General features: G+C 35.9%; 6 protein-coding genes across 7 annotated transcripts; 2 read left to right on the top strand and 4 right to left on the bottom strand.

Moving 5' to 3' along the window:
• Positions 1-6,721: 6,721 nt before the first annotated feature.
• On the bottom strand, positions 6,722-75,878 carry Uggt (UDP-glucose-glycoprotein glucosyltransferase). Of its 2 annotated transcripts, none has more exons than XM_089647534.1 (27): positions 75,805-75,878; positions 75,229-75,487; positions 74,764-74,999; positions 60,384-60,566; positions 56,140-56,336; positions 55,475-55,670; positions 53,470-53,683; positions 51,267-51,526; positions 49,275-49,496; positions 46,682-46,861; positions 42,724-42,905; positions 41,472-41,754; positions 39,614-39,799; positions 38,329-38,510; positions 35,836-35,927; positions 34,849-35,149; positions 31,234-31,443; positions 28,752-28,902; positions 28,059-28,132; positions 27,768-27,938; positions 23,115-23,292; positions 22,732-22,914; positions 22,120-22,223; positions 20,317-20,483; positions 18,902-19,023; positions 18,218-18,389; positions 6,722-7,305 (listed from the first exon to the last, which is right to left on the bottom strand). In XM_089647534.1, exons 2-27 carry the CDS (start codon positions 75,476-75,478, stop codon positions 7,274-7,276), a joined length of 4,728 nt encoding a protein of 1,575 aa, XP_089503660.1. In that variant the 5' UTR covers positions 75,479-75,487; positions 75,805-75,878; the 3' UTR covers positions 6,722-7,273. The 2 variants fall into 2 exon arrangements, with proteins under 2 accessions (XP_089503660.1, XP_089503661.1); XM_089647535.1 differs by having other exon boundaries at positions 34,849-35,146.
• Positions 75,879-84,659: 8,781 nt separating this feature from the next.
• On the bottom strand, positions 84,660-136,039 carry mus101 (mutagen-sensitive 101). Its single transcript, XM_089647568.1, has 25 exons — positions 135,737-136,039; positions 131,603-131,754; positions 130,763-130,895; positions 124,690-124,797; positions 120,418-120,680; positions 119,140-119,315; positions 118,120-118,226; positions 117,118-117,252; positions 116,805-117,041; positions 113,329-113,524; positions 112,393-112,653; positions 111,871-112,055; positions 110,958-111,124; positions 109,261-109,460; positions 106,526-106,885; positions 103,508-103,633; positions 99,962-100,105; positions 98,875-99,023; positions 92,321-92,407; positions 91,613-91,663; positions 89,975-90,170; positions 88,953-89,089; positions 87,600-87,800; positions 86,934-87,157; positions 84,660-86,225 (listed from the first exon to the last, which is right to left on the bottom strand). Exons 1-25 carry the CDS (start codon positions 135,824-135,826, stop codon positions 86,003-86,005), a joined length of 4,308 nt encoding a protein of 1,435 aa, XP_089503694.1. The 5' UTR covers positions 135,827-136,039; the 3' UTR covers positions 84,660-86,002.
• Positions 136,040-137,031: 992 nt separating this feature from the next.
• Positions 137,032-157,331, top strand: LOC149410990 (uncharacterized). Its single transcript, XM_089647544.1, has 6 exons — positions 137,032-137,361; positions 137,456-137,588; positions 137,935-139,210; positions 139,663-140,082; positions 147,451-147,769; positions 148,007-157,331. The coding sequence occupies exons 1-6, from the start codon at positions 137,236-137,238 to the stop codon at positions 150,869-150,871; spliced, it is 5,139 nt and encodes a 1,712-aa protein (XP_089503670.1). The 5' UTR covers positions 137,032-137,235; the 3' UTR covers positions 150,872-157,331.
• Positions 157,332-164,963: 7,632 nt separating this feature from the next.
• LOC149410989 (pre-rRNA-processing protein TSR2 homolog) lies at positions 164,964-167,914 on the bottom strand. Its single transcript, XM_089647384.1, has 4 exons — positions 167,708-167,914; positions 167,456-167,594; positions 167,236-167,369; positions 164,964-165,145 (listed from the first exon to the last, which is right to left on the bottom strand). The coding sequence occupies exons 1-4, from the start codon at positions 167,822-167,824 to the stop codon at positions 165,029-165,031; spliced, it is 507 nt and encodes a 168-aa protein (XP_089503510.1). The 5' UTR covers positions 167,825-167,914; the 3' UTR covers positions 164,964-165,028.
• Positions 167,915-171,094: 3,180 nt separating this feature from the next.
• On the top strand, positions 171,095-179,638 carry Afg3l2 (AFG3 like matrix AAA peptidase subunit 2). Its single transcript, XM_089647514.1, has one exon. The coding sequence runs from the start codon at positions 171,512-171,514 to the stop codon at positions 173,879-173,881; it is 2,370 nt and encodes a 789-aa protein (XP_089503640.1). The 5' UTR covers positions 171,095-171,511; the 3' UTR covers positions 173,882-179,638.
• Positions 179,639-179,841: 203 nt separating this feature from the next.
• Positions 179,842-247,388, bottom strand: ttk (zinc finger and BTB domain-containing protein ttk). The gene is made up of 8 exons (XM_089647614.1): positions 246,574-247,388; positions 231,555-232,550; positions 228,747-229,466; positions 219,508-220,172; positions 219,395-219,404; positions 203,704-204,174; positions 200,425-200,697; positions 179,842-180,968 (listed from the first exon to the last, which is right to left on the bottom strand). The coding sequence occupies exons 2-8, from the start codon at positions 232,285-232,287 to the stop codon at positions 180,790-180,792; spliced, it is 3,051 nt and encodes a 1,016-aa protein (XP_089503740.1). The 5' UTR covers positions 232,288-232,550; positions 246,574-247,388; the 3' UTR covers positions 179,842-180,789.
• Between the last annotated feature and the right edge of the window lie 8,630 nt (positions 247,389-256,018).

Here is a 256,018-nt window from a genome sequence, read left to right as displayed (position 1 = left end):
GCACCTTGGTAATTTGGCGGACTGCTCCAATTGCGCCTGCGTGGGGCTGGCCCTGATTCAGCGAAATTTTTATCTGTCCCAGACCTCTACGCTATCCTATTAGCGTTTCCTTACTCTCCTAATAATAATTGAATAATAGTCCAGTCAGTGGGGAGTTTTACCTTGCAAAAGGTTAGGTAGTAGCGATTTTGATATATGTTGTTAAGATTGGGACTCTAAGGAAAAAAAAAAGTTTTCGACCTTGGGAGGGTCGAGCTCGACCCGCCATCTTGGATTGAAGGTGCCAAAATTTGTTTTTTTCAAAATAATTGTGAAGTGGTCGTTTTTACAACCAAATTGGTGAAGGCAAACTTAAAGACAACTAAATTACCTACATTTTTTGTTGAAAATTTTTTTTTGTAAGTCTAATAGGTAACGAGTTACAGTGGCGGAAATGTGAATATTTTTCTAAAAAATGATGAAATTCCCAACTTTGTAATTTTTTCGGGTTATTCATTGCATAATTAGAATAATTTTGCAATTAGAATATTAAAATTAGAATAATTTTGCTAACTCATTTCCACACCACCATGAGGTAGAGAACATGGCGCATTTTTTATTGTGGTATCCCCAGTAGGTCTACTCCACAGATATACCAGCGATGGTAGATTTCGAAATTATGTTACATTACTATGAATTATGTTACTATAAATTATGTTACTTAATAACAGTCATCGTCATCAATGTCATCATCTAACTCATTGCCTGTGATACTGAGATTCTGGGCTTCTATTGACAAAATCTCATCTTCTTCGTCCTCGACATCGATGTGAACCTCTGGCGAATTTCGGCATGTTCGACCATTACAGCACCCACATACAATAGAACACTTCAATCCAGCTTTCCTGCAGCCTATATGCAACGCCGCATCCTTTTTTACAATTGCATGAAATAAATAAGTCTCGGGTGCTGGTTTCTTTGTCATTCTTACTGGAACAAGCCCGTTGGTGTCACGTTTCCAGCCCCAGTTTTCTGGATTTTTTTGGATTCCATACCATTTTTGGACTTGATGGTACGTTCTAAATGCATGGTACCATGCAGCGTCGTTCGTTGGTGGCAAAGAGGTAAAATTGAATTTGCTTTTTGTTGTCGACTTTGCGAAACGTTTGTAGCGGACTTCTTCCAAGGATTCCTTATCCATGTCACCCCCGTACAAAGCAACAAGAAAGCGTGTTCCTACAACTGCTATGTCTTCTGGAGTTGCATCATGTTGTTTGAAGATTCCTATCATGGCATTGAGTCTTGTGTCGTTTTGCACAAGCGAACAAAATTTTGTTTTTCCTTGGTTGAAGAAGGACGATGTTGTATCGCAGCCGCTAAAGGCACGAAGAAACAGAATATTCTCAGCCGCCTCTTTGTATTTCACACTATTCGCGGAATACAGTATTTCAAAAGTTTTGCCTCTCCCGGGTTTGCGAAGATATATACTACTTTTGGGTGGTGCTAATGCTGTCATCAGAACTAGGAGATCAACGTCTTTGCCAATAATGAAAACAGCGTCATATGGTGAACACAAGAAAATCGCAGTATTGACAATCAACTCATCAGCATCTTCTTCAGCCTGCTTAACTGTAAAATCATCCTGTATAAATTGCTTTGCAAGCATCAAAATCAGACGGACTTTGTTATTTTCATTGGCTAAAAATCGTTCTTGTGAAACTTGAACTGGCATTGTTTCATCGAAAAGAACATCTGCAGACATGTGCTTCTTCGATCGGCGAAGTCTTTCTGCGGTTTTTGTATTTTTTTCACCATCATCAAGCGGATATCCATCGAAAACAATGACTGCATGTGATCCATAGTGATTTCTTACATAGTGAACGTACTTCTCGCAAATTGACCCAAAATAATCATTCCGATTCCATACAACTTTATGTAAAAGATATCCTCCATCCACAACATTAATTTTGCTACCTTCAAGTTGCACGCCTTCTAGAAGTTGTTTGAAAACACCATAAAATGATGATTTCGTACCTTTGCGCATTCCTTCTTCAGTGAAAAGCGACAAAGGAAATGGGGCGAGTTCGAATTTAAGGAAATCCTTCAATTCTTCGTCGGATTTCTTCACAATACACATTCTCTGGAACAATATTAGCGGGTTGATGGAAATAGTTGTTTCGCTGACCTTTGCTGCTGTTGACTGCTACTAATGGAATATCTTTGTCCTTACGTTTAAATTTTATAGATTCAAAATTTTCAGACGTGGTAACCATGTTCGACATCCTCGCCCTACCTATTTCTCTGGATAAATGACAATTAATCTTTTCACCCCCGACAATTTCAGTCCTGATAGAAAGAAGTGAATTGATTTCGGGGAAAGGACAATGCTAAGAAAACTAATCCAACAACTTTTTATCAACAAAATTTATCAAGAAACTGGAGTTTTACAATTTTTTGTCAAAATTTTCTTCTTTCAACCGCTGTAACTCGTTACCTATTAGACTTACAAAAAAAAACTTTATTACAAAAATGTAGGTAATTTAGTTGTCTTTAAGTTTGCGTTCAATAATTTGGTTGTAAAATCAACCACTTCATAATTATTTTGAAAAAAACAAATTTTGGCACCTTCAATTCAAGATGGCGGGTCGAGCTCGACCCCCCCAAGGTCGAAAACTTTTTTTTTTCTTTAGAGTCCCAATCTTAACAACATATGTGAAAATCGCTACTACCTAACCTTTTGCAAGGTGGAGCCCTTTTTTATCCCCCACTGACTGGACTATAATTTATATAACGCCGTTTTTGTGAAAAATCACCTCAAGGTTGCCAAGTTGAGCTAATTTGAATCTCTTTAGACCTACTGATTTTATCCCTCATTTCCTGTGTGTTCCTGGCACAAGTTAGGCTCATTGGTATCTCTTCAGACCTCTACTCTAATATTTTTTTATTATAATTCTTCTCATTCTGTACTCCTGGCATTAAAATTAACAATTAATTTACATATCAAAATGAGAAGGAGTACGATATATAAAATTTTTCATGATAAAATAAGGAGTCTCGTAATCTAAGAAGGCAGCACCCGCTTATTCGGTGTAATAATTGTAAACACTTATTGTTACTTCCATGCATCATGACATACTGTGCCTAGTTTGCAGTGAACACTTTCAACCCTGGAGATACCTCATATTTTATATATTTTACAAAAACAATTGAAACATTGGAAGAAATATAATATAATTATTTCTGGTTTAAACTTTGTGTGCTCATCACTAAGAACCAAGGAGAGGTCCTCCCGATTCAGGTTCGAAACGTTGCTTGAAATAGCACATATCGCTATGGTAAGGTAGATAAAAATAAAGGTGCATTAAAATGTAAATTATCTTTATTGACTCGGGAACAATCACAGTCGAACACGTGATTTGGGGACTTCAGACGATTGTTTCGATACAAACATGGCCGCCACACGTTGCCAAGTCTCGGTGGGCTTATTTATGTGCAGACACAGAGAGTACATATATTAATAATTATGACATTTTTAAGCAAATGGCTAACTTCAACTGAATTACACTGCTTATGTTATTACCTATAATATTATGTATAAATGATTCACGAACACTGAGAAAAGATATCATGATAAGCACTAAGCTTTCAAATGAATTTCAATACAAATTTTGTTTCTTTATGAGCAGAGAAATTAGAATAGATTAATATAGATTTCCATTTAAAGACTTAAATTTATGGAATACATTTTATTTGTTTTTCGCAACGTTAAGTTACATTTTGAAAAATTGGCTTGTTTATTATTATTATTCTTAAAACTATTGATATAACTTTTGTACCTACGATTCAAATATGTTAGTATAATTCTTACAGCTTGCGAGAAAGCTAAATTCTATGAAAATAAATAATCATGTGATTGATTATTATTATGTACAATTCAAAAAATGCATGGAAAGCAAGTAGGTGTTACATTTATACAAACTTGGGGTGAGTTAATCACAAAAAAGTGCCAAAATAAACAAAAAATTTATATTAAAATGGTAAATTGTACAATAATTGACAAAATGGTGGAAATAATAATTTTAACAAGTGAAATACGTAGTAAATATTAAAAAGAAATAAAAATAAGACATTATTGTTGGCACTCGATAGAGATATCGGGAAAACATCTTGTTTGTGTATAGATTAGCGATGAGTCATTCATGAACGAGCCACACAATTGAGGTAGATCTTTTTCATGAGCTGTATTTTTGTACTATATTCGTATTTATCAGGAGATATTTTAGAAAAATAGCGCCATTAAAACTTTCCTAGTAGTAATTGGTATTACATACTCGGAGACGTCTGCACTTGGAGAGGCTGGGAGCCATATCGGGGAGTCGTATCAGGCAAGCATAGTATGCTCATTACTCACTCAGAGCTCACTGTGATTGCAATGGTGAAATCTTTGACCAATTTAACTTTGCAGACAGACAAAGAGGAACTATAAATTTTTTAAATCCATTGTTTTTTTGTATCCGATAAATCTAACTAGCGACACAACCGCCTGCAAAGTTAAATGTATCGATCAGTAAATGGCACTTCCTTTGTCAATTCATCTCACACGATCAATGTGTAGTGCCATCACCAAGAAGCTATCTGCATTAACTTAAATAAACCCTATTTTGTTTAATCAAAATTGTCAAATGGTTATTCCAAAAATCCACACATCCATATGTTTCTAATAAAATATTATTACAATGTATCGAGTCTATATTACATTGCGATTCTTGTACATAATTCAAAATAATTAACAGTTAGAGGTTGGATACATATTGCTTGCTTTAAATAATATATATTTTTTCAAAGGCAAGTATTATCTAAAATATGATTACTTAGCAAAGACAGTATAAACATTCAAGGGGTATGACCAACACACTCTGTTTAGGTCAACCACAAAACACATTTTTAAGAAACAGAAAAACAACAATGTATTTATGTGGGAAAATTTTATAACATGTGATTCCCAAAGTAGGCAATTTTTTTCAATTTCAGTTCGAAAAAACAAAAAGCGTGAACTTTAACCATAATTGTGATTGCATATAACAGTGAATTAGCATATTATGTTATTCAAAACTATGCATTTTGAATAAAAACAATGCAATAGCATAGTATGTTATTGAAAACTATGCATTTTGAATAAAAACTATGTAATAGACATTAAGTACCTGATCTGTTGAGCAAAAATAGTTCTTCCTGCCTTGTAAAATCATTATATTATTTGGACTCTGTATTGGGTGATTTAAAGTTAATTCTATCTTAAAAAGAACACATTTTGCTATTATTCCTAATACAAACAAATGTTATTGTGAAATCGATTCTACCGGCAGATATAAAATGCAAATAACTTATCCAAAACCTAAACAACAATAAATCCATATAGCTGGCTTTGCAAATCGATTTAAATTAAAAACAATAATAATATAAAACTCCAAGTATCTCCACAACGAATTCCGTAGCATTTTGACCCATCTTCACTCACAGGATGTACACAAGTGTTGAAATCTCATAATCGACTCTTTGCAGATAAAGAACCCTGTCAAAGTGGGCTCACACGATACAATGTCTAGTTGAGAATACAAAATAAATATTATTTAATTAGGGTAAAGTAGACTATGATTGCCCGCAACTATGTAGTGATTGCCCGCTTTCACTTTGATTGCATTTTTCTCAATAAAATATGCAAATACTTCAGCGAGATCTTAACAAATATCTCTATTAGTTCAATGTGATTCAACAAAATGACACATCGGCAGAAATAGCCATGTTGTTGAAGAGTGACACTATTTTTTTTTATTGTTATTAATATTATTATTCAATTTACATTACAAGTTTATTTATAAATAAGTTCTTCTGTACAGTTTGATAATGTCTTCAGAAGGCGGTACAGCTGTCACGCGTAATAATAATTACACAACTGAACTTGTTTATAATTAAACTGTTTTTTTTTTTGTAAACTGAATAATAATATTATTGAATATATAAAAGAAAAATTCAAAATGAAATGCAGCTCTACAAATTAAACTCAAGGTAAATAAATATACAGAAAATAGGGACACTTCTCTTAATACAAACATTATATTTTAAAAATACTTCGTAGTGCCTAGTTTAAATAATAACGAGAAGTAAGTAGGTAAGTTTTTAGATTCTCACGGCCAAAAGCATTTTTGTTGTTTGTTTTTGGGGTGTTATGCCGTGTTGCGCTAACTCCTTCTTTAGCCGACGTTTCTTCACACACATCTTCGGATCTACCGGATCTGCCCTGATGATGGACACTGCAACGCTGTCCGAAACGTCGGCTAAAGAAGGAGTTAGCGCAACACGGCATAACACCCCAAAAACAAACAACAAAAAAAGAGAAGTAAGTAGTTTAGCTTCGAAAAATAATTCAAATCCGATTGTTACTTGGCGGCCATTGTTATTGATGTTAAAGTTTAAAAGTTTTTTTTTCTTCTCTTATTTAAACCAGAATATTACCCTAAAATAGGCTCTTGGTTCATGTTTATTAAAACATAAATAAACAAATTAACATTATTAAGTCAAACTTGGCGTTTTTTTATGAAATAGCTACTAAAAGCATTATTTCAAATTTCTGGAAACTGATATACTTCCTTCTCATTGTTGTCTAATGGATAAACAGTGGTTTTTCTATTAAAAGATTAAGTGTAGGGATTTTCTGCGTATTTATCAAACTTCATAGTAATAATAAAAGATTTTGTCAGATTTTGTGAAGTACATCAAAGTTTTTTTTTTTAATTTTCCAGGTTTTTCTTACATTATCTTAATGTTTTGCCTATCATTATCGATAATAAAACAATAAAAATAAGTGTGTACCATCTTCAGGTTGTTTTATTAACGATTTTTATTGAATCATTAAAGTGGGAAATCACTGTACATTAAGTTACATTTATTGTTAATTTAAAAAAATTATCATTTAGTTATCGGTGTGATGATCTAATAGGTAATTAATGTTTGGTAATATGGTGGGTGGTACCAAACCTACACCCATTCAAAGTTTAAAAAAATGCTTAAGCGGGCAATCATTACCTATTTCCTATATATGTAATAATAACGTGAAGGCTACTATTGGAGGAAGTGATGATGTTGGTTGAGAAGGCGCCACCAGACAGTATTGTCAGTCAGAACGCAATGTCCGCAGTGTTTGCACGGTCCCACGACACGATGAGAATATAATCTAGAAATCACAATGGCTCTCAAAAAATAATATTGACCTAGCCGAGTTGCGACTTTGCTGCCATCATAATTCGGAATGTTTTGCGTGTTGTACTTCTGCAAAAGGAAAAAATAACTAGAATTAGTATCCAAGAACAACTTATTTTTTAGGTTATACCAATAAATGTAATAGATCATTTGCAGAAGAAGATAAAAAGATAACGGTCACAACTAGGAATCGAACACAGGATAGGCGACCTAAACCACTGGACCATTGAGACCTATTTATTAAACGTCATATTTGTCCATTTTTGCAAGACGATATTGTTAATTCTGAATTTGAAATATGATGTCAACAAATATGACGTTTAATAAATAGGTCACAATGGTAGAGTGGTTTAAGACCTCAGTAAAACAAGAGATCCTGGGGTAGAGGAGAGAGAGGAGTGAACATGTTGTAGAACGAAGAAAACACACGCCGGCTAATCGTTCCACTGCCGAGTTGTTGAACTTTAAGAAGGAGTCACAGAAATTACTCATTTGGCATGTTTTCCGACTATGCACCAGTGCCGAAGGTATCAATCACGCTAGTTTCTTGGAGCATCTTAAATTGAAATACTGGTAGAACAAGGACAGCATTCCCACCTGACTCTTGTGCTCTAAATATTGCAATCTGTTTGTTAAGGGAATCTATCAAATAGATCGTCCATTTCTGAAGAGTCGAGGGTTTTTTTTCTTCTATTATTTTGGAGCTCCAGACCAGGGGTGATTGACAAATTGAACAGTGGGGTGCAATTTAATTTTTTTTATGTGACACAAGAGCGCCCCTTGTAACAGTTTATTTATTTAATATCAACGGTATAAATATACCATAAACAATGATAACATGTCACAGTTAAAATCGTAGAAATATTTTAAAAAAGAATTACAAATATATGTGGCATTTGAATGTGAAATGACATTAGAGAGTAAGTAAACAAGAGATACAAGTACATAAGTTTCTATAGTGCAAATAAGGTAGAATTAGATTTAATTAATATTGATTGAAAAGATTTGATAGCATAGCCCTCTTGTACCTACCTTGCGTGCAGTTAAATAGATCTGCCACATCTGCGTATCTATTACTAACTTCATGCAACCTAGGTACAAGCGAGTGTTTGGAATACTCAGTCCTGATATTGTTGCATTTAAACAAAATTTTAGAACGAGTAGCTCTCGTGGGTATATGAAATTCAATGAGGTTAATTAAATCAGGACTGTCTATACTACCTTTTACAATTTTGAACATAAATATTAAGTCGGATATAATTCTTCGATCTGAGAGTTTTAATAAATTTAGATTTTTCATCAAGTAATTATAATTTATATTTTCAATGGGAATACCGAGTTTAAAATTAATGTGTCTTAGGAATTTATGTTGAATTTTTTCGATTGAATCTGAATGTAATTTGTAGTGGGGGGACCAGATCGAGGAGTTATATTCGACTTGACTACGAACCAGGGATGTATACAAAAATTTTAATGTTGAAATATTCTTGAAACCTTTGGAATTTCGAAGAATGAAGCCTAGCATTTTCATTACTTTATTATTAATATTATTTATATGCGATATAAAGTTTAATTTAAAGTCAAAAGTTATCCCCAGGTCATTAATTTCTTCAACAGAGGTAAGGATTGAGTTATTGAGTTTATATGAATGAATAATTGGTTGATTTATTCTGTAAAATTTAATTGAATAACATTTATTTATGTTCAGATGAAGTTTGTTAAGAGAACACCAATTAATTAACCTGTTCAAATTATTTTGTAGACAGATACAATCTTCAGCGCTTTTGATTATTTTAAATATTTTTAAATCATCTGCGAAAAGTAACGTATTAATATCTTCATCTAATATATTTACAATATCATTTATGAACAGTAAAAATAATATTGGGCCTAAATGAGACCCCTGTGGTACACCACTGGTAGCTATAAATTGATTGGAAATGAACAAATTGATTTTTACAAGTAAAACTCTATTAGTTAGATAGCTAGCAAACCATTCTAAAAGTTTTCCGTCAATACCGAGCTTACGTAGTTTGATCAGGAGAATTTTATGGCATACTTTGTCAAAGGCCTTGATAAAGTCCGTATATATGGAATCGACTTGAGTTCTGTTAGCTAATGCGTTTGATATATAGTTTTCATATAACGAGAGATTTGTCAGAGTTGATCTACCTGACAAAAATCCGTGTTAATTCGGAACAATGAGATGGTTAATACATGGTGAAATTTTATCAAGTAATAGTTTTTCAAAAAGTTTAGGAATTACAGATAGCTTACATATTGGTCTATAGTTAGTAACATCACTTTTATTACCCTTTTTAAATATAGGAGTTAGATAACAACGTTTCCAAATATCAGGGAAGCACCCTGTGTCAAGGGATTGATTAAACAATAGAAAAATCGGCTCAGCCAGTGAAGTAATGCAATTTATCAGGATATTGGGATGTACATTATCAGGTCCAGCCTTTTTGTTTTTGTCTAAGGATTTGATTTTACTTATAACGTCGTTTATGTTGATGTGTATGGCAGGGATTTGTATGCTCTCGTTAAGCGACGAAGGTGGTATATAATTGACTGGGATATCTTCGTCATAGACGCTTTTAAAATAATCAGCAAAATAGTTAACTTTTACATTCATGTCAGTACTACTCTTTTCTTTGAAGTGCATTGAAAGGGGTAAACCTTGTTTGTTTTTTCTAAGAGAGTTAACGTGAGTGAAAAAGTTTTGTATATTAGAAGGTATAGAGTTTTCGATTCCATTTATATAATTGAAATATGAATTTCTTGATAGTTTTTTACATTGAGTTCTATAGTTGTGAAATATCCTGTAGTCGATAAGAGAGTTCGATTCTTTAAAGTTTTTGTGTGCAATTTTTTTACAGATAACTAGGTTAATTAGCTCGCCACTGAACCATTTTGGAAACTTCGCTTCCTTGAAGTGTGAAAGTGGTACAAAGCTTTCAATGGCCTTATTAATAATTTTGTAAAATAATTCAAGATTATAGTTAATAGTATTATTATGGTGAAGAAATGACCAGTCTTCATTTGCAAGATATTGATTCATGTTAGAATAGTCAGCTTTGGAGAAATTATAAGTTAGGTTAGGAAGAACAGTTGTGTCATCTGGTGAGTTATTAGTAGTGATGGTTATGCTTAGAGCGGGGTGGTGGCAGTCTAGGGGGAGAAGCTCGTCAACTGATTTAGCAATATGGACTGAGGTATCACTGCAGAATACTAAATCCAGCAGCCGATTATTGGTATTGTAGACTTGATTGACTTGATGTAGAGAGAGTAAGTTCGTCATATCTATTATTTCGCGGGCATTTTCTGGTAGGCTTAAGTTGTTATAAGAGTCCTTATTCATCCAATCAATGCAAGGGGTATTATAGTCACCAAATAAAATTGTTCTGGCATCAGGGTATTTATTTTTAAAGGTTTCGAGGTCATCTATGTGGTTTCTGTAGACTGTGATATTGGATCCAGGAGGAATGTAGACACATCCCAGTAGAATTTTGCCTGATTTAGTTTTTAGTAAAACAAATACCTGTTCCACGTCCAGATGTTTACAAATTAATCGAGTGGATGGCAGTAATTTTGTAACGGATATAAGAACTCCTCCTCCTCTGGTTTTAGTACTAGTGGCTGGATTTCTGTCAAGGCGGTAGGTGTTGTAAGATGAAAATCCAAGTTCCTCGGTGTGAATATCAGGATCAAGCCAAGTTTCGGTAAGAAGAAAAACTTCAATGTGTTGGAGTAGTGGAAGAGTAGTTTGTAGCTCTATGAGTTTGGTACGGCAGCCTCGGATATTTTGGCCGTATCCGATGATGTGTTTGAGTTTTTTGAAGTTGACCTTATTATTGTGGGCTTGTTATTTATATATTTTATTGTTAACCCAACTTCTCCTCCCTTTATCCGAGTTTCCAATTCTTGGTGGAGGTCCGACAAGAATTTTCGTTGGTTCGGTGTTTGGTCGGAAAAGATTTTAACAGTGGAGTTGGTCAGATAAAAGTTCTTTCTCCTGAGGATATTTATTGCTTCAGTGGAGTTCTTTAGAATAACCTTAACGGGCCTAGGTTTATCCGGCCTCACTGCTCCAAGGCGTAAAGTGTTGATAGAGTTAATTTCAATGTTACTATCAATCTTATTCAAGATATTTGTAATTTGTATTTTGTCATCTTGTATTTTTTCTATTTGGTTGAGCTTAGAGCTTTCAGGAATATTTATGATTATTAGATTATTTGCTCTTTTTTTTCTTTCTTCGAGTTCGTCGGCTGCTTCACAAGTAGATACTAATGAGTTAGGTTTATTGGATAATGCTTTAAAAGCTGACAGCTCACCCTCGAGTGCTGCCATTTTGGCAGCCATTTGAGCAATGGTTCCGAGAATAGCATTAGTTTTTGGTACCATTTTTGCAATTTATTTATTTATTTATTTATTTATTTATTTAACGCCCAGAGGGCTTTTACATGGTTGGTAGTATAATTTTAATTTGACAAATACTTTCAAACATAAAAAATAAGAATAAAATTACATTTGATAAAAGCTATGCAACAAGTCATACAAACACAAGAAACAAAAACAGAAAATTACAGCTATTTGTTGGTTTACATGATTTGTTTAGGAGTATTGTTGAAATAAATGTTTTAAATGATCCACAAAACTTGCCAAGTTGGTATTGAATATGTCAACATCACCCAAGTAATGATTTCCCATGGTGTGAAGTCGTTGTATCGGAGAGTGGGCAATGTAGTTACGCTTATGTGTGCTGCTGTAGAATATTGTATTTTGTCGTGTTGTTACTGTGGGTGTATGTATGTTTATAAGTTGCAGGAGTTCACAACAGTCGAATTTAGAGTTAAGTATTTTGAATAAGAACGTTAAATCGTTTATTTTACGTCTATCTTCTAATGTATGTATTTTTAGAGTATTTAGTAAGAAATTGTATTTTAAGTCTTCGACAGGGATATTTAATTTAAAATTTATAAAACGTAGAAATTTTTTTTGTATTCGCTCAATGTTGTTAATGTGAATTTTATAAGATGGAGACCAAACTACTGAGTTATATTCAATTAGACTTCTTACTAGAGATACGTATAATAGTTTAATGGCTTGCAAAGAATTAAAGTTTTTAGTTGTTCTTAATACAAAGCCTAGTGTTTTCATACCTTTGTTCACAATTTGATGGATATGATTGGTGAAACTTAGTTTTTCATCCAAAATAATTCCAAGATCTCTCATTTCCGTGACTCTTTCTAAAGCTATGTTATTGATGGAATATTCGAATAAAACAGGATTTTTGTTTCTGAAGAAAGTCAAGGTTTTGCACTTTACTACATTTAAAAATAAATTATTTTGAACGCACCAATCTCTAAAGTTACTAATATTTGACTGTAGTATATGGCAATGATTTATATCAGTTATTTTCTTGTATAGTTTGACGTCATCTGCAAAGAGCAATACCTCGACATCGTTGAAGCAATTGGTTATATCATTGATGAAAATGAGGAACAAAACCGGGCCAAGGTGACTACCTTGCGGTAGGCCACTGGTAGCCCGGAAAGCTTTCGACATCCAAGATTTTATTTTAACGAACAGTTTACGATTTGACAAATAGCTACTAAACCATTTTAGCATGTTATCCCTTATTCCTAGAGCAAATAGTTTTTGGATTAGTAGTTTATGGGATACTTTGTCGAATGCCTTCGAAAAGTCTGTATATATACAGTCGACTTGTTTATTTTCTGCAAATGATTGTATAATGAAGTTTTGAAATACCGTTAAGTTAGTTGCGGTGGATCTTCCTTTGATAAAACCGTGCTGTTTTTGATTAATTAATTTTATTAATTTGGGATAGATTTCATCAAGGACCAATGATTCAAAAAGCTTTGGCAGTACTGACTGTATACAAATGGGGCGATAATTAGCTATGTCAGTATCGTCTCCTTTTTTGTAGATCGGTGTAATGAAGCTAGATTTCCAGCGGTCTGGAAAATGTCCAAGGGACAAGAGACGGTTAAATAGTAATGTAAGTGGTTTAGATAATGTATTAGAGCATGTTTTGAGGAATATTGGTGGAATGTTGTCTGGGCCAGCGGATTTGTCAGTGTCTAAGGAAAGTAATTTTTGTTCGCAACACTTTTGTGTGATTTGGCAGTTTGTTAAGTTTGTGGTCATATTAAATTTGTATTCGGGTATTTTATCATCTGGAGTGTCTTCATCATATACATTTTTGAAGAAGTCCGAAAAAAGGTTTACAATATCCTGTGTATTGTTTGCACTGATTCCATTCATATGCATTATTGGCGGGTAGTCTGTGTTTTCATTGTTCATTTTTTTAAGAAATTTCCAAAGGTTTTTGGATTTAAAGACAGTGTCCTCGACAGAGGTTATGTACATTTTGTAACATTGTTTGGAAAGATCTTTACATTTTTTCCTAGTTTCGCTAAAGATTATATAATCATTTATGGATTTACTTTGTTTGAATTTTTTGTGTTGACTCTTTTTTTGCTGAAGAGAGGCTGTAAGCTCTGATGAAAACCAAACCGGGTAGGTATAGCTTCTCGGTGTGTAAAAAGGTACATAGGATTCAATAGTATTAGAAAAATATAAATAAAGTTTATCTAACGATTCATCAACGCTTTCATCGGATAAAAAAGACCAGTCTGTATTTGAGAAATAGGAGTTAATTGAGTCGAAGTCGGCTCGTTTAAAGTTTAGGACGCTTTGTGAAGGTTTCCTTTCATTATCACATATCATATTTAATTTAATGTATAGGGGAGGATGATGATTATCTATAGGTAGAAGTGGATCATTTGAGAGTTCAACAGACATTTTAGGATAGTTTGATAAAGCTAAGTCTAATAAGCGATTGTTACTGTTATATATAAAATTATGTTGATGAAAGTTTAGAAAGTTTACCATGTCCAAAATTTCACGTGCACGATCGTTTTCACTTTCGTTTATGATGAGACCACAGTTATTTGCTTTCCATATTAAGTTTGGTAAGTTATAATCCCCAAGAATAACAATTTTCGAGTCAGGATATTTTGATGAAATTGTTTCGATGTCTTGACAGTGGTTTCTATATGACTGAGGGTCAGAAAGTGGTGGTAGATAGGCCGTTCCAAATATAATTTTCTCGAGAGGAGTCGTTATTTGCACAAAAATATGTTCGATGTTATTGTGTTTCGTGGTTAATTTTCTTGCTGACAACTTCTGTTTTATTGCAATTAAAACTCCTCCACCTCTTGACTTGGAACTTGATCTGACGTTTCTGTCGCAACGAAATACTTTGTAGTTAGTAAGACCGAGTTCAGTCGATTTGATTTCCGAGTTTAGCCAGGTTTCCGTAAGTATAATGATGTCATGATGATGAGAAGGTAGAGCTGCTTGTAGGTCATCGAGTTTTGATCGCAGTCCGCGGATGTTTTGATAATAGATTTTTATGGTTCTGGTTCGGTTAGGTGGGATTTCTTGAATATTTTTGTAACTTCCTAGTTTTTTGGTCGATTCGGCACGATTCGGGGGGTGGAGTTAATGTATTTTATGGTGACATCTTCACCATTTTCTTTCCTTTTTTCCAGCTGAACCCTCAGATCGCTCAGAAATTTTTGTTGCGCCGGTGTTGAGTCGGGGTAAATTCTGACATTGTTCTTGAGAAGACTTCGTTTGCTTAGAATATTTCTGGATTGTGTTGAATTTTGTAGTTCTATTTTTATTGGTCTAGGCTTGTCATTTAATAATTTTCCAACTCTATAAAATTTAGAAATATTTTCATTTGCTGAATTGTCGATTACACCGATTATACTGGTGACAGAGGCCTGGTCATCCAAGATCCTGCCAGCTTCTGTCGCTTTAATGCTTTCGGGCACATTGCAAATAATAATATTTTTAGATCGCACTTGTTGTTCATTCATTTCCGAAATTGCCTCGCAAATATTAAAGTTGTTTTGCGAAGGATTTGCTCTAATATCCTTGTATGCACGCAGTTCTCCTTCTAAATTAGCAGTTTTGGATGCTACAGCTGAAGACATGGTACTTATGGCACTTAAAATTTCACATGCAATTGGGGAAATTTTAGAGATTTGATCCTTGTTAAATTTGTTGGCCGGATCAAAAAGTACTTTATTTAAGGCATTGACAGCTATTTCTGCTTTGGAGATGAAATTTTGTACATCCATTGTGAAACGTTTGAAAATTCACTGTTCACTGCTTATCACTGTTGGGAGTCGATGATTTATTTTTGCTTTTGTTGACACAGTACACAAGTTCTTCCAATGCTAAATACTGCTATGTTAGTAAATAAGTGCTGCTTGTTAATATTCGATAATATTTATGTGTAATAATTCACTGTAATTAGTTTAAATGTTTAATTTTGACAAGAGTAGATCAAAATATGTTTGTACTGTCAAAAGAGTATTGTTGAATTATTTGATCTTTGTTTAATTTGCTTGTTGGGTCAATTATTAATTCAGTGAGGGCCTCAACCGCGTTTCTCGCCAGATTGATGAATCCTTGGGAATCCATTTTATTAACTTAAAAATTTAGTTTAAAACAACAAGCCCCGACATCCGTTACTAATATCGATTCGAAGATCTAGGCAATCATATCGATGAGTACCAACACAACTCCGCGGATAGTTGAGTTCGGATCGCTGATCAGTTCAGATCCAGCGGAGCAGTAGGAAATACGTTACGGACACCAGGACGAATCATGGCGACGCAACGTTTTTCAACTGTCGAAAAAATGATCATATTATTTAGTTTTCTTTCTTATAATTTTTGGTTTACGTGTAGCTTATTTAAAAAATATAAATTCCTTAATTATTCAACTAACTTAAATATAATAATGTGGTTACATTTTGTAACTAAACTCCAAGAAATTATCTTTGAGTTTCTGACCAGCAAATTCTGAAAAACCAGTACTTGTTCTTTTCAGAATTCGCTGAACATTTAATTAATACTAACTAGACTTTTGATAAAAATACAGGAGTCAAAATTATACATAAAAATAAAATAGGAATACGCCTTAATAATTTAGAAGCATTAGAATTAGTAAAATCAATTAAAAATAAAAGTAATTCCCCAATTTTAAATAAACAGTTAGAACTAACCACCATTCCAATTTTAAAGTTGTTCTCTTTCTCCCTATCTAACCCCCACCCTTCCCTTACCCCTCTACCTACCTGTCTCTGACGCCCACCACTCCTTCTCTAAAATGCTTCCTCTTTCTTTTTTGTTTACCTCATAATATTTCTCTGTACTATATTTATTGTCCTGAAGAAGGTTGGGAACAACCGAAACCGTTCGACATATATAATAAAATGGTTTAAAACAAAAAAACTTTTTCATTTTGTATAATGTCAAGCCACAAAGTGTTTGCTTTCTTCGATAATTCAAATTTAATAATATAATTAATAAGTTCTGCAAGTATTTTTTGGTTTTTGTTATTGTTACAGCTTTCAAGGTCATTTTCAAACTGTGGTTATAACCACGTTAAGACGACTTATTTATATGATTCTATTTTACCCCCTCCCAATTCAAAATGATTTATTACCGGTTAAACCGATTTACTGATAAAATAATTGTGACAATAGATTTCATATTCTGTGGGGGTATTTTGAAGTATGTTTTCCCCACATTAATGTTATCTTAATTGTTTATTCTAAATTATTTATTCTCGCTTCTAAGTATTGTCACAAAACCTAAAAAATATAACACATTTAAATAAATTAATAGCAGCCACATCATTATTAAACAATTAATTTAAGATAACGCACTTTTAGCAAGATAAACAATAAATTCAAATAACCAGGCACTTCCCTTCTTTATTCCTTTTTTCACTAAACATTCTTACCATTCAATCTTGGCACATATTAGATTAGGTTAACCACTCAGAACATTAGAACGTCAAAAGACGTAAATATGATAATAGCGGTCAAGACATTAGAACGTCTTTTCACGTAAACGCGCGAGATTTTACAAAAATCGATTTATTTCCATCACTAGTATACGGATTGCCATGATTTAAAAAACAGAGCATCGATAATGAATAACGCTACGCGTCTGTATTCAAATATATATCTATGGAATGTAGAGGTGCATTATCTAAGTCGATTGGATCTGTCATCTTGTTCGTTCATAATTTATTGCGTTTCTAAATAATTTATTAAAAATATTTTAGTTTGGACGGTTAATATTTTGAGGTGACTAATAGTTTTTAATTATATTTCTTCAATATATAAAGTGTTATTTCTTTATGATACTCAGAAAAAAGTACATTTTTCACAGCTTTGAAATAATGGTCAGCGATTTTTACATATTTTTGACGTTTTCAGAAAATGTATATTTAGAAACGCAAATATTTACGTATAACAATACAATACGATAGTGAATTTCATAATCTTTCCAAAACATCTTTTAGAATGAGGCTACGTTTCCCAAAACGTGAGTTATGAAGCTTTTAACAAAACTCGTAAATATCACAAAAATTTTCACGTTTTGACAGATCGCAAAGGAACACAAAGTAAATAATAGTCTTTGTCCGAGAGGTTAAGAGTCACAAACTTGTTCTTCTTGGGCAGTTGAGGGCGCCCAGCACTTTTCCAAACTGTTTTAAAGGCCAGATGGGTCCTTTTTTTGGTCCCAACAGTCGGGAGCCAGTGAGCCAGCAAGGTGGTTCCAGGCCAATTGGGGCATGTTGTGAGGTTGAAAGCAGTAGGGAGAGGAAAGAGATGTGGAAGAGGAAGTACCTAGCTATTCAAAGACAACTAAAGCCATTTCAAGCAATGTTTCTGACTTTCACCACAGCGATACTGAGAGTATCTGGAACGTGCTGCAAATATACTAAGTAATAGACTGTAGAAATTATGAAATAACACAAATTAATCAAATAAAATTAACTTGTACATGCAGGGATTTGAACAGATTCATAGCTAAGCAAAACTCTTGGATTCATAAAAGCTCCGAAATGGTGTTGTTACCTGGTATGTCGGGATCGGCAGAAGGTTCCACGTGGTCTCCAATGTCCTGGCTGTAGAAGCCCTTGTGTATCCGCTGCTGCAAGCCCTTGATCTCCTCGTCGTAAGCCGTCCACTCGGGCACTATCCTCACGGCCGCCGTCAGCTTCGCCTCTTTGGTCTGCGGGTTGTTGCACTACAAAATACCACATATTAATTTGTATTCATTGAAGTACAAAATAGCTGATTGGCACCATCTTTGAGCTAACAAAAATCTCTACAAGATAATTATTTTTAAAATATTTTGCTCACCAATTTGAATAAAATTTGATTTCATCATTATTGCTGAACCAAATCCCATGCATTAACAACTGTATATGCTCTTCCTAGGAATATCTTAAATTACTCGCCTTAAAATAGACTTTGTCTAGTAAGGCGGACAAATAAACTATGTAAACAAATATTACAATAAAACACATGTCCGGATTGCCGGCATTGAAATTGAAATTATCGTTTTTTTGTTTTAAATATTAACTCAACGTAGAAGGCCTGGAAGAAAATAATTTTCCTCGGGGCCTAGGCCCTTCCAATTTAAGAGGCGGGTATGGGTATCGCCGCCCCGGGAACCATTAATTGGATAACCAACACCTCTGCCATAGGTCATCCCAAGTGGTTCGCTACTAAACTAATACATATATATGTACTTACGAGATCTATAGTCTTGGCGGTGGCTTTAGAGGCGTCATCGCACCAGGTCTCGCACCACAGCCACTCTTGGGGGAGACTCTTGATGGCCACTTGGTGGATCATGTTGTTGGGGAGGTCCTGGTCTGCAATCAACACAACATGGACACAAGTTAGCGGTGTTGTAGGCCAGACATTCAATCTCATACACATAAAATAATTACAGTAGAATATTCCTTAAAATAATAAATATTCTAGAAATTACCGTCCATTTGTTTTGCCAAAATTCAATTCCCAGAGTCGCAAATATTGTATGCAAATCAATTTGTATTTTTATTGCGAACCGTCAATAATATTTGACACAACTATTGGGGTAGCTGTGGTGAACAGTTAGAATTGGAAAGGGATTCCGACTTTCCCTTAATTTTTGGTATATGTCTTGTTACAAATCGACATTATGGCCTTGAGGGACCCCTGCAGGTGATCACTGCACAAGCTTCCATATAGATTCAAATTAAACATACTCAGGGAACATGTTCATTGCACAGGTTTAACAGATTCGTAATGTACAATAAATTGTTGCAATGTCATTGATGTAGGTGTGTACTCCACAATCAGACAGGGACAGGTAAATGGGTGGAGGAACGCATGAACATATATTAAAGAGAGATGCATATAGTTGCATCAACATGGCCATTCAGCGCCATTTTGTTCTTTTGACATTCAAAGGGTCCCCGTTAAACGTTGATTCTAGCTGCGTTTCAGCTTTCTATCAAATTGTAATAAGCTGACAAGCTTAACATGATAGTTGTCCTCTTCTGCCGATCATAACTTGTTCAAAAGCTGAAACGTACTAAGAATCGGCATTCAATGGGAAACTTTCGACTGTCATTAAACAAACTGGCGCTGAATGGTCGTTTGATGACTTTGTCGCATGTGAATTTATGCGAAACAATTGGGTCTAAGTTTATAAACCTTGCAGAATAATATTTGTGTAATATCAATCTCTAAACAGTTAACTTACGGTTCTTATATTTCCAGTATGAAATAAGAACATCTGCATATGGGGATAGTGTGAAATAAGAACATCTGCATATGGGGATAGTGTGAAATAAGAACATCTGCATATGGGGATAGTGTGAAATAAGAACATCTGCATATGGGGATAGTGTGAAATAAGAAAATCTGCATACGGGGATAGTGTGAAATAAGAACATCTGCATATGGGGATAGTGTGAAATAAGAACATCTGCATATGGGGATAGTGTGAAATAAGATCATCTGAATATGGGGGTAGTCACATAGATCAAGTTAATGAAATCCTCAGCATGGGAGACCCCAGTGAAGATATTACTATTTATACTTGTTATATAAAAGGAAGGTAATAAAACATTATCAGTACATTATTAACGAAATGAGTGTGTGAGTGTTTGACTGACCGAGGTTGCTAAGACTGTTGGGGTCCTGGCTGAGCGCCTGGTACTGGCCACGCAGCCTGTCTCCAGCGGCGATCCTGCGGAACCTCTTGAGGTCCACCACGTACAGCGCCGAGATATGATAGCGCCGCCCCTGCAGGTGGTTGCGCCAGTAGCCCAGCTTCCAGAATCTGCAGTCATGCAACAACACCATTAACTTGTAGTATTCATGGATTCAACAAAATTACTGTAGAGGGCCCGCAGTTAGTTAAATAGTACACAACTGACCCAGTACAAATCGCAAGTGCGCCGCACTATTGAATTCGGCAGCCACCTTGAAAAAAACCTTGACTCTCTTTCTTAACAAATGGCTTGCAATCTTTGGAGCACAAGAGTCAGGTGGGAATGCTGTCCTTGATCTAACTGCTCCGAAGAACTAGCATCATTGATACCAGTGGATAAAAAGGAAGCTGTTGGGAAGTGAGTTAGCTTAGAGCTTCACAGATGCACTCATAGAGGGCAGTGCAAAGAGCTTGCTTGGAAGTCCGCAAGATGGCAGCTAGTAGTCAGTAGTCGCTAGGGCCAGTTAGGCTGCTTCCAGACAAACATGGTGTTTGCAGATCTCATTTATCCAGCTCCTAGTTGGGTCGACCATCGAAGTCACTCTTGTAATAAGCGAAGTATTGAATAAATCCCTGATTTAATATAAAGAACTTATTCTCTAAAATCTCCTTCCACGACGAGTTGGAGAACTGTTTGTGGGAACACAACACAAGCCAAATGCGCCCTACATTTGTACCTACACAGTTGAAATTTGTCACATGAGAACGGGTCGTCTCTACGACTAATTCTTGAGTTCACAACTTGGCTGTGAAAGAATTTGCCGGTCTCTACGATTCCTCCCTCCTACAATACATACGTCTCTTCTAGACCCATGTTCACGCCTTCTTCTCTTCAAAAAACTCCACACAGCATCTCGAAAGATGACATTGGCCTTGAGAGAAATTATTTTCTTCAGGGCGTCTAGTGTGGACTAAATGTAAAAATAAAAAATAGTCCTTCCGCCGACTGGCTCAATGTCAGCGAAGTTGGGAAAATTTTCCATTACTGCTGACATTGTGGTGACAGTCAGTCGGTAATCGCCAACCAGGCGAATTTTACACATCAGCATATGAGGGCCATTGCTTCTTGAATTCGGTGAAGTGTCACCGTTAGTGCAGCAGTATTGTCTAATTTATTGAACCCCTCAACTAGTTTCTGCACAGTCTTCGAATTGTTTTGTCATTGGCTGCACATAATCCCCGTAAGCACTCAGGCAATAGGCCCATTGTGCTATCTCCCATTTCACCACGTTCCTTTGACAGTAACCCAGTCCCTTTGATAAAGTTCACCAGGGTTTTCATTGAATATTTGTCTACGTTTTCTGGTTGTTAAATGTGTTTTCCTAGATAGCTGGGCGTTGTTCCCATCAGGGCGAGACATTGACATCTCTTCATACTATTCAAATGTACTGCATCTGTTGGTGTTTTCCACCACCAGCAGCTGCATGTGTCTCCATTAGATGGCAGTGTCCTGTAGACCTACCAGTTTCCTCAGTAAGTGCACTGTTCATATTGAATAATTTTCTGGTTTGTCTGGGGTCTGGTCCATTTACGAGTACTCTGGATATCCCATTTGTCCCAGCGCTGGGTTTCGACCCACCTTTCAGTGGCAAGCTGCCACTCCTTAAGTCCAGCTTGGATCCTGCAACGGGTACTTCCATCGATTTCCTTGCTAGTCCGTCAGCCTGCCCGTTACCTTTAATCGCAAGAATGTAATATTACAAACCTGAATCCGTCCATTTCGACCCTGCTTTCACAGAATGGAGTGTATCCGTAAGGAGCGCCTCCGAGGTCCAACTCCACCAGCTCCTTCATGTCAGCTCTGACTATCTGAAAACACAAAATAGTTTCCTTTAGTTAACATACAACATGCTATTATTGTTAACTACAAGAAATCATGAAGGGGAGCATGACGAAGATATATGCTGTCACCACAGCTTACAAATAATTAAGTAAAGAGTTCGTAGATTGTTCAAAAACCAAATAGATTAGACGTAGTATGGATTGAAAGTCACAGAGGGAGATATTAGTAAGACTATTAACAGAATACTGTCACCTCAGGAGTCGCATGCTGTTGGGAGGGGAAAGCACCAACAGCTGTAGACATGCGAAAGGGATAAAGAAATACCCATACGACGAGAAAAAGGCTCAGATGGGTGCCGGTGGGGGGAGCGATCATAGATATATGAATTTTGTAGACCGGGCATCTCGAATCACATTCTCCCGTGACAGAAATAGAGATGGTAGTGGAATTATGGCATATCCAATTGGGCTATGATATAACTACATCGCAACAGCTTGGCCGTGCAAGGCAGGAATAAGGGATAAAAATGTGTACCTGATCAGCGTCCACAAAGATAATCTTCTTGACGTGCAGTGGGAACAGGACGTCGAGGAAGAGGATCTTGTAGCCCCAGATGATGCGCTGCTTCTCCGACTGCTGGTGCAGCCAGCGGGGCCACTTGTACTGGACCAGCTCGTAGTCAAATCCGTACTCCTTGGCCATGTAGGGCAAGATGTCCTAAAATACCATATAAAGAGTTAGATCGAGTAATTACACCAACATTAATGAGTTTGAATTAAAATCAAAAACAGACAAATTCTTTTGAGTGTCGAATGATTATAGAATTGTTTTTTTTTAATGTGAAACTTGCTCCAAACCGTTCAGAGTTAGGGGGACTATAGCATCCCTAATTGATGATGCCGAGTCTAACTTCTAACCTTGAGAGAAGGACTGAGGTAGTTCTTGAGGAACCAGAACTTGACAGGCGTCTTGGTGTGCTTGAGCACCGACAACATCATGATGCGCAGAAACCTCTCGTACAAATGGCCTGACGCCACCGAGAAGATGTTGATCTTGTCGTCTTCATGATCACCAGAGTCTCCGGCCGAGAATGAACTGAAATTAATCAAACAATTACTAATCAAGCCTTCATTAGGTGGCCGGATGGTGTTTAGACAAACACCGCATCCAAAGGGATAACGAAGAGGAAAATCACCGATGCATTGGAGTTACCAAATATCACAGGCGTCCGGAAAGTCGGTGTCCACGGCTCTCCATGCAACACAGGAGTCTTGTCAAGCCCACACAAGGAAATTAGAGAGAAGGTCACAATCTTCAGCAATGAGAAAATGACTAAAGAAGACTGCCAGAAGTGGAAGAAATGTTCCCTAGAGGTGACCCTTGATGATGTTAGCTATGATATAGATGAAGCTATGAGACGGTCGATGACTTTAGTGTAGATAGATCATAGAGGTTATAGATTTATCCAACAGATGTCGGTAGTAAACAGGGTTGCCGCTCTACGTCTCTCATTCCTAATTTTATAAAAGTTTTTTAGTCTAAATAAGACAGTGTTTTGCTGTGAAGGAGATTTATTATTGAAAACTATTCACAACAACAACAAAATTATTTATGTATTTGAATTATTGTTAAATAAGATAGTGGAAAGGCAAACAGTAATATGTAATTGTAGTTTGCATAATGTGGTGAAGATATCTCGATATACATACTAAATGTTTAAACTTACAGATAAAGCAATGTATAACACAAGACAAGCAGAATTGAAGAGACATAAACTCAAAACAAACTACCGCTTTCACCAATCAAAACTAAGCAAATGACTAAATTGTCGGTCAAATGTATATTAAGTTTGCACTCAGTAGTAAACATACCCCTGTCGATTCATACACAGTGTCTAAACTAGTGTACATCACTTTTGGAGTCGATTTTGTGTTATAACTTTGAGTTGAGCTTTCGTTTTTGTAATACCGAAATTGTGCATTTGGCCAAAATTTAAACTGAATTAAGTATTCCTTACTTCGATTGGTGAAAGCAAAACAACACCCATGGAATATTGAGTACATACCATTACTTGTTTTTAAATACATACTATGTAAATATGCTCGATATAACAGATGAGGTGCAATCATTTATGTAAGGAATTTAAAAAAAAAAACAACATACTCCAGTCACTGAGGGGTTGCTGGTGGTGAAATCTGTAACTACAGTTAATTAGGTACAAAGAAATACTAAACACTTTATGATGTTGTTATTTGTAGTTCCTGATTTAACCCTGCTCAAGCTATTCGCAGTGTGAGTACATTTGTAACCCTCGAAACATTTATGCATAAGAACATATTTTACAAATCCGTGTCAAATTGTCTGTTGGATTTGTAAAACACCAATCTAGAAAAGCGATTCAATTACAAAGGATGGGATCAGAATGATAGTTGATAAAACCTCACACTTTAATTGTTATTGTTAAAAGTAAAAGCACAAATCAATATATTCTACAAACATTTACCTTTTGAAAGCACTGCAGAATGTCAGCATGCATTAATGAAAATATAAAAAAAAACAAAAAAAATAATTAAAACAATATTATAAAAAACGAAAATTAAGACAAATATTAACCTTCAATCACTCCTACCACGTTTCTCCTTTTATATTACATAACCTGCAAATCATTAATCCCCAGTAATTTGACAAAATAAATGCTTGATTTTCATCTAATACCAATGACATTGCAATTCATCTAGACATGTTATTGTTTCACAAAATGTGGTAAGTAACAATCAAACATAAGTTTCCAATAAATTCTTAATTTAAACGTTGCTCATGTATGACGAAGATAGATTTTTTATTTTTTTGTAATTATTTTTTATTTTTAATAATATGTTTACATGGTACAAAATTCATTTTACATCTTGTATTTTTTTACTACTCTTCCATTGAAAGCATTTGCTTGTGTATGGAAGAGATATTCAAAGAACATGTGTGTACGAATGAAACAGATATATTTAAAACTTAAAAGCAACAAATACAACATTCTACATCACGGGTGTGATAGAGATGACAAGATATGCTTACTAGCTTACATATGATATCTACTAGCACTTTCAAATCTTTGAGAAATAATTACATTATTTATAATAATAAGTAATTTGGGTGTATTTATGAATGAAATATTATTCCTTGGCTTTTACTAGTGTTCGCCGTTTAATGAAAACACTTTTATGGCACTCATTTACGTAACTTGGTTACAGATAGCAAACAACCTCACGCGACTCACTAAATTAAAAGTATGACAATTCGCGTATCTATGGCTTGCCACTTTTGAGATCTCTACAACATGTCTATAGTTTGTAATGTCACTGTCAATATAATAATAAACTTTAAAAAGAAACACATAAACATGAAGTTAAAACTTAATTTTTGCATTTAACAATAAGGCAATAAATAATTCAAAAGCAACAGAACCACCACAAATCCAGATATTTCTTAAATGCATAATAATGATAAGTTCAATAAAAAAATGAAAAAGCCTAAATTAAACGCATTATTCCTGAGAAATACAAATATTGTGGTATTAATAAAGCTGCTTTAAATAATTAGTGCAAATATTAAGAAGTGTTTGACACTGTCAATACAAAACATAAAGCATTTTAGCATATGTACTAATGCAGTGAAATTTAGATCGATCATTCCCCGAATAAATGTTTCCCCGTATTTGTCGTTTATTTCTTCCAGTCCAGAATTAATTTCACACAAAACTACCAAAAATAGATCTCGTCGATGATACCTATATGTATGGTTTTACCGCATTGATCGTAAATCCCGCAGTTTTTGTACTAAATATTTTTCTCAATCAATCGTTCAAATCAAATGTGAACAAACAAAACCATATTTCGTAGATAAATGCTTGGCTTCAATTATTAACGGTAGTCGTAAACTCAGAAATATTTTATTATTTGTAAACATAACTGTACAGCTCACCCAAGTGATGCGACATTTCTGTGAATTATCATTTTTCTATTTTCACACATTACACACTATTGTTTTCCAGCTTTTTTTTCAATAAGTCCCTTCAAAAATGATATATAGAGGTTCCACTGAAATATAAACCCTGCCCTTACATTGGTAAATGCATTATAATCGAATGTGCTACACGATCACCTTGAAAAAGTACATTCAGAAAAATAAAAAATAATGGTGGAAATTTTTACCCTGCTTAATTAACTCCTTTTTCCACAGGGATACGCAAACATGAGCCCCTCGTTGCCAACAATAATTTTAGAATTCTCGAAACGTCAAACATAGAAACTTTTCATGACCTCACTCACAACCAAATAGTTTGTGTAGCTGTCATTTTTATATCGTATCATTATTTGTTGACTGTTTTGTTTCTAACATTGATTTAAAGCAGAAGTCCCCAAACTTTTTGTCTCGTGGATCACATTTTTTTGTAGACCCATTTTGATCACATTGTAGACCGATTTTTTTTGTTATGGGTAGACCCCCTGCTTTCCTAAGACTTCAGAATGGGTTTGTATGTATGAGGTATTCTCGATTGCTCAGTACTGGATTCCCCACAATATTTTTGATTCCACTAATTCCCCCCCCCCCAATATTTTAAAATCCATGGAGGGATGGCAACGGTGGCTAGGGAATTTCAGAGAAGACACTAATTCCCCAATTCCCCACAATATTTTCAAATCTATGGGGGGGTGGGGGTGGTTAGGGAATTTCGAAATAATTAATGACAATTTTTGTCAGAAAATTTGAATGTTTCGAGATTTTCACTAGAATATTAGAGATATTCCCAGAATTTTACCTCTTCGTCAACATTTCAAAATTTCTCTAGATATCACATCACTGTTGTACTTTGAAAACTATTCCATATGAAACCACAAAAAAATGACATTTCCAAAAAATGTGGCCACTCTCGTGGACCCCCATTTACATCACTTTTTTTTTTTTCATGGTCGAAATCGACCCCCCGGGACGATATAGACTACTTTGGGAATGACTGATTTAAAACATTGTCACAAAATGTCTGACACAAGTTAGTGACACTATGTTTAAAGTCTTGACGATGTAAATGGGAACAACATCAACCGCAAGTGACTGACTTCGCCGATGAGTTAACAAAATGTCAGCAAATGTGCCTGTGTACAAATCTCGGCGCAGGTGTATGGTGGTAATCGCCAAGATACTTGAATCGTCGAGTATCGAATACTTGCGTATCCGTGTGGAAGAAGCGCCTTACATCTTCCATTAATCTTCTGCCAAATTATGGGCTGGGTAATTTTGGATTCATCGCTCCTCATGATATCACTAAACACTGGAGATATATTTATTTTACATCCAGTGCAATAAATTTCAGCTGTGAGAAAAATAACTTTTGTTATTTAAAAATAATTTGTTTCCCTGTCTGTTGAGGGTATTTTGAGGTTCAACCTTCATAGTGCATTCATATTTAGCCACATTTGAAAGGCTTCTATCTTGGTGTCAATGCTTGATTTAGCGTCCAGTTCCCACGCGGAAGAATAGAGAAAGTGTGTACTGTAAGGAGATTGAACGTGTGTTACCTGGTGATGGAGTTCCATATGCCACCACCCTGTTCCTCGGCATCAGCCAAGAGGTCCATGTTCTGCTTGCCCGGCTTCTTGTTGACCTTCAGCTTGAGGACGTGGGAGCGGAGAGAGGAGATCAGCACCTTGATGTCAGTGCTGTTGGGAGGTGTGTCCGTACCCTCGTGACTGGAGATGGAGAACAAATGGAATTAGAATAACTTGCATTGACAGGTGCAATGATTTATCATAATAATAATTTATCATGAACTAAAAAATAAAGAACCAAAAAGAGAAATATATATGTACCCAACAATATCGTAGATATCAGCACTCCTGCCCTGACGTAGCCGGAGGATCCAAGCTCCAGGGTTTGCTTTCACCTAAAACAAAGATAATGTATTATAATTTACTGTATGATAATAGATTACAATGCGAAAGATTTTAAAGGTGTATGCATTTTTTGTCAGAGACGGAAAAATTCTCTTTCAATTCATTTATTGTATACATTATGTATGATAGTTCGAGCTATGTAGCACAGATGGCTCTAGTGCTGATAGAGTTTATAGAGTTCTCCAAGAGATGTCGCTAGTGTATAGATTTGCCCCTCCAGTTCAAAAGCGAGGTGAGCTAGCAGTTAGGTGTCTACCAACAGAAATATTTTGAGAACGAGGATGGACATTAGTCTCCCAACAGTCCTACATACCCGTTTCCGATAATAAGAGTTTCTAGTCTAAATAAAGGCAAAGGGCCATACTAATGAACGTGTTTTAAATTTTACAAAACTAATAAACAACAAGTTATTAATTTATATATTGGAAGCCGGCAAATCATTATATAGCTATTATAAACAACCTATTATCATGAAGCCAACGTCGACCTTGTATAAATGAAATCGGCAAGTACTCCGGCTGCGCACAGGATAAAGGACGTTAGTTCTTCAGAGTCTTGAAACACCAATGTAAGATTCTGTTAAGAACTGGTAGATTTAGAATTTCTCACCTGGAAGTATCCCAGGTTGGCCATGACAATGGTGTCCACCTGCGTGGGGTCGGAATTGGTGCCAAGGGTCACCTGGAGACCCCGTGGCGGGGTCCCTGCGGTGGCATCCCAGCAGTGACCCTCCAGCAGCAGGTATTCCAGTTCAAACTCACTGTTGGCAAAATAACAAGTCACGATTATTGGAGGCCGACAAGAACACCTGGTGATTTTATTCTATTGAACTCTCAATTGAGAACCAGAGTCAAGATTATTCTGATTACATGACATACAATACAACAAGGCTTTTCTTTTACATAAGGTCTAAACAGGAGGCCCTGAGGAAAATAATTTAAAGGAAGGAGAGGAAATTCAGGGGAGGAAAACGGAACGAGGGGTGGGTAAGAATCTGGGATCAGGGTTTCTAGGAGTGACAGACATATGAATCCATTCTTCCAACTGCGGTGCAAGGCGATGGGTCGAGAGAGTCCTGCCGAAGAGGTCAAAAGGTCTCCCTCGACCAGTCTCTGCCTATCCAACCCACCACGCAGCAGGTGGGTAGACGCATCACCGCCAAGATCTAGACAAACCTCACCCCATGAACCTAGACACCCCTACAAAATCACCTAACGTAGCAAACCATTTGGGGTGACCTATGGCAGAGGTATTGGTTATACAATAAATGGTTGCCGGGGCGGCGGTACCCATACCAGCCTCCCAAATTGAAATCATTTGAAGCATAGTTTCAGTTTTGAATGGTTCCCGAGGTCTTTCATCTGGGTAATACTGAAAGTGTCTTCCACTTCCTATCTGAACGATATACGTATTATGAATCCTTTTGACTCACAGTGACTGTGCTCACATGCCTGAGGCATCCCTGGACTGGCTCAGTGATCTTGATGTCCAACTGATGCTCATCCGGTCGATTCAAATGGTTGATGAAACCAGAGATGTGCAAAATGGGTACCTAAAACCATTTGAAATGCAAAATGGAAATGGGTCAAAACTTTTCCATTTGAAAATGCAAAATGCAAAATGGTTTTTAGAAAAGCATTTTAAATGCAAAATGCAAAATACCTATTTTCAAAATGCATTGAAAATGCAAAATGGTTTCTCAGGTCAAACAATTAAGCCGTGTTTAGTGACTAGATCTGAATAGCCAGGTACTTCCCCACCTTCCTCTTTCCCTTCCCCACTTACCTTCAGCCTCACAACATCCCCCAATTGGGGATGCCATAGTCTCACTGGCTCCAGACGGGAGCAGTTGAGACTCTTGTGAGGTATTCACTATAAAAAAAAATAAAAATAATTATAGAATTTTAAACAATTTTGTGATTTAATAATGGACATCAATGTAGAACAAACATTTTACATGATGGTAAATCTAAAAACACCACAACTACAGATTATGAAACTAATTATAATTATGTAATATTTAATATTACAGCGTCATGGCCCCATGTTCAGTATTTGAATCAGTATTTTTTGTAATGGTATCACTCAATTGCTAGGGCTCCTACCAGGGAGCAACTTGACAAATGTAAATTATCTCTCATAGCGAGGTTGAGGACCGACTGATATTTGGGGCTTATGAAAAAAAGATGAGTGGAGATAGTAGGAAGAATGTTGCAAAAAAGCATTTAAAATGGAAAATGCATTGAGAAAAGCATTTAAAATGCAAAATGGTTTTTAGAAAAGCATTTAACTCTTTGCACGCGGCCGTATCAACTGTTGTTACGGCAAAAAGTCTATACTCACACGCGGCTGTATCAACAGTTGATATGGCAACTTTGATGGCCGATATTCCCGCTCTCTTTCGTCATAAATGTATTTCTTGCTCACTTGGACATTTGTAGAACTATCACGATGCTGACATCTACAAGAATTTCTCAAAAATAAAATTGTATTTCATAAAAAAAGATCGATAACCAAGTGCGTCTCTTCGCGCCTTTTAGTCCTTTAGTTTACATTTTTGTCGACGGATGGCGTTAGTACTAGTTTGTCATTCACAACTTTTCATAACTAAGAATGATAAGTGATCATGGTGTCCCACTTGTGTCTATAAACACAGTGGCCTAAGTACACACACACCGAGAGTGGTTTATTTATGACGCCGAGTGAATGGCGGGACCACATTCAAAAGATACGGTACGTCTTTGTATGAAATTTTATGTTTTTGTTTTTATAAACATCTAAGAGTGTTGACACACGAGGATTTGTTTTCATATTGTGGAGAATAATCTGTTCTGTCTATATAGTCCAATAAATCATGCCAGAATACTATAATTTGACATTTAATTGCATGCATAGGTATTTGAAAATATGTACCGCGTACGGGTATAGATAAAACGGAGCAAATTAACGCGTTCAAAAGGTTAAAATGCAAAATGGAAAATACCCATTTTGCATTTCCATTTGAAATGGATTTATTTGAAATAACGCACATCTCTGGATGAAACGCACCTGTCTGATTCTATCTCTGACCCTCTAGATATAGTGCGCATACCTGTGAACCACCTTCTCGACATCCTGCAGCTTGATGTTGTCCAGATCGTAGACTGAGCGCACACTCTCCACCAGCCAGTTGCCCGGCACCTGCGGGGAAAGGGTGAGCAGCGAGGACTGCGGCAGGTGGGTGAAGCGCGCTAGCGGGCCCGATGAAACACGCCCGTCCGATTCAAAGTGTACCTCTGGCTCAATCACAAAGCGGTAGAAACTGGTAAATAAATACAGATATTGATTAGGTACAATTCAATTTCATTAAAAATACATATATTTATAAATTGGGTGACGTAGGAGTAAAGCTGGATATTATGTAGTTGCATTTCAAATGTCGGTAAATATTCGGGATCGCTGGCCAAACTTACGATTTCTTATTAAACAAAACCTTTTGATTAACCTTAGCAACTATCTATCAGTTTGTATGGAAACAACATCATAAAAAGAAAATATAAAACTTAAAAATTATATATTAATTATATGGGTGTTATGAAAATAGTTCATTTAAACATAACAATTGTAATCAGGTACTGATTATCACTTCAATTATTGTCTATGGGTTTTTTTTTGACAACCACATTTGAGCGCAACATAGGACGATAAGAATTATTCTTGCGGGTTTTGGCACTTACCCACAGGGTCCAGTTGGGCTCGGACTCTGTGGGAATGTCAGAAGTGCCAAGTTGATTACGATTGTGAATTTTAAAAGTCGAGCGGAGCAAATGCTCGAATAATTTGATCCAGGCATCCGATCCTGAAACGCGGATTATTGCGATCATGGGCAACATCGCGAGTAAATACGATTAATGCGCGATTTAAATCTGAACCCGGGACAGTGAAACGCGGTCAATGGACACCGGGGTGCGAGATTCCGTTTCGAGAGTAATCCTCAAAAAGGGCGGCAATCCTCACTCGCTTTGCGCGTATTACCCGACAGGAGCAGGCAGTAATTGACAATTTATCGGTTGGGTATCATATTTGAGAGCGGAATCGCCTATTTCCCGCCTTACCACACACGCCTCGCGGTCCTCGCGAATACTCGGATGGATGGTAACCGGAGGCCATCGCAGAGGAACTGATAGTCCCTGGGCTGGGACTGAACGAGAGACGGAGCGGGCGGGCTGGTCGCCCGCGCTGAAGGAGTCGCGGACCCTTGAAGGAAGGCGTCTCCATCCATCCTCAACATAGCTAGATAGATAGGGTATTGGTATACGGTCTGTGATGGGGGGTAAGTTTATATAATATCTTTTCTGCAAAAACCACTTATGTGTGAAATAGAGATTATTGGTCCTATTAGAGAAATTGGCTTTCATTAATACTCAGCAGATCTGCTTGCGAATAAGCACCCTATGCCCATCCCTGAGGGAGGGTTTCATGTGTCTACCACAGCGCTCGGCATACTTTGTCACTCAAAGTTTGGCGTCCTAAGTTTCCTACGGAAACAAAGCCGACTACTGGGTTGGATGAGAATCACTATGTAAGTACCCACGTATCAGATGGCGCCCAACGTGGGGCGCCATCTGATACGTGGGTATGCCCATCCCTGAGGGAGGATTTTCATGTGTCTACCACAGCGCTCGGCATACTTTGTCACTCAAAGTTTGGCGTCCTAAGTTTCCTACGGAAACAAAGCCGACCACTGGGTTGGATGAGAATCACTATGTAAGTACCCACGTATCATGGGGTATCTTCACAAACTTAAACACCGTAAAAATGTGCGGAAAATTAAAAGATTAGGTTTTTGATTTATTCTGGTTTATGTTTCATTCGGAATAATTATTGATTTTAAAAACAACCGCACATCACGAAACGATTCCAACTGGTTACAACGTAGAAAATGCTACTGGCTTTTCGACGTTCGCCGGTGTGACGTTTTGGCGGCAAATCAAAGATGGCACATTTAAAATCATTGTAGAAAATTTATTCATCAATATAAAAATAAAATAAAAGTGCTTTAGGATACCCTATACAACCCTTTTCACCAGAGGGCGGTTCTTTCCTTAGGTCAATAAGTGTTTGACCCCCAAAATTATAAGACAACAATAATAATAAATTATGTGCATCAAAACAACTGGTCTTATTCTTAATTTATTTGAAATGTACCGTGAAATAGCAGAGCTGCGAGCTACGAGCAGTGACATCTGTTGTCTCTAATAGAAGATTTCATTCACAAGTCCATACCATTCGCTGGGTCAATTTAAAGAATGTCATTTAAAGAATGGCTTTGGTGTCTTCTGTCCCTATACTATATTCTGCACACCATAGAATAAACGAGATGACACCACATCTTTCGTCTTAGTAAAAATTAGGTACCGAAGAAAGCTTAGGACGTTTATGACATGGCTGTGGGGGGGACAGCAGTTTGGAATAATTTTTTATGTTGTTATCGATGTAGAGCTGAAGAATGAAACAAAACAAAAAACGTAAAAGATCATTGTCAAATAGAATTGCAAGTCTAAATTTTAATGGAATTGATAAACGTTGCGTCGCTTCGCACCACGGAACCACCTTACTCTTAACTTCGCACCCAGTATCTTGTTAAAGTATCTGCGTTTCAAACCCTTATTTTTTTTACTTTAATGTTGTGCACAACTATATTACAACGTAATCTCTTTAAAATAATTTGCCGTAAGTATGTGGATTGTGTAGTTATTTCCAATTTACTATATTAACATAATATGTATTTTGAGTCACGGACTCATGACGTACCTACCTACAAATTGATATGGATAATAATATATGACATTTTTCACAATATCGAACAAAGATTAGTCACACATTTTTTTTCAAATGACCTACCATGCCTGGATCCCTAGAGCCGCCTCTGCTTTTCACCAAGATTAAAAGTTCTGAATAGGGAATTATTCGGTACCCACTTTGAGTATGGAACTCGATGGTTCCAACAGCTAGCCAAGCATCCACCCACAGTGCTATCACAGTGCGACCACCTCAAACTGCCACTGAAGAATGCACGAAAACTTTAATGAAAGTTTACAATATCCAACCAATCAATATGTAATTGACTAAGCATAGCGAAATCCTGTTTTAACTCAAATTCAATAAATTTGTTTGTACATTCCGTTTCCGATTCAAAATAGTGGCCATTCTAATGGTTCAGTTAAAGATTCTTTTTTCAAATGTGAAATCACCATATTTATTTGGACTTTCTCATTCAAATTTTTTCATGGTACCTACCTGCGTGAAGAAAGTTTGAAAAAAGAATTGTCATCAAGATAATGATGTTTCCTTGGACAAATGGCATAATTCCTTATTTGAAATTTTTTTTAAATATTTCGTAATATGTATATATGGTTTACAAATAAATAGGTAGGTATTTAAGTACCTACTTACAAATCTTCAGAGAAAATTTCAGTTTTGATTTATTAAATATTAGCTGACCCGGCGTTACTGGGAGTTATCCTTAGGCCTTAGACATATACTAAAGTGAACTTTTCTGTAGGCTATTTTAAGATATACAATTCCGTAGTACATTATTTTGATGTATCTCATAAGGTTTAGCCAGCGTTTGCAATGTAATACCCAGATTTGTTTTTTACGACTTGATTACAAAACTTAACAAGGTCTTCTGTTCACAATTAAAATTTAACGTGATTTGACCAACCTTTTCAGTGGCATGTCCGAATTCTTCTCCACAGAATTCAGATACAGAGTAATCTTGCAGTTGAACACCTGTCGCAAGGTGGACAGGAGCGGTCCCAGCTTCTGGGCAGCCCTCGAAACAGGGTCCACCACCGCCACGATGTTGAGGGCGCTCTCCGGCTGCTCTGGGGGCAGGACCAGGACGGAGTGCTGCTCCTTCAGACCTCCGGGCAGGGCGAACCTTGCCTTTGAGGCGGGCCGCGATGCCAGTAGGCTGATGACCTTGAGGATGGAGTCAGCAGACAGGTCGGCATGTTCGTCTGCTAAAGAAATAGATGTGTAAATAATAAGAAAAGATAGTCAATAATTTTTAACGAACTTTGAAAATTTCAGCAAAATCAGTCGAGTAGTTTTTGAGTCTTTTTGAGTTTGAGTAGTTTTTATTTATATCTATCTACATAAATAAAAATGGAAATATTCATTTGTTCAAAATCTCCGAAAGTTCCTGACCGATTGCTTCGAAATTTTGAAGCAAAGTTGCATTCAAATATGAGTGTGTTTTTATATACCTATATAATATAGATGTCACCTGTGACAAGTAAAAACAAGCTTTTTTGAAAAACAGCACCATCTGTGGGACGTAAAAGCAACAAGCGCTATAGTTTCTCTATCTGCACAGACAGACTGACTAGCGTGGTGCAGTACAGCTAGTAGAAGATAAAAAATACTGGTATTTAAGTTAGAAGGTATATCCATGATAAAAAAAAATATTAATTGGCTGGAATTCCTTACTGGACAGCGTTAAAACCAGCATAGCGTTTAATTACTGATTTTTTTTGATCAATCAACGTTTTATAAAATATATCAATGTTTATAACAATTAAAAACATTAGTATTTGCTTAAATTCTAGGGATAACTTTACAAATAAATTTTCATACATGTTTCAAATTATGTAACTACGAATAAATTTACAATGTTCGAAGATATTAAAAAAAAAGATACACATACCATCATCATCAATAACAACATCATTTTCTGATGTTTTAGCTTCTGGGAAGAGCGCCCTTTTGATCTTATCACCGTACACCTTGTTGCTAAATCTGTAACAAATTAAAAACATTATTAAATAATATGTACTTAAAGGGATTGTCGGTACCTAGCATCGTTATGCCTTATACCTTTCCTTGATGAATATTATTGTTGTCAAATAATTTTAAGCAATAATTAGTCACCTGAAATATCAATACAAATTGAAAATATCTCCCGAGTAAAAATAAATGCCGCCAACGGGAATTGAATCCGAGCCTTCTGATGTCTGCCGACATAGCTGAGTGGTTTCAGAGCACTTGACCGGACATCAGAAGGCACGGGTTCAATTCCCGTTGGCGGCATTTATTTTTACTCGGGAGATATTTTCAATTTGTATTGATATTTCAGGCGACTAATTATTGCTTATAATTATTTGTTATCCTTTGTGCTATGCATAAAACCTTGTCTTATAAACATTAGTTTATCATTAAAAAATTATTATTATTGTTGTCCACCTACCTAATTCCCACCTTCCTATGCCGACTACAACGTGCGGGCAGTTGAAAATCACAAGTCATCCTGTCAACACCTAAACTGTGTCTGATTGCGGAGCCCCCCCCTTGTTCGACCATGTCGAAACTGTAAAGCCATCGTGAGCTGGCGAGTTTGTGGTGGTAAAAAAAATTTGTATTGTATTTGTTTTATTTGAACCAGCGCAATTGAGAAAAGCGGAAGAACAGAAACGGTAAGTCGGCATTCCGGAATTCCAATTCTCTTTTATCCGCCGTGCGACGGTACCTTCATTCCGTCCGCAACAAGGATCAACAGAAATAAATTATGTGAATACGGGTACAATATTTCCAACTGTCCGACAACGGCACCCCCAATTGGGGTATGTGGTGAGGCTGAATGGAGAGCGGAGGGAAAGGAGATGAGAAAGAGAAAGGTTATGAAGTACCTGGCTATTCAGATCTGGTTGAGACTTCAAGCATTGTTGAGAGTACGTAATAGGCAAAAATCAAGTAAGCCAAAATTGCTTATGAACCGAGCCATACAGCTTTATAATAATACTAGTGCAGACCCGTGAAAAATCATGGGATGATAATAATAATAATAATGATTGGATATAATAATATTGATATTTTTATAGCACCGTTTTCGTGATAAAATCACCTCAAGGGCGCCTAACAACTAAATTTATGAATTTAGATACTAGAGTCGGGCCATGTCAAGAGTCAGAATAATAGAAGAGTATGTATGAGACGATGTATGAATGTGAATGAGGCAAGAAGTGTGTGCCAAGACCGAGTTGTTTGGCGGTCCGTCCTCTCTGCCTACCCCTGCGGGGAAACGGCGTGATGGTTAGTTAGTTAGTTAGTTAAGTTATTCCTATCACTTAGACTTATAACTTATCACTTTGACTTACAACTTATTACTTTTGGTTTATAACTAAGTTTGATAGCTACAGACTTATAACTAGTGGCTTATAACTAAGATTAATGTCGAGTGATTTACAACAAAGACTTTTAACTAATAAGGTCTGAATTCTTGACCAATCAGTTCCAATTTTGAAAATTGCAATTAAAATAATTTTCTGTTAAAAGATTATATTAACGGGTAGGTAAGTACTTTATCGCTTGTCTGAATTCTTCTAACAATCAATTTCAATTTTGAAAATGACACATTATCAGATTTTATCAGGACTGAACGCACAACGCAGACAACCGAAATCGGTATGTTTGATTACTGTACAAATTGGTCAAATAAATAGCGTTCATGATTTTTTATAAATAAATATGGAAAATAAAAAAGTGATAAACAATTCATTTTATACAGGGTTTTCCAATAAGAGGTGTTATTTTGAATAGCCCGCTATTTCGGTAGATGTTACTTTTGAAGCTGTCATTTTTTAACATTTGACAATTAGAAACTACGCCATCAATAAAAATGGAACGATACACGCTTCAACAACGCATTGAAATTATTAAAATTCACTTGAGTGAATCAAATGCAAATCATCTTGAGTGATGAGGCCCATTTCCACCTCGGTGGCTTCGTCAACAAGCAAAATTATCGCATCTGGGGCTTGGGAAAACCCCAAGAGTTATTGTTGAAAAGCCTCTCTATCCTCAACGTGTGACTGTTTGGTGCAGTTTATGGTCCGGCGGAGTCATTGGACCTTACTTTTTCGAAAATGAGGCTGAAGCAACAGTTACGGTGAATGGATTGCGCTATTGAGAGATGATTAATGATTTTTTAAGGCCGGAATTGGATGGTATTGATCTGGACAACGTTTACTTTCAACAAGACGGCGCTACGTGCCACACAAGCAACGAAACCATTGATCTTTTACGATTGAATATCAAAATAACACCTCTTATTGGAAAACCCTGTATTATGCGAGTTTGTACATGGGAACACATGGTGTTATTAATTATTATACAGTGTTTTTTTTAAATGTGTGTATATTACCTTTCCAAAAGCAAGAAATCCTCTTCATCGAAGGTCTCCTCTTCCCCGAAGGGCCCTAGCACCCGGCCGTTGTAGACCAGACCCAGCTGCCCAGCGCTGCCGAAACCCAACACCCGAGTCACGTACACACGAGATATCTTCAGCAGCCAGTCTTGCTGGTTTAGTGCCGGCACTATTTCTTTCTACAATTAATAAATCAAACAAAATAAATTAAATTAAAAAAAATATATAAATAAAAAATCGGATGTGTTTATCTGAGACACTATCTAGGTTACAAACCAATTCTTTAGAAATTTTTAATCATTCAAAAATAGATAGCGGCCAAAAATACGGGAAAATTAGTTACAAGGTAATATTGTTAAATCTGAATTTGAAATATGAGATCGACAAAAATGACATATAATTATTAGGTTGTCCCGGTAAGACAGAAATCCAGCTTTCGATTCCCAGTTGAGAACATTATCTTTTTTATTTTTCCGTGTCTTGTTCTGTTTCATGTTTCGTTTAGATTTATTAGTATTATCTTCTTGTTCGGTGATAAATTAGATTAATTTTGTACAGAGCCTCAAATAGGCCACAGACAATTTTTTATTTTGTTTTTCCGTTCAAGAAGGATTTCTAAGGCGTTGAACAAATTTTAATTATATTTTAAAGTGCATATTTTTTAAAGCAGAAAAATAATCAATGTAAAAGGGGTAAACGATTGCCCGCTTAAGGAAACTTTGACTTTGAATGGTCCTACACACAATGTTACAAAACAATAAATAGTTGCATAATATTTCATTAATTACCAATTACATATCCCTTTGCAACCAAAAAATTTTAAAATTGTGATGGGCCACATTGTTAAAGCTCTTAATTATGATCTCATAGGGCTGGGCGACTTACTGGTTGAAACATGGGCGCTTGAAAGTACCCTAAATAAGCAGCTCCCGCACGTTCAATCGACACCGGTTCCGTTCACAAAAACAAATTTATTTTCTGTCTTCAAACACAAACTCACTCTCATGTGAAGCCGGTTGTAAAGGGATATAGATATTTCGGTGACCGGATAAATTAAATTAAAATAAAATAGATTAAAAAGTTATATAAAGTCATGGAAACTGATGAAACAAAAACTTTATTAACTGGGTTAAGTAGGTTAGGTTAAATAATAAAAAAAAATTATCGCTTCCAATGACTTTATATCACCTTTTAAAAGTGTTTTGAATTGTCACTGTGTTGAGTTATCATGGAACCGTTACAGTCTATCCGAGAGACAGGACGTCCCTCACAATTAACTTACAATGATGTCGCAGTCTTTCCGCTCGTGGCAGCCCTCGTCCGCCAGCAGCTTGGCGATGTAATCCATGGCTGGCTTGGTGGGCAGCACGTTCAGGGCCGCCACCACCACTTTGTTCAGCGACTGGTCCACTCCTGACTCGCCGTTTATATTGGGCAGGAAGGTGACGCGGACACCCTTGTTGGATTTCTGGAATAACAGAATACTTCATTGAATTGATGGTGATGGTATTTTTGGCGCTTTCGGTGTATCAGCTAGTAAGAATAGACTGCCTCTTAATTTGAGAGCGATAAAAAATAAAACAGAATTAAGAGACAATGCATAGATAGCCGGTAGCACGTGAATACAGCCCAAGAGTCCCCCCAACTGTCCAGAACCAATGGTACAGTGAGACAGCATTCCCAATTGTGGTTATGTTGTGAGGCTGAAGGAAAGAAGATGGAGAAGAGGAACGTTGGGAAGTCGGTACCTGGCTATTCAGATCTGATTACCAAACACGGCTAAATCTGTAGAATAAAGAAGAATACTAAAAATGCCCTCCATGTACGGAAAACGAGTCATAAGTAGGTACAAACTCTGTTCTAATAGCCGTCCTAATTATCTCCAAATACCAAACTTTGTACATCCAGAGATGATGGGCTTTTTTAATCTTCTCATGTATTTTGAATGTAAAACATCTTGTATTAGGTCTGTTTATTTTTGAGCCCGTACTTTTTTATGTATTTTCCTGATTTTGTTTTTATGCATTTCTATAGTCCATCATTGAGGATACTTTTTTAACTTTTTGACACCAACAGTACATAAATCAAATGAGTGATTATAATAATTCATAAAGTCTTATAAGACAATTTTTTTTGTGACATATCTGTAAAGTGACTCTTCATATGTTGTGTCTGTATGTTGCTTCTGTGAAATGTTTTCTTCATACATTGTGTCTGCACATTGGGTTGGGTTGGGTCTAATTTTTCTGTACAAAACTCTTTTTTTTTTTTTTTTACTCTTCTATTTCAAAACTACCAATTGGTGATCCCTTAATGAGTTTGATAACTCATGGGAGTGCAACATCGTTTGTTGTATGTTTAAAAAAAAAAAAAAAATAATAAAAAAAAAAAAAAAAAAAAAAAACAATGGAAAAATTGTATGGAAACCAATGACTTAGTACCTTTTGTTTCTAGCCCATTTAGGATGTTGCTCTGTCTCTCTTACCTTGCCTGATGTTGTATATCACTATCCCATTTGAATTTCATAATGAAATACAGTTCTGCACATGAAATTTAATTGAATACTTTTGGATCATGAAACATCTTTCACCGGGGCAACACTGAGAGTATCTTCCATTTGATAGAGAACTTCTAAATTAGGTACTTTTTCTGTCCAGCGTATTTTGAGGATGCCTCTATAGATCCCCATTTCAAAGGATTCTATTTTCCATAATGATAAAACCACACATCATCAAACATACTAATTTCGGTTCTGGGTCTGTCTGTGAGTGATTGTAACTCTGGTTCAATGAACTCAGATTACTTATTAATGATTGTGTCATTTTCAAAATTGGAACTGATTATGTGAAGAATTCAGACAATCAGTTTCAATTTCCAAAATTATACTTATATCATTTTAATTATTAATTTCAAAATTAGAACCGATTGTGTAAATAATTCAGACAAGCGATAAAGTACCTACCTAAAGTAAATATAATATTTTTTACCAGAAAATTATTAATTAATTCTATATTTGAAATTTTAAGTAAATTAAGATTTGTGATTTTTCAAATGCCTGCGCTTTTCCATTTTCAAGAAAACATCTTTTACTAACTAACTAGATTTATTTACTAACATAACTGAGTTAGTAATTGACTCACCATGTAATCAATAGCCGCCCCCAAAGTCTTCCTGCTTCTGCGGCAGTTGAGGTCTCCAATGACCCAGATAGTGGCGGGCAGCTCCTTCTTGGATCTGGCGCTGCCAAGGTCCGGATAGCTTTTCTCCAGGTAGCGCAGGTTCCCGATGGCCGTGGCCGTCATGTCCGCGTTGCTGAGCTTCAGCAGGTCGGCCAGCTTGGACGGGTCGAAGCCGGTGGGGCTGGGCGTGCCGGACATGTCCAGGTATTGGGAGGTCTCGCTATTGAGGATGCGCTGGTTTAACCTGGTTAACGGAAGTTATTGTTTATTTAGTTAAAACAAACAGGACTATTACTTTATTTATTTTTATTTTTTTTAAACGAAGACGGTTTACACATAGTTCCCGTGAGCACTTATGCCATAGGCCCATTGTGCTATCTCCCATGTTACCTCAATCCTTTAACAACAACCCAGTCCCTTTAATAAAGTTCACCGGGGTTGTCATTGGGTATGTGGCTATGTCTTCTGGTTCTAGTCTATGTCTCCCAGGTATCTGAGCCTAGTTCCCACCAGGGCAGGACATTGGCACCATAGGTGAATTGGAGTCTCTTCATCCTCTTCACATTTCCTGCATCTATTGGTATTACTAGTAGTTGAATTCAATTTAACGCGGTTGCGCTCGTTAGGCTTGTCGATAGCCAAGCCGATATTGACAACGAAATATTTAACAAACAACTTTAAACGTCAAACAGTCGGCAGTCCGCATATACTTATTCTGAACAACTGTCTGAATTCCGTTTCTTCAATTTCGAATGGATTCAAACGATTGCGTATACAACATCTTTCTATTCTACGAGATTCGTTAGTCTGCCTTCATTCATAAGCCAGTAATTTTGCGAACAATTATTAAAATAGTTGTGTATATTGACAGTTAACGAAAATATATGCGGCGTCTGTCGGAATATTTTACATCAATTTTCGATCTAATAACCATTGATGATGGATTTACTCAATGGCTTATTGATATAGGATTTTATCGATCGACCGTGGTAGAGCCCCTAACTGTACAAACAGCTAAGTTCATGAAATTGTAATGTAAATAACCACCAAAGATGCTGCTGGCGTTTTCAATGCTATCTATCTATACTATATCGTGGCACATTTTGACACAGTGTGTGTTTTAGTGAAATATCATGGACATATGCAATATTCGGGTACAAAGTTGTCAATGGCTCATATGCAACAGCCGCAAAGATCAGGTAAAATGACCAACCTAGGCATGACGTGGGGCTGCCCCATGAGGTGGTCTATGATATCGTCCTGGTCGATCAGCTCCCCGCGGAATACTGCCTTCTGCAGGCGCCCCGTGTGCTGCATGATCTCCGTCAGCACCGCCTCCTCAAATTGCTCTGCGGTCATATCCTCGTCTGGCAGGGGTACGCCGTTAATCAGCACCTAGTCACACAAACACTTATAAGGCAATACAATAATGGAAAATGGAAAAGAGATGGGAAAATCAATGACAGTTGTGGCATTCTCATTCTTTATATATCTAAAAGGAGAAACTATAGATTGGTTATAGTGTTATGAACTTGCAAAAAAAAACACTAATTTTGGGAGATTTTTTTCCGAGAAGTCAAACACCTGTAGAGTCATTTTGGGAGCTGTTTCTTTTGCCTGATACAGACATTTGTATTATGGTGAGATATTATAAGATTTAAACAGTATTAGAAAGAGAGAATACCAAGCTTTTAGTTTGCATACAAAACTTTACCATAGACTCTCCCAAAGATTTCAAATAATTCTATAAAAAAACTTTCAGCATTTGAAAAATATTTGTTTTATTAATTTTTTTTTACATAAAACTAAAACCAAGTGAAAAATACCTTTGTCTAATTAAAAATGTTTTTTTAGTTTCCTGTAAAATGGTAATTACAGTGTATATAAATATTCAAAAAGCGACTTTTTATCTATGTTTGCGTTCAAAATGTTTATATTTTTAATTGCATATTATATCGATTTGAAAAAGTCTTTCATCTGATTTGAAAAAGCAGTATTTTTTTTTGAAATATGTTAAAAAAACAGTGAAAACTTTACACATATTAGAGACTCTAGGGGTTAAACAGATGCACTAACAACTTATGATGGAAAAGAATGTTAAAAATAGTTATTGCATTAACCAAGAAATAATTTCAGATAGTAAAAGCTGGACAAATTTCATGAGGCACTATTAAAGAGTTTCTTTTGGTTTTGTTTCAGCACCCAGATTCACTGTTTATATGTTGTAGTTAAAGACTGTTTATAAGCATCCAAGAAATCTTCACCGCTAACAAAAATATTAATCTCCGTGGACACTCTAAAATAATGAACACATTTTGCATCCAATCCTACGAAACACTTACTTACAATTAGAGTGATGAATGCATGGAAATAACTTCCACAACATATCATCGAAGCTACTAATATAAACCTATTTAAAGCTTGATTCTTTTATTTATTATAACGACTATTTAAACATTGTACATACAAAATATGATAGTGAATTTATGTAAAGTAAATTGTATTTCTTAGTCCTCCTCACTTCTCACTAGGGTGACCTGTACTGAGGCGGACTAAAGTTATTCATTTCTGTTTTATTAGTTTTTGTGATGTATGGTAATAAGTTGAGTATTTAAGCGATAGATGGCGCTAGTTATAAAGCTTACTCCAGAGTCCGTCAGATGTCGCTAGAGTGTAACAGATGCTTGTGAGGTTATAGTGACAGGGAACAAGCTTCTCGAACCAGAGAATTACCAACCCTCGGGTAATGAACAGTGTAGCTGGCGTGGTCTAGTGGTATACGCTTTTGACTACAGATCCGAAGGTCGCGGGTTCGAACCCGGCGTGCGCAAATAAATTTTATTTGATTAATTTGTGTTATTTCACAATTAATTAATTAAAAATAATATATAGTATATTTGCGGCACGTTCCAGAGTGGAAGATACTCTCAGTATCGCCCTGGTGTAAGACCACCATTCAGAATTGAAACGTTGCTTGAAATGGCTTTAGCCGTGTTTGGTGACCAGATCTGAATAGCCAGGTACTTCCCCACCTTCCTCTTCCCCATCTCCCTCCCCTCCCCAATACCCTCAGCCTCACAACATACCCCAATTGGGGATGCCATAGTCTCACTGGCTCCAGACGGGAGCAGTTGGGACTCTTGTGCGGTAATACTGTAAAAAAAAAAAAAAAAAAAAGCTAAATCCAGACCTATTATTTGTAACGTAAATATACACAATTATAAGTAAAACCATTTACTTTTTACAAAGAGTTCCCAACACCCAAATCTGCATAGTAAGAAACAGATACAGTAGAACCTCGTTAATTCGAAATCCACGGGACATCAAAAATCAAATTTCGAATTAACGAATTCCCTCGTAATTCGAAATTTTATGAAAAAAAAAAAAAAAAAAAAATACGCCGAAAATCGATTTTCTCAGCCGCCTCTTCAAATCCGGGTGGTATTTTAGTTGTAAATTCGTATTAATACCAATTATTTCTTGATTTTCGCGGCCGATTACCATAGAGGCAGGCCCTTTAAATTCAGATATTCGCAATAAATTCGTAAAAATGCTATATATTTACGCGTAAATCGAGATTTCGCTGCCGATTTCGGTCGCGGCCTACCCAAATTTAAAAAATTGAGATATTCGTAAAAATACGATATATTTCCGCGTAAATCGAGATTTCGCGGAAATTTTCCGTCGCGGCCAGACCTTTATTTAAAATATCAGAATTTAAATTCGTAAAAATACGATATATTTCCGCATAAAACGAGAATTCGCAGCCGTATTCCGTCGCGGCCGGCTCTTTAAATTCAGACATTCGAAATAAATTCGCAAAAATACGATATATTTCCGTGTAAATCGAGAATGCGCGGCTGATTTCCTTCGCGGCCGACCCTTTAAATTCAAATATTTGATGTAAATTCGTAAAAATATGATATATTTCCGCGTAAATCGAATTTTATCGGCAGTTTTTCGTCGCGGCCGGCCTTTTAAGTTCAGATATTTGAAGTAAATTCGTAAAAATATGTCATATTTCGGCGTGAATCGAAATTTTTCGGCCGATTTCCGTCGCGCCGTATTTTTTAACTCGGATATTCGAAGTAAAGTTAATAAAAATACGATATATTTCCGCGTAAATTGAAATTTCTCGTCCGATTTCCGTCGCGGCGGGCCTCTAAAATTCGGATATTCGAAATAAATTCGTAAAAATACGATATATTTACGCGTAAATCGAGATTTCGTGGCCGATTTTCGTCGCAGCGGGCCATTTAAATTCAAATATTCGAAATAAATTCGTAAATTTACGATACATTTACGCGTAAATCGAAATTTCGCGGCCGAGTTTCGTCGCGGCCGACCCTTTAAATTCAGATATTTGGTGTAAACTCGTAAAACTACGACATATATCCGCGTAAAACGTATTTTCTCAGCCCTTAAAACTCAGATATTCGAAATAAATTTGAAAAAGTACGACATTCCAGTGTAAATCAATTCAGATTTACAAAATAATAATACTTATTAGGACGATGTATAACCACGTAAAAATACATTTTTCGGTGTTTTACCGACACGGCTGACTTTTAGATTCAGATTTACGAAATATTACGATTTATTTTCGCAAAAATCAAATTTTTTCGAATTACACGAACAAATTTTCGTGCGCGGACAAAAATAAATTACGAATTACGAATTAACGAATTTCGAATTAAATAAAATTTTGTATGAAAAAAATTTTCTGCGGAAATTTTTTTGGCGAAAATTTCGAATTACTTGTTTTTTCGAATTATCGGGGTTCAAATTAACGGGGTTCTACTGTATAACAGTTTTCTATGTCATTTTTTATGTTTTTTTCAATGTTTTTTCACTAATCTCTTTCAGCCAGATTTTTATTCTTGATTTGTAATCATTCAAATTTTCTATTCACTTTATATCTGAGGGAAGGATGTTGTGGAGTTTTGTCGGAAAATAAATGTAATTTCTTTGTCCGAATGTGGTTTTTTGACCTGAAATTTTTTTGTGTCATTGTGATTTGACCTAGTTTGATGAATACGCGGTATTGTAGAGGATTTTGTATTTTTGAATAATATATTTTTAGCATATATTTACTGTTAAACTTATTGTGAAATCAGATATGAGCGCATCAGTAAAATACTGCCTGCTCATTGAATAATAACAATAATAACCTGTGGTAACGAGTGCATTCCGGTCCTGGTGATGAACTCATTGGTGAGCTTCCTCCCAAAGTCATAGTCGGAGTCCTCGCCCAAGATGTCTTCCGTGTCCACTCCAGACCCTCCCAGTTCTTTCAGCTTCTTCTTGATGTCCGCCACCGTGATCTCGGCTCCATTCACCATCTCGTTCAGCTGAGAAACATAAGTACCCATTCAAAATTACACTCAATTCTGGTTATCACACGATTTTGATATAACACGAAAAGTGGGATGGTAATATCCATCCTTATTAGAATCATAGAATTTTTCCCATCCACCGTGCATAACTACCCAATAATAGTGTAATGAAATGAGCAATAATCTGTTTTATGTGTTGACATCCTGGGGGCCTACTCTGTATCTTTCGAAACTTTCCTGCCGCTGGTTAAGCCACGTCACAAACGCGTATTAACCCTTCCCTTACGGTGTACAAAAATTCCTCATCCTCCGGTGCTAAACACTCAGTAAATATTTATATATTATAATTACTTAATGCAATACATAAATGTATTGCGGAGGAATACCTAAAATTTTAACTTTGTGTTCAGTATATTTAGAGAGATATTTTATTAATTAGAGACGATGTTCACTCAGTCGACAGCAGCGGCAAGGAAAGGTTAAACCACAAACTTATTGGTTTGTTAACCCGAAAGATACGGAGTAGGCCCCCTGGAGTGATTTTCATACAATAGAACCGGTCGCCCATTTTTCTTTACATTATATCAATCTTCCCAACATGCCTTCGATTGATACGCTTGGTGTAATTCTTTTTTGCCTTAAGTGGAGTCCCCCAAGGTTCCCACCTAGGACCAATTCTTTTCCTACTATTTATTAATGACATTTCACTAATTTTCGATAATATTCACTTTCTTCTATTCGCCGACGATCTAAAGATGTTTAAATCGATCGGTAATTCTTCTGATTGTTTAACTCTACAAATGAACTTAAATAAACTTTATGAATGGTGCATCGTAAACAAATTACATCTTAATATCAACAAATGCCAAACGATCAGTTTCCATAGATCTAAAACCCCTTTATTATTCGACTACTCAATTAACAATGCCAATCTAAAAAGAGTTTTTGAATTCAATGACCTTGGAGTTATCTTTGACTCCAAATTACGCTTCTTGAATCACATTAATAGCATTACCATTAAGGGATTACAAATGCTTGGATTTATTCTCAGAATCAGAATCGCTAAAGACTTTAATAACATAAAAACTATAAAATTACTATACACGTCTCTGGTTAGCAGTCAGGTTAAATACAATGCGACCATTTGGTGTCCTCATTTCAACTCTCATTGTTTACAAATTGAAAAAATTCAAAATAAATTTTTACGTTTTATTAATTTCAAAATTGGTATTCCTATTATTGAAATCAATTATGTCAATTTACGCAGTAAACTTAACTTATCGAAATTATCTGAAAGGCGAAAAATATTTGATCTCCTTTTATTATATAAAATTGTTCATTCAAGGTTAGACTGCACTGACACTATAAACTTGCTATCTTTACATATACCTCCAAAATATACTAGACGGAATATTTTATTCTACAACAATAACTTCGCTACGAATTCTGTGTTAGAAAGAATACATAGGTTGGGCAATGAACTAAGTGATGTCACTGACATATTTAATTTAAACTTCAATACATTTAAAGCCAAATTAGTCCACCACTTTTTAAATGTAAATAATGTATGAGAAATCATATTTTATTTCGATTTTCTATTGTTTGTTTTATACTGTTGTTAAAAATGAAATTTGTAATTTTTATGTACTTAAAAGCCCAATAGGGCGTCAATAAATAAATAAATAAATAAAGTGACCGGCTCAGGCACGGAGGCTCCATCGAAGCCCGAGTTAAGTCAAGTCAAGGCACAACAGAACCTGAGCGTCCGGTCCGTACAGGGTCCGCAGATAGTACACAACTGCTAACCCAGTACAAATCTCAAATGCACCCCACTCTTGAATTTGGCAGCTGCTTCTACCTGGAGCTCTAAGGTATTTGAAAAAATCCTTGACTCTGTGCAAAAACAAGCGATCCGTTTGATAGAGCCCCATATCTATGCACAGGCGTCGGGTGGGAATGCTTTCCTTGTTCTACCGGAATTTAATGGAAGATACTCCGAGGAACTAGTATCATTGATCCCTTCAGCACCGGTGCATAGCCGGAAAACACGCCAAACGCACACCCAACATTTGTACAGGGTTCACATTTTTGTCACATGAGAATGGGTCGTTTCCACAATTAATTCTGCACACATCAGCTCAGCTGTGGAATTATTTGCCGGCCTCTGTGTTTCCGCCCTTCTACTAAATGGGTCTCTTCAAAACCCATGTTCACTCCTTGCTCTACTCAAAAAGCCTATCCACACAGCATGTATTTTTTTTAAACAGTTTTCCGTAGAATGCACCCCATATAAAAAATAATTAAATGTATATTCTACAATTTGCAAGAGTTGAAGATGTTTTTAATATTACCCAAAGGCCTAAGCTTCTAATTAAATTTCACCATTATTTTTTTTAAGAGTACATAATTATTATATATTTTTACTCACGCTAATTATAAAGCCTAGTGCATCCCTCGTACCCTTCTCCTGCGCCATGTAGTTGTACGCGCAGAGCAGTGCGACACCGGCGTCCTTCAGTCCAGTGACGGTCACGTCAGGGTTGACGCGCATCGCCAGACCCACGCGAATTGGTGCTGAATGACGAACAAACGATTCCGCCAGTTTGACGATCGGACGGGAGTCCGTCGAGAGAGGGTCCATTATCAACACCTAGAAGAAATAGAGATGAACGGTTATTATTATAATTTTAAGTTTATTAAATATTGAATAGACAAACATGGTAAGTCTATTCAGTGACCAAATGAACATAATATATCAGAATTCTTCGACAATTCAAAATTTTCCTGAGAAACCCAACTACTTATACCTACATATTATTCCACAGAGTGGAAGATACTACCAGTATCGCCCTGGTGTAAGACCACCATTCAGAATTGAAACGTTGCTCCAAATGGCTTTAGCCGTGTTTAGTGACTAGATCTGAATAGCCAGGTACTTCCCCACCTTCCTCTTTCACTTCCTCACTTACCTTCAGCCTCACAACATCCCCCAATTGGGGATGCCATAGTCTCACTGGCTCCAGACGGGAGCAGTTGGGACTCTTGTGAGGCATTCACTATAAAAAAAAAAAATTAAATTCTGCATTGACCATCGACATTTTCAACGTCACTTACAGACAGTTCAGCAAACCGTCTTTTGACATATGTCACAAAATAGTAAAACTGCCCCATGAACTTTCTTCACTAACATTTACCTCAAAATTTGTGATCTTCTCTGTAGTATATATATTTTTTTAACATTATCCGGGATTATCATACGTATTAGGAAAGGAAGGAGAGGATGTTTTGGAAAGGAAACGTGATATGAGGGGTGGGTAGGAATCTAGGGATCAGTGTGTCCAGACGATTGGTCAAGAGAGACCAGTTGGAGAGGTCAAAGGGTCTCACCAAACCAGCCTTTCCCAATCTGGCACGCCACGCAACTGGTGGGCACGCGCATTCAGAACACTCCTCACCCGATGAACCCGAGCACCCCTGCTAAATCACCAAACGTAACGAACCACTTGGGGTGATCTATGGCAGAGGTGTTAGTTATCCAACAAATGGTTTCCGGGGCAGCGGTACCAAAACCCGCCTCCCAAATTGAATTGTATATTGGTGCATAACTGTTTTATGAAGAACATGAATAAATAAATAAATATTTTAAAACCTATCTTGAAGCATAGATTATCATAAGATATTAACAATTCTATTTTCGCAACTAAAATTGATCTGTCCTTGGTTTATACAAATTGAGTTACTGTCCTCCGGGAAAATGAATGCAATTTTCAAGTGTGTTCGAAAATCATTTTTTATTTATCGTATCTCGATATACATAAATCATGTTTTTTCTCATAAAAATCAACCTCACTAGGTCTACGCCTGTATCGATTTTAACAATTTATCACCATAAGTATATATCGTACCCAGGCTGACAGTTTTGTCATATCTAGGGATCTAGCATGGTTAAATCGATAACTTAACAATATCGGATCAATAAGCTTAACTGACATCGATTTTATATCGATTTCCCGAGCACGGTTGCACTTGTTACATGTGTCGATAGCCAAGCTAACAAAATAAATAAGAAATCGTCCAACGATGGCAACAACGGCGGGTATTATCTATGGATTTCTAAACGTCAAACGGCTACGCACATACAAATAAATCGACAATGTCAAATTGAAATATATTCAATATATGTTCACATGTACTTTTTGACACAATAAAGGGAGTTAATTGTCAATGGGGTCTTTCGCACAGGATCAAGTAGGTTAGGCTCCCAAATTCAATTGTTGGAATACTAGAGATTTGTACAGGGCTAACAGCTGGTCACTATTGAAGAATCTGCTGGCCCTATAGAGACGCCCAGTTTCCTGGAAGTTTCTAGATTAAAGCAATCATTATATCAACACCAATATCGAAAAGCAATTAGACTCACCAGGTTATAGAGATTCCTCCTTATGCTTCTCAGCATGCCCGGGTAAGTGGGCCTCAGCAGCTCCATGTAGCTCATGGTCCAGCGCCGGTACTGCGCATCCGTCTCTATATCATTCACCCACAGGATGCCCGAGTCGCGGATGTCCAGGGCAAACTCGGCCACCGGCAGCGCAGAGCCAAACATGCCCGTGCTGGCCTGCAAGTTACCTGCCTGGGAGATGTCCAGCGATAGGAGGTCCGACATCCGTGAAGCGGGGAGGCCTATCATACAATAAAGAATATTAATACCTAGGCAAATTTTGCTTTGTACGCCAGCTGAATCTATTTTCAGAATAACTTGTTTTTTTGCAAAATGATGTTTTTGTATGTGTTGTAAAAATATATTTAAAATAAATAGAAGTTTTATTATATTTTCCACAAGTGTTTTTCACAATAAAAAATAGAGAAGATACAACAAACTTCGTTCGTTGAAGGCTGCTCGGCTGCTCTTTACGAAGCAAGAATTCTTATCTCATTGTTTACTTCATTACCAATGGAATAAAATATAAGTTAGTAAGTAATGAACATTTTTTTATGTAGCAAAATCCCATGAAAAGAGAGTATGTATGTTTTGAATGTACCTATCGGGTACAAACTTTTCGTGGCTGATAGATACTTCCAGAACTCAAAGAGTTGAATACTTTTCAAAAGTGTTCCATGCTAGTGTTACCATTCTAAAGAAGAAAATAAATCATTATTCTATGTAGGTACAGTAGAACCTCGTTAATTCGAAATCCACGGGACACCAAAAATCAAATTTCGAATTAACGAATTCCCACGTAATTCGAAATTTTATGAAATTTTTTTTTTTTTAAATACGCCGAAAATCGATTTTCTCGGCCGCCTCTTCAAATCTGGGTGGTATTTTAGTTGTAAATTCGTATTAATACCAATTATTTCATTATTTTCGCGGCCGATTACCGTAGCGGCGGGCCCTTTAAATTCAGATATTCGCAATAAATTCGTAAAAATGCTATATATTTACGCGTAAATCGAGATTTCGCTGCCGATTTCGGTCGCGGCCTACCCTTTAAATTGAGATATTCGTAAAAATACGATATATTTCCTAATTAATAATTTAATAATAATAAGGTAATTTTCCGTTGCGGCCGACCCTTTATTTCAAATATCTGAATTTAAATTCGTAAAAAATACGAAATATTTCCACTTAAAACGAGAAATCGCGGCCGTATTTCGAAGCGGCCGGCTCTTTAAATTCAGATATTCGAAATAAAGTTACAAAAATTCGATATATTTCCGTGTAAATCGAGAATTCGCGGCCGATTTCCGCCGCGGCCGACCCTTTAAATTCAGATATTTGATGTAAATTCGTAAAAATATGAAATATTTCCGCGTAAATCGAGTTTTATCGGCAGTTTTTCGTCGCGGCCGGCCTTTTAAGTTCAGATATTTGAAGTAAATTCGTAAAAATATGTCATATTTCGGCGTGAATCTAAATTTTTCAGCCGATTTCCGTCGCGCCGTATTTTTTAACTCGGATATTCGAAGTAAAGTTAGTAAAAAACGATATATTTCCTCGCAAATTGAAATTTTGCGTCCGATTTCCGTCGCGGCGGGCCCTTAAAAATTCAGATATTCAAAATAAATTCGTAAAAATACGATATATCTATGTGTAAATCGAGATTTCGCGGCCGTTTTCAGTCGCAGCCGGCCATTTAAATTCAAATATTCGTAAATATACGATACATTTACGCGTAAATCTAAATTTCAGGCCGAGTTTCGTCGCGGCCGACCCTTTAAATTCAGATACTTGGTGTAAACTCGTAAAACTACGACATATATCCGAGTAAAACGTATTTTCTCAACCCTTCAAACCCAGTGTAAATCGATTCAGATTTACAAAATAATAATACTAATTAGGGCGATGTATAATCACGTAAAAATACACTTTTCGGCGTTTTACCGACATGGCTGTCTTTTAGATTCAGATTTACGAAATATTATGATTTATTTTCGCAAAAATCAAATTTTTTAATTACACGAACAAATTTTCGTGCGCGGAAAAAAATAAATTTCGAATTACGAATTAACGAATTTCGAATTAAAAAAAATTTTGTATGAAAAAATTTTTTTGGCGAAAATTTCGAATTACGCGTTTTTTCGAATTATCGGGGTTTGAATAAACGGGGTTCTACTGTAATTACCCAGACTATGCAGCCCCTCCATGGTGGTAACCTCTTGCCTCAGGGTCTGTAACAGTGTGATGATGTCCACAATGTCCATATCGAAGAACATGCCGTTGACAAACAGGGCCGCATCGGTGGGGTGGACATTCAGCGCCGTGGCAAACATCTCCTGATTATTTTTAATTTCGTCTTTCAGCTGGGGGCTTACTGCGATTCTTAGAAGATTGTTAGCCTGAAAAAAATTAAGTAAGTTATTATAATTTATGTATATTTAAATATTGAAGACAATATTAGTGATTTCTAAACGAAAATCTGAAACAGAAAAATCAGAAAAGGAAACGGTCACATCTGGGACTCGAACCCAGGACCCTTGAACAATTTGAGGTTTTACTCAATAAAGTTATTCCGAAAAATAAATATTCATTCTAGACTTGCAGAAAAGTAAACAGATGTCGCACATTAAAAATAAAAAATAAGATAGGTTTATCTAAAAAGACGCTGTCTGGATTGCATTTAGTTCGGGTTGAATATTGCGATCATAAATGATCAAAAATGAAGACAATGTTAGTAGTTCTTATTCGAAGTATGATACAGTTAAAAGTGACCGAGGGGAATAGGGTCACATTAGCTTAGTTGGTAGAGCACTGTCCCGGAAAGACAAGGGTCCTGGGTTCCAGTCCCAGATGTGACCGTTTCCTTTTCTGATTTTTCTGTTTCAGATTTTCGTTTAGAAATCACTAATATTGTCTTCAATATTTAAATATTACAATTTGAGGTTTTACTCAATAAAGTTTTTCCGAAAAATAAATTATTTATATTTGTTTCCAGATCCTACGTATGGATTCCCTGGGGGATTATGTAGCGGTAAGGGTTTTCCCATCGGAAATTCTTCTTTGTTTAGGTTCCCTGAAGGCACCACGAGGAAAGAGTCCACCGAAGTGGCCTCAGCTCTCCACTTCACCTAGGTTCCCTAAAGGCCCCTAGTTTTTTTTGTTTGAATGGTCATTTTGTGGTAAAATAGATGGTCCACCTCGCCAGAGCCTCGGGTGCTGGGGTAAGGTCTATGTACTCCGAGATGCGACTCTGTATCTCAGAGACACTGTTCCCCAGTGTCATTCAGCCTGAGCATGGAAGCTCACACCTTGGCTTTGGATAGCTATTGCAGGTCATGTTTCCATTCTGTGAGAGACTGGTCCGCCACACTTCCTACGCTATGTTTCAACACTTTAACCTCTCAGACAAAGACATTTATTTACTATGTGTTCCTATGAGAACTGTCAAAACGTGATAATTTTTGTGTTATTTACGAGTTTTGCTAAAAGCTTCATAACTCACGTTTTGGGAAACGTAGCCTCATTCTAAAAAATGTTTTGGAAAGATTATGAAATCCACTATCGCATTGTGTTGTTATACGTAAATATTTGCGTTTCTAAATATACATTTCATGAAAACGTCAAAAATATGTAAGAATCGCTTACCATTATTTCAAAGCCGTGAAAAATGTACTTTTTTCTGAGTATCATAAAGAAATATCACTTTATATATTGAAGAAATATAATTAAAAACTATTAGTCACCTCAAAATATTAACCGTCCAAACTAAAATATTTTTAATAAATTATTTAGAAACGCAATAAATTATGAACGAACAAGATGACATATTCAATCGGCTTAGATAATGTACTTCTACGTTCCATAGATATTCTTGAATACAGACGCGTAGCGTTATTCATTATCGATACTCTGTTTTTTAAATCATGGCAATCCGTATACTAGTGATGGAAATAAATCGATTTTTGTAAAATCTCGCGCGTTTACGTGAAAAGACGTTCTAATGTCTTGACCGCTATTATCATATTTACGTCTTTTGACGTTCTAATGTTCTTTCTGAGTGGTTAAAATACATATCTATAAAGAAAATTAAACTTTACTGAGACCGTAACAACTTAAATTTGTTCAACATTATTCAATGAAATTCAATAAAGAAATATTATTACAATAGTATAGGTGATCCTGGTCATTACCTGCATGGGAAAGTTCTGCGCTATATTGGTGAAGTGAGCCAGGGCTTCGTGGGGCGGGGCGGCCATGACACTCTCCGCAGCCTGCAAGGACAACTCCTGGAACTGCCACACCTTCAGGGGAGCAAGCTCCGACTCCTGGTCTAGGAGGTGCTTCTTAAAACGGTCCAGAGACTGCCGGATGTCGGGGAACAGGTTCCTAAAAGAAGTCAAATACATCAATGCAGACAAATGGACATTTTCCGGATATCCTTTAATTTAACTCTGAAGTTCAGAAGGGAGGGGTATGGCACTATCCACATTTTCGGACTGTCGCGGGTTGTTTCAAGAACTCTGACATTTTAGAGAACATAAATGTGTGGGCATTTCTAGTGTGTATTTTTGAACCCTGTTAATTCAAATTCCATGGGACCCTGAAAACCAAATTTCCAATTAAAAAATTCCCACCGAAAAGTCGATTTACACAATTGCCCCTTCAAATTTAGGTCAGTATTCAAAGTGAATTCGTAAAAAAATATGACATATTTTCATGTGTTTTGTCTGGCGACTTTTTTCAACAAAAATTAGAATTTTAGTTTTTTACTTATTATCGGGGTTTGAATTAACGAGGTTCTACTGTATTGACTATTGAAGCAACAAATTTAAGTACAACAATAAGAAGTGCTTACTTGAGTCTTCCGAAGTTAAAACCTTCAATAACATTGCTGGGGTCGTTCTCGTCTTCGGTGGACTCCTCGGACTCGGAGCCGTCGCCGGCCTTCTCTCCCTCGGTGGGCGCCGTGTCATCCTGACTCTTGTACTCCGTGGACTTGAGCTGCAGCTCCACACCATAGCCGGACAGGCGGAGGCGACGGGACTGACGATTCTACAAATGGCAAAAAACATCATTAACTAATTGATGTAAAATGTAAGAAATTCGATCACCGAAAATCACGGATTTTATTTAATAATCCTGCAGGACGAAAAAATGTTTGGAAACTTGTGTGACTGGAAAGCAATATCATAATTTTAAAAACCTTACACAGCTCCAGCTACTGTCATCTTCAGACTGGTGGGCAACAATTCAACTTTATTAATAACCTCATCCCAAAATATACATGTAAAGAGTGTCCCGGGCGGCGTGGCTTTGTTTTTTTATACAAATCTACAGTTTTATTCCGAGATTGGATGAGGAAAATTACTGTCTACATCTGATTTTGAAAAACTCTGCTTTAAGCCCAGGTTAGAACTCTAGTTCCCTAGATCCAAGATCCCCTAGATTTCTACCCACCCCTCAAACCTTTTCCTTCCCAGAACCTTCCATTCCTTAAAAATAGCAGCAGCCCCAAAGATGACATAGGCACTGAGGGAAATTATTTTCCTCGTTAATGTAATAAATAAAATAAAAATTAAATAAATCCCCAATTGGGGAATATTGTGAGTCTGAAGGTAGCGGGAAGGGGAAGGAGCGAGGGGAAGAGGAAGGTGGGGGAGTACCTAGCTTTTTTTTATTTATTTTTTTATAGTGAATACTTCACAAGAGTCCCAACTGCTCCCGTCTGGAGCCAGTGAGACTATGGCATCCCCAATTGGGGGATGTTGTGAGGCTGAAGGTAAGTGGGGAAGGGAAAGAGGGAGGTGGGGAAGTACCTGGCTATTCAGATCTAGTCACTAAACACGGCTAAAGCCATTTGGAGCAACGTTTCAATTCTGAATGGTGGTCTTACACCAGGGCGATACTGGTAGTATCTTCCACTCTGGAACGTGCTGCAAATATACTATATATTATTTTAATAAATTAATTGTGAAATAACACAAATTAATCAAATAAATAAATTGATGACCAGATCTAAATAAATAAATTTAGATCTGGTCATCAAACATGGCTAAAGCTATTTCAAGCAACGTTTCAATTCTGAATGGTGGTCTTACACCAGGGCGATACTGGGAGTATCTTCTAGTCTTGAATGTGATGCAAATATACTTTATATTATTTTAAATGAGTAAATAGTCAAAAAAACACTAATTAATCAAATAAACTCAGCTACTACTAAATATAATTAGTTAGCCATGGGAAAGAAGGCCAACTTCAAATCTGAAGATTGTATCAAAGTGTCAGATTTTATCGTTTAATCTAGAGTTGCTTTGCCAAGTTTATTTTAAGCTACTGTTGATGACAAAAATGTGAATACATTCTATTTTTATGCTTCCCAAATAAAATTAAATTAAAAAAATTGTCACTAACTAAACATCACATCACACAATTCCGTCTTAGAACACATTCCTTGGTTCATTTACATTCATACAAACTCTTATATTGTGATGATTCTTAAAATGACCGAACCGGGGTAATTGATGTCTTCCTCAACATCTTCATCCATTCACTTGTGCCTCACTTACTCTCCCATTACTTTTTTATCCGTCCATTCACAATGCATTTTCAAAACATTCAAGAGTCCCTTTCTTAATCTTGTCTTAATATGAGATCATTTTTTAAGGTATGCTTCTCGGATTTTCACATTCGTAGCACGGTCGTATGACTTTACTACACTCAGGAATCTCATTAAAAAAAATGTTATATTTATACAATTAACGATTATCTGTAAATGAAGCTTTAACCTTTTGAACGCGTTAATTTGCTCCGTTTTGTCTTAATATGAGATCATTTTTTAAGGTATGCTTCTCGGATTTTCACATTCGTAGCACGGTCGTATGACTTTACTACACTCAGGAATCTCATTAAAAAAAATGTTATATTTATACAATTAACGATTATCTGTAAATGAAGCTTTAACCTTTTGAACGCGTTAATTTGCTCCGTTTTGTCTTAATATGAGATCATTTTTTAAGGTATGCTTCTCGGATTTTCACATTCGTAGCACGGTCGTATGACTTTACTACACTCAGGAATCTCATTAAAAAAAATGTTATATTTATACAATTAACGATTATCTGTAAATGAAGCTTTAACCTTTTGAACGCGTTAATTTGCTCCGTTTTGTCTTAATATGAGATCATTTTTTAAGGTATGCTTCTCGGATTTTCACATTCGTAGCACGGTCGTATGACTTTACTACACTCAGGAATCTCATTAAAAAAAATGTTATATTTATACAATTAACGATTATCTGTAAATGAAGCTTTAACCTTTTGAACGCGTTAATTTGCTCCGTTTTATCTATACCTGTACCCTGTACATATTTTCAAGTACCTATGCACGCAATTAAATGTCAAATTATAACATTCTGGCATGATTTATTGGACTATATAGACAGAACAAATTATTCTCCACAATATGAAAACAAATCCTCGTGTGTCAACACTCTTAGATGTTTATAAAAACAAAAACATAAAATTTCATACATCAAGACGTACCGTATCTTTTGAATGTGGGCCCGCCATTCACTCGGCGTGTGTGTACTTAGGCCACTGCATTGATAGACACAAGTGGGACACCATGATCACTTATCATTTTTAGTTATGAAAAGTTGTGAATGACATACTAGTACTAACGCCATCCGTTGACAAAAATGTAAACTAAAGGACTAAAAGGCGCGAAGAGGCGCACTTGATTATCGATCTTTTTTTATGAAATACAATTTTATTTTTGAGAAATTCTTGTAGATGTCAGCATCGCGACAGTTCTACGAATGTCCAAGTGAGCAAGAAATACATTTATGACGAAAGAGCGCTGGAATATCGGCCGTCAAAGTTTCCGTATCAACTGTTGATACAGCCGCTTGAGAGTATAGATTTTTTGCCGTAATAACAGTTGATACGGCCGCGTGCAAAGAGTTAATATTGCTCACTAAAATAATGCAACAGATTGTCAATAGATGTCAATAGAGCAATTGTTGTAACTCCTATTAGAACCGTCCCCCCATATAAGTCTGTAGCTTTGAAATGAGTTATAAGCCAAAAGTAATAAGTCTAAGTGATAAGTTATAAGTCTATGTGATAGGAATAAATTAAGCTGTTAAGCGCCCCTGAGGTGTTTTTTTCACGAAAACGGCGCAATACAAATAATCCAATCATTAATTAATTTAACTATTTCCTATTTTTTCTGTACAGAATCAAATTTATCTCTTCTAATTTCAAACTTTGAGCAAACAACGCCTCGAGACCAAGGCGTATTTCTACATCATTATTTTTTTTTTTGTGCATTTCAGATTGATGCAATCCTATTACAATCTACAAAATATAACAAAAATATAACAAAAATTTACAAAGCTTTAAATGAAATATTTTACAATAACCGATATTTTAGAGTTCTTGCCTAAAATGACTTTTGAAATCTTCAAGGCCAATGTTGAAAATGTCAAGAGACCTAGAGGTATCATTTAGCAGCACCATACCTCTTGTCATACTATGCTGGGCCATAACGTCAGTTCTTCCGTGTGGAATACAGAGCAAGTTGTGGCGTCGACCCTGACGGTACAAACAATTTATAGCATTCCAAGAGCTGGCTGTCAATGTAGTTCATGATTTTAAAAGCTGTTACTTGAAGGGTCCCATTTCTCCTAGATTGGAGACTTTCGTAGTGCGTTTTGGAGAGCAAATCTATATGATGCATAAATCGTGGGTATTCACCATGCGTTCTCATATAAAGATATCTTAGAAATTTTTTTTGAATTTGTTCTAATAATTCTATGTATTTTTGCTGGTGTGGGGCCCAGACAGCAGAAGCGTATTCTAATTTAGATCGTAGAAGCCAGTTGAGCATCGATATCATTGCTTCGGACTTGGAGAATTGTTTGCTTATTCCTATCACAAATCCAAGAAGTTCATAACAAGATGATACCAATCCCACTATTAGATCTGAAAAAGTAAGTTTGGGATCAAATGTAACCCCGAGGTCCCTTATTATATTGGAATTGATTGGATAATAAAAATTATTGAGCTGTTATAACAGTGCCGTTCATTTAACACTCACCTTAATGTACCAGCGCACGACATAATCGATGCTTCCCTTCTGAGCTTCCTTCGCCAGCGCCTTGTGGAGCACGGCAAACTCCCGGCTGCCGAGTTCTCCGTACAGCACGGCCGTGATGGAACGGTTGACCGAGCCGGGGAAGTGATGGTCCACCTGGTACGTCTCAACCTTGGACTCTTTCAACTGGAAACAAACAATGCATAATGAGACTATTATTAAAACAGAATCATTAGTTACAGGTATTGGAGTGAATGTTGACTCCAACAAATTACTCACATAGATGTATTGCTTGAATACGGCACGTTGCAACAAGTTTTTACAAACTTTTAGAATATCTAAAATTGATTGTTATATACACTTGTTATCTCTCGGTAACTTTTATTATTTACTGTGGGAAGTGTATATACAGAAACTCTACAAGCAGGATACTGGTAAATATACATCACGCAGAGAACCCAAAAATCATTCGCTTTGACGCATTTCAACAGATGGTGTGCAGAATTTTAGTTGTAATCTGATTCCATTTTCATCATAACTTTTTTTGCAAAATGATGTTTTTTTGTTGATGAATTGTACTGTCTTACTAGGCAATGTGTTTATATGTATATTTATAAAAATGGTATATGATTTAACACACATAGTTTCCCCAGAATAGTAAGTTATATTCAAAGAAATGATTTAGAAACATGTCCTTAAGGATATGCTGGCGTTTAAAAGGTTAACCCTAGATAACTAATCGCTCGTCGAGGCGACGACGCGCTACTCGGCGAAATTCGAAATCACCTACTTCCCCCCGCTCCCCGACCTTGACTCTTTAAACAGTGCAGCACGTGACGCGATTGCGGCCACACGCATACTAGGACGTGCCCTATGACCATCTCGTCGTCCGCTGGACGAAAGTTTAGTTAAAACAACAATTTTTATTTTTAAGGTACGTACATTCATATATTCTTATATTTACTGTTAATCTTCCACAATAGAAGCTCCGGTTCCATCTACGTCAAACGTGCCTAAAATTAGCTACCTGTTTCCATCCAAGGCCCGGAGGGTGACCAAACACCGTTGCACCAGATGTAGAAAGGCTATTTGTGGTCCACATAATTTTGACATGTGTGGTCACTGTGTACTGATATTTTGATATTAATTTGTACTTAATTTGTTCATTATAAACCTTACTTTTGTGCCATGTAACAAGTTCCTATCTTAATTAAATATTTTTGGTTTATTTATAGTGTTTTATTGCGTAGTCCACTCGATGAAAGTGTAGTTACAATGAAACAATGAAAACAGTTTAGTTTTCTAGGGTTAAAAGACTTTAAACATCTGATACTACACTTAAATGTGTTATCTAATAATTTTATATACTTAATTAAAACTATAATTTTTCCCAAAATTGTTATGAGATATCTTACTGACAGCCCTGATTCAATAGAGCTAACTCTTAGTTCTCAGCAAATTCAACCAAATTCAATATTGAAGGTAACAATAACCTCAATACTAAACTACTGTACGGATTGAAAATAAAAATGCTAATGTACCTATGTATACCAGATGTTATTTTTGTTTAATTTTCAACATAATTTCTCAGTAATTATTCTGTTTAACATAATACTGTTTCGCTCCTGTGAACCACTGTAAACATAAATCATGTATATTGTAAAAGCCTTTTACGGCGTCTAAATAAATAAATAAATAAAATAAGAATACACTTAAAATTAGAAGGCAATTGACTGACCTAATATGTTTGCATAAAATTATCCACGGCCATCTTGATACCTCATTATATCTTAGCAATATTGAAATAAATATCCCCAATTCCCATTGTTTCAGACACCATGGCATTTTTCAACTGAATATATTCAAAAATAATATCGCCTATTTTAGCCCTCTGACCCAAATGTGTCGACTGTACAATAAGATTGAGTGTGCTGAAGTTATTTTCGTGGATAATCTTTTTTTATTTTTTTATTAACAATATAAAATTTTTTTTACAGGTTTTTTTTCGATGTCTGTCTCACTAGGATAAACCTGTGTCGAGACAGACGTATTGAGTACATAAATTATTGTTTACATATTATTTGATACATGATACATATAATATTTCATAACATTAAATGACAATGTGAAAATGATAAAAAATAATAAAAATAAATTGGTTAATCAGCATCTAGTACATACTTATGAGGGGATTTTTATAAAAAAATTTGATCTTGGATCTGTCTTGGCTGATGGATCCAAGACTTGATGTCTGTTTTATATTTCGAAAAAAATTCGTTCAGTCTAATGGCTAGTGGGAGAGCATTATATAGCCTTGTTGCAAAATATCTAAAATTTCTCTGGCCAAAAGTTGTTTTAGCGAAAGGGATTTGTAAGAGATTATGTCCTTTGGTTCTAGTATCACGAGCAGTTTGAACATTGTCAAAAGTAGTTTTGTGTTTGAAGAGGTATGCTAGTATGTTTTTGGCATAAAGTTGCCTAATGTCCATAACACAGATTTTCCTAAAGATTTCATCCGAGCTGCTTGTGATAGGTAGTTTGAGGATAATCTTTATTATAAGTTTCTGAGCTTTAGATATTGGATCAATGGCGGCAGCTAGGGAATGCAATCCCGGTATACCGGGATCCCGAAATACCGAGATCCCGCAGACATTTTGCGGGACTAATCTCGGTCGAAAATTTTGCGGGATCCCGCTGGACTGGCGGGATTACAGAGAAACTTCTACAACTGCATCGACGTCCAGTTCTTCCACATCGGCTCATTGTGAACCTCAACCATCAACAAATAAAATCACTGAACATTTTTAAGAAAAGAAAAGAGGGTATCACGAATGGTGTTTAAAGATGGTTGACCATTCCGAGTTTTCTGTACCTCGTCGGATTTGCGAGATCTTTATAAAGCCGGGGGTTTTAACTTACCAACATCGTATAATTCAATCAAATTAATGGTTATGAATTACGGCAAGACACTAAAAATGATGGTTATTCAAGATTTTTTAAAGCTGAAAGAGAGCAACTACAGATTTACCCTCACTTACTCTGAATTACTTTGAGTCCGGTGGATTAAAGGCACATACCTTCAATTCACTTACAATGCGCTAATGACTATTGTGCCAACCAGCGTGGAAGCTGAATGAGCTTTTTCAGCCGCTGGCTACCTTGTATCCAATATCAGAAGCCGTTTATCAGATGACACAATTAATACTTTAACTTACGAAGCTATTTCCAAAATAATGTTTAATTAAACTTATGATGCTCATTGTACAAGAATATTTTTTATCGTGTGAATGTTATTATTTAAATTTAAGTTTCAGTTCAATTTCAGTTTCAGTGCCGGCAATCCGGGCGTTTATTTTATTTTCATTTGTGTACATAGATTTCTTTTACCCACCTCACTAGACAAAGTCTGTTCCGAGGCGGGTATGTTATGTAAATTTATGTCTTATCTTATTCTTTGCCAATTTATGACTTAAACTTTACCTATGTCTAACTAAAGGTATACCTATTAATAAATCATTTAAAATGTCCCAAAGAACTTGTTTTATTATAGGTATAAATTTAAAACTCTAAAAACAAGGTTGGTAGATCGAGGTATTAGGTCTTTATTATACGATTGATTAGATATCTGAGTCCACTCTGCTGGATCCCGCAAATACCTGGATCCAGCGGGACTGAGATTGTTCAGTCCCGCAAATACCTGGATTGACATTTTCTTGCGGGATTGCATTCCCTAGCGGCAGCGTTTGCTCCTCCCCATGCTATGATACCATACTCTATTAAAGATTGACAAAGTGCATAGTAGATTGTTTTGAGCTGGCTTAGGTTGAGAAAGTTGCGAGTTTGTCTAAAAAAGTAAATGAATTTTCTAAGATTGTTTGCTGTAGTGGTTATATGTTGTTTCCACTTCAAATTGCTGTCAAAAATAATACCAAAGTACTAAATTCAATGTATTTAGTTTTGGTCACATTCATTGTTAGTGTATTATTGTTTAACCATCTTTTAACAACAGTTATGCCCCTGTTAGCTTTTATGTATACATCATTCCAATTGCTTGATTTGAAGAGGAGAATCGTATCATCAGCGAAACTTACAATTTTGGCATCTATTTGAAGATTACATAATTCATTTATGTATATTAAGAACAAGGTAGGACCTAAAACGCTTCCTTGAGGCACGCCGTAGCTAATTGGTATTTGATTGCTATTGCAGTTGTTGACTTTCACACTTTGCTTTCGGTTTGACAGGTAATCGCTAATAATAGTAAGTTCATCACCATTTATACCAATATTAGATAGTTTTTGTAAAAGTTTAGAGTGAGAGATAGTATCAAATGCTTTGCACGGGTCTAAGAATATTGATATGCATTTTATGATAGAAAATCGGTAACTGTTGCCAGGGCTTCGGAGGTGCCTTTATTTTTCCTGAATCCAAACTAATTGAGTGATAGTATGTTATTTTGTTCAAGGTATTCAATTAGTTGATTATTAATAGTTTTTTCAAAGACTTTAGATAGTGAATTTAGTAATGTAATTGGACGATAGTTAGTTATGTTCGCTCTAGAGCCTCCTTTATTTATTGGGATTATGATTCCGTGTTTTAGTTTTTCGGGGAATCGGCCTTTTAGGATGCTTAGGTTAATAAGATTTGTTAAGGGAGTGGTTATTTCTGATACAAGTTTTTTTAAGGCAATATTTGATATATCGTCCAAGCCAGTTGAAGACGAGTTTTTTAATGAGTTTATGATCAATCTAGTATCTTCATTTGAAATTTGTTTTAGACTAAAATGCAAGTTGTTGGGCAAATTTGTATTACAGCTTAGTGAACTGGAGTTGGTATGATTTACATCGATATTTTTTGCGAGTTTTTCACCTTTGAGAAGTTTTTCATTTTTGAGAAGTATTTATTTGCATGATTAACAATAATATCGGGATTACTAGAAAAACTAAATATTTTATCATTTACTTTTAGTTGTTTTAAGTCATTCGTGGGATTAGGTTGAGAGTGGGTGGCTTCTTTAAGTGTTTTCCAAAGTTTTTTAGGATCATTATTACAGTTTTCTATTTTCTGTTTGTAATATATCTCTTTAGCCTTTCTTATTATTTGGGTACAAATGTTTCTATATATACAGGGTGTATCGGCACGTACCCGACAAACTTTAACCAGCTATTCCTTAGCATATTTGGAGTAAAAAATCTTATGTGCACTTTGCTGTCCAGTAACGTTTTTTTTAATAAAAAAATTATTATTCATATTTTCACCACTGTTTTATCCTTTGTCAAAGTTTGAAAACCCATCTGGCAATATTTTGTTCGAATTCCGTTGAATAATGTACGTGTGTACCTATATTGGCGCGCTTTTACAATCACAACGAAATGGCACGGCACCATTCGTCTCATTTTTAACTATTATTATTTAGTGTGTGCGAAAGAGCGAAGACGCTTTTCGACATACTTGCTTATAACAGCTGTTGAACACGAAAAGCAATGCCAAAGACAGTGATGTAGTGTGGAAATTTTTAATTTTTTTGTTTTTAATTGAAAAAAAAATGCTACCGGACAGCAAAGTGCCCATAACATTTTTTACTCTAAATGTGCTAAGGAATAGCTGGTTAAAGTTTGTCGGGTTAGTGCCGATACACCCTGTATATATATATTTTATTTTTTTGTTCTTCAAAGTACAATCCCATTAAACCGCAATTAAGCAGTTTGAACAGCATGATCATGTTCAATTACAATATAACATATTTTCATAATATTATTACTTATTACAATACAACTTATCCATCATATTTATCACCAACCACTGCCATAATCAAAAGTATTACTAATACAGATTATCTCTGCTTAGTAGCCATGTTTTCAGCATATATCTGAATCTCTGAGGTAATTCGCATTTTTTTATATTGCTTGGTAACATGTTGAATATTTTGGGCACGTTGTATTCCAGTGTTCGCTGTCCGTATTTATTGTTATGTTTGGGTACCGTACAAGCATTCCTTCATTTTTTGTGAACCTAGTATTATATTCATGTTCGACTTCCCTCTTATATTCAGAGTCAGATATATGCTGAATCAATATTTTGTGCCATAATAAGGCCTGTACCGGTAAGACAGTCATGTTCCGATACAATAATGATATGTTTCGCCTCTGTGAAAATATCTGTTTTGGAACTAGTAATTTAATCATAGAATTTTGTACTAATTGTAGGTAATTTAAGTTAGTTTTGCAAGAGTGTCCCCATGTGGTTATTCCATATCGTAAAGTAGATTCTGCAAGTGATAAGTAAATTATTTTTAAAATATTCACAGGAACGAAACATTTCAATTTGTACAGTTTACCCACTATCGCCCTCAGCCTTTTACAAATTTTGTTTATTTGCAAGTCCCATTTAAAGTTGCAATCAACAGTCACTCCCAAATAAACATATTCATTAACAAGTTCAATACTATCGCATTTGCAGTTCTGCAAAATGTTTTGATGAATACATGCAAAATTGTGGGATATTATTTCAGGCTTATTCAGAACTGAAGCATGTGGAGATCGTATGTGCATCAATTTGGTTTTTTTGGTATTAATGATTAGGCCTGCGTCGTGTGACCATTTTATCAGGGACGTAAAGTCATACTGCATATATTTAATAGCATTAGATAATTGATCATCAGATATAACAAGAGCAGTGTCGTCTGCGTATACAAAATGTTTTACATATAAAAAAAGTTTTTTCATTATTGATACAAATATTATATAAAGCGTGGGTACCAAAATTGAACCCTGAGGTACGCCAGCGCTCATTTTTTTCTTCCCACTCAGTTTTTCTAATATTTTTACACAGATATGTCTATTAAATAAATATTTTTTTAACAAATTAAGTAGATTTCCTCTAATTCCAATTGCCTCTAAGATTTTTAATAATTTTTGTGGATCTATGGTATCAAATGCTTTGGAATTATCGATAAATAGTACTAATACATGTCTTTTATGGTTTAATTCATTATTTATACAATTCGAGAAGTCCTGTAATAATTTTTCTGTGCTTTTTTTCTTTTGAAATCCATATTGTTTGTTGTCTATAATGCAAAATTTTTCTAAGTAATTGTTAAAGAAACATATTTTTCTAAAATTTTATCAAGTGCAGGCAAGATACTAATAGGTCGATAGTTTACTATTTCCGAGTGTTTTCCTCCTTTGTATATAGGTCTAACAATAGCACATTTAAGGTCATCAGGCATTTTCCCTTGTATAATAAGTCTATTTACAAAGTGTGTTAAAACAGGTCCTAAAATATCTATTTGTCTTTTCATGTCGTACATTCTTATGTTGTCCATTCCCATAGATTTCGAATTTTTAATTTTTTTAACAATATTTTTAATCTCTGTGATAGTTGCCTCGGGTAAATACATGCTTTGAGGTAATTCTACTGGATCAGCATTGGATGCTTTTAAGTCACATCTGTGCAACATTTGGTTTATACTATTTGAGAAGTAATTCACATATTGGTCTGTTACACTTTCCACTGTCTGATCCTTTAAAACATATCGCGAGAATCGCAATTACTTTTTGTTTTTCTTCCCAAAATTTTATTTATTTCATCCCACGTTTTCTTAGAATCATTAAAATTACTTTTGAATTTATCTTTAAAAAAACAAGTTTTTCGTTTGGTAATTATTTTGTTGACATTATTTCGCAAAATTTTGTAATCATTTTCAAATTTTTCATTATAAGGTGACTTTTTCCATCTTCGAAACAATAAATCTCTTTTTTTAATTTTCTCCAAAATATCAGAAGTCATCCATTTTTTTAGCGCATGAGGTCTTTTGTTTGGTTTTTCAAAATACGATACCGTACATTTGGCATATAGATTAAAAAAATTATTTTTAATTTGTTGATACACAATAGTACTGTCTTCCTCATTAAGTATACAATTCCAATTTATTTCTTGTATCTGACTATCAATACGTTTTTGGGACAGTACAGTTATTTCTTGTATCTGACTATCAATACGTTTTTGGGACAGTACAGTTATTTTCATCTTGTTATCTAAAAATTCTTTTGTAGTATCATATTTAATACTAACGGCTGTCACATAATGATCTGCTATGGAAATCTCGCATACACACGCTGATAATGGTTCCATTTGCTTAAGCCTGTTAGTGTATCTAACGTATATAATATGATCTATACATGAACGTGTTACTCGCCCATTAACAATTGCTTCCCTCGAGACATTGTCTATGCATTTAATCAAATAATATAATATTCTCATATGAGGTTACTACAGGATTTTGAGAATTCATCAAGGTTAGATTGATGTCCCCAAAATACAAAACATTTTCTCGTGGGCCTATTAAATCCGTCAGAATAGATTCTATTTCCCTAATGAACGATTGTTTGCTAAGATTCGGCGGTCGATATATTGCTAATATACTCAGGCTTTCTTCATTTGGAAGAGTAATAATACCATAAATATTTTCAAAATAGTTCGATTCTAATAGATTTGTTTAAATACCAGATTGTTCCTAATATATAGAAATATGCCCCATCTTTTATAAAAGTTTCGAAGTTGTATATCATAAGGATTGTTAATAACGTTTTTGTGGAGTTTGTTACGTTTACGGATAGATTTAATAATAGTGTGGTTAATCTATGGCTTAATTGGTAAAATGTTATTTGGTATATGTTTTATAATTATGTTTGTATGTTGGTTAATGGTAGTCTGTAAATAATTGATAAAGTACATCCAGGCGTCTTCTGGATTTATGATGTTAAGTAATTCTGACCACGATTTACTCATCAGAGATTGACGAATACAATCATAATTGATTTTTTTCTTATTTGTTGTGTTTTTATGTTTATCTTTTCTGTTGCATGTTTGTATGGAAAGAATAGTGGTGTAGTGGTCTGTAAGTGTAGATTCATATACAATAGATAATATCTATACAGAATCAAAAAAATGTTCTGCTACTGCTACATAATATGTTTAGATAATTATATTATGTATCACTGTAACTCTCCTAGTATTATTTGTCATTTTACTGAGCTTATGTTTAATTTTATACTATTATTTGTTTGGTTTATTAACTGTGCGTAACCTGTATTTAATTGCATTTTTACCTGTATGTATGTAATTTGTAGATTTTTGTATGTAACTTAACTGACTTTTTTTAACTGGATAGTTCTCACATAAGTGAGAACATCTGTAAAAACCCAGTATAAATAAATAGATACTAACACGATAGCAAACGATTTTGTTTCAATATTCTAACATTGGGCTTGATTTACTCGAAAATGAAGGCTCAAATCAAAAAATTTATGCCAAAAAATCTCCGTTTGTATTATGAGATATGAGAGCCCTGCAGGAGAGGTAAAAAGATCTCCCTTAGCAGTCTCTCCAAATTTGGCCCACCACACAGTAGATGGACGCATACGCCGCCAAGACCTAGTCAATCCTTACTCCATGAACCCGCACACCCCTGCCAAGTCACCAAAAGTAGCAAACTACTTGGGGTCACCTATGACAGAGGTGTTGGTTATCCAAGGAACAATTCCCAGGCCGCGGTACACATAATTGTCTATAACTGCCTGTAGCCAGCGGCACCAAGACATCCTGTGATATGAGTCGTGTAATTTCTATACCCGCTATATCAACGTTCATTGATTTGGAGAAAACCGCAAAAAACTGTCACATCTCTAGCGTACATAAGTAAATGCATTACAATTTTTTATATAATGAATTGGAGTAATAAAATTTCGAAAAGCATTTATTTTTCTATATATGTCTAGCAATAATTAAGTAATTTCGATAAATAAAATGGATATAGCGGATTTTGATACTCACTTCGTGATTTTGAAAGTCAACTGAGCCGACATGGCGGGTTTAGAAACTCACGCGTAGATCATTTTGACACACGAGCGTGGCGTCAGAGCGGCGGCCATATTGTATTTTGGCAAAATAACTGCTTGTGATTCGTTGAATCCGATATAGCGGATTTTGATAGTAACTTTCTGTATGATATAGCGGATTTGGTTTCTCACTCGCAGTTTTAACATGGTTTTTGGTCGTGATAAGGAGGGTTTTGAAACTCAATTTTAGGCTCCTCTTGTTGCTCGCAAAAATGTGAACAAGATGTCATACTCAGATCATTTTGTCAAAAAATCGGATATAGCGGGTATAGAAATTATAGGATTCATATGTTGTTGTGAAGCTGAAGGTATGGTAGAGGAGAAGGAAATAAGAAAGAGAAAGGTTAACAATTACCTACTTATTTAGATATGGTTTTTAGGTTAGGTTAGATCCGGTGGGCTAAAAAATAATTTTGAACACTAGACATGACTAAATACATTTCACGAAGCCTGTTGATTCAGAATAGACTCAACATGTTGATACTAGTATATGCCTACCACTTAAAAATTATTTGTTAACTGCAAATAAAAGCTATAAAAATACTTTTGTGTGCGTATATTATTTTATTTGCAAATCGATTCTCGGGTAAATTTAATGGTTTTCATGATAATTAACTAATTTTGTCTTGCATAATCGCAGCAGTTGTCAAGATAAGTATGTATTTCGATTTTGCCATAAATTATGATGTTGGTAAAAAAAACATAAAAATGTGAGTTAAAAAATAATTTGTCACCCAGTATGAAAGGTCGTGATAATCCTCACAGAGGATTAACGTTTAGCGGAAATAATTTGTTGGAAACCATACAAAATATTAGGTACCTAAATATATTCTTTTGACACAAGAAAACATATTGAATGGCAGATATTATCATAAAGATTAATTTTTTTATCATAAACAAAAACATTGACCAAAAATCATAATCTCTAAAACCCATCCCAAAAGACTACATCAGATAGCAAATTATAAAACTAATTTTTTACTCTCCAAAATGGACTCAATACCTTGAATATGGTTAGTAAAACCTTTTAATTGAAAACATTAACCTGTTGTATGTTCTATAACATCACAGCATTTGGGTTGCCAGCAGCCGTGCCCAATAGGCGGACATCACAACAGTTGTGAACGTCATCAATCTCGCTGGGGAATGAATGGAGCGGGCATTCGTTGACCACATGTTTGGTGCTCTGCACCGCACCACATTCACACATCGCCGACTCTTTAAGGCCCCATCTGTGCATCATGTGGGCACAGCGGCTATAGGAGCAACTTAACCTATTGATGGCGGACCAGGTGTAGCGAGGCTATGAAAACCCAGGCTGTCTCTCGGTGGGGTCCCGTATGAGATGGGCATTTTCCACGTCAATATTTTATAATAAGCCATATTCTAAAACTTCCAGTAATTGTTTGGTTTCGGTTGCCTCCTTATTGTACCTTTTTAAAATGTCTGCTCAGAAGATTTTCATTTCTGAGCACAAACTGCCTCCTGTTTTATATTATGTTTTAGTTTTAATATTCTTGTTTTGTCCTACCTGCTGTTATTGTTATTCTAAGTGTTGTCATTAATTTGTATAAACAGTATATTTAGTGTTTTAATATTAGATCTGTATTGGGTAAGGCACACTGTAGGAATAATTTTAAGAACTATTAATACTGAAATACCATTCTGTTTATACAAAGTGATGACAAAACTTAGAATAACAATAACAGTAGGACAGGACAAAACACGAATATTAAAACTAAAACATAACATAAAACAGGAGGCAGTTTGTGCTCAGAAATGAGAATTTTCTGAGCAGACACTAAAAAGGTACAATAAGGAGACAACCGAAACCAAACAATTACCGGAAGTTTTAGAATATGGCTTATTATAAAATATTGAAAAGAAGTTAAAATTTATAAATGGTAAGATTTTTTAAATAATTTTGTTTTTAAAGCTCGTTTAAATTCAGCCAAATTCTGGAGATTAGTAAGAGCTGAGGGAAGTCTATTCCAGATGAGAGGGCCTGTTACACTAAAAGAACGATCATAGTAAACAGCTCGATTTGACCTAGAAAGTTCGATTAGACGATTACTAATATCTAGATCTGCTGACCTTAGAGTAAGCTGTCTATTGCTTAAGTTTTGTCGGATACATAGTTCTGATATATATGCTGGCGCCATTCCTTGCAATGCTTGAAGAGTGTAAAGATGCTGCCACAAAATAAGTTTGCTGTGTTTGAAGAAAATATTATTATCTTTTATTTCTTTTGCTGTTTTTCGGTTGCCATTATTGTAAAATGTACTAAAATTGATATAAAAATCATATATAATCTTTTATTTGTCCAATTAAAATTATTTATTGCAAAAAACTGCCACATTTTCCTGTTATCTATTATTTTTTCAATATTAATTTGACGAGTCATTTCGGAGAATTATTTCAAAGACAATAAAGGAATGTGAATGATTATTTTTTTAATGTGCATAGGTACCGCACAAGAGTCCCAACTGACCGAAGCCAGTAGAAGTTGCCAACTGATCGTACCTAACGCAAAATATACATTGTGAATAAAATGTGAAATAACCATAGACATATGAATATTAGTAGACCTGCCCTAAGTGATTAAAAGCGTATTATCCCCACTCCCCATACCGGTTCCATTGGAGCCGGCTGGGCTCGCGTATGGCCTCAAGTGAAATTTGAAAACGTGACGTCATCATTCTTGTGCGAACTATGGTCGAGGCATCATCGGTTCATTTTACGAAATAACACGGCAAAATGTTGACTTGTACTATGAAAACTTGTAAAAATAGATGTGAAAAAGAGAATAAACCCAATTGTCGTATTACATTCCATATATAAGCATTATTTTACTTTATTTTAAGCATATTCACATCGTATAATATGAATCAGTTGTTACTATCACATCGAGAAACGTCTGGACGCGAAACACAAAGCTGGTTGGTTGCTGGGAAGTAAATTATGAACATTTATAAAAGTGTCTTAACTAAATACTTAAACGAAATATTCGACTCTGAAAAAAGAACCGAATTTTTTTGCCGAATTTGGACTTCGCAAATTTGTTCATAACGTGGCGAGTAATTTGCGCTCCCATGTAAAAATGTCTATTCATTCAAAAGCAGATTTTACTTTTAAGAAGTAAATGGTGATATCATAATGCGAGATGCCTATTTACTGTCAGATTGATTTATTGACGAATCACAGTCAGCTTCACTCCCTTCGTTCTTCAACAGTTGATTTTACCCCTCGCCATTATCTTCTCGTCTATTAATTCCTATGTCTGTGGAAATAACACTAATTACACAAAACTTACTCGCAGACAAAGGGATTCAAACCCGCAATCTTAATCGCTCGACCACGAAGGTTGACAATTATTATTGAAGTCCATATAATCAGATACGGTAAAATAATTATAATACCTCCATATGTGACATTTGACATATATTCTGATGGCAGTATGCTACACTAGCACCTCTTAGTGGCACGATTTGTGAGGCTTGATTTATTTTCATACATTTGAATTGATTTTGTGCTAGTTTATGCCATGCTACACTGGCGCCTCTAGCGGCCAGAGTTGCCTTCCTATACAAGTAAATACTGCCAATAGTTTATTGGAATTGGTCGTTTTATTAACATTTTAGGATAGTTGACATATTTAATATTGGGTAGGAAATAATGCTCACCAATAAACCATAGATAAAGGGATCCTATTTTTTGCAGTTCATTGTTCAAAATTAACATTTGAATAATGGAATAAAGTTCTAGGTAAGAACTAATTTTGTGGTAAATATATGGTTTTTTATATTTTGATCTAGAACTGCGCCGTTGTCGTGTTGTTTTGGCGGATTTTAATATATTTTTTATCCAATATTAGCGAGATGTCCGTCACTTTGTGGATGTTACGAAAACGAGTGGATCGTTACGAAATTACGCATTTCCAACGCTTAATCTTGACATCTCGAACACAAAATAGAACAACCAAACAACAGTTTTTGTAACCTAAAACAGGTGAGAATCTCTCTTTGTTTTGTTCCTAATTTGCTAATTTGTAATAGCCTTAATTTAACTTCACCGCAGAAATGAATCTATTTTCTTTTTCAGAAAGTATCCGTGTTCCTGCCAGGAATGTGTGTATTGTGAGGCCGTACTGGATCGTGATTATATCATGCTAGGTAAAATGCCATCGTTCTACATTATTCATTAATGATTTAACCCGTATTTGTAATTTATTGTCTTGCTGAAATAAAAATGCTAACACGTTAAGTTTTTCATTTTCCTGTCGTGAGGTAATATTTTGACTATTCAAAATATTTTTGGTTAATAAGTAGGCTCCGAATAAGAAGTATATTGTCTATGAGTATATTGCCTTTTTTTGAGTTTCCTTGTCGATGGTGTTTGACGTAGTATTGTCGCACGCTTTAAATTTGTTTATTTATTGGCATATTATGGATCTAGTTAGTGGTTTATTTGTGAAGGTGACTTACCCCTCTAATTACATGGGGAATTTCATCCACCCCGCAAAGCAGTTGCCCCCCGATGTCCACGAGGTTGTGGCAGTCCTTGGCCCCGGCACCCCTCTCTAGGGCCATCTGCCCAAACATCTCCACCAGCGGGGAGTCGATATGGAGGGACAGGCCCAGCTTCATGACCTTCACCCTGGCTGGTGACAGGAGGGAAGAAGCTACTTCGAGGGCCTGAGTGTATTTGGCTTTATCGGTTTCTGGAAAAGGTTAATATTTTATAAGTTTCAAATTGCAACATTGCTTGTACAAACAAAGATCCGAACAAAGAAGCAATGCCAGTAAGCAGGCAGTTAATAACACTAGACATATCGTAATTGCAGTTAATGGACAACTAGCGGGACTTACCATTATTTCAATCATAACTTGTTAAATTTCAAATTGTTGTAATCTAATTTGTCAAATATTATGTATTTTCTTAATATTTACCGAGATCTACAAGGGCTGGTGAGAGACCATTGATTCCTTCTACGAAAGACCAGAATATATCTGGGCTCTCTTCCGCAAGATACTCAGCCATTTCCAACACTATCGGAGCAACAGACCATTTTGCATTCAAAAGTGTGGTCACCGATTTGGCTTTCTTGTCTTGCTTCCTGGGCTCAGTCGCATCCAGCGGGAAGGCTAGAAACACTATACAAAGTGAAAGAAGCCCCACAAAGGGTAGTAATGCCTTCATCGCGGCAACCTGAAAACAAACCCAAATAAAAACTATTAATTCACATAATTACGATCACCACACTGGCGGTATTTGATTTAGAGCTGAGTATAAACATATTTGCAGATAAACACATAAGAAATCTGACTTAATTCAAGAATTAAGATTATAATTCTGTTGACGTCTCAAAAGCCGACATAACCACAAAGTTACATAAAATAGATGCGGCCATCCAGCTACGTAAATGGCCGATCAGATTTTGAGATACTGATTATCGATAAATTAATTTCTAATACACTGAATGAATGCGGATATTTCCTAAATTGATAAATTAATTGTAAACTCACTTTGTTAGCAGTCACCAACTGTCATTGACACAAAAGCCACCAATGACAGCCAAACACGGCTATGCATAGACACGTATTTAAAAAGACAATCGTTTTATAGAAATAATCTAATCCAGCTAGTGATGGGCGTAACTCGTAACACTTTTTTTTTAAATTTTATTACAGCAGTTGCATAGAAACTGGTTTATAGCAGCGGCTCCCAAACTTTTTTGGGCACTTTTTGCCTATACAAATTTTACTTTACATTGTGTTTTTCAGGATACTTTAGGAGTGGATGGTTTATTTATGCTTTAGGAGCAGCGCTGTGATATGACTGCGACGTGAGTGGTTTATTTATGGCTGCGACCCAGAGGAACTGTTAAAAAAGACTGTTTTGACTGGACACTTCTAACTCAACACTGCTCCAGGGTACAAAATTTCTTTTTTAGGTTTCTCTTCAGTAATTATTTCTTTGCCTTCACAGATTTTAGTTTATATTGTGTTTTTCAGGATGCTTCGTAGAGCAGTGACCCAGGAGAACTGGACGACAGATTGATACCCTTCTAACCATCCATAAATGGATAACATTAATACATGTAACATAAAATTGCCCCAATTTACATAATAAGTTAAGCTAGCTCGTTAATCCTTCGAAATACTTACTTCTCATTGTGGTCAAACTGGTGCAGTGTTTTTAAAATAAAATGTGCATACTAAATGTGTCCCTATTTTCTGTATATTTACCTTAAATTCTTACCATCACATTATAACAGGGAAATGTGACTTGAGCAACGATGAAGGTCTTAACTAACAGAGGATGGTTAACCCATTAGTCAAAGTAATTAATTATAAATTAAATTAATATATTATTCTTTTCGCCTTAACCACTTGTGCGCCGGAAATGCCTTTAATAGAACACACCCCTGTTTGGAACATTGTTACACGCGCATAGAAATGGGGACCGCGTTTTTGTATAATCATATATTATACTAGCTGTACCCAACCACGCGTTACTGTGGCTTAGCCTGTCTGTGCAGATAGAGAAACAATAGCACATTTTGCTTTTACATCCAACAGATGGCGCTGTTTCAAAAGAAAAAACCTTGATGTCCGACAGATTTCGCAGTTTTAAAAAAAAAATATTTTTACCTCTCACAGGCGACATCTACATAGGTATGTAGATTTCAGCTATGAGTTGCACAACATATACAAGTATTCAAATGCAACATTGTGTCAACATTTCAAATCATCCGGTGAAAAACTTTCAGAGATTAAGAACAAACAAACATTTTTATTTACATAGATTGAGATTTATTTTTTGTTTTGTAATGTTATTAAAAATAAAAAAATATATTTTTTTACTATAGGATGAGTCTATTTTAAAACTTTACCGCGATAATGACCTCGCCAGATGCCGATTATGTAGAACCGATACGTATATTAACTACTATAACATCGTACAATTTCAGAGAAATGCGTAAATGAAATGTCCACGGATGTGTACTTGATTAATTTTCAGCCTGATTTCAGCCTGATCGGATGTCAGGAAGTGGGTTAATTTCCGCTTCCAAGATTTGCATTAATTCATTATCAAAAACAAAAGTGAATTTCAAATAGAAAGATGTATTTAAAAAATAACTTGTCTATTTACTATACTTAAATAAAACTTGTTAAATTTTATAATATTCAGAAACTTGTAAATTTTTTGATAAAAATCGCACACAAATTTTAAGTAAAAAAAAATTGTTTTTACAGTAAATTGCTGTGAATCTTGAACTATATAGATAAGAAACTAATAACTTACATTAATTTTCTATAAGTTAAATTTAAATTTGGAAGAGGTAATTAAATTTGAATTTTCACTGCATAAATCACACTAGTGAACATATAGGTATGCCACAGACTATCCGGGAATGTCCTGGAAGTATCGGCAATGTTGCCATACTTACAAGGAAACAAATGCAGGTTAATTCACAGAAGAAATGCAGAATGGAACCTAAGAAAATAATCTGTTCTAAATAGTATAAAATAAAGTCGCTATCCGCGTCTGTCTGTTTGTGTGCCTAGTTCTATGAAACTACGCAACGGATTTTGATAAGGCTTTCACTATCATTTAGAGAATTTCTTTCGGAATGTTTATATATATAATACACGCATGGTATATTCATAGAAAGTGGAGAAAAGTCGAGCAATGCTGGGTACACTCGAAAGGCAGTCGACCGATATCGCCGAAAATTTCAAAGTTTGTTCTTATTAGTGCGAGTTGTGTTTAGAGAGTAGTTTGAATGGTATAAGAAGTCAGGCACCCCCTAAGAAATACTTAACCCAATATCTCATTTAAATGATTTTTTTTAATATTTATATAATTTTAATTTACCAATACTTCTTGGGTTCGTCATTAGGACATGCAAGCAGTTCAATAACCAAGATGCTATGTTAGCATTGTTCGATGGCATACTGAGAAGCAAGCTGGAGTATGCGAGCGATGTTTGGGTACCGTACCACCAGAAGTACATTGATATGTTAATGCAAATCCAGAAGAAATTCCTCAGGGATGTCTTTATGCGGACGCACGGAACCTAACCTAGGTTCATGTATCGACTTACTTGAGGAAACTAATTCTGTGAGTCTGGAAACTAGGCGGAAAGCAAGTCTAGCCATTATGTCTTTCAAAATTTGGAACAATTTTATCGATGATGCTCTTGGGATGCTATTATTTATATGTACCAGACCACTACAGCCGAAGTCGTTACAATGACCTATTCAGAGTACCAAAAGGCAAAACCGATGTCCTGGCAAAGCATAGCATGACGAGGGGAGTGGTGCTGTTAAACGAACTTGCAAAGAATTTGGATGTAAGTGACTGTTCTCTAAATGACTTAAAACAATTATTGAAGAGTCACCTAGCTAACTGTTGATATGACTATGTAAAATTGTACTGTAATTGGAAAAAATATTCCGTTGTACAATCTCGAATTAAAGTCGATGTAATGTAGTGGTATACGGTAGTGAATGGTGAAAGAAGTCAAAGACGCCTGAGAAAGACATTAGCAACAGCGAAGCACTGCGAAGTCCACTGGTAAACAATAAAGCAGCAAAATGTAAAAATATAACTTTATTATTTCAATATGTACATTTAAATAATAATATGGACTACAATAATTAATTGACCAAGACTGTGTATTTTTATAGCAAACTTCTAATAAGCTTAGAGCAGACATGGAAATAATGTGATGATGAAACCAAAGCTATTTTTGGCAAATTATGTAATTTATTTTGTAGCAGTCATTTCCTGCCCGCTACAGAGTTTTAGCATTATTCAGTGGCCATCTCTAATTTACAACGGCAACTATGGCAACTCTGCGACAACGAGGCTCACCCGGGGCTCGCCGTCAAGACGCGCACCTCGACAATTTAGTATTCAACTGGCTGGCCTTCCGGAACATCGCTTAGCAGAGGAGGACGCGAACCCCGCAATGAGCTGACAAAATTTACGAACGGTGATGACGCCTCAGTTTAATAATTTACCTTGGTCATCCTTCGTTCTACATAAAAATAACAGCAATGCTCACCGCATCGCTTGGCGCCCATTATTACTTTCATCAGGTTAGTTTATAATAAATGTCACCATCCTTTTGTCAATTTCAATGCAATATTTAAATTAGCAATCGTGCTCTCTACCTTCGGTAGTAGCACACGCCTGAGATAAATGTCACTAAATATAGAGTTCTCATGTTATTTAAAGGTTAATGAAGTGTTGTAGAAATAAATGTTGTGTCATGGAATTCATTTCCCTTATCTTTCATTTAATACACTGTTGTTACATACATTCCTGAGGCACTCACGCCCAATGTGGCAATAACCTAACGTTACAATGGCGCACCACGTGGTTTAACCCGATTGGCATTTAATTAGTTTAATTATTTCGTTCTTGTTGGCATTGAGAGTTGGCTTTAATTTTTTTTGGGTGTGTGACATTTTTTTAACTAACTTGATGAAGGTTTTTATTTTATGTCGGCTCATGGTGGTCTTTCTCTGTTTTGCGGCGTTCTCATCCGTATTTAATTTAAGATAATTACTATAATTATTTTAAGTTATTTTTGGCCGTGAATACTCTGCGAGATGTGGTGGGTATCTCGTATATTTTTAATTTTGTGGTAATCTTGATCCAGATTCCCACATCCGTTTCATAGTATCGGTATATGTGATGATTCACCTGGCTGTGTTTCTTTTAAAAATTGTATTCAATTTTAAAAAAAAATTTTAATATTGCTTTTAACCTTTTAAATTTATTTTTTTAAATTTTTCGTACATATTTAATTTTATATATTAAATGCTATGCCAGTTGATACTCCGGGATTCGGTTAGCGGATTTCGTTATTTGTTTAATTGTATTATTTGTCCTGTTATAATGTTTCACCTTGATATAATGTTATTTAGAATGGTACTCCGTCCACGGACGTGACTAATCGCTGCACTTTGCTTACTTTTGTGTTTCTAGCTATACAGGTACACCTATTGACTATGCGTTTAGACGAGACCCAGTTCACAATACGCTGATTTATTGATGATAAATTGGGCAAAATTTCTTAGCGAGGGCCGCTCTAGTTTCTTGCTGCCGCACAAAACACGGCTTACAATAACATTTATTGCTTTTATAGCGAGGTAAGTGAAATATTATGTTCACGGTTTATTATTGTTTTGTGACTCATCATTTTGCACGCAAAATGCGTCGTAATTTTATTTTGCTAATTACTTTCACCTTTATTACGTTTTGATCGCGTATATTTTTGAAAAAACTTTGTTAAATTCAAAGTAATTTAATCATAACTGCCATGTGGAATTTTTTTTTTGATTTGGGAGATTTTTTTCCTTTTTGTTGTAATAATATTATTTGACGGAAGGTTAGTTGTAATTCCGTTTTGTTCACTCTGACCGACGGGTTATGGTGACCACAATGGAATTGCTGACGTGTTTCGACACAATTAATAAATTATTTTTTTTGTAATATTCATCTTGGGAAGGGAACTTTCCTATCATTTATTAAATTTTGATTATTTATGTTGTGCTTTAATTACCATCTCTTCAAGAGGATATATTGGAATTAATCACACGTAATTAATTATTTGCTATAATCTTTAATAATTATTTTTTGAAAATCTCTCCAAATTAAATTCTTCCATTTTCAATTTAATCAAAAGTTACAAACATAGTCTCGTAATAATTTCATATAAATTCATGTTACATTTTTCGTCTTTGTGTCCATCTCTTTTCGGAGGATTTATTTGGTACATTTGATCGAAATTCTGTACGTTAATTTTTGTTACATAACATAACTTCGTAATAATTTTACATAAAATTTAATTGTTACATTTCGTCGTTTGTGTCCAACTCTTCGGAGGATTTATTTGGCACATTTGCTCGAAATTTACATATTAATTTTTGTCACAAAATACTAACTTCATAATAATTTATTTAAAATTTTAATGTTACATTTTACAATCCCGATAATAATAATTCATAAGTTATTATTTTTAAATTTCACGATGTTTGCTGTTATTTAAATAATAATTATCCGCGGTAGAAATTTTTTTTCTCTCATCAAAATTTAGTGTTGAGAATTTTTAGTGTTGAACATTAATATTGTTGACTCCAATGTTGAACTGCATTGTATTGTCACGGGTTTTTGTAATCCAGCTTATAATGAGGGATCATGGTATTCCGATCGCGACTGAACGGCGAGTTTATAATAATAATATATTTTAACTACGCAGTAGCAAATATTTTTAATAAATTTCCGATTTTATTTTGTAGTGAATATTAATAAATTATACATTTATTTTGAGTTCCTTCTTGGAAATTGTCTTCGTAATTTATATTATAATAATTAATAATGAAATAATTATTTATAATTATTTTTCATAAAATATTTTTGAAATTTAAATTTTTTTACATTTAATTTTTTTTAAATTCTCGATTTTAAATTTTAAATTTCTCAATTTTCTGTACCGTTTAATTGGTGAGTTTTGTTATCTATCTCACATTGAGGATATATTAGATCTCATTTCACGCTTTTTGAATGTTATCGGATTTTGGAATTTTAATTTTTTAAATTTAATTTTTTCGTAAATTCTTGATTTTTAAATTTTTCATTTTGCGTTACTGTTTAATTGGTGAGTTTTGTCATCTATCTCACATTGAGGATTTATTAGATCTCAATTCACGCTTTTTGAATGTTTTCGGACTTTGGAATTTTTATTAATTAATAAATCTTAATTCTTTTCACGTCATTATCTACAACTTCGTTTAAGAGGATCTCATGGTTATATTTTAGGTATCTTTTGTGGTTTTATACCGCGCTTTTGTTTAAATTCTTCGTTTTGGCAATAATTTTGCGAAATTATTTTTTGGCGTTTATATTAATTTTAATATTGCTACCGCCATCTTTGGTATTTCTGCGCTAACTTTTAACTTCGTGATATTTTCAACTTCTTGGGTTTGTGTTCTGATGGTTTTTTTTCTTCAACTTTTCTTTATTTGTTCTTATGAACATTTTAAAAATTCTATTTATTGAATTATTTTTTTTGCAACTTTACAATCAACTGCTAGTCAGAGTTTCTATTACATTTCCGAAACGGATCAGTGGGCTCGCTTTACAAGAATTCATCTTTTAACAATATTTTTTATTCTGAATTCTTTTAAATTTTTTTTTTAAGGTGAACATTATGACGTCCTGTCTTGTATTGTCGGTGTATGTACTTGTGTTGGTTTATTTCGATTATTGAGGATTTGGTTCTCATCTATGGTTGAGTCTGCAAATATTGCGCTCTAATACACCGTAACTGGGTTTCGTTATGTGATAACACCCATGTTATAAGCTTTTAGCTTTAACATTTACCATGATAGCTTATTCAGCTCATAATAGATACAATACCATGATAGCTTATTCAGCTCACAATAGATACAATACCATGATAGCTTATTCAGCTCATAATAGATACAATACCATGATAGCTTATTCAGCTCATAATAGATACAATACCATGATAGCTGATCGGCTGATAACAGATTTATTTTATGTATTTATTATGTCATGTATATGTCTACGTATTTCATGTTTTGTTTCGTCTATTTCAACGGTATTCCTCAGTCTCTGACTGGTTCGCTCCGTGACGGAGGAATATGGGCATGAAAATGAAATTAATTAATAGATTAATTTCTATATTATTTCTATTTGCTTTTGGCATACTCCTCAATATTTCTTGCAAGAAGATTTATTGTTATTGATTTTCAATTTATATTCATTTCTACTCTACTGCCATCTATTGTCAAGTAGTGCAAAACTTTTTATTTACCATTGCTTTGGTTTGAACTGCCATCTGTCGACAAGATGAGCCGAATTTTAAAAACAAATTCTAATTTTCAGTTTGCACATTCATCTTCAACTTGCTGCCATCTATTGATAAGATGTGCGAAACCTTTTTAAATACAAAGGCGTATTTTGGTTTGTTTATTAACTTTTATTATCTACGGGTACACGGTACATATATTTGCATAATTAATTTTTCAATTTTAAATTTTTTTTCGTTTATGAAAATTCTTTTACTTATTTATTATCAGTCATCATGACATTTAACTATTATAGGTTTTTTGACCTTTTATTCATTTTTATATGATCATTGTCAAAGTACAATTCTGTGATAACTTTCGTGTTTTTACAACAAAGTTTGTTAAAATCTTTTTACTCTGTTGCAAGTTTTGCTCAACTTTTTAAGCTTGTTTTATAAGCTATTACTATTAAATCTTTTGTGTTTAGAACAATGTTTCTTTTATATACACTATTTTTTCGATAAGGGCCTGCCATTTTACTCAATATTTCTTTTTATTTATTTCAACGGTGACCAAGGGTTGGTTAGGATTAGACTTCTTCAACCATCAAGGAAACATCTCCAGAATACATCAACCGAAGACATCCGGACCGCTCTCTTCTCTTGTCATCTCCATGTTGGGTCAACGGAAGACTTTCGGACCTTTTTGCCTCTGCCTTTATATCTATGCTGCATTCTGCGGGGTTTCAACCGCTCCAGACCTTACCGAACTTCAGGGAATATTTGGATTCGGATCTCTTCAATGCCAAAGCCACTACAACCCGCCTAATCCGCACCATACATTTCTGCTGCTGGAGGGTGCATCAAACTTGTCAGGAGGTGTCAGGCGAACCTCAGACTTATAGCCATAAGTCCTTTGGCTGAGGGGGCATTGTAGCAGTCATTTCCTGCCCGCTACAGAGTTTTAGCATTATTCAGTGGCCATCTCTAATTTACAACGGCAACTATGGCAACTCTGCGACAACGAGGCTCACCCGGGGCTTGCCGTCAAGACGCGCACCTCGACAATTTAGTATTCAACTGGCTGGCCTTCCGGAACATCGCTTAGCAGAGGAGGACGCGAACCCCGCAATGAGCTGACAAAATTTACGAACGGTGATGACGCCTCAGTTTAATAATTTACCTTGGTCATCCTTCGTTCTACATAAAAATAACAGCAATGCTCACCGCATCGCTTGGCGCCCATTATTACTTTCATCAGGTTAGTTTATAATAAATGTCACCATCCTTTTGTCAATTTCAATGCAATATTTAAATTAGCAATCGTGCTCTCTACCTTCGGTAGTAGCACACGCCTGAGATAAATGTCACTAAATATAGAGTTCTCATGTTATTTAAAGGTTAATGAAGTGTTGTAGAAATAAATGTTGTGTCATGGAATTCATTTCCCTTATCTTTCATTTAATACACTGTTGTTACATACATTCCTGAGGCACTCACGCCCAATGTGGCAATAACCTAACGTTACAATTTGATTAAGTTTATAATGTAGAATCATAACTGTAAAGCAGAAAATCTGTTTGTTTATTTCTGGAAAAGCAAAAACTCTCAAGCGCTTAAGCCCTGGCGTCTTGAATTTTTCATAGAAAATTTAGGTCAACACAACTATTTTCAGATAGCAAGTCATTTATTATTATTTAAAATATTTATTTATCTGTCAAATAAGATAATATGCCATTTTCGTTGACCGGGTATCCCATCAAAATGTCAATTAAACACACCTTTAAAAAGTGATATAAAGTCATGAAAAGTGATGAAAAAAAAACTATTTAACCTAGTTTTTGTTTCATCACTTTTCATGACTCTATACATATCACTTTTTAACCTCTCAGACAAAGACTTTTATCTACTATGTGTTCCTTTGAGAACTGTCAAAACGTGATAATTTTTGTGTTATTTACGAGTTTTGCTAAAAGCTTCATAACTCACGTTTTGGGAAACGTAGCCTCATTCTAAAAAATGTTTTGGAAAGATTATGAAATCCACTATCGCATTGTGTTGTAATACGTAAATATTTGCGTTTCTAAATATACATTTCATGAAAACGTCAAAAATATGTAAAAATCGCTTACAATTATTTCAAAGCTTTGAAAAATGTACTTTTTTCTGAGTATCATAAAGAAATAACACTTTATATATTGAAGAAATATAATTAAAAACTATTAGTCACCTCAAAATATTAACCGTTCAAACTAAAATATTTTTAATAAATTATTTAGAAACGCAATAAATTATGAACGAACAAGATGACAGATTCAATCGGCTTAGATAATGCAACTCTACGTTCCATAGATATTCTTGAATACAGACGCGTAGCGTTATTCATTATCGATACTCTGTTTTTTAAATCATGGCAATCCGTATACTAGTGATGGAAATAAATCGATTTTTGTAAAATCTCACGCGTTTACGTGAAAAGACGTTCTAATGTCTTGACCGCTATTATCATATTTACGTCTTTTGACGTTCTAATGTTCTGAGTTGTTAAAGGTGTGTTTAATTGTCATTTTGATGAAATATCATGGAACCGCCATTTTGTTACACATTTTAAAATTATTTAATAAGAAAAGAAAATATTAAGCCCCCACATTTCGAATTTCTACCGATTTATAACATATTTATATTTGAGGTTAAGTTCACAAGTTCCTAAAAATATATATGATGTTTTTAAAGATAATATCTATATATTTGTAGAAGTGAAACGGTAATAATATTAAATTCCCTCAATAGAAAAATATCGCAATGACACTTCTAGAGATAAACTGTTCAGTGAGTCACGATAATACTTTTTACAAACAATATTAAATCTTATTGATTAGTAAGTCCTATTCCTATGAGTCTCCGTATCTCTCTAGCATGAGTTTCCTGTAGGCGGGGTAGGCGTACATCATGGGGTTGTCCAGAGGCTCTTCGATCAGGAGCCGGCTGATGAAGGTCAGGGGGCAGAGGGGGATCTTGCGGGAGATGAGGTATTCCTGGTCGTCGTCGGACAGAGCCATTCGCTGGAGCTCAGCGATGCAGTGGGTAGCGTTGACTTCCTTCGTGTATGGGGGACTGGAAACATATTCTTACTATAAATTAAACATATTCTGAGGAAATACCTTGAATCAAACACTTAAACAAACTTAGTCAATATTCCAATCTTCATCAAAATGATCTTCAGACCAGTGCTAAGTTGCAATTCAGAGTGCCAGGCTCTCACCAAGAACAGTTAAGGAATTTTTTAAATTTTTCAAGGAAAGATCCTTATTATTAAAATGGTGGAATAGGTACAATTACGAGCCCTATCAATTAATAATAATGATTGGATTATTTGCATAGCGCCACTTTCGTGAGAAAATCACCTCAAGGGCGCTTAACAACTTAGTTTATACATTTAATGTATTCCTTTTGACTTAGACTTGTAACTTATTTCTTGTGGCTTATAACTAAGTTTAATAGCTAGTGACTTATATCTAGTGGTTTATAACTTAGATTAATGTCTAGTGATTTACAACTTTTAACTAGTAACTTAAAACTATTAAAATTGTTAGAAATAGCTATCATACAGATCAAGGTCCAGTAGTTTCGCAAAAATTCACATATGTCAAAGTCATCAAATGGCCATTCAGCCCATATTGTTTTTTGACGGTTGAATGCTTTACTAAAACCATAGATTTTGTCATTTATAAAACCCTATTTTATCTTTACAAATTGTAGGAAGACAGCGGGAGGTTGTAGCTCCGATGTCACGCCATCTAGAATAACAGTGTTGTAGGTCACCTAACATCCGCCACAGTGCCCCCTCCCGTCACAATTAGTCGCAACAGCGGGGGCCGGCGCGCGGGCAGCACATGCAGCAGTACCCGCAGGCCCTGGAAGGGAGCGCTGGAGCCCTGACTGCGCGCCTTGCGCCAACGCCGCCCGGCCAGAGCCACCTGCTCCTCCGTGGGGCCCTCCAGGGAGGGGAGGTTGCCCGAGGGGTTTCCCCATTCAAACGGCTCCTCCTGAAAATACAGGAATTGATTGATTAGTTTTATTTTCTAAACTTTTACTAAAATAACAATCAAGGAAACTTTTCTGTTGCATATCTGGATCTTAAATAATATTTATTTATTTGGTACGGAAAACATTACACAAATAAAATGATATATAAAATGATTTGACTGCGACTAGGAAGAATTTCCCATTTTAGGAATATCAATTATGAATGTATATGTACAGAGTTTTTCAATATCAGATGTAGTCAGTAATTTTCCTCTCATTTTGAAGGTCAAGTGTGAAAAATTTCATCATGAAGCATCAAAATTCTGCTTTAAAGGGCTTAAGGGGGATGATTTTCTCCGAGCAGTTGGGACTTTGTCTCTAAGCAATTGAGACTATTGTCTGCAAGCAGTTGGGACTATTGTCTCTGAGGTAGCAAGTTTTGCACTTGCTTTATTAACTTACATCTATAAACTTCCCCGCCTCCCCACAGCGCGGAATGTAGGAGGGGTGCAGCAACCAGATGCCGGCGGCGATGGAGGCCATGATTTTCTCTGACTTGGCGGGCTTGGAGTACAGCATGTGACTGACACTAAGGTCCAGCTCCGTGCCCTCGGTCACCGTGCCGCCCAACCGGTTTATGATGCTCACCAGATCGGCACGATTCTGAAAAAGAAAATTAAAATTTGCTGTACATTCAAGAAAAGATTAATTGAAGATAACCGTTCCAAACCCATACTAGACAACAACAATAAGGATAGCAACTCACTTTATAAGTATTCTTAAATGTCGGCGGTTGAAGAAATGATTATATTGGCACCCCTTTAAATATTGTCTATGTTTCTTGATATTGGTGATGGTTTGAAATATCAAAAACAAACCATCGCTTTTGTGCTCACCTTAGTTTAGACATCTGGAGCTGAAGAACGGGATGCGAATGTTGTGACTACCAGTTGATGTAAAAAGGCTTTGTTAAGCCTAAAATTTCTGACAATGTCTTCGTCCGTCAAATCAGGGAAAGAATCGAGTCTCAAAGCAACTGCTTCAGATTGCTCTACATTATGTATTACAAATTACAGCCAGTAAATCAACCATTATATGGGACCTTAAAACAACTTTGTAAAAATATACAATATTGGAAGAGCGCGTGGAAAATGATCTTGGATTAGGATACAAAAGACTAGATTTTGACAACCGTCGAAGACAATTCGGTGTCGACTAGTTCAACTCACTCGTTGCACAAGTGGAATGACTTTTGGCGTCTAAGTATGTACCTTCGACGAGACTGAAGAATAAGAAAGTCGACCAATGTATGTACTTTCAACGGCGATTTCTAGCGGCCTGAATTGGAACATCGAGCCGCATACCCCAGATGAACCAGGCAACTACTCAATATAGACAGTGCGAAACTATCGGGAAACTGCTACCTCAGGAGAGGCATGTAGCTGTTGGTAGTGGAAAAAACCAATAGATGCAAGAAATGTGAAGATGATGAAGACAATCCAATTCACCTATGGTGCCAATGTCCTGCCCTGGTGGGAGCAAGGCTCAGCTACCTGGGAAAACACATTGTGGAACCAGGAGACATAGCCAAACATCCAATGACCACCCTGGTAAACTTTATCAAAGGGACTTGGTTACCGTTAAAGCAGTGAGGTGAACTGGGAGATGGGCACAATGACTCTTGGGAACTATTAATAATAAAAACAAAAGGGGCTGGGTGACTATCAAAAGAATAACGAAAAACATGGGAGTTACAACAATAGTAAGTAACAGATGTATGTATATACTGGATTTACACAGAACGATAGGCCTTACATTGACATTCTGCGACAAAATGAACTTGTAGACTTTAGGCTGGTCCGCCTTTGTGGTAGGAAGAGCGGCAGCAGTGTGCGTCGTGTCGTCCCATCCCACCGTGTACGCTTGCGAATCGCTGCAACTAGATGGCGCCACTGAAACAACATAAAAATCATCAATCAACTACAGCGGTAGATACTCTCAGCATGGCCCTTGTGAAAGACCACCATCAAGAATTGAAACCTACTTGAAATGGCATTGGCCATGTTTAGCGAGTTAAATTTTACCACCTTAATTATTACATTTAACGACCTACTCGGCAGAGCGGTAAGTTTGAATTCCGAGTAGAGTTATCATCAATCATTCTATCATACTGATTTGTTATTATATCTGTTCAACTTGTTAAATTTGTGGAGATCTGGAAAGAATGCAAGGTGTTAGGTGGGAATACTGTTGTTCTACTGGTATTTCTATGGAAGATGCTACGAGAAACTAGCATCATTTATCCATTCGGCACCGGCGCTCGTTTGGGAAACACGCCAAACGCACGCCCAACATGAACACACATTTTTTTACATGAGAAAGGGTCATTTCTACGAGTGATTTTTGAGTTCAACATCTCGGCCGTGGAATGATTTGCCGGCCTCTGTGTATCCTCCCTCCTCAAGTCCCAGATTCACTCCTTCCTTTCCTCAAAAGATGGCACAGGCCTCGGTGGAGTTAATATTTTTAATAAGGCTGATGTGACCATAATGGTTAAGATTAAGAAAGGATCGCTTGAGTGTTAGGAGAATATATGATACGGAGATTAAACGTAGAAGTCGGGGATGCCTGAGGAAGACATGGTACGATAATAATTGTATACTTTGGTCATGTCAAGAGTCAGAATAACAGAAAAGTGTATGTGACGATGTATGAATTTGAAAAATCAAGGAGTGGGTGACGAGACAAAGTTGTGTGGCGGTCTATCCTTTCTGCATACTCCTGCATTGTCCCGCTGGCTTGTTGTTTGGTTAGTTACAAGTTTGGCGTAATCCTACCTGCAGAATCCACGTGACTCTTGGGTGATTCCACGGCAGGTGATGCAGTGTTGAGGTTCCTGGCCAGCGAGGACTGCGGGGTCCGGCCCGCGCTACTCTTCCTCGCCATGATGGAGGTCAAACGTGTGAGGCTGTTCTGCACGTCCATCTGTTGGGCCGATTTAATACTGCTGCTTTGCTCTGGTGTTGACGGAGTCTAAAATTATATAATAATTCTTTGAAACTGAGAGAAAGACGAGTGGTAGAAGAAAAATTCACATACATTTCAGGAGTGGAAGATGTGGCACAAGGATTTGTCAAGCAAATTAAATACTTGAGCTGGTTATCATCAAGATTACCTAATATGTATATTCAAGGGGGGGATCACGGTATGGTGGGGTAAAGAGTAACGTGTGACATGGTGCGATAATATTATTATCGTTTAATGAGCAGGCAACATTTTTTTTACATGAAACCACACAAGAGTCCCAACTACTCCCAACCTTTTATAGCCAGTGAGACAATATCATCCCCAATTGGGGTATGTTGTAAGGCTGAAGGTAGCGGGGAGGAGAAGGAGATAGGGAAGAGAAAGGTGGAGAAGTACCTGGCTATTCAGATGTGGTCACCAAACACGGCCAAAGCCATTTTAGGTAACGTTTCAATTCTGAATGGTGGTCTTGCACCAAGGCGATACTGAGAGTATCTTCCACTCTGAAATGTGCCGCAAATATACTATATATTATTTTAAATGAGTAAATTGTGAAATTACACAAATAAAATTTACCTGCGCACGCCGGAATCTGAACCCGCAACCTCTGGCTTGCTAGTCGAGAGCGTTACCCCTTGACCACAGAGGCTGTATGTTAATATAATTGAGTGTTTGGAGGATTGGTTATCATTGCCAGTGTAAATGGATTGATGGCTAAATGATTCTGCGGTTCTCCAAATCTGCAGAATCCGAGGTTGCGTGATTAATTTTAGTGTGAAATAACGAGAATTTGGATATATTCTAATTTAGTTTTTTATTTTAACAAAACTCACTTATAATAATTTTACGAAACAAATAATCGCGTACGCTAGAGGAGGTTTAGGGTCAACCCGACGGCAGGACTGCTGAAGACAGAATAATATTTATTACCGCGCGAAGTATCGCGCGCAGGTTTACAATGACACCAGCCTCACAAGAATGTGGGTAAAAATAATATTGTTGTTATTTTCGGGAGATGCAAACTCCCTATAATTTATCCAACAAGTGCTTGATTAATCTTTGAAACGCCGAGCTATTGTGACAAAAAATCCGTATGGTGCACTGGTTGAGTCTATTTTCATAATAACTTACTTGTTTTTGTCAAAATTATGTAAATCGTAGCTTACCAGATAATGTGTTTACATATTTTAAAAAGTTTTATCAATATTATTTCCTTGCCAAGCGAATAAAATTTATTTTAGTAAGCTAGGAGCATTTTTCGAGGTACAAAATCCCACGAAAAGAAAGTATGTTTTGACATTTCCGATAAGAAAGGCTTGCATTCTAGAAAAAAATGTTATATTGCCGATAAGCAATGCTGGCGCATAAGCGGTTGACCGAGGGTCGTGGTGGTGGCGGCAAAACACATTATCCTGTAAGTTTACAGTTCAGAATTGTTTAATAATCACCTGTTCTTCGTTGAGCTTCCTCTGCTTCAGTGGAGGGGTATCTTCAGAATCCTTAAAGAATTAAAAAATATTTTATTTTTGGAATAACTTTAGAGTAAACCTCAAATTGTAATATTTAATCATTGAAGACTTTAATCATTAATAAATAAATCCTGAATCCTTAAGGACGCATGAAAGAGATGTGGGCGCATCCATAAATTGAACCCAGGACCTCAGTCTTGTCAGCGCCTTGCTCTACCACTGAGCTAATTCGACCCTATCCTCTTCGGTCATATTTTAATTGTCCCAACGATTTTAGCTTTCAAATTTTATTATTAGAAAGAAACATATAATTTTTCAAATATTAAAATTTTTTTAAACATAATTTTTTTTTCTTGGCTTTTTCCAAAAAATAAACAAGCACATTTTATTAGACAAGTATTACAAACGTTATTATTACATCACTTTTTTGTCATTTCATACATAAATTATTCTTAAATTGAGGTCGGAAACTTTGGTTCCAGAAGAGGAACTTTTTAAATTCTTCTATGGTTTACTTGTGGATTTGAATAAAAAGCATGGTGTTTTCTCTTTCTAACACCATTTAGATCATATTCCTCACCATGATAGTAAGGGAGACACAATAATTTCTATGAAACCTATATGAGCTGTTCCCAAAAGTGAACAAATGAGGGGTTAACCGTTTCAAAACACTAAATAATAGCTTACGCTGGGCTGCAGTTGTCGACGGGCTTGGGGAGTTGAATCATTCTCATTGTATCGGGAGAAGAATCTCCGACTCAGTTCTGAGATTGGCTGAAAAAATACAAAAGTAAATTCAATATATATAAAATCAAATAAATGTTATCAAAAACAATACGATTCTTTTTTTAACCTTTCCCTTACTGTGCTAAAAAAATACACGCGTTCCGGTGCTGTGTAGTCAATACACATCTCAAAATAAGCGATTTAATATCGGACAAATATGAATATTCATAGCTAATCGATTATGTTTATTTATTTTATATCAAAAGTGATAATAATTGTAATTTAATTGCTGAAAACGTGAAAAAACCATCGGCAGATGCTAAATAAACGTGCGAGGAGTCCTCATCTAACGACGGTTTACGGTCGTAGGTATCGATGGTCTAAATTAAAAAATATAACTGTAGAAGTGTGGATGTCTCATATTCCCGCATAGCGAATTAAAGCGGGACATCAATAGCGTGTCATTTCCTCGCACACTCTTCGCGTATTAGTATCACACGGTTGATTGTTTTGGTGTATTTGTTCCCGATTTTTAACAAAAAAATTCAGATTTTTAATTAAATTTGAAAACTATGTAATATATTATGTAAGAAAGGTTTTAGTTGGTACGCCTGCCTTTTGAATGTGTAAGAGCGAGATGACAGATAGAGGTATAAAAGATGACGGATGCATCTGCTCGCTCTCTTTTCCAAACAGACAGCTCAGAAGATAGAAGTAGTCAATCTGTACTAAATTGTTAAATAAACATTATATTCGACACGCGTTCTATTATTAAGTACCACTAAGTCTGTAAATAACAGTGGCGCAGCCTACGGAAATCGTAAAACCATCGATTAAAAGAATCGACGCGCGAGATTTCGCACGAAAAAAAATATGCGATATTGTCGGAATAAGCTCGGATTGCAACATATTGTTCGGGTCGGTAAAAAAGGCCGGACCAAAATTATTGTTCTTCACTGGAAGGAGTGAAGAAGAAGAAGAAGCCACTGGAGCCAGCCAGCTTCTCGGAAGGGGGAAGCACGGGAGGGTCCAGGGTGTCAAGCGGCAGCATCTCCGAGGGTCAAAGGATCGGAGGGGTCCGGGCCACAAGAGTGGTCTGGGGCAGCCATCAGCAGCACCGAGGGTCAAGGATCGGTGTTACCAGGTCTTAGGAGCGGTCTGGGAAGAGCCATCCAGCCAACAAGGGTCAAGGAGCGGTTTCCTGAGAGGGTCCAGAGAGCAGATTGGAGAGCGGAGAAATCTCATTGGGAAGTTTTTTTCTGTTTTTCTTTTCTTGTCTTGTGGGTACCATCTGGGCAGAGGAAGCATGGAGTCAGGATTGGGGTCCTTCAGTTTGCGTGACGGTAACTGGGAGAACTTCAAGGTCCGTCTCGAGCAGTATCTCCTTGTGAATGATGAAAAGTACGCATCGGATGTTAAAAAAAGAGCTATTTTCCTAAATGCTTTGCAAGATGATTGTTTTTCTCTACTGGTAAATTTGTGCATTCCAAAAAAAGTAACAGAGGTTGATTTAAAAGATTTGATATCTAAGCTCAATGAATACTGTTGTACTACAAAATGTTTTTTTGAAGAAAGATCGCAGTTCTATTCAGCTAAACAAAGGAATGACGAATCAGTTCGCGATTTTGCTGTTCGTTTAAAATCTCTTTCTAGCAATTGCAAATTCGGGAATAGTTTTTCAGAGAAATTAAGGGATTTCTTTGTATTAAGTTGTAAACCCGGTAAGATTAGAGAAAAATTATTTCTCGATAGTGAGTCATATACTTTCGAAAAATGTGTGCAAGTAGCAGAGTGTATTGAACTTGTAGCTTCAACTCAATCTCAATCAGCTGTTAACAGAGTTTTAGCTAATGTAAAAGACAGCGGAGGTCGTGTTTCACCTAATACGCATGTGAAAAACAGAGATGGATATAGTTTCAAGCGAAACGGTAGCTATAATCGGGCACGTTCACCGTCGCATCAAGTTACAAAGCGTAATTGTACGGTTTGTGGATATCATAACCACACGGCGGTAGAATGTAGATTCAAAAATTATGTATGTAAAATTTGTGGTACTAAGGGTCATTTGGCAAAACAATGTAAACATGTAACAACACGTAAAAACGTGAATACTTTGTTATCGGATGGAATGGTTGGTGATGTACTAAGTATTGAGCCATATTATATAGAAGTTTCACTCGACGGAATAAATAATAAATTCATGGTAGATTCTGGAGCATCTTGTAGCGTAATTCCCGAAGAGTGTTATTTCAATAAATTCAGCAGTATTGAGTTAACGCACGAAAACGTGAGCTTACGGAGTTTTGACAATACGCTCATTGGTGTGGTAGGTACTTTCACACCGAAACTAGAGTTTAACGGCTTAAGCCACCCACTCAAAATTATTGTTGTCAGTAGCTCGTCTCTCTCTATTTTAGGACGTGATTTCATGAATCTCTTTAACGTGGGAATAACTGGGATCGTTAATTGTGTAAAACAAAATACATTAAAGTAGCGATTAGTAAAAAAATTTCCAGAAGTTTTTACGGATAAATTAGGAAAGTTTAACAAGTACGAAGTGAATTTAACGTTAAAAGATTCTGCCACTCCGATATTTCGTAATCACAGAATAATGCCGTTCGCTTTGAAGGAAAAAGTTGAAAGCGAATTAGATAATTTACTTTCAAACGGTATTATAGAGCAAGTTCAATATAGTGATTTCGCGAGTCCAATTGTGCCGGTGATCAAGAAAAATGGTAGCATTAGATTATGTGGTGATTATAAATCTACAGTAAATAATCAGTTATTAATTGATAAGTATCCGTTACCTAGAATTGAGTAATTATTGACCAAAGTGAATGGAGGCAAGGTTTTTGCTAAAATTGATCTAAAATCCGCATATAACCAGTTTGTTTTGAAAAAGGAGTGTAGACGTTTCACAACAATCAATACCCACTTGGCATTATTTCAGTATAAACGGTTAGTGTTTGGGTTGTCACCAGCGCCAGCAGTTTTTGCTAAAGCAATGGCAAATTGTTTATCAGGATTACGGAACATGACGTTCTACTTGGATGATATTATTGTGATAGGAAAAGATGAAGTCGACTTAGAAAAAAACGTGTGTCTCGTTTTAGAGAGGTTAAAAAGTTGTAATTTAACGGTGAATAGTGAAAAGTGTGAATTCAATTTAAAAGTTATTGAGTTTTTAGGTTATAAAATAAGTGAGCAAGGGATTCAACCGTGTCAGCGGAATAAAGAAGCCATTTTAAACGCATCAAGCGCCTAGTGATTTAAATAAATTGAGGAGTTTGTTAGGTATGGTTAGCTATTATCGTAATTTTATTCCAAACATGGCAAACATATTGTCACCATTATACGATTTACTTAAAAAAGATGTTAAGTTTCAATGGGGTACGGAACAACAAAACAGTTTTGCGATAATAAAAAAAATATTAACTTCGGATAGGATTTTAACGCATTTCGACGAAAATATTCCTGTGAAACTTGTCACGGATGGGAGTTTGAATGGAGTCGGAGCAACGTTAATCCACGTCTTTAAAAACGGCGTAGAAAGACCAATAGGGTTTGCAAGCAGAACTTTAAATAAAGCGGAAAAGAATTATTCGATTTTGGATATTGAAGCAACAGCTATAATTTTTGGGATTAAGAAGTTTTATCAATATTTGTACGGCAGAGAATTTATTTTAGCTGTAGATAACCAGCCTTTGGTCAGAATTTTCGGTCATAATAGAGAAATTCCTAAAATTGCGGCGTCAAGATTACAGCGTTATGCAGTTATGTTAGGATCGTTCAATTTTACGATTGAATACGTAAAATCGAAAAATAATTGTTCAGACTTTCTGAGCAGGTGTCCAATTGAAAAGGTTAGCTGTGAAGATAATATAGAGTCTGGTTACATTAATTATTTTGAAAATAACGGGTTTAATTTGTCTTTAGACGTGATAAGAAGTGAGACCGAAAAGGACGAAATTTTAAGTCAAGTAAAACAGTTTCTTATCGAGGGTTGGCCAGCATCAGTAAAAAAGGCACAAAATGTTAATTTTATTAGAGTTTTCTGGGAAAAAAGGTTAGAATTGTCATTGATAAATGGGTGTATTTTGTATCAACATAGAGTTGTTATTCCTGAGTCTTTAAGACAAGAAGTTTTAAAGATGTTACACAGATCTCATTTAGGGGTTTTTAAGACTAAAGGCATTGCAAAAAGTTTTGTCTGGTGGCCAAAAATTAATCAAGATTTGGAGAAAATAACAGAAAATTGTAGAGATTGTTTAGAAATTAAACCAGAATCACAAAAGAGTTCATTAGCAGTATGGCCTTATGAACCTGAAGTATGGTTCAGGGTGCATATTGATCATGGTAGCTTACATAATAAAAACTTTTTAACTGTGGTAGACTCTTCTTCGAAGTGGATCGAGTGTCTGGAAGTAAACAGTCTGTCTTCAAAAGAAAATATTGAAGTACTTCATAGATTATTTTCACAATTTGGTTTTCCAGCAACTTTAGTTAGTGATAATGGTACGTGTTTTTGTTCTGAGGATTTTGAAAATTTTTGTAAGAAAAATGGGATAGAACATATCACTAGTCCAGTTAACCACCCGAGTAGCAATGGGCAAGCTGAGAATGCTGTTAAAACCTGTAAAAATTTTCTTAAAAAAAATTTGTAAAAATAATAGATTTCCTTCAGATTATAAAGAAAAGTTAGGTAACTTTTTAACAGACTATAGAAATACCGTTCATGCAACAACAGGGTGTGAACCATCTGTATTATTAATGGGAAGGAAAATTAGAACAGTATTCGACTCTCTGATTCCTAGGAAGGTTGATGAAAGAACGAATAGTTCAGGTTCTACTCGACAACACGAAGTAATGCAAAAGGTTATTCAGAGTCAAGTCAATCAGAAAAGACAATATAAGGGTAGAAATAAGTCAGATTTGAATGTAGGTCAGAAAGTGATGACTAGAGATTTCAGAGCTCAGGGTAATAGGTTATGGGTCCCTGGGGTTATTGTTGAAAAAAAAGGTAGCAAAATATATTTCATAAAAATTAACAAGTCTAATATGGTGTGGAAAAGACATTTAGACCAGATTAAAAAATTACATGTTTCATGGCAGGAGGGAGATAAGCCGTAATTCGGTACGTCTGACACAATGGAACTGTCGACGGATGAAGTAAATCTCTCAGGTATGTTACGTAATAGAAGTGTCTCTAATACTGTTTCTCCATGTTTCAGATCTAACCCGTGGCAGGGAAGACTTCGTCCAAGATGAGGGTACTTCGCAGTCCAGGAGGAGGAGTGGACGGACGACGAGACAAGAGAAGGGAAGCAGAAAGAACGCGGCATATGATAGTTAATTTTTAAAAAAATGTTGTGTTAATTTTTTAGAGAATGAAATAAAATTGTAATATGAAATATGTAGTAATAGGGTATAATATAACTAGCTAGGGGCATTCAATTTTAGTAGGGGAGGATGTAAGAAAGGTTTTAGTTGGTACGCCTGCCTTTTGAATGTGTAAGAGCGAGATGACAGATAGAGGTATAAAAGATGACGGATGCATCTGCTCGCTCTCTTTTCCAAACCGACAGCTCAGAAGATAGAAGTAGTCAATCTGTACTAAATTGTTAAATAAACATTATATTCGACACGCGTTCTATTCAGTGGCGGCTCGTGACTTTTGGGTGTACTAGAGTGCTAATATTATAAAAAATGGCATTTCTGATGTTGTTATAGCTTAAAATGATTTTTTTTTTTTTTTTCGAAAATCGATTTTTTGTATGAAGATTTTCAGGAAATTTCAGTATAGCCGTGCGCCGCACGGAATTCCTGAAAATCTTCATACAAAAAATCAATTTTCGAAAAAAAAAAAAAAATTGTTTTCAGCTACAACAACATCAATTAAGCCATTTTTTGTAATATTAGCACTCTAGTAACCCAAAAGTCACGAGCCGCCACTGGTTCTATTATTGAGTACCACTAAGTCTGTAAATAACATATTATTTTTTAATTCAGTGCATAAATGTATAACGGAGGAATACCTAAAATCTGAACCCAGAATTTATTATATTTATAGAGTTATTAAAGTTATTAGAAGCAATGTGTAGTAAATACACACCACAGATAAGTAAAGGTTAATAAGTTATTAATATTCCAATTTATTTGCTAATTTTAATACACTTGCTTACTTCAATTTATTTGCTTATTTCAATTTATTTACTTATTTCAATTTGTTTGCTTATTTCAATTTATTTGCTCATTTCAATTTATTTACTCATTCAATTTATTTGCTTATTTCAATTTATTTATTATTTCAATTTATTAGCTTATTCTATTTATTTGCTTATTTCAATTTATTTGCTTATTTCCATTTATTTGCTTATTTCAATTTATTTTTATTATAAACATGAAAGGTCTCGTACATCACAATATGACCGTTGAAAATTTCCAGTGTCTTTTTGCTTATGATAGCAGTATAGGTATACTGAATATGATTTGCTTGTAGGGAATGTAGAACTTACCGTGTCTTTGGGCCCATTCTTAGTGCTAGGAGCGGGAAGCTGTTCGCAAAATTGCCAGAGTTTCTTTTTGGACTCAGCGGACATGTGGCCCGTGTTGGGGCGCAGCAGGCGGCCAAATGGACTCTCTGGTGTCGCCATCTCTATTTCAACTGCAAAAACAATACATTTGTATGATCATCATTACTTTGTTAAATATGTAGCTATTTAATGCATACCTACAAATACAGGTGTATCGGCATGTACCCAAAAGAATTGCCAGCAATTCGTGTGCACATTTGAAGTAAAAATGTATGTCATTTTTCTATCCAATGATATTTATTTTCAACTAGCTGTACCCCACCATGCATTGTTGTGGCTCAGTCTGTCTATGCTAATAGAGAAATATAGCGCATTTTGCTTTCGCGCCCAACAGTTGGTGCTGTTTTATCATAAAAGGGCATGTTTTTATCGGTCACGGATAACATCTATTTAATATAGGTATATAGAAACACATGCATATTCTAATGCAATATTGTGTCAAAATTTCAAAGTAATTTGTGAAGAACTTTCGGAGATTAAAGATTTTGAACAAACAAACATTTTATTTATATAGATTAAAAATAAGAGCGTCACCACTGATCACACTGCTACAGTTTGCAACGGATCACGAGATACGCGCTCTGTTTTGTCTGTACAGTGTTGCTGGAACAAGACGGAGTGCGTATCACGTGGTGCATTGATATATTTATCACTGAAGACAATATTAATGACAGAAAAGACAGAAAAAGATTTAGTCGTATATAGGAATTGAACCCAGGACGTCTTCCTTGCCGGGGAAGTGCTCTGACCCTTATGCTAATTCGACCATATCAACTTACGTCATTTTTAACTGTATCATGCTTCGACTGATTGCTACCAACATTATCTTTATTTTCTTAATGCATATTTTTTGGCTGCTATCTTTATGTAATGAAATGCTTTTTTGTAAGTAAGATTCTACGCAAACTAAATGCAATCTAGATAGTGTCTTGGATAAATATACACATTTTTTGTATTTGCTTTCAAGCATGTGAACTTTTAAATGGCCACGTGTGTTGGCAGTGCTTACATGGGTTCCTGGGTGTCTTGATGGGATCGGACGGCATCTCTCCTCGCTTGATGGCCTGCAGCCTCCTCCGAGAGGTCGGACTGAAGAGGGCGAGGTTTGGTGTGGAGAGGGCATTGTCCATCGGTGGGGTGCTGACACTTTCATCTTAAAACACACATATTTTCGATGATTAACAAGATGCACACAGTATGGTTTAGGCAAAGATATTAGAAGAACGAGATATGCTATGTTGGCCGCCGGACCGTAGCCGGAGTACTACCTAATTAGGGTACTTTGAACGGTATCGGGACGTGTACGCACAGAAATCTGTTCTATGTATTAGTGCGGATACCTTAGCGCAAGCAAAGGTGTGCAGTAGTATTGGTGAACAAAACCGGCGACACTCGGCAAAACAATTCCACTCAGTACGAACTGCGCATAGCACATCTCGTTCTTCTAATATCTTTGGGTTTAGGGAATTCTTTAGAAAAAAGCTAGTAATTAGGTAGCTCCGGGAATCCAGCATGGTCAAATCGATAACTTAACAATAGCAGATCGATAGGCTTAACTCGTGATGATTTTGAATTGATTTCCCAACTAATAAATTAAAGAAAGTCAAAATATGAATAAATTGACAAAATTGAATACTCACTGTAAAATACAATTTTTTTTTTTTTTTTGTTCTCCATTGCTTATTTCACTAGGGATTTCCTGTGTCGAGATGAGCAGTTTTACAATTATATTTAATCAAATAAGTACATCACTAAACATATACAGATGTATCAAATACAGGGCTCCTAAGGTGATTCATGACAGAAGCCACGACATGGGCAATCCAAAATCAGCACTCTCAGCCAGTGTGGAATTTTTTACCATTTTCTTGGATAGATTCAACGAACCTATAATTTTTATATTTTCGTTGAGCATATCATAAAGCAACGGAGCTTTATAAGAAAAACTCCTTTGTCTAAAGGAAGTTCTTGTATTCACCGGCTGATACATTAAAGAAGAACCCAATCTAGTGTTGCGCACTAGATTGCGCACATGTGATCTTTTGGCAGTATCATTGTTGTTGAAAAATTTACAGAGAATCTGTATTATATACAACTGCCTTGGCCTACATTGGCAGTCCGCATGCACTTTTGACACCAAAAATGGAGTTATGTAATTGGTTAATGAGGTATTTAGTCATAACTTCCTGAATACCGTTTCTCCAATCTCCAACAGATTCAATTGATCGCATATCCAGTCATAGACTGCCTCCTAAAATATAGTAGAAGAAGTTGGGGACGCACGAGGAAGACATGGCACGACCAAGTGAATCAGATACTTGAGTCGGGCCATGTCAAGAGTCAGAATAATAGAAGAGTATGTATGAGACGATGTATGATTGTGAATGAGGCAAGGAGTGTGTGCCAAGACCGAGTTGTTGTCCATCCTCCGTCTGTCCTCTCTGCCTGCCCCTGCGGTGAAACGGCGTGATGGTTAGTTAGTTAGTTAGACTACCTCCTTTCATTAACTCTTAAACCCTACCACTCTGGGAATGTAATTATTCCTACCACGGGGTACTGCAGTACCCCGCGCAAAAAGAATGAATAAAATAAAAGTCTTTGATATTTTTTAAAATATGATTTTTATTATGGCAAAGTAATAAGAAAAGACAATAAAATTTATTAATAAAAACTAATAGACATTTTTGTCGTTACATGGAGGACAGATTTTGTATTGATGGTCAACGCAAATATGGCGGCGACAAGTGTTACAGACAGATCGAGATTTTCTGTCCTTTGTGCGCGGACAAAAACAGCAGCGACCAGGTTTGAGATTATTAGAGACCGGCCTATGATCTTCACTAGGAATATTCAAGACTGCACGTATAGTTTCTCTGATATCCCGGGGTAAACTTTGCTATTGTAATTTTGCTCTCATATGAGGCTTTATGAGTGCCATTGACAAACTCTTAAGAAATTTATGCCGCTTGGTTATTTTCTCTTCATCAATGTTAGTTAACAGCTTGAATAAGACCCAAGAGTTGACAATAACGGTATTTAGCAACCCGTAAAAGAGACACATGGGCCACCTTTTGATGTTCCTGGACGTCGAGTATTTCTTACAAAGTTGGTCGAACACATCCACCCCGCATTTGGTTTTATTATAGAAATGTATTATTTCTGGAAGGTACACTTCATTATCCTTTTCAGGGCTGTCATGCATGGTGGACAGCATGATTACAATTTTCTTTTTAGCTGACTTCAGAGGACAATACGTCAAAAGTGTGAGAGGTCCGTCGTAGGCAAACATTGATGTGCATCTCTCTCGATTTTTAGTGTCCAAGAAAACAGGAAAATTTTCTCGTTTATTCTTCTTTACAGTTCCAACTAATGTTATACCTTTTTCCAGTAACTTCTTGGCTTTGGATATAGACGTGAACCAATTGTCACATGTCAGGTTTCTGTTAAGACGTTAATAGGTGGGTGCAACAAAATATTGCGGCGAGGCATTCTTGAGCGAGAAGGCTTAACACCAGTCCACTTTTGTCGATTATTATGACTTTTTCCATACATAACTAATGGAAAATCAACCAAGCGCTTACCGTCTTCATTTATACCAACCCAGTAATTGTCAGGCACTAAATACTCTTCATCTCCTTCCACACTATCTTGATCACTGTCTTCACGAGGTGCAACTTCAGAATGGTCGCGGAAATCCTCGATAACACCGTCGGGCTCATCTTCTGAATCTTCTCCTAGGTTGAGCTCTTCGTGCTCAGATACCAACAAAGCAGCTGCAATTTAACCCTCCCCCCCCAAGACTTCGAGTCTGGGATGCCATATTTGAAAACAATACAGACACCTCATTACACTGCATACACTGTCATTACATTCATAACACATTATTAGTCCATGAATGTCTCGTTATTGGGCGCAGACCCTCCCTATCAAAACTGTACTCCATAACCATTATCACAAAGTAAAGTTAATCATAAATAATGTGTAAACTTACCAGAGAGATGTCGAAAAACACCTTCAGTAATTCAAGTATAACTGGAAGGAAGAACTAACAGTATTCCTACCACGGGGTACTGGGGTACCCCGGAACACCTGTGGACGCGAATGCACTTGCCGGGCGGTGACGGCTTCCTGACGTACTTACGCGCCAATTATCGAGAGTAGATAAGCTTGAGCGATTTTTGCAACAGTGCAATATTGTTAAAATTGTTGATATTTTAAACACCAGGGGGGTACTCCAGTACCCCAGGTAGGGTTTAAGAGTTAATAAGCATAACGAACGACATTATTCAAAAATTTTTGTATATTGACAGTTAACCGAAGCTTATCCAAGACGTCGCGCTTAATCAGGCGGCTTTTGTCCACCGGCTGTCGGAATTGTGAATGACCGTGCTATAATAATACATATTATTACCGATTAATAACCATAGATGATGGCTTTAGTTGACATGGTATTGATGTGCTAGATATCCAGGTTGCAATTGCAATACGATAACTATCATACAGAATTAACAAAGTTACATGAGGGGTTGCCAATAAATCAATAGAATTTCCTTACTGTTTAACTTGAAGTCTTTGCATAATTCTGACACCCTCTTGGGCGTCTCTTGGGAGTCCGAGCCCAACAGACCCTGCCGATTGAGAGCTATGAATCTGGACGCTGGTGACATCTCTGTTGATCCACCTGAATTAAAATCATCAGCGGTTGATTTAAAACTTTATATATTATTAGTTCAGGTGATGTACAAACAAGGGAATCTGAAAGGAATGCAAAAAGATTGGATACGACAGTTGTAAGTGATAGTTTCTTCTTCTTATGGTGACCTCTGCTATCGGAGGTTGGCTATCATTAGGACATTCTTTCCCCTGCAGGCAGCAGCCCGGAACAACTCTGCGGAACTGCACTTGTATAACGTAGATTACAAGCCACGAAGTGCGGTATCATCCTATTCTTTTTCTTTTATAAGTGGTATGTAATAATAAGTGGTATGTAATAATAAGTATTAAGTAATAATAAAGCTGAAAAACTGTAAAAACTATGTGGAACAGTACTTGTACCAATCATGTATGTTACGAAGCCACGAAGTGAGACATCTTCCCCTATTTTGTCTTGTAAGTGGTAGGTAATATTAAGTACAGTAGAACCTCGTTAATTCCAAATCCACGGGACATCAAAAATCAAATTTCGAATTAACCTTTTAAACGCGTTAATTTGCTCCGTTTTATCTATACCCGTACGCGGTACATATTTTCAAATACCTATGCATGCAATTAAATGTCAAATTATAGCATTCTGGCATGATTTATTGGACTATATAGACAGAACAGATTATTCTCCACAATATGAAAACAAATCCTCGTGTGTCAACACTCTTAGATGTTTATAAAAACAAAAACATACAATTTCATACAAAGACGTACCGTATCTTTTGAATGTGGTCCCGCCATTCACTCGGCGTCATAAATAAACCACTCTCGGTGTGTGTGTACTTAGGCCACTGTGTTTATAGACACAAGTGGGACACCATGATCACTTATCATTCTTAGTTATGAAAAGTTGTGAATGACAAACTAGTACTAACGCCATCCGTTGACAAAAATGTAAACTAAAGGACTAAAAGGCGCGAAGAGGCGCACTTGGTTATCGATCTTTTTTTATTAAATACAATTTTATTTTTGAGAAATTCTTGTAGATGTCAGCATCGTGATAGTTCTACAAATGTCCAAGTGAGCAAGAAATACATTTATGACGAAAGAGAGCGGGAATATCGGCCGTCAAAGTTGCCGTATCAACTGTTGATACAGCCGCGTGTGAGTATAGACTTTTTGCCGTAACAACAGTTGATACGGCCGCGTGCAAAGAGTTAACGAATTCCCACGAAATTCGAAATTTTATGAAAAAAAAAAAAAAAAATACGCCGAAAATCGATTTTCTCGGCCGCCTCTTCAAATCCGGGTGGAATTTTAGCTGTAAATTCGTATTAATACCAATTATTTCTTTATTTTCGCGGACGATTACCTTAGCGGCGGGCCCTTTAAATTCAGATAGTCGCAATAAATTCGTAAAAATGCTATATATTTACGGGTGAATCGAGATTTCGCTGCCGATTTCGGTCGCGGCCTACCCTTTAAATTGAGATATTCGTAAAAATACGATATATTTCCGCGTAAATCTAGATTTCGCGGTAATTTTCCGTCGCGGCCGGCCCTTTATTTCAAATATCCGAATTTAAATTCGTAAAAATACGATATATTTCCGCGTAAAACGAGAATTCGCGGCCATATTCCGTCGCGGCCGGCTCTTTAAATTCAGATATTTGAAATAAATTCTCAAAAATATGATATATTTCCGTGTAAATCGAAAATGCGCGGCCGATTTACGTCGCGGCCGACACTTTAAATTCAGATATTTGATATAAATTCGTAAAAATATTCTATGTTTCCGCGTAAATCGAATTTTATCGGCAGTTTTTGGTCGCGGCCGGCCTTTTAAGTTCAGATATTTGAAGTAAATTCGTAAAAATATGTCATATGAATGCGCAGCCGATTTATGTCACGGCCGACACTTTAAATTCAGATATTTAATATAAATTCGTAAAAATACTTTATGTTTCCGCGTGAATCGAAATTTTTCAACCGATTTCCGTCGCGCCGTATTTTTTAACTCGGATATTCGAAGTAAAGTTAGTAAAAATACGATATATTTCCGCATAAATTGAAATTTCGCGTCCGATTTCCGTCGCAGCGGGCACTTTAAATTTCAGATATTCGAAATAAATTCATAAAAATACGATATATTTACGCGTAAATGGAGATTTCGCGGCCGATTTCCGTCGCAGCGGGCCATTTAAATTCAAATATTCGAAATAAATTCGTAAATATACAATACATTTACGCGTAAATCGAAATTTCGCGGCCGATTTTCGTCGCGACCGACCCTTTAAATTCAGATATTTGGTGTAAACTCGTAAAACTACGACATATATCCGCGTAAAACGTATTTTCTCGGCCCTTCAAACTCGGATATTCGAAATAAATTTTGAAAAAGTACGACATTCCAGTGTAAATCGATTCAGATTTACAAAATAATAATACTAATTAGGACGATGTATAACCACGTAAAAATACATTTTTCGGCGTTTTACCGCCACGGCTGACTTTTAGATTCAGATTTACGAAATATTATGATTTATTTTCGCAAAAAACAATTTTTTTCGAATTACACGAACAAATTTTCGTGCGCGGACAAAAATTAATTTTGAATTACGAATTAACGAATTTCGAATTAAAAAAATTTTTGTATGAAAAAATTTTTCTGCAGAAATTTTTTTGGCGAAAATTTCGAATTACGCGTTTTTTCGAATTATCGGGGTTCGAATTAACGGGGTTCTACTGTAGTAGGTAATAATAAGTGGTAGGTACTAATAAGTGGTAGGTAATAATAAGGGGTAGGTAACAATAAGTGGTAGGTACTAATAAGTGGTAGGTAATATTAAGGGGTAGGTAACAATAAGTGGTAGGTAATAATAAGTGGTAGGTATTAATAAGTGGTAGGTAATTAAAACAGTTGACTGACCTAATGACATTATCCCCTTTGCTTTCGGTGTATTGTCTGAACTTGCACTCGTTTTAAAAGGCAAACCATTTACTACATCACTGACAACAGTTCTATCCGATTTATCTCCGTTTTCTTCCGCAGCATCAGACAATCTCTCCCTCATCAAGATATCCTGGGCTCTGGTCATGTGATTATCATCAGCTGGGTCATTGTCATCATAATCATCAGCTGATTTGTTGGCGGGGGCTGTGGATGTGGGTATTGTCTTGTCTCTAGACAGGTTTTCTTTGTTGTTGTCCTGTAGGTAAGTGTTTTCATTTTCAGCGACGGTGGTTTCTGGTTTTATAACTGAGATATCTTCCAGTTTCCAAACAGGTTCTGTAATATTAAATAGAAATATAAATAACCATATCTTTCAATTAGCTAAAAAGAGATTTGATAATCGAAGCAAGTGCGGTGAGTTCCTGGCAAATCCGCTACGGATTCTCTGGGTTAAGGAGGGGTATATGACATTCAATAATTCCCTGCATTATAGAGCATAGTTCAATAATACCGCGCTTTAACCCGTCAGGCTAATTTGTTCGCTTATGGGAACAGCTCATATGGGTTTCATAGAAATCATTGTGTCTCCCTTACTGTCATGGTGAAAAATATGATCTAAATGTGTTAGAAAGAGAAAATACCATGCTTTTTATTCAAATCCATAAGTAAACTATAGAAAATTTTTAAAAAGTTCCCTTTCTGAAACCAAAGTTTCCGACAAAAAATTTATGAAACTTTGTGAATTTTTTACTAATCATTTTTATTTTATGAAATGGCAAAAAAATTGAGGTGACAACAACGTCTAAATAAATTTGTCTAATAAAATGTATTGTGTGTTTTTTTTTTCATTATCAGTAATTTTAGTTGCAAGCAGCAGCATTGATGCCCAGTGCAGCGGAGCATGTGCGTGAAACTCTACGTACACGAGCGGAACACCCGTTCACAGTTGATGTTGGCTTCACGAGAACGGGTCTTCGACACCTAAGACGGCTCGTATGAGGAACGAGTTACCGGCATCTGTTTTTCCTCCTTCATATAATACTGGCCTCTTCAAGACTCGCATTAATAAATCCCTTTCTACAGCGCCTACCTTACCCCACCTCACAACGCAGCCTAGCTCCTCTGCCTTTACATTGTACAGAACAGGGGCGCTCTTGTGGAGAAACACATAAAAATAAAAATAAATTAAGTTAATATAAACATAAGGTGAAACATTTTTATGTTTGCTTTCAAAATTTCAAAAATTATATTTTTACTTCAGTAGTAATGCGTACTAGAATATTCTGAAATGTTCGCCCATGCAAAACGCATTGTATTAGAACCTGCTAACAAAGCATCGTAGGTATGGCGCATCTACCTACACGCCGGAAGATTCTCGATTCACGGGTGCCTATAAAAACGGGCAGCATCGAGAGGTACTTAGTCAGTCAATAATCAGCAGTTACCAGCGAGTGCCCACTGCGAGAGCGAGCTGCCGTTACTCCACCGCGCCGCTACAGACCACGGACCTACCCACTACGCCCGGCGTTACACGGACCTTAAAGGAGAGGCTACGAATTATCAACTCCATGGGATTATAATTAGCGCCCTGGCCTTGAATATCATCCCTGGCCTGCACTCCCCACACGCCTAGACCCTGCGACACCTTCGCCGGCCTGCATCTCCCACACATCTGCCGACCAGGTCAATCATACCTTCGGCATTCTGTTTCACAATGGAGTACCCCGAAGACTTATTGTCATCCCTGGACACGTCCGGTCTCCACCAACGCGATGTTGGGCTACCGACTTTATCGCTTCGACCATTCCACCAAAGTAATCGCAGCTTACACCTGGTGTGATCTTCGGCCCGGAGAATTCACCATCGATTTACATTTACTAATTACATCATCGGTCTGGAGTCATCTCACAACTGCGCTACTGACTCAAATAAACGCTGTGCCATCACAACCTACATATTTGATTGTCTTCTTACTACATCCCCAAACTTCTAACAATTAAATTTGAAAGCGTGTTTCGTCACCTTCAGTGTCCTCAAAAAATTCAGAAATATTCCATTTATTTGGATATAATTGCAAAGCAGAAATACTCCGACCTTCTGAAATAATATGCCAGAGGGTAATAAAATTTTCAATAATGCCCTGCATTAAGAGGGTAACCAGTTGACTTACCTTTAGTGTTATTATTTTTTTGGTAAACTAATGTTTTAAGACAAGATTTTTTATGCATAGCACAAAGGGTAACAATTATTTTACAAGCAATAATTATTCACCTACAATTATTGCTTGTAAAATAATTGTTACCCTTTGTGCTATGCATAAAAAATCTTGTCTTAAAACATTAGTTTACCAAAAAAATAATAATTAATATTTGACAAGTTCAAGTATTTCACCTAAAAATGTAGACAATTTGTCTCGACGCCATCTAGTGAGAGAGTTAGCACTTACAATGCCTTTCTCATATAAAATAAAGTTGGTTGTTTTCAGGTGAAAAAATGTAACAAGCAGTAATTGTTGAATGAAACACTAGTATATATTGAATTATTTCGCGGATAAGAGATAGCCGCCATAGCTCAGTGGTCAGAGCTGTCGACCGGAAATCGAAGGGACACGGGTTCGAGTCCCGTTGACGTCATGTATCTTTTATCAGGAGATTTTTCAATGTGGATGAGTGTTTCAGGTGAATAATTATTGCTTGTAAAATAATTGTTACCTTTAGTGTCCCCGATGAGGTAGGGCCCCTCCTTGACACGGCGGCCCTGGGTGGCGCAGGCCAGCAGCCATTGGCTGGTGACGGCGGGCAGGCCCCACTTGAGCGCCCCCTTATACTTGTCCCCCTTGGCCTCGGGACAGATGAGGTGGGTGGAAGCGCGCGTCGTCTCCGTGTTGCGGCGGCAAAATGTCAACTGGGTTCTGGGAGAAATATTCATTGAGTATTATTTTATGGGTAGGGTAAGATTATTTTTCATTTTGACTCTATTCTACAGTGCCCCACATTAAAGTGTAAAATTAAGTGAGGAAGTCAATAAAGTAGTATCAGTGCATACGCCCTACATGGGCTGACGACCGAAGGTTGCCTATCACCTGGATGGAGGAATTTCTCAAGATTGCTGAAAAAGCGGTCAGTTTCAACAGAGGGCGATGGAACTTGAATAAATTTTATTATTTTTGGTGACACAATCTTCACGGAGTTCAATAGAGGCCAATCTCATGAGCTGTATAGTTGGACAATGTATTTTTACTACATATACAGGGTGTCCCCCCGGACACCACTTACACTTTACCCCCAAAGGTAAAGTGCACAAACTTCAGGAGGCGATTCTACATTCCAAATTTCAATATTTCAAGGAAGTTTTCAGGGACAAATGAAAAAATAATTTTGTATGGGAAAAACAAAAGAATTTCAACATTTATTTATCTTTTTTTTATTTCTACCATCATGTAAAACAGGGGTGCCCAACCTGCAGCAGATGGTTTTAGATTTTTTGCAGCCCAATTGAGATTATGGTATTCGTAAAAAAATAAATCGTTCTTCTAAATTTATCACATTTAGGACCGGTTGTTTCGGAGAATCTGAACAATTCATCAAATTTCAACGTTCATTTTCAAGCTCTGTCAAAGATTTTTTCAAGTTCTGTTTTTATTTCAGTTTTGTCAAGCAACTAGCCTACAGTGATATAAAAACAGAACTTGAATAAGTCTTTCACAGAATCCGAAAATGAATGTTGAAATTTGATGAATTGTTCAAATTCTCCGAAACAACCCGTCCTTATATTATATTTGTGAAATTAGAACTTTCTTGTTATAAGACCTCGGACTCTCGATGGGGGTTTTGATTTATTGCTTGAAAAGTGCAGACGCATGATAATTACCGAAATTCACAAAATGTACCGGTGTTTTTGAAACGTCGTAGATCTTAGGGAATTTTTTATTTTCTTCGGAAATTCTCTAGCTACCTCACAACATTTAAAAATGTGTGTCTGAACTTTGCAAAATAAAATAAAACAGACCTTTTTATTAGATTTTTTAGACCTTTTTTCTTGCATAAATCAAAACAGGTGGCCGGTAATAAGGAATTTTATTGTTAGCAGTCCGATTTTAAATATTACACCTCGTGGTGCATCGCCTTAATTCTATAAATTACAGTCAGTCAGAGTCTGTAAATATATCAATAGTACCTTTGAACTTGTTGCCCAGATCATTCATCCTATTGGTTAGCGAGTGTGTCTGATGGTGGGTTGTGTACATATTGCAGAAAAATGTTACATTTTGTCTTGTGTTCCTATTCGGTACATGGAATTTAATAGTGGCAACGATGGCAGGACTGTCAATTAAGTTGTTAATGACTCTATCTTTGATATTTTGATCAATTTAACCTACGTAGTACCTAGTAGGATAGTAAAGACTTACGTAGCCCCGAGCAGCTGCGCCAGCTCATCGATGAAGGTCCTCTCCACTCCCATGTAGGTGGAAATGCCGAGGATCTGCTCCGTCAGCGGAGCCAGGGCACCTGCCACCTTCACTGGTTGGTGGTAGTACGAGATGGGGACTATCTCTTCCTGGGATAGGCAGTCGTCCTGGGGGACAATTTACATTATTATAATGGGTTTACCAATTCTTCATTTATTTATTTGGAAGAAACAAACAGGTTTTATAGTACAAAGATTAATGTTAATTAATGTTTCTTTGTTCCCCCGTAGACTCAAAACTACTGAAATAAAATGACAAATATGAGGTTAAATAAGGGGAGAGGAAAAGGAATATAGGATAAGGATAGGAGATCCTCCCGATACATTCTATACTCATTCATTAATTTATGACACATTACTTCGATATTTCTACATAAGAATGTCAATATGATGAAATTGTTTGTTAAACTGGGCACATATACGGGGAATAATATCAGGTTGTTGTTGAAAATAAAAAGTTGAATAACTGATTTATAGGGTATTTCACCAATTCTGAGTAAACTATTGAGTAACAATTTGTCAAGGAACTTCAATCATAAGATTAACATGGCAGTATAACATAAAAACTGACATTTAGTTGATGGGAAGCATTTCATGCATATTTTTTGATTTCTTTTTTTTTTATTTTTTTTTTTTTTTTCTTACGCAATTCTATATTTTGTCTCATGTAATATGGTAGATTGGGTTGGTACCATCCACCCAGCCTGCTGGATTAAAAAATTACTCAGCTGTGGTGTAACGGATAATATATGCTAATCGACAAGTAGCGCTAATCGACAATTTACTCAGAGGTGGTGAAATACCCCCTCTATGCAAATATTAACAAGTTAATAAAAAATAAAAATAAATCTTACCAGCCAGAAGGTAGTGACGATGGTGGCCTTCTTGTTGACCACCTCGTCTTCGTCGTAGTCCAGCGGAACGACGACATAGTGGCCACCTTTCCCCACACCAACCACGGTGCCGCCCGACGCTTCAATGTTCACCGCTACCTCGCACGCCGTCACCTCCTCCATGCCTTGCAGCTCAAATGTTATGCCTGGAGATGGATATAATTTAGAGAAAATGCACCAATTTTTTTTTATTTCACTCGCTTCGTCTGGGTGGGAATCCGAAACATTTGTCAACTCAGTAACTAACCGATCAATTATCTTTTTTGTTTTCTGTGTCTTGTTCTGTTTCATGTCACTTTTAGATTTGTTAGTATTACCTTATTCTTCAATTAAAATTAATATATGTATAACATTTTTTTATGTGAATTTTATGGTGAGGTGAACAAATAATGGAAAAATGTTGCTTAGCAATGTTGGAGGACTTAACTAACTAGTCACATATCTTATAATAAATTGTTTGTGTAAATTAATTTCAAAACATACCATTAAATATCTCCGACAAGTCATCTTCAGTCATCTCTGTCATGGTGCATGCGTCATTTTCATGTTTGGACATCTCTGCGTTATTTTGACGTCTGTCATCGGTCGTGACGTCCTTATCTTCGCCCATCTTGACGCGCACCGTAGTGATGGTGGTGTTCTCGTCATTGACGGACGCTTCGTTGACGTTGCTGGATGTGGAATTCGGCGCCTTAAAGGAACCACCGCCCTGCTTGAAGTATTCAGCAAGAGTATCTTCAGAATCTAAAAGAAATTAAAAGGTTACTATTTGGGTCTTAGATCATAATATTTCTAAGTGGGTACTTAAATACCTACCTATTTAATTGTAAACCACACATTTCATGTAACACTTTTTTAATTTCACATAAGGAATTATACAACATGTCACTATATCACAATTGCAATTCTTTTTTTGAACTTTCTTCAGACAGTTAGGTACCAAAATATTGAAGAAGAAAAAAAGCGAATAAGAAAGTTGAAATAAACACTACGCTTTCACATTTGAAAAAAGAATCTTTACTGGACCATAGACAAAGTATTTAATTGTAAACCACACATTTCATGTAACACTTTTTTAATTTCAAATAAGGAATTATACAACATGTCACTATATATCACAATCGCAATTCTTTTTTCGAACTTTCTTCAGACAGTTAGGTACCAAAATATTGAAGAAGAAAAAAAGCGAATAAGAAAGTCGAAATAAACACTACGCTTTCACATTTGAAAAAAGAATCTTTACTGGACCATAGACAAAGTTAGCCACCTAGTTGCAGTAAGGTTTGCTTGCATAACAATGTGGATGAAACAGATTTTTTAAAACGGAAACGTAACACAACAAATTTACAGAGCGATGAAATACTAAACTGTCGAGTTAAAACATGACATCGCTACGCTCAGTCAATTATCGTTACCCACCTCCGACAGGCTGCTTGCTTTGAGACAGGTACTGCTGCACAATATCGTCCTTCTCCAACTCGTTCTCCGGCTCCAGGTTGAAGAGTGGCACCGGCGGCCGGGTCTGCAGCAGCTGCAGGTTCCTCTTGCTCATCGGGGAGGCGGAGGCCTGGGCAGCCTCCTTGCTGGACTTATCAGAGCCGCCGGACACCAGGTACTGGAAACGGATTATATTTATTTATTCAAACGCCATATAATGGCTTTTACAATACAGTGATAATCGAATTACAAGCGTACAGTGATACACAGGATAATAATAGCAATAAATTAAAGAAAAATTAATGTGCACACAAAAACATTATTGCAAGTGTGCAGTTATTAATATAAGTGCAGTAAGACAATGCATAATTCAAAAGAAATATATACCAGTGTAACAATAGTTGAACTACTTTATATGTACTAGGTTTGTATAAGACTTGTCATAAGACGAAATATGAGGTGTCTATGATAACAGTCAGTAGTGAGTTTATTTTTACCCACAAAATTAATTGTACTTGGAATAGCTGAGTAGGCATCGCAACTTGGCATTAACAATTCAGGGCTGTCAGCGATTCAATGATACTTATGACTAGACAAGAAAAAATTAAAAACAGTGTATTTTGCTATAATTCAGTGTCTACTTTCGTATAATATAGTGTGCTGGGGTTCCTGCCTGAAGACTGTAATAGAACCACTTAATATTTATTTATTTCACATATACGGCACAACATGTGCCATTCACATACTAATTTACAGAGAAAAGTACAGCAACATAAGGAATGCAACAATATAAATGTAAGTATAATGGTATAATCAGTAAATAGTAAGGTTAAAAGTATGAAAAAAAGAGATGTAAATATAAAAAGTAGTACATATAAGGAAGAATGAAGTGCTTATAAAATGTCTAAAAGGCATTAAGATATTGCCCAACAACTGATTCTCAAAGTTATGTACAAGAAAAAATTTACATATCCTACACAGTTACTTTTTAAGGAATGTAATATCATGAATTTAAAACAACTATTTATCATACAAACACTATGCAGATTTTTTAACAATATTAGTTCTGCGAAAAGAACGCAACAAATTTGTACTACAAGAATTGGCTCTGGTCTGAACTTTATGGTAATTCACCCTAAATCCTCATTTGGGCAGAGACATTATTTGTACCAGGCTCCACTTCTTGGTTCCAGATCACATTAAATCGTCAAATTCCTTGTGTACATTTAAAAAGAATGTTAAATTATTTCTGCCATCCGAGGATTTCCAACATATTCTTTCATCTTTGTCTTTTTAAATTGTGGCATAATATTTTGAATACGTTTATTTTTTCATCCTTTTCTTTTTATAATGTAATTTTTTTTTCTCTCTTTCTTTCTTCTCTGTTTTTAAAAATAATAGTTTGTTACATTTTTCTTGCACTTAAATATCAATGTATATCATGGTCACCCTACATGTTTACAACATTATAGTAATGAATAGGCTAATAGGTACCATGTAGGTATCCAATTCGTAGAAACGTCAATGTAACAATATTGTCATCTTAACACATTGTAGTCGGGCGCTTCAAACAATAGACTCTAGCCTATAGCGGGTGTTTTTCGCGATTAGTTAATTATATCGATTTCCTAAAATAGACACAATTTCTAAACCAAATAATATTTTCAATTGAAATTTTCAAAAAAATCATATATGACATTTGATCATCAAAAATAAATTATAATTTCTTTGATTACTTCATAATTTCACCACATTTCAAAGCTGAATATAAAAATCTGATATTAATTCAGTAAATAGCATTCAATATTCAATATTTGAAAATTCCAAGTAAAAGATAACATGTTTATTCATATCATATAGTTATATAATGAATAATAATATATATTTGCCATGCCCGCAATTTTACAATCGCTGGATGTGTGAAATCTGATAGCGTAAATTGAACAGTGTCGCCTAAGGTCAAAGGCGCACACTCAATAACTCATATGTTTAATTGCTTCTTGTCAAAAAAGAGTCTTTTGCGGTTGTCTCACCTAATTGAAGAGCCCATTCCACTTATGAATCATAGTATTTCACACTGATAACAAACTCGTGTAGTGCCGTTTCCCGCCAAAAACCGACAGTCCACAAAAACAGCATCTGCCGTGTACCGCAGTTGACCGACAGTCCGCGAAAAACGGCAAAGGCCGTGTCTCGACGACAATGTGTTAATATATAATCTTTGCGCTATTTTTTTTATTATTTTGTAAAATTATTAACCTCAACACAGGCTTGTCCTAGTGAGGTTAAAAATTCTAACTTAGATACAATGTAAAGAAACGATAAATAAATAAAACAAGAAATAAATTTTTAATAAAGTAATACATATTATGTTGGCTAACACTAAGATATCAAGGAGCTATGCAGAAGAATACTATCATTCCTGACATTGATTATTGTGTTAGAGGTATGTTATTATAGCCTTCTTATAACTATATTCCGTACAGTTGAACACATCTACTACTTCTGAGAAAACATTGCCAACTGCATGCGATCTAGGTATAAGCGAGTATCTAAATGACTCAGTCCTGATATTTTTATTGCAATTAAAAAGAGTTTTGGATCGACTAGTTCTCATAGATATATGGAAAGTAATTAGACTTAATAAATCAGGGCTGTCTATAATATCATTAAAAAATTTATAAATAAAAATCAAGTCAAAAATTTTTAACGATAGGCGAGTCTGTTGGAACGACAAGCATAACAAAGCTGCATTTTCTGCTGATTTCAAATCAAATCAAGGCAATCATTTCAAATTACGGAGAGAGGGAAGGCGAATTTATATGTTCATTTTATTTATTATATTATATTTATTTATTTAAATTTCGAAATTATTTGTAAGATTGGAGTCTAGTTCAGACTTAGAAGAGATGAGATGTTGTACAGGAGGAGGCAATTTTAGATAAGGCTTGAAGAAGAGAAGATATTTATTTGAAGAGACAGCCAAAAAATATGTGATCTAAAGTTCCCACTTCTTTTCTAGACCACAGAAAGTACAATCTCACAAGCAAGGGAATTTAAAAAAGTGAGAGGGAATGGAGCAATGTCCAATTTATTCTCATTTGATTAAGTTGGGATGTTATTATTCTCTTTTGGAATCATGGGGGAATCGTTGAAGCTAGGGTATTCATGGGATAGTCCTTTGTATCGAGGAATACATCGGATTGACTAGCAATGTGCCAATGTTCTACTCAGACATTGCTCTATCTTTGAGTATGGAGATGTCAGATAGGGGATGGTGGTTTATGATGGTTGCAATAGGATTGGATGCTTCTTGTTTGGCCAAGGAATCCGCAGTATCATTACCATTCAAATTTAAAAGAAAAACAAAATGGCGCTTTTTCGCCATTTACTGACAATGTTACATTTTAATTTGTCTGAACCCAACCCACCCAACCTTGAGCGTATGTTTTACTTGCCTGACTCTCCTCGAGCTGCCTGCCCGCCCTGATGCTATCAGCCAGCCACTTGAGGGAGAGGATGGCGGCGCGCGGCATGGCGGCCCGGTCGGGCGACGGAGGTCCGGCGCCCCCGCCCTCGCCGCCCAGCGCGTGCGTCACTGAGGGGCCGGGCGAATCGTAGCGCACCCCTCCGCAGCGTGACACCAGGCGGTGCGCTTTGTCGCGGCGGGCCGTACTGGTGCCATACACATAGATCTGCGACAATTTAAAAGATTGATAGGTTGAAGGCGTTTATAATTAATAAATAAATAAAAGTAAAAAATCAACTCACACAGCATCCATCCAGGAAGGATCCAGCTGCCTTCGCATCCTTCATCTCAATGCCGTCTATAACACTCCCTGGATCCTTGGCAGTAGGACACACCCGAGGGGTTCGTCCTTTTGTGCTATCTCTGCTCGTGATATCCTGGGACAGAAACACTTTTATATCATATTCAATACAATGTAGTAACAGCGAAAACAAGAAAACAAAACAACAGAATTTAGTATGTATATACATAATTTTGTTATTATTAGGTTAGACTATTTATTTATGAAAAAAATTGCATATTACAATAAAATCATAAGTCGTTCATTTCACTAGGGAATTCCTGGGTCGAGATGTGCAGCTTCACAATTATAGCAAATAAAAAAATACATGAAAACTTAATATAATATTTAGCACAATGGGCCTATCGCCCATGGGATAAGTGCTCATGGGATCCTTGCGTCAACCTAGATAAAGAGTGGAAGATACTACCAGTATCGCCCTGGTGTAAGACCACCATTCAGAATTGAAACGTTGCTCCAAATGGCTTTAGCCGTGTTTAGTGACTAGATCTGAATAGCCAGGTACTTCCCCACCTTCCTCTTTCCCTTCCCCACTTACCTTCAGCCTCACAACATCCCCCAATTGGGGATGTCATAGTCTCACTGGCTCCAGACGGGAGCAGTTGGGACTCTTGTGAGGTATTCACTATAAAAAAAAAAAAAAAAAAAAAAAAAACCTTCTCTTATAATAAAATAATATTGAAAATATAAACCTACAAAATTACTACAGTTATTCAAACTAAAATTACAGCTGGACAGTAAGTACTACATAACATTCTACTGACTAAATAAGTATTACAAAGTACCTGTGTTGGCTTACCAGGCCCAATCATAGGGTGACAATGACGGGAAGGATAGTATGAATAATAATTGATAAAAAATAACAATAAATAAAATTGGGTAAATACTAAGAGGTAAAATAAATATAAGTACTATAAATGCAAACTTTTGTTTAATAAGGTACCTTGTTGGTGAGGCGAGTAGAATCAGATGAAACAGTAGTAGAACACGTCTCATCAACAGAAGACATTACAGGATTTCTCAAATTTGTTATTGTGGATAAATTCATACCTGAAATGAAACAGTGCTTTTTAATTATCAAGGATTGGCAAGAATTAGCCAGAATGAATATCAGGCATTTCTATACTGCAAGAGCATTATGTCAATGGATGAGATGATCAAGTGAATGAATGAGACAATCGAGCGAATGAATGATACAATCAAGTGAATGAATGAGACAATGGAGCGAATGAATGATACGATCGAGTGAAAGGATGATCAATGGAATGGATGAGATGATCAAGTGAATGGATAAGATGATAAAATGAATGAATCAGACGATCAAGTGACTGGACTAAATGATCAAGTGAACGGATGATGAAGTGAATTGATGAGATGATAAAATTAATGGATGATCGAGTGAATGGATGAGATGATCAAATAAATGCAAGAGATGATCAAATGAATTAATGAGAACATCAAATGAATGGATGAGATCATAAAATGAATGAATGAGACGATCAAGTGAATTGATGAGATGATCAAATTAATGGCTTAGATAATCAAATGAATGGTTGAGATGATCAAATGAATGATGAGATGATAAAATTAATGAATGAGACGGTCAAATGAATGGATAATGAAGTGAATGAATGAGAAAATGAAGTGAATTGAGGAGATGATCAAATGAATGATGAGATGATCAAATGAATGAATGAGACGATCAAATGAATGAATGAGACGATGAAATGAATGGATGGTCAAGTGAATGGATGAGATGATTAAATTAATGGATGAGATAATCAAGCAAAATGATGAGATGATCAAATGAATTAATGAGAAGATCAAGTGAATGGATGAGATGATCAAATGAATTAATGAGAAGATCAAGTGAATGGATGAGATGATTAAATTAATGGATGATCAAGCGAATGGATGAGATGATCAAATGAATGTACGAGATGATCAAGTGAATTGAACTCACTCAAGTCAGGCAGATTTTCATCTTTGAAAGGGCTGGATGTCTTGTTGCCGTAGACCTTAAATCTGTCTGGGTGGAGTGCGCAGCCCTTGGCCACGGACTCGTATATCCACGTTGGAAGCACGCAGTACTTGTTATACTCGATGGCCGCCTTGTGCTTGCCACCGCCAACGCTGTCACTGTAACAAAATAAATATGTAATTTAATATTATGCTAGTAAGAAGTATAGAATTCAATACTCACAGTGGGTACCAACTTACACAATTTTCAGAATAAGTTATGCTTAGTGAGAAGGTATTTGTATTGTAAAAAATATATCTCAGGCCCTTCGTACATGGAGAAACTCAGTGTGTTGATCGTATGTTTGCGGATATGAAAGAGACCGCATGCCTGAATGAGACAGATGAATGGGAGTATAAATGGTACGTACGTTGTCCATTGTCTCTCTTGTCTCAGATTCGGAACAACAACCTTACATTATACACCTGATAGAATTAAAGAACGTAAAAGTACCTACGTGTCTTATTTATCACAAATAATAAATCTGGGTAATTCGTCGTCCACGATACATAATTACTACAGTTGGTGCAGCCGAAAAAGGAAATTACTACACTTACAAGCTATGTGACTGTGATGCAACCACAAGCAGCCTACTGATACGGAACTTTTAATGCCAGTTTCCATACAGGGCGCTACCGCTATTTGAACTTTTTTCACGTTCAGCCATGGAGTTGCAGTTCAGTATGTCAAATAACTCAAACCACGAAGACAATAATATTGTTCATCTTTATATTTACAAGCATAAAAAACGACATACAAAAAGATTTTTGGTTCACCCATACAACAAAATAAATTTTAATTGTAGGGCGTTCGTCACCGCCAAGAAACCACATGAGAATGATGTCATTTTGACTTTTCTTTACAACCTCAATTCACGTCTTCTCCGCTAAATCTTCTAACATATTCCGGTAAATTATAGTTATATAAATATCGATATTTTCCCACCTCCAGAACAAATTTAACATTCAAATCACGTTCGGACGTCATTTCAGTCAAACGAGTAGTAGATGAAAATGCAACTCGCGTAGTGCGCTACCAGCACTGTGCAACTGACCTCAAACTAGTCAACGTGTCGCGTTATGTACGAACACTAGCAAAATAGTAACGAGCGGCACGTATGCTACGCGCACAAAACTCGTGTCGTTTGTAAGTATCTCTGAGTACGAATGGAATTGGGTTTATTCCAGCAAGTTTAATTTTTTTTAAGTATTCTCCCCTCACCTGTTCATCACAACAACATCAGTTGTGGCGCTTTCAAAGTCTCCTTTAAACTTTCCGCCGTTATCGTTAATCAGGCTGACGATCTTTTTCTTCTCATGCTTGGAGAAGCCGGAGGTGGTCATGACAGCTCCGAAGAAGGTGGGTAGGCGATGCTGCTGCAAGAATCGAGGATCAGCTCCAGAGACATTCTGGACCAATGAATCTTCCCACACGGCTTCCACCCAGTCCAAGTGCATGATGGGGATGTTGGTTGCCACTGCGTTCTGGGAAAGTGGAAATATACTATTATAATTTTTTTAAAGAATGACCGGGTTGCGAATTAACTGAAAATATATTTTACTAACTCCTACTACCATCATTATAAGCGGAAGATGTTGTTTGTCCAATGATGGAGGACTCTGGAGTCCACTAACCAACCGGTCAATGTATAATCCACTATCTAAATAAATCGTCACTCTAGTTCGTTTTTATCCAACAGACCAAAACGTAAATCGGGAGAAATAGCGCTTGAAAGTTTTTTTTACAAAAAACGTATATATCACTAAATTAGCTCATTCTAAGCTTACTAAAATGATTTAAAGTGATAGAAAATATTATTTTCTTAACTCAATTTTACAAAAACGCATATATCACTAAATTAGCTCATTCTAAGCTTACTAAAATGATTTAAAGTGATAGAAAATATTATTTTCTTAACTCAATTTTACAAAAACGCATATATCACTAAATTAGCTCATTCTAAGCTTACTAAAATGATTTAAAGTGATCTCTGGTCCGGAGCCCCTAAATACCTGAAAAAAACCCTTGACTCTGTGCAAAAACGGGCAGTCCGTTTGATAGATTCCCCAATCTTAACAAACGGACTGCAATCTTTAGAGCACAGGCGTCAGGTAGGTATGCTGTCCTTGTTCTATCGGTATTACAATGGAAGATGCTCTGAGGAACTAGCGTCATTGATCCCTTCGGCACCGGTGCGTTTAGCTCTGGTGTATCCGTCAATTACCGGATACCAAGAACTATTAAGCTTAGCTCCATCGTCTCTATTGATGTTTACGGGATTTTTATGAATTTCAATGGCCTCCGTAATCAGCCGTGCTCTATAAGTTTTCGGTCTCCCCAGGATTTCAGGAACAAATCCAAAGTAATGCCCGGTGTCAATCAAATGCTCGGCAATTGCCGATTTGTCAGGGTGGCCGAGTTTACAAGCTCTGAAGTGTTCCGAAATTCTTTTGGAGATAGTCCGCTCTGTCTGGCCTACATAGACCTTGTCACATCCGGAACAGCTGAGTTTATACACTCCATCTGTTTCCAGAGGAAACTTAGTCTTTGCAGACCTCAGTAAGTCCTGTATCTTTGTTGTTGTTCCGAAGACAGTCTTGATATTTTCCTTTCTCAAAAGCTTGGCAATTTTGTCTGTCACATTGTGCACATAAGGCAGGAAGGCACAGCCTTTCGACTCTTGTTCAACTCTGTCTTCGTTTGGTGCAGATTTGGCTCTTATGATTTGCCTTGTCTGACTTGCTGGGTAGCCGTTACGCTCCAGTGCATCGGTCAGCTTCGTAAGTTCCGCTCCGATTTTATGTTCTTCGCATATTCTGGTCGCTCGGGTCACCAATGTATGGATAAGTCCTCTCTTCTGCGCTGGGTGGTGGTGCGAATCAGCGTGTAAGTACCGATTCGTATGGGTTGGTTTCCTATATACAGTATGCCCTAGGCTACCATCGTGTTTCCGCATCACCTCCACATCTAGAAAGGGCAGGATTTTATCTTCGTTTTCCAGTTCCATTGTGAATTTAATTTTGCTGTGGAGAGAATTAAGATGGTCCAGGAATTCGTTTAGTTTCTCCGTTCCATGAGGCCAAATGGCGAAGACATCGTCGACGTAGCGCCACCATACTTTAGGGACAGCCGAAGCTGTGTCGAGTGCCACTTCTTCAAACTTCTCCATAAAAAAGTTGGCTAGTACTGGCGATAACGGACTGCCCATCGCAACTCCCTCCAATTGCTCAAATAGTTCACCCTGAAATGCAAAGTATCCCGTTTTGAGGCAGTGTTCAAAAAGTTTGCAAATGTCTTCCTCATATATCTCCCTGAGCATTGTCATGGAGTCTTCTAGAGGCACATTTGTGAAAAGTGACACGACGTCAAAGCTGACCAGAATATCTCCTTCCTCAGTCTTAACTTTCTTGAGCTTACTTATCAGATCTGTTGAATCCTTAATCCACGATTCAGTTTTACCAGTTTGCATCTGCAGTAATCTTGAGAGGTATTGGGAAAGTTTGTATGTAGGAGCGCCAATAGCGCTGACAATCGGTCTCATTGGGATTTCCTTTTTATGTATTTTTGGGAGACCATACAGGGCAGGAGTTCTAGAGGCTTTTACAAAAAGCTTAGACCAATCCTCTTTCTTGATGCTAGAAGCTTTCACTAGTTCCCTTGTCTTTATGTCAATCTTGTTGGTGGGGTTGTTTTTAATCTTCTTATAGGTGCCTGAATCGCACAAGAGGTCTTCCATCTTCTTTGTGTAGTCTGCCGTATTAATCACGACAGTGGCATTTCCTTTATCGGCTGGCAGAACCAAGATTTCCTCATTGGCGCGTAATTCTTTTAGGGCCATAAACTCTCCTTTCGTGATATTGGGGCGGGGTATTTCAGCCCTTTTCAAAATATGGCAAGTCTCTTGCCGGATGTCCTCTGCTTGCACCTCTGACATTTTGTGTACTTTCATCATTGTATGTAGTGCAGTCTCTACACCACATACGATGGATTCCACAGGTATCTTTTTGGGGGCCACTGCAAAATTCATCCCCTTTGCCAGTACAGAAGTTGCGTCTGGGCTCAACGCAAGGGTCGAAATGTTGATGACAACTTTATTTTGATCGAGTTGTTTTCGATCACCTTTTTTGTCTCGGTTGAGCCTTTCAAACTTTTGTTTCTGTCTCGCATCTGTTGACTGCTTAGATCTTACTGCTTGTTGGTAAGTCATGTTGTCAACTTTTCTCCAGTCTTCTTCGGTAAGGGTTGCACTTAGGTGCAGATGTAGAGCGAAAAGGTCCCGAGATACTCCATCCAGCTCGCCTCGCACATTGTGGATCCTCTCCCTTAATAGTGCAGCCTCCGCTCTTTGGAATACTCTATCTGCTTTCCGGATTCTTATCTTAAATTCACAATGGAACTGGAAAACGAAGATAAAATCCTGCCCTTTCTAGATGTGGAGGTGATGCGGAAACACGATGGTAGCCTAGGGCATACTGTATATAGGAAACCAACCCATACGAATCGGTACTTACACGCTGATTCGCACCACCACCCAGCGCAGAAGAGAGGACTTATCCATACATTGGTGACCCGAGCGACCAGAATATGCGAAGAACATAAAATCGGAGCGGAACTTACGAAGCTGACCGATGCACTGGAGCGTAACGGCTACCCAGCAAGTCAGACAAGGCAAATCATAAGAGCCAAATCTGCACCAAACGAAGACAGAGTTGAACAAGAGTCGAAAGGCTGTGCCTTCCTGCCTTATGTGCACAATGTGACAGACAAAATTGCCAAGCTTTTGAGAAAGGAAAATATCAAGACTGTCTTCGGAACAACAACAAAGATACAGGACTTACTGAGGTCTGCAAAGACTAAGTTTCCTCTGGAAACAGATGGAGTGTATAAACTCAGCTGTTCCGGATGTGACAAGGTCTATGTAGGCCAGACAGAGCGGACTATCTCCAAAAGAATTTCGGAACACTTCAGAGCTTGTAAACTCGGCCACCCTGACAAATCGGCAATTGCCGAGCATTTGATTGACACCGGGCATTACTTTGGATTTGTTCCTGAAATCCTGGGGAGACCGAAAACTTATAGAGCACGGCTGATTACGGAGGCCATTGAAATTCATAAAAATCCCGTAAACATCAATAGAGACGATGGAGCTAAGCTTAATAGTTCTTGGTATCCGGTAATTGACGGATACACCAGAGCTAAACGAAGAAAACCACTTTAAATAAAAAAAATGATACGTTAATGTTAGCTCAGAGGGTTGGAGCTGGCAACACGGTATCACAACCTCATACTTAAGTTCACATTTTAACACAACCTCAAATAAGACATCTGCCCTGATGATGGACACTGCAATGCTGTCCGAAACGTTGGCTAAAGAAGGAGTTAGCGCAACACGGCATAATACCCCAAAAACAAATAACAATAAGAGAGAACGTTGGTTGAAATATGAGATTAACGTCTATTTTGTAACTGAAAAACAAGCAAAACTATACTTACATTATACTTGTCGGAGAATATGGTGTTAGAAATCACGTGAGTTGTTTGCACTGTCATCATATTATCATACCGGCCACCCATCCACAGAATTTTCGTTCTCAATTTTTCCTGCAAACATTGGATATTAACATATGCATTATGACAATCCAAAGTGTTCATTAACCCTTACCACTCATTTGTCGGGTGCCAGCCGACATCACTATTTGTACGCTACAACTCGGTTGTCGGCTGGCGGCCGACAAGAAATGACCTGCGCGCGCGGTGTATTTTCGTGCGCAAAACCTGACACGTGACGTTGTTTCTTGTGATTATTCGATAAAAAAACATTTAAATTCACGCTTCCATAAGATTTTGACTGTTTTCCGTTTTTATTTTACTATAAAATAACCTTTAAATTCACATAACCTAAGATGGCGGGAACTTCGCATGATATGTCATCTGAATACCAAGTGTTTTCGGAAGATGAATCTTATGAAAGTGACAGTGAGTATTTCATTGCCAAACTGGACAAAGGTTCTAAAGACTGTACTGTGTGCAGTAACACAAAGATTCCAGGGGGAAGACGCAAAACAGTGTGGTTTTCTGAGACCTGTTCCAGAAAACCTAGAACTATGCAAAAATATAAGTAGTCCATAATGTTTTCTGTAAACTGTTTTTTATATGAAGAATAAATCATAACGAATGAATTTTTAACAATATTTTTTGTAACTGCCTATCAATAAAGTAATATTTGCCATTATTTAAATTAGAGATGGCTGACTAAAATTTTTGAAAAATAATGGAGTGGTAAGGGTTAAGAGTCCAAACATTATGCAAGTGCATTATATAAGCAAAATAAATACAAAACAATACAAGAACAACACATCAACTCACCAGAGATCAAATGGGAAAATAATTCACCGACTCAAGATATTTTCATATCAGAGGGTTCGGCTCGGTAGAACTCCTAACAGGGCTTATAAATCCTACTGATCCCTCAACATAAATATTTAAAAAATCTTTCGTTATCCTACATTTATTTAAAATGACTTGTCATTTATTATTATTATTTATTATTTTTTTATCATTTTCACAATGTCATTTAATATAATGAAATATTATATGTATCAATATATGTAAACATCAATTTATGTATTAAATGCGTTTGTCTCGACACAGGTTTATCCTAGTGAGACAGACATTGAAAAAAAAACCTGTAAAAAAACTTTATATTGATAATAAAAATAAATAAAAACATCAAACAAAGCAGGCATCTACTCAATATAAATAGAAACTCACTGAGGGGTAGGACCATTCAGGACACTGCCACCTCAGGAGACACAGTCAGTCAGATTTTAGGAGTGGAAAGAAAAAACAGCTATAGGAAATGCAAAATGGATGAAGAGACTCCAATTCACCTGCATATTTCAATTAAATTATTTATTCTTTTTAAAAACATTTGAAAAACGTACAATTTTGTTGCATTTTTAAAGACATTTCATTAACAAAACATTAATAAATAGTATACATACCTAGTAAGAGAAAGAAAACTAAGTGAAAAACAAATATAATAAGATATATTTTGTAAAAAGCAGCTTTTAGACTGGAAATAGTGTCACGCGTACCGTCGGTCGACCAACGACATATCGCTGACAAGCTGGACTGATGGTCCCTGTATGCATATCGAATAGCGCAGCACTAGAGCTCTTCATTAATTCTCCCACATATTACTGATAGCGACCGACGTACGTGTTGCACAATTTCCAGCCTTATAGGAGCGACAACAATTGCCGTTTGAACTCAGCTTCATTGATGCTAAATATGTCCAGGGCCGGCCCTGAGCCAAATGGCGCCTTGCACTAGTAAAAAGCTCAAAGGCGCTGTCAGGTGCTAGATATTATGAATGCCTTGGCTCCTTGGCAAGTCAACTTCACCTGTTGACATGACCAATAGCAAGTTAGTCTTACAGGCCGGGAGATAAAACAGTCTATGCTGTCGGTGATGGAGATAACATCAGGAAATGAATGCTCTCAATTTTTTTATTTTTTTATTTTTTTATTTAAACGCCCATAGGGCTTTTACCTATAATAGGTAATTTTTAGTTATACAGATTACATATAAAAATTTTTTTTTTAAAAATCAGTGTTAACAAAATACAGGTTACATAAAAAAATATCAGAGTTGACAAAATATGTTACATAAAATATAAGAATTTTAAAAATATAGGTATGGATAGAGTAAGTGAGACGAAAAATATAAAATCTGCCAAAATCCACAAAATCAACCATAATTATAATAAGAAAGTATAACAATAGTTTACAAATTAGGTAAAAATAGTTCGCACATACTCCGTTTAAAGTTGGCCAAGTTCAAATTATTGTCAAATACATTTATATTATTTAAGTATTTGTTACCAAGACTGTGTAAACGTTGTATTGGAGAGTGAAGACTATAGTTGGAATGAGATGTGTGTATGTAAAATGTTGATATTTGCCTAGTGTAGGTGTGTGTAGATTTATTAAATGCAGGAGTTCACAACAATCGAATTTAGAGTTCAATAATTTTAATAAAAAGGTTAGGTCGTTTATTTTTCTTCTGTTTTCTAATGTCGGAATATTCAAATGATTCAATAATGACTGGTAATTTATGTGTTCTAAAGGGATGTTAAGTTTAAAATTGACGAAGCGTAGAAATTTTCTTTGAATTCTTTCAACATTACGAATATGTACATTGTAGAAGGGCGACCAAACTATGGAGTTATGTTCTATCAGGCTTCTAACAAGGGATATGTACAATAGTTTTATGATTTGTAAAGATTCAAAGTTTTTAATTGTTCTTAATATAAAACCTAATGTTTTCATACCCTTATTCACAGTTTGTTGAATGTGGGCCGTAAAGTCTAGTTTCTCATCCATTATTATGCCAAGATCTCGCATTTCCTTTACTCTTTCTATATCGGACGTGCAGAGCCAAAGTCATTATGAGATAACAAGATCTCAAGTTTTTACGATGTCCTTAATATTTTTGATAAAACCATTTAGATATCTGTGTCAAAATAAATATGATACTATAATATTATTCCACATCCTTAATGTGCGACTGCTATTTATAGTTAATATTAATGGATTTTCGGCGCCACCATACATTTAAAAACTAATGTTTTTGTTTTGTTCAACACAGTGAAGAGATAAGGGTGATCGCTAATTACTCTCATTGAACATGTGTGAAATTTAATGTATAATTTTGTCCAATAAATAGAGAAGTAACTGGTACAAACAGTCACTTCTCATCCGAGAGTTCTCGGGAAAGTAATACTTGTTTAATTTAATGTTTTCCTACTGCCCCTGCAAAAACTCTCAGATCAAGGTGTCAATGTGTGCCGGTGCCCTATTGAATTTGCAGTATTTGTGCGGGCTTCACTAACTTGGTCCCGTACACTTTCTAAATTTGTTTTTATTGAATAGCCAAAAAATTGTGATGTTTTTTTTCTGGAAAAGGTCAAAATTTTGCATTTTTCTACATTTAAATATAAATTGTTTTGTGAACACCAGTTATTTAGCATGTCTATATTAGATTGAAGAACTTGACAGTCGTTTAAGGAGGTTATTTCTTTATATAATTTAATATCGTCGGCAAATAGCAGTACATTGACATTTTCAAAGCAGTTGACTATGTCATTTATAAAAACAATAAATAAAATTGGGCCAAGATGACTACCTTGCGGTACGCCACTAGTGGCCAAAAATGGTTTAGATAAAAAAGATTTTATTTTAACAAGTAAAGTTCTACCAGATATGTAGCTACTTAACCAGCTTAACATATTTGCTCTGATTCCTATAGCATGAAGTTTTTGGATCAGTACTTTGTGAGACACTTTATCAAAGGCTTTCGAAAAATCAGTATATATACAGTCAACTTATTTATTGTTTTTGTGTTTAATTCGTAGAACTCCATTTAATTTTTTTATAAATTTAATTTAGATTAAATTTGATAATATTATTATTAAGTTCTGCAAGTGTTTTAGTTTTTTATTATTGTGACAGCTGTTTCGGCTTACAAGGCCATTTTCAAAAAGTTTGAAAATGGCCTTGTAAGCCGAAACAGCTGTCACAATAATAAAAAACTAAAACACTTGCAGAACTTAATAATAATATTATCAAATTTAATCTAAATTAAATTTATTAAAAAAAAAAAAAAATAATAATAAAAAAAAAAATATATATAAAAAAAAAAAAAAAAAAAAAAATACAGTCAACTTGTTTATAGAAAAAGACTCCAATATATAGTTTTGAAACAGTAGTAAATTTGTTGTAGTTGATCTACCTCTAATGAAGCCATGTTGTTTGTCATTTATTAACTTTGTTAGTGTGGGATATATTTCTTCCAAAACTAAAGATTCAAAGATTTTGGGTAATACAGATTGTATGCATATTGGTCGATAGTTTGAAATGTCAGTCTCGTCACCTTTTTTAAATATTGAAATAATATAGCTGGATTTCCAGTAGACGGGAAAATATCCAGAGGATAGTAGGTGGTTAAATAAAATGGTTAGTGGTTTAGACAATACGGAGGAGCACTGTTTTAGGAAAATTGGCGGGATGGTGTCCGGGCCTGCAGACTTGTTTATGTCTAAGGAATTTAATTTTTTTTTGCAAGATTCTTCGGTGATGTAGCAGTCTGTTAAATGTGTGGTTTTTTTTAATGTCAATGAAGGAATATTTTCTTCTAGTGTTTCATCATCATAAACATTTTTAAAGAAATCAGAAAAAAGATTTACAATGTCTTGCGTATTGTTGGCGTATTTGTCGTCCATGTGCATTTCTGGAGGATAGTCTGTGCTGTCGTTGTTTATTTTTTTAATAAATTTCCAGAGATTGTTCGAGTTTAAGGCTGTGTTCTCGATAGAATTTATATATGTTTTACAACAGATTTTAGGGAGATCTTTGCATTTTTTCCTACTTTCACTGAAATTTGTATAGTCGATTTTCTTCAGAGTTTTTTGAAATTTTTTATGAAGTATTTTTTTTTGTTGTAGTGAGGCTATTAGTTCTGATGAGAAGTAAGTTGGATATGTATGTTTTTTAGGAGTAAATAGTGGTACATATGATTTGATAGTGGTGGAGAATATTGAATATAGATTTTCTAAGGAATCGTCAGTATTAACGTCAGACAAAAAAGACCAGTCAACATGCGAAAGATGAGAATTTATAGATTCAAAATCTGCTTTTTTGTAGTTGAGAGTTTTTTCAACGGGTTTCGGCTCGACGCCACATATATTTAACTTAATATAAAGAGGGGGGTGATGGTTATCAACAGGTAACAGAGGATCATTACATTTTTCAATGAACAATTTAGGATAATTTGATATTGCTAGATCTAGTAAGCGATCATTTATGTTGTATATAAAGTTATGTTGTAAAAGATTTAAAAAATTTGTCATATCTAAAATCTCACGTGGACGATCCTTTTGACTTTCATTAACAATGAAACCACTATCACTTGTTTTCCATTTTAGGTTAGGGAGGTTGTAATCCCCGAGAATAATAATTTTAGAGTTAGGGTATTTGTAGAGTAGATTTTCAACGTCTTCGCTGTGGCTTCGATAGTTTCCGGCATCAGATAGTGGCGGTGTGTATAAAGTTGCAATTATTATCTTTTCTACAGTGGTATCAATTTGTACAAATAGTTGTTCGAGTGTATTATTTTTTGTTTTGAGTTATGATAGCTGAGTTTTCAAACCATCCACGAATCAGTCTGAAGAAATGTGTAGCAATGTACACATCCCTTCTGACACGTAGATATTCATTCCGAGCACACCCAAGAGAAAGTCAGTAGGATAAAGCCATAGTTAGTAGCCATACTCCCTCACTTAGAGAAATCTCAAAAATTTCTTCTGCACCTTCTGCAACATGAGGGAATACTTATAATACTAGCTGGTATGGGCCCCAAACCATCAACCCACTCTCAAGCCTAGTCCTAACCAAAGCGAATACCCAATATAAGGTTAACTTTATTAAAGAGTCTGGACTACTGTCAAAGAAATACGGTGAAAAATGAGTCTCCTTTTCAATAATAAAGTGATAATAACACTGACCTTCTGTTCCTTGTCCAGCCCACTAGCTGTGACGATCAGCCCTCGCATGGCCACCGTATACACGGGCTGAGGGCCCGGGGGAATCTGCGAGCCCTCCGTGAGGCAGCACGACAGACATCGGGCCCCCACGATGCTGAAACAAGAGATACTCCATTGTAGAGCACAATCGAAAACTAACTATCAAGTTATTACGCAGCGGAGAAAATGGAACATCAAATAATTCTACCTTATAACACACTAGCATATTGGTCTACCATTCAAAATCGAAACATTGCTTGAAATGGCTTTAACCAAGCCAGGCGCTTATTTTCCCCATATCCTTTGCTCCCCACTTCCTTCAATCTCGCAACATATGCCATGATTCATTGGCTCCAGGAGGCTTCCACGGTTGAGTAGTTACAATTCTAGGCTACGAATCTGAAGGTCGCAGATTCAAATCCCGGCGTACACAAGTAAAAATTTTATTTTTGGAAAAACTTGATGACTAAAACCTCAAATTGTAATATTTAATTATTGAAGAATATTAGCGATTTAAACGAAAATTTTAAACAAAAAAATATACGGTCGCATCTAGGAATACTAGTTTTGATCGTATAATGCAGTTGAACATGTCATTGCTTTTTGTTTTTGTTTCTCCTTTCACTAACTTTGTACTAATGTATATTCTTTTATCTTGTTTATTTATATCTTATAATTTTGAGTTATTTCTGTTGAAAGGCGGTGCAATTTCCATAATTTGTGTTTAAAATTGAAGCGGTTAGGTAAACATTTACCAAAAAAGAAATAAAATGACACCAGAAACTGTACTTGGACTCGAAAGAAATAAAAAAGCACACTTACACGGCTTTAGTTTTGTGCAGCTTATTGAATAATTTTCCCTTGAACTCTTGCAGTACAAACACATCGCGCTTCGTCAGATTTGCTTTAGCAGCGCACTGATCCTCCGTGATCCATTCTGCCGCTATACCGCTGGATCTGTGTTGCTCACATTGCTGGAAAGTGAACAAAATAATATTTTTTTTAAATAACTTAGTAAACACCACTTAACACCATGTCAACTGGGTTTCGCTACAACCGTATCTTCTTCAGTAATCTAGAATAATCTAGGTATCTTTGTAGAGTAATCAAAGATCCTGTACGTTAAATGTCCTCACCAAATCACCAAACTTGAAAACATTCAAGGAATAGTTCAACCCATGGAGGAAAGAAGGGAGAGGAGTTGGTAATTTCCTATTTTTTCTTTTTTCAACTTTTTTCACCAACCTGTGGTGACGTAGTATGAAGTGTGGGGGCTATTTAGATTGAAACAAAACTTTTGCAGATGTCACTCCATACTAAAACAATTCAAAATGAAGGCAGAAGAGATCGTCTTACAAAAAAAAAATTGAACTTTGATTAAATAAAATGGAACTTTTGCATCTTTTACCATCTCTGGGGTAAAAATAATCTCGTCGAATTTAATGTTTCAAAGACCCAATCCTGTCTGATTACGTCTAAAAGGGATCCAAATGGTAATCTAGTCTCCTTCAACGGAAGCAATCTTCCGAACAGGCCTTCCATTGATATGCTTGGTGTAACTATAAGTGACCAGCTCAGGTACGGGGGCTCCATCGAAGCCAGAGTAAAGTTGGCCTCTCAGAAGCTGGGCGTCCTGTACAGGGCCCGCAGATACTTTAATGGTACACAACTGCTGACCCTGTACAAATCGCAAGTGCGCCCTACTGTCGAATTTGGCAGCCATCTCTGGTCTGGAGCCCCTAAATACCTGAAAAAAACCCTTGACTCTGTGCAGAAACAGGCGGTCCGTTTGATAGATTCCCCCAATCTTAACAAACGGACTGCAATCTTTGGAGCACAGGCGTTAGGTAGGTATGCTGTCCTTGTTCTATCGGTATTACAATGGAAGATGCTCTGAGGAACTAGCGTCATTGATCCCTTCGGCACCGGTGCGTAGTCGGGATACACGCCAAACGCGCGCCCAACATTTGTACAGGGTTGACATATGTCACAAGAGAACGGGTCGCTTCTACGATTCGTTCTTAAGTTCAACAGCTCGGCTGTGGAACGAACTGCCGGCCTCTGTGTTTCCTCCCTCCTACAACATGGGACTCTTCAAGACCCATGTTCACTCCTTCCTCTCCACAAAAATACCCTCCCCACAGCATCCCCAAAGATGACATAGGCCCTGAGGGAAATTACTTTCTTCAGGGCCTCCTGTGTGTGTTAATATAAAAAAAAATCTCTCCAAATGTAATTAATTGTTTCTTGTAGTAATTAAGTTGAAACGAAGTGTAATTTCCATAATCTGTACTATTAAAAATGCGGCACATGGAAAAGATCAGAATAGATTTTTTTCTTATATCTGTAGCGATGCTACGAGAATTTTCTAGAACACTCGCCAATGCAAAACGCATTGTAGCGAGAACACTCAATTCTAGCGTTCCTACCTACAGTTGTGAAAGTTCTCGTGCACCCGGGCACCTATATAATGAGGCGCGCCGAGAAGCACTTCAGTCTGTCATTAATTAGCAGTTTTACGAGTGAACAACAAGCTAACGCTGCGACTGCTTGCTGCATACTGAAGCGGCCTACATCTGGCAATTGATTATGGACACCTCGGGATCACCTCAGCGCCCTGGCCCCGGCCATCGTTCCTGGCCGGCGCTGACCTCACACACCTAGACCCTGCGACCACTTCGTCGGTCTGCGTTCGGCCCCGCGGCATCGTCGCCGGCCTGCATCTACTGCTCATCTGCGGACAGGTCCATCGCACCTTCGGCTACCTCGTTCACACTGGAGTACCCGGAAGACTTCACCAGTGCTGAACACATCCACGAGTCCGGTCTCCACCAACGCGGTGTCGACTCACTGACCCGCGTCTCGACCACTGTCCGCCGTCATCGCCGTCTACACCTGGTGTCATCCTCATCGGTCCCAGTCATCTCTCAACTGCGCAACTCACTGACTCAGAATAAACGCTGTAACACAACACAATCATCATCTTTCATTGTCTCCTTACCAGATTCCCAAATATCCAAAGGATTTTTCCTTTTTAATCTCCGATTGAACTCCCAATGAGACAGGCCACTAACCTCAACTGCTTCAGAGTAAGACGGTCCCTCATTAGCCAAGTGTGAAGCCAATGGTTCCAGCCCGTTCAGTACCTTATACACCGTGTACTATTTATGTGAGTTGAAGCCAGGGTAGAAAGTCACATAAAAGAAAGGTGAGTTGACGGTATCTGGTGGAGTCGCATATTGAGCGAGTGGCTGTGTTCAACAGCCTTTGCAGTTAGTTAATATGTATGATAAACTCGTTGAATTCCGCTTCATTTTAATACGCAAAAAAATTATAAATAGTACTTTTTATATATGGGAGTGAGCACTTAGGCCACAGGCCCATTGTGCTAACTCCCATTTTACCTCATTCCTTTAACAGTCATCCGGACCCTTTTGCAGTAGTGAGCCAGCTATTCCTGTAATGAGGATGCAAGCCCTGGGTCTGTCTCCCGAGTCATTGTAATAGAGTAGCCCTTGGTTCATGTTTAGTCCTCTGACCTTCCCCCTGTTAAGTCCAAGGGTCTTGGATCAGCGTGACAGCGTGCGTGTCCCGAGTGACTCTCCTGCTGAGCACGGCAGCCGCTGCTGGGCTGCGATGCAAGTTTATTTGAGCGAAATTTAAGTTTTTAGTCATTTGTCTAATCCTTAGGTCACTCACCCTACTTACGCTCCTCGGTGCTGGGACAGCGCACCGTGAAGGTGGCCTTCCTTATTCCGACGTGTGCCGTCATCCCCATTTCCCTCAGCACTTTTACACTGTCCTCGTTCACGCTCATTATCGGGCGATATCTATCTTTCTCCCTAACTGAGTCGTGGACGATCCACTTTTTGTGTTCAGCTGAGGGGTCTGATTTTCCAGCTGTTGCAGCAGCCTCTCGGTGCTTACTGCTCCATTTTCGGGGATCATTGCCTTGACCTTCACATACTTTGGTAGTTTTCAACCCCACCACCTCCAGGTCACAGCCATGTAATTTCCGCAAGGTCGGCACAATCTCCCTCAGCCATTTCTCTGACTCCTTGTCAGAGCAGGTCATTTTCAGGACACCCTTGTGAGTGAAGTACTCACCGAATCTGGGTCTGTACTCTCCTTTTGGGATGTTCAGAATCAGATCGCTCGCCCCTTCACTCACAAGGGCCTCCTGTTTCTTTGTGAACTCCTCCTCCCTGTTCCTATGATATATATAGCCACCATAATTTTGTTAGCGGTGGCTTCCGCATAGGTGGCAGGGGGGGAATTCCTCTAGGCTATTTCTGATCATTTCCCGGTGATAGCTGACAGGTTTTGGCTTCCAGTGAGGTACATTCCAGACCCTGATGAAAGACCACCACTCGAAAAACTTGAAATAGCTTTGGCCCTGTTTGGTGACCAGATCTGAATAGCCAGGTACTTCCCGAACTTCCTCTTCCCATCTCCTTCCCCTCCCCACTACCTTCAGCCTCACAACATACCCCAATTGGCGATGCCATAGTCTCACTGGCTCCAGACGGTTGGGAGCAGTTCGAACTATTGTGCAATTTCACACATTAAAAAAAAATAACAAACTAAAAACTCATTTTGTGCATGCTTACTTAAACCCCCGACTTAAATAGTTGTCTCCATTAGCTATTTAAGTTGAAATCAAGTGTTGTTTTTTAAGAGCCTCTACATGAAGCGGAATTGGAAAACTTTACCATACCAAATCTACAAACTTATCTGCAGACTACAAGAGGATTTACTAGTCTTATAATAAGACATGGAATATGTTGGGAGACATCTTTATATTCATTCAATTGCACTCTGAAATTAGGCTTAGTTTCGCTTTTTACTTCAGCAGCCAAAGTTCACCCTTTTGCCATTTTCACACATGCTGCAATATATTTGTTTATGGCAAAAATCAAAAACATAAAGCTTAAACGATATCATCAAGTTATTTACATTAAAGGCTTGCTGCATCTCAGCATCACAGTCATCTTCGCCATCTACACCTTGGGGTAAAACGAAATACAACTGCACTTCTTCTGTCATCGTGATTCGCGATAAGAGTTTGACGTCTTGTTTACAGATCAATTTAAATAAAAATAAATCACATGTATAACCGACACTGTAGGTTCTCAACACATATTAATAATAAGTTAATAAAAATTTATTTCAGATTAAGAAGAAAAATCAAATAATTTGTCGAATAAACTTCCACATATTTTGAACATTCGCTGATTCGCGTGCTCAGCTGTCACCCGTTTCTTTTCCCACAATATTTTGTTTGAAATCGTCCTATAGACAATGACCAACTGTTTAATTATAATTTTACTGATTTAATTTATATGTCTATGCTTTTCTCTGAGTAGGATCCGATTATGAAAAGAGTGGGTGGTTTAATTATGAAAATACTTGAAACTGTAATTCTACGTATACGCTTGCGAACCGAAGCGCGAGCCGAATCACGAATTATGGGAAAAGAACCGTAGAAAAGCAACCGTAAGCGGCGTTTCGTGCCATTTGCGGTTACTTCGTTCTTTTCCTATAAGTCGCGGTTCAGCACAGCAGTTTGGCTTGCGTGTGCATTAGCATTAGCATTAGCGTTAGCATCAGCGTTGGTATTAAATAACTAACATCATAATTTTTTCTTCTTCGGAATAAACTGAAAAAATAATTTTTAATACTTTTAAAGCTTGACTATCAAGTTTAAAACACGATGTTACACAAAGTTACGATTTACGCATCTTGGTGTTCAACTGAACATAATTCGCTGCGGTACTAGCTTTAAAACAGTATGCTCAAAATATATCTGAGGGTCACTTCATAACACATGCAAAATTTTCCACTTATTGTGGTGGTAGTAGGAAACTTTCAAATATTGTCATGTTATTCGTAAACCAAGAATGTTTGTCTTACTTTTACAAACTAAAAATACTATCAAAGGCTTTCCAAATAACATTCCCAAAAATGAAAACATCTTTCCACATTGAGTATGGAGTTGAAAAAAAAGTTATTTTTTCTAGACTTACAAACACAAAAAAATTATCTTTAAAAAGTCCTTAGGTGCACTATTCTTAACAATTAATCGTAAATAAGTGCCTTCGAGGTGATTTTTTTTCAAAGAAAACGGCGCTATAGAAATCTTTCAATAATTATTATAATATATCGATATTTTTAGTAGAAGCCGATCTTGAGTGCCATCTTTATGGGGAGCAGAGGACCAATCAGCGTTCAGCCAATGGCTGAAAAGAAGAGTCGGGTAGTCGAGTAAAATGGCGAGGATTCTTTTCTGCCGATATTTGACAATTTTCTCCCGCTATATTTTGCATTAATTTTATTTTGAAATGCACAATTAATATTTAAAACCCATTGTTTATGACAATCGCTGTCAAAATAACATCTAGGAAGAGTATAATGTGTAATCTTTTATCGTTAAATAGGTCTTCAACGCAACAAAAATGTCTCTCGTCCTCAAGCTTAGTAAATGCCGCTTATGTCTCAAGCTCGGCGACTTTTACTCAATATTTGCTGTCGATAATTCAATTCAACTATCAAAAATGGCCATGGCTTGTTCCGAAATAAAGGTAAGGACTGTGCGACGCGAACTTAAAGAAATATCAGACAAAACTTCGTACTTTGCTTGCTAAGTGGTTTTTTTTAATCCTGTTTCGATTTTAGATTTACGAAGGCGACGGTTTACCTGAAAAGGTCTGTGGAGAATGCATCGAGAAGCTGAGCTCTGCTTACATTTTTAAACAACAATGCGAGCGTTCAGACGCCGAACTCCGTAAATCCCTACAAAATACATCAGGTACATTAATTTGTTTTTATTTACATGCTGGAATGATGTGTCAACAATTTAAATAACAAAACAACACTTCTTCTGCAAGAAAATATTTCTACATTGTTGCAGTACAGGAATATCATATGCTGCCACTTTGACATATGATTTTTTGGCTTTTTACTGTTTATTATATTTGTTTTTTCTGACTGAGAACTAAATATTGATATTTTCTACATGTAAAAAAAAAGTCATACCAATTAATTCAATTTTAAGTAGTTGAGTGCAATGTATAATGTGGACACTTTGTCTAGCGACGGGAACACGTCGCTTTAACTGTACACAGCCTAGTTTTATTTGTGAATTTTAATTACAGGCGGTGCTGAAATATTGTCATTCGGACGAAGAAACTCTGACTCGGGCTTCTCCAACCGCACCGATGTCTCCACTTCCAAGAGGGAGATGCACGCAACGAGGTCCAAGAGTAAAAAGAGCAATGGACCCTCACCGGAGAGAGCCGCATATCCCAATGCGGGAGGACTCCTCGAGGAGAGTTACAGTATCGATGTTCGAGACCAATTATACGAAGGGGCATCCTCCACCCCCGTACCTTATAACAAACACCTTGGCAAAAATACTTCCGACTCGGGAAGCAATAGTCCAATCATCACAGATCAGACCCGCTTTGAATGCAAGAAATGTAACAAAACCTTCCTTAACATCAAAACACAGAGAGCACACATGAAAAACATACACACAACCTCTGACGAAGAAGAAGAAGAAGACGAAGAGGAGGAAGTTGAAGAAATTATCCCAGATGTAAAGACAACAAATCACGGAGAAACTTCGCAAGACAACAACTCTTCAATAACCAGAGATCAATCAGACTGCCACCTCTGCGGGAAACAGTTTAAATTCAACATCATGCTCAACCGGCATCGTCTTACTTGCCAGGGACCACCGGTCGTACCTCCTCCGGAACCCATCAAAGTGGAGGCTAAGAAAAGGTTCTCAGCCAGCTCTCTAGTCCCCGTATCGTGTTTAAAGTGCCCCGTGTGCGGAAAGGTGTTCAAAAAGCGCCTGTACGTCATGCGCCATCTCACGCGCTCAGTCTGCGGAGAGATCGCCAAAGAATTCCCAGAAGACAAACCGGCGAAGGTGAAAGATGAAAAAATCACATCAAAAGCGGCAAAATCGGCATTTGTATCGGAGTGTTCGATATGCACAGCGCGTTTCTCTTCACACACCTCCATGTTCAAACACTTTCAGCTCTGTATCCGACGTAGAGGCGGGGGTCCCATCAAATGCGTGACTTGCAAGACTACATACGCGCACAAGTCCGGCTTGTATCGGCACATCAAGAAGATGCATTACCCGGACGAAATGGCGGGCAAGGCGAAGAAACGTCCCGCTGGAATGGATTTAGTCGCTCCGAAAGATGAGCCTCTCTCGGAGGCTGATGATAAAACAGAGGATGAAGGGGGGTCGCTGAAGTGCCGTGAGTGTGATAAGACCTTCTCCGACCAGATGCAGCTCGTGATGCACTTGGCAGCGCACATGGCCAACATTAACGAGCCCAAGGGATCTCTCAAAACGAAGTTAGGTTTCGACGGGACAGACTATGAGTGTCTAGAGTGCAGCAAGAAATTCAAGTGAGTTGTATTTTTGGTAATGTTTTAGAGTAGCTGGAATGAAAATGAAAAACACTTCGATTTACTTAATTACACCCGGGGCGATGATAAGAGATGCATTAAAGTTCAATTTTTTGTGAAGTTCAGTTTCGTCCATTTTTGTATTAAGTGTGTTATCAGCTATTCTATGTTTGTTCTAAATTTAAAATAAGATTTATGACGGGTTGTTGCACAGAATTTTAACAGTTCATCAAATTTCAAAGTTAATATTCAAGTTCTGTTATTATCCAAGTACTGTTAAACAACCCACCCATGATAAAATAACAAATCTTGATTTTTAATTTTGAGATTTGATGGATTCTTCAAAACCCATCCGTAAAGAATTTTTGAGCTAGACATTAATTTAATTATGTGGTGGATTGGATGCTTAGACATAAAATAAATAGATTTTGATGATAAATTTAATTTTCCAGATACAAGGGTAACCTGAGGGTTCATTTGAAACAGCACCACAACTACTCCATTGACATCATCCATCGGCTGGAGGAGTCTCTCAGCGAATTCAAATGTGACATGTGCGATAAGGCGTTCCAGTTCGAGAAGTCGCTGACCTACCACAAGAACAGCAAGCACAACAAACTGACGGCGCTGGCCAGTCCGCAGCCCATCCAGTCCGTGGTGGTCCCCATCATCCCCGATCCCAATCTGACCTGCACCGACGTGATAGTATTCACCAAGTGCCCGGCGCGCTGCCTCCACTGTAACGTCATGCTTAACAACCTGATGGAGACCAAGAAACATAATCGCCTGCACATGGACGCCAATGTGAAGCCCAAGAATGAATACACGTGTCCGGCGTGTGAGGTCAAGTTTACAAATACCAAGTATTTCAGGTAACTATTTATACATATATTAATTTATCATGAGACTTCCAATGGCTTCTGTCTAAGGCTGCAGTGTAAACCTTCACACCATCCAGTCACCTTAATGCCTCCCAACACTCCTTGTTCTGCAGGCTTAGAGACGTCTTTAACGTCAGAGCAGAAGATCCTCAGAACATCAAAAATACGGGGAACTGCCCGAAAATTACCTTGAAACTATAATTTATCGTTTTCCGTTTACCAGGGCCTCGATTCTCGACAAAGTCATTCCACTCAAACGAGTGGTTCGACCCACTCGTCGTTCGTATGGAATGACTATTGTCGTATGTAATTATGTACCTTGGACGAAACTCCAGAATAAGATTGTCGACCATGTATGTACTTTCGACGGCGATTGTGAGTGATACCCATCGATACCCAGATAGTTTATTTATGTATTTATTAATAGCCTTTTATTAAAGGGCTTTTGCTTTCATATATGAATCTGCCTCAGTGACAATCTTTTGTATTTGTCAAGTGATAAATTGAAGATGTCCACCGACTTGGTGTAATTATTTCCCTCCATTAGTATTCTGGGCAATGAGGAATACATATGGTAGTTAGTCCCAGAATTTCTGCACTGAAATAAATCCCGACTTCTTGTATTACGTAGTGGAATCCGAAAGCTCATCAATGCAAGCAATTCTGGACTATCAAATGCGTCATTTAGAATTTTATATAGAAATACCAAGTCGAAGAAAATTCTTCTGTCCAACAATTTAAGCGGTGGTTATATGCCAGCGGATTTTCTCAAACTGTCAAAATGTCTTCATTTTTTTGTCGCTAGAGGGCGGTAATTGCACATTAATGAACTTGTGAAAATACAACATCAAATGTGCGTTCGTCGTGTCGCACAGCAATGAACATACGCAATCGGAAATATTAAGTAAAACAAACAACTTAGTAACACGGTATGACTTATTTGCAGAACCTACTATTTTGGTAAAGTATTTAATTTGACATTTTTTTAAAATGTTTTATCATTCACTTGCTGTTGTCAAATCTAATTAGATTTGAAAGGTTTTTGGCTTTACTTTTTAATGCATTTGAGGAAAATTTCCGATACAAAGAAAGTTTGTTTTACACGGTGTTCGGAAACTCGTGGTATAAACGGTATAAAGTCAATTTTGGGTGGAGCTTTCGTTTTCTAGAAAATCGTGGTGGATTTTATTGGAAAATTTCAAAATTTTATATTTGGTAGAATATCTATACATATTAATAATATTGACCTTGAGAAATAAAAGAAAGTTTATTTTTTTATTTATATATTTGTTAAATTATTCTGTGTTATTTAGTACAACAAAACAATAATCTTTTTTCATTCATTTGTTACTTGAAGCATACCTTGTTTGGAGTATTTTTTCCGGCTGACATGGATAAATCATGTATTGATCTACAAAGAGAAAAATAATATTATTATTTGGAACTTTGCAACACAACACATGGATAGAATATCTTTGATTTGACAATGTGTGAATGGTTACATGCTTATTAGTCCAGTCAGTGGGGAGTTTTACCTTGCAAAAGGTTAGGTAGTAGCGATTTTGATATATGTTGTTAAGATTGGGACTCTAAGGAAAAAAAAAAGTTTTCGACCTTGGGAGGGTCGAGCTCGACCCGCCATCTTGGATTGAAGGTGCCAAAATTTGTTTTTTTCAAAATAATTGTGAAGTGGTCGTTTTTACAACCAAATTGATGAAATCAAACTTAAAGACAACTAAATTACCTACATTTTTTGTGAAAAGTTTTTTTTTGTAAGTCCAATAGGTAACGAGTTACAGTGGCGGAAATGTGAATATTTTTCTAAAAAATGATGATATTCCCAACTTTGTAATTTTTTCGGGTTATTCATTACATAATTATAATAATTTTGTTAACTCATTTCCACACCACCATGAGGTAGAGAACATGGCGCATTTTTTTATTGTTGTATCCCCAGTAGGTCTACTCCACAGATATACCAGCGATGGTAGATTTCGAAATTATGTTACATTACTATGAATTATGTTACTATAAATTATGTTACTTAATAACAGTCTTCGTCATCAATGTCATCATCTAACTCATTGCCTGTGATACTGAGATTCTGGGCTTCCATTGACAAAATCTCTTCTTCGTCCTCGACATCGATGTGAACCTCTGGCGAATTTCGGCATGTTTGACCATTACAGCACCCACATACAATAGAACACTTCAATCCAGCTTTCCTGCAGCTACATGCAACGCCGCATCCTTTTTTACAATTGCATGAAATAAATTTTAATAAAGTCTCGGGTGCTGGTTTCCTTGTCATTCTTACTGGAACAAGCCCGTTGGTGTCAGGTTTCCAGCCCCAGTTTTCTGGATTTTTTTGGATTCCATACCATTTTTGGACTTGATGGTACGTTCTAAATGCATGGTACTGTGCAGCGTCGTTCGTTGGTGGCAAAGAGGCAAGATTGAATTTGCTTTTTGTTGTCGACTTTGCGAAACGTTTGTAGCGGACTTCTTCCAAGGTTTCCTTATCCATGTCACCCCCGTACAAAGCAACAAGAAAGCGTTTTCCTGCAACTGCTATGTCTTTTGGTGTTGCATCATGTTGTTTGAAGATTCCTATCATGGCATTGAGTCTTGTGTCGTTTTGCACAAGCGAACAACATTTTGTTTTTCCTTGGTTAAAGAAGGACGATGTTGTATCATAGCCGCTAAAGGCATGGAGAAACAGAATATTCTCATCCGCCTCTTTGTATTTCACACTATTCGCGGAATACAGTCTTTCAAAAGTTTTGCCTCTCCCGGGTTTGCGAAGATATATACTACTTTTGGGTGGTGCTAATGCTGTCAGCAGAACTAGGAGATCAACGTCTTCGCCAATAATGAAAACAGCATCGTACGATGAACACAAGGAAATTGCAGTATTGACAATCAACTCATCAGCATCTTCTTCAGCCTGCTTAACTGTAAAATCATCCTGTATAAATTGCTTTGTAGGCATCGAAATCAGACGGACTATGTTATTTTCATTGGCTAAAAATCGTTCTTGTGAAACTTGAACTGGCATTGTTTCATTGAAAAGAACATCTGCAGACATGTGCTTCTTCAATCGGCGAAGTCTTTCTGCGGTTATCGTATTTTTTCACCATCATCAAGCGGATATCCATCGAAAACAATGACTGCATGTGATCCATAGTGATTTCTTACATAGTGAACGTACTTCTCGCAAATTGACCCAAAATAATCATTCCGATTCCATAGTTCCATATTCCATAATCTTTATGTAAAAGATATCCTCCATCCACAACATTAATTTTGCTACCTTCAAGTTGCACGCCTTCTGGAAGTTGTTCGAAAACACCATAAAATGATGATTTCGTACCTTTGCGCATTCCTTCTTCAGTGAAAAGCGACAAAGGAAATGGGGCGAGTTCGAATTTAAGGAAATCCTTCAATTCTTCGTCGGATTTCTTCACAATACACATTCTCTGGAACAACATTAGCGGGTTGATGGAAATAGTTGTTTCACCGACCTTGATGCTGCTGTTGACTGCTACTAATGGAATAACTTTGTCTTTACGTTTAAATTTTATATATTCAAAAATTTCAGACGTGGTAACCATGTTCGACATCCTCTCGGTACCTATTTCTCTGGATAAATGACAATTAATCTTTTCATCCCCGACAATTCCAGTACTGATAGAAAGAAGTTAATTGATTTCGGGGAAGGGACAATGCTGAGAAAACCAATCCAACAGCTTTTTCAAGTCTTGATCGTCTCGAGTGATACGGGGAGTGACCGAGCATCCAGGCAACGTCCTGTAACCAGGACTCAATCAGTGTTGCCAAGTCAGCTGTAGACTAGGATCCCACTATAACAAATCAACGTCATCGAGCACACGGATGATGCTATATAAGTATATTGTAACGTAGAAATACGTTAAAATGATATTGTGTAATATGTTCGTACAAAATTTATCAAGAAAACTGGAGTTTTACAATTTTTTGTCAAAATTTTCTTCTTTCAACCGCTGTAACTCGTTACTTATTAGACTTTAAAAAAAAACTTTACACAAAAAATGTAGGTAATTTAGTTGTCTTTAAGTTTGCCCTTAACAAATTGGTTGTAAAATCAACCACTTCATAATTATTTTGAAAAAACCAAATTTTGGCACCTTCAATCCAAGATGGCGGATCGAGCTCGACCCCCCCAAGGTCGAAAACTTTTTTTTTTCTTTAGAGTCCCAATCTTAACAACATATGTGAAAATCGCTACTACCTAACCTTTTGCAAGGTGGAGCCCTTTTTTATCCCCCACTGACTGGACTATATACGCAGAAAGGCGATATTATTGTTAATTTCCTTAAAAAGTTTTTTTTGTCTGTTTAATCTAAAGATAAAAAAAAAGGTAATAAACTTGTTTACTCCTTATATTAATACCGCTTACCATGTAAGGACGGAACAGTGAAAAACTTGACTTGTTATCAACCAACCGTCCGGCGTGAGATGGTAATTTTTGGTTTTATTACCAAACACGCCATATGAAAAAACACTTTCACTCTCACAAGTTAGTCAGAGCGCGTAAAGACAATGAATTCTCACACACACTTGCAAAAAGAGGCACCAGTCAACAATCATGACGTTCGTGCTATTCGTTCGGAACAGGAACGCACATTGAATGTTGTATTTTAAGCGTTTCAAAGAATATGACAGTTGAAAATATGCAATGCGACAAATTTACATGAAAAAAGAGAATTTGTGGGTACTTACTGTTTTTGTAGCTTCCTTAGATTATTGCAATGCTTCAAGTGAGTCGGTATTCTACTTTTAGACCCATTAATGAAACATTTGATGGCATTTTCGAAATATATACGCCGTCAAACACGGAGCTTGTAGTTTCACCACCGTCAACGGGGGCTTCTCTCCCGGAATAAGTAAAAAACTGAAATGTGTTGAAAATTTGGTGCAAGATGAAGTATTTATTTAATTGTTAATATCCACAGAATTCATAACGATAATAAGAGGCCGTACTTCTACAGATGTGTGTATTATACAGGGTGTCCGGGGGTAAAGTGCAGTAACTTCGTGGGGGGATTCTACATGATCGTAGGAGTAAAAAAGATAAATAACTTTTTCCGAAATTCCAATTTTTTCTTTTTCATACAAAAAGACATACCTGCTAAAAAGCCATAGTGTAGGTGCAAACTTACCCGATAAATTCGCAAGTGTGAACGTGGCAACGTTGCATATTGTGAGTGGCGCGTATCCATAGAAACCGCATGTGAATTGTAAACAATAACAACACAGAGTTCGCCGTATGTTTTGATATTTTACCAAATTCAAAAAGAGAACTGCACTAAAATCACGTTACACTTTTTATTATAAAAAATATTAATAACTCATTGAACACTTAACTAATTTCATCGCTTTTTACTAATTTAAAATATTTTCAAAATGTCCACCTTCTGCTTGTAGGCAAGTATGTAAACGTACAGTAATATTATTTATAATTCGTACATTGTGGCGTATTTCATCTGCGGCTTCGTGAATACGTAACCGGAGATCTTCGACGTTATTTACTTCTTTGGCGTAAACTCGATAAAACTCGATGTTTAAGGAAAACACGCAACGAATAAAGATGTACTTTTTAGTAAGACTTAAACACTAGATAAAGACACTAAATTAACAAGTTTTTATTTAAATGAGACTTTTAACACTAGATAAATTAAAATTTCAAAGTTGTTTACTCCGCGCGTCAAATTATGTGACATTCAAAGCACAGACGTTTGCTTACTGAATTACAATAGCGGGGGGTGCAGGAAGGGGCGCGGGATGTAGATTTGGCAACGACGAAAAAAATAATGCCGTCTAGGCACGTCGGAGAAATTTTTCGTTATTAGCTTAAAAGTACATCTAAAAGTTGGAATTTCAGAAAAAGTTATTTATCTTTTTTACTCCTACGATCACGTAGAATCACCTCCCGAAGTTACTGCACTTTACCACCGGACACCCTGTATACATATTTTAAATTAAAAATATTGTGTAAAATCATTATTAATGCGGTAATCATAGATCTAAGTTTTAAAAGTGGGTTGTATGGCGTAACAATGTTTTTATTTTTTATGGTGGAATGCCTCCATCAACTACAAAAAAAAATAAGCAGATTGTAAAATAATAGTCCATTATTTGGTAACAAAAATATGAAGTCTGAGAATGACATACGAAAGGTAGTATTAAGGCGATGCACTACGTCGTGTAATGTTTTAAATTGAGCCGCTATCAATAACAACCCTTTAGGTAGATGGCGATATAAATTCCCGCTTAACACCATCCGCCTGTTTTGATTTATGCAAGAAAAAAACATAGCCAAAAAGTGCCTTTTATTTTATTTTGTGGATGTTCAGGCATAAATATTTTTTTTTTTTTTCGATCATTTTATAAATAACTTAATTTGCCACATTATACAATAAAATCATAACCGAAAATGGGTTCGTAAGTAGGAGATTTATAACTTTAAAGCAGTTTTCATAGGCCTTTACATTATTTTTTTCTGGGCTTATAGAAAGACTTATCTAAAAAGTACTCGATTATTTCAAAGGCCAAGTTGTATTCTACTCGCAGTATTTAATTAAAGCATCTGAAACATTTATAGGCGACCAAATTTTCAAACCAAAAACACATGATTTTGCATTACTACGTATGGCATCGCCTTAAGCCGTTTTCCAGCAAATCACCATTCTGCCTTATAACCCACTCTTAGGCATATTCATTTAATTTAAAAGAGAGTTATTTACTATTCATAATTATTTCATGTTCATATTGTAAGACGTTTCCTTCGAAATAATGACCGTGATGCTCCCTCCTTTTGAAAATTTTATTATTTTCATTTTTCGAATTGTCGAATGAAAATGAATTTTGACATGCACAGATAAAACAGTGCTTCTAAACAGTCAGAGAGGCTGGCTATACATTCATGAAATAAAAAGTAGAATCTACAATGTTATTAGCGCAAGCGATTCTGATTTTGTCCTCTTCACAGTTTTCAAAGCATAAAGGTTAAAATCCCACTGCAAAATATTCCAGCACAGATGAGATTAGAGCGCTCACCGGTGTTAAATAGAAGTCTCTTTGGTTGTCGGCTACCTTCCATTCTTGTAATGTGTTCTGCCCAGCGAAGCCGTCCCAGTTTTATAAATCTAGATAAAATGATGAACTCCAAATAACTAACCCGTAAAGACTAATGCTTAATGAGGTTGTAGTTGAGATGATTCACTATTTGATCTGAAAAAACCCTACTTTTTTTACGTTCTTTATTCGATTGCACACAATTAATTTTGAACACTTGTTTTAAAATTATATTTTCAACAGCATTCACATTGCCGAGCACAACGCCAGCACCAACGCAGATTCGCAGCAAGCTTCTGACGGCGAAATAAATGTGATGGATTTTTGTGAGTCCGTCGTGGCGAACATAAAGCAGGAAGGGGGGGGCGGCCACGGCGGATCTACCCTAGGGGTGGGGGGGCAGCAGCTCGTTGTGGCGCTCGGGGGCTTCACTTGCACCCTCTGCAGCAAGAGGCTGGCCTCCGTGGAGCAGTACGAGAGCCACATGGCGTGGCACAGCAAGCGCTCAAGTGCGCAAAAGGAGCAAACACCCAAAGTGATTGTGTGCCCCGTCTGCTCGGAGGTGAGTAACGAGGCAACCCTCTACCATTCCACCCAGCATTTCATTTTATTTCCATATATTCTCTTAGCTCAAGTGTCAAAGGAAACTTCTGAAATTCCACTCACCATTTCATGTCACTTATGTATGTACACGGTATCCAGAAACTCACTCAAGCGGGAAACTGGTAATTCTACATCGATCCACTTAAATCAAACTGCTGTTATGTATTATGTACGTTTGATTGTTTTTGTTTTTCAGTCGTTCCGCTTCGACAGTCACCTGCGTGACCACATGCGGCAGCACGCACTGGCGGCCGTGGAGGACCCCACGCTGCTCAACTGTAAGATCTGCCCACGCACCACTAAGAACCTGCGCGGGTACATCGCGCACATGAACTGGCACAGTTCTGCCTCCAACTTCCGCTGCCCCATCTGCCTCAAGCAGTTCTCTCAGAGGGGGCACCTTACCACCCACTACCGCACCCACGTCAAGAAGAATGAGACGAGACTCAACGACGTCTTCGACCACCAGTCCGGCAAGGTGACAGACTTCCAGTGCCATGTCTGTAAGAAGTACATGCCCACGCTGGTCTCGCTGACCTTCCACGTGCGCTGGCACAGCTCCACGGCTGGACGTGCGGCCATGCGCTACGAATGCAGCAAGTGCAACATCGCGTTCACTAACAAAACGCGTCACATCATGCACATGCGAATTCACGCCGATAGCAACTCCCCCTACAAATGTCACATCTGTGGCAGAGGTTGCAAATCGCCCGCACATCTGACTTCGCACATCAAATCGCACTCGTTTGTCAATCGACTGAAGAAAAATGCTATGTCTGTTCTCTGCCCAGTTTGTGATCAGGTTTACCCGAATCAGTTGAAGTTGCAACGGCACATTCGGCGATCGCATCCAGAGTCCAAGATGGTCAAAAAGAATGATCCCGGAGCCGAGGATCTTCCCATTATTCGCCACATCTGTCGGATCTGCGGAAAGGAGTTCCACACGGAGCACAAGTTGAAAATGCACACCCGAAGGCATAACATGAAGCCTAACTTCTATATCTGCAGCATTTGTGACAAGCGGACCCTCTCTCTCAAGGTGCACAACCTTCACATCAAGGGCCACCTTAACGAGAAATTTAAGGATTGCCCTATTAAGTGTAACTATTGCGAGGAAAGGTTTGTACGCAGAAAAGAACTCCACGTGCACGTTTACAAGGTTCACGATATTCTGGAAAATTACATATCCAAAGTTGACAACAAGAGGAATGTTACTGAGCTCAAGGAATATCAGTGTCACGTTTGTTTCAAGATTTTGGCTCACGAGAGCACTTACCTGAGGCACTTGGACTATCACAATTCCATGCGATGCAACTATTGCTTCAAGTACTTTACCAATAAAACTTTTGCCCAAGCTCATACGATGTACGACTGCGACAGGAAGAAGATGCTCGGAGGAAACGATACATTCGATAAGAAGTTAAAGTGTCCCGTGTGCTACAAGGCATTTGCTGTGTCTGTCAAGCTACATTGCCACATGAAGGTGCAGCACAATTTGCAGCCCACCGAGTCCCGCCTGGAGCAGGACCGCGCCACTGTTTGCGACTTCTGCTTCGTCACGCAGCCCAGCGAGAAGCAGATGCTGCGTCACCGCTCTGTACACCTCCGCTTCAACACCTACTACGGCTGCCACTTCTGCCCCAAAAAGTTCTGCACCATGCCTCTGTTCTTCCGACACAAGAAGACTCACCTCTACCGACACTACACGGAAAACCCCCTCCAGTGCGAGGATTGTCCCGAGACGTTTGTGTATTTCCAAGACTACTCCACCCATCTGCAAGACGTACACGGCAAGGAAGTTAACTGGGTCATCATGCCCAAACCTTCCCCTGTTCAAGAATGTCCCATATGCAAGAAGCGCTTCAGCCATCTGCACAACCACCTCATGTACCATGAGAAGTTCAAGTGCAAGCGCTGCTCTGAGTACTTCCTCTCTGACACAGCCTTCGCCGCCCATCCCTGTCCCGAGGACGATCTCGCGGACCAAGAAGAAGAGACTACCATGACAGGAGTGCCGCTGGCTCTGACTTTCACCAAGCAAGCCAATCGGATTTTAGAACCGTACGAAGAGTGTGACTTTTGCTTCAAGCCGTACACGGTGAATTATACGAAAGGTAAGCATTTTACAACTCACAGGAAGATGGTCAGCTTCGGCTGCCGGTATTGCAACAAGACCTTCACTTCCCACGCGCTCTTCAAACTCCACGCTCCCTCGCACCGGCTGAGGCATTACAAGTCGAACCCCCTGCTTTGCAAGCACTGTGGAGAAAAATTCATCAAGTTTGGCCTGTACATACGTCACTTGAAGGATGTTCACGACGACAAGGAGAGTATGATCCTCCGACCCTCTTACCCGCCCGAGGAATGCAAAGTCTGCAAGAAGACGTTTGAGTGCATCCACCACCATTACCGCTTCCACTCGCAGTTCAGGTGTACCTCGTGCCTTAAGTACATAGTCTCGGAGAAACTGTTCAAGGCTCACATTTGCGGAAATGAGGAAGAGGACCAGACCAAGATATTTGAGTATGATGGAGACATTCAACCCTTGTCCGTTGGGATGTTTGATTATGACACCTTGAGACACCGCTCAATCTACACGAACCCCGCTGACGCATCGTCCGACCAATCCAAAGACTTCTCTCTTGAAGATATCGACATCACTCCCACGGAACTAGATAGTTCCGCATTAAACAGCGTCGATCTGACAAACATGTCATATTCCCCAGACATTACAGATTCTAATCAAGACATGATTGTCTCTATACCTGACCAAGTTTTGTTCGGCAATTATACGCCGAGTAATTCTAACGCATCATTTGAAAACTTTACTCCCGTCATTTCGTCCACCGTTTCGCTGTCATCGAATCCCGCCATTATTACCCCCGAAGAAGAACTGAACGAGAGCAAAGAAGAGGAAGAAGACATTGTCCTGGAACTGGACACGGAGGACAGCGACGAGGACGAAGGAAAAGAATCTACTGAAGAATTAATCAAAATCGTTGACGATTTGGAAAGCAGTTTTACGTTACCAAGTGAGGATGCTAGCCAGGAAAAGGAATAATTAACTTTGTAACTTTTATGTACGATATTGCGTTTTTTGAAGATTTGTTTGTAATGCAGAAAACATTGTCTCGATAGCCATGAACTAATTTTGTATCTAACAAGGCCTGAACATTTTGCAGTGCGAATCGCTTAGTGACAGTTTAGTATTTAACTAGCGTTTATTTATTTATCACAAGTTTTAGTTTGAAATTGGTGTATATGAAGTTTAAATGGAATCTAACTATGGACTCTATGGATCTTAAATACATTTATTTTGATGTTTTTTTTTTATGTTCTCTTAGCCTGTTTTATAAAGGTATTGTTTTTGGGTAGGATCCTGCCTAGTCAAAATGTCAGCATTGAAATCTCGTTCAGAGAAGAGTTCGATACCTAGGCTGCCACTAAATACTAGAATCGACAATGAATATTTGTTGGAGTAACGAGTAATCCACTTCAGTGCTCAAGTTTTCCAATATTCTCAACAACATTATGAAATTTGGCAAAGTTTTTCGAAGGGCTGAAACAGTAATAACTTAACTTTTGATTGCATTTTTTTTTGTTGGTTTAGGAACTGCCTCGTGCGCAAGGAGCCCATTGTGTGGACAGGGCTATATTGAAATATGTACAGTAGAATCAATGTAACCCCTAAGGCGTATTCTGTCAAGAGTATTTCCGCTTTGCAATGAAATCCAAACAAATGGAATATTTCTGAATGTATCCGAAAACTAAAATATGTTTTAAAAAAAAAAATTATTATTAGAAATGAACACATAATTTTTGAAATATTAACAAACTAAAGTTACTGATAATGAAAAAAGGTAAAAACACACATATTTTATTAGACAAATGTATTGTAGACATTATTGCCACCTCCTTTTTTATCGTTACATGTAAAAATAATTCATAATTTTTTTTGCAAATGGCGGTTGCAAATTTTGGTTTCATAGAGGTCTACATTTAAATTTTTCTGTGGTTAACTTTTAGATTTGAATATTAAGCGTGGTGTTTTCTCTTTCTAACAACGTTTAGATTATATTACTCACCATGAGAGTAAGGAAGACACAAGGATTTCTATGAGACCGTATGAGTTGTTCCCAAAAGTGAATTAGCTTGAGGGATTAAAGAGATTCTTGATTGTGCAGTGGTGTACTGTATCATAGGACTACTGCGGGGTAAAAGGGGACTGCGGTAATATGTTCCAAACTGCTATATAGAATATGATACAGAAGCCTGTACATAAACATTTTAATTTCTTACCTACACTGTTCCTAATTTTTGATTTATACCGTGTGAATAATAACCATCATTTGGGCGATAGCCATCTCACTCTGCTGGTCTTAAAAGACACAAGCACCTAAAACTTTGTAAAAATAATTAATGTTGAAGAATTTTGATTTGGTGAAACGATTACTACCCAAAAATATGTATGTATTCATTTTTTATGTATATATTGAGTCCGATCATCGCTGAAATTTAAACAAAACCTAAAATGGATTTATGCATAAATTTTGAAAAAAAATTGGCAATTTATGAACTCGACCGCCGCCATCTTTATTAATATAAGCCATGCTAAAGATACCTGTTTTCGGACTTGGTTGACTTGGCTTTTTGGACGCACTGGGTTTAGCAAATTTTATTTCTGCTAAACCCAGTGCAAGAAGTCTAAAAACAAAATGTCAGTGCAGTTTCTACAGCATTTCCTATATTAATAAAGATGGCGGTGATTGAACTGACGCGAATTTTTTGATAAATAAAAATTAAGTATTAGATTTTTACATTCCCACAACAAGCGAACAAAATCACAATTAGTCACAAAAAAAAACTTTGGATAATTTTTTTACAAACCATAATATTAAATGAGTTTAATTTTTGGATTGGTAGTCAATGTTTTAATTGATTGCATTTAACTCTAATTTCTATGTGTAAAGTTAGTTTGGCTTCTAGACATGTATTTTATAATAATATTATGGGTTTGTTTAGCTATTAAGGGGAGATACTAATTGATAATTAGTTAATTAATATAACTTTGTTTTTCATCAAATTGACTAGGAATGTACTCATAACAACTACATAATTATAAGAGTTCACTGCAAATCAGTGTTATGGGATTTATAAAATTATATTTAAAGGTTAGGCAGCCTGATCTCATCCCCTGTATTGCCAATAACAGGAATTTCATAGAATTATGCAAATGTTTTTTTTTTTCAATTCATTTTCTCTGTTCTCATAATATTGTGTCAAAATTTACATCAAAATGGCATGTCATAACCGAATTATTAAAAAATTATGTTCATTTTTTTTTTTTAAATTTTTTGCAATTGGGATAACCAAAAAATGTGAAATTACTTTGCTCCATGTATCGCAATCAAAAATTAATTGTGTTGGTATTTTTTGTATTCTTATAAATATAGTCTTATAATGATAACACGCGTATCATTGGGGTATTTCAATGACCCCCATGGTGGGGTATCTCAGTTACCCCAATGTTGGGGTGTCTCCTTATTTTTAAATTGTTAACCTTCCCCTATACAAGTGACCCTCCCCATGATGGGGTATTTCAGTGACCCCCATGTGATGATGGGGTATCTCAGTAACCCCCATGGTAATTGAAGTTCTTACGACATGTCAAAAAAAACCTGTTTCCAGCGAGTTATAAAGAATAAGAACCTGAAAGTTTTTGAAAAAGCTATCTGGTCCAGGAGTTTCAACATCAGAATTAGGCATTAGGTACAATATTTACATAATGTTATGTATACATACGCGAGCCGAACTGAACCTCAACTTATGGGAAAAGAACTAAGCAACCACAAATGACACAAAATTCCGCTTGTTGTTTGTTCCTTTACCGTAATTCGAGGCTTGGTTCGCGTTTCGGTTTGCAAATGTACACGTACCATAAAATGAAAAAGCTTGAATCTAACTTAATCTAGCATAAAGTCTGTTTATTTTCCCATGAAAAAAAACTTTTGAAGTGTGGCATTATAAAATTTGTACAGCAAAAAACTGTCATTTTATATGTAACGTCATTTTCATCATGAGCTATGGAAACTTTGTATTATCTGGTTGGTATACTGGTGGCACAAATGCTTGATGTACACAAGTCAAAAAGCTGATAAAAATATGTGTTCCAATCACTGAATAAATAATACACACTAGAAATGTAGATTTGAGTGAAAAACCAATGTCGCCACTGACTCTATTGCACTCGTCTGACATTGTATATTGTTATCCCATTTGATTCACAATGACGATGAAGCACAGTTCTTTATTTGAAATTTAAGCAAACGCAGACTTTTGAATCACATTGCATTTCTTCATATTCTTCTTTCGTACGGTTCCAATCCAGTATTTGAAAAAAATATTTTATCAAACTGGGTTATAAAAAATGAACTGCCAAGAAGAGATGGAAACAAATGGAAGTGTGCTTTGGCCGTGTTAGTGTTCCCGAAATAAGCTCAATTTGACCTTACTTCTTGTGAAATTGAACAACATTTTCAAATATCGAAATTCTTTCTTGAAATATTCAATTACATTGACCTATCCGATGCCTAGAGTTGAAAGGTCTAATTCCCTATAATATTAATAATACGTCCAACTCCAGTAAAATATTGGCAATGTCGATAACTCTTTGTGCTTGTTGACTAACATTCCTTCCAATGGCGGCAAATTGAATTTATTTAGTACTTAGTGGCGGTGTTTTGCACTTTCTAATTTGACCAATATTGATTAAAAAATATGCAAAAATGTCCCAAAATGTAGATTCTGTGTCTGCAGTTTACTAATTAATAATTAAAAGTCATTTTTCAGGATGCCAAAAACGTTGACGCGTTAGTTGGTGAAATATAATATTAGTTTGTTGAATCCTAGCAAATAAAATGTTTTTGGTTACGTGAAAAGTGGATTATATATATATATATATATATATACCACCAAAAATGTAATTATACAAAATTTAAGGTTAATTCAGAAAAGGTGAGTTAGTTTTCCATGCGGGGCATTCTGTTCGTGTCAAAGTCACAAATCTTCGTCAATGTTGATGTACAAAATGTGTTTTAAAATATATTTTATTAAATATGCAGAAATATTTTGTAAAATTTCTCACAATTATTTTATTTTAATCTTTCTAAACCATCAAAGACAGAGTTGATAGCCGCTTTAATATATTTTTTTGTATGATCAAAAAAGCAGTAAGGTCTCGTATGTAGATTACTAAGGTAAAATAAAGAATATATTTCACATAAAATCCATTCAAATGGATGAAAGAAAACTAAGGCGCACAACTCACGCCGCTGGGAGGCGCTAGTGTAGCATGTTGCCATCAGAATGTATGGGAAATATCAGAAGTTGGAGGTATTATTAATATTATAGGGTATTTTCTTATAGAAATTTGCGACATCTGTTGTCTTTCACATAGACACTTCTATCATTTCATATCATAACCGCTTTGTGAAGAAAATAATTCTTCATTTTAAATTAGAATTTTAAGAATTTCGGGGCCCATTAAAATAAATTGTTTTTCTAACCGAACAGAACAAATAAATAAATCAAAATTATTGTCACAAAATATTGCTACTTATTGTATAGTAGCAAAAATCTTTGATGTCCAAGTATTATTATCAAACATGTTTTGTATGAATGAAAATTTAAGGTGTTATTTCACCACCTCCGAGTAACTTTAGTGATTGGATTAACATGGCGGTAAAAACAGGAATTTAATTGTCAGGTAGGGTTATTCTGCGGTGGTAAAATAGATAATTTACAATAATTGAAGAATAATTTTCTTGTGGAATAATTTTTAATGTACTTTATGTAAATTTGAATGTATTATTATCCGTGAACAGAGAAAATGGTTGCAAAACTGTACAGACATTATTTAATCTGAAAGCGTCTGAAATCTCAGAATCGCAAACGTTTTTGGAAATGGTTTTCAAAATGCAGTGAAATCTTGATCAATCATATTGAGATTGAATACACTACTTTCATTAAGTCCCACCGTTTTCATTTTATACCAAACAATGGCTTTATAGATAATGAAAACAAGGGAGAAGAAGCATGCCAACTGTCGCCGATCTACAATCAAACTGCACGGGCTATGAAAGTTATGCGTTTGGTGTATACAAAGGTGGTCGCTGTGAGTAGATGCGATTTGCAGTATTACGGGTGAATGATGTTGGCGACACTTATGTGCATGGTTTCACGCTAATAATGGTTACCAGACCGTCTCCCTTGATTCTATTACTTATGGAAGACATCAATGAATAAATCAACTATGTACAAAATTGTTGACAGCCGTGTCGTAATTGTCTATATTTTCGATTTTACATTCATATTAAAATATATATGTATATTGACACACTTAACGCGTGTGAAACAATTGTCCCATTCGAGAAAATGGATTTTGTTTTTAATAGCATATCTTTGAAAATAACACATGTTTTAGTAATTTTTTTTACATACAACACCCCAAAACATAAAATTGTTTGAAATTAAAGCCTACTTTTGTAATACGATTTCATAAACTGAAGTTTAAGTCAGTGTTAAGCTATTTAGTGATGTTTTATGTGTAATAAATGTATGTATAATATTACAAAGTTTTCACACAAATCGTTACAAAAAAATAACAAAAACTTTTGCATCTCACATCGTTAAGCGTAAGGATGTGTATTACCTGTTCTACGGGTTTAATATAGCATCCTTTTGATAAAATATTCCTCCACACGAAAGTCAAGAAGTTGAAGATGAGAAAGACTTTTTTCACATTTTTAAATACATATAGTTGGAACCCTTATTGATATAAAATTATCACAAATTTCTCGCCATTCAAGTAGGACCGATGTAAAGGGTGGAACTAACCTTCCCTTAGCAAGTGTGTTAAGATTTTTTTTATTTAATCCATTTCTCTGGACTTTATAGTGTTTTTTGTTGATGGGATACATAAATATGTCTTTACAATAGCGTAAGGAACACGAATACTATTTAACAACTTTAATGTCAGCAATATACACTAAGGACGGGTTATTTCACAAAATTTTAACAATTCGTCAAAATTCAATGTTGATTTTCAAGTTTTATGAAAGTCCTATTCAAGTTCCGTTATTATATCATTATGGGCGACTTGCTTTACAGAACTGAAATAATAACAACACTTGAATGGAACTAAAAATTTACTTTCTGAATCAACCCGTCCTTAGAAAACTGTGTGTATTCAATTTCAATAATAATAATTTTTAGAATTGAACATTTTTCCATTGATGAGAATGCTTGGAGGAAAAACCAAAACTTCTTAAATTCTATTTTTGTTATTTTATCTTGTAATTTACTTTTCGTATTGTTTATTTCACAAATGATTGGTCAGCGATTTTACTGTACAATCATCCCAACAATAGAATATGTTTTCGTTCACCAGGCAGAATAATAAGTTATCATAAATTATAATTATAGTCAATGTTGGAAGATAAATGACATAATAAATATGCATTTTGCAGCATTGAAAATAACTTTTGTTTTATTTTTTATCACCACATCTCCCTTTTGTGAAAGCTATTTTGGGCACCTCTCATTTAAATACTGGTAAAACAGACTTGTTAAAATTCTTACTTGGTTGAGAAATGATACACATCTAAAAGCCGAAAATCCAAGCAATTTGACGGCCTCCGTGATCGAGCGGTAAGGCTCTCGTCTAGCAATCTGAAGATCGCGGGTTCAAATCCCGGCGTGTGCAAGTAAATTTTATTTGATAAATTTGTGTTAATTCACAAATTTATTCATTTCAAATAATTAAATATAGTATACTTGCGGCACATTCCAGAGTAGAGGATACTCTCCCTATCGACCTAGTGTAAGACACCATTGAGAATTGAAAAATTGATTGAAATGGATTTTGCCGTGTTTGATGACTAGATCTGAATAGCCAGGTACTCCCCCACCCTCACTACCTTCAGCCTCACAACATACCCTAATTGGGGATGACATAGTCTCACTGGCTCCAGACGGTTGAGAGCAGTTGGGACTCTTGTGCGGTATTCAGATAAAAAAGTAAAGGAAACTGAAATCATCATCCAATCACAGTTCAGAGTGATTGTACTTGAAGATCTGAAGTGTTTGATGAATCCAATACCAGAATTGCAGCAATGATAAAACTCAAAAGATTACTAAAAAAATGTTGAAATTATCTCTTTTAAATAATGCACTAATACTTGACCAGTAATTATAAAAAAATAATCACGTAATTAAGAATACTAATTTTGGTTGTTGATCTGTCTATCTGTAACTCCGATTCAATGAACTTGGATTTGCTTTGAATCAGTCAATAAAGTTTCGTAATTTTCAACAATGCTTGTTTGTAGAATTCAAACAAACGGTTAAGTACATAACTAATACATAGTATTTTTAACGGGTTTGTCGAGAATTCAGACTATCCTGTGATTTTTAACGGGTCTGCACAAGTTTGCAATATACATGAGTAATTTTGCTGAAATCCGATACATCAGTAAAAATGAAAAAGGTCGTAGTTTTTTGAAAAGTTATTAAGCAAATTGGGTTGGCAGAGGATGGACCGCAACATAAGTGTCTTAGCACGCATTCTTTGCTTCGCTCAAATTCACATATTATACTCTTGCGTTATTCTGATTCACGATTCTTGACATGACACGGCTCAAGTTATTTGATAGTACTATTCACTGTTGTGCAGTGACGGTTCTTCCCTTAGGTCAATTGGTGTTTGACCCCTAAAAATTATAAGACAATAATAATAATAAATTATCTGCATCAAAACAACTGGCCTTATTCTTAATTTATTTGAAATGTACAGCGAAACAGCTGCGAACGGCGGCAGCGAGCGACGAGCAGTGTCATCTGTTGTCTCTAATAGAAGCTTTCATTCACAAGTCCACACGATTCAGTGGGTCAACTTAAAGAATGTCCCCTTTGGCATCTTCTGTCCCTATGCGCGTCATGGAATAAACGAGATGGCACTATGTCTTTAGTCGAAGTAAAAATTAGGTATCGAAGAAAGCTTAGGGACGCTTAGATCATGGCCGTGAGGGAGACAGTATGATGAATATTATATATTTCAAAGAGATGGTGACATAAACATATGTCGGTTTTTCATTTTACACGCTTGTTGTGTGTGGAACATTGGTTGTTTTTCAATTGCTTCGCACGCAGTATCTTTTTTGGATACTTTGGATGGGCGTTTCTAACTCTTATTTTATTTACTTTAATGTTGTGCAAAACTACATAAACGTAAAATAACTAATAAAACGTAATCTCTTAAAAATAATTTGCCATAAGTATATAGATTGTGTAGTTATTTCCAATTTACTATATTAACATAATATGTATTTGAAGTCGCAGACCATAGATAGACCAATCACTCGCAGACTTACAAATTGATATTGTTGTGTATAAAGCTTCGGGCTTTTAGACACAGATGGCAGTGCTCTTAGTTTTAGCCTCCGACGACAGAGGGCGTCTCAGCTTCAGGTTAGGTTTCATTTGGAATCCCTCTGGCAGATCGAATCTAGCTAGTTCAGAGAAAGGTTGACCAACGCGGTTATATTGTACACGCGATATTCTAAATAAACCAGTTAATAACAAGTAACCTACTAATTACTGAAAGAGGTATCTTCCATCCAAGGAGTGTTGGAAGTCTGTGGCAAGAAGTCCACGGCTGACTACCCTGAAGGGTAGAACATCACAGCTGGCGCAGTCGAAGGATAACTGGAGAATTTTTTTTTTTGTTGTCACACGGCAGCAAAATTTTGTCAACCGGGAACGTGAGGGCTAAGTCACGGGGTGACTTCCAATTGTGTTTTCCTTCGTGGAGAAGGGAGACAAGATCGACGATTTCTGTTCTAGGAATTAAGAGGCAATTTACCAGAGGACCATTTTAACAAAGGAAAATAATCCATTGCCAAGGCGAGCGGTGGAGCTAATTTGGAACAATAAAACATTGCCAGGACGTGCGGTGTTTGCAGCATCTATCTATTGCCAAGGCGAGCGGTGGATAATAACAACTTTTGAAGGAATTTCTGGAAGATTGGCGGCGGAGAGAAGAGTTCCTGAGTTAAGTAGTTGTTTTTTTTGTTGGAGGTTATTGTTCCGGGTTTTGTTTTTTTTTCTTGTGTGTTTTTATTGTGGTCTGTGCTTCGTGTAGATATGGAATCGGGAAGAATTCCGAGTTTTAATCATCTCGAGGGAGATTGGTTCGTGTTTAAGCTTCGTCTAGAACAGTTTTTCGTTATAAATGATGAGATTAACGCGGATAAAAAAAGGGCGTTTCTGTTAAATCTTTTGGAGCCGGATACACTCTCTTTGTTGATAAATTTGTGTTTTCCACTTAGAGTTACGGACGTTTCATTTGAAAAATTATGGGCACTTCTTGAAAAACATTGTAGTAAAAAGCGTTCAGTATTTAAAGAACGCGAAGTATTTTTTTCAGCAAGACAAGAGGCGGGCGAATCCATTAAAGATTTTGGGGTTAGATTACGGTCTTTGTCAACTTATTGTGAGTTTGAAGCTAGGTTGGAGAAAAATTTAGTAGATATGTTTGCCATTGGATTATTACCGGGTCGCATTAAAGACAAGATTTACTTGGAAGGGCTGAAATTGTCACTTAGCGAACTAGAGGAAATAGCTAATTGTATGTCAGTTTTAGACGTTCCAAATAATTCAGTTAAATCAGAGGTTAACATCATCAGTAAGAATACTAGCAGTAGGCATTTTTCTAAGGGCAATAAACAAAAGTTTGCCGCGAGTTCATCTGTAAACAAACCGACGTATACAGTACCATCGGGTGCGAAAACCCAGTGCCGAATTTGCAAGAAAACGGGTCATTGTACTAATTCATGCAAATTTCGCAATGCGAGATGCTACAAATGCAATGAAGTAGGTCATCTGCAAAAATATTGTGTGAATAATAACTTTTCAAATAGTGTAAATCCAATTGTTGAGGATTTTTGTTGTAATAATCATGTGATAGCTTCAATAAAACCGTTCACAGCAGACATTATAATTAACGACAAGCATTTTAGAGCGATGGTCGATTCGGGATCTTCGTTAAGTGTAATGCAGGAAGAAATCTTTAAGCGTCATTTTGGTTCATTAAAATTATTGGCGGATAACCGTATCATTACTGGGTACGCAGGGAATCCTTTGAAAGTTATTGGCAAAGTTATTTTTGACGTGAAGTTCAAAAATAAAAACAATAATGTTACATTTATAATTGTTGCGGGAGGTTCAGATCTAATTGTAGGTAGAGATTTCATGGATATTTTTGGGTTAGAAATCGCTTCAGTACAAAATACAATTAATTCGGTGGACCCTGAAGAGGAATATAAGGATTATTTATCGCGTTTGCCGTTGGAAAACTCAGAGGAAAAATCGGAAGACGATCTAGGTTCCGATTTCATAGGCTATATAGAAAAGTGTGAACACTTAGATGTAAAGCGTATAGTCGCAGCGACAGGTTCAGACCCAGAAATTCAAGGAATTTTAGGGCATCTTCGTAGAGGGTGGCCCAAGTGGGTAAATCGCGATAGTTTTTTATGGAAATTCTGGATGAAAAGGAATGAATTATCTATTGAAAATGATTGTTTGTTTTGGCAACATAGAATTATAATTCCAAGTTCGCTTCAGAATATAGTTCTAGATTTGTTACACAGATCGCATTTGGGCATTGTAAAAATGAAGGGATTAGCCAAAGGTTATTTTTGGTGGCCGTCAATGAACAAGGACTTAGAGAAAATCGTTCAAAGTTGCAAAGATTGTGCAGCAGTTAGGCCGTTACCACCTAAGAGTCATTTATCAGTCTGGCCTAATTCAGGATCAGCATGGAAGAGGCTGCATCTGGATTATTGTGGGCCAATTTCGGGGAAAATGTTTTTAGTTATTTGCGACGCTTTCTCAAAATGGGTAGATTGCGTGGAAATACCGAAAGCAGACTCAAGTCATACGATTAATGAGTTGAAGAGAATTTTTTCAAATTTTGGGTACCCGGACTGTATTGTAACTGATAATGGAACCGTTTTTACTAGTCAGGAGTTCAAAGATTTCTTAGAGTATAATAATATTGAGTTTTTAACAACGCCAGTGCGTCATCCCCAAAGCAATGGGCAGGCAGAAAACTCGGTAAAAACAGTGAAGAATTTTTTAAAGAAAATTCTTGTTAATAACGTATTTAAGTCAAATTATAGAGATAGATTATATGAATTTTTAAGTGATTATAGAAATATTCCACATTCCACAACTGGAATTGAACCCTCAGTGCTAATGTTTGGTAGGAGATTAAAATCAACCTTTAGTAGCCTTTTACCTAAAAGTTTTGAAGGAAACGTAGCAACCTCGACAGAGAATTTAGCGAATGCGAATATTATTAAAGGTCAAGAAAATCAGTTTAGGAATTTCGGGGGGGTTGTTTGTAGAAGTTTTCAGATAGGTCAGAAGTGTTTAGCGAGAGACTTCAGACAAGTGAATAAATGTTCTTGGGCAAAAGGAATTGTTGAAAAAAGACTGGGAAAAAAACTGTATATTATTAAAATTGTGGGGACACAGATGTCGTGGAAAAGGCATATTGATCAACTGAGAGGATGTCCGCAGCATAGAGAGGAAGAGGCAGAGAGTGAACCTTTCGCGTCTGATATGACGAAATGCTGGGCAGATGAGGTTGACACGTCACTCCTTTTGAGAGATTTTAACCGGTGTTCTCTTGATTTCAGCTCTCCAGGGAGAAACAGAAGCCCACCACAAAATGAACCAGCACCATGGGCGGGACGACTTCGTCCCAGACGTCTTTGAAATGACCTCCAGGGAAAGAATCAGCTACTTATAGAGTCAACATCTTTTTGGAGTAGAGTCAGTGCTTAATGAATTATTTAATTTTGTGTGTAATGATATATTTTCAAATATTTAGTTCTTGATTTTAATAATATTGATTTTAGTGACATCTGTTTGCGATTGTATAGATTCGTGATTTTAAAAATAATACTGTAACAATGAAATATCGTAGACAGGTTTCTAGTTAACAGGGGGAAGATGTTGTGTATAAAGCTTCGGGCTTTTAGACACAGATGGCAGTGCTCTTAGTTTTAGCCTCCGACGACAGAGGGCGTCTCAGCTTCAGGTTAGGTTTCATTTGGAATCCCTCTGGCAGATCGAATCTAGCTAGTTCAGAGAAAGGTTGACCAACGCGGTTATATTGTACACGCGATATTCTAAATAAACCAGTTAATAACAAGTAACCTACTAATTACTGAAAGAGGTATCTTCCATCCAAGGAGTGTTGGAAGTCTGTGGCAAGAAGTCCACGGCTGACTACCCTGAAGGGTAGAACATCACAGATATAGATAATAATGTATGAGCATTTTTCACAATATCAAATAAAGATTAGACATTTTTTTCAAATGACTACCACGCCTGGATACCTAGAGCCGCCTCTGCTTTTGTGTCATACATTCTTCAAACAGTCCGTTCATCCTATCTGCATGTCCAAAACTACGAAGCATCCCTTTCTCTTATTCATTTTTTAGTGGTTGATTGTATACCATAAAAAATATACTGTTGTCAGTGTAAGTTATTTTTTAAATTTTCATATTAACCCTCCTCCGAGGAGGGGGTAATACACTTTCCCCAAATGAGAGTTATTTGCCTGATATCTAAGTTGTTTTGTACATCACATACTCTATAATTTAGGTAAACGTAATGGGTACGTTTAAAAAAATATTACTATTTTTAAAGATATTAAATTATATCTATCAAAAGTCTGACGAAATTTACTCTCCTCCCACTATTAAACGAACCGTGAATGCGGTCGTAAAAGTTGATTTTACTGGAAAAGGTTACAATAATGTGTATTTTAGTTACACTCTATTTTAACTCTATCTTACCATTTTTTTTTTGTTTTTTTTTTCCATTATTTCTGGCTTTCACCCTTCAAGGGTGTTCTTGGCCATCATTTAAAATTATTGAGAAATGAAAGGTGAATTTAAATATTAATTTTATTTAAATTGGCAAATTTCAAAATTATAATGAAAATTGGAGTCGAGTTCAGACTTAGAAGAGATGAGATGTTGAATGGAGGGGAGGCAATTTTAAATAAGGCTTGATAGAAGAGAGGATATTTGTTTAGAGAGGGACAACCAAAAAATATGTGATCTAAAGTTCCCACTTCTAGACCACAGAATGTACAATCTGGGGAGTCAACGACGTGAATTTTAAAAAGATGGGAAGGAATGGAACAATGTCCGATCCTCATTGGAATGAGTGAAGAAATTTCTTTTTTGGAAAAATGAGGGAATTGCTGAAACCACGGTTTTGATGGAATAGTCCTTTGTATTGAGGCATAGCAGGCTCCCTTGGATTGGCTAGCAATGTGCCAATACTCCGACCAAACATTGCGGGATCTATCTTTGATGATGGAAAAAATGTCAGATAGGGGAATGTGGTTTACGAGGGTAACAACAGGGTTGGACGCTCCTTGTTTTGCCAAGGCATCCGCAATATCATTACACATGATACCAAATCTTACCATTTACATTACTTAATAATTGGCTGTTGGGCAAAGATGGGCAACGTCCGGTTAAAACGGTAGGTAGTAACTAATATCTGAATTTTACTGGAAAGTCGCTCCGCGATATATGGGGGACCCTAATGATCCCCTTCAGTTTGTACGTGATATAAATGGGTAGGTCCTTTTTTTTTCATGTGTTTTACCAATAGCTTTTCCTTCTACGTAACATGTACCAGTAGTGCGACAATAAGTAAATGGAGTACCTACTCTCCAGTATTATTATTGTAAAGCTACCCATCATTATTATAGGAGATTATCCACTGATCTCTATCAGAAGAATACACAAAGTATTATACAAAAGGAAGCAGTCCATTACAAAGTGACTTAGTCAGTAGTCGTCACAATTTGGTGTAGTTGATAGATCACCAGTGATTTTTACCTTCAGGTTCGTAAAGGTTAACTCCACACAGAAGGCCCGGAGAGAAATAATATTTTTCAGGGCATATACCATCTTTGAGGAGCGTCTTTTCAAGGAAAGGAAGGAGCGAATCTGGGTCTTGAAGAGATCTATATTACAGGGCGGAGAAAGCATTGAGGCCAGATAATCGATATAAAATAAAAGTATATTTGAAAATAATAATATTTATTACAAGCTAGATTAGATGAGTGCTATTTTCTGCGGGTTTTGACGACAGTCCAGCCGGGATCTGGGTCCTCTTCCATCGGCTCATCAGGCATCTCCTCGTCGTCATCATCATCATCCTCCACCAGTTCGCCGGGCTGGATCTGCGGAAAACATTATTACACTCAATTCTTTTTTTGCACCATTTTGAAACAACAGTTAAGGCAATGCATTCATTGATTCTTCCACAGGGACGCAATTATCTTTGCGACATCTTTGCAGACGTTTGTGCCTACACAGGTACACGTTGCCGATTGTTTGTAAACTCGTCGGTGATGCCGGCTTCCCGCGACCAGCCAGTCGAAGTCTTACCATTCACGTCGTCGAGACTTTAAACATTGCGGAGCAATTCATAAATACGATAATCTGGAAAAAATAACAATGTGTGCAACGCGCGTGATTTAGATCAATGCTAGGAACCAGACAGTCAAAACAAACTACTACAGCTACAAAACTAGTTTTTATGTTTCCAGAGGTGGTGGCGATGCTGGTCTCGTGATTTTGTGACTGTGCGTGACAAGTTGTTTGTGACATGAGTACACAACATCATTATCGGATACTTGCGTATGCAATGTAAATAAAAAATAACACTTGATTTCAACTTAATTACTACTGGAAACAACTATGTAAGTTAGAGGACATGTAAAGCATGTGCAAAATAGGTTCTTAGATTGGGTTACTTAAATAATTTATGCATATTTCCCACAGACATAGGAATTAATAGACGAGAAGATAATGGTGAGGGGTAAAATCAACTGTTGAAGAACGAAGGGGGTGAAGCTGACTGTGATTCGTCAATAAATCAATCTGACAGTAAATAGGCATCTCGCATTATAATATCACCATTTACTTCTTAAAAGTAAAATCTGCTTTTGAATGAATAGACATTTTTACATGGGAGCGCAAATTACTCGCCACGTTATGAACAAATTTGCGAAGTCCAAATTCGGCAAAAAAATTCGGTTCTATTTTCAGAGTCGAATATTTCGTTTAAGTATTTAGTTAAGACACTTTTATAAATGTTCATAATTTACTTCCCAGCAACCAACCAGCTTTGTGTTTCGCGTCCAGACGTTTCTCGATGTGATAGTATATTATGTTTCTACAACTGATCCATATTATACGATGTGAATATGCTTAAAATAATGCTTATATATGGAATGTAATACGACAATTGGGTTTATTCTCTTTTTCACATCTATTTTTACAAGTTTTCATAGCACAAGTCAACATTTTGCCGTGTTATTTCGTAAAATGAACCGATGATGCCTCGACCATAGTTCGCACAAGAATGATGACGTCACGTTTTCAAATTTCACTTGAGGCCATACGCGAGCACAGCCGACTCCAATGGAACCGGTATGGGGAGTGGGGATAATACGCTTTTAATCACTTAGGGCAGGTCTACTAATATTCATATGTCTATATTTCCCAACCCTCACACTTAACATTGATTGGGAAAAAAAAATCTTCTTTTTTTAAGATATATGCATAACTAAAGACATGTGAGTATTCTAATAGAGAAATCGTCATGAGGTTGACCTGTAATATTTATGCTTAACGTGACGAAACTTTATTGCAACTTTTACCATCTCCCCTGACGTAAATAGTTGTGTCTTGTAGTAATAAGTTTGAAACAAAAGGTTGTGTTTTAAAAATTTTGCATTTTAAGAGTGCTACGAAATTCAGCAACTTTACTAATAGTTTTTGCAAGGTATCAGGATCTGGCAACAGTGTATAAAGTTACACCACTGGAGTAACATTATTATACTGTTACAGATCTACAAACTTATTTGTTCAATAATTAAACGGTAGTTGTAAGTCATATTATAGCGGTATTTTGTATATACCCACTCCGTCATAAAAATATGTATAGTTTTAAGTTTCTAGTTAAAAGTCAAAAAAAGAACTTGAAAAAATCTTTGACAGAACTTGAAAATGAACATTAAAATTTGATGAATTGTTCAAATTCTCCAAAAAAAACCCGACCTTTGTTGTAAATCACTAGACATTAATCTTAGTTATAAACCATTAGCATAAGCCACAAGTAATAAGTTATAAGTCTAAGTCATAGGAATACATTAAATGTATAAAATAAGTTGTTAAGCGTCGTTGAGGTGATTTTCTCACAAAAACGGCGCTATACAAGCAATCCAATCATTATTATTATTAAAAACCGAATCAAAGAACGTACCGGTAAAATATTCTGCGCTTGCGGTAAACAGAGCCACAGCTTGCATTTAGGAAGGTTAGCCACTTCCGTCAACATCTGCTCGTGATTGTTGGCACGACATAGCTGTATGAATCGCACTATTATGTTTCCCAATTCTGAAAATAAAGATAACAAACATCTGTTTTCATTAGTCTGATTGACATAAAACACAAAACTTAATTTGTTTCTATCGTGGTTTTACCTTGTGGAGATTCGTCTTCGCAAATTGTATTGAACTGTTCATCCATTATATCTTCCAAAAGATACGCCACTTCTCCGTGATCAACATTCTCCCGGTTGCAGCAGTATTGAGCTATGTAATCAACCATCTGTAGTGCCGTCTATTGAATGAGAAACAATAAAAAATATTTAAAACTTTAAAAGTATAAGCTGTAATGTTACGTTATTGTTCATTGACAACATTGAATCGCACGTTTCAGAAATCTTAACTCACATTTTTAGCGTTGTGACCGCCCATTCCTTGGTCGACGGCTAATTGTAAAGCTGTCCAGTTATTGAATAAGGCTTCCACAGCTCCTCTAAATAAATCATAATAGGGCGGAGCAGACATATCTATTTAATTGTTTAACACAATATTATTATGTTAAAAGAACAACTTTTGACAGCATAGGTTATGTTTTGTTCGTTCGCCATGTGACATTTCGTTTATCTATGCAAAATTTAACACACGACATAAAATAGAGATGGATAAAAAGGAATGTACCAGATTTTTTTAAATTTTATGATGTTTCGAAATAATCAATAAAAACCGCTAATAGCGATCTATCTATCGCTATCTTTAAAAAACTGTCAGTTCATTATCTACACTCTATAGCGCGGCCTAAATTAATAAAGATGTCGGTGCTAAAGGGTAAACGTATTTTTTTAAAAGCGTAATTTTATTCGACCACCACGAATCAAAACTTTTAGGAATTTAATTGAAGTTTGCGATTGCAGTAGCATTTGAAATTATTTCTTTCGTGATTCACGTACTACCAAAATAAAATTAATATCAATGGAGTAAACATCTGAAACCGAATGCTTTTTAGAAAGAGAAAACTAATAGAAAGCAATAATATTGATTTTATTTTATTATGTAGTCATAATGAATAAAGTTTTCTAGCTTGGTAAAATAATACAACCAGATGCAATAAGTATTTAAAAAAAATAATTATAATATTATCATTGTCTTCAAACAAGTGGCAGTGTTGCTAGATGAATGGTTTTTGAGTAATTTATAACTGATTTTTTTTAAATGATGTCGTTCTAGACATATTTTTTGTATATATGGCATCAATATTAGTGGAAATACCAAAGACCTAAAAATCTTTGGACGGAGCAATTGGAGAACAATTTGAAGCTGCGTGGTGAGGGGGAAGATGTATGAAAAATGTTAAATACACTTAATTTTAGAGGACGTACCGCATTCTTTGTCTCATCAAATACTCCCAAAAAGTCATAAGCCGCTATAACTGCATTTACAACACAAAATTAAAATAATCCTAGTTTATAATGAACCACATTGAATACATATCAGTTCAAAAGTTAGTCATACAAGATGGCTAACAGACAATTGATTTGGCGTCAATGCAATTCATACAAAATCGCACTAATACTCCACGCTTTTTAGGTCCATGGGAAATAAAAGAGTAAAATACCATTAACACCATAGGTTTACCACTCACACTAGATGATAGACACTATTGGATAGATTATACCGTATATCTAAGGATTATAGACCAAACCCGTGATGATATGTTTGGGAAGAAGCCCCAGATCTGGTGGATTTTGAATTTCAAAAGGAGAAAGGAAGATTTTTGGAAAAGTAAGAAATCTGTGGGATTTTGAGGACGAGGATTATATGTAATCACTCATTTTGTTCGGTAGCCTTTATGAGCGATGTGTTAAAGGCTGATGTAAAGAAACGTAGATTGTCTGGAATGGTTTGTATTTATAAAAGATTAAAGTCAACATACTTTTAACTATTTTTAAGAGGATTTCAATTTTTTTCATAAATTAATGTAGCTCTCTAGCTATGGCCCGATACATCAGTAGTTTTTAGTAATGACTTCACTAGGCTTATTTTGCTAGGGGTCCTACCAGAGAACAACTTGACGGAAAAGTGTTGTGGGAAGTGTTAACTATCATTGTTTTGCCAAAATATTGCGAAATAAAACATTATTTTAAAAATATATTCTCCCCACCCCCGCTCGTCGATAGCTGTTGCGCCTGTTTTTACCCTATTTTGCCTAGTTTTCATGGTTGAAGTAACGAATTTTTTGAATGTGGGGAGTTTTGTTGAAAAAGTTGGGGAGATTTATTTTTTTGGCATACTAACACTGGACCTAGTGATGTGATGTCTAGGGAATTTTGTAGGGAAAAAGGAAATCAGCACAAATCTAGGAAAATTTCGAACTTAGGTAAAACTTTCTTTAACATATGACAATGTTATTTGGATTCCTAATAAACATGATTGTTTTATAATTTTTAACTCTGGCACTGCAAAATAAACGATATTAAAAAATTTTAGTGCTGTAATTTTGTATATGTATCTAGTAGCTACGTACTTCCAACAAACGACAACATATTTTTAGGATTCCCAGTAACCTTAAATAATTGTTATCATCAAGCAGTGTTTTTTTTATTATGTTTGGAGAAAGTATATACAATTATGTACCAAAAAATAAAACCAAATAAGGGAAGTAATAATGGAAAAATAATGTATATAAAATTATCGCTATTTCGTGTAGCAAAATAGTAAATAATTACCTGGTCTTTTTTTATTAGCTTCAATTGCAGAGGTTTTACATGATGTAGGTATAAAGTATAAATTCTCAGTCCTCCTCAATAGGGTTTTTTGTTCTGAGGCGGCCTGTAGTTTTTTAACTTTTGTATTTAGTTTCAAGTTGTCTTTACATCACCTTCATAATGTTTGTATTTTATTCTTCATATTATTCGTATCCAAACTTATATTAACTTGTCTGTATAAAATATATTTCTTGTATTTTTGAAATTATTTTAATTTAATTGAGGGACACAATAAAGCAATAATAAAACATGTAATGACAAAAACCAAAACACGGCGTAATACAAACAGTTATGAGACGTCTCCAACTGTGAGACTTCAGCACAATTATTAATATGATCTCCATTCAGGAAAGCCGTATATACGATGGTGGTAAAAATAACGAATAATTATTAATATTGTCGAATTCCGCTACACGCTTAGTACGTAAAAAAATAAATTAGTTACTGTTTTCAGTGTAATACACGTACGTCAAATGTTATACGTGTATTAAAATCCCACCGTCAACGGCGGTTTTTTTTACTTGCTAAGGTCCTGAATCTAGGGAAATCTAGGGAAATAATTGTTTTTGGGCTTACCATCACTGACTGGACCAGACACGACCAGAGACAACCAGAGAAGATAGTTGATTTATGACCAGAGACCCAGAGACAGGGGGGTATAACTCCGAGAAAAAAGTGGGTCAGAAAAAAAGACACGGTAATCTCTATGGGTGACTTGTGACGTATATTTTCCACATTCCAGTACGAACTTCATGCATGTTTATAGGCCGCTGTCACGAACTTCATGAATGTTTATAGGCCGCTGTCATTGGCCGATTTTAGGCTAGCCAATGGGTTGGCTCCGAATGAGAATTATATTGTCTATGGTTACGCCTTTTTTATAGTTTCTATCCTAGTCGATGGTGAGTATGTGTAGTAGTGACGTATATTTTTCAGTTACAGACTTTTATCTATGGCAAACATTAGGACCCATGGGCTCAGTACTAAAAACCCGAAGATATTGATCTAGTGAGTGGTTCATTTATGCCCAGAGATAACCAGAGACAAGATCGCAAATCGTTTTGACAGGCCAGTCGGTGTCGTAACGCATATTTTTATTTATTTGATCTTTTTCAAGTTGTAAATCGGTAATAATTCATTATATTAGTGTTTCTAATGAAGAAATAAGTCCTTTATATGGGGGCACACACCAAGGATAACATACACATAATTTCATCGAAGCCGGAGATTCAAGCGTAAATGTGATGAAATAAAAATGACTTGACCGAAATAATAAAATGTGTTAGTTTAAGATACTCATCGTCCCATCTAACCTGAATGAAAACTTTTCCATCTGCTGTTGTCAACGATAGAAACGAACATTAAATAAAATAATAACCTCTAAGAAGTGCACATTGTGTAATTATTATAAATTTATAAAGGTTAAGCACACAGTTAATAATAGTGCAAAATGGCTCATCGAATTTTAAATTCGGTCCAGAAATTAGATAAAATATTCAAAAATAGACTTATATACAATATCATCGATGGTTCTGGTGCCAAGATCAACACGGGTCCCCCCGGTGTTCTGACAATGGAGTCTTTTTTGAAGCAATGGAGGTGGCTGTGTGAAAAACCACCCAAGGGCTTTGAGAAGTACTTCAATCCGAAACAAGAAAAAGAAGCAAAGAAAAGTGCCGAAAGTTCCGATTCCAAAGAGGCTAAAAGCGCCCCACAAGCTCAAAGACCTCACGTCTCGCCTCCGACCAAATCAACAAGCAAAGCTGACGGATGGAACTTGGGAATGTTTGGTTCGGATTCCGGCAAAGGACGGGGCAAACCTTACGGAGAAGGTGGCAGCGACAAGGAACGCTGGATGATGATCGGAGCCTTGGTCACCGTCGGTCTCATCGGATCCGTTGCATATGTTCAAATGAAATACAAGGAAATTACATGGAAAGACTTTGCCAATTCATATCTACAGAAGAACCTGGTGGACAAATTAGAAGTTGTCAATAAGAAATGGGTCAGGATAAAGCTGCTGCCGGGAAGCTCCATGGAACCGCAGACGCTCTGGTTTAACATTGGAAGTGTAGACTCGTTTGAACGCAACTTAGAAAATACACAAATTGAAATGAATATCGATCCACCCAATTTTGTGCCGGTCGTTTATAAGTCTGAGATTGAAGCCTCCAGTCTCAGTGGAATTCTGCCCACCTTGCTTATCATTGGCTTCCTCATCTTTATGATGCGTCGTTCTGCAGAGATGATGGGAGGAGGGAAAGGGGGACGCAAAGGTGGCGGACTCTTCGGAGGTGTTATGGAATCCACCGCTAAACTTATCAATTCCAGCGATATCGGTGTTAGATTCAAAGATGTTGCCGGTTGTGAAGAAGCCAAAATAGAAATTATGGAATTCGTTAATTTCTTGAAGAATCCGCAGCAGTATATCGATCTTGGAGCCAAGATCCCCAAGGGAGCTATGCTTACCGGACCTCCCGGAACTGGTAAGACGCTGCTTGCCAAGGCTACTGCGGGAGAAGCCAATGTGCCTTTCCTTACAGTGTCCGGCTCCGAGTTCTTGGAAATGTTTGTGGGAGTAGGCCCCTCCAGGGTGAGGGATATGTTCGCCCAGGCACGCAAGCACGCTCCCTGCATCCTGTTCATCGATGAGATTGACGCTGTGGGAAGGAAGCGAGGCGGGCGAAGCTTTGGGGGACACTCGGAGCAAGAGAACACTCTCAATCAACTGCTTGTTGAGATGGATGGCTTTAACACCACCACCAACGTGGTTGTCCTGGCCGCTACTAACAGAGTAGATATTCTAGATAAAGCTCTCTTACGTCCCGGACGTTTCGACAGACAGATATTTGTTTCTGCTCCTGACATTAAGGGAAGAGCTTCCATCTTCAAAGTGCATTTAGCAGGATTAAAAACTAACCTCGATAAAAATGCTTTGGCCAGAAAGATGGCTTCCCTGACACCTGGTTTCACAGGCGCCGACATCGCCAATGTCTGCAACGAAGCCGCCCTGATCGCAGCTCGTGATATGCATACTGATATCGGAATCAAGAGCTTCGAACAAGCCATCGAGAGAGTAGTAGCCGGAATGGAAAAGAAATCCAACGTCCTACAACCCGAAGAGAGGCGCACGGTCGCCTACCACGAGGCAGGTCATGCTGTGGCCGGATGGTTCTTGCAGCATGCTGATCCTCTCCTTAAGGTCTCAATCATTCCTCGCGGAAAAGGTCTGGGCTACGCTCAATATCTACCCAAAGAACAGTATCTTTACAGCAAGGAGCAGCTCTTCGACAGAATGTGCATGACCCTCGGAGGACGAGTCAGTGAAGAATTATTCTTTGGCAGAATTACCACCGGTGCCCAAGACGATTTAAAAAAAGTAACCCAGAGTGCATACGCCCAGATTGTACACTATGGCATGAACGAAAAGGTAGGCAACGTATCTTTCGATATGCCCCAACCTGGAGAGATGGTACTTGACAAACCTTACTCTGAAAAAACAGCCGAACTCATTGATTTTGAGGTACGAGACCTGATCAAGACCGCTCACACCAGTACAACCGAGTTACTCACCTCACACAAAGAAAACATCATCAAGGTTGCCGAGAGATTACTAAAGCAAGAGATTCTGAGCAGGGACGACATGATCGAATTGCTCGGTCCCCGACCTTTCCCGGAGAAATCCACCTACGAGGAATTCGTGGAGGGAACTGGTTCCTTTGAGGAAGACACAACTTTACCCGAAGGTTTGAAAGATTGGAATAAGGAGAAGCCAGAAAAATCAGATGCAGAGACAACGCCCAAGGAACCCACTAAATAGAATGACTTATTAGTTCATTATTTTACAGTAACTTTACATGTGAGTTCATTTGTGTAAGCATTTGTCTACTTTCTTTCAATAGAATAGTCGCTTGTTCATGTCTTCACCAGCTGCGTTCAACACACTTGCATTGTACAGAAATATATTTTAATAAATTGTTTGAACTGAATGGACAACTAAAGTTTATTTCTCTATAACTTATTTTTTTAGATTGGATGATCCCGTTGCTTTAAATTACTGAAGAAAACAATTTGTTTTTACATAAATATTTCAATTATAAACTTGAATGTGATTTGGCTGTTGTTTTAGCTTTTGATGGCATCTATTACCAATATCCTTCTGTGGTCAAAATGCTTCATTTAACATCTTTATAAATGTAAATTATGAAGGTATGCATAGTTTTTCAATCAAGGCCAAATGCTAACCGGTTTTTGGATTTAAAAACCCATTTATTTATATAAGAGTAATCCCTGATGCGTAGAAGTGTACAAAAACAAACACTAGAGTTAAATATATTACGTTTATTATTTAAATAGTGGATTATAATGATAAATTGAAAGATTTACAGGAAATAGATGAATATGTAAATGTCATTTTAAAACAGTATAGAATATTATCATTTCATTATTTATGTAATACATCTGAAGATTCTACAATAAGTATTAATACAAACTAATTTGGCAATGGATGATACATGGTGGAACACTGCAAAAGACATGGCAAATTTGTACATTTTAGTTTCATTTAAATGATTGTTAAGAACGGAGAAAACTGTGCTCAAGGCATTATTAACACACTTCTGGCAAGAAAGATAGTTCTACCTTTCAACAGTCCTACTTGTGGCTGTATGTTTACCAATCTTCTTGATAATTCCAATTTAAATATGTTATTTTCGAAGTTATAGTGGTTTAAAGCAAAATCCATTTTATCGAACGAGACCCTATTTTCACCCGCTTGAAGTGTGCTAACTGAAATCGCTTCCAATTAATTCCAATAAGATTTTCTGCCTTTCGTAGTGTTGCACTATGTAAAAATATAAAATATTTGAGAGGAAGAAAGACAGATAAGTAGGTACTCTTAGATAAAATTTTAAAATTATTAGTCTTTGATAATCAGGTATTCAAAGTAAGGTAATGTCTACTTTATAGGACTGAATTAAAATCTACTTGATATATTTTTTTAAATAATATGTTTTGTCGAGTATTGTTTTCGGTTGATAGTATTAACTTTTTTGTTGATTTGTTTATGTTTGGAACTTGAATAACGAATGTACAATTAACATTATTTAAAATAAAGACATATTATGCTCAATGAGCTTTGGAAATTTGATATAATTTATTTAATATGTTTTTACAATTTTTTTAATTTTGTTAGAACTTGGCTGTTTCATCAACAATACATTTCTCAGGCAAAGAAATTTTCGTTTAACCCTTAGGGGGGCAGAAGCCCTGCATTTGCAGTGTTGAAGAATCATGCCCATGCACGGTACCAATCACTGTAATTGCAGTGTCGACCTTATACATTAATTTTGCCTTTGGATAATAAATAAAAATGTCAGCTTATTGAGTATTGTATTCTCAACGTGTTGTTGGCTTTAATAAAAATATCTTTTTATTTATTGAAATTTCTTAGTAGCCCTTAGTAGGGTTAAATCAATAATTACCCATTTTTCTAGAAGATACATTATGTATTTTTAAATCATTTGTTGTTGTTATCTGAACAGCCCACCCTTTAAATTATTTTACAAGAAAATAGGCAGAAGAGAAATGTTTAATTTTGGTTAGGCAGGAAATGAATATTATCTGAATATATTATTTCTGGATGGTTAGAAAACTGAATGGTTCACTTCTATAACTTCACTTCACTTCACTCCATGTTTGTTACTTATTAACAAAAACCGCTTACAATGACAGAAGTAACAACAGATCAAACTAAACTATTTAAAGAATTATGGTATTGAGAAAATATTATCACAATTTTGACATCACATGCAATACTTAAATTACTGTTTATAAACTTGGCACAACACACAGTCCGAGCGCAGACTGCACAGAGATTGTATTTAAGTACACTGCCATTTTAAGAGGAACTGCTGCTCGGCCCTTTACATAGAATGCTTAAATTTAAATTTGGAACCAAAATACTTATTTAAACTTAAAATATATTTTTTAATCTAATGTGTAGCAAATATCTATTACAGATTTGTGATACTTTATTTATTTAAATTATAAAATATAGGCCGTTAAAGAAGTCGATTTTTATTTATTGTTTTTGTGATTAATTTGTAGAACTATCAAATTTAATAATATAATTATTAAGTTACAGCTGTGGTTATAACCACGTTTAGACGACTTATTTATATGATTCTATTTTACCCCCTCCCAATTTAAAATGATTTATTACCGGTTGAACCGATTTACTGATAAAATAATTGTGACAATAGATTTCATATTCTGTGTGGGGTATTTTGAAGTCTCAATGTGGGGAAAACAGTCGAATTTTCATGATTTTAGAGACAACCTTGGCAATTGTTGTGAATTATAATTATTGAAAAAAATATTTTTTCCCTACCTTTGTAAATATAATGAAATTTAAAATAAACAATATTAATTACTATAAAAGCATTTTGATAGGCTTAAATTTAACTTACAAATGACCAATTTACAAATGAACACAAATATGTTTTCATTATTTTTAAAAGAAAGACAGGTTACGAATAACCTGACAATATTTGCAAATCTCCTACTACCACCACAGTAAGCATAAAATGTTACTTGTGTTGTGATGGAAGACTTAGCCAGCCAATGAATTGAACACACTATGCCTGGGTTGGACCCAAACGCGATGTCAACTCAGCCACCGACCGGTTTGAATGTAAATTTTAAAATTTTGACCCAAAACTGCCCTTTTTTACAATTTTTTTAATATAAATTTTATTATATTAGCATAGTTGTTGGGCAAGATTAATTTTTTTAATAATTATTAATAACTCAGAAAAAAATTGTCAAAGTTACCTCTAAATCATGAAAAATTGAATTCTTTCATAGCCCATATTTTATAATTGAACCCCTCTATGAGACGGATGAAATTTAGTAAATGAATCAACCCAAATATAATATTGAAAATTTTAATAGAAATAATAAACACACTTCTACAATGTCAAATAATAGACAAACTTCTACAATGTCTACTTTTTATTTTGGAATTTATTGGCAGTAACGAAATACATCCAAAACATTTAAAACATAGACATAACTTTATACACTGCACCCCAAGTTAGTTATAATTTCACTGGACTGCAAATGTAGCCAGCCTCACTATAGGGGTTAAAAAACAAATAATTAAAGAAGTACATACTAGATATTTGTTATCCCTTTTGATCAAAAAAAATATTTTCAGTTCGGTTAAGTATTTTGGCATCAAATCTAAATTTAAGTTTTGTGTGAAGGGCCGCGCAACTTAACCATTAACTGGTAAAGAGGCATTGAAAGTAGAGGATTTCAGTAGGCTGAAACATACTCTTGACTAATCATTCTTTATCTTGGAATTACAAATATGTTTTACTGTAACTGCAATAGAAAGTATCGCACCTATCACAAGTTTTAACATTTTGTTATGGTTTGTAAAATTATCGATGTTTGATAGAACTCTCCGGCAGTCTTGAACGTTACAAAAACTTTTACAACAACCTGAACTGACAGAGAAAGTAGATGCTTCCTTCGCACAATATAATTTATAACAATGTTTATTTACACGTTTTTGAAACAACAACTCATAAAATACTATTAATTTATATGTCGGTACACAAAAAATATCAACGTTTTAGAATTCCTGACATACAAAACAAAACAAATCCTAACTAGAGAATAATCCTGCGTAGTGACTTAATAAATATCGTAAGTACACACTTTTATTATGGGTATCATTCCTGTATGATTGAAAATTATGTAACTTTTAAAAATAAATTGTACATTTACATTTAAGGTGACAATCCAAAGGTATTAACAATGAGAGTAGTTACTTACATTAGGCCATATTATAGCGTATACAATGAGGTCCTTCAAAGTTTTCTATTGGAATTCACATCTCCAAGATACATTTTTTCAAACAAAAAATAATGTACATAATATGTAGTTACATTATCGCATTGTACAAGCACAAATACATGGGTAAAAATTGTTGACATTACCTGTCACAATCCTTTGTATATATATAACTATCTAAACTGTTTTATTATTAAAAATAAATAAAAACAAAATTGGCACACTGAGGAATTAAGTTAATTTGGCTTACATTAATAAAATTGCAATGAAATTCATTCGCAATAATTTTATATAACTTCTTTTTTTAAATTTCAAACAATGAATTTAATCTCTTGGGCGATTTGGGAGATATCCTTTAAAGACGACAACCGTAGAGTCTTTTGGAGATATATATATCCCATCCTGACACGGTCTCATAAAATTTATGCTATCTCATTTTGTATTAGGGCGAGAAATGATTTAAACAGTGTTAGAAAGAGAGAGAATACCGCGCTTTCAGTTTGCATTAAAAAAATTACTGTAAAATTAAAAATAATTCTATGAAACAAAAATTTCCATTTGAAAAATATTTGTCAAAGTTTGCAAAATTTTTTAATAAATATTTTTTTAAATGAAAAAAAAAGGAAAGTGACAACAGCTTTTATAAAACCTTTCTCTAATTAAATATGTTTTTTAGTTTCGTGTAAAGTAATAATTACAGTTTACAAGGTAAAGACCATCGGTAAGCGACTCTAAAAACTTTATATTTGTTTGCGTTTAAATTGCTTATGCCGATTTGTAATACTAAAATCTAAATCTCATCTTATTTCAAGAATAATATTTTATTTTGAAATATGTATAAAATCAGCGAATTTATCTGTAATTGAATGTAATGTTTTCCACGCAATCTGCATTCTGATAGTTCTCTTATAAGACATTCAAAAACAGCAAATTTATCTAAATTCGAATGTAATGTGAAAATGTAATCTTTTCCACGCAATCTGCATTCTGATAGTTTTCTTATAAGACATTCAAAAACAGCAAATTTATCTAAATTCGAATGTAATGTGAAAATGTAATCTTTTCCACGCAATCTGCATTCTGATAGTTCTCTTATAAGACTTTCAAAAACAGCGAATTTATCTAAAATCGAATGTATGTAACCTTTTCCACGCAATCTGCATTCTGATAGTTCTCTTATAAGACGTTCATCCGTTCATTGGAAAATGTTAGAGACCAAATCTATGTTTAAATGGAAAATATATTTAACTTTTACAACACCATGTTATGTTTTTAATTTGAGCAGTTTCTAACATATTAAAACAATAATTTCATAATTCCTTCCCTTTTGCGATAAATCAATCACCTCTAATAATACTAAAAAGTGCTATAATATTACGATTCTTTAAAGTCATTCTTTCCAATAGTGAAATCAGAACCTTCAAAATAAAATGCTTAATAATTCGTAGTAAAATCAGGTTCAAACCCCAATATGATTTTTCCTTGGCACTTCGTTTCGGTGAAAGGAACTATTATTTTTATAAAATTATGTTTAATTTTATCCTAACACATTTCTTATGGATTAAAATACACTTAGATAAAACAATGAATGACAATAATCATTGAAATAGAGTTTGACAAAACTATTATTCTAATCGTAATCAATTATTTATCGAGGAAATTTTACAATTTAATTTAGGTTTTTACATATTTACACTTCAAGATACAATAAAATTTATTCTAAAATACTGAGAGTTAGTAGGAAGATTTATTTATAACTTTATTGAGAGATATGTTATGAGTTTAAAATTCAATTAATTCATTCTACTGAGAAGTATTTTGTCATAATTACTACTTTGAATAATATTAGTACATAATATTATTTATTAAAATTCATGAGAATATTGAGAAAAAATATTATTAAATTTGTAAGTACTTTAAATCTGTTATTTTCTATGTATTTTCAATTATGTGGTAATCTTGATTATTAGCAAAACCTAAGGTTTATTGAATGTTAGGTTATGTAACTGGAACAGTAACTACTGATTATTGAACATCGATTATAGGCTAATCAAAAATGTAGGTAAATAATATTTAGATCATTTCTAATTTAAACTATGTATTTTCTTTATATTTGTCTCAATACAGTATCACATCAAATCTCCCAATCATTTCTAGTTTTTGGTGAATATCTACATGCAGGGTCGTCCCTGTGCCAAACGGCGCCTGGCGCGACTAAAATTTTGGCACCCACTGTCAAAAGCAGTAGACATCTAGGTAGGTGTTATCACTGTTATCAATAATATTCTAATGATTAGTATTTTTGTGTAGCGCCAATTACATTAAAAATAATCTCAAGGGCGATGTGTTAGGACTATTATGTATTATCTTATCAGCATCTTGGGATGTTGGCAATTCGGCGCCTGGAGCGGACTGCTCCAATTGCGCCCGCAATGGGCCGGCCCTGTTTGGTTTACATTTACCATATTATTAAATTGATACCATTCCTCAAAATATTAATATGGAAACATATAAAACTGCTTACTCCGGTTGAAAGCCAATGAATTCACCTAGATGTCACCATTCATCACACAGTTATAGATTCTATAAATTTGGCACAATATGGCAAGCGATCGCACAAACGTATTTGCAAAATTGGCATAATATGCCAAAAATCGCTCAAGTGTATTTTCTAAAAATTCTCTGAACATCAGTTTGGAATGTGTAAATACATAGTTATTATGTTATTAGCAGACTTGAATTACTAATAACAAAACAAGAAAACGGCAACAATAGTTTTCTCTCAAACCATGATGTAGATCACACTTTTATTCTGTTCAGTGATTCCTGTCTCGAAGCAGAAGAAGGTACAATAGGGTTGCGTTTTTAACCGTTGGTGAGAGCTGATCTCCGGGAGTAGCCCCTGCGGGTGCCGCCCTGCGCCCCCGAGGCCTCGCACTCCCGCCGCACCCGCGCTATGATGTCCGCCACCAAGCGCTCCTCGCGGCGCCGCTGCTTTTCCCACTCCACTCCGCCCACTTCCACATTCACCTCGCCGCCAACTGCTGAAGAAAATAGATATTTAGTACAAGAAATACTAAAGAAAATAATAGTTCTCAAAGGCTTATGGGAATGAAATAAAACAATAAAAAAAACATTTTTTTCATGAGGATGAGAAATAACCTCTCGACTGAGCATTTGAATAGTTGCTTTTGTAATGTTAGCAGTCTGATGTCCGTTCTCTTTGTAAATAGCTCAAATGATTCTACTGGACTGATGTATTCAAGTCAGTTAAGGCGAAGCACTACAAAGTAATAAAAAAACATGTGTTTAATGTTTGAAAATTTGATCGCTTATAGAAACATTATAGATGCTTTGAAATAGTCAAGCGTTTTTTTGAAAACTCTGAAAATAAAGTATCAGTCATATAAAACTTCTTTAAAGTAAATATCATATCTACAAACCCCCTTTCGGTTATGGTCTTATTATACAGGGTGTCCGGAAACTCGTAGTACAAGCGGGAAACTGGTGAATCTACATCACATTTGGAGTCGATTTTGTAGTATATTTTTTTTTGATTTGAGCTTTCGTTATCGAGTAAATCGAGTTAGAAGTTGATTTTTTTTTTTTTTTTTTTTTTTATCAAATTTTTATAAATTATTACTGAAGATCAAAGTACCCAACTAATTAAAACTATTTGAAAGTAAAACAAATGAAGAAATTCGGATTTGAAGCATTATTTTGAAATCACCCTTCATGTAATCCGGTGTAATCATAAAATATTTCTGCTCTGCAGGGTTAAAACATCTGTTGTTCAACCCTAAACACCAGAAAAAACTTTAACCCTAAAATAGCCGAAAAATATTTTTTTTTGTTTTTTTTTTTTTTTGTGAAAATGCTCAAATCAAAAAACTTTATTATTTGGGTTCCCCATGTGGTGTAGATTCTCCAGTTTCCCGCTTGTACTACGAGTTTCCGGACACCGTGTATAATGTAGAAAATTAAGTTCTTTAGAAAATAATCATTAAATATTTGTTCCTGAACTTCACAAAATAAAATAAAACACTTTCGGTGATATTTTTTTCTTGCAAAAATCAAGGCTGGCGTTAAGCGGTAATTTAAACCTTATCGCCATCTACATTTTTTTTATTTTTTAAAAGAAAGACAAACATTCCCGGGTTACGAATAACCTGACAATATTTGAAAATCTACTACCACCACAGTATGCTGAAAATATTGCTTGTGTTGTGATGGAGGACTTAGCCAGCCGAAGAATTGAACACACTACGCCTGAGTGGGACCCAAGCGCGATGTCAACTCGGCCACCGACTGGTCGAAATTAGGAGTGTTATTGTTAGTGGCCCGATTCCAAATGTTACATGACGTGGTGCATTGCTTTAAAGTCAAACAAAATTACATTATGTCAAAAATTTTAGTAAAACGATACTGTTGCATTATGATGATAATATTGTAAGTATGGTGTTAGGAAGTAAGAGCTTCATAGATGCACTCATAGAGGGCAGTGCATAGAGCTTGCGTGGAAGTCCACAAGATGGCAGCCAGTGGCCAGTAGTCGCCAGGGCCAGTGGGAAGGCTCCCAGATAAACTCAGTGTTTCAGATCTCAATTAGCTTCTAGTTAGGTCGACTATCGAGTCACCATTGTAATACTTGGAGTATTACTAAATCCCTGATTTATCACAAAGAACCATTTATTTATAATCTCCTTCCACGACGAGTTGGAGAACTGTTTGTGGGAACACATTATATGGCAATGCAAATTCACATACATCTGTAAAATCTGGTTGAAAGACAATGGCATTACAAACTTATAGACAGGTTTTAGATATCTTAAAAGTGGCAAGTGAAAGATATGGTAGTTGCGGTACTTTCAATATGGTATTAAATGGTCGCGCATCGCATGCTATCTCTGACCTAACCTAACTAAATTGCATAAAAAAAACTGCCAAAATGCCCTCGTGTGTGATAAGAAAGTGTTTGTGTTACACGGCAAACACTAGTATAAGCTAAGAAATAACATTTCATTTGTAAATACCAAAAAATGCTTGTTATTAAAATAACACAAGAATTTAGATTGTTTACCGAAGATTTTAAGCGCCATTAGAGAAAGCAAGATAGCAAACTTAGCCAACTTAGCAACACTTAGAAGAACAACCTACGAGCAGTAGGTCATCTCATACAGCAATAGAATAAAGAAGAACATAAGAAATGCAATGTTGACTTGCTTCGTTTTGCCAAATTTTTGTCCGATCGGGGCTTAAATTTTCAACAAGTGTTTTTCACCACGATTGCGAAATTCAAATGAGATGGAGTAGAGTGTAAGAGAGACGGAGCGCATGCTAAATGATCTAGAACCAAAAGGTACTAAGTCAGTGGCGACATTTGTTTCTATTCAAATTTGTATCAAAAGCACTTCTACTTTTCTTTCTTTATTTTATGTTTTTTTTTTTTATATTAACTCCACACAGGAGGCCCTGAAGAAAATAATTTCCCTCAGGGCCTATATCATCTTTGGGGATGCTATGTAGAGGGTCTTTTTGTGGAGAGGAAGGAGTGAACATGGGTCTTGAAGAGTCCCAAGTTGTAGGAGGGAGGAAACACAGAGGCCGGCAGTTCGTTCCACAGCCGAGCTGTTGAACCTAAGAACGAATCGTAGAAGCGACCCGTTCTCATGTGACAAATGTCAACCGTGTACAAATGTTGGGCGCGCGTTTGGCGTGTATCCCGACTATGCACCGGTGCCGAAGGGATCAATGACGCTAGTTCCTCAGAGCATCTTCCATTGTAATACCGATAGAACAAGGACAGCATACCTACCTGACGCCTGTGCTCTAAAGATTGCAGTCCGTTTGTTAAGATTGGGGAATCTATCAAACGGACCGCCCGTTTCTGCACAGAGTCAAGGGTTTTTTTCAGGTATTTAGGGGCTCCGGACCAGAGATGGCTGCCAAATTCGACAGTAGGGCGCACTTGCGATTTGTACAGGGTCAGCAGTTGTGTACTATTAAAGTATCTGCGGGCCCTGTACAGTACGCCCAGCTTCTGAGAGGCCAACTTTACTCTGGCTTCGATGGAGCCCCCGTACCTGAGCTGGTCACTTACACGTGTACAGGGTTCTGTATTGATCTTAGTGTAAGCGAGTAAGCTTAGTGACATCAATCGCACCCGTGGCGTGGAATGAATTTTAAGCACAAATTTGATCTGAATATTTTTAAATTGTAAGACAAAAGAATTTTCACTGACTTGGTATTATTACTACATAATATATAAATTTCTAAATGAAGCATTCGATAGACCAGAATTGCTTGCATTGATAAGCTTTCGGATTCCACTACGTAATATTAGAAGTCGAGATTAATTTCAGTGAAGAAATGCTGGGACTAACTACCGTATTCCGTATGTATTCCTCATTGCCCAGAAACTTATGGAGAGAAATAATTATACCGAGTCACTAGACATCTATAATTTATCATTTAACAAATGCAAAAGATTGTTACCGAGGCAGTTTAATTACGTATAATAAATACATACTGTAAATTCTTACTATTCATGTGTAAAAGCCCCAAAAAGGGCGTTAATAAATTTTATTTTATTTATTTATTTTATTTTTAGTTATTTTTTTAAATAATTAGGTACATTTTTGTATGGCACATGAAATAAAATATATATATATATATATATATATATATATATATATATATATATATATATATATATATTTGTATAAAGCATACTTTGAGCCACATTATATACACTTTTTTTTTAATGCCATTTTGTTTAATCAACCCTTTAAAACTACCCCCTCACAGCTATATACGTCTATGATGTACCGTTTAAAATATATATCGATACATACATCTAGAGCATACTTTGAAGACATATTTTTATTCTGTACAGACGATAGTTTGAAGACAGTCCTCAATGTATGCGTTATATATAATTTCCCGTCGTGGTCTCAAATAATGCTTTTCACAGAGAGGTGTTTCGTGTACATAAAGCATACTTTGGACCTATGGTAAGTAGGAAACTTCCATTGGAATAATGTGTAATTATTAATATTTTTTACGCCAGATGGCACAAATAATAATATCAAATATGTAGATATTTACGCGCTGTGAATTTGGTACATTATGATAAAGTAATGTTTCGTCTTCAAGTCAAATCCATTATGAAACTTTTTCGTCGAGTTTTTCGAAAGGTAAGAGTGAAAAATTTCATCCATATCGAAAAAAAACATTTTTAATACTTATTGTTAATTTTAGCTTTTTTATAGGTACCAACAAACTTTTACCCATAGATAATAGAAACAAAGCGGATATGGCATGGAAGCGTGCCAACTGTCATCGAGCTTAGACCATACTGCACGGGTTGTACGTTTGGTGACTATGTAGGAGTGTAGATGCAGGGCATTGTTAGGTTATATGATTTTGGCGACACTACACACAAACTATCAACGATTAATGGCCTATCTTCCCTGTTCCGTTACACATTTTAACTTATGTGTTAGGTAGGTGCCTACATGGCTTTACCCATAGATAATAGAAACAAAGCAGATATGGCATGGAAGCTTGCCAACTGTCATCGAGCTTAGACCATACTGCACGGGTTGTACGTTTGGTGACTATGTAGGAGTGTAGATGCAGGGCATTGTTAGGTTATATGATGTTGGCGACACTACACACAAACTAAGAACAATCAATGGCCTATCTTCCCTGTTCCGGTACACATTTTAACTTATGTGTTAGGTAGGTACCTAGATGGTTTTACCCATAGATAATAGAAACAAGGCGGATATGGCATGGAAGTTTGCCAACTATCATCGAGCTTAGACCATACTGCACGGGTTGTACGTTTGGTGACTGTGTAGGAGTGTAGATGCAGGGCATTATTAGGTTATATGATGTTGGCGACACTACACACAAACTAACAACGATTAATGGCCTATCTTCCTTATTCCGTTACACATTTTAACTTTTGTGTTAGGTAGGCACCTACATGGTTTTACCAATAGATAATAGAAACAAAGCAGATATGACATTGTATTATTTCACAATTTATCTTTAAAAATAATGTAAGGTATATTTGCGATACGTTCCAGATTGGAGGGTACTCTCAGTATTGCCCTGGTGTAATACCATCATTCAGAATTGAAAATTTGATTGAAATGGCTTTAGCCGTGTTTGGTGACCAGGTACTTCCCCACCTTTCTCTTCCACATCTCCTTCCTCTCTCCAATACTTTTAGCTTATCAACGAGCAATTTCGAGCTACCGGCATCTGTTTTTCCTCCCTCCTATAATCCGAGCCTCTTCAAGGCCCGCATTAATAAATCCCTTCCTACAGCCCCTACCTTAATCCGCCTCACAACGCCGCCCAACCGGGTGGTGACATAGTTCCCCTGTCGGTACACTGCACAGGCAGGGACGCTCTTGTGAGGTGTCACATATATGTATATAAAAACATACCCCAATTATTTGGGATGCCATAGTCTCACTGGCTCCAGGCGGTTGGGAGCACTCGGGACTCTTGTGATGTATTCACATAACAAATATATTAATCGAGGAGTTATTTGTATTGTTTTCAGTTGATATTTGAATGCCGCACAAGAGTCTCAACTCCCAGCCATCTGGAGCCAGTGAGGCTATGGCGTCCACAATTGGGTTATGTTCTGCGGCTGAAGGTAGTGGGGAGGGGAAGGATATGGGGAAGAGGAAAGTACCTGGCTATTCAGATCTGGTCAGGCAGCCCTGACCTAGTACGTACCCAATAAATACAATACTTGACCCCATGCTCCATTTAATGTAGTTGCTTCTCGCACTAATTTTCTACGCAATTCCTGTTCTCAGAGATTGCATCGTGTGGGGAGTAAAACTTGGTCTGTGATTGTGTGAGTTTTTTCGTATAACACTATTGGCCGAAGCCTTGAATGAGTGAGTGCATATTTGATGCAAAGTATAATATATGGAGTTCACAAAGTAATTTTTTTGCCGTAAATCTTTTTCATGATGAAACTTGTGCGTGGTAATCCTTCGCAAACCAAAAAAGGATTTACTAAAGGAGTGGAAACGTTTATGAATTGAAAATATATATTTTTATGATTTCGACAAAAAATGTGTAATTCGACTAAACATTCAGAAAAAAAATAAGCATTTACCTACAGCAACAAAAACACATTAAATTTTAAATCTGTAACATTTAGATGAATATTTTTTATCACAATAGGGAATTCTCTTCACACCAAAAAATCACTTATTATAAATTATTCATATGTAGAAACACTTCAGACACAAGAATACATAGTTTTTATAATTTTCAAAAATCATTTATTAAAGTTATAATGACTTTAAAAACAGGCGCGAACGAAATATTTCAATGCAGCTAAAAACGCCCGGTGATTGATCAAGCGTTCAAGGGCGAACGATGACGTCACTGTTGACCGGCCCGAGTAGATCCTGCAAACCGATGGCGGCAGCGGCGGCAAAGGTGTGACGTAGCACTTGTGACGTAGCGGTCAAGATGGCGCATGACCGTTTTCAGAGCCGAAATAGCACGCAATTTTTAAAACAACTACAAAAAATTGAAAATGCATTTAAAAAAAAAAGAAAAAAAAGAGGCGCATAATAAAATAATTATCTTTATTGAAATAAATTATTTACAAAATGCACGAGAATTCCCTATTCTCCATTAGGAGATATAAAGTTAATTTCTCACTTCCTTTATTTCTTAAAATGTCCTTGCATACTTATTACGTATATTAAATATTAAGTCAATACATTTGAAAATAAATATATCTACGGCCCTACTCATAAATATTCCCTAAAACGACGCTTCAACATCGTACTAGCTATTCTGGGGAGGGGACTTTTTTTTTTTTTTTTGAAGTGAAACTTCTTTACGCGCGTCATGCAATTTCGAGGACCGGAGTAAAACCGACTCATGACCGAAACGAAAATGCGGGTACCCCCACCACCGATTAAAGTTCATTTGATCTAGTCAAAGTTTTGAAGTAACATATAAATGCTTCTTAGCTCATCCCGACAACTGGCGTTGGTGGTGTAATGGTCAGCATAGTTGCCTTCCAAGCAGTTGATCCGAGTTCGATTCTCGGCCATCGCACATTATTTTTTTTGTTTTTAACGCCTTTTTCATTCAATATCTTATTTTTTAGTAGGTCAGAACATTTTTTAAAAGAAAATAATATTGCAAAATAATAAAAACACTTATCTCACTGTGATAAAACATTACTCCGCTAGAGCGCGCTTTGCGTTATTGTGTTGGATTAAAATTATTATCTAATCCGTATATTATGATAATTGTATTACATTTATTTAATTAATTTATTTATTTTGATAATATGTAATAATTTACAGAAAAAAAAATTAAAACTATCTCCCTCTGATAAAATATCCGTTCGCTAGAGCGCACTACGCGATCTTGTGTGGGATTCTATTTCTGTACATTGTACATTATTTTTAAAAATATATTATATTTTGGGTGTGATGTAGGTAACATTATAAAACATAACAAGCTCTCATATTTTCAGAACCTACATAATATAATCAATTTATGCGGCTTTGCTTACAGTTGGTGCTCAGCGTGGTTGGCTTTCAATCAGTTAAGCGAGGTTCGATTCTCGGCTGTGGCATTTTTGAAGTGAAACCTTGTTGAGGTGGGGGAGCCGCTCACGAACGTTCTCTCTCTTCTCTTCTTTCCTCTCTCTCAGACACCAGCGAACTGCGCCACGCCAAGCATCAGCTGAAACTAGAAGTTTCACTTCTGTCTTGCGTAGGCTTGACACACCCACTTTTTTTTTTATAGTGAATACCTCACAAGAGTCCCAACTGCTCCCGTCTGGAGCCAGTGAGACTATGGCATCCCCAATTGGGGGATGTTGTGAGGCTGAAGGTAAGTGGGGAAGGGAAAGAGGAAGGTGGGGAAGTACCTGGCTATTCAGATCTAGTCACTAAACACGGCTAAAGCCATTTGGAGCAACGTTTCAATTCTGAATGGTGGTCTTACACCAGGGCGATACTGGTAGTATCTTCCACTCTGGAACGTGCCGCAAATATACTATATATTATTTTAATTAATTAATTGTGAAATAACACAAATTAATCAAATAAAATTTATTTGCGCACGCCGGGTTCGAACCCGCGACCTTCGGAATGGCAGTCCAATGCGTTACCACTGGACTATGCCGGCCGTCAAATGGCCGGACTGATCCTGCCGGATTGTAAATTTTTTACAAGAAGATTTGACGAATTATATTGGTGACGATTTTTTTAGCGTGGCAATACTCATTAGCATTTAACATTTTCGGCGTGTTGTCAACTGCACGTTAGTTTATTTACGTCAATATTTAGACAAAAGTGGCCGTCATGTTATAGTAATCAGATTATACCTCAAATATGATTTAAGATTTTCACGGCCAAAAGTATTTTTGTTATTTGCTTTTGGGGTGTTATGCCGTGTTGCGCTAACTCCTTCTTTAGCAAACGTTTCGGACAGCATTGCAGTGTCCATCATCAGGGCAGATGTGTTATTTATTGCCCTTGATTCTTGGTTCTGCCCTGATAATGGACACTGCAATGCTGTCCGAAACGTTGGCTAAAGAATGAGTTAGCTCAAAACGGCATAACACCCCAAAAACAAATAACAAAAAAGATTTTACCTCTATTCCCATAATTACTTTTTAATTTTGATGAATACCTATTTATACCAATTTTATTTTCTAAATACTTAAGTTTTTTTTACCGAGTTGCATCTCTTTACCTAACCTTAGTAACACCATTAAATAAAATAAAAACACTTTTTTACCTTTTATAGTAGAACTGCATATACTACATCTCATTTTCATAAATGACACAAATATTCCTGGTTTTAAATTAATAAAACAACATTTAGTATTCGATTAAAACTGATTTCTTTTATTGTTCCACAAAATGATACAATTAACGCAGTTTGCCAATAGTAACTGTCTTAATTAAAGCAGGAAACATCGAACGGAAGGCATGCTTTCAGTATTTATCGATTACTCCGACACACACTAGCTTAATTAACGATCCTCATTAATCACAGGCAAATACAAATAATAATAATAATTGGATAATTTGTAGAGCGCCGTTTTTGTGAAAGATGGGCGCTAAATGGTTCTAATAATGGGTTCAAGGAAGCAGTTTCCGAAAGAAATCCGAAATAGTAGTACATAAATATTTTAATATTGTTGAGCGACGAAAATCCGAAATAGTAGTACCTAAATATTTTAATATTGTTGATCGAAGAAAATCCGAAATAGTAGTACCTAAATATTTTAATATTGTTGAGCGAAGAAAATCCGAAATAGTAGTACCTAAATATTTTAATATTGTTGAGCGAAGAAAATCCGAAATAGTAGTACCTAAATATTTTAATATTGTTGAGCGACGAACGAACTTTGAAACAGCCTGTAGGTAACATTCGATTCACGCGTGCCAAGTCCATGCGCGTTGACTACCATCGAGAACGATAAATGCGAAGCCTTTATTATATGCACTCACTTCTAATAATAATAACAAATTAAATAAAAACAAATCACTTTGTTTACACCACTTACACCGCTTTCTTAGTAATTTAAAAATCACCTCAAATAATAAAGTATTTTACCTTGAATTCACGGCAACAAGCTCGAAAAAAAACTGTCCCGACGAAAAGTGAATGCTTTTTTTTTATAGTGAATATCTCACAAGAGTCCCAACTGCCCCCGTCTGGAGCCAGTGAGACTATGGCATCCCCAATTGGGGGATGTTGTGAGGCTGAAGGTAAATGGGGAAGGGAAAGAGGAAGGTGGGGAAGTACCTGGCTATACAGATCTAGTCACTAAACACGGCTAAAGCCATTTGGAGCAACGTTTCAATTCTGAATGGTGGTCTTACACCAGGGCGATACTGGTAGTATCTTCCACTCTGGAACGTGCCGCAAATATACTATATATTATTTTAATTAATTAATTGTGAAATAACACAAATTAATCAAATAAAATTTATTTGCGCACGCCGGGTTCGAACCCGCGACCTTCGGAATGGCAGTCCAATGCGTTACCACTGGACTATGCCGGCCGTCAAACGCCCTATGCTACGCCCAGACACTTGCCACTTGACACTTGTGGCAACGCAAGCCTAGGTAAGCGTAGGCAAGCCAAACGTCGGCATCTACGCTCTTGGCGGACGTTGAGGCAACTACATCAGCTGTGACAGCTGTCATTTTTCCTATTTCTATTTAAAAGCTAAACGAAGAAATTGCCCAAAAAAAAGACAAATTAATTTTATTGATAATTTGAGAAGAAATTTGAAAATAATGTAAAAAGATTGCTGCCAAAACTATGGGAAAAAATAGTTGAAGATAATATTGTTAATTTTGAAATTTGAAATCGTCAGAAACAACTTAAAAATAAGTGCTCTCGCTAGCAGAAAAGTTGCTTGAAATGGCTGTAGCCGTGTTTAGTGATCAGATCTAAATAGCTAGGTACTTCCCTACCTTCCTCTTCCCCATTTACTTATCTTCCCCTCCTCCACTACCTCCAGCATCACAACATACCTCAATTGGGGATGCCATAGTCTCACTGGCTCCAGATGGCTTGGAGCTGTTGAGACTCTTGTGCGGTATTCACACACAAAAAGAGTGGTATAATGCATTCGTCCCGGATATACGAGAGACCCAGTTTCAACCGTTACTTTATTTATTTTTCTGTGACTTGTTCTTTTTCATATAAAAATTAACTAATTTACTTGAATTAATTAAATATGTTTTTAAATTAATAAATCCATACATAGGACCCTGCTTGATATAATTTAAAAAAAAGTGGGTGTGTCAAGCCTACGCAAGACAGAAGTGAAACTTCTAGTTTCAGCTGATGCTTGGCGTGGCGCAGTTCGCTGGTGTCTGAGAGAGAGGAAAGAAGAGAAGAGAGAGAACGTTCGTGAGCGGCTCCCCCACCTCAACAAGGTTTCACTTCAAAAATGCCACAGCCGAGAATCGAACCTCGCTTAACTGATTGAAAGCCAACCACGCTGAGCACCAACTGTAAGCAAAGCCGCATAAATTGATTATATTATGTAGGTTCTGAAAATATGAGAGCTTGTTATGTTTTATAATGTTACCTACATCACACCCAAAATATAATATATTTTTAAAAATAATGTACAATGTACAGAAATAGAATCCCACACAAGATCGCGTAGTGCGCTCTAGCGAACGGATATTTTATCAGAGGGAGATAGTTTTAATTTTTTTTTCTGTAAATTATTACATATTATCAAAATAAATAAATTAATTAAATAAATGTAATACAATTATCATAATATACGGATTAGATAATAATTTTAATCCAACACAATAACGCAAAGCGCGCTCTAGCGGAGTAATGTTTTATCACAGTGAGATAAGTGTTTTTATTATTTTGCAATATTATTTTCTTTTAAAAAATGTTCTGACCTACTAAAAAATAAGATATTGAATGAAAAAGGCGTTAAAAACAAAAAAATAATGTGCGATGGCCGAGAATCGAACTCGGATCAACTGCTTGGAAGGCAACTATGCTGACCATTACACCACCAACGCCAGTTGTCGGGATGAGCTAAGAAGCATTTATATGTTACTTCAAAACTTTGACTAGATCAAATGAACTTTAATCGGTGGTGGGGGTACCCGCATTTTCGTTTCGGTCATGAGTCGGTTTTACTCCGGTCCTCGAAATTGCATGACGCGCGTAAAGAAGTTTCACTTCAAAAAATGATTATTGTTTGTCCAGTTATTCATTTTTACGATATTTACTATAAACAGCTCGGAGTTGTACTCTTCTCAGGGTTAATTGCCATATACAAGGCGCAAGTTACCAACGCTTGCCGGGCCTTGTGGACAGAATACCAACCGGACCCCGGCCTGATCGGCGGCAAGCTATCGCAAGCCTATTCAAGCCAAGCCAAACATGTTGGAGCTTGCGGACGCTTGCCAAGCCGAGACAAGTATGTGGGCGCCCCTTAAAACACTTTTTATGGTTCGTAGAAATATCACAATATCATAAATATCGAAATGTTACAATTAAAAAAAATATATAAAAAATTTGCAGTGAGATATGATAAGAATGTTCGTATATTTCGATAACAAAACCGAATTCCGAAACCGCAACTTTTCGTAGGGCAACATAATATATTTTTTAATGTAGAAACAGACTTCAAAATGTCCAAACCCCAATACAATGCTTTATTATATTATAACTAGGAAGAAAATATATTTTTTTTTCATGTTTTTCATCGATCAATATTTTGATAACTCCATGCCACACCAATTTAATTTGTACGGAAGGTGAAAAACAGTTTCTTAAGAAAACTTTAAAAAAATAACTGGCTATTCAGATCTTGTTACTAAATATAGCTAAAACTATTTAAAGCAACTTTTCAATTGTGAGCGGTGGTTTTACTCAGAATGCCTCTTTCACTAATGCGATGCGCCGCAAGTGCACAACAGATTATTTAAATGAATTGATTATGAAATAAGACAAATGAATTGATTGTGAAATATGACAAATTAATTGAATAAAATTTACTCGCAACTCCGAATTGCTAGTTGAGAGCCTTACCCCTCGACCAAACCTTACCACAAACATTATTAATTTTCTCCATCAGGAGTGTTGAAAATTTTTAAGTGGTGCATATAAATCGAACTCCCATAGAATAGCACTATTATATTATATCCCTACGCGATAGTGTGACATAACACCACTAACCAGTGAGAGCTAAAATGTATCACGCCACAAGACCTAAAGGGTTTCCGGCAAGGGATACACAAAACAAACAAGTTAGTTTCTTGCTTGATATCGATAGTTAAATCAAATCTTGATGTTTTAGACTTCGGTAGGCAGGTACCTACCTAGGTCGCTACTTACTTGGACTTTATGATAATTTATGAAAAGATACGTAAAAAGTAGGTAGGAATATAATTATGCTGCATTCTGTAAATTGATTCGAATTCGTAAGATCAAAGAAGATAGACCGCATACCTACCACAGTTCTTACAATACAATTAGGTTCGCTATTTCGCCTTTCGGAAAAATCTCTGGTGTATTTTGTTTATCTAGGTACTTACCAAATCAGAATCCAGTCGGTGTCCCGAAACGAACATTTACTTGTACTAGGTACTGTAGGTACGAGGAGAAGGGAATGGAGCGGTAAAGGTTCCTGACTAGGTATTTATATCTGGTCACCAAGCAAGACTAAAGTTATTATAATGAACACGATAAAGAAGTGGACGCTTTATATGGATTAGGCATATTGCACGGATTAATGGAGAAAAGAGTGTAAAGAGAATACAATCGAATCCTGACTGTTCAAACCTAGTTAATTACTGTGTAAACGTCTTAATTAAAACCTCTTCAAATCTAACAACTGAATAAATATTAACTATTTTATTCGATATTTAAATAAGTTAGATAAGTAATTAACTAATTGATATGTATTTATTTGTAAGAAACAAACAGCTTACAGTTTACATAATATATAATACAGAGATAAATACCTACAATACGACTGCAATCCACTTGTGTATTCACACAAGTGAATTGCAGTCAAGCCAAAAAAGTTTCTAATGCTAATATTGGTTTGGAGATGGAGTTTTATTATATCTTAAAATTAATGTTTGGTTAGAGAAAAAGGAGAGGAATATATGATAAGGATATAAGATGCTCCCGATACATTTCATACTTTCGTATTAATTTATCGTACGCGTTTCTTCTATTCGACATTTCTGAAGATTTTTTTTTAAATGTCTATGCTGTGAATGTTTTTGTTATAATGCGTACATATTCCGGGAATTGGGATTTTTTTTCTAATGTTTGTTCTACATGTGGGCAAATGGAATAAATTGGATTGTCGGGTTGATCTTGATGGAATTGGAATTTTTATTAAATTGGTAAGCTCTGGCGAGTCTCGGCCATTGTTTAGAATTTTATAATACAAGATTTGATAAAAAATTAAACACTAGTAATTATTACGGTTTTGATAAGGATAACATTTTTCATTTTAAAACTGGTTTATTCCTGTTGATTTCCCTAAAATACAACAAATAGAAATGATGGTTCACAGAATGATAATACCGATAATCTTATATGGCCACTAACTAAAAATAATATTAAAAATGTATTTTAATTATCATTGGTTGTGACAACCCTTTCCTAAAAGCAATATCGATGTAATCCGATAGCTGTCTGGAATATATCCGGTCGAGAATATGTGGAAAGGGTTCAATCAAATTATGGAACAAACTGTTGGGTAGCTGTCTCTTTTCTGCGCGGTGGCAGGAGCACGTCAGTAACACGTGTTAACATGTTCACGTGTTCGCGGAGTGAATTCATAGCAAATCGTTTGAGACTTTGTTTTGAATTAATTTTTACACTTCTTATTAACCACCTACCTATGAAGTTTTTCAATTAAATTAAAATTCATCTTGTAACCTACCAATATTTAGCCCAGTTACCTAGGTACCTAGTTACATAGCCGTATTACATAGTCGTATATATGTCATTAAGATAGTAGTTATAGGCCTTAGTCGTAAGTCACTAGATATAAGTCTTAGAGATAAGTCGGTAGTTCTAGTATTAACTATTTAAGAAATATATTTGAACAGCGCCCTTGAGGTGATTTCTCACGAAAACGGCGCTATATAAATTAGCCAAATATTATTATTATTATATCTATGAACAATAAGTTTTCTGAAAAATGTAATCAATTTATTTACACAAAATTAATGAAATTAAAAGTTTTTCGATTTTAAAGAGGTCAAGTTCATGTTGGATTTATTTAATAATCCATTTGGAAAGTTTCACAAACTATGAATACAATTAAAAATGTGCGGAAGATATTATTTTTCTGAAAAAAAATGGGGTATGTTGTGAGGCTGTAGGTGGTGGGAAGAGGAAGGCGATGTGGAAGAGGGAGGTGGGAAAGTACCTGGCTATTCAGATTTGGTCACTAAACACGGCTAAAGCCATTTCAAGCAACGATTCTATTCTGAATGGTGGTCTTTCACCAGGGCTATACTGAGAGTATCTTCAAGTCTGGAACGTGCCGCAAATATACTAAATAATATTTTAAATTAATGATTTGTGAAATAACGCAAATTAGTGAAATAAAATTTACTTGCGCACACCGGGATTTGAACCCGCGACCTCCGGATATCTAGTCAAAAGCGATACCTCTAGACCACGGAGGCGTCATCTTGTGCGGTATTGGCGTAAAAAAACTGTTGGATAATAATAATACTAATGATGGTTTGTATAGCGCCGTTTTTGTGAAAAATCATAATCACCTAAAGGGCTCTGTACAAATTTATAATATGTTATTTAATACATCACTAATGTATTTCTATAATCTATCTTACCTACAGATTAAGCAAACCATTATAGCAACTTATGGCTAGCAGATTGCATCCACCGGTTCATCGATCACTAATACAAGACAATATGTATGTACAATTCATTTGACCAACGAACGTGATATTGCGTTAAAATGTACAATTATTATGTATTTATTTACATTCTATACAGGCAGATAATATACAGGACCATACTAATCTGGAAGGTCGGTTGAGAATGACGCTATTGTTTTTTAGTAAAATTTAGATATAGTTTGCACGCAGAGGACATAATTATAATAATAAATGGATTTATAATTTGTGCGGCACCATTTTGACAATATTCTCGTCACATAATTATTATTAGAAATAGGTATCTATCATTATTATTTACACATCTACATTAAGCTTGTGCCTAACAAAATTTTTTAATTAAAAAAATTTGGAACCTAACATTTTTTAAAAAAATAAAATTATTGTACAATGACTGCCATATAAATTATTCCTTTTACACTTTCCCCGCCTTCCCCGCTCCCGCCTTCCATGTATGCCTCTAAACATTATGCAATACACACACTGTTGTAAAATGCTTATACAAACGCTAGATCTCACCATGAAATATAGAAACTTTTGTGTTCTTTCCCATAAACCCCCGTTCCCGCTCCGTTCCCCTTCCGCGTCACTCCTTTTCGCGTTACCCTTCCACTTTCCCCGCTTTCCCCCCTCCCCATAATTCGTACCCTACCCCACTCCGATATTCCCCTCCTTCTCTCGCCTTCCTTACCCTGATTCTAAACTATATGAAATATACACATCTGTTGAAACGAATCGCGCGCCTCTAGTTGCAAAATGGTCATACAAATTTTAAAATGCCAGAGCCCACCATTAGACATGGAAACCTCGTGTCCTTTTCCCATACTTCCCCATGACACGGAATGAACACATATGAACGCATTAAGTCATCAACAATTCAGGCTCAAATCAAATTTACTTGCGCACGCCGGAATTCGAATCCGCGACCTCAAAATGCGTAGCCAAGGAGCGTAATCTCAACCTCAAACACTATACTATTAACAACTATTTTTTAGTTTTTAAAATATTGCATTATTCACGTAACATGGCGATACTGAAAGTACCTATCTACCATTCTTGAACTTGCCGCAAATATACCATATAGGTACTAACGTATTATTTCAAAAAATAAATATTGAGAAATTATACAAATTTATCAGATAAAATTTACTTGCGCACGCCGTTATTTGAACCCGCGACCTCCGAATTCGTAGCCAAGGATCGTAATCTCAATCTCAACCGCGAAACAATGAACAACTATTTTGTAGTTATTTAAAATATTGCATTATTCACGTAACATGGCGATACTGAAAGTACCTATCTACCATTCTTGAACTTGCCGCAAATATACCATATAGGTACTAACGTATTATTTTAAAAAATAAATATTGTGAAATTATACAAATTTATCAAATAAAATTTACTTGCGCACGCCGTAATTTGAACCCGCGACCTCCGAATTCGTAGCCAAGGATCGTAATCTCAATCTCAACGGCGACACAATGAACAACTATTTTGTATTTATTTAAAATATTGCATTATTCACGTAACATGGCGATACTGAAAGTATCTATCTACCATTCTTGAACTTGCCGCAAAAATATCATTTAGGTACCAACGTATTATTTAAACAAAATAAATATTGTGAAATTATAGAAATTTATCAAATAAAATTTACTTGCGCACGCCCTAATTTGAACCCGCGACCTCCAAATTCGTAGTCAAGGATCGTAATCTCAATCTCAACGGCGAAAAAATTAACAACTTTTTTGTAGTTATTTAAAATATTGCATTTTTCACGTAACATGGCGATACTGAAAGTGCCTATCTACCATTCTTGAACTTGCCGCAAATATACCATAAAGGTACTAACGTATTATTTAAAACTAATAAATATTGTGAAATTATAGAAATTTATCAAATAAAATTTACTTGCGCACGCCCTAATTTGAACCCGCGACCTCCAAATTCGTAGTCAAGGATCGTAATTTCAATCTCAACGGCGACACAATGAACAACTATTTTGTAGTTATTTAAAATATTGCATCATTCACGTAACATGGCGATACTGAAAGTACCTATCTACCATTCTTGAACTTGCCGCAAATATACCATATAGGTACGAACGAATTATTTAAAACTAATAAATATTGTGAAATTATAGAAATTTATCAAATAAAATTTACTTGCGCACGCCCTAATTTGAACCCGCGACCTCCAAATTCGTTGTCAAGGATCGTAATCTCAATCTCAACGGCGAAAAAATTAACAACTATTTTGTAGTTATTTAAAATATTGCATTTTTCACGTAACATGGCGATACTGACAGTACCTATCTACCATTCTTGAACTTGCCACAAATATACCATATAGGTACTAACGTATTATTTAAACAAACAAATATTGTGAAATCATGCAAATTGCACGGCGTAATTTGAACCCGCGATTTCTGAATTCTTTTTTTATAGTTATATTATTATTGCATTATTCACGTAACATGAGAGTAGGAAGTATGTACCTCTCATTATTATTTTACGTACATTTATACTTTTGAATAGGTAACTAGAAAAAAAAACATAAAAATAAAAAGTATAAATTTCAGTACGGGTGGTGAAGCCCACATTGTCAAAGTATTAAAATAAATTTATTTTGAAAATACATGTATCTGTAATATGATTAAAAATATTGAAGTATTTTTTTAATGTTTGCACAAACGTAATATGTGTAATTATTTGTATTAGATTATTTTAAAATCAGTTTTTAATACACCATCATAATATTATGTACGAGCATATATTATAAGCATGTTAATTTTATTATTATCTATTGAGAAAAAATAATACCAACAATTAAATAAAAAAAATATTTGCGGACACCGGGTTTAAAAATGCGACATTCTCCGACAAAAGCAAGCGAGAAAGAATACAAACATAAATTAGGTAAATAGGTACCGAGCCTTTGCTAATTCGAAAATTCACAATAGAAAATTTCAAAAATCTGAGAACGATACGATAGTGGCATCTATGGATATTTTAGTAATGTATGGCTCAAAGCATGCCTTCTGCATAATTTTAAAATTGGCTTCAATCTATGCGTTGCGTATATAATGCAAAGTGTTAGTTTGGGGACAGATACTTTGGGCCTGTCCCCAAACTATACAAATGTCCCCGAAGTATGGGCGCGCTCGAAAAACTGTCCTCATTCTATGCTTCCCACATATATATATATATATATATATATATATATATATATATATATATATATATATATATATATATATATATATATATATATATATTTATATAAAATTAAAACAGATCATTGAAGTCCTCCTCACTAGGAGATCCTGTGCTGAGGGGGACTATATATGTTAGTATACGTTTTCAGCGACTAAGATGATGTTTTAAATATATTAGCTAGTTCTTCTTCCGATATTTCCTCAAGTCAAGATTTGATGTCCTTAATGTAGTTATTTTTCGTTTTCCTTTGTTTGATGTTGAGAGGGAGTTTATTATATAATTTTATTGCTAAAAATTCAGAGTTTCTTTGTCCAAAGGTAGATTACATTTAGGAATATTTAGCATGTCTGTTTGCTTGGCTCTGGTTTTATGATCGTGTGAGGGGTTTGCCTCTGGTTTATTTTTTAAGTGATGAACTAGAATATTTTAAGCATAGATTTTTTGTAAACTTGGAACATCAAACAGATTAAAAATATCAGTAGTTGGCGTCCTTACGGGGAGCTATAATATGGTCTTAATGATCCAATTTTGAGTTTTCTTTAGTTGTTTAAGATGGTTTGATGATGCTGAGCCCCATCCTATTATTCCATATTCCAGTAGAGAGTAATAAATATAAATATTACATGCAGCCTGGTCGTATTTCTATTTCGTCCATACACACATATTCTTGAATTAACAATTTACTGAAAATGTAATTGTGTTTGTTACTTGTCACATTTTGTGTTAATTTTGCGAGACAATTAAGTGTATAAGTTTGTAATGTCATAGCATTTTGCAATTAAAATTAAAATGATTGAATAAAATATCTCACCTCTTGTAGTTTTGATAGTTTTCTTTGCATCCGTTCTGATGACTCCGGCTGGGTTGACTACAATATTAGGCATGGCGGGATTGATAGACACGGGTGGGCCGGAATAGTTGGTGTTGGCCAGTTCGCAGCGTGGTATTGAAAGTTCGGCGTCAATGGGTTCCTGCTTTATAGATATCTGGCTGGAACCCTCCATGGCTTCCGTCAGCATGCTGAGGGGCTCGCTGGCAATGCCGTCGTTTTCTGGATGTCTGCTGGCCAAATGACCGATGTAACCTGGAAAAGTAAGCCTCAATTAACTTTTTCAGGTTCAAGCATCTTTTTATGAGAGGAGCAGGGAGTTATTAATTATTCCAGGTTATTCATAAGCTGGGAATGTTTCTTGAATAGTGTTGCCATCGGAATAATGTTGCGGTGTAACCAGGAACCACAACCATTATTGCATTTTTAAATACATCTTGGAAGCAGAAATTAACCCACTTCCCGACATCCGATCAAGCTGAAACTCGGCAGATAGACTCTTTGTTGATGACAATGCATTCTATCAACTTTTAGTGCCAATCTCGCCCACACGCAGACATATATACATTTCTCTGAAATGATACCATTACAGCAGTTAATTTAATCATTCCTATGGATTTGGCGCAGTTGGAGTAAAATTTGGAGTAAAGTTCAATCCATAATAATAGACATTTTAAAAGTTCACAGCAGTTTAAAAGCCAGTCACTATGGAGGAAGGTTCAATCCGCAGTATAACCAATTTTTTTTCTCTCTGAAATTGGCTACTAGCTGGTCCAGGAGATGGCCATATAGTAAAAAACTTTGTTTTTTATGGGTTGTTTTTTAATAAATTATTTTTAATTGATGTTTTATTAAAATTCCAAATTTAAATGGAATGCATATATTATAATATTTGCAGAAAAAGAGATTTACAAACATATTCGTTTGCATATTTAATTCATATGTTTTCACTAGACTTCATACAAAAAAACTATGTTCCATTGGTCACCATGAAACAGGCAGCCACCTAGTGTGGTGATTTAATGTATATATTATCTGTAAATGTCTATGTCGAATATCATGTATTTACAAAAAAATTGTAAAAAAAAAAAACAGGCAGTAGTGAAGACAGCGTTAATGAGGAGATGCTCTTTCAAGAATGAATAGGATTTTCCTTTCAAATCTCTCCTCGCTGCCGCACAATATATCGATATCAGGATAGATTTGTTTCAGGGGCAATATATTCCTCTTCACCAGGAGAACCATTGGCAGGTTGATCCTACAGGCAGGAAGATAGAATAGTCCATGATGAAGCTGTATGACATAGTCATCAGGAAGAGAGACTCACGCACTCCAAAATACCCGAGTTCTCGATATAGCCTCTTGGCAGTCTGAAAGAGCGGGTGGCGGCATACTCCTTTCTGCTGCGAGGAGTGAAGTCCGAGCAGGCCATTACCACTGCTGTTCCCGATTTATTCAAGTGGTCGGAGATTATTAACCTTTTAACCGCGTTGATTTGCTCCGTTTTATCTATACCCGTACGCGGTACATATTTTCAAATACCTGTGCACGCAATTAAATGTCAAATGAAAGCATTCTGGCATGATTTATTGGAATTTATAGACAGAACAGATTATTCTCCACAATATGATAACAAATCCTCGTGTGTCAACACTCATAGATGTTTATAAAAACAAAAACATAAAATTTCATACAAAGACGTACCGTATCTTTTGAATGTGGTCCCGCCATTCACTCGGCGTTTTTTTTTTTTTTATTTTTTTTTTTATATTTACTCCACACAGGAGGCCCTGAAGAAAATAATTTCCCTCAGGGCCTAAGTCATCTTTGGGGATGCTGTGTGGAGGGTCTTTTTGTGGAGAGGAAGGAGTGAACATGGGTCTTGAAGAGTCCCATGTTGTAGGAGGGAGGAAACACAGAGGCCGGCAGTTCGTTCCACAGCCGAGCTGTTGAACTTAAGAACGAATCGTAGAAGCGACCCGTTCTCATGTGACAAGTGTCAACTGTGTACAAATGTTGGGCGCGCGTTTGGCGTGTATCCCGACTACGCACCGGTGCCGAAGGGATCAATGACGCTAGTTCTTCAGAGCATCTTCCATTGTAATACCGATAGAACAAGGACAGCATACCTACCTGACGCCTGTGCTCTAAAGATTGCAGTCCGTTTGTTAAGATTGGGGAATCTATCAAACGGGCCGCCCGTTTCTGCACAGAGTCAAGGGTTTTTTTCAGGTATTTTGGGGCTCCAGACCAGAGATGGCTGCCAAATTCGACAGTAGGGCGCACTTGCGATTTGTACAGGGTGAGCAGTTGTGTACTATTAAAGTATCTGCGGGCCCTGTACAGTACGCCCAGCTTCTGAGAGGCCAACTTTACTCTAGCTTCGATGGAGCCCCCGTACCTGAGCTGGTCACTTATAGTTACACCAAGCATATCAATGGAAGGCCTGTTCGGAAGATTGCTTCCGTTGAAGGAGACTAGATTATCATTTGGATCCCTTTTAGACGTAATCAGACAGGATTGGGTCTTTGAAACATTAAATTCGACGAGATTATTTTTACCCCAGGAGGAAATACTCTCGAGATAACCGTCCATTCTCTGCTTCAAAGCCCTCCGAGCCGTTGGAGTTTGTGTGCCCTTCGGCGTGTGTGTACTTAGGTGATAGACACAAGTGGGACACCATGAGCACTTATCATTTTTTGTTATGAAAACTTTTTCTAAAACTGAACACTTAAATTTTATGTCACATAATATAATAACAAAATTGGACTAACGCCATCCGTTGACAAAATTGTAAACTATAGCACTCGAAGGCGCAAAGAGGCTCACTTGATTATCGATGTTTTTTAATGAAATACAATTTTATTTTCGAGAAATTCTTGCAGATGTGAGCATCGTGATAGTTCTACGAATGTTCAAGCGAGCGGGAAATAAATTTATGTCGAAAGACCACTGGAATATCGGCATTCAAAGTTTCCGTATCAACTGTTGATACAGCCGTGTATGAGTATGGACTTTTTGCCGTAACAACAGTTGATACGGCCGCGTGCAAAGATTTAAATGAGTATTCAGAGTGGTTGGGAAAATGAAGGAATTTATTAAAAAAATTAAGCTATTCCGATAAAATGATATTGAATTGTATTATTGAGTAATATAAATAGTGCCAAAGGGCACAATAGTAGTTTTTTTTTTACAGATACGCGTTTCATTATTTGCCATTATTTGATCATTAAGTGTTTTGATGAGATCAAGAGCACTTACCTTTTCTACTTTTGAAGAACACGCAGCACTGCTCGCATTTAAAGAGAGGTGCGGGGCTCGCGGCCGGAGCCACGTGGAACTTGTATTTGTGCCTATACCAGTGGGTCCTGCTCTGCAGTATCTCCCCACAAAGCTTACACACCACGCTCCCGTCGCTCCGGATTAAATACTCGAGCAGTTCGTGCTTGGATCTAGCCGGAGAAAGCGTCAAATCATCCATGTTTTCATCGCCATCCATGTTCATTGGTTCGAGCTTTGGAGAAAACAGCGAATTCGCTTGATCTTCCGTTAAGAAATGTACTCCGGAATTAGTATCCAGTATCAGAGTGGGTCGCGGAATGTCGGGGTCTGGGTAGTGGCTATCGTCGGCTATTTCGGAGTGTTCCTCGTCTTCGTTTCTGGACAGGAGCTCCAGGGTGATGACGGGTGTTGCATTCGGGTGATCTTCTTCGTGGAGAAAGCGGTGGTAACCTAAGGAAAGAGTAAATACATTGTACTTTCAACCAAACTGGAAGATAAATGATAAGGATTTATAGAGAAATTTGGGGATTATTTATTGGTTATTTTGCAGAGTTGAGCGTCGTGCTTTTTTGTAGTCAAAGGACAAAGCTTAACATGGTAAATATACAGAAAACAGGGACATGATTAATATATACATAGTTAGATGATAATGAGAAGTAAATATTTCAGTTTCCAGAAATGTTCACTTGGTCCAATCGATTGTTCACTTGGCAGCCATTATTATTGATGCAAAAATTTTAAGACGGTTTTATTTTCTTCTCTTATTTAACCCAGAATGTGAACCTTTGATCTTAAAATAGGTTCTTAGTTTGGGTTTAATCAAGAAACTACTAACTAACTATTTTAATATTATTTAAAGTTTTTTGGGGCCTCCACTTACCACAACTTATTATTTACATCACATTGATAAAAGAGATGGTGCAAATAATATTGTTGTATTTTTCCAGGAATGTAATCTATAAGTACTATTCTTATATATATAAATACTACAGCTGATGGGCAGGAGGGGGTCCTCTGTGGGTGAGATTTCCCCTTATCAACATTTGTTGTAGGTTTGTTTATCTCTGTGTCTATACAGGTGTCCCAAAAATAAATGTTATCCATCGAAGTGTTGATGGTCCAGCTCACGAAGGACCAGAATCAAGAATACCAAATTATGACTTAGGTAAAAAATTGATAGTTTTCGAGATCACGCATCACACATCAGTTTTTCGAGTGCCACAGCTACTAAGATTCTAATAGCCTTACACAGTCTAAAAAAAGTGCTTACACTTTTAGACATTTTTTTCATAATTATAAATTTTTAAAAGTTAACCTCGAAATGTCAAATTTTGATATTCTGGTCTGTCATGAGTTGTCTGAACAGCCCTGCGATGGATTTTTGGAGCAGCATGTGTTGAAATCGGGGCCGTCCCTTTGCAGGCATAATTGGAGCAGTCCATCCGAGTGCCGACTTGCTAAGGCACCAAGTAGGCAAGGCGCTGATAATACCTAACCCATAATACAGCCCTCTTTAGTTTTTACTACGGACCGGCCCTGGTCGAAATATCTGATAATGTACAAATATTTTGATAATAATTTTTCAAGATAATATTGATTATGACACACTAAATAGATAATATACACTAGAAATGTCTTCCATGTAGATTTCAGTGGAAACCAATGTCACTACTTATTTGATACCTTTTGACTCTGGCCCATTTATTTGAAATTCATAATGGTGATGAAACATGGTTTTGTATTGGAAATTTAATCCCTTAGGCTAATTGGTTCGGTTTTGCGAACAGAGTCCGTTGAATCAATTTGTTCGCTTTTCAAAACAGCTCATAATGGTCTCATAGAAATTGTTGTGTCTGCCTTCCTGTCATAGTTAGAAATATGTATCTATATATCAACTCGAGCGATGGGTACATTTACCATATGACTTAACTAATATTAATATGGGTGAACTGCTTACTGCGGTTTAAAGCCAACGAATCCAACTTCATTTCGCCGCTTTCCCATATTTTTAGGTTATAAATATGGCACATTTTGACAAGAGATTGCTCAAAACGTTTTTGCAAACAATAAAAATTTAGGTATGATTTGAGATTTTCAAGGCCAAAAGTATTATAGTGATTTGTTTTTGGGGTATTATGCCGTGTTGCGCTACCTCCTTCTTTAGCCAACGTTTCGGATAGCGTTACAGTGTCCATCACAGTACAGGGCAATTAGGGCAAGGTAATTTTATCTGATTACACATCTGCCCTGATGATGGACACTTCAATGCTGTCGGAAACGTTGGCTAAAGAAGGAGATAACGCAACACGGCATCTGATTTGATTACACATCTGCCCTGATGATGGACACTGCAATTCTGTCCGAAAGGTTGGCTAAACAAGGAGATAGTGCAAAACGGCATAATACCCCAAAAACAAATCATATAACTGTTTGTTATTTGACCGGTCAGTGGTTGAGTGGGCATAGCGCTTGGGTCTCACCCGAGCGTCGCGTGTTCGATTCCTCGACTGGCTAAGTCCTCCATCACAACACAAGCAACATTTTCGGCTTTCTGTGGTGGTAGTAGGAGATTTTCAAACATTGTTGGGTTATTCGTAACCCGGGAATGTTTGTCTTTCTTTTTAAAAAAAAAATAAAAAAATAAAATAAAATAAAATAATAAAAATTTATGCCAAAAAACACTCAAGTGGAAAATACTTAATATTCAAATCTAGAAGTTAACCACAGAAGAATTAAAATGTGCGCTTCTATGAAACCAAGGGTTCTAACCACAATTTGAGAAAAAATGATGATGTTTTTTTTATTAATTATCTCTAAATAGTATAAAATAAAGTCGCTATCCGCATCTGTCTTGTTTTTGCACTTGTTCTTCTAAACTAATTAACGGATTTTGATAGGGTTTTCACTATCATTTAGAGAATTTCTTCCGGATAGTTTATATACAGGGTGTATCGGCACTAACCCGACAAACTTTAACCAGCTATTCCTTAGCACATTTGGAGTAAAAAATGTTATGTGCACTTTGCTGTCCGGTAACGTTTTTTTTTAATAAAAAATTAATTAAACATATTTTCACCACATGTCACCACTGTTTTATCCTTTGTCAAAATTTGAAAGCAACATCGCAACTCTCGCGTGTTGCTGCGAACGAAGCCCGTATTACATAATCCAGTACCAGAAAAGAAATATTTTATTTAACAATAATGATTATTCACATTTTTCGTATGCGAATCACTGATTGTCTTCTTGTATTGTACACATCAGTTTTATTTTTGTATCTAAATTGTTTCACCTCTGGAATGCTTTGGTTTCACCTCTTACGCGTTTCACGTATTAAATAGTCTAATTTTGAAACTAAGAAACTAATTAGTAGATTTCCTGAATTTATAATCGAAGTCCAATAATTCTGAGCACTTTTAAAAACAATTTTCCTCACTTAGGTACTTATCAATAATAATAATTGGATTATTTGAACAGCGCCGTTGTTTTTTAAATCACCGTAAGTGCTCTGTCAAAATGTTACTTGCTAGGCTATCCTACAACGTATATTTTTTAATAAATTTAGTTATTTACAACTTCGCGGAATGTGATTTATGAATATTATTGCTTATGTTAAAAGCCTTCCAGAATTACCGGAATATAACGAGCAGCTTGACACACTTAAGTTTATTTCCACTAATTTGAAGGTACAAAGAATGTATAGTTTTAAAAACAATCCCGATGAATCAAAAAACGGTTCATATAAAACTGCTGCGCAACACACTGAGACAAAGGAAAGCACTCACACAAACGTCATGACTGCATTGGATTGACCACCTGCAAATGAATGCTGCCAGATTGCTAATTTATTTAAACAATAATTATTAAATTTTATTTAAAATATCGCAATTTTTTTAAAAAATCGACAATAAATTACAACTATAATTTAAAAAAAATATTCTTAACCCCACGCTTTTTCGTAATTGATTAATTAATTCAGAATTTAAACGTTGCTTGAAATGACTAGCCGTATTTGGTGACCAGATCTGAATATCCAGGTTCAGAATTTAAACGTTGCTTGAAATGACTAGCCGTATTTGGTGACCAGATCTGAATATCCAGGTTTAGAATTTAAACGTTGCTTGAAATGACTAGCCGTATTTGGTGACCAGATCTGAATATCCAGGTTCAGAATTTAAACGTTGCTTGAAATGACTAGCCGTATTTGGTGACCAGATCTGAATATCCAGGTTTAGAATTTAAACGTTGCTTGAAATGACTAGCCGTATTTGGTGACCAGATCTGAATATCCAGGTTCAGAATTTAAACGTTGCTTGAAATGACTAGCCGTATTTGGTGACCAGATCTGAATATCCAGGTTTAGAATTTAAACGTTACTTGAAATGACTAGCCGTATTTGGTGACCAGATCTGAATATCCAGGTTCAGAATTTAAACGTTGCTTGAAATGACTAGCCGTATTTGGTGACCAGATCTGAATATCCAGGTTTAGAATTTAAACGTTGCTTGAAATGACTAGCCGTATTTGGTGACCAGATCTGAATATCCAGGTACTTCCTCACCTTCCACTCCTTCCCTTAGCCATAAAACTTACCCCAATTCAACATAAAAATTGTTTAAATTATCGGATGTAATGAAATGCATAATAATTAGACCCCAAAATACTTAATTATTCAGGGAAATAAACCCCTGAGTCATCAGTTGGAAATACCAACGACATTAAGTGAAATTAACAATGCAATAATCCTATTATTGCATTGTTTAAAATTTCACTTAATTATTAGCATTAGCAAATAATATTGGGATTAGAAAATAATAATTTACGACAATTTACTCGGAAATCAATAAAGCCAGAATAATAAAAAAAGAAAGTTATCACTTACGTCGTCTGTAAGTGGCTTTACCAAAGTTTGATAATGCCGTCAGAAGGTGAAACAGCTGTCACGCGTAATAATAATTACAACTAGCAGAACTTGTTTATAAACACACTGTTTTTATAAATTTTTTAATAAGACTGTTAAAATAAAAAAAATCTCTAAATTGAAATGGAGTTCTACAAACTAAACTTAAAATCAAATAAATTTATTGCGAAGGTTCAAAGTACTGTACTGTAATATTATATTAAATAATTTTTACGTGTTTAATTATTGTTTAAAGTCAGATTAAAGCGATTAAAAAACCCACCTGGCAATTCTTATTCGAGTTTCGTTGTTTTTACGTATTGGCGCGCTTACAAGCATCAGTCGTCTCATTTTTAACCATTAATATTTAGTGTGTAGGAAAGAGAGAAGACGCTTTTCGACACACTTGTCGAAAAACTTGTTGAATGCCGACGGGCATACTCTTCTACAGATTTTATTAAATATTGATATGTAGGTAATATTGATGTGTAAATGAATGACATTGTGAGAATTTTACCAATAAATAATAAATGAAAATGCGGACATGTAGTTTATGTTAATTTTTTTATTGGAGCATTTGTTCGAAGTGACTACCATTATTTTCGATGCAAGCGTGTAGTCTTGTTATATTTTGATTATTTAAGTTTGCAGGATTTGCTTTAATTTCTGCAGCGGCTTCCATCACTCGTTCGAGCAGTTGCTCTCTTGAGGCTATTGGCTTAGCATACACTTTTTCCTTGAGAGCCCCCCACAGGTAGTAATCCAGGGGGGTCAGGTCGGGTGATCTTGGTGGCCAAGCAATGGCCGGACTTCCACGGCCTATCCAACGACCAGGAAACTCGACATCCAAGTAGTTCCGCACGGCAATCGAATAGTGTGGTGGGGCTCCATCGTGCTGGAACCACATTCTCCGTAGTAATTCGAGGTTCACATCTTCCAGAATCTCGCCCAGTTGCACTTGTAAGAACTCCAAATACATCGGTCCATTTAGTCTGGGAGGCAACTCGATTGGACCGAGTATTTGATTTCCCAGGATTCCTGCCCACATGTTGATGGAAAATCTGTCCTGGCTCGACGACTCCCGAACAAGCTTGGGGTTTTGTTCAGCCCAATGGTGCAAGTTGTGCACATTTAGCACTCCTGTTTTAGTGAACTGTGCTTCGTCGGTAAACAATATGTTTTTCATGAAGTCTGCATCTCTTATGACATTATGCAGCATTCTTCTGCAGTACACGACTCTGGAAAAGTGGTCATTCTCCATGAGGCCTTGGCAGCGCCTATAGTGAAAAGGTTTGAGCCCGTGCTTCTTCAGAACTCTCCATACCGCCATGTGTTCCCTGTGTCCTATCATCAGAGCGACCCGACGCACGGACAGCGTGGGGTCTTCGGTAATTAAGTTCAGGATTCTCTCCTCAACTGCCACAGGAACGATGTTGTGTCCTCCGCCGGCGCCTTCAATCCGTCCGATGCCACAGTCACGCAATTGTTGATACATCTGAAACAAAACAACAAATAACAACTGCTTTTATTATTCAGCTCAGTAATAATGTCAAATAAACAATCGCGGGCTTTTTCACTCATTTTATTTTTAAAGAACACTTATTTTAGGCACATATCAGAAAACTTACGTTTTCTCTTCATTTATTTCATTTTTTTATAGTAAAATGTATAACAAAGTGTTTTAAATTATAATTTTCTTAACTAGGTACGGTTGATATCTTGGATTCACAGGGGTGAAATTGAATTCAAGTAATTTAAATAATCCCATGGTGAGAAAGGGAGTGAATTCAATTGCAGTGAATGATGCATTTATTAGAGATTAAAATTAATTAACTTTTTAAAACGCCGTTTAGTGACCACTGAACACAAATCACCTAAAGTACAATTTACATTTTTAAAGTTGGTGGCCCCTTGTTATGTTTTTAATGTTCCCAGTTTAAATTTCAAAAGCGCTTTTTGGCATTATCAATGAATGTAAATAGTTTCAATAAACAATTGATAGGGTACAAACCTGGACAAAGGTAGCATGGTGTGGGACGCGTCTTCCAGGAAACCTCATGCGATACTCCCTTACGGCTGCTCGTGAATTTCCATTGCAAAATCCATAAACAAAAACAATATCTGCTTGCTCGGCAGGTGGATAATTGAGGGGCATATTTCAACAGTAAAAACTTAGATAACAAAACAAAAACGAAACTAGAAACTTGATGACATGCGAACTCCCAAAACAGCACTGACCACTGATACGAGACGGGGTGGCGGGAACCACACGGGACTTGAGACAGAATATGTGTGAAAGAGATGACAGTAGCGCGGCGTTGCCAATTATTTTACCCCTATACTGTGGGCAGTAGCGGAGTGTGGAAATTTTATTTATTTTTTGTTTTTAAAAGAAAAAAAATGTTACCGGACAGCAAAGTGTACATAACATTTTTTACTCCAAATGTGCTAAGGAATAGCTGGTTAAAGTTTGTCGGGTTAGTGCCGATACACCCTGTATACATATTTATAGAAAGTATCGATGATTTGTAATCAAGTCGTAAATAAAATTTTCGGGCACAATATTCACAACCTCAAAACCTTACTCCAAACCATTCACAACCCGCAATCAGCAACGCCGGGAATACATCAGCTAGTTTTTATATAAAACGATAAAAAAGTGAGGTGGAAATAATGTTTATACATTTGCCTGTTTTTTACAAATCACATTTCTTATGTTCTTTTCTATTCTATGTACTGGCGGAATCAGACAATTTTCTACCATAAAAGCACTATTGTTATAACTTAAAACATACCAAAATTCAAGATATCTGGAGGTTCCTTATTTATTTCATGTCTTTTCAGTTTTCCTCAACTTATCTTGGGAAAAATTGGGATGCCAATAGTATGAAATATTAGTTGTAAAATCATTATTCAAGGATATTTTATGACAAACATACAAAAAATATATATTGGTTCCCTTTCCTCACGGCAGAGTTATCGGTTTAACCACACAAATAATTTAAAAAAACTGTGTCTTGAGCGATAGATTTCCAGATTTATATTTGGACGCGCTCATTCCAAAAATCATATCTCCGAATATTAATAGAGAAACATTTTCAATGGCATACAGTTAAAATATTGTATCTCCAATTTTGGTCAAAAATAAGTTTGGTAGAAAGTACTGAAATATACCATATTTTTTTTGGTTCCAATATTGTATCTACTAAACCTACCGTTCTAAAGATATAAACATATATGTATATTGTAAATCTACCTAGCAATATTTTTACGAGCACAGGTAATGTATTTCTTTAATAATATAATTTATGCTAAACGAAATTTCACCCAAATATTGTATTTAATCAGATACAGATACTATAATAAGGAACCAAAATTCTAATTTTTTTATCACTTAATCTAAATTTAGAAGGTTTACGGAGATATAATAATTTAAAGCTTAGTCATGGAATATAAACTGCTCACTGTGGTTTAAAGCCAATTAATCCACATTTATTTCACCACCTATCCAATATGTTTAGGTTTTATTGAAAAATTATAAAATCATAATAATCACCTACCCACAGCAACCCAAATTTAGATAGCGGTGCTACCCAAATTTGGATAGGTATCATTCATGGTGCTACCCTAATTTGGGTAGGTGTCATACACGGGCATTGGCGGTGCTACCCTAATTTGGGTAGGTGTCATTCACGGGCATTGGCGGTGCTACCCTAATTTGGGTAGGTATCATTCACGGGCATTAGCGGTGCTACCCAAATTTGGGCAGGAATCATTACAGACATTGGCGGTGCTACCCTAATTTGGGTAGGTGTTATTCACGGGCATTAGTGGTGCCATCCAAATTTGGGTAGGTATCATTCACGGGCATTAGTAGTGCTACCCAAATTTGGGTAACTATCGCACAAGTGGTTAACAGAAAAACCGCTTTAAGTGAGCATGTACATAATGTTATCGCCTCTATAAATGGCTTCTGCTGGAAGATTGGCGCAATAATAATTGTTGGCTCTGGGCCCATAGATTGCTGCATTAAAACCTGGTCAAGTGTAAATTCAAACCAGTCGGGGATCCATAGAAGCCCGAGTAAATCAGGCCTCCAAGAAGTTGGGCGTCTTGTACAGGGCTAGGAAATTCTTCAACAGTGACCAGCTGCTGACCCTGTACAAGTCTCAAGTCCGCCCAACTATTGAATTTGGGAGCCACCTTTGGGCTGGTGCCCCAAAATACTTAATAAACCTGCTTGAATCTGTGCAAAGGAGAGCGATCCGTCTGATTGACAATCCGTTGTTAACAGACCGATTGCCTTCTCTAATGCATAGACGCAATGTAGGCATGCTGTGTCTGTTCTACAGGTATTTCAATGGAGCCTGCTCCAAGGAGCTAGCAGCATTGATTCCTGATGCACGTGCGCAAAACTCGACGGACGCGAGCTGAACACCCGTTCACGGTTGACTTCATGAGAACGGGCCGTTTTTACGACTCGTTTTTGTGTAAGTCGGCTCGTATGTGGAACGAGCTACCGGCATCTGTTTTTCCTCCCTCCTATAATCCGAGCCTCTTCAAGGCCCGCATTAACAAATCCCTTCCTACAGCCCCTACCTTATTCCGCCTCACAACGCCGCCCAACCGGGTGGTGACATAGTTCCCCTGTCTGTACACTGCACAGGCAGGGACGCTCTTGTGAGGTGTCACATAAAAAAAAAAGTAAAGTCAATTATCTTTTTCAGACAACTTAATTTTCAGTCAAAACTGTGCAGCTTTCATAATCAAAACACTTAGGACGGGTTGTTGCACAGAATTTAAACAATTCATCAAATTTCAAAATTGATTTTCAAGTTCTGTGAAGGTTCTTTCGAAGTTCTGTCTGAAAATTATAACAGAAAAAGATTCGGTCATATCTAGGAATTAACCCAGGATCTCAGCAATGCCGGGGCTCTGCTCTACCACTGAGCTAATCCTACCCTATCCCCTTCCGTCATATTTAACTGTATCATACATCGACTAAGAAGTTCCAACAACTTTCATTTTCTTAAAGCATATTATATTTGGATGGCTTATCTTTATGTATAATTGCAAGATTCTTCCCGAACTAAGTGCAATTTAGTATCTTGGATAAATATATCCATTTTTATTTTAATGTACGACATCTATTGACTTTTCTACAAGTCTACAATAAATTTTTTGTTTTATATTTGTAGTACAACTTTAAATGGTAATATTTAATCATTGAAGACAATATTAGTTAATCTTAAATGAAAATTGAAACAGAAAGAGATTTGGTCACATCCAGGAATTGAACCCAGGACTCAGCTTGCCGAGGCTTTGTTCTACCACTGAGCTAATCTATCCCCTATCTCCTTCGGTCATATTTAACTGTATCATACTTCAGAGCAAAGCCACGGCAAGGCTGAGGTGCAATCTAGACGTGACCAAAACTTTTTCTAATTTTCGTTTAAGAGTCATTAAATATTGTTTTATATTTCACATCAAGTACAAGTCACCCTGTAAAGTACAAAAATAAATAATATTATCCACGGATTGAGCAAAAGGAAACATAAAAACAGAGTTCACTTTTGATAATGATTTTATTTTTTTCAATTAACTTTATCAATACAACACTAAAATAGAAATATTCTGTGTAATAACGTAAATTCATTTTTAGTTATTAGTTTAAACTTTATATATCTATTTCTGCTTGTGCATATGTTACTCTATGTTCAAATCACATCCAAGTGACAACATTAAATTGCTTTCAGATAAAACTAAAATATAAATCTATATCAATAATCATAAAAAAAAGTATATAATTACACATCTGAATATATTTATTAACCAGAAATATAATAACGTTAAACATAATCTACTCTGCATTCATCAAATATTACAACACCCATTGAGAGAAAATCCACCAAACTGGCCTAATACAAAAAAAAATTACATAATATTGAAAGTAGTCTGGTAAATATGGAACTAGACTGTCACTGAATCAACAGATTGACGCTGTTCATTTTATGGGCTCATTTAGTGTATTCTATTTCAATGGAACAACCGTACTTAAAGGGCGATACTGAAAATATAAGTAGTCTAATTGCATACCAGAAATAACAACATTGATTTCAACAAAATATTTTTTCGTTGATAATTTTCATTTAACCTTCAGGCTCATGGTTTATTAGAAACCGTTGCTTCTCCCTCTTACTGTCATGGTGAGAAATGTGATATAAACGGTTAGAAAGAAAAAAACACCATGCTTTATATTTAATTTTAGAAGTTAACCACAAAACAATTTAAATGTACACCTCTTTGAAATGAAAGATTTCGAATGTTTTGAAATTTTCATTAATTATTTTCATACAAAACAACAAAGAAATAAGGTGACAATAAAATAAGTTAGTTTTTTTCTTTTGTTGGTATCTTGTATTAAAATTTTTAAAGTTTATTTCTTTGTAATAATCAAATTTGAAAGCGTATTTCTTCGCCTTTTTAAAACAGTTTTTAGTTTTCGAATACGTTCAGAAATATCCAATTTATTTATATTTTATTGAGAAGCGGAAATACACACAAATTCTCCGTCTTTCCGACAGCATCTTTAAGAAATACAACGGTCAATATGCCAGAGGCCTGACGGGTTAATTTTTTTTATTGAAATCAACATGGTCTAGAAGCAGGAATGCCATATTAGCAGAATTTTTACAAAACAATTTTATACACTCTTGCAAAAATAATAAAAACTTAAAAAAGGCCAATAAAAATTAATATAACAGCAACGCTGACAGATAAAGAATGATTTACTTTATATTTTGGGGGCATCATAACTCTGAAGTAATATAATTCTTAATATATTTTCACGGTAAAATGCTTTGTTACTTTCGCACATTCCTTACCAACTCCTCTCTTTGAGTTAATCCCCACTCAAAGACTTCACGGTGACTTATATTTAATATATTTTTGTTGTTAGTTTAAACTTTTTCCTGAAGAAGATGGGGTCATCTTGAGAATGGCAAACAAATTTTCTTGTTAAAAGGATGAATTGATTTAGCATTTTTTTTTTTGGAGTATTATGCCCTGTGAGCTACCTCCTTCGTTTCGGACAGCATTAAAGTGTCCATCATCAGGGCAGATGAGTAATTAAATCAAGGCATAATACCCCAAAAATCACTATAATACTTTTGGCCGTGAAAATCTCGAATCATATCCAGTTTAGCGTAACTTATTATTTTACAAAAATCAAGATTACAGATCTGAATTATCCCATTTTACATTTGTTCCAACCATCATATTGAAAATCTTGTACTTGCAATTATTTCATCCTAGTTATCTGCCAAAAAATGTCAAGTGAATCCCACAGATTGGACACAGAAAGTTGAAAATGAAATGTAACTTTCATATTTTTTTAAGTTAAATGTAACAAAATTCATAATCTTCGCTTTCATTTAAATCCAAACTTAAGTTAAAATATTTTAGAAAAAAAAAACACTTTTCGCAAGAGATTACATAATTGTTTGTTGGCGGGTGTACATACAGAATGTGAATAAAAACTCAATTCTTTCAAGAAACGAATACAAATACAATATTGGATTGAATCACCAAAAAATTATATTAGTTGAAAGAATTGAGTTTTTATATGGACAAAAGTTTTTATTCACATTCTGTATGTACACCCGCCAACAAACAAAATCTCTTGCGAAAAGTGTTTATTTTTTTTTTTTAATATTTTAACTAGCGCCGCCATCTAAAAACGCAAAAATTATAAATTGTGTCACTTTTAAACCTTAAACTGAAAGTAATATTACTTACTGGCCATTCCAATGCAGAAAAATAAATATCCTAATTTTTTTTAACAATAAAATTTAAATGAAGAAAATTTCATTTAGGTTTGAACAAAAATTATACAAAAAAAAAATGGATTGCACAACATTTCTACATTAAAAAAAAAAGTATAAAAATGATAACATAACGTTATGGTCAAGTTTGCCAGTCCATTTGAATACAACTTCTGCCTTAAGAGTGGTAAAATATAATTTCATTCTAGAAGGAAAAATAAAATGCTCTGCTCTCGGAAAATTGCATTTTCCCTAGCCAAAATATACTTTGTTACAAAAGACACTTATTTGTGAATTATATACTAAAAACACAGTACAAATCAAAACGTCTATATACATATAGGGTGTCCAGGGGTCAAGTGCATTAACTTCAGAAGTTAAATTCTATGTGATAGTAGAAGTAAAAAAGATAAATAACTTTTTCGGTTTGTTTTTTCTTACAAACAATTCAATTTTTTTTATCTTCAAACATTGGAATTTCGAAAAAAGTTGTGTATCTTTTTTAATTGTACTATCTTGAATCACCCCCTAAAGTGAACTTAACCCCCGATCACCTTATATATCTCATGTATTCTTCGTATAGCATGATATTTATATATATATGTATATAGTTAAAGTATACTCATTAAAGTAAATAAATGTTAAAATTGTCAACAGTACAAAAATCATTTAGCAAATAAAATAATACAGAAAGCAGTAAAAAGATGGAAAAATAGAAAAAAAAATGTGCAGTTGAATTAGTTAAAAAAACAGATCAATGATTCTAATAATCTTTAACAATATTTTATTATTGATTATCTATGGTTTTATACATAGACAATAATAATGTTAGTTTCAACAAATAAAAAAGTGAATGTTTTTTTTTTTAAAGATATGTAAATGCGATTTGTTTTTTTTTTTTAATGGATACAGTAAAGTCTCTATACAATGATGTGTTACAAGATATCATTTAACAAATACTTACCACAAAAGAAAACAAAATAAAATATGCATTAATAATAATCAATAAGAGAATGTTTACATGATAAATATATATTATGATAAACATACATTATGATAAATATATATTATGATAAATATATATTATGATAAACATACATTATGATAAATATATATTGTGATAAACATATGTTATGATAAATATATATTATGATAAATATATATTATGATAAATATATTTTGTGATTAACATATGTTATGATAAATATACATTATGATAAGTATATATTATGATAATGATAAAATAAGATTCCTTTCTTAGAATCGAAATGAAAAAGACAAAATAATAAAAGTATCCTCTTCAAGAGTAGAACTTAAACTAATAAAGTACGGAAAATTTTGACTTGTGCAAATCGTTAGGACTAAAATAATTATTAACAAAACATAATTAAACTAAAAAATACATTTCTTGCCAAGAGAAGTGGCGAAAATTCGAGACAAACGAAATAAAAATAAAACGGCAACCATGTTGCAACGCTCCTACAACGTCGTACATTTATCACATGATCAAAACTAAAAACATACATCTTTTTTAAGGGTCCTAAACTAAAAAAAAAGTCTCTCCAAAACACAAGTAAAATTGCCTCCAATTAAATGAAAAAAAAGCATATAAAAAAAGATTTATAAGAATCACTAAGTTGCAAAAGCATAACTCTCTGAAGGTGATTTTATTCAAATGCAACATTTTAAATTAAACTACAAGCTGGCATTCTTGGCAAAAGAAAAACATAATTTTTTCCGTACAAAGTATTCAACGTTTGCCTTTTCGTGAAATTTGTTTTATTTGCGTAGAATTGCTTTTGCAACTAGGTAACAGTCGCGCCTAATTGCATAATTGTAAAATGACGCGGAATACAATATTATGTATTTACTTGAAAATGATTCAATTTAATTCCAAAACGGTGCAAGTAGAAAATAATTGAATTCAGACTTTCGGCTTGCTGACAAGTTCGACAGCAGGCAAACCTTTTAGCCTAATAAACAAATACGGAAGACTTTTGATTTTATTGTTTTTGCAATAATACCTAATTTAAAACATTGTTTTCACAATATGCCAAACGCATAACTACGTCTTAGCATAAAAAACTCATTCAATATCCTAATATTTTTGCACTCTTTAATATTTTTGCGAATATATCTATAAACAAATTTTTCAATACGAGAATAAACTCTTTACAACGTCGAGTAAAGACGATTTGATAAAATTAATAATTATTAAACTTTGTGCGCGCTTTCAGTGGCCATCGACACATTTCAATTATAAACTATTTCACAATAAAAAAACTTACTGAATAACCCGTTGCGTAAAATATGTGTGGACACAAATGAAATTATCTTTCCTCGGACATAAATCTATACCGTTAATCATCGCATTAAATGCAAGAACGTAAACAAGAAGACGATAATAATAATAATAAGAGAATATATTGAAACTTAAAGTTAGTCGCCGACCATAAAAACTATTTATTTATCATGTTAAACTTTATCTTTTTATATTGTACTCTACACATCTTATGTTAATTGGATTATTTCCTTATACTCTTACAGCTTCATTAGGGATAAATTAGAGAAGATAAACTTATATTCTACTACTGGTATCTTGTCATCAACTCCGCAGTCATATAATCTATAATATGTCCATATACGTAAGGAGGTGCGTTTATGTTATATGTAAAAAAATAAAAGTGGGATTTTAAATTCTCGTGAGAGTGTGCAAAATAAGATAAATCTATCTATCTATGCCCACTGCAACGCTCGCGAATCGCAAGTCATTGTACAACTACGTCTAACTCAAATAATATAAAACATGCGTCAACTTATTCCCTATCGAGGGTCACTGGCCGCCTCGTCTGACGTGGTAATATTGTTTGACCTGTCGACCACACACCTGTCGGCCATCTTGCACAAATGCCGCCATCTTGTCGACAGCTAGTTAAACTAACTGTACGAGAACAATTCTGTAAGAATTATTGCAGATTGTGTTTGTTATGGCAACTATTGTAAATGTCTTGTGGTGGTGGGCGGATATTCAGGATTTTCTCCCTTTCATCAGTTCCCCACGGGGTCGGGGGACGAGTCGGGTCCGCCGGGAGACTCCATCTTCATGCTGTGAGGGTTGGGGGAGTCCATCTTCATGCCGGGCGGGAGGGGCGACTCGGCTCCGCCCATCATGAAGTAGCCGGGCGGAAAGACGCAGTCCTTGGGCATGTAGCACTCGTGCGTCGTCTTCATGTGGTTCTTCATCTTGTCGGGCCGGGAGAATTCTTTACAGCAGACGGGGCAGGGAAATACCTTTCTCTGCTTGCCCTCGTGGTATAAGAAAGCGTGCCTTTGGAAGGAGTACTTGTTTTTAAATGTTTTTTGTATGTTTTCTTTTGCACACTCTGTGCATTGGTAGATCCCTTCGTTGACGCTTGCGTAGCGAAATAAATTCAGCCCGCGAACAGACATTTCGGTGAGTTGTTCGGCGGGGTCATTGGAGGCGGAGTTGGCGCGTCTACGAACCCTGCGCCGTATAGGCTGTCTCGGGGAGCTCTGTTGACTTAAAGGTAGGTTGTTGTTGTTGAGAGTGTCGGATTGGAAGTTGGGGAGGGCGTCAAAGGCGTTTGCGTTGGATGTGGTGGCGGTCTGCGTGAGGGGGTTGACCCGTATCTTGCCTGGGTGATCGCCCTTTCCTTCACTGCAGGGTTCGGATTTGGGAGTCAGGAGGCCGGGGGGAGTCTTGCCTGAAACATCCAATACAGACATTATAACACTTGACTTTTTAAAAAGGATGACAAGACGACACATAATCTAAATAATGTGCGGAAAATAATAACTTTCAAGCTAGTAAAATACAAAAATTTATAATTCTGTTCTACATTGCTGAAAACTAAAATCTAGCCATTATGTGATTGTTTACTATTGATATAAATAAATAGATTGAATTGTCACCACGTAATAGCGATGATAACACATTTCAACAAGAGTGGAAGCCACGGTAGCCGTGAACTCAGAGCGTAAGAGCAATGAGAATACTGTACTCGCCCGATACGGCTCCCAGTGTTAGCGTATGAATGATGGTACCGGTACACTGTCTCGTACCACGAGAAAAATAAGATTCTAGGTAGTTAGTCTAGGTAATTGTGCGGCTAGTTCATGAATGACTCATCGCTACCTTGTAAGTCTTTGTGAAAAATATTACAGAAAAAAATATATTTTTAAAGATTAGACGAGTGAACAAAATATTTTTTAAAGAATCTGTTAGTCAGATTGAAAACTAAGGACTGATAAATAGAAGGATTTTGAAATAGAGAACTAAAAATCTTATCTATTCTGATTATAATCTCTAGGCAGACTCAAAGCTGCGACAAAATTCTAACTTGCTTTAAAGATAGTATTCAGTTTTCAATTATTTCCATTTAAATGGTGACTCCGACAGCTGGAGTTTTATCACTTCCTCTGCTCGGAATGTGCAGCATTTAATCAAAGTAACCATTAAAATTAATTATAGTAAAACACAATCACAATACTTAGGCCCAGTTGTTTCGCAGAAATTCAAATGTAACATTGTCATAAAATGGTCACTCAGTGCCATTTCGTTGGTCCCCGTTAAATGCAGATTATAGGCGCATTTCATCTTTCTATCAAATTGTAATAAGCTGACAAGCTTAACAACGTGATAGTTGTCCTCTACTGCTGATCACAATTTGTTCCATTTAGAATCGGCATTTAATGGGGATCTTTCAACTGTTAAAAAGATAAAATGGCGCTGAATGGCCATTCGATGATGACAATTTTATATTTGAATTTCTGTGAAACAACCCGTCCAATGTTCATTTTGTCAAACATACACAGAATAAAAGAGTTAAAATCGTGCAGTTTCTTACTTTTCCATTTGGCCATTTTCCAGATTGGGCGTGGTAAAAATAATGAGACATTTATATTAAAACAGTTAACAACAAATCCATATTTTCTTAGATAAATGAATTTTGTAACAACAAAAGCAATACTTCAAAATACCCACAAATCATTATATAGTCGTCCCAGAGAGAGGTTGTACGTATGTCATCGACGATAGTCCTCTTCCTTGTCACACGTCTTGTATGAAAAAGAAAAGGACAGAAGATACTAGAATGATGACGTCACATACACTATCTCTTTCCGGGACCACTATATTGTTGCTTTGATATAAAGAAAAATCATAGTTTTTGGTTAATTTGGTGCATTGTGTATTTGATTTAGTAGAATAGTGTGTAAAAAATAAAAGTAGGTAATTTTTTCTGAAAATAAATCCTTTATTTTAAAATTTTATGATAATTTTATAAATAGTACATCTAAAAAACAAATCATAACAGGAAAATCTAAAAAAGACAACAAAAATATTCCGCTATTAGATAGCAGAAAAATAAAACAAGAAAATAAACAAAGGAGCTTCTGATATTTCAGATATTTACTTAAAATATTTCAAATAAAGCTGCTATACAAAAAATATATTTTAGCGTAATATGAAATAATATTTTTTGGAACGGCCATTTAATAATCCTTTGAAAGTAAAAAATAATTATGTATCCTTAGGAAATTGACAATAGTAATAAATAAATAATATTTGTATAGTTAAATACTTAATAAAAACAAAATAAACATAAAATAACGATTAACTTAAAAAAAAACCTTTCCAGTAAATAAAATATCAAGCAATATGCAGAAGGCGTTTGGAGGCCTAATTGATATTTTGTAGAAGTTTATCTTAAAAATAGAAAAAAAAAACATTAAGTTACAACAAAATCAATGCTAAAAAGCAATGATAAAAAAATAAATAATTATATTTATCAGGATTTAAAAATAGTAAAATAATAATATTTGGAAGCGAAAACGGGCAATTAAAAACAATAATATTGATATCATCTGAACTTAAATAAATTAATAGCGTTTTTAATAATTATTGCCGTCAGAACACATTAATTAACTGTAATAATCTAATCAACTAAATGTAATAGGAATCCTCGAAACTGAGGGAATATAAGGGGGCAAGCAACACTTTCAAGTCTTTAACTTTACTTCACTTTAGAACCTTCAAACAAACCGTCGACCCGGCGGGTCACGTTCATCAATTAACGGCAATTCTAATTTTCCCAAATTATTTCATTTATCTTTAATCACAGAATATCTGCCGAAAGCTGCCTACGAGAGGGAAGACGGACACCAAATGGGCAAGATCAGATCATATTCTACTAATTACCCCTCAGGCGAATTGGTTCGGTTTTGGGAACAGCTCATATAATGGTCTAATAGAAATCATTGCATCTCCCTTACTATCATGGTGAGAAATACAATTTAAAAGGTGTTAGAAAGAGAAAACACCACGCTTTATATTCAAATCTAGAAGTTATCCACAAAATGATTGAAATGTGCGCCTCTATGAAACCGAAGGTTCCGACTGCAATTTTAGAAAATTACATGATTTTTTTTTTAATATGAAACGACAAAAAGTGAGGTGATGTTCATAATAAATTTGTATAATAAAATTTGTTTTGTTTTTGTTACCAGTAATTTTAGCACTGTGTTTAGACGAAAATATATAAGGTGAGCCATATTTAATGTTTGCATTAAAATTGAGTTTATTTCTAATAATAAAATTTGAAAGGGTATAATACACCATTTATTTGCAATTTTAAAACCAAATTCGCCGACATCAGGCAGCGTCTTTAAGAATTATCGCTTTTTTCTTGCCAGAGGCCTGAGAGGTTAATATAATCCAATATCAATCTATCTCCACCAAGGATGTCCACATAATATCATCAATTTGTGAAAAACACAATCGTCAATAAACTACACAGTTCAATTGAATGTTTCCCATTTGGCTGTCCAGACCAATTTAGAAGCCTAACCACCAGACAGAAGATAGAAACGCGAGAACAATAATTTCACAAACTACCCCTCAAACAGATTACATACGTCGCTAAAATATTTAAATTACTAAAAATAAAAACAGCAATATAATTAAGCTTGTACACAATAGAAGCTAATGCTTAATTTTCTAACTATGAATTATTAAATATAGCCTCAAATTTTCAAATTGCAGGGAACGTATAATTTTAAATCTGTCAGTTATATTATACCACACAAAAGAATGCTGCGCAATTTTATTTTCGATTATACATAAAAAGATGAATGATATTATAAAGTTTTGTAATAATTGATCGCTGAAATTAAAACAACGGCGTGAAGATTTATGATCATTGTACGTCTTTAACATCAATGTGAATCTTCACAACCGTTCAATGAACAAAATGGCAAAAGCATCCTATATTATGTATGCGTAGCATTGAATTGTATGGTATTATTGCACAAAAACATAATTTCACTACAAAAGCTCAACCAAAATTAATAATTTTATCATCTGTAATAAACTGACGAACATACTAAAATTTATTATTGCAGGAAAAAATCATATTTCTAAAAATTTACTTTAAAGTGTATTATTTAAGTAAGGTGTGCAAAGGAAAAAAGAACTAAGTACAAAAATCATATCAAATTCATCTTACCGACAGTTCATAATCACCGTTAATCAAAAATTATAATTTGTAATTAAAACATCTATAAATGGATTGCAAATTGCAAGATACATACTGTTTAGCACCAAACTTTACCTTTAGAGGTTCTTGTAACAGTAGATCTTCGTAGGCCACCTTGCGATATATTTTAAAATCCTCCAATTCACAAATTAGTCGAATAAAAACATTAAAAAAATTTCATTTCGAACGTGGACCGTTTTTCATGTAAGTACAATAATATTTGTTTAGCAATACGGAATATAATTTATCGTTTGCAACAATAAGTCAATAGGCACAATTATTATTAGTGTTATTTTATTAAAAATAATTCTTGGCAAGATAAAGTCTGTAGAGAACAAAGGAATAAACAAAAACAGGTCTCAATTGATTTCCGTTTACAAAAATAATTTTTGAGTGAAATTCGGTTAAGTTTTATATCATTGAGACAAATTTAGTAAATTCCATGTTTCTATTTGAAACTTTTGTATGAAATCATGCGTCAGTCGGTCGTAAAACATGGTATTCATATACCGACTAAAGTAAAATAAATAATAGCAACATTTGAAAGATTACCATGTTTGTGACCGACTGAGACAACGAGTCGAGGATTAGTAAAAGTTAGCGGTTTCGTCCAACCACTGGGAGGAGGACGTTCGTAATAAATAAAATAATTTAACAAATTCGATAACAATTTGAGTTCACGTTAGACAGGAAAGTTTCCCATCACCTTTGGTGTGTATATGAGTCAACGAGGAAATAAATAAATAATAAAATTGCGATATAAATAATAACTCAATGACCAAGAAAATAAAAGATAATTATAACAAAATTGAATAATATTAATTAACAAGGCATTATAACGTTGTAAAATAAAACTCTATGCTTTTATTCTCCAATCACCTAATAGTAAACAATAAAATATAAATGAAATAGCTCGACACTGTTGTTTAAATATCTATACATAATAAGACGATGAGCCCCGAGGCAGAGTTACCGGTGGTTGGCTACCACTTGTCCACCATCTTTTCTACCAATAAATAGTTTGGATTACTCAGGTAATTGATCTGCGAGGGGACCTCTCGCCAGCATTATCATTATCCTACTAAACTTCATCCAGCCAGTATAGGTACACAAGTATGTTTCACATAGTTAAATTAAAACAAGTTTTATGAGTGATCAACAACAAAATACAGCTAAGTTATTACCACATAAACAAATCTTCTAACTTCAATTATAATAATAAGGATAATTTTACCATTACTAGCTAGGGTGTTTGTAGATAGGGCACATTGTAATCTAATCATTAATTTTATATTTTCTTTGTCTCAATTGGAAGCTGCCCGTGAGATGTACATAAATACCATCTTCATTCAAATGGTTTTAAAAATTACCTTTCTTTGTTTGGGTCACAATACCAGCAGTCAATACTTAAAAAATGGGGCTTACAATGTTAATTCCTTCACCCGCGCTTCATCCAACACGCATCCCCATCCATTTTGATTCTACAGTCTTGTGTCAGATTAAAATCTTTCATTTTTAATAAAATATCACCACGTTTTTTCCCATCCTAACAATATATAATTTATCAAGCATTTCCTTAAGTTTTTTTTTTCATCTAAGGCAATTGAGAAAATTTTAAGTCTTCTATTAATCTCCGACACATACTTCATTTTGCAATTGTGAAATAAAAACTACTGTCTATGGTTATAAAAATGACCGAAAAAGGGGGGAAATTTTTCTAAGTTTCAAATGAATATAGCTTTTGGTCCCGAAATGCCAATTCATTTTTATAAATTAAAATCTTTTCAAAGAGGTTTTTTAACTTTTAAAACCAGATTTTTTATCACACTACTTATAAGGTAGGCAAAGGCACATGGCTAGCACTAAATTGGGTAAAGTTTTTTTTTTGATTCTTAATAAAAAAGTGACCATAGACAAAATATCCATGAAAGAATATTAAAGGTATTCTAAATATCAATCGGTTTTTAAAAACCATAATGGAGTAAATTTTTGTCATCATAAAGACAACAGGCAAGAAGAAGTACATTTCAGTAATGCCTAGCCACGGGTGGCGAAAGCCCCCGTCCCTGCAGCTGGTGGACACATCACTTCGCCTAGTGTAAGTACCAAAATTTTACTAACAACATAATTCTTTTAAATAATATTCTAATATTGTATTGAAAATAAATTAAGTAATAAGCACATTATTAAAAAAAATAAGTACTACTTAACGCATTTAAGTTCCTAGCATTTTAAATTCACAATTGCAAAACTTTGAAGTCATATACCAACCCAACAATTTAAGTTTCTAAATTTTTAGTTAAAAAATATATCTGTAAACACTCAATACATTCCGACATCAATTAAATTCTATCAGCAAGATATCGGCAGCCATCAAACATCCCCCAACTCTTATTCATAGCTCTTCAACATTTCCCAAAATATATTCTTAACATTTAAATAATTATATAATTAAGTCAACAAGGAGTATAACTTTTCACCTAGTAAGTATAAATATAATATATTAGCGGGATATTTATATGTTTAAGATAAAATAATCAACAATTATAATAGCGCCATAATGAAAAAAAAACAATCATTTTCTTTAATAACACAGAAGGGACTCGTTTTAAATAAATAATCAATATATTAATTTGTCGGCCGATAACATTTGATTAGGGCCTTTGAACAAAGTAAATAAACTGGCTATTCTGTATCATTCAACTAATATAATATTTGAAAACAATGGTTTAAAGTTACAAGTCATTAAGTAAGCTACCATTCTATCCGCCCTGAACAGGTTGTAAGTACAGAATAGCTAGCGTAGGAACAAGAATAATGATGTAAATAGTATTTTTGACAATCGACGTCTGTTAATTATTGTAACATCGGCGGGCTGTTCAGACATCAGGCAAGACAACATGTTAAAATTAATCTATCTTTTTAAGTTTACAGACTGCCATAATTCATTTTTGACTTAAAAGCCATAAGTTATAATTGCTTAAAAATATTAAAATCAGCTGCAGAATGTGTGCAAATATCTTGATTACAGCATTTCGAATCTAGAAAATTAAAAAAAAAATTCATTTTTTGAGTATTTTGATAAAGCTCGTCCAAATAGTTTGAATTTATACGCTTCCTTGAATAAATCAAATATGTCTGTAACACGTATGACTTGTTAGCAGGAGAAAATTCATCCCAATTCGAGACGAGAACAATTTTATTTTTTTGGTAATTTGGTTGATATTTGCACAAAAAGAAGAGCAGCGCCAAAAACTTGAATTAAAATCAATAAAATATAAATAATCGTGTAATCTTTATAAGAACACACAATAAAGAGGCAACTCCTGTATTTTATAAACATTCAGTATTATATAATTAAAGTTCCCCGGGGCAAGTCTTGTTGTACAAGCATTCACATTTCTCGTAAATATTATAAATTCTAAAACTCTCAAATAATTTAATATTTTTTTCTTTTAAATATTTTAACCAACAATTCATTACACGAATATTGTTGTCGATAAGGCCATGAAATTTTGCAGTACCTAACTTAGATTTATACTTTTCATTTAAATAACCATCAATAATATATTATAAACTATGTTTTTTTAAGTTTTATTTTCTAGTATTTTAGCTCTCTTTGTTTTTCACTATTATTTTTCTTTAAGTATAGTTGCGTAATTACCCTGACTAACTATTTGATAAAAATAATAAAACTGTTTGCTAAATATTTTTAATTTTACAGGTGTAGTTTTTTTTTAAACTTTTCGTCACTTTAATTGAAAACGTTAAATATGTGAAAACAACGACGCTACTTGAGAAATTGTTTAAAATTTAAAAATCTGTATCTGTGATCTAGAATAATTGAATTGTATCAGCTACAAATCTAACAGGAAAATATCTAATTTAGAATTTATTCGTGTTTATAGTAACATTGTAATACTTTCCATTATATTACATGGTGGGGACAGGGAACCTCGGCAATACAAATATCATATTGTCGTGTTGGGTTAATTGAAATGTTAGCGAGAATATATCACAAAAAATATTGCACAATAACAGGGACACTCTCAAAATCCGAGAGAGTAATATTCGTAAATCACGCATTTCAACGAGTGAAATATCCTCTCACTATCGTTGAAATACGTATTTTTAGGATGTTTCTAATCTCTCGGTAAATTGAGATAAGACGCCCCGCATCTTAAATCATTGTTTTAATTAAAAATATATGAAATTAAGATTAGTAAAAATAATTTCGGGTCCATCGACAAAAAAATACTTTTTAAAATAGAAGACAATCAAACACATTTTTGGAAAAGTGATTTTTGCAATGACAATTTAAAAATATGGTTCAGTGAAAGAACTGCAAAGTGAGATTCATCGATGCAATTGTTATATTTTTAACTGAAACAAATCAGAAATTTGTCACAAAATCACGTTTTAAAAACATGTCCACGTTTCTGTTTTTTCGAAAGACGATAATAATGGAAAGTATTTTGAACGTAATCCAGAAAGTAAATTGCGTAAATATTTTGAGGCGAAGGTTAAGACGACGACGATGAACGATAAAATAAAATAAATTACCTCGTTACGAATATTGTAAGTGTCACGATGAAAAATGCTCTAGAACTTTCCGAAAAAAGCTTACAAAATTAATCTACAGTAGGAAAACACTACAAGGCATTGTAGGCACTTCTAATACGACCTCTAATGCTCCTTCAGCCCTCAAAATACCCACACGGAGAATATCTATAGACAGGCTTCAGACAGCCGATTGCGCGTCCTGGTTCTTGTGGATTATCTTCAGGTGAGCCACCATGTTGTCCTTCCGGGTGAACTCCTTCAGGCAGATGGGGCACGGGAACACCTTCACATCCTTCTTGTGGGAAGTGACATAGTGGCGGCAGAAGTTGCTGATGTGAGTGTAGACGCGAGAGCACACCTTGCATCGGAACACGTTCTCACCCTCCTTGAAGCAGAAATCTCGCACTGACTCGCTGGTCTCATCCATCTGCTGCTGGTTCTTCAGGTTGAGGGAAGTGTACCAGCCCGCCGCAGCCAGCTCCGGGTCTTGCAGGTTTCTGTGGTCCAGTTCGGAGGGGAAGAGCTGAGAGGCCAGAGCGGGCATGAGAGCCCCGTCCGGGGGGAACTTATCGAAGTTATTCAGGGCATTGTTAATGTTCAGGCTGGAGAGTTGATTGAAGAGGTTCCGGGCGCGAGCCTTGGCCGAGTGCGCCAGGAATTTCTTGTTCTTTGGTTTGAGGTTTTTGCTAATACTAATCCTGTGTCCTGTCACCGAGTCGCGCTCGTCCGAGTCCCTGCCGGTGGAAGGACTGTGCGCGATGCCTTGGGGAGTGTACTTGTATTCGATGGGGTCGTTGAAGGAATCCAGCAGAGGACTGCCTTCGGAAGGTTCAGACTTCATGAAGCCATTCTCGGTGGGGCCGTTGGAGTGTATGTTGGGGGAACCATTGTTGGCTGCATCTGTAAATATATCATCGGTTGGCTATCATACAGAATGAAAAGAGCTAAGTATTTCAGTCATATTTGATGGTGGAGAATGTCTAGGTTTCGAATAGAGAACACGCCATATTCCAGGAGGTGAAATAAGGTGGATGCATGGTGAGCAAGTAAAGTGTTCTTCGAGGACGTAGACAGACTCCAACACACCACCGGCGAGAACCAAACAAAAGGAAAAGCTCTTAGGGAATAGGCCTGGGCGTACTGTACCGAAACCAAACGCAATGTTTTGAACCGACGTTAGACCCCCGTTTGGCAGACTGTTCCTTCAACAACATATCTGTTCCGGTTGGTTGCAGTAAGGATACTGAATAAGAGTAAGAAACGACAAAGATCCCTCTGGCTATTACCCTTTGCTCTTCCCTTTGTAGCGCAGTTCTGAACGGCGACATGTTCAAGTATTCCACATTACTGATAGCTGACAAGATGTCTCAACTTACCCCTTGTCTTGTCTTGCCTCGCATTACGCATTACGTCCCACTTAACATCAAACAAACGGTCACTGCCCGAAACAAAGTGTTACGCATATGTCCCTTTTAGCTTTTCCCTTTTTTGATTTCCACTACCTAACGAAACTCCGGAGAAGTGAAATCCAATCAATGATATGTATTATTTATTTACAAGCCGTCATAACGGATTCCCAGCGCTCCTTCTAAACTGCACCAACAACTGACGAGCAATTGTCCGAGCAGCGCAGAAACGAGCGCTGCAAATCTCCGACAACAGATAGTACGTCCAATGAATCGGCTAACGATATCCAGCATAATCCCCAGTAGGTTTTATTTACAGAATGTTATATATATAACACAAGTAGGAGAATGGAAAATAAGTACTTTCTGCCACCACTACGGATAAACCATGTTACAGAGAGAGATGAGGAATATGGAATGTAGATTGAGACTATAATATATTGTGATCGCTGTTATCTCATTTCATTAGCTTCGGGCGTATATTACAATGATAGGAAGATGCATAGATGGAACATGTATTGTATACTTCATTTACATCCATAACCAAGGATTGGACGGGTGACGGGAGAACAACAATGTTACAAGACAAGCAACACTAAATCTAGCATTATTCCCGCGCAGAATTCACATCACTAGACACTTGTTAATATATTCAGGTGTTTAACAAACCTATTACATTATTTACACAACACATGTGTCTGTCTACCAAGGTTGTGTCGAGGATTCTGTCAAGGCACGATAAAAGTGCATGTTTTAACGAAATAACATCGAGGAAAATTCAATTCAACCCAACAAAACTTGTCAAAACAGTAAAAATGTAATTTTCTCAGATTCATTAGAAAAATAAATAAAACTAAGGTTTTATGGATTTATTTTAGATAACGATTTAAGCGGTTAATTTTACGAGATTAAAAAGGCATTATATGCAAGGTCCTTGAGGTGGATTATTATAATGCTGGTCCACTTCAAATTTATACAGAAAATCTGTTTGTACAACATGTTAAATAGTTATCAAAATCTTTCAAACAAATCCACTCACATTTAATACGGCATTGCGGTTTCATAGGCGCAGATTAAATGGTTGTAAAGACAACTTACTTTTAGTATTCTATCTGAAATGACCCAGTAAAATAATTACACAAGCTGTTATTTACTGACACATTTTACAAGGCTTTAGTTATTATATTTTTTTAATCAAAAAATATGAATTGAATCATATATTGTTTAAAATTTTGATAACCCTTCCATTACCAGAAATGCAGAAAAGTCACAAATAGGACAATTTACTAGCAAAGCTTCAATTAAATCGAATCAATGTAATTATACATCATTTCACGGAGGGAAAGAATCAATCGATTGACGCAAGAAAAAGTTGCTGAGCAAGTTTACTGCAGGCTTAATGTTTGTGTTCAAACTCTGGACAGCCAACGTCGGAGATAATCCAGCAATCTATCTTATAGATGATCTATCAATAATAGTTTAAAACGTCCCACCAAAGAATGCATTATAAAGTATATTACAACAGGTATGAGGGTTGACTAAATACAGGGATCCGGCCAATGAAGTAGACTTGCGGACATACCTGGGGTGTCGGAGCGGTTCTGCGGAGAGGGCGGCGGTTGGAGATCATCACCCTCGTCGATGAGGAGGGCCTCCTCGTCTCCGGAAGCGGGTTCGTCTCCCTGGAAGCTCTCCGCACCAACGGCTACTTCCAGACGTTCGGGTTCTCCCTTGACCATGGAGTGGTCGCGGGACTGATCCATCGATTCTTCACCACCGGATAACTTGCGCGGTCGTCCGCGTTTGCGCTTCGGCTGCATGCCGCCGCCTCCTCCGCCCAGCAGCGGGAGAAGTAATCCTCCACTCTGTGGTGTCGCCTGATTGTTTTGTGAGTTGCTCCCGCGGTGAAGGCGGTGCAGTTGCGGCGGTGGACCGAGAGCGGGCGCCTCGCACTTTTCATCGTTAACCTCTGTCAATCCTTTTATCCTGAGACTTTCGGCGACTCGTAAAAAGGCAGTTAGGCGTTCCTGGTCGACGCTCACTTCTCCCCGGTACATGAAGTCCAGGAGGCTCTTCATGTCGGAGTAGGGCACGTCCTTCAATATCACAATGGGGTGTTTCTCCTGGTGGTTGACAAACAGTGCCTGGAAGTAGGGGCTGCAGGCCGACAAAACCATCTTGTGCGCCTTGAGCAGCTGTCCCTCGACGGCCAGCGTGACGTCTGTGAAGGTCTCGGCGTGAAGGAGCTGGTCGAACACCGACAGAAGGTTGGACTGGTGGTTGTTCCACCGCAGACAGAATCTCTGAGACGCCATCTTGTATTTATTTTATTAATCAACTAGGCTCATCAATCAGTTCACTCCACTTAAGTGTAGTTTTGTAAAAATATAATTTCTCTCTATATAGATATTAACGGGTGTAAATATAAATATTTTCTCTGCGCCGCCTAACGATATCTTCATTTATTGTATTTCTTATTTCACTGCTCTCCTTTCAATCTTATATTAGTGTATATTTGGTTTCTTGGTGTTGCTTTCTGCAATTGTATTCAGAGATATCAATCTATCAATCGCGAGCCCTGGAAACATAAAAAAAAACAACTTATTAAAATCAAGTCATCTTAAAACACACAAATGGAACAAGAATACAAATAATAAATTAATAGAGAAGTCCCTCGAGAAACAAATTTGAAACTGTGTCTTTTGCAGTATTGTGGGTTTTTAGTGTGGAATCACAAATAAATAATATTAATGTGCGCTTTTTGAAATTAATTAATTATTTGTGCATAACATTGCTACAATGCTACATTTTAATTTCTGTGAAACTGGGCCTAAGGATGCATAGATTAGCTAACTCACACCATTTGGGCATTGTAGGTTTGTCATCGAAGAGCGGATGAACTGCCAAACAATTCGGTCTTGGCACACACTCCTTGCTTCATTCAATTTCATACATTGTCTAATACATACCCTTGTTATTCTGACTCAACAGGTTTACTTTATAGTGCCAGGAAGTAAGTATTCATAGAATGTTTTGCTATATTATATTCTAGGAAGTAATCAATAAGTACAAACAACATGTAATGAAAACAAATTTCTTTCGTTCAGCACCTTTTGAATAATAATTGCTTGCATTGTCAAACGGAGAGAGAAAATATGACATTTAACTTTTTCAAACAAACACGGTGGCAGAATAACATAATACATAACAACAGAAAATGTTATGAAATAATGTATGTTGACCACAGTGAGGTTATTTTATCAAGGAACAATACCCAATATGACCGCATCTCAAGCACTTTGGACTCATTTCGTTGCCTTTGAAAGTACTACACAAATATCAAAAGTTTACAGAATGCACCGCAATAATGAACTTGTAATAAAACATAGTCATTTGAAATTAATAATGATAAATATACAGAAAATAAGGACGTGCTTAAGGAGACACAAGGCTCTAATAACGGGGGTCTGCTCGAGGCTTAATTACAATATAATTCAAAAATACAATATTTTTTAATTTTTTTTTTCAGACTGATACCCATGGATGTAAGTTATTTATATTTAAGATTAATAAAAACAGAACCTTATCATTAAAATATTTTACGTAAAACAGTATGAAAAATTTATAAAATGATTTTCAACTATAAAATTAGCGGCAAGCACCAGATTTTATTTTTCAACATCTGAGATCTTAGTAATACGTTCATCAGAATTAATTAAAATAAATCCCGTAGAAAGATCAATTTGCTAGGCCTGCTAGGGCAAGTTCCGTCCGTCCAATGCACCGGGGTCAATTCATGTTTTTGCACACGCCTTCTTCACTTACGTCGTTATGATTCCCTAGGGTATCGTTTCGTCTTAATACGCGCTTAAAAAAAAATAAAGCACTATTTATTAGTCAGATAATAATGAGTAAGTATTTCAATTTCCGGAAATGGAAAATAACGCATTTTAATAGTTATTTCGTTACGTGTTTCAAATTCTATTATGAATTGCTGGACTTGTAGGTACATAATCAGGGCCAGCCCTGTGCCAAACGGAGCCTGGCGCTAATAAGAACCTGTATTAGATGTTCGGTATTATCAGCGCCTTGACTCCTAGGATCCTTGGCAAGTCGGCAATTCCTTTTGCACAGGACCGGCTCTGTACAATAATATAATAAAAATCTAGGGTAAGGAGAAAGATCTATGCAGAAGATAAAAGACAAGAAACAAGTTCTTAAATGCGAATACTGTTTAAATAATTTCATATGAAAACCTATGTGTATAATTTATTGAGTAAATTGATAACAATAATTATATCACCACTTTTATTAATAAACTGAATGTAGTTATCAGTATTGTGCAGAAAGAGAGATTATCTCATACAATCAGGACAATGAGATGATATCACATTTGACAGATTGACTGATACAAAATATTATAAACAGGGTACAAGACAAGAATATTGGTTACTAATCACATTCATATGGATAATATGTTGAAATTAAATGTTGTACAACAGCTGATATTCAGTTTTCGTGTCAATTAGCATGTAGCCTATGATCACAGTGGTTTAACCTCTCAGACAAAGACTTTTATTTACTATGTGTTCCTTTGCGAACTGTCAAAACGTGATAATTTTTGTGTTATTTACGAGTTTTGCTAAAAGCTTCATAACTCACGTTTTGGGAAACGTAGCCTCATTCTAAAAAATATTTTGGAAAGATTATGAAATCCACTATCGCATTGTGTTGTTATACGTAAATATTTGCGTTTCTAAATATACATTTTATGAAAACGTCAAAAATATGTAAAAATCGCTTACCATTATATCAAAGCCGTGAAAAATGTACTTTTTTCTGAGTATCATAAAGAAATAACACTTTATATATTGAAGAAATATAATTAAAAACTATTAGTCACCTCAAAATATTAACCGTCGAAACTAAAATATTTTTACTAAATTATTTAGAAACGCAATAAATTATGAACGAACAAGATGACAGATCCAATCGGCTTAGATAATGCACCTCTACATTCCATAGATATTCTTGAATACAGACGCGTAGCGTTATTCATTATCGATACTCTGTTTTTTAAATCATGGCAATCCGTATACTAGTGATGGAAATAAATCGATTTTTGTAAAATCTCGCGCGTTTACTTGAAAAGACGTTCTAATGTCTTAACCGCTATTATCATATTTACGTCTTTTGACGTTCTAATGTTCTGAGTGGTTAAGAGCATAACCATAAGAAATTTTAAATCTACCAAGGTTTCACAAGTAACGCAACATGCTGCTTGGCTAAACTTAAGCTGTATTATCTGGTCATAACTAGAAATCAGCATTAAGATATCAATGTCTGGTCCGCAAAGTTGACCAATCCTGCTGGAGATAGCTCCAATGCAACGTTCCCTCTTTCGCATAAACGATGCATGTTACAAAAAAAATACAACAGAGCTCTCAACGCTAGAACTGTATGTATATTAAGAATGGATTTTGTTTTTGGTTTTTCTTTTATATATTCAACAATATTATTATTAAATTTATAAAAAAAACAATTTATTTTTTATCAAGTTCTTCTCTGTACATGTTACAGCTCTTCTGTCCTCTGAAAGCATTATCAAACGTTAATTACACAGCAGAGCTTGTTTATAAATAAACTGTTTTTTTTTTTAAATCTTAACACATAAAAAAAGACTGTCTGCGTATGTTTGCGCTCGGAAAACTCGACAAAGCAGTCGACCGATATCGCTGAAAATTTCAAAGTTTGTTCTTATTAGTGGCAGGAGTGTTTAGATAGTGGTTTGAATGGTATAAGAAGTCGGGGACGCCCGAGGAATACTTAATGCAAAATCTCTGCGCTGGAATGAGATACGGAGTAGATTAATATAGCGCGCCAAACGCACGCCCAACATTTGTACACGGTTGACATTTGTCACATGAGAACGGGTCGCTTCTACGATTCGTTCTTGAGTTCAACAGCTCGGCTGTGGAACGAACTGCCGGCCTCTGTGTTTCCTCCCTCCTACAACATGTGACTCTTCAAGACCCATGTTCACTCCTTCCTCTCCACAAAAAGACCCTCCACACAGCATCCCCAAAGATGACATAGGCCCTGAGGGAAATTATTTTCTTCAGGGCCTCCTGTGTGGATTTAATATAAAAAAAAAAAAATTAAAAAAAAATTAATGTGGTGAACAGTGGAAGAAGTCGAAGACGTCAGAGAAAGACATTTAGCGAAGCGTTGAGGGGTCCATTAGTTTAATAATAATATTGTTGAATGTATAAAAGATAAACCAAAAATTAAAATGTAGTTCTATAAATTAAACTGAGGATGGGTTGTTTCGGAGTACTTGAACAATTCATCAAATTTCAACGTTCATTTCTGGGATCTGTGAAAGTCCAATTCAAGTTCTGTTATTATATCATTATAGGCTAGTTGCTTGACAAAACTGAAATAAAAACAGAACTTGAAAAAATCTTTCACATAACTTGAAAATGAACGTTGAAATTTGATGAATTGTTCAAATTCTCCGAAACAACCCGTCCTTAGTAACACAATAAATAAGAATGGAATATTGTTGTCACAGAAGAACATAATTTACGACTTGGAACCCTACAAAATATAAGGGACTCGATTCATAAACAGATTTAACATGGTAGTTTAATAATTATTCTTTCATCCTTGTAAAGTTTATATTTAGGTTTTTCTCGATGCCGTAAGCTGGGTGTGTAATATTAAATGTTTATTATTATGCGTGCACGTCAACAAGCTGCATTGTGCTCGTGGCAGGAATAATCGTATGATAAGAAGTGTGTGGTTATGGTCTGCGCCCAGAAAACTACACCGAGCCTCGGAATATTATCTCAATGGGGTAACACAAGATAAGGAATTAAATATTACAAGATTTTAAAATGAACATTATGGTGTAAAATCATGACTTGTGGCTTTATCCTGGATGAGTTGGACTTTAGAGGATATAAGCGAAAGGAAAGAAGATTGAATTCAGTTGAAATAGCTTGATAATATGGCACCTAAAAGTAAAGTCAACTAAAGTAAGGTAACCGTTTACAGTGCGGTCGATTGTGGGACTTTTCTACGCAGCAGTCTGAAGCAGCGCGCGTAACGCTTGTTGATCTAAGCTATAAAATCGGACGTAGAATTAAATTGAACCATGAACTTAGGTAGCTAACATGAAACCATTGTAGGATTCAGTCAGTTCTAAAGACTACGGACGAGTTGTCGGGATGGGGAAAACGCAATATGACTGATGTTGGTAGGACACGATTGAGGAAATACTGAAATGTGGTGTTTGGGGCCTCGATTCTCGATGAAGTCATTCCACTCGAACAACGAGTGGTTCGACCCACTCGTTTGAGTGGAACAACCTTTGACTTTTGGCGTATGTAAGTATGTAACTTCGACGAGAATCAGGAATAAGAATGTCGAGTAATGTATGTACTTTAGACGGCGATTGCGAGCGGCCTGGATTAGAGAATCGATACAAAGGTGTCACACCTCAAAGGAGGTGTTGTGTGATAAAACCAAAAAGGAGGTAAAATCTTGTAGTATTGGGGGGGGAAATTTCCCCAGAATATTTTCGTATCCTGCGGGTAGGGGGTGGCATAAAATGTGACATACACACCAAATGTAGTAAGGTACTGTCAATTTGTACTAACACAAAATATTTATGTACAAAGAAAAAGAGCTGCGACAAAATAAGTATGTTTTGTGAAGTGATTAGATATTTTTGTACGGGACATTTGTTGTGCTGCTTGAATGAGGTATTTAACACTACATGACAGACAGGACACTGAAAATCACGATCAATTGAATGCCTGGTGGAAGTGACCCAGAGAAGATGAAGGGAGAGATGAACTGGATGCTCGGAAGAAGATTATAGAAGGCCGGAGGACTGGAGAAGAAAAAAGAATGGTTGGAAGCAGAAACCATTGGTGATCATTGTGTAGAGGAAGTAAAATCTTAACTTGGGATATAGCACTGCGATGATGACAATGGTTAAAATGACATATTTAGCCTAGACAAGAATATTTTATTTTGCCGCTTGACACTTTCTTAATTGTTCTGGTGTAGTCATTAGTTGCTCAGAATGTTGCTTCTATCACAAAAGACATTACCAAGCAAAGTATTCATAATCTGACAAACCCCTCAGACATTTGTCCACTTTTGGGAACAACTCATATGGTCTCATAGAAATCGTTGTATCTCCCTTACTCTCATGGTGATAAATATGATCTAAATGGTGTCAGAAAGAGAAAACACCATGCTTTATATTCAAATCTAAAAGTTAAGCACAGAAAAATTTAAATGTGCACCTTCGCACACTCTTTCCCACTGCAATTTGAAAAAGAATTATGAATTTTTTATTAATTATTTTTACACGAGACAACAAAAAAGCGAGGTGGCAATAATGTGATGTAACGCTGACATTTCCAGGGGTTACGCTAAGGAGATTGACATATACCGTTGTGGACTTTTCTGTAGCACTTTTTAAGATATATAATTCTGTATTACATTATTTTGATGTATCTCATAAGGCGGGTGCTTACATTGCTAACGCCAGAGTTAGCAATGTAAGCGCCCGAAATATTTTTTTAAGACTTGATTACAAAACATCGACTCTTCTTTCTAGACATAAAATATGCATGTATTATATAAATATAAACCTTCTAGAAGAAATCCTCTAGACGATTGTGAAAACCCTATCAAAATCCGTTAGTCTAGAAGAACTAAGAGCACAAACAGATGCGAATAGCGGATTTATTTTATACTGTTTAGAAATTTGTCCAAAAAAATATAATCATTAAGATGAGCCATTTTTAAAGCTTTTTATGTTTGCATTAATCACCTTTCAAAAGCAGTTCAGAAATATTCCATTTTTTTTTTGATTTTATTGGAAAACATCTAACGGAATATGCCAGAGGCCTGTCACATGGAAAATTATCAAGGCAGCTATAAAAAATATATCATTAATGTTGCAGATGAAAAAGTGCAAATAATATTTGATATTATAAATTCACATGCATCACAATAATTTCCGTATTATATTGCAATCGTAAAATATTCCTCGTTGGCAAATTGTTATGAAATACAATAAGGATGATGTCACACATCACACAATGTGAGCCAGGTCAACTTCTGTGCTGTGTGCTCAGAGGGTATAGTTCCTTTCAGGACCAATTGAAATATCCATAACAATTGTGTAGGAATAGAATATTTTATGCGGGACGCATGTTGTGAAAAGGAAAATAATAAGAAAATAATGATTTGAGATTTTCACCGCATATTTACGTTACGAGACAAAAAACCTGCCCATGATGAAATAATAACAGAACTTGAATAGAATTTTTGACCAAAAGTGTTCAAATTCTGTGAAACAACCGGTTATTATATGCTAAATATGTAGTTTGTTGTGTCAGCAATAAACTAAAAAATTAATATATTATTCTAATGTCAACACTAATGTTTAGTTTTCTAATAATAGCGCAACTTTTCATTTTTACTGCTGCCGAAAATCTGTTTTGTCTGCAAAAAGTTCCTGACACTGTTTGGAAATTCACACAATTTTGCCATCTAGAAATTCTAGTTTAACACAACTATTTTTAGATGTCAACATTATTTCTAACATGATATGGAGTTTTGAAATAGCCAGTTAACTGTCTAAAAATAAGACAAGACGCCGTATTGTTAACTAACTCGTATTGTTTGATAATATGAGTTAGCTAGCCTCTGTGTTTCCTCCCTCCAACAAAAGGTTCACTCCTTCCTATCCTCAAAGAGACTATCCACACAGCACCACTAAACATGACACGGGTCTCGAGAGAAATGATTTCCAGTGTGGAGTAAAAAAAAAAGTTGAAACTCTTGACGATGCCGGGTGGTTAACTAGAATTACATAAAATAACGCTGCCATCTACAACAGAATACAAGACGGATGTAAGCATAATGAGTAAGATCGAGAAAGGGACGCTTATGTGGTTTGGGCAAGTAGAAGGAATGAACGAAAGGTTCCATCACAACTCAACACAACGACAATTAAAAAGTAATACAAAGTCCATTAAAAGTGAAGAAAAAATTAACCTATAAACCTAGTTTTTCTTTCATCACTTTTTAAAGGTGTGTTGAATTGTCATTTTGATGAGTTATTCGGTCACCAAACGAAGAAAGGGGTGTGAGGAGAATATCTGACACAAGTGTGAATGATAGAAGAAGTTGGGGATGTCAGAATAACAGAAGAGCAAGTATGAGACGATGTATGAATGTGAATGAGGCAAGGAGTGTGTGCCAAAAGACCGAGTTGTTTGGCAGTCCGTACTCTCCGCCTACCCCTGCGACGAAACAGCAAGATGGTTATTTAATTAGTTATCTAAAACAAATTAAGAATATTACTGAGATTTCTCTGAGAAAACTTTTAAAAGATAATAAAGCTCATTTCCTGCCGTGGATAAAGAAAATATTTACACACTTGTATAAATAATGACCATTCAAAATATCCCTAGTCACCCGCATTCTCTCAGATATGTTCAATCAGAAATCTATTAGCATTCCTAATGGTTACCTCAATTTCTCTTCCATTACAAATGGCCAATGGCGAATGGAGAGGCGACCAGCAAACATTAAACAAACATTTAATGTTTAATCTTCAGGTTGTGAAATTATCACAGAAACACCTGCGAGAGATTACCAATATTGGTGTATAACACCTAACAAATATACAAAACAAAACAGAGGGTTTAATGCAACACTACAAACAACTGACAAAAAAAATATCTTCAGGTAATAATACAAAGGACATGTTGTTTCGGAGAATTTGAACAATTCATCAAATTTCAACATTCATTTTCGGGTTCTGTGAAAATTCTATTCAAGTTCTGTTATTATATCATTATAGGCTAGTTGCTTGACAGATCTGAAATATTAACAGAACTTGAAAATTAACTTCGAAATTTGAATAATTGTTCAAATTCTCCGAAACAACCCGTCCGAGGCAATTTCCAACAAAAAAGATATGATATGAGATTTTCACGTCCAAAAAGCCTGTTTCATCGCGATTATATTTTATTATGCTGTGTTGCGCTTCCTCCTTCTTAAGCCAATGTTTCGTACAGCGTTACAGTGTTCATCCTCAGGTCAGATGTGTAGATTGTGAGGAAGTGTGTGTTTATATATACATAGAGATGATAGCGTTTTGTGAGCGTTATTATTTATTTATTAATTATTATCCGTTAAAGGCTTACATAAAGGCTATCATAAATCTATAAACAGTGCAGTAGATAAGTGTGACTGATATAAACATATTTATTTAAAATTATTGTAAAAGAAAACAAATTGAATAGGAACAAAAAGAAGTAATACGAAATTATCTATAACACTTTCATGTATTGAAATAACATTCATTTAAACATGCAGAGTTAAACAGTTTTATCAAGTAAATTAGCTCAACTCAATGAAAAAATCGTATTAAGGCGATGCACTACGTAGTAATGTAAAATCACGTGTTTTTGGTTTGAAAATTTGGTCACCTAGAAATGTTTCAGATGCTCCAATTTAATACTGCGAGTAGAATACATCCTGGCCTTTGAAACAATCGAGTATTTTTTAGATAAGTATTTTTATAAGCCCAGAAAAAAACAATGTATAAGGCCTATGAAAACTGTTTAAAGTTCAAAATCTCCTGCTTACGAACCCATTTTCAGTTATGGTTTTATTGTATAATGTGGCAAATTAATTTATTTATATATTAATTTAATTTATTTATATATTAATTTAATTTATTTATAAATGATCGAAAAACATTTATATACTTGTGCCTGAACATCCACAAAATAAAATAAAAGGCACTTTTTGGCCATGTTTTTTTCTTGCATAAATCAAAAAAGGTGGATGGTGTTAAGCGGGAATTTAAGCCTTATCGCCATCTACGCAAGGTGTGTTATTGATAGCGGCTCGATTCAAAATATTACACGACGTAGTGCATCGCCTTAAACTATTAAGCTTATATAGTATTCTACACACTCGTTAATTCTACATACATAGTAAACACTTCACCACAATCCACACACCTGCCCTGATGATGGACACTATAATGCAGTACGAAACGTTGGTCAAGCGGGAAGCTCGGCATAATAACCGAAAAATTAATCACAGTAATTTTCAAAATGTTTTAACTTTAATTAACTCCCTATTTGAGGCTCTGGAGTTTTTATTTATTTATTCCTTTAGATTTACACACAGTACAATATGATACAAGATATAATTAAAATATTTTTAGTGATTGTAGATTGTACCTTATCAGGTCGAAATTATTGGTTCCTAACTAGGCAAATTGCCCGTTCCAAGGAACCAAAAATATGTGAAAGTAAGTGTGTGATTTGTCTATGTCTATAATATATCTCATTAATGTTTTAATTTGTGATGTTTAATCGTTACAATATTATGATAGAGTCGAACTTGAGCTGTTGTATTTATTTATTTTGTAAGAATATAATATCATCTTTGGGGATGCTGTGCAAAAAGGCTTTTTTTACAGATAAAAGGATAAGGAGCAAATCTGGGACAGCCGAGCTGTTGAGTACATTAATGTGGTAAATTACAGTGTACAAATTTGGGCATACGATTGCGTTGTGTTCTGCCTATGCATCGGTGCCTAAAGGGTCAATGATGCCAGTTTTTCAGAGCATCTTTCATTGAAATAGTTGTAACACAACAAATAGCATTCTTGTCCAAGGTACACGTTTTAAAGAGTGAAAACTCATTCGATAAGATGGGGGAATATTTCAAAAAGATTGGTGGATTCGAGATTTTTACAGATTTTTAGCAGTTACGCACAGTTGCCATATATACAGGGTCAGCAGATGCGTACTATACCTATGACGACCCCAATATGATTCAAGAAATATGGTATTTATGGTTGGATATATCATTGAATCAACTGCGACTAGGTACCCTGATTTAAAGCAATTCAATATGTTTTGATATAAAAATGACATAAAATCAAATTAGGCAAACCGAAGGTCACTTAATGATAGCTCCATACTCAAACCGGCCTTACGCACAATTTAACTACATCTAAGCAGTGGTTATAAGTCATTTTGTACTATTCAGACGTTAAGTGCCGCGCTATATTTACCCTGCTTTTATAAGTACGGGGGACGATGTCAAGCTGTTATAAAAATACATATTATGCGCTTAGTTGATAGATGCAACAAACTTACAAGATATGCTTAAAGTATTAATTTAATTTGTTGTGTCCAAAATCAAAAAGATGATTGGACACAATTATTGCAATAAATTACCGCATAACCGAGTAACCAAGAGCTAATCTATAGTTTTCTTTCAATGCCATGGATTTGTCTTAAATTTGAATATACAGGGTTTTCCAATAAGAGGTGTTATTTTGATATTCAATCGTAAAAGATCAATGGTTTCGTTGCTTGTGTGGCACGTGGCGCCGTCTTGTTGAAAGTAAACGTTGTCCAGATCAATACCATCCAATTCCGACCATAAAAAATCATTAATCATATCTCGATAGCGCAATACATTCACCGTAACTGTTGCTCCAGCCTCATTTTCGAAAAAGTAAGGTCCAATGACTCCGCCGGACCATAAACCGCACTAAACAGTAACACATCGAGGATAGAGAGGCTTTTCAACAATAACTCTTGGGTTTTCCGAGCCCCAGATGCGACAATTTTGCTTGTTGATGTAGCCACTGATTTGCATTTGATTCACTCAAGTGAATTTTCATAATTTCAATGCGTTGTTGAAGCGTGTATCATTCCATTTTTATTAATGGCGTAGTTTCTTCCTGTCAAATGTCAAAAAACGACAGCTTCAAAAGTAACATCTACCGTAATAGCGGGCTATTCAAAATAACACCTCTTATTGGAAAACCCTATATCTATTTATAGCCAAATTTTTAATGTCACTTTTGTTTTCGGGAATGAACGAATTCTAATCTTCGAAGCGGAATTAACACATTTCCCTCCATCCGATTGAGCTGAAACTCGATAGATAGACTCATCGTCGATGATAACACATTTTTATCCACTTTTAGTGGCAATCACGTACCTATACACATTTCCCTGAAACCGGATAACATTAAAGCGGTTAATATAGAAAATAAATGTTGGTCCTACCAGATCGGCGGTGATAAGGTTAAAACTTAGTCAAACCAAAATATTCATTTATAAATATTTTTTAAAAGCCATTTGAAAATAGATGTATTTTAGTAAAAAATATGGGTTAACAAACTATAATTTTAAATTCTGTTTTGAGGATTTTAAAATCCAACATTCCTCATATTATCTTAAATTCTACCCCTATGCAAACATTCTATGAAGCAAGTTTGTATGTATGCATTAATAAGCAATGTTGCATTGAAAAAGTTTTGTCTGTGTTTTGTAAAACAAGATTTAGGTAGGTACATCATTTCCAATAAGGCTCGTTATAAATTGTGTCAAATGATTGAAATCCTCATTTTCTAACGTAAAACTTTTAATTATAATGTGAAGGACAAATGTTAAGCATATATAATTTTTTTATTTCCCGTTTTGTCTGATATAACCTTGAAGGGACCTCATTTTGGAAAATACCAGTTTATTCAAGATGAAAATTTCTTGCACTTAAAAGAACCTCTTAAATTCAAGTGCGTTTCCAAATACACCATGGATATAAATAAAGAATATATTTATCAATGCATTGCATATTTTCAGCATCATTTAAAAAAAGAACATGGGTAATTTGTACAACAGTTTGAAATCAGCCTAAAACAATTGGAGAAAAGAAACAAATGCATTCAAGGAGGAAGCATTTCCAACACGATTTAAAAAATATATAGAAATAATTCTTTTTAATGTGCTCAATTTATCGGTTCCTAATTAGAGAAGGGTTTGTGTAGTGAATTTTATACTGCTGATAATATCAACAAAAATATTATACATTTTCGTGAAAGTTTGGTTACGTCTTCACAATTGAACGAAATATCTACGTATCACAATTGAACGAAATATCTACTGATAACTTCTTAGATTTTATCATTTAAGGATTTAAAATAATTTTTAATGTACGTGCGAATGGACAAAAACGGAATTCATATATTTTTGTAATTTTGGAAAGATATTCATTGGATGGATTGACAACTAGACAGGAGTATGTACTTGATAAATCTCAAGGGAGTCCATAGTTCAACCCATGAACACGTAAAGGCGCGTACCTTTTTTGTAGATAGGATATTTTCAGAATTGTATATTTCACACATAAATAAAGTTTTTGCAAGAAATAATGTTCATAAATTTTTCCGATGTAAGTTTGTGGATTATTCCTTTCATCGGAATTGGCAAACATGATTCTAACGGGTTTCCAATGTGAATTGAATTAGAATACGGCTAGAATTTTATTTGGCGGGCGTAGACACGTTTCTAGCGCCTGGCGAGAAAACATCTGGAAAGCGTGAGGCATCAGGCAGTCGCCATTATTATTTGTCATTTACTCAGAGCTCCGAGCCTAGCGGAGGTCTAATGCAGCAACAACTGCTGAGAATACCCAACTAGCAGTTAGCTCGTAGGTATAGGCTACAGGCGACTGCCTGCCCAAGAAGCTATCAAGGTTATTTATCGAGGGCGGCACAGGTGGGAAGCGAGAATCTCTTCTCCGTACCGATTTACGGTATTAAAAACTGTTCAGCTCTCGCATTTAAATTCCATTTCCCGTAATTCGCTCGCAGCAAACGGTAAATCACAAATCTCACAGCCGAAACAATCCTTGTCTATGGCGGCCTGTCAATTCTATGGATTTATAGAACTGTCAATTTTATTCCAAATTCAAGCCAATGCTTCAATGGCTGGATGCAACATTTCCCGTTTCTTTTATATTCAAACACGAGTGTGATAGTATAATATTATGTAGTGAAATTCAGATTAATTTGGTTTAATTGTCACAGATGAGGATTCCTACAGGTGTCAGGAGCGCTATCTGTTGTAGGCACATTGGTTATTATTACGCATTGAACGACCGAGCACTTATTACGTCATCAGCAGCGGGCAACGAGACGAATCACGACACATTATAACACGGGACCAGTCGATGGGAACATCGGCAAAAACACACATCACATTAGAGCTTGAGTTAGTGAAACAGTGAGATTCTACGAAAGTGTAAAAGTTAACAACCCTCGGATGGGAAACGGGCGCAGCCCTTCCGCCATGTTAGTCCTGTGAAATGTGACTGAGCCGTGTCCGTGTAGAACTAGAGTGTGGTGTGGTCGGCCGCGCATACACCCCGCCTCCCCGATACTGTACTGACACAACTGCGCCACCCTACCGCCGAGCGAGGTCAAAATGGACTCTAATATCACACAACAAAAAACACACCGTCATCGTTGAAATGGCGGCATATCGTCGCGGCGCGGGGTAATACGGTAAAATATTGATTTATTGAAATATATTGATTTTTAATCTGGGGGAGAGTACGACGACCCTGCGTAATATTTTCGGAGCACCGTTTGAAACACTTTTGCCACACTGTCACTAAGATTTCGCCATAAGGAAACAACACCAAGGGATACGCGAGGGGTTGAGGTTTACAAAAATAATTACCTCTTCATTTTTCCGGTTGTTTCGAAGCTGAGGGTGAATTTTTCTCCAGGCACGACACGATCAGCGCAGTTTTTGGAACGCCATGTCAGCATAATTTTTCGTCTCTCTCCCGCTACGCTGGGGTTAATCGCCCTTCGGCCGGAGCGAACAGTGACGGAAACAGCCGATCCCCGCCGAGCGTTACCGAGCGGAGCTGCGGCGTGACCGAGCGTCGAGCGAGGCGAGGAAAATATCTAGGAGGGGCGCAGGCCACCACACCAACACGGCACGGGCGAACTCCGCGCACCACACACAGTCCACCGTCCACACCACAGCCACAGATCACTAATATTATTATAATATATCCCAGTAATTAATCAATCAATCCCGCAGTTACCTATATACTTCACCGTGTTGCCAAATTTACACTTTCAAACTTCACAAAAGTTGCGAACAACACGAAAACTCTCTGCCGTTCGGGTGATTTTCCACTACCCGTTTGGCACGCACTGCGAAAGCGCGCCAAAAATTCAGAAACGAAAACGAAAAATTTAAACGAAAAGCCGAAAGGACGATTTTTTCTTGTAAATCATGCGAACTGCGGGAGCGACCGGCCGTGATTTGGTGCAACTGGCTTCACTCGTCGACGGGAGGAGAGGCAATGGAGGACGGTACCCTCTCTCGTGGCTGCGCCCCGCGCCCCCCCGCCCCCACCCCTCACCGCACACCTCCCCCTCCGGAGGGTTAGAAAGTTTTAAAAGTAGATTTCTAGAAAACACGCAATAAACTCGTCCTGCTCATCGGAACGCGCACCTACTTAGATATTATACACACACACCCACAAACACTTCTATCGTTCATTTTCCCGTCCACATAACGTCGGACATTATCCCGTACGTAGATCAAACAAATTAATAACCCTCAAATTATTATGCACTTTTATCATTATCTAGTTAACTTACTTGCCTCGTATTCACATGTCAAGTTTTATTCATATTTTTTATATGATTAGGTATCGCATAAGAATCCCATCTGCCCTGAGCTAGTAGGACTTTGTCATTCCGAATTTTGGGAATGTTGTGAGAATGAAAAAAAGTAAGGAATGGAAATGAGACCAGGCTTGCATGGTTTTGTGGTAATACGGCAGTGGGAGAGGAAGACCGGGGAGTGCCTGACTTCAGATGTGGCCACTAAACATGTCTAAAGCCATTTCAAGCAACGTTTCGATTCTGTGGTTTCTCGAAGATACTAATAATGAGAGAATTCGAGATACCACTTTGGAACAATTTTAACAAAAAAACAACAATTTATTACGGTACCTTCTTCAACTATGGAAAATGATTCATTATAATTCTTTTAACAATAATTCATAGCATTTTTCTAAGAAAACGTAGATAGACCTTCAAAAACTGAATATACCTGCAGCTAATTATTATTATCACGAACACTGATAATGTCAATGAATTGTTATGAAAAGTGATGTATTCTCTCGTATTGTTATCGTGGCAGGAATGTCAACCACTTTCGAAACGTTATCGCGGTGGCGAGTCGCAACACGGCCGTCTTATTAATTCGAAAATTTAAATTTCAAAATAAGAATAGAACTTGGAACCCGCTTGAAATTCCCTTCACGAGTCAAACACATAATAATAATATTATTTTGTTTACGTGTTTCGGTGTTTTCATTGGATTTTTTTTCGTTCGTTTTTGTTGAATTATTTTTATATTAGGTACAGCTTAGTGATAAGGAAGATTGTTGAGTTCGACTTGACGATTTAAAAAAAAATACAAAATTATTTTGGATAGATGGGTACGCTTGAATATCTAATTTTAGTGAGAAATATACTTTAATATATGTATGAGGATAAAACTTGGTCAAATCTTTACGGGTATATCACGCAGTGTAAAGATTCCACTGATAACAGGCAGAAAGTCGAGTAGATTTAAAAAAATATATATAAATTCGCCCCTGTTGGTAGATAAAATGGCGCCATTTAATTAAGCTCAAAAGCCTTCATTATCGTAATCCTTAGCTCGTGTACTGGGTAAGATAATGACTAAGGAAGGCGTAGAAAATATTCTGAAATATTAATTTTCCCATTGTATATAAAATTAAATAACGTGCCCCAACGTTTTTTCCCCAGATGTATGTATAAGAAAAATGAAACAGCACGTTTTAGGTCAATATTAGAGAAACAAACAAACTTATTACGACAATTATAGTAGCACGATAACGCCAGTTGATTGAGTCAACGTCTGTCTTAAGTTCAAAAACGTTAAAAAAATCGTTTTGGGGTAAGTAACTACCAATAAATTAATGTAAGACTTGTAAAGGGTTCGTCTATGATAAGTTATAAAAATGTCTATGGTTACATTTTTATTAAAATTTGAATTTTTAGTTCTGTAGCTATTCTATGCTAAAAATAATGTTGCCTAGCCATAAAAAAACTCGGTCTTACAATTTAACGTATGTATAGGTAATGGAGTAGGTACCTACCTAACCGCGCTAGCTGCATTTTATTTTATGATTGGAAACCTTAATATTATTTTTCAACTAACCGACGATAATTTTGATAGCGGTTTTACCGCCTAAATAACAATAAAAAATCTATAACGATAACGGTACATGTACTGTTTTGCCCTTAACGGGAGTTCGCGGCCGCATGAGACATGAGAACACCATTTCTAATTTTTGATGGATTCTAGTTTCTACAATGGCGTATTTTTTGGTGGGTAATCAGTGTGAATGCCATGTTGTTTCTTTGAAAAGTGATACGTTACAGTGGGCGCTTGATGTTAAACTATGTTAATTGAACTGGTCTTTAATTTCCTCGATCTAATACGAATACCTATAGCAATCAATAATCTGTTTTTTTTTAAAATGTAATTACTGCAGTCCCAACTATCCGAATCCGGTGTATACGCGGGGTATGTTGTGAGACCGAGGGAAGTGGGAAGGAGATGATTGAGAGGAAGGTTGATTCACAACTGTCTGGAGCCAGTGGGACTATGGAATCACCAGTCTTGGTGTGTTATGAGGATTAAGGGAGTGAGAAAGGAAAGGAGACGGGAGGAGGGAAGTTGGGGAGTCCTTTCTATTCAGATCTGATGATGACTTATTACGGAAAAAGCCATTTTAACCGGAGCTGATACTGAGAAGTTCCATCTGAGTCGAAGTGCTTTTATCGGAAACGAATTCTAGTATTTTTTATTGCAAATTATATACAATCCCTAAAAACCTTTGACCCCATCATTAACTCATTAAAAAGTGTTTTTATAAATATTAAAACCCTTTTAAAGATTTGTATTGTTTCCATACCCTTGCAATCTAATTAAATGTTTTCCCTTCCAATCTGTTGAATATTAAATAGGTACTTAATTACATCTACCCTCTGATAATATCTGAACTAAACAACCTAACCCCACCCTTATCGTGCATTGCTTCCGCCTATTATCTTCAATTTGTTATCTGCTTTCCCCTATGTGCCAACTCCGCGGGTAATAAAATAAACACCCCTTTGTACCCCAGTAGATAAGTACTTAGTGATAAGTACTTACCCTGGAACAACTTACCCCATAAAGAAGTTTTCTTTGTTAGAGGGAGAGTACGAAAATATTATTTTAAAACGTGCATTATGATTGCGACTGTGTTTTGGTAAAACTCTTTTACACAGCTAATTTTTTTGGGAATGTTACTTATCGATGGTTTTAAATGGAATATCTTTAAAGTTTTTTTCTTCAATGCCCCCCCCCCCTTTCATTAAAAACATATCAGCACACGCGGAAAAAACCTCCGCAAAAGTGAAAATTACATGTTTTGAAATATCAAGACCAACGCGGTTAGCAGTGTTGGTTCTCACTCAGGCGTTGCGAGTTTGATCCTCTACTATTTAAGTCCGCCAATTTAAAGCCATATTTTCTACTTATGATGGTGCAGATGGGTGGATTTTCAACATTCTGAGATATTTTGTACCATCCAAAGATATATATTTTTAAACAGTATTATCAAAATAACAAAATACCATTAAGGCGATGCCATACGTAGTAGTTCAAAATAATGTGTTTTTGGTTTGAAAATTTGGTCGCCTAGAAATGTTTCAGATGCTTTAATTAAATACCGCGAGTAGAATACATCTTGGCCTTTGAAATAATCCAGTATTTTTTAGATAAATCTTTGTATAACCCCAGAAAAAAATAATGTAAAGGCCTATGAAAACTGCTTTAAAGTTCAAAATCTCCTACTTACGAACCCATTTTCGGTTATGATTTTATTGTATAATGTGGCAAATTAATTTATTTATAAAATGATCGAAAAAAAATTAAATATTTATGCCTGAACATCCACAAAATAAAATAAATGGCACTTTTTGGCCATGTTTTTTTCTTGCATAAATCAAAACAGGCGGATGGTGTTATGCGGGAATTTAAACCTTATCGCCATCTACGTAAGGGTTGTTATTGATAGCGGCTTAATTTAAAATATTACACGATGTAGTGCATCGCCTTAATCCATACATTATACCTAATCACTAATTGAACAGTTCACATGTAAGATTTTTGCAATGGTGTACGTATGACTTATTTTAATTAATTAATAAAACTCTCTTTTTTAATTCCTATGAACGCCCCCTTGTAGCCTGTTACTGCCCTCCATTTGCCCTCGAGGCCACCACCGCCCCCTCGATTTTAACAATGCCACCAGGAGGACGGTACCGCCCCCGTTGAGAACCACTATTTCACACCATTATATCTATTTTTTATTGTGATTGCCCACAATAGTCCCAACTGCCCCGATTCAGTGGGACTACCAAATCACCATCTTGGGTATTGTATTGCTAATTTATTAAGTAAATTATTGGTAATCCGGTTAAAACACGGGCTTGCAGCATCTTAACGAATGAACTAATACGTTTGGTGAAATTTTTTTAGTAAAATACGAATATATTATCACGATGTCGGAACACTTGTTCATAAAAATCCTAGTATTTTCGCATTTCGTCATTATATATTATCGAGGCAAATGCAGGTGCATGAACACATCTTTAGATATATTAGGAATGTACTTAAAGTTCAAAAGAAACGATCCCTGCAATCTCGTTTTTAACCGAATTATGAATGATTTGAAGAGATTTTTAATAAATCATTAATACTCATTTTTCTTAGTGTATAGTTTAAGGCGAAGCTTAATGCTAAATCACTATTTTGATTAATCTTTATTACGAATTGGTGTACATTATGAATACAAAAAAATATTCTTTAGATAAATTGAAGGTTTTCCTATCGTTTCGCTTGAGTAAAATACAAATAAAAAATAAATTACTCAATAAAAAAATATAAATGTAAACTACTAAATTTTTTTTTTTTAATAGAGATGTATGAACGCATAAAGGAAATAACTTTAAAAAATACTGTATTATAGCTAAGATTATCTGTGACAGTTTCACTTGATTAACTTTTTTGCTTTCTTATCAAATTATTTACAAAATAAATAAAAAACAGTTTTGTGCTTGAAATCGAACGTTTCTACACTCCATTTGTCAAGCGATTTTAATGCCTGTTACCCACAATATAAGGTATACCAAGAATATACACATTTTTTGTTTATAGCTTCCTCTTAAGGCGGAAGAAGTTGGAAATATAAAAGTTTGGAAAACAACATGACCCCCTGTGAACAAAGTTTTGTATTTAGACGATGAAGTACGTAGGAATGCAAAATCATGTTTTTTTGGTTTGAAAATTTGGTTGCCTAGAAATGTTTCAGATGCTTTAATTAAATACTGCGAGTAGAATACATCTTGGCCTTTGAAACAATCGAGTATTTTTTAGATAAGTCTTTTTATAAGCCCAGAAAAAAATAATGTAAAGGCCTATGAAAACTGCTTTAAAGTTCAAAATCTCCTACTTACGAACCCATTTTCGGTTATGATTTTATTGTAAAATGTGGCAAATTAAGTTATTTATAAAATTAAAAAAAAATTAAATATTTATGCCTGAACATCCACAAAATAAAATAAAAGGCACTTCTTGGCCATGTTTTTTTCTTGCATAAATCAAAATAGGCGGATGGTGTTAAGCGGGAATTTAAACCTTATCGCCATCTACGTAAGGGCTGTTATTGATAGCGGCTCCATTTAAAATATTACACGACGTAGTGCATCGCCTTAAATGCGTTTGAAATTACTAGCAAAGTTTTCCTTGAATATCAAAATTTAGACAACACCAATGAAAACAGTAACAGTGTAATGTCGCCCCTCTTAGGAAAGTAACCCGCATATTAGGTTCACTTCTGAGGGGCGTGTGAAGAGGACCGCAAGGCGATAGGCGCCGTAGGCAGATTTCTCAGACGTCAGAGGACCGTGCCTCCACGTGGTTAATTAGACCTCGAAAAGTGTGAAAGCAAACGACGACTTTGGAGAAGTGTGGATAAGTGCGTCTTATAAGTGTGTTTCTCCGTCTAACCACGAGTTTGTAATAAAAAACGTATTTTTTTATGTGGTGCTCGTGAAATAGCATGAATGAATTCTTTGAATAATGATTTTATTTGTTTTGAAAAGCGTGCAATCTGATGTATCTACATGTGTAGCGGCTGGCGAACACGGACCAATAGACACATGGATGGTATAAGTTCTAAGTTACTTCATCCCGTTTACTAAAAAAAGTTTGTTTTAATTGTCAATATTAATAAATAGATATAAATTGTATTGCTAACCGGGCTATAAAATTTTGGCTTTTATGGTTAAAAATATTCAAACATAAAAAATTCTGTTCACATCTCTCGTTAGAAGATGACTCTACAATTTGGTCTCTTGTCTTTAATAATCACATCTTTCTTCTTTCTGTATTGTAATATGACAGTCAATTATATATATGGCACGGTAACCGGATAAATCATCACAATGATAATTAATCACATGTTTAAAAAGTTATATAAGGTCATGGAAAGTGATGAAACAAAAATTTTATTAGCTGGGTTATGTAGGTTAGGTTAAAAAATTTTTTTTTTCTTCGTTTGTAATGACTTTATCACTTTTTAAAAGTGTGTTGAATTGTCACTGTGTTGAGTTATCATGGAACCATATGGCACTTGTGTGGTTAATTCTAAATAAATAATTTCCACCTAACAAAACTGTGTTATTCAAATAATCCGTGCTATTTTCTGGATTGATCGAAGACAACAATCCGCTACATTTCATTACATTTTGATTTTTGTTTTCGGTAATAAATTAATGTAACTCTTGGATGCGGAAATTAACCCACTTCCCGATATCAGATCGAGCTGAAATTTTGCAGATAGGCTCGTCGTTGATGACATTGCGTTCTTTTGGTGATAATCACGTACACACACGCGGACATCTACGCATTTCTTTGAAATCATTATATACGAAATTGATGTCAATCCTACCCGATCGGCTTTTGGAAAGTTTGGCAGAGTTTCCTAATCCAGTTTCTGGGGAGGAAGGTACATTTATCAGTCAAATAATTATTTTATGATAGATTTAAAAGACATTTTATGATAGATGTATACAGGGTGTATCGGCACTAACCCGACAAACTTTAACCAGCTATTCCTTACCACATTTGGAGTAAAAAATGTTATAAGCACTTTGCTGTCCGGTAGCATTTTTTTTCAATTCAAAACAAAAAAAAAAAAAAATTCCACACCACATCACTGTCATTGGCATTGCTTTTCGTGTTTAACAGCTGTTATAAGCAAGTATGTCGAAAAGCGTCTTCGCTCTTTCGCACACACTAAATAATAATAGTTAAAAATGAGACGAATGGTGCCGTGCCATTTCGTTGTGATTGTAAAAGTGCGCCAATATAGGTACACACGTACATTATTCAACGAAATTCGAATAAAATATTGCCAGAAGATGGGTTTTCAAACTTTGACAAAGGATAAAACAGTGGTGACATGTGGTGAAAATATGAATAATAAATTTTTTATTAAAAAAAAAACGTTACCGGACAGCAAAGTGCAAATAAGATTTTTTACTCCAAATATGCTAAGGAATAGCTGGTTAACCTTCCAGCGGGCGCGCTGTCGTAAAATTTACGACAGACGCGCCTTATCGCTTCCCCCACTCTTTCCACTTAGTTGTAAGCATCGAGCTATGCTAGAGTCAAATCAAATGTCAAACATTTACCGCAAGATATAAATGTTTTTCTCAAAGTGAGTTACGGTAGGGCTATTGAACCGATGACAGAAGAAGAAAACATAAGCTTTCCAAAACTCGGTGTTTGTCGGTTATGTGCACTGGATAAAAAAAGATCCTCAGCATCAATGAAGTGTTGCCGTTGCCAGTCCTTTACATGCAAGAACCATTCTTCAGTTGAGGTGGTTTGTAACAATTGTAAGGATGGGAATATTGATTCTGACTAAATAGGTCGATAACAAATTTTGTTTTGAAATATTAAAATGTTTTGAGTGTTGCTTCGTTTTTTTAAGAAAGTCAATTTGTTTTTGTTTTAAGTACTGCCTATTATCATTCTTCATATCCTTAAAAAAATCCCTAACATTTGTATAAAGAAAACACCACTTACATGGAGAAAACTTGATGACGTAAAATTTACGACAAGCGCCCGCTCAAGGGAAATTTCTCAACGCGCCCGCTGGAAGGTTAAAGTTTGTCGGGTACGTGCCGATACACCCTGTATAGTAAACAAAACATATAAGTGTCCTAGATGTGACCGTATCTTTTTTTGATTTTTCTGTTTAAGATTCTTTAATATTATCTTCAGTAATTAAATATCAAAATTTGAGGTTTTACTCATTAAGTTATTCCAAAAAATGAATTATCGTCTGTAAAATAATGTTGCGACTTCCTTGGTGTTCTGAACTCATTGCGTTTTGAACACGACAAGTGAACCGAATCGAGCAATTACATCGTAATCTAACTGTTTTGATCCAGCCCGTCCAGGGGTAGATACGGTGTGCCGTATGGTGCAGGTCGTAATATAGTGGCAAGAGTCTATTCATTCTTACAAATAAACACATTATTATATATTTGTGTTCATTGTAAAGAAATCATTCCACTGCTATTCGAGTCATGGGTTTTGCCTATCCTATAACCTCACTTAGGCCTAAACTTTCACAGGGTCGAAATTTTAACACACCAGACACTGGGAAAATAAGACAATAAAGAATTTTTGTTTTCGGTTCGTGAACAATTTCTGACTTTCAGTTTTTTTAATCATGTTTTCAAATCATTTTCATTAAATAACAATATATTATATTTCCCTAAATAACTATGGATACATACATTTTTATAGCATTTCAGTATCCCGAGCCAATAAAAATGCATTCAAGAAGTTTCATTGCCTAAGCATTTCTTCTTCCCTTCCCCTACAATTCCCCTTCTGCCCTTCCCTTCTCTTCACATACTCCCCCCTTACTACCCTACCCTTCTAATACCCACCCCTATCCTTCCTCTCCCCTCCTACCCTAAACTTACCCTTACCCTAC

The sequence above is a fragment of the Hesperophylax consimilis genome, chromosome 26 (genome assembly GCF_061612785.1).
Source record: "Hesperophylax consimilis isolate HC1 chromosome 26, BYU_Hcon_1.0, whole genome shotgun sequence".
In the NCBI taxonomy this organism is placed as follows: domain Eukaryota; kingdom Metazoa; phylum Arthropoda; class Insecta; order Trichoptera; family Limnephilidae; genus Hesperophylax; species Hesperophylax consimilis.
This window is presented reverse-complemented; position numbering and strand designations above follow the sequence as displayed.

Bases quoted from the DNA above. Each gene is read 5' to 3' on its own strand.
- Uggt (XM_089647534.1), bottom strand. From the start codon at position 75,478: ATGAAGGCATTACTACCCTTTGTGGGGCTTCTTTCACTTTGTATAGTG. The intron at 28,903-31,233 runs GTATGCGCACTA...TTTTGCCAACAG, and splicing joins GTCGAGAAGGTGGTTCACAG to TGAGTTTGAACTGGAATACC. The intron at 28,133-28,751 runs GTGAGAAATTCT...TCTTTGTTTTAG, and splicing joins CCAACCTGGGATACTTCCAG to GTGAAAGCAAACCCTGGAGC.
- mus101 (XM_089647568.1), bottom strand. From the start codon at position 135,826: ATGACAGAAGAAGTGCAGTTGTATTTCGTTTTACCCCAAGGTGTAGAT. The intron at 91,664-92,320 runs GTAAGCTATTAT...TAATTCTTTAAG, and splicing joins GTCGACAACTGCAGCCCAGC to GATTCTGAAGATACCCCTCC. The intron at 90,171-91,612 runs GTGATTATTAAA...ATATAATTTTAG, and splicing joins GGAAGCTCAACGAAGAACAG to ACTCCGTCAACACCAGAGCA.
- LOC149410990 (XM_089647544.1), top strand. From the start codon at position 137,236: ATGTCTCTCGTCCTCAAGCTTAGTAAATGCCGCTTATGTCTCAAGCTC. The intron at 137,362-137,455 runs GTAAGGACTGTG...TTTCGATTTTAG, and splicing joins TGGCTTGTTCCGAAATAAAG to ATTTACGAAGGCGACGGTTT. The intron at 147,770-148,006 runs GTGAGTAACGAG...TTTGTTTTTCAG, and splicing joins TGTGCCCCGTCTGCTCGGAG to TCGTTCCGCTTCGACAGTCA.
- LOC149410989 (XM_089647384.1), bottom strand. From the start codon at position 167,824: ATGTCTGCTCCGCCCTATTATGATTTATTTAGAGGAGCTGTGGAAGCC. The intron at 167,595-167,707 runs GTGAGTTAAGAT...CTCATTCAATAG, and splicing joins GCGGTCACAACGCTAAAAAT to ACGGCACTACAGATGGTTGA. The intron at 165,146-167,235 runs GTACGTTCTTTG...TGTTTTCCGCAG, and splicing joins AAGCGCAGAATATTTTACCG to ATCCAGCCCGGCGAACTGGT.
- Afg3l2 (XM_089647514.1), top strand. From the start codon at position 171,512: ATGGCTCATCGAATTTTAAATTCGGTCCAGAAATTAGATAAAATATTC.
- ttk (XM_089647614.1), bottom strand. From the start codon at position 232,287: ATGGCGTCTCAGAGATTCTGTCTGCGGTGGAACAACCACCAGTCCAAC. The intron at 220,173-228,746 runs GAAGCCTGTCTA...TGGATGTTTCAG, and splicing joins GGACGCGCAATCGGCTGTCT to GCAAGACTCCCCCCGGCCTC. The intron at 200,698-203,703 runs GTAAGTGCTCTT...TTACTTTTCCAG, and splicing joins GTTCTTCAAAAGTAGAAAAG to GTTACATCGGTCATTTGGCC.